Source organism: Sorex araneus, chromosome 7 (genome assembly GCF_027595985.1).
Source record: "Sorex araneus isolate mSorAra2 chromosome 7, mSorAra2.pri, whole genome shotgun sequence".
Classification (NCBI taxonomy): domain Eukaryota; kingdom Metazoa; phylum Chordata; class Mammalia; order Eulipotyphla; family Soricidae; genus Sorex; species Sorex araneus.
The window spans coordinates 58,671,066-58,954,953 of record NC_073308.1 but is presented as its reverse complement, the minus strand read 5'-3'; the positions used below and the strand labels follow the sequence as shown (position 1 = coordinate 58,954,953).

Below are 283,888 nucleotides of genomic sequence, written 5' to 3'. Positions count from 1 at the left end.
ACTTTCCTGAGGACTCTCTGGACTTGCAGCCCCTCCATCCCTTCCATTAAGTGGGTAGAGACGGGGGAAATGGGATAAATGCCATGAAGACCTGTTGAGGGCTTAGCTTAACATCATCTTACTTGGCAGCCAGAGCAACAGTACAGTGGGCAAGGAGCTTGCCTTACATGTGCCTGGCCTGGGTTCGATCCTCGGCATCCCATAGGATCCCACCATAGGATCCCATAGGATCCACTGGGAGTGATCCCTGAGTGCAGAGCCAGGAGGAAGCCCTGAGCATTGCTGGGTTGGGCCTTTCCTCCCCACCCTAACAACAACAGCAAATCATCTACCTTGGGGACTAGGAAGACGAGACAGGAGGTGGGGTACCCACCCCAGAATCGCCCATTGTGTGACCCTGGTGACCCTGACCACAGTCCCTGAGCAGCGACACCCTCAGTGCCTAGTTCTGAACGAATTCGGCTTGGTTGGCTGAGTATTACCTATAGGTGCCCCAGGACCCCCCAAAAGGGCCCTGTGCCCCCCAATCAATTTCCTTCTGGCAAAACCCAGCAATCTTGGGAAGCTGTTCAGAAAGGCTTTGAAATAAGAGGCTCCTCGGGATTGTTGGGGACATCAGTTCAGGGGGAGGGGCCTGGAGCGTCCCCATACACACCCTCCCTCGTACACTCACCTACACACCAACTGACTGCCAAGGCCTTGAACGGACAAATCAGCCCATTGGGGAGAGAGGCTGAGGGAACTGGAAGTAGGTCACCCTGTTTCACGCCTCTTCGGTGCCCTCTTTTCTTTCTTAGCACCGAGTTCTGAGTCCCAGGGCGCCGGCCGCTGCAGGCGAATGACAGCATGCTCCTAAGTTTCACAGTCAAGAAGAGTTTGTTTCTTTCATCATATTGTAACCTGTGCTTTGCTCTCAATCTATCCTGACGGGGAAAAGCTGCCCGAGTTACAGGTCTTTCTACCGTGTCAGGGTTTCCTCTCTGCAAGTATAACAGAAGAGCCTTACCATCCTGGGTAGCTGATCTTAACCTGCCTACCAGTGCAGGAAATGCTTTTAAATGGCCCCGTATCGATGAATTCAGCAATTTGAAGCAGCAACAAAGGGGTGACCCAGAGAAGTCAGAGAATAGTACAGGGGTGAAGGCGCTTTGCCTTGCACATGCTGATCCCGCTTCTATCCCTGGCGCGGAAAATGGTTCTCTGAGCTCTGCCAGGAGTCATCCCTGAGCACAGAGCGAGGAGTAAGCCCCGAGCATAGCCAGGTCTGATCCGACCTTCCTATCCCCATGTTTAGTTCACATAGAGATGAGATCTAGGCGCATATGCTGCCTGAGCCCATGTGCTGCTTGTGCCCACCTGGCCGAGCACATGTGGTGGCCGAGCACATGTGTCACCCACATCTCCCCCCTTGAGATGTGTACTTTCATGCTTTTGTGTCCAGTGCTAGGATGTGTGTAGAGCTTCCTCCACCCATGGAGAAGCCCGCATTCTCTCTTGAGCGCGTTACTCCTACTGTTCTTCTTTTCCATTTGTCCTTTCCTCCTTTCTTCAAAATAAAATCTGTTACTTCAAAAAAAAAAAAGAAATGAGATCTAATGTCTTTTTTTTTTTCTTTTTGGGTCACACCCGGCGATGCACAGGGGTTACTCCTGGCTCTGCACTCAGGAATTACTCCTGGCGGTGCTCAGGGGACCATACGGGATGCTGGGAATCAAACCCGGGTCAGCCACGTGCAAGGCAAATGCCCTACCCGCTGTGCTATCACTCCAGCCCCGAGATCTAATGTCTTTTGCCTGACGCAGAATCAAATTCTTGCTTCTTACCCACAAATCTTCTGGGGGGAATGGGGTGGAGGGGGTTGGTGGTGTTTGAGCCATACCTGGTGGTACTTAGGGGCTATTCTTGACTTCGTGCTTGAGTGACCCTTGGCAGTGCTCCAGGGGGACCATAAGTGATGGATTTTAACTGGGGGGTCAGTGGCTTGCAGGGCTTTAAGGCCTTAAGGTCTGTACTCTGCCTCTAGTCCAGCCCAACTCATTTTCTCCTACTGTTCTCCTCTCAGAAAGTGCTCTCTCCATTCGACTTTATGCTCCTGTCCCCCTTCTGCCCTCTCTTACCATGTCTCAGCACTAAAGCATTGGAATGGTTTTCTGGCCAAACTGGTATGCTTTGGGGTGGAAATAATGGTCTCAACCTCCGAGTTGTGACACATCTCTCCTATGAAGTTCTTTTCCACTTAGTTGTCATTTCCAAGTGGGGAAAGATTGGAGCGAGCGAGCCAGGAAAAATACCGGCGCTGACACGAGGGAAGAAATGCTGAGTAGAACTGTTGTGTGCCCAGGGATTTGGTGTGTCATTGCTGCCTCGTTTGTACCCACAGCAGGCGAGCCATTTGGGTCACACAAGTTGTGTGTTTTTTGTTGGCCAGCACCACTATTAATAAATTCCTATGTCAACCAGTTTTTCATTTCTCTGCCTGTTCATTTTCCGTGATGGCTTTCCTGGCATTTGTGAGTGTGTTAAGTGTGTCCCCAAATATTTACCTTCCGGGAGATGACGGATGTTGTTGAAAGAGATTAGACTGTGGACAAGCAGGTACTCTGGGAGGTCAAGTGAAAATACTCCTGTGACCTTTGCCATGGAGCGGTGGGGGCCACTCTGTTCTGATACAGCCTGGAGCTCATCCCGGATGGGTCCGGGGAGATAACTCCCAAATCAGGCCACAGTCTGAAACCCCGAGGGGCTTGGGTTTGATCGCTGACACCGCATGGCTCCCCAGTCATGCCAGCTGTGCCCATGTAGGTCCCCTCAGCACCGTGGGGATGCCCGATGGCCCCCATGGCCACATTGCCAGGCCTGAGCATTGAACTATTGACCCAGTAGATTGATTATCGCTGGGTGTGACTCTCAGAACCCCTGAGCACTGTTTGGGAGATTCCCCCTGAAAAATGAATAATAATGATAATATTGGTAGTAGTAATATGTTTCACAAAACCAGACATAGCTCTCGGTGCCAGGACTCTGCAGGAAGCAGTTGAAGAGTCTTCATGATATGCTAGTGGTGTTCAGAGAGATTGAAGAAGCAATTGAAGATCCCTCATGATATGCTAGTGGGGTGGGGGCAGAGACAGTGTGCAAAATGAATACATCGCAGGTGAGCAGAGGGCCGGAGCAATAATATAGTGGGTAGGGAGCTTGCCTTGCACGAGATATACCCGTGCAAGGTTCGATCCTCCGCATCCCATACAGTCCCCTGAGCACTGCAGGTGTAATTCCTGGGTGCAGAGCCAGGAGTAACCCCTGAGCATTGCCTGGTGTGTGCCTCCCCCCCAAAAAATTTTTTTTGTTTTGTTTTGTTTTGTTTTGTTTTGCTTTGCTTTTTGGGTCACACCCAGCAATGCACAGGGGTTACTCCTGGCGGTGCTCAGGGGACCATATGGGGTGCTGGGATTCGAACCCGGGTTGGCCGCATGCAAGGCAAACGCCCTACCCGCTGTGCTATCACTCCAGCCCCAACCGCCCAAAAAAAATATTTAGAAAGAAGTTGAGGAGAGGAAATAGATTCAGGGCAGCAAACAGCAAGAGCTGAGGGTGTGGGGCCAAGTTTCACTGTTGAATATGATTCTGAAAGTCCTGTGCCTCTTCAGGTGGAGAAGGGAAATGCTCGCACAGAGGCGTGTGGAGTGAGTGCTGTGTGGGGCCATGTAGCTTGTGGCTGCAGGTTCTCCACAGTGGCCTGCCCGAGCCTCCACACATCTCCCACCGTTGGTTCACATCAGCCTCACGAATGTTGCAGTTCATGTGGTAAGATAACCCTGCCTCTGCTGCTCTGTCAGTTCCTGGTGCTCAATCCTGCATCTAAAAAGCGTCCTGGGGCTGGAGCCATAGCACAGCGGGTAGGGTGTTTGCCTTGCACACGGCTGACCCGAGTTCGATTCCCAACATCCCATATGGTCCCCTGAGTACTGCCAGGAGTAATCCCTGAGTGCAGAGTCAGGAGTAACCCCTGTGCATCGCCAAAAAGAAAAAAAAAAAGAAAAAAAAGAATAAAAAATACAATACAATACAATACAATAAAAAGCATCCCAGTCCTCTGTAGACGAAGTGCACTGGTGTGCTTGCATGCCTGTCTCTCCAGAACTTAGTTTTGCAGCCGGAGAAGTGCCTTCTCTGCTTTATAATTATGTGTCTCTCTCTCTACTGGTTATTTGAGAAGGATCTTGGGCAATTCAGAAACCAAGATGGAGAAAAGAGAGCAGCCAAGAATCCAAATAAGTGTTTACTGGTTTTCTAATCAACAAGGCCAGGAACAGTGGTTGTTTCCAAATATTTTGATTAGAGACTGTCGTATATTTTGTGTATGTTCCTCATGGCATATGAAGACTGATCGGAAGTTCCCTGCGGGGCTCATTAGCACATTTTGTGCCTCTGTTTTCCTAAGCATATGTTCCCCTTAAGACAATTGTCTTCTTTTCGTAGGTAACCAGTTCTGTTGAAGGGATGCGCAGATCCTGGCAGTGTTTAGGGATCTCTGGGGGTTGGAGACCTTTTATATTCATTCTGGGGGTCCTGAAAGTCCAGATGGCTTCAATAGGTCACTTGTGAAAAAACGGTCATGATTTTAAATTAGTCATGATTTTAAATTAGTGTTAATGAGTAAAGTTAATTTGCCATATAAAGGAACACTGCTAACCAAGACTCACCCTCGACAGTCCCAATCATAAAACGAGACCCGTGTTGCTGAGAAATATCTGCTCAGGAGATTTTATTTAGTTAGCGTACATCATTTGATAAAAACAAATGTATTTTCCTTGCCCAAAATCTCAAAATTAGGGGTTTAAAAAAAAGTAAAATCCAATATGATGTTTTGCTTTTTTTTTTTTCTTTTTGAGTCACCCCCAACAATGCACAGGGGTTATTCCTGGCTCTACACTCAGGAATTACTCCTGGCAGTGCTGGGGGACCATATGGGATGCTGGGAATCGAACCCGAGTTGGCCGCGTGCAAGGTAAATGCCCTACCCACTGTGCTACCATTCCAGCCCCTGTTTTGTCTTTTTTTTTTTTTTTTTTTTTTTGCTTTTTGGGTCCCGCCCGGCTGTGCTCAGGGGTTACTCCTGGCTCTGCACTCAGGAATTACCCCTGGCAGTGCTCAGGGGACCATATGGGATGCTGGGAATCGAACCAGGTTGGCCGCGTGCAAGGCAAACGCCCTACCCACTGTGCTATCATTCCAGCCCCTGTTTTGCCTTTTTTAATACTCATCATGACTGATGATTTTAATGAGTGAAAAACATAGGATTGAAGAGGTAGTTCAGTGGGTAGGGAATGTACCTGCATGTGGTCAACCCAGATTCTATCCCTGGCTCATCCCCAGAACAGAGGCAGGAGTAAGCCCTGAACACTGCCAGCTGTCGTCCCCCAAAAAGTAACACAAACATTTTAAAGACTATTCAAAATAAAAATATTACAGAATGATTCCGAGTTCGAGGCTGTGCCAGTCTTACGTTGTTTGGTTTGTGGGCAAGAGTCCCACATGCTGTCCTATCTCTCCATCCCCAAATCATTCCAGTCTTAGCAGTCACTGAAGCAAGCACTTGATCTTTCTGATAAGGTACACACATGTGCGCATGCACACACAGACACACACCCAGTGGCGCACTCAGTTTAGTAGATTAGTAGTCTCCAGTTTGCCAGTTTCACAGAACACTTGACATCTGAGCTTCCAGTTCCCTGATGTTGCTGGACGGCCGGCGTGGGTAAGGTCTTTAACTCTCAGCTTCCTCTCTCAGGCAGATCCATCCCTCCCCTGCTCAGACAGTGGAGGGATGAGGGTCAAGAAATGCAGAGACGGGGGCGTGCTGGAGCATAGCACAGTGGGTAGGGCATTTGCCTTGCACACGGCCGACCCGGGTTCGATTCCCAGCATCCCATATGATCCCCTGAGCACCGCCAGGGATGATTCCTGAGTGCAGAGCCAGGAGTAACCCCTGAGCGTCGCTGGGTGTGGCCCAAAAAGCAAAAAAAGAAAGAAAGAAAGAAAAAGAAACACAGAGGGTGGGACTGGAGAGTATAGAGGGGTAGGGCTTGTCTCGAACACAACTGACCCAGGTTCAATCCCTGGCACTCCATATGTGGGTTCCCAGGCCCCACCAGGAGTGATCCCTGAGCCCGGAACCAGGAGTAAGCCCTGAGCACAGCCAGGTGTGTCCCCAAAACAAACATACAAAAAATGAAAAGAGGGGCTGGAGCAATAGCACAGCGGGTAGGGCATTTGCCTTGCACGCAGCCGATCCGAATTCGATTCCCAGCATCCCAAGGAGCTCTTGGAGTAATTCATGCGTGCAGAGCCAGGAGTAACCCCTGCGCATTGCCTGGTGTGACCCAAAAAAAGGAAAGAAAAAAAAGAGAAGAAAAGAAGAGAGTAAGCCAACATCTTAAGCCCGTAAGACAAGACCTAGGTTTAATTCAGTCCCCAAGTATGGTTCTCTGCTCTAATTCTTTCTTTCTCCCCTTTTCCTTCCACTTTGCGGTGGTAATTGATGACAGCAGGGAGGCGCTCACACATGTGCTTGTGGTGTGCTGTGGAGCAGAGGTGTCTGTGGGGTCTCTCTCTTGAAACGGTGCTTGCCTGGGGTTCACAGTGGCGCTCACATGTGCTCTCTGGGGATTGTGCTCCTGCATCTTCAGTCCCAGCGTTTGCTGGCGGGTACACACTTTTTACTGCGGTGCCCACACGTGGCTGTGATTTGTTGGAGATGGCATTACTCTGTGGGGGTGCTGGGCTCTGAGACAGCAGAGCCTCAGGGAGCATCCTTGAAGTATGTGGGAGGCACCAGGGATCAGACTCATGACCTCACGTTGGCAGGGCAGGTGCTTTTGCCGAGGAACCGTCCTGAGACTCCTCTGCTCTAGTTCTTCAGGGCAGCTCTACGCAAGTTAGGAGAGTGGTCAGAGAGATAGTACAGGACATATACAGGACATACGGTGCTCATCTTGCATGGAATTTCAGGCTTGAACTCTGGCATCAGGGATACTGAGTCTTGTGTGCAGAGCCAGGAATAAGCCCTGAGCACCACCAGGTGTGGCCCCAAAGCCTTATTTTTTTTTAAGTTTTATTTTTATAAGGTTGTTCACAATGACATAGTACACTCAGTATCCCAACACCAATCCCGGCACCATTACATCTTCCCACCACCATTACTTCAATTTTCCCAACCATCACCCAAGCCTGCCCCAATAGCAGGCCCTAAATAACTTATTTTGTGTTACTTGTTATGATTAATTCACTAAAAATGATCAAACAAGATTTCCTTAGAAGAAAGTGTGAAGATTGTTGTATCTCACCCTGGAGCTATTAAGCCCTTGGATAAGAGATTACTAACATGTTGTTGTGGGTTAAGTCTTGTGTGTTAGTATTTTCTTAATCGTCGTTGGTTACCTTCTACTTTACATCCCATCCAGTGTGGTGTGCTACTCTTGGTATATCAATGGTGTAGAGTATGAGATGTCTCTCCAGGAATTCTAAAATTTTGTTGGAGTTAAATTTTTAACTGGATGGTGACTTTGGGGTCTGATATTTATTTATGAGTCTCTGGACCATGGCTGGTTAATGAGCTTATATGACACTGGAAGCAGTTCATTGGCATGACTGCCAGGCTCCCAGAAGAACAGGGTGATGGAGGGAGGGAGGTCGCCCATCCCAACTACATGAGAGTTTGGAGATTTTGGTCACAAAACCTGCATACCTGAGCTTTTCAACAGATTCATTCCTGGATGAGGCTCGTCCAGGCCTCTGGAGTCTGGCCATGAGCATGGTGGCGATTGGGTTCTGGTGGTTTTCAGCTGCCAGGGCTCTGTTGGGGTTGGGGTCGGGGGACTCACTCTCCTCTCTCCGGGGTGCCCCGGATATGAGACTCAGCATGGCAGGGGGTCTGGAAGCATCTCTGCAGCTTGCTGATCTCTGAAGATTTATCTATGCGTCTCTCCCATAAACTATTTTTTCAAAAGAAAGTTGTAGAGATGCTGCTTCACAGCTGAACTAATGGCACGAGTGCTATTTGAATGTGATGCTCGTGGGAGTGTGTTTCCATGAGGTTCTGTTTCTTTTTTTTTTTTTTTTTGCTTTTTGGGTCACACCCGGCGATGCACAGGGATTACTCCTGGCGGTGCTCAGGGGACCATATGGGATGCTGGGAATCGAACCCGGGTCGGCCATATGCAAGGCAAACGCCCCACCCGCTGTGCTATTGCTTCAGCCCTGAGGTTCTGTTTCTTAATTATGCTCTTTGACGGACTCATCTCCAAGGTATCTTATGGGAAAATAGTGCGTTAGGTAGGGGACTAGACTCAAGTAAGTGAAAACAGAAGACTTCTCTTAACAGTTTTTTAAAAAGTGGAGTTACTTGGCCCCATCCTAACCCAGTCCCTGAGCTCTGTTGGGTGCAGCCTCTATAAAATGTTTTGTCCCTTGGTGGGATGAAAATAAGTCACTTATAGTTGGAGAGGAGAGTCTTCTTTAGATAGTGTGGAGGGTTTTTTTTTTTTAATTGTCTTTTGTTTAAATTTCTTTGGTTTGGGGGCAGTGCTCAGGGGTTACTCATGGCTTTGTAGTTAGGAATCACTCCTGGCAGTGCTCAGGGAACCATAACAGATGCCGGGAATAGAACCTGGGTTGGCCCCAAGCAAGGGAAGCACCCTACTACCGCTTCAGCCTTTTTCTTTTTTTCTTTTTTCTTTTTCTTTTTGGCTTTTCGGGTCACACCCAGCATTGCACAGGGGTTACTCCTGGATCATGCACTCAGGAATTACTTCTGGCGGTGCTGGGGGACCATATGGGATGCTGGGAATCAAACCCTGTCGGGCGCATGCAAGGCAAATACCCTACTCGCTGTGCTATCGCTCAGCCCCAACCTCTTTCTCTTTGGGGCTAGGGCAGAGGTAGGGGAAGAGTACTGGAGAGCTGTGGACACATTACCTAATAATTGGGAGATGAGAAAATGGATTTTAGCTCAACCTGGGTTTTATTGGGATTAAAATCCAAAACCCTTTGAGATGACAAAGGAGCTGTGTCTTGTCACTTTACCTCCCTTCATCTCTCCTGGGCATCCTGCCATCTGGTTTTGTTTTATTTGGTTTGGTTTGGGGGCCACAACCAATGGTACTTGGGGGCTTTTCCTGGCTCTGTGCTCAGGGGTCATTCCTGCTAGGGCTCTGGGGACCATATACAGTGACAGGGATCAAACCAGTGTTGGCTGCATTCCAAGGCAAGTGCCTTAACCCCCTACTGTCTCCACCCACAAGTACCTTCTGCTATGAAATCTAGAAACCTTCGTTCTGAAGAAGACACTGAACTGCATGCTAAGTTGTTTTTTTTTTTTTTTTTGCTTTATGGGTCACAGCTGGCAATGCACAGGGGTTACTCCTGGTTCTGCACTGAGGAACCACCCCGGCAATGCTCAGAGAACCATATGGGATACTGGCAATCAAACCTGGGTCAGCCATGTGCAAGGCAAATGCCCTACCCGCTGTACTATTGCTCCAGTCCCGCATGCAAAGTTTTTATTTTTTTCCATGCAAAGTTTTCATTACAGTTTTTAACAGGGGGTTGGAGAGAAAGCACAGTGGATAGGGCGCTGCCTTGCACCTGGCAGACTCAGGTTCAATCCCTGGCATCCTCTGTCATCCCCAGAGCCCCTCAAGAAGCCCTAAGCATCTCTGGATGTGGTCCAACCCCTTCCCCATGCCCCCCAAAATAAATAAATAAATAAATTGAATGATTTCATTCCTGCATCCTAAGTGTTGACATTTGTTGCTTCGCTATGGGGATATGAGCTGAGAAAAATGTTGTTAGATGATATTGTCACCTTCTGTCATCGTGTCACACACTGGATGATATAGCTGACATCCGGCTGTCTGGCAGGGCTGATGGGGACCACTCTTATGTGTGCCCGCTTGTGACTACAATGCCATCAAGTGGCATGTGGTGTGGTTGGGGTCTAAATGGGGTCATCTGTTAAGATCTGGGCTCCGTAGAGGCTGGGAAAGTCGAGCATCATCGGGCAGATTGGGAAGAGGACACATAAGAAGTTTGTCGGTAATATGTCTCCCTCCTGCTTGTGGGGAGCTGTCGGTCACTGACTATCCCCCAGGTGACTGTGACCGCAGACAGTATCCCCAGTCTTTGAGTGAGCTCAGTCTGAGCAAAGGACATTGGGGAGCAGCAGCAGGGTAAAGGTCAGTCAGTTGAAAATTTAAGTTCTGCTTTCTTTCTCTACAACCCGGATTTGATCCTGGCTACCACATATGATCCACTGAAAGCCATCAGGAATAATTCCTGCACAAAGGCAAAAGTAAGCCTTCATGAGAGTCCCGAGCACAGCCACGCGTGGCCTGAAAACCAAGAGGAAGGAAAGAAAAGACAAGATCAGGAAGTCGCCCTTCTAGAGAGACATTTGCATGTAGATCCCATGACCAAAGCAACCTCCTTTCTGGGCTTCCTTATTAGGACCTCCCCCCGCCCCCCGCTCCCCATTAAACTAACCTTTGGCCAGAGACTTATTTTGGCTGGCAGATTTTTGTGTCCCTACTCTTACATCCTGGAGTAATAACACAGCGGGTAGGGCATTTGCCTTGCACACACGGCCAACCTGGGATCGATTCCTCCGTCCCTCTCGGAGAGCCTGGCAAGCTACCGAGAGTATCCCGCCCGCACGGCAGAGCCTGGCAAGCTACCCGTGGTATATCCAATATGCCAAAAACAGTGTAACGAGTCTCACAATGGAGACGTTATTGGTGCCCGCTCGAGCAACTCAGTGAACAACGGGATGTCAGTGCTACAGTGCTACAGTGCTACTCTTATATCTTGACTTCTGAAACTGCTGGTCATGATCCCATATGGGGATCTTATGCTTTTCTTCATGATACAGTGTCAATAATGTAATCTTGTATACTTATTTTATATACCTATAGACCTGTGGGTGTGAAAAAAACTTGGGAGAGGGGTCAAAAAAGTGGTTGTGAGTAGAAAAGTTTCAGAAGGCCTGTGCTCTATTAACATGAGACTGTTTCCTTGGGGCTGGAGTAGTGGGTAGGGCGTTTGCCTTGCAGGAAGCTGACCTAAGTTTGATCCCAGGCATCCCATATGTCCTCACCTCCACCATCGCCCACCCCCGCCACCCAGGAGTAACCTCTGAGCATCGTCAGGTGTGACCCCCAAAAGCCAAGAGATAGAAAATCCATTTTTTTTGACATTCAGATTCTGAGCCAAGGACAGGATGCTGACTTGAAAACCAAAGACATGATTGGGGAAAATAGGCATTCAGATTTTTATCATGTTCTGTTTTTACAAAATGAAACATTACATTGTACTGGCTTACTACTGAAAATTTTGGGTGCCTGGGGGTTTCACAGAAAAGATGTGAAATCCTAAAGCGGTGGGTAGACTCCAGAGCCTGTTAAGGAAGGATGAGAAATTGTGGAGATGTGACTCGACAAAGAGAAACAGACTTGGGGCCTCAGTTGTGGGACAGTCTCTTGTGGGAAAGTGACCTAGAGATTAGGACTGCGTCGGAAGGGGCATGGTGTCACTCCACCTGGTGGCATCTCCAGTGAGTCAGGGTCATCCTCTGGATCAAGTGGGGCACTGCACACGTGGCATTTTCCTTGACTAATAGGACTTTGATGCTCCACTTTTAAGCAGATGTGAGAGGGGAGAGACTTTCTCCTGTGTTCGCTGTTCAGTTGCCTTCGCTTCAAAATAACTCTCATGTGACACATTTTAGGGTGTTACAATTGACCTGGTACAATAGATGGAAATACACTATATTTTAATACTATTATCTATTTATTATAGGCCATCATAAGGTGTTTATATTTAAATAAGGCCTTCTATGTCTGGAGCGGGAGCTAGGAGCTATAGGACAGCGATCGGGAGCTTGCCTTGCACGCAGAGAGAGACCAGGGCTCTATCCCAGCACCCTGCATCGTCCTCCTGAGCACTGGAGTGATCCTTGAGCATAGAGCCACCAGTATGCCCTGAGCACTGCCTGATGTGGCCCCAAAACACACAACAAAAAAGACTATCTATTTGTATTGAAATGTATAGTTTTAATACTTTAATAACTATCATCGTCCTGTTTGAGTAAGACAGTATGTACTCAAAGAGCACCATGGGTGAAGGCCTTAATCCTGCCCAGGCCTTAATCCTGCCCGGCCCCTGCTCTGAACCTGCCTGCCAGCCTCTTTGTACAACAAGCCTCTGAGACATCTCATTTGCCTGGTGAATGTGTGATTGTGTTAAATGGGCGCCGGCTAACTTTCGGCATCTTTGTGGACCATGCGGGAGATGTCAGGTGCCTCTAGAGTCCTGGCTTTTCGTTTATTGGCGCCAGCGGGCTTGCTTCTGTGGTTTCCAGAAGCCTTAGGAACTGGAGACTGTGCTGGTCCGCCAGCTGCTTCTGCAGCTCTCTGGCTTCTCTCACCCTGTTGATCTCTGCTCCCAGGTCCTCACTATCTGGCTTGGGGTCCAGTGCCCAGCCTCAGTCACCCCATGCTTATAGCCCGGTGGTCAGTGCTCAGTGCTCACTGCCCTACTGCTCTGTCTTCTTATCGTCCATGTGCCTGAGTCACCAGGCCTGTGTGTGTGTCTAGATCACCTGGGGACTCACTTCCCCGTAACAAGATGATTTCATCCTCACTATCCAGGCAGGCATCTCCGGGGCCAGAGTGATGGTACAGCAGGTAGAGCGTTTGCCTTGCACGCGGCCGACCCAGGTTCAATCTCCGGCATCCCATATGGGTCCTCTGAGCCCCACCGGGAGGAATTTCTGAATGCACAGAGCCAGGAGTAACCCTGAGCATCACTGGGTGTGACCCCCCTCCCCCAAAACAACCCAAAACAAAACAAAAACTATCAAATAGGCAGCTTACTCCATTTTACTGTTGTAGAGATTCTCAAACTTAGTTCACCTACGAGTCCCTTTTCCGAAAAGATCAGTCAGTGCTCTGCCTGGAAACGGCCTTTTTCAGTGCAAGGTGCTCCTGGATCCTCCCAGCACCGCAGGCAGCGGGACAGGGGCTTTGGGCACCAGGATCTCCAGCAAGCAGGGTGGGTGACTTCAGAATCAATTGCCCGGAGTTAATTTTGCCTCTGTGCATCACAGAGCTGTGCTCAGCGCTGACTGGTCATTTCTCTGTTTTGCTTTTTCTGGCAGCAGCAGCGTGCAGGGTCAAGGACAGCCGGCCCCCCATGTCAGTGGTCTAGGATGGCCAGTGAAGCCACCAACATCCCAAGTCCTGTGGTGCGCCAGATTGACAAGCAGTTCCTGATCTGCAGTATATGCCTGGAACGGTACAAGAACCCCAAGGTTCTCCCCTGTCTGCATACTTTCTGCGAGAGGTAAGCTGCGGTACCGGGGGCGGGGGGGAGGGTCTCAAAGCCCACCTCCTGCTCCCCGCCAGAGTTCCTTACCTCCCAGACGTCTCCAGGCGCCCGAGGAGACAAGGACTCTTTGGTGTTTCTGATGAATGAATGTCTAGGAACATAATCATGAGTCGCAAGTTTCAGATAATTTCAGCCCATTGCTTAAGTCTTTATTTCAGATCGTTTGAAGTGGGGAAAAAAGCAATTCAATAAGCACCTCTTCCTTTCCCTGGGAAATTAGAGCATTAAATGTTTGAAGATTTAGGGCTGGAGAGATGCTTTGCATGCAGGTACCCAGAGTTTGAGCTCCAGAACCATGGAGTTCTCCCCTGAGAGGAACCCCCAGCTCTGCTAAGTGTGTTCCAAAAACAGAATGCACCAAAAATTTAAAAATTGTTTTCCCTTGGCTCTTCTTGAAACAAATTTTGCCTGTCTTTACCTCATAGAGGATCTTTGGCTGACTATGATCTAGCATTTCTGGGGCTGGAGAGATAGCCCCAGAGGTAAGGCGTTCGCCTTGTGTACAGCTGACATCTGTTTGGATCCCCAGCACCACATATGATTCCCTGAACATCACTGGGTGACTACAGCCCCAAATATCACATTTCCTTTGACATAACAAATTGAGTAAAATATTTGTATCTGAGATTTAAAAAAAGAGATCACCCTTGTAAATGAACAAGAGAGTACCCTGTCATGGCATTCTGAAACAGAATGTTTCCTGAAAATAAAACTAAATGAAAGTTATTATAGCAATTACAGCAATTACATTTGACTGTATTTTAACAAACCTACTTCCATATGTCTTTCTGGATAGTTTTTTCCACTGTGTTAATCTGTCATCAAAATATACCTTTATCTTCTGTCTAACTTACCACATGAGCAATTAAGCACAACCCGTTTGGGTGATTAATTTGTCTCTGCCCCCATTTAAGTATTTTCCTAGTAAGGTTATACATTTTCTGTTATTACTGAATATATAATTAAAGTGCTTTGCTTACCAGGATAAAAGAGGAAATGGTTTTTTTCAATGGCTCCAAATCAATGCTAATTATATTTACTATCCCATAAAATATATTTGGTATCTGATTGACTGTTGACTTTGAGCTCATGTAATGGAGAAGGTCTTATTTGCCTTGGTGATATCCTTGGTGGGGTTGGATGGACGGAGAAGGTGAATTTGTTACTGGTGGTTGTATTTTGTTTATTGTACTTTGTGTTAAATTGTTGTGGGATACTTTGTGTGTATATGCACAGATGTATGGTTTTTGTTTTAGTGGTGGGTATTCAGAGCACTAGTACTTCTTACTCATTTTTATACTGCAGCATAAGTACTTGATATAATTCATCTTCCAAAAACAGCTCAACGATGGAGCTAAAACCAGTCCAAGTTAGTATTCAGTTAGTCCAAATCAGTCCCCAGTTAGCACATACATTAGGATAGGAACCATACAGAGACTAGCCTGGGCCCTGCTCAAAGATGACACGCACATTCATGAAATGTTCTGTGTTTTGGCCCGGTCATGTAGCAATAAATAGACTTTTAACTACCAAAACAGGACCAACAACAAATGCCAGCTAATTGTCCATGTGACCAGGCTCCTGTGGGAAGATTGTCCTTTGATTAGCAGTAGGCAGCACGGCCAGGCACTTTTTGTCATGTTCAACCCCTGCGTCAAAAATTTAAAAATCACTTCTCGCTGGGGAAAAAAAGTTTTCTGCTAAACAAACAAACAAAAAAATGCACGCATGAATGCACATGCGCATGCGCGCACACACGCACATTTTCCTCTATTTTGATGTATCTTAATATCTGAGACATGCTTTGATTCCATGTGTGAAGTTTCAGCAATATGAGTCTTTTCTCTCCACTGGCGCCCACACAGATCCGTCCATCCTGTTAGTTTTTATTTATTTTTTTGCTTTTTTTTGGGTCACACCTGGCGATGCACAGGGGTTACTCCTGGCTCTGCACTCAGGAATTAACTCTGGCCGTGCTCAGAGGACCATATGGGATGCTGGGATTTGAACCCGGGTCGGCCGCGTGCAAGGCAAACGCCCTACCCGCTGTGCTATCGCTCCAGCCCCGCGTCTCACCCTATTAGATACTGTCCAGCAGCCCTTTTGTGTGTGCAGATTGCACGGGCTTCTGATTCACTCCGACAGAGTGGGACCGGAGATGTCACTCGGTGGGCTGGAGTCCAGGCTTAGCTTCCAAGAGTTCCCAGGCACCGTGTGCTCCACAGAGCACTGCCAGGGGCAACCCCCGAGTGGAGAGCAGGCCCCAAACACTGCCTGAGGTGCCTCGCCCCTCATCCCCAGAGAGGTTATGATTCCTGTTGCTTCCGGGCTCCTGGCTGAGACCTCCACTGTTCACGCGGTGGCCTGGAAGTGACCCCCTGCCAGATCAGTGACCTGATCCCTTTCCTGACACGTCATCATTTGCCTGACTCAGGGGACCGGGTCGTTGAGTGCAGGTGACGTCGGGGTTTTTACCTGTTGTTTTCCTAGCAGAGCGAAGGAGACAGGGAAGGAAGCCCAGTGGCTGTGAGCCGGCCGGGTCCTGCTCCGGGGTGCCCCCCACCCCAGGGGAGGGGGCTGACGGTCCCTCCCGCTTCTGCCTCTGCCCCAGGTGCCTGCAGAACTACATCCCCGCCCACAGCCTGACGCTGTCCTGCCCCGTGTGCCGCCAGACCTCCATCCTGCCCGAGAAGGGGGTGGCCGCGCTGCAGAACAACTTCTTCATCACGAACCTGATGGACGTGCTGCAGCGAACGCCAGGCAGCAACGTCGAGGAGTCGTCCATCCTGGAGACCGTCACCGCCGTGGCCGCGGGAAAGCCTTTGTCTTGCCCCAACCATGATGGCAATGTAAGTGGTGGGGACCGGCCCCCACTGGGGGCAGACGGCAGGAAGTCCTGTAGCCGCACAGCACCCCAAAGGGCTCTCCTTTCCCTGTGTTCTCGCTGAACCCCTTTATCCCACACCCTCAGGGCCAGTGCTCAAGGGGTGTTTCTTGCCCTCTCGTGGCTTCATGAAATAAACCTTATTTGGTTATAAGAAATACAAATTAGGGGCTGGAGCAATAGCACAGAGGGTAGGGTGTTTGCCTTGCATGCAGCCGACCCAGGTTCGATTCCCAGTATCCCATATGGTCCCCTGAGCACTGCCAGGAGTTAATTCCCGAATGCAGAACCAGGAGCAACCCCTGAGCACTGCTGGGTGTGACCCCCGACTCCAAAAAAAAATATTAGAAAAAGGACAATAAAGAAAACATCTTGAAAACATCCCCAGGAGTAATTCCTGAGTGTACAAGCCAGGAGTAACCCCTGTGCATCACTGGGTGTGACCTAAAAGCAAAAAAAAAAAAAAAAAGTGCAAATTAAAAATTTTAAATTCTCAATTAGTACATTTTTAACTAGAGGGTAGGGGTTTTTTTTTTTCTTCTTTTTCTATTTACCAAGCCAGTTTAACAAACTCGAGTCCATATCTGGTGGACCAGTCTGTTGAGGTGACATCAAAACGGGAACCACCCATGGTACCACACCCTGTTTAAGTAATAGAATCAGCCAACAAGTGGACTATTCAAGTGCATATGGCAGCACAAACCCTAACATGGGCCTCTGGAAAGATGTGTTCGAAATTAAGGATTCAGTCATTGATGCGTCCCGACCCTGGAGAATGGTTACCAAAATGTTAATTAATTCAGGTTCTTTTTCTTGTGAGATGGGTTTTTCTTGTGCTCTGTAAGGCCCTACTTCTTAGTAGTAAGGAGGCCTGTTTCTCTCCCCACCTCCACCAAAAAAGAATGGTTCAAAAATAATTTTTTCAAAAGAAGAGATCAAGTCAAGATATTAGGGGCCCTAGTGATAGTACAGTGGGTAGGGCATTTGCCTTGCACGCGGTCGACCCAGGTTCGATTCCCAACATCCCATATGGTCCCCCGAGCACTGCCAGGAGTTAATTCCTGAGTGCAGAACCAGGAGTAACCCCTGAGCACTGCTGGGTGTGACCCCCCCTCCAAAAAAAAATTAGAAAAAGGACAATAAAGAAATAATTGAAACACAAAAGACAAAAATTTAAAAACAGCTTGAAAATAATAGAAGCAACTGAGTTGATGAATAAACCCAAAGACTTAAATGCTATCTTTAATATTTGTGAGATAATCTGTCATCTGATAAAACAACCAGGGGAAACTATAAATAAATGAAATTAGGAGTGATGCCTATACACAATGAAGGGGGCTGAGAGACAATACTGGCATTAGGTGGTGCATGCCCCACTTGCAGGTGACCAATCCCTGCCACCAAATATGGTTCTCCGACCTCACCAGAAGTGATCCTTGAGTGCTGAGTAGTAAGCCCTGGGTACCATTGGGTGTGAAAACAAACAAACCCCCCCAAAAATTGTGCTTGTTTATTTATTTGGCTTCTTTGGGTCACACCCAGCAATGCTCTGGTGTGACTCCTGGCTCTGTACTCAGGACTCACTCCTGGCAGGGCTCCTGGGATGCCAGGGATCAAACCTGGGGAACCTAGGTTGGCTGCATGCAACGCAAATGCTCCACCCACTGTACTATTGCTCTGCGCCCCCCTCACCCCCCAAAGAAAAAATGATTTTAAGGATCTGGAGAAATTGTCAAAAGGTTGGAGTACAAGCTTAGCATGTACAGGACCCTGGTTCAGTCTCTGTCATGTCATGGTCACTCACTACCACGGATAGCTCTGGTGATCCCCAGGATCTTTTTTGTCTCTTTTTATTTTGGGGACCACACCAGGCTGTGCTCAGGGCTTCCTCCTGGCTCTGTGCTCTGGGATCACTCCTGGCTGTGCTTAAGTGTCCATATGTTGTGCCAGGGACCAAACCAGAGTGGGCTGCTTGCAAGACACGTGCCTTAACCCCCTGCTGGCTCTCTGACCCTGTAACTGGGTTTTGTTTGTTTGCTTTGGTTTCTGATTAATAAATTGGGAGCCTAGTTCAAATATTTATTTGTCTAGAAAATAACAAATGGTCAAAAAAACTTAAGCAGACTTGTAATCTTAAAAGAAACTAGTAAACTGCATCTTAAGACAGTATTCCTTCATACTAAGTCATTAGTCTCAGTACGTTTACTTCTGAATAAGAAAGGAGAGAAAATTTTCCAGTTTACTTTTATGTTCTACTCCTAGCTGGTACCAAAATCTAGTGAAGACAGAACAGAAAGAAAATCACTTTCATTTGGTTTATGAAAGTAGCTGTAAAGCTATAAAAGTCTTAATTAAAATGCCCTGGCAAATTTTTATGATGTAATATCAGTTATAAATTAAGAAAAATAGAATTGTCATAAATGAAAAATGGGGAAAGCACTCAGATGGCTCACTGGGGTTATATAACTGGCTAATATTGGTTGAGAAAAACTTCAAAGCTTGGTGTGAAGAGATAGTACAGTGCGTAGGGCACCTACCTTGCAGGCAGCCAACCTGGACTTGATCCCTCGAATCCCATATGGTCTCCCAAGCACCTTCAGGAATAAGCCCTAAGTATTGCTAGGTATAGCTCAAAAATAGAAACCAAAAACAAAACAAAAAGTAAAAAGTTGCTAAACTTTTTTTTTTTTGGGGGGGGGGGTCACACCTGGCAATGCACTGGCTCTGCACTCAGGAATTATTCCTGGCGATGTTCAGGGGACCATATGGGATGCTGGGAATTGAACCCGGGTCGGCTGCGTGCAAGGCAAACACCCTACCCACTGTGCTATCGCTCCAGCCCCAAAGTTGCTAAACTTTTATACTCAAATTAGCTACAGTGTGTAAAAATAATAATAAACAGTGCTGACATGGGTATAGTGATATATATATTGTGTATATATAGATGGGATAGAGCGGTAGCACAGCAGTTGGGCGTTTGCCCTTCACACAGCCGACCCGTGTTCGATTCCTTCGCCCCTCTCGGAGAGCCCATCAAGCTACCGAGAATATCGAGCCTGCGAGGCAGAGCCTGGCAAGCTACCCATGCGTATTGGATATGCAAAAAAAACAGTAACAATAAGTCTCTCAATGAGAGATGTTACTGGTGCCTGCTCAAACAAATCAATGAGCAACGGGATGACAGTGATATATAGATATACACATATATATTATAGTATATAATGTATAGGTTTTTTTCCCAACGATTGGAGGCTCTTTTCAGGGTCAGGCTGCTAAAATCTCAGGGCTGGGACGAATGGAGACATTACTGGCACCTGCTCAAATAAATCAATAAACAACGGGACAGTGATACAGTGATACAGTGAATGTATAGGTATAGTGCTATATATGTATAATATAGTATATACTCATAAATACATATTTATAAACATGCTTGTAGCACTGTCATCCCGTTGTTCATCTATTTGCTCGAGCAGGCACCAGTAATGTCTCCATTGTAAGACTTCTTGTTGTTACTGTTTTTGGCATGTCAAATATGCCACAGGTAGCTTGCCAGGCTCTGCCATGCCGGCAGGATACTCTCAGTAGCTTGCCAGGCTCTCCGAGGGGGACGGAGGAATCAAACCTGGGATAGCCGAGTGCAAGGCAAACAAACACTCTACCCCCCTGTGCTATCACTCCAGTCCAGCATGTTTGTATTTTAATATAATTATATCCAAATACATAAATATGTTTGGAGCCACTCCCAGCTTGGTATTTGGGGGATCATACACCTGATCCAGAGATCAATTCCAGGCTTCCCTCACATAGAACATGCACCACAGACCGTTCCCCCCCACCCCCCTCTCTCTCTCTCTCTCTCTCTCTCTCTCTCTCTCTCTCTCTCTCTCTCTCGGCCTTGGTGAAATATTTTCATAAGCTGTGGGTAGATCGCTAACTTACTTTTCAGAAACTTTACAAATTTGGCAAACTGTTGTGAATGTTTTGTACAACTTATTTTGTTCAATAAGTTCACTGCTAGAAATATTTCTGAGGAAATAATTGGAGATGAGGAGAAAGATTTGATTAAAGTCATGCTAATTGAATTTTCATATTAAAGTTTGGAATTTACTGAATGTGCACTATGAGAGAAATAATCTGATTCTAATAAATCTATGTACCTGATTCTTATAGCCTACTTCTCCCCCTGGGAGAAACTGGCAATCTTCTGAGAGTTTCCTGCCCACATGGGACAAACAGCCTTGCAAGCTTCCCATGGTGTATTCATATGCTAAATCCAGTAACTAGCTGGATCTCATTCCCCTGACCCTGAAAGAGCCTCCAGTGCTACATCGTTGGGAGTCAAGATAGACTTCTAAGATCTCAGGGAAAAGACGAAATGAGAGGTTACTGAGCCCGCCCAAGAAATCGGTGATTAATGGGATTTTGTGATTCGTGATCGTGACCTGATTCTTAGGTAGCCATTCTAACTGATGTTTTATTTTATTATTATTGTTATTTATTATTATTATTATTATTATTATTATTATTATTATGCTTTTTGGGTCACACCCGGCGATGTACAGAGGTTACTCCTGGCTTTGCACTCAGGAATTACTCCTGGCAGTGCTTGGGGGACCATTATGGGATGCTGGGAATGGAACCGGGGTTGGCCAGGTGCAAGGCAAATGCCCTACCCGCTATATTATCACTCCAGCCCCCTAATTGACATTTTAGAGGGACTGCTTGACCATATGGTACCGCACGATTATACCTGGCACCCTGTGACCACACGACGCTCTGAGCATCGTCAGGGGTAGTCCTTACTAAGCACAACCAAACCAGTTCTTATTTGATTTGGTGCTTTGGAGAAAATATCACTGTGCCATTAGATGTGGCTGTGGTTCCATGGACATGCAATGCTTTGTTTTGCTGTTGGTGTTTTATTTTGGCGGGCCACACCACTCGGTGCACTGGCCACTCCTGGCTCTGTGCTCAGGTGTTGACCTCTCGTGGTGCTCAGGGGACCATATGCAGTGCCAGGGGTCAGCTGTGTGCAAGACCAGCACCTTTACCCTTGTATTATTTCTCCAGCCCACTTTGTTTCTTAGTAGGACTGGAGTTCGTCCTTTATGGAATGGAGAAGTGTGTTCTTTGTTTCAGAGATAATGTGGCAGAGTGCCTGCCCTTCTCTGCATTTGCCCAGAGTTCTCAGGAACCAGGCAGTGGGTGATTGGGCTGCAGAGGTAGCTGACCAATTTAGGGAGGACCCTGGATACCATCTTAAGGAACTCGAATGTCTCCTGAGTCAGGCGGAGTGTTAAAATAAGTCAGGCATCGGAAGGCCCGGGGCAGCTTTGTGTTTGGCTTATTCACAGTTGCTGGAGATGAGTTGCTGGAGATGTGATCAGGAAGGGGTTGGGTGGGAGGAGCTGGGGCTAGAGGCCCTGTGGAGAGAGGTGGTGCTGAAAAGATTCATGGAAGGGGCTTGGCTGAGACAGCAGAGGCCAGGCAGGAAAGATGTCCTTGTAAGACTGAGCCTGTGGGCTGGTGGATTCTGGCCTACCTAGCTGGGATGCCTTAAGGACCAACTCAAAGAGGAGTTTTAGCGTTTATCATTCCAATTGGCATGCATTCCTATTGAATAACACTGCCAACGAGCGATAATGCAGGGGGGAATGCTTGTCTTGCACGCAGCCAACCCGGGTTCGATCTCTGGCACCACACACGTTCCCCTGCGCACTGCCATGGCTGATGTGAAATTATAAACCAAAAGCAAACAACACTTAGGAGAGAGAATTCTGCTATTAGTGCCTGACAGATAAGTAGAAAAGAATTCCCTAAGGATGTGCCATTTAGCTCTCAACATTGTAGGAACCAGGAGCATAAACCCACCCGGTCTGATTGAAGCACACAGATAAGTTATGACACCCCCAGAATTTCATCACGATGAGTCTGCTGTTGATCAGAAGCCTTACCATTAACATTGACTATCGGGGCTGGAGCAATAGCACAGCGGGTAGGGCATTTGCCTTGCACGTGGCCGACCCGGGTTCAATTCCCAGCATCCCATATGGTCCCCTGAGCCCCGCCAGGAGTAGTTCCTGAGTGCATGAGCCAGGAGTGATCCCAGTGCATCGCTGGGTGTGACCCAAAAAGAAAAATAAAAAAACATTAACTATCGATTAACACATATTTGGTATGCTATGTGGATTATATATTATTATAAAGTAAACTAGAGGAAAGAAAATGTTTTATTTTTAGTGGATGACACATAGCAAGCTTACTCCTGGTTTCCTGCTTGGGGGTCACTCCTGGTGCAGCTCAGGGGAATACATACAGTGCTGGGGATTGAATCAGGTTCCTGCAAGCACCTTGACCCCTGCACTATGATACCATGTGCTGGTACAAAAATTTACTAGGAAAACCATGTGGACCATAATAAAGGTCTTCAGATGTCTTCATGTTGAGGAAGGGGAAGAGTTCAAAATATTTGAGATTTAGTGGACCAACCAGTTGAAGCCCACAATCTGTTGGGTGCTGTAAGCTGCTAACAGAATCTCACAGGGTAACTAATTATAGCCACGTTAAACAAATCTTTAGGCAAAAACTGTCCTTCTTAGGCCAGAGAGATGATAGTGCAGCTGGTAGGGTGCTGGCTGTGCATGCAACTGACCCAGGTTTGATCCCCAACACCTACTGTCCCCAAACCCTGCCAGGAGTGACCCTTGAGCACAGAGCCAGGTATAAGCCCTGACACTGCTGGGTGTGGCACCAAAGGTGTCCTGGCAAATCATAGTAAAAATTTAATATTTCTAAGAGTTTGATCCTCCTTGAGGTGCTTGAAGCTCTTTAAATCATTTTGAGCACTTTCTCTCTGCTGGGTCAGTATGAGTCTTCAGAGTCATAAAATTTACAAGCCAGCAAGAGGCATTGGAAAATTTGCACCACACATTTGAATAGTTTTATTGTTTTATCGTAAATCGTCAGAGTTCGATGCTTACTGCTTTGAAATTAGGGTACTCACCACATATTCAAGCTGAAATGCATGCACCGTTCCAGGGAAATTGCTGCAGCTAATTGCCATGAGTAAATCTTTAAAAACAATCCAAATGTCTGAAGGTTAATAAAAATGGGCAATTAGCAATAAAGCAGAATGTTGCCATCCTAAACTGCCTGGTGTTGATTCGCCCGTGTGGTTGAAAACCTGTCCTTTTCTTTGAACACTGTGACACAGTGTCTTCTGATGAAAGTGCCATGGTGGCAGTGGCTAAGGACAAAGAAGAAGGGGAAGAATGGTCAGCAGTTTAAGAGATGCTGTGCATTGAAAGCCAACATTTGAGCTCTCGCCCAGCAGTTCCAAACACAGATGATCATTAAGCCTGGTGACTGCTTGTCTGTTGCCTTACCAAGCCGAATTCAGAGATGCAAGAGAGGGCTGGAGAGATAGCACAGTGGGTAAAGCGCTTGCGTGCATGCAGCTGACCCCAGTTTGATCCCTGGCATCCTATATAGGGAGCTTCCCCAAGCTCTACCAGCAGTGATCCTTGAGTTCAGAGCCAGGAGTAACTCCTGAGCATTGTTGGGTGTGGTCCAAAAACGAAAACAAAAAGACTCACAAAAACAAGAGTAAGTCCAGAGTTAAGTGTGAGCCCACTTTGCGCCATCCTCCCCCCACGCCAAAAAAGAAAGAATTCATGACCAGTGATTATGAAGATTGATTATTACTATTAATTTAGTTATGTATTATTTGGAAATAAAGTGTTTTGGGAAAATCAAACCACTCTGAAGCCATAAAATAATAAACTCCCTTTTATAGGAATTATGTTCCAGCCATCACTGGGTTTAAAGATCTTAGAGGGGCCGGAGCGATAGTACATCAGGTAGAGTGTTTGTCTTACACGCAGCTGACCCGGGTTCAATCCCCGACATCCCATATGGTTCCATAAGCACTGCCAGGAGTGATCCCTGAGTTCAGAGCCAGGAGTAACTTCTGAGCATTGCTGGGTGTGACCCAAAAAGAAGGAAGGAAGGAAGGGAGGGAGGGAGGGAGGGAGGGAGGGAGGGAGGGAGGGAAGGAAATCTTAGGACTTGGCAAGAAGTGCTTTGATATCCTTACTTCTACTAGCCTTTTGAAAAAAATCAGGAAACTGTCTAGGCAACTAAATTTTCTCAAATAAGTAAAAAATTTATAATGTGGGCCTTGTGTATTTTTACCAGGTTATTGCTTTTCCTAGTATGATTTCTGAAGATGTTATGACTGGAAGATGTTATTAGTGGAGCACTGCCTGAACTTGTAGCTGATTCCATTTCTTGAACACGTGAAAGTATATCGATAATAGAGTGAAATGTCCAAATGCAACCCCAAATGCAGTTCCTTTCTTTAGAAGCACTGCCTCTCCCAGGGGAAGGAGGATCTTTTGGCTCATGTAGTTCTTTGGTAAATACCATAGATTCTTGAAAATGGCGGGGAGAGGTGGGGAGGTATTGTTTTTTAGAAAATAGAAATGAAATATCAGGGAAGAGCTTAGTTTTGCTGGTCGTTTGGCAAAGTAGGGAGTGAGGGAGGTAGAAGCAAGAAAAGGGTATTTCCAGCTCTCTGCTTTAATATACCACGGCCACCAGCGCTCAGGCAAATGTCTGGCTTGAATCAGGGCTGGTCAAGTCCGCTACGAGCACATCCTGCCAGCCCCACGTGGCAGCTGTCAAGCTGTGCCTGGAGTCCACTTGATCTGCACAGCGTGGGAGGTGACCCCGGCCACCCGATTCCTGGGCAGCCGCAGACTCAGGCTGGAGCAGGGAATTGTTCCTTGCAGGAAAGGAAAGTCACCCTAACCCGCGGCACAGACGCTCTCGGTCTGTCCCTTTTCCTAGCAGAAAAGCATTTCAGAAGCAGGCGAAATAGTGAAGCAATACAGTTTTTAATGGAACGCAATTTTCCTAGAAAGATGTGAGGGAGGAGAAAGACGGGAAGTACATGTTCAAGAGAGAACATGGGCTTCTCCAGAGTGGAAAAAAGGAGAAAGCAGAGAGACAGAGACAAGCAAGGGGAACCCCGGGCTTGAAGAGCAAACTGATTCTTGGAAATTGTGACTTTCAACAAAATGACGTATAACAAAGTCAGGTCTTCGAATAGTCTCATTTCATTCAATGCTGGCCCCCTGTCCTCTGCCAGTCAACCTGACCGAGAAATGACATTGAACAAATTGAGGTCATTTGAGAATCTGCTATAATGATCAGCTTTTAGGTATAGCTGGGCACTCTGCCAGGTGGAACTGACTTGTGCCAAGTAGGAATGCCCCACATCATCATCTTCCCACTGGGTAGTTGTGTTTTATTGGATAGATTTATTCAAATTCATTTTTAATGGGATGTGTGTGAAAAATGTCCTTAAGCAATTGAAGGATTAAGAAAGAAAAATTCCACTTGATGGCCTAAGCCCTTTACTAAAAAGATCTGCACTGGAACAAAATTCATGCAATCAAATTTCCATGTGAGGGAAAGAGATTATGTTTTCAAACCCTATTCTAGTATGAACCTATTTCAGCTCTGATGCCACACGAGATTTAAAATTATCTTGGAACTAGCTTGAAGGACATTTTATCTAAATTTGCTTCACTGGAAATTGTGTCAGCAAACTAAGTGTTCTGTTTTTGGGAGAATCAAGATGTGTTACATTAATATATATATGTGTGTGTGTATATGTACATATATACACACATTTGTAATGTAAATGTGCTATATAAAATAGTGTATCTTAATGAGGAAGGTGTGCATTTTGGTTGCCCAAATTATGGCCAAGAATGTTCTCATTGGGCCGGAGTGATAGTACAGGGGCAGGGGGTTTGCCTTGCACATGGCCGACCAAGGTTCAATCCCTGGCATCTCATGTCATCCTTCAGGCCCCACCAGGAGTGATTCCTGAGCATCACTGAGTGTGACCCAAAAAGAATATTCTCATTCTACAATGTTTTGGAATTCTTCCTATTTGCAAAGAATTCTCCAAACTTTGAGGGAGATTTTGCAGGTAGGAATGTAAACATTTTTATTTCATAAATGGAATATGAAATAAAAGTGATTTGGTGGGTGCATTTGCTTTGTAAAAATTCATCAACCTGTATTAGGCATTAACCCTTTACTGTATGTATGTTGATTCCAATTAAAGACCCATTACCCCCCCTCAAACAAAAATCTATTGTAAGTTCAAAAATTGGAAGGTGTGAGGGGCCCAAGTAATAGTACGGCAGGTAGTGGTGCATGCCTTGCATGCGGCTGCCACAGATTCCATCTCTGGCACCATATATGGTCCCCTGAGCCCCACCAGGAATGTGAGGCATCATCCCAGCATCTTCAGGGAGCACCAGGCATCATCAGGGTTCCTGGTGCATATTAACCTACTGGGTCCTGAGAGCCCCATGAACAAGGTTGCTCCAGTTGCCTCCCTAGGGGCTGGAGTGATAGCACAGTGGGTAGGGTGTTTACCTTGCACGCGGCCGACCCAGGTTTGATTCCCAGCATCCCATATGGTCCCCTGAGCACCGCCAGGAGTGATTTCTGAGTGCAGAGCCAGGAGTAACCCCTGTGCATTGCTGGTTGTGATCCAGAAAGCAAAAACAAAACAAAACAATTGCCTCCGTAGCCAGAGGAAAGGTGGGGACACAGTGAGTTTAAGTCAATGGCCTGTATCATTCAGCTGACCATGTGGGGGAGCAAGCCACACTGCTCCCTCTCTGGGCACCAGCCATTCTCAGAGTGTGATCCGAGAACTCCCCTACATCCCAGCACCTGCAGGGGACCCAGACGGTCTTACCGGTGATACTAAGACACGCTGCCTTTTCATGCTCATTCCTTCCAAGCACCCACTGGAATCTTCCAGAGACTTGTATGCCATCACAGAATGCAGAATTAGTTGTCTTCTATGAAGTCAGACATTGAAGAGATTTACAAAAGGGATTTGTATTTTTCTCACAAAATGTTTTGTTTTGCAAAATAGTTGTTATTTTTTTGGGGGGTCACACCCGGCGATGCACACAGGGGTCACTCTTGGCTCTGCACTCAGGAATTACCCCCTGGCGGTGCTCAGGGGACCATTTGGGATGCTGGGAATCGAACCCGGGTCAGCCGTGTACAAGGCAAATGCCCTACCCGCTGTGCTATTGCTCCAGCCCCAATAGTTATTTTTTTATACATTATATTGTGTTCACATTGAATGGGTTTACTGCTATTAGTAAATTAACTATTTAAAAAAATTTTTTGAAGGCCACATAGGGCTTACTCCTGGTTTTGTGCTTGGGGGTCACTTCTGGTGATGCTTGAGAACCGCGTGTGGTACTGGGGGTTGGGCCCTGGAGGTAGCATGAGAGGCAAGGGCCTTCACTCTGTCCTATCTCGACAGCTCTCCATTGCTATCTTAACAGGACAAGTAGTTATAGATATCATTCCCTAAAGCATTTTGGGGTATTCAATAATTTTTAGAGTGTTAAGGGGCACCAAGTCCAAAGCATTTGAGCACCTTAGGCTGTTTTCTGCTACCTTAAGGGAGCACCTGTTTTGTGGCCAAAAACAGCAGCTTAGGGATCGGGTCTTCTCTGAGACCTGAACATAAACTCAATCCTCTCTGACACTAAAGGAGGCCAAAGGCATAAGCTTCTAGTCATAAAAGAAGTGACCCATGGGACATGGCGAATTACATGGTGACTGTAGTTAATAATTCACTGCTGCAGGCCAGGGAGATAGTACGGGGATAAATCATGTGCCTTGCATGAGGCCAGACCTGGTTTGATCCCTGGTACCATATATGGTCCCTTGAGCACTGTCAGGAGTAGCCCCTGAGCAACTGGTGGTTGTGTCCCCCCACCCCCAGTTAATAATCTGCTATTGCATAGTTGAAGGTTTTCCTTTGTGGGGGGAAAGGGTTTGGGCCACACTCAGTTTGCTCAGGAATCCCTCCCAGCTCTGTGCTCCGAGGTCGCTCTCCGTTGATGCTCAAAGGACCATGCAGTGCTTGGGTCAGCCCCGCGGCACAGCAAGCACCTTAACCCCTAGACTCCACTCTGGCACATTTGGGAGTTTCTTCAAAATAAGAAAACAATCCTCATCCCAGGAAAAACACATTTTATAACCATGAGGGGGGTGGGTATGAATGGGGCACACTTTGGTGATCACTCGAAATATACGCAGATAACAAACCACATTGTGAGGCATCGGACTCGGATATGGTGTCGGAGGTGCATTCTGTCTCACCACCACCACACTAGTCACTACGCAGGGCTCCTCCTTCCTTTCCCGCTGGACCGAGGGCCGCGCAGAGCTCCTGGGAGCTGACCTTGTGTTTCCCACAGGTGATGGACTTTTACTGCCAGTCCTGCGAGACTGCCATGTGTCGGGAGTGCACAGAGGGCGAGCACGCGGAGCACCCCACCGTCCCCCTCAAGGACGTGGTGGAACAGCACAAGGCCTCGCTCCAGGTGCAGCTGGACTCCGTCAACAAAAGGTGTGCCCACCTGCCCGTGTGCCAGGCTCCGTGTCCCACTCCCCCCTGAAGCCCCCCCTCGGTGTCTCCCACCCTCCCACCATGCCCCCCTTCCAATGGCAGGCTCATAATCCCAAGCTCATGAGTGATCGGGAAGCCCGTCCCTTGCCCTCGGCTAGAATTTCAAAGGGCTCTGGTGCCATCTTTGTTTCAGCATTCTTAGATGATTAGACAAATACAATGCCCTCGAGAAAGGCGGCACCAAAGCAGGCTCTCCATCGGCTCCCAGAGCTGCTGCTCTTGACGTCCAGCCCTGTGTGCCAGCCGTGAGCTCAGAGGAGTGGGGCGAGCCCTGCTTACTCTACGTCCCTTATCTGTCTCGGCTGCCAGGCTCTTTCTTTGGGCAGAAAATGAAGGAACAGAGCCGCCGTGCAGTGCATGAGAATGACCAGAGAGGCAAAAGCAACAGGCAGTAAATCTTCCCCTCAGTAGTTGTAGTGAAAAGAAGGGTGATTAGCCTAAGTAAAAGAACTTGCAGACTTGCAACCAGTTCCCAGGAAACAGCTTGGGTGAATTTTTTATAGGCGCTGGGAGGGTGGCTTAGCAGTGGAACATTGATTTTGCATGTGTGAAACACAGCTTCAATCCCTGGCAGTGCCTCAAAGATCAATTTTTCATATGATTGAAAAAAGAAAAAGATAGAGCACTATATTTAGAATATTGATTCTCAGTCTTGGTATCTATATTCCTCCCAAAAGAAAAACATAACAAAAAAAAATTGCAAATGCCTGAGGGCATTTTGGGGGTTGCAGTTCTGGTGGTGGTGGGATACTGTTGGCGTCTGATAAAGGTCAGGGTGCAGTTAAAGAAACTTCAGCACTCAGCACAGTTCTCCCTGAAGCCAGAAATTATGCAGCCCAAGTATTATTGTGCCAAGGTTGAAAATGCCTAATTTAGAAAAGAGTGGGATAGAAGCACTTCCGGCTTATCCTCATAAACGATGAGCGGGGCCATCACTTACTTCTTCAAGCGAGCTGGCTGTAGTAGCATGAACCAGAAGTGGGCCCTCCCCGCGTCCTCTCTCAAAGGCAAGAGTTCTGGTTCTTCTGCTCTTTTCAAGGATGATGAAACACACAGTGTTTGGGGGGAAATGTTGGCAGTTAGGTCAGTTTTTCATTCTTTCCAGGTTGATGTTAAATAATGATACTTTAACAGTCCATCTCTCCCCTTCCCTTTCCACGCCCCCCCCCGCCCCCCATCTCCCACCCAGGCTCCCAGAAATAGACTCTGCGCTGCAGTTCATCTCGGAAATCATTCATCAGTTAACCAACCAGAAGGCCAGCATCGTGGACGACATCCACTCGACCTTCGACGAGCTGCAGAAGACTCTGAACGTGCGCAAGAGCGTGCTGCTCATGGAGCTGGAGGTCAACTACGGCCTCAAACACAAAGTACGACCCAGACCCTCCGCACATGCGCGCTGCGGCACTCCGGGCACACTGGGCAGCCGCAGTGGACGCCGGCGGACCCTTCCCTGCTGCTGTCCCGCAGCACTGTCTAGTTCAGCTCCGCATAATCAATTTTTTTTTTCCCCTTCCTGTTTTCACCGACTCTATGATTTTGTGACCGAAGTACCCCGATATAATTGGATGCAAGGCCGGGGCAGAAATCTCAAGTAATGCTTTCAGGATGTCAGGTTAAACTGGATTGTTTTCCTTCCTTAATTATAATGTCTAATAGCCTCTTAATTACTCTCTCTCCCACACCAACCTGTTAGTCAGCTTCCCAGCCAGCCCTGACTGTGGACTTTGTTCCACTCGGCACGTCCCAGCCTCTGTCGCAGCCGCCTCCTCCTCCACGCCGGGCGGGCGTGCAGAGCCTCTTGCTGTGCAGGGTGGAGCTGGAGCGTTTCTTTGCGCTGGTTTCTGTTTCTTGTAGGTGGTGACGGAGGAACTGGGGTTCAGATGTCAGGCGTAGCCAAGGGCGGGCTCCCGGCGGCTGTCAGAGACACATGACCCGGGAAATATGTGTGTAGGAGAGCTGGGGGCGGGGCGGAAGCGAGAGAAACAAGACACAGGGGCGTGCGGTCCGGGATTAGGCTGCAGAGCTGGGCTCCGGTGCCTTCCAGCGGCCTGGCCAGGAGGGACCCCCACGCTCGGGGGTGGCTGGCCAGGCGGGCAGGTGAAGCCCAGGGGTCCGGTGTCCCGGGGCGGGGGCGGGGGTGGGGTGGTGCAAAGTCCCCCGGAAGGGCTCACCGCGCCCTGCCCTCCCGCCCCAGGTCCTGCAGTCGCAGCTGGACACGCTGCTGGAGGGCCAGGAGAGCATTAAGAGCTGCAGCAACTTCACGGCCCAGGCGCTCAACCACGGCACGGAGACCGAGGTGCTGCTGGTGAAGAAGCAGATGAGCGAGAAGCTGAACGAGCTGGCCGACCAGGACTTCCCGCTGCACCCGCGCGAGAACGACCAGCTGGACTTCATCGTGGAGACCGAGGGGCTCAAGAAGTCCATCCACAACCTGGGCACGATCCTCACCACCAACGCCGTGGCCTCGGAGACGGTGGCCACGGGCGAGGGGCTGCGGCAGACCATCATCGGGCAGCCCATGTCGGTGACCATCACCACCAAGGACAAGGACGGCGAGCTGTGCAAGAGCGGCAACGCCTACCTCACGGCCGAGCTGAGCACGCCCGACGGCAGCGTGGCCGACGGCGAGATCCTGGACAACAAGAACGGCACCTACGAGTTCCTGTACACCGTGCAGAAGGAGGGCGACTTCACGCTCTCGCTGAGGCTCTACGACCAGCACATCCGGGGCAGCCCCTTCAAGCTCAAGGTCATCCGCTCGGCCGACGTGTCCCCCACCACCGAGGGCGTCAAGCGGCGCGTCAAGTCCCCCGGCAGCGGCCACGTGAAGCAGAAAGCCGTGAAAAGACCGGCCAGCATGTACAGCACAGGCAAACGAAAAGAGAACCCCATCGAGGACGATCTCATCTTCCGAGTCGGTAAGGAAGAAAGCAGGCGGCGGCCGCGGCGGCGGCAGCGGCGGCGGCGGCGGCGGCGGCGGCGGGGCGAGACCCAGCGAAGGTCCCTGGGAAAGGCTGCAGATGCCAGGCGTGGGGAGTGGGGAGGGGGACACCTGCTGCTTGGCCCCGGGCCAGGGGCACCACTTCCGGGCTTTGCTTAGGTGAGCCCTGGCGGGCTTTTCTGGGATCGCGGGATTTTTTTCGGCACCCCCTTCCTCCCTGCCCCCCCGCGCCCCCTTTATCTCTGTGACGCACACGTGCTTACCTCCTCGGTGCAGAAGCAGGAAATAACGGGAAGGAGGCAAGAGAATAAGAAAAAAAAAAATACATCGGAGATCTGCACTTTTTCAAAGGGGCTGTTGGGGTGTCCGCCCCCGCGCCCCCGTGGGGATTCCCTCACCCCCTGTGGGGATGGATTTCAAGCGTTCCCGGCCTAACCCAGAGGCACAGAGATAGCGCTGTCTGATAGCCCTTGGATGCCAGCCTGCTGGAGCCGCCCGTGGGCAGACAACTGCATTTCCCTGGCTGCTCCTTGGCAGGGTGGGGAGCTGGGACGTCGTGGTGGCAAGCCGGGGCACCTCCAGGGGCGTGTAGCCGGAGAAGAGCCCCCGGGGAGGGAGAAGTGGGTGGAACCTGAGATAAGGGAGTGGCTGGCATGGGCAGAGGCTCCGGAGAAGAGATTGGAGCTTAGAAGAGAGATTTGGGGTTCTAAGAGCCTTGCTTGATTTAGTTATTGCCTGGGCTTTTGGGGGAAGGCGGGTAGGGCGGTGGGGGAGCACGCCCGGCAATGCGCAGGGCATACTTCTGGGTCTGTGACTCCTACTAGTGCTCAGGAGAGCACTTGAAGTGCAGGGGGTGTTACCAGGGATCAGGATATCTAGCTTGGGCTTGTCTCATGCTAGTCAGGTACTTTAACCCCTGAATTATCTCATAGATTTTTTTAATTTAATTTTTTAACATTTTATAAAGTAGGGCTGGAGCGATAGCACAGTGGGTAGGGCATTTGCCTTGCATGCGGCCGACCTGGGTTCGATTCCCAGCATCCCATATGATCTCCCAAGCACTGCCAGAAGTAATTCCTGAGTGCATGAGCCAGGAGTAACCCCTGAGCATCGCCAGGTGTGACCCAAAGAGAAAAAAAAAATTATAAAGTAGTTCGCAATATTTGATTACATTTACTATTCGAACAGCAATCCTACCACCATTGCAGCTTCCCACCACCATATTTTGGATGTTTCCATCCTGAACCCCAACTCCTGCTCCAAAGCAGACCCGAAATAATTTATGTTATATGGTTTGTTATGAAAAACTGCTAAAAATGCTCCAAAAAAGTTTCCTTAGAGGAAAGAGTGTGAAGATTGTTGTATTTCACCCAGGGGTCATTAAGCCCTTCTATAAGAGATTGCTAACAAGTTGTTAAAGGTTGAGCCTTATTTGCATATATATATGTATGTATAAAATATTGTCCTCTAAAATTGGTTACTTTAAACCCCTTCCCATGTGGCGCACTGCTCTTGGAGTATGGGTGGAGTGAGGTTTGAATTCTCAGGGCCATGTGGTCCAGGAATAGCTTCACTCGTGGGTGAGGCTTGGCCCAAGTGTGTGGAGAGCGGCCATGAGACTGGCGATGGTTGAGTTCTGGAGGTTTTCGGCTGCCGTTGCTGGGTCCCTTGGGGCAGGGAGGGGTCTCACCTGACGCCCCTCCTGGGCACCCTGAATGAAACACCTGGCATGGGGTCCAGCCGCATGGTTATGGCATGTGTCGTGTTATGCTCCCTTCCTAGAGAGAAGGACATTCGACTCTCGTAGATGTTTTGTTTTGTTTTATTTTTTAAACTGTTTACTTTCTCAGTAGATCCCAGACTACACAGCATGTGATGGGTTATTCCTTTGTATAAAGTGACGTGGATAAATTGATATTTTTGACCTGTTCTGTTCAAATGGAATCTTTTTTAAAAATTATGATTTAGGGGGCTGGAGCGATAGCACAGCGGGTAGGGTGTTTGCCTTGCATGCGGCTGACCCGGGTTCGGTCCCCAGCATCCCATATGGCCCCCTGAGCACCACCAGGAGTAATTCCTGAGTGCAGAGCCAGGAGTAACCCCTGTGCGTCGCCAGGTGTGACCCAAAAAGAAAAAAAAAATTATGATTTATCGGGCTTCTGCAATCAAAACCATCCATCATCCTCCTGGTTGTTTTTTTCTTTTTTCCTGTCTGGTTGAACATGAGCTTGGAACATTGAATCAGAGCAATGTTGAGGTTTCTGCATTTGAATGTATTGAAACTCAGGCTCTTAACAAGGTCTGCTTTGGGCTGTCATTTCATGAAATAAACATGAAATGCAATAAAAATTATGATTTATTATTGGTTTACTTTTTTGGGGGTGGGCACACCCAATGGTGCTCAGGGGTTACTCCTGGCTCTGTTCTCAGAATTCCTCTTGGGGGTGCTCGGGGGACCATAAGGAATGCTGGGGATCGAACCTGGATCAGCCATATGCAAGGCCGGTGCCCTCCCGCTGTGCTTGGCTCTGGCCCACGCCGCTGCTGGCTGGAGAGCAGCCCTAGCCCTTGTCTCAGGTGTCCTGCACGACCCTGGTTTTCCACACTTGAGACACTTGATACGTCCCACCTTGAAAGCTTAGCTCCGTGGCCCACTGTGAATGAGTCGCCGTGTCACCCCGATGTTGTGCGGGGAAGCAGCTCTGAGTGGGTGTAGGGAAAGCGCGTCCAGCTTCGGGGGCTGTTTCCTAGAGATGCAGTGATGCTTTTTTTCTGTTTTGGGCCAGCCAGAGGCGGGCTGCCTAGAAGCCGAGTTGGTTTTGTCAGAGACCCAAAAGAAAGCCGCGGAACAAAAGCGAGCCAGAGGATGGGGGGGGAGGGAAAGAATGAACAGCTGGCTCGTGTCCAAGTCTGTCATTCATCCCGCATACCTTACTGAGCCTGTGAGAAGCGGGCATTGAAACGCTCCTTTGTTCTTGTGGAACAGGGTGTTTGCTTGTCTGTCCGAGGGCCGCGTCAAGGGCCTCTCCGAGAGTGCAGAAGCTTTACAGACTTGACAAAACATCTCCTCCCTGACACACCTTTGCAACTCCCCTCCCTCAGATCTGGGAGGAGGGAGAGCATGCCGTGCCGGGGTGCGGGGGTGGGGGGGCGGGTGGGGGGCATTGTTGGGACTCTGTGCTCACTCCTGACGCTGAGGTGTGCAGAGTGCCAGGCCCTGTGCGGGGCTGCAGAATGTGAGAGCAGGCAGGACCCAGGGAGCCCTCACACGTGAGTGAGTGAAACGTTTCCAATACCCGGCAATTTCTTTTCTTTGGGTCACACCTGGCGATGCACAGGGCTTACTCCTGGCTCTGCTCTTACTCAGGAATTACTCTTGGCGGTGTTCAGGGGATCTTTAGGGATTCTGGGAATCAAACCCGGGTCGGCTGCATGCAAGGCAAATGCCCTACTCTCTGTGCTATCGCTCCAGCCCTAACCCGGCAATTTCAAACAGGAGTTTTCTAAGGAACTTTATGATGGAAACAGGATGCATGTGAGCCTTCACTTACGAAGCTGATCTTCTGAGTCTGATTCGAAAGCCCGTGCATTGGGGCTGGAGCAATAGCACAGCGGGTAGGGTGTTTGCCTTGCACGTGGCCGACCCAGGTTCGATTCCCAGCATCCCATATGGTCCCCTGAGCACTGCCAGGGGTAATTCCTGAGTGCAGAGCCAGGAGTACCCCCTGTGCATCGCCGACTGTGATCCAAAAAGCAAAAAAAAAAAAAAAAAAAAGCCCATGCATTGCACACAAGAAACCTGAGTTCTGTCTGTGACACTTCCTGGTCCCCTGAGCACTAGACTTGGAGTAGCCTCCCAAGTACCAGCAGTATGACCCCAAAGCCAAAGCAAAAAAGAAAAATATATTGTATAGGTTAGAAAAAAAGATGATGTGGGCCTGAGACATAGTTGAGCAGATAGGGCACTTGCCTTGCACATGGCCAACCAGGTTCAATCCTTGGCATCTCACAGGGTCCCTGAGTGCAGAGTCAGGAGTAAGCCCCGAGCTTCCACACAATGTCAGTGTGGTGGAGCCCCCATCCAATACACACAAAACTTTTGTAAAGGAGAGCCAGATTTTATTTATTTTTATTTATTTATTTTTGGGGGTCACACCCAGCAATGCTCAGGGGTTACTCCTGGCTTTGCACTCAGGAATTACTCCTGGCAGTGCTTGGGGGACCATATGGGGTGCTGGGGATTGAACTCGGGTCGGCCACATTCGAGGCAAACGCCCTACCCGCTATGCTATCGCTCCGGCCCCCAGATTTTATTCTTGACTGTTTTTTTACTTTATGTTTATAATGTGTCTAGTTTCAAATTCTTGTCTCTGAAGAGGAGTGCTCAAATACATCCCAAGAACTTACCGGGTGGCTAGAGTGTGTGAGAAAGTGTGTATAAGAGTGATGATTTCATGGCCTACTTTAATTTCCCATGATGTCAGACAGGCTCTCACTTACTCAGTTATTATCGCTTCCTTCAGGTCTCTGTTTATTAAGCAAACATTGTGTGTTTTGGGGGTTGCAACTGAAAGTGCTCCTGACTCCGTGCTCAGACATCACTCCTGGTGCTCAGGGGACCATATTTGGTGCCAGGGATTCTAACTGGGGTCTCCCACTTGCAAGCGCCCTACCTCCTGCCCTATCTCTTCAGCCCCACAGCAAACATTTTTACACACCTGCTTTGTTAAAGCTTGATTAGACTCAGCTTCACCGTCCTGCATAGCGCAGATCCAATGAGCATTTGCTTTCCTATTTCGCCCTAATGTGCGAAGGTCTGGAGGAAAATTGCAATCTCTGGTTCTCTATTTCATACCAGGGGCTTATGTGATTTCTCTTCTCTTCTGGAACAAGGGTTGAACTGACCAGGGAGAGCAAAGAGGAGAAGCTGCTAGTTTGAAAATCCATTTCCTGCTCCAGAGGCTTGTTTAACATCTAGGGAAAACAAGTTAATCACCTCATGAAATTGTTGCCAGAGTCTTTTATCATTTCTTTTGAAATGGGTGTTACTCATTTTACTAGCCAAAATGTAGCTATCAAATGAACTCTTAATCAAAGTAGATAGGAAAAAGTTGTATGTCTTTCAGACGTTTTATGATATACTTATTTCTTAGGAAAGAGCTAGTTTCAGTTACGTATTTGGAATACCTGGGTGGGGTGCTTTTTTGTTGATTGAATTGAGTTTCTTAATAATCTTGCAGAGTAAAACATGATCCCAAATTATTTCTGACTTTTGGATTTTTTTGGAAGGGGCAGGGGAACACACATACTTTATTAATTTTTGGACTGTGGGCATTTCAGCATAACGTGCTCTAGGTGCGGGGGAAATAGTTCAAGTGGTAGATTGCGTGTCCAGCATGGGCAAAGCCCTGAGTGCCAGGGCTTCCCCCAGAGGTGGGCCTTGAGGCTCCACCTGCCGATGCTCAGGTACCACCCAGTGCTGGGAATGGAACCTGGGCGGGTCGTGTGCCAGGCATACACCTTAGCTGCTGGACTATCTCCCAGCTCGGCGTTCTCGGTTTGTTTTCTTTGGGGGTCACACCCTGCAGTGCTCAGGGCTTACTCCTGGCTCTGTGCTCAGGGCTCACTCCTGGCAGTGCTTGGGGGGCCATCTGAGGTGTCAGGGATTGAACCCAGGTCGGTCGCATACGAGACAAGTGCCCTGCCCACTGTACGGTCTCTCCGGCCCCCTCTGAATCACACATTAGCTGAACCTTGACTTCAGATGGCTTAACTTCTGAGGTCTTCTCTTTAATTTTAGGTACCAAAGGCAGAAATAAAGGAGAATTTACAAATCTCCAAGGAGTAGCTGCTTCGACCGGTGGGAAAATATTAATTGCAGACAGTAACAACCAGTGTGTGCAGGTAAGGCCCTGTTTGTACATCCTCGACTGCATATACTGGGCGGATGATGTAGCCGCCTGCTCTTCTCCTTGAGTCTCAAGTGGGACTAGAACGGCAGCTCGTACAGGGCTGTCTCCTTTTCCTCTGAGAGAATCGACATCTTCTGGCCCAGGCTACATAGGACTGGTGTCCGTGGCTGTTCTTTCGTCCTGATTTCTCTGCATGTTCCTTTTCTAATGAATGTCGTCTGTCTTACAGATCTTTTCCAATGATGGACAGTTCAAAAGCCGTTTTGGCATTCGAGGACGCTCCCCCGGGCAGCTGCAGCGGCCCACGGGTGTGGCGGTCCATCCCAGTGGGGACATCATCATTGCGGATTATGATAATAAGTGGGTTAGCATCTTCTCTTCGGACGGGAAGTTTAAGGTAAGATGAAATGCCGGTTCCCACTAAGCAAACGGTCGAGAGCGATTACAAGAGCCTTTTTTCTCTTTTGAGCATCAAGACAATCTTCCAACTAAACTCTGCAAAGACATCTTGACTTTTTTATTTCCAGATTTTATGAATTGAATAATGCAACAATACTGTCTTAAGTCTCCTCCTGTGCATCCTAAATGTGACTGCATATTTAAAGTGATAACTTTCCTGGGGTATTTCCTCCTGACTTCTATCAAAGTTTGATTTGCTGCTAGTTCACAGTCCTAGAAAATGTCAAGGGCACGTTTCTTTGCACACTGAGGTGTGTGGTTGATACTGTCGGGCACCAGCTGGCATAGGCTGACACAGCCTTGTATGGTTTGGCACTGATTGGCAGAGTTAGTAATGGTTGGTGCTGACCAGCTCAATCACATGCTGTTGCACTGCCCGCTCGCTCCCTCCCTTTTTTTTTTTTTTGCCTTTTTTTTGGGGGGGAGTCACACCCGGCGATGCACAGGGATTACTCCTGGCTCAGGGGACCATATGGGATGTTGGGAATCGAACCCGGGTCTGCCGCTTGCAAAGCAAACGCCCTACCTGCTTTGCTATCGCTCCAGCGCCCCCTCCCTTTGCACACCTGATCTCTGTCTTATCTTGAAAAGCTCACTCAGGCAGGAATCATCTCCAGGTACTTTTCTTAGCTCAGCCAGTCTCAGGGATGTGTTGGTGGCTCTGTACTCACAGGGCGCTCCTGAGCATTACATCATGGCAAAGGTTCTTCTGTGGGATAACACTGGTTTGTCCTTTCTGCCTTGCCACAGAGAGCTTAGGTTTATTGGGTTACTCTCATCACAGTGCTCCTATTCCTCTGTGTTTATTTGTAAACTCTTTCTTTGTGCTCTGCTTCCCCAACTGGCGAATCACCTTTTTCTCTTAATCAGACTCTGTTAACTTGTAAATATTGCTTTTCTCTTCTCCTTAAGTCCTTTGCATAGTTAATTCAGAGTAATGTCCTTTTTGTATAGACAAAGAACACAGTCAATGCTATGTTTTTGTGACTTGGGAGTTAATTAACTTCGAATGATATTCACTCCTGGGCATCTGTTCTCTCGACTTAAGCCTCAGTTCCCCTTACTTCCTACCATCCCAATTGCAAGATCCTGACAAGGGACTGGATGGACCCAGGGCAAGCTGTGAGCTACCCTGGCATCGAAATGGGCCAGGCAAAAGCGCCATAATATTTAACTATAAGTTAAGAGCTTGGTCATGCACAAATTCTGTCATGATACAAAAAGTAACAACTGGATTAGGACCCTCCTAGGGTTAGGGAAGAATAATCTGTCCTGAGCACTGTAGTATGAGATCTATAGTGAGATGTCCCTAGGAGACCCACCCTACAAGCTTAATGTATCTCTTACTGTGTCCATACAAAATAACTGATATTAAGAAGTGGAATTCAGATGTTGGGCTGGAGCTATAGCACAGCAGGTAGGGCGTTTGTTTGCCTTGCACGCGGCTGACCTGGGTTCGATTCCTCCACCCCTCTCGGAGAGCCCAGCAAGCTACCGAAAGTATCCCGCCTGCACAGCAGAGCCTGGCAAGCTACCTATGGCGTATTCAATATGCCAAAAACAGTAACAACAAGTCTCACAATAGATACTTACTGGTGCCCGCTCGAGCAAATCAATGAGCAATGGGATGACAGTGATACAGTGAATTAAGATGTTAATTAAATTATTGAACTAAGGAAAGGTGAAAAAAACCTTGAGCCTGATCCCCCGGCTGCAGGAGAGCAGGAAGGGCTTTGATTGTGCTACCTAGTGTGTGGTTTACCCCCAGTGCGGGGGAGGGGGGAGACTAGCAAGAGACCAGGGCTGCGAGAGGGAGCGCGGGGAGATCATCGAGGGAGACAGGAGACAGGAATGAGGGGCTTAGTGAGATTGGACCAGGCGCGTGGGGAGAATGGAATAAACAGCAACTGATCACAAACCAGTTTGGCCCTCGTTTCCTCCTTGGTCCGCTCATGGCATCAGCCATCCTGGGTGGGGAAGCGGCCCGAGACCACCGGACACAGAGCCACGGGATTCCTAGTCGTGTGGTGATTACACACTCTCCAGAGAGGAGAGATGGCTGGTGTGTGCCCCCCACGTGTGGGGCCCTGGGTTCAAACCCTGGCACGGCACAAATCCAGACCAAAAGACCCTTGGAAGTTGACGATATAAATGTCAACAAAGACCAATTTATTAGAACTTCTGCTCTTCTGCTTATGAACTGTTTGTCCTTGGGAACATTGGCTGACTTCCTTCATTCCTGCTATACATTTGGATTTTAAAACATCTAATTGGTTTGGGGCAAGGATTAAACATGATTTTCTGGATTTTGTGTGAGCCTTGCTTGAAATAGACATGCGAGTCATCTTCCTTCCCTTTAATAATCCCCGATAATCCTGCCCTCACTGAAATCATCTTTGATGGGTGAAGATTTGGACCTCAGGGCCTCATGCTGGCCCTAGGAAGCTGCCATCATTTCCTTGATGATGCTGTTCACATTCCATTCTGGGATCCTGGGGGTGACACAAAGTTTATATATCGTCATTTTCTTATTGCAGGAATGTATCACTACAGTCACCTTAGTGACATAACATGGTTATTAGCCTGCAGGTTGAGCCTGTCTGTATGGGGCAGAATTTTAGCAGTTCAAGAGAACAACTCAATGCTTTTTTTTATATATACAAATGTTCAATGGCCCCTAATGTTTTAGCCTATTGGAAATTCAGTGGCTCCATCTGAGGGACATGTACAGAGGAAAAGGTCAATAGCTTTTCTAAGTCCCTAACTTCCTCCCCTTCTTTTTTTTTTTTCTTTTGCTTTTTGGGTCACATCCGGCGATGCTCAGGGCTCATTCCTGGCTCTGCACTCAGGAACCACTCCTGGCGGTGCTCGGGGGACCATATGGGATGCTGGGAATCGAACCCGGGTCTGCCTCGTGCAAGGCAAACGCCCTCCCCGCTGTGCTATCGCTCTAGCCCCCCTCCTCCCCTTCTTATGTGTTTTTGTGATTTTATTTATAGTAACACCTGCCCACATAGGGCACCTTTGGCAAAAAGAGAATGAAAACTATTAGTGGCCTTGAAAATATCCATCTAGGGGCTGGAGCCATAGCATAGCGGGTAGGGCGTTTGCCTTGCACGCGCCGACCCGGGTTTGATTCCCAGCATCCCACATGGTCCCCCGGGCACTGCCAGGAGTAATTCCTTAGTGCATGAGCCAGGAGTAACACCTGTGCAGTGCGGAGTATGACCCAAAAAGCAAAAAAAAAGACAAGAAAATATCCATCTAGTTTGGAGATAGCCCATTTGTCTCTGCTTCATATGCCATTGACATCATGACTTGTGGACCTAAGCAAAGTGCAGCAGGAAAAAAAAAAAAAGCAGGAAAAAAAAAAAAGTAAAGTGCTTGATATACGGTCCCCTGAGACCACCAGGAAGAATTCCTGAGTGCATAGCCACAAGTAACCCCTCCAGGTATGGCCCCCAATTTTTAAATAAACAAACATGACTTGCCCATTTAAATTCAGCTGTTATTCCTCAAGCAGGTATTAAAACAGAAGACTTGTAGCAAACATGGTGGAACACATTATATCTAATATCAAACGAACTGAATACTAATAAAATGGGACTTTATATTTAAGAGAGAAAGGATTCCTGAGTTCAGCCTTTTCCATTCGATGGCTCTGATTTTTTCCTTTTCACTAGATACCCTTCATGAGACAACGGAATTCCCACCATTGGGATATTATCAGCAGAAATTAGAATAAACATTACAGAACTCTCCTGCCCCCTAGTGGAGAGGAAGAATGCGCAGGAGATAATTGTAAGATGCTCCCTCCCCCACTTTGGTTTTCATTTTCCTTTGCTCTAGGTGTTTATCAAACCCAAGTGGTAAAAGCATAGCCAATAAGAACGGTTTAGTGTGCAATGGCAGTTTGTCAGAGTAAGGTCTGGCTGTAGGCACAAATATCCAAATTTTCTTTGATGCAATTCAGTAAAATAAACTAGATTGCCAGAAAGATGAACCTATAAATAACATCAGCGCACCCTGGCATTTATCCGTGTTTCCACAAGGTTCGGGTGTAAAATGCTCATTTTTATTTCCCTGGGGCAAATCTAGTGTGCAAAGCCAAAAGTGATGAAAAGAAAAGGAAATAAAGAGATTCTGGGTTTCCTTAGAAAACAATGCAGTTTTTTTTTTTTCTCCCCAGAACTGCTCTAGTTCTCACCCTGTGATTTATTTTCTGTTTATTCTACATAATTATCATCCACTTGGTATTATATAACTGAGTCATTCTAAGTAATAACCAGTGTTTTAATGAAAGGGAGTAAATAGTCTTGTTTTAATAATGAGTGTGCTCTTCCTTCTGATCTCTGCTGACATATCTACCATTCAGACATGAAAGAAAGTCTACAATTTCTTTACAAGCCATTATGTTACGGCTTCTTTGATCTTTGGGCTACCCTGCAGAACTAGAATCAGAACTGTATGACAGATTCCCTTGAATGAATCCTATTGTTTTCTTCCTAAGTAAATGTGTGTCTTTGTTCTAAGGAGATCCAAAGTGAATCTCTGTCATTTATAAACTTAGAGGAGTAACTGATCTTACAAAGTCTGAATCCCCAGCAGGGTAAGGCCTTCATCTCTTTCTCTGCCCACATCTTACATCCCTATGGAGAAAGGAGTTCATCTTAAGGCCCTGGTATCGGGTGAGTTGGGTGGGAAGGAGGAAGAGTTTCTGTGGCCCCTGCCCTGTGTTTGACCTTTGCCCTTATTCATTGAAATCAGTACAGCCCAGGAAATAGCTCTGGTTGTCACTATTTTGTAAAGTAGGAAACTGAAGTTTAAACTGGTGGAAAAAAGAATTTCACGCCGAAATTTTGATCCATGACTGTACGAACCATGTTCACCTTATTGGGAGAAGGTATCAGGAGGTGATAGTTTGGGTTTTCTTCTTCTTCTTTCCTTTCTTCATACTAGACATGGAGATTCATTTGGTTTCCTACTGGTCGAGTTCAAGGTGATGATTAATGCAGCAGGTCATGGCTCAAGATGGGGATATGTAAAAATGAATTCCACAGCATGACTTAGGTCTTAGAAGTATGTGGAGTTACACGATTCATTAACAATAGCTGTGGATCTCATGAAGCTGTCAACTTTTTGAAACGGGACTTGCCAGAATTCAGTTGTGCTCTGAGTACAAAGCTTGCCCTGAATTTTAGTGACTTATAACCCCCTCCCCCAAGCCAGCTATGGTCATTGAGAATTTTTCTATTATATTGAAATAATTACCTTTAGATATATTGAATTGCATGAAATATGTACTTAATTGGTTTTCCCTGTTTCTATTTGTTGGGTTTGGTTACTAGAAAATCTAAGCTCACATTGTATTTGTCTATAGCACTAATCAGAAAATAAGAGGGCTAAGACTTGGTGTGTTTTCATGATTATCCTTTAATAATGCTAACTTTTTAATTATATTATTTTTATAATAATTCTAATTTTTAAATGATCATATTCAACAAATATTAGTGAAGTGCCTTACTAGGCACCAAAAAGTGTGCTGTTATCTGAGTGCACAGTGCCGGAATCAGTTTAATTCGAGTGAAGTTTAGTGGCAGACTTAATTATAATATAAAATAACATTAATTATAGCTTCCTTCAACTATGGCCTAATATGTGTTGTACTCTCCATCAGTTTGCTTAATATCTATATCTGAAATGCTACTGAAAATTACTAAAATGGTTTTTGGGTTTTGTGTGGTTTTTCGGGGTCACACCCAGCAGTGCTCAGGGCAGTATTCCTGGCAGGGCTCCTGGGGGACCATGTGGGGTTCCAGGAATCAAACTGGGGTTAGCCGTGTGCAAGGCAACTTCCCACCCTCTTTACTGTTGCTCTGGCCCCTCAGGTTTTTTTCTGACATTTAAAGAAATACATATGGACAGGGGTTGTGACTCATGTACATGTCCTAAATGGAAGGGTCCCTGGGTTTCCGGGTCGGGGCGATAGTGCAATGGTTAAGTCACTTCATGCAACTGCAGCCAGGACCCTGGTCCGAATCCCAGCATTTCATACGGACACCCTTGCACCATCAGGTGCGGCCCTGACTATCTCTGGGTCTGCCCAGAAGCTAAGAAGAGAGGTTCTGGGTTGGGTCTTCAGTTCCTGTAAAGAATGTGTGTGAGGGGGAGATTTATAGTTACATATATATATTGGGTTTTTTTTGGGGGGGGGGGTCACACCTGGTGATGCACAGGGGTTACTCCTGGCTCATGCACTCAGGAATTACTCCTGGCAGTGCTCGGGAGACCATATGGGATGCTGGGAATCAAACCCAGGTCGGCCGCGTGCAAGGCAAACACCCTACCCGCTGTGCTATCGCTCCAGCCCATAGATATATGTTGTATATTCATTATAATCTATATAATTTATGTATATTATGTGTAATCTGAAGCTTAAAGAAATTGAATCTATTGGTATCATACCACATGTGGTCCAAAGCTAGTGACAATCACAGGATGTCTTCTTGCTCCGAATCCCTTTGACTGCCTCTCTGGAAGGGAACTGTGTCGGGGCTGGAGAGCTAAGATAGTCATTAAGGTGCTTGAGCCGCCAGGAATGGCCCCAACCCCAGGTGGCAAGGAACCGTGATCTCAGTTAAGGGCATTTCAGAACATTCTTTTTACTAAAATATTGGGGCGGAGGGGAGGGGGTAAAGGGGAGGGGCGGTCGCCCCCCCCCCAACTTGGGAATCTGCTCCCTGCTCTGTGCTAGGGGCTTGGTACTCCAGCCTGTTGTGGTCTTACCAGCGCCTTGGGAACATTCCTGGTGACGTTCCTTTAAGAATTGTTCGCCTATAAATATCAGTGGCAGGGACTGGAGGTGGCAAAGACAAAATGAGTGCTCCGCCGCTCTGTCGCATTTGCTGGGTCCCCCTGTTTGAACACCAAGGGGTGACTCATTCAAAAAAAAAAAAAAAGTCTTGTCAAAATATTCCAATCTTTTACGTTTTCTTCCTGTGTCTTTTTTTCCCCCCCGCCCTTAACAGACAAAAATTGGATCTGGAAAGTTGATGGGTCCCAAAGGAGTGTCCGTGGACCGCAACGGGCACATAATTGTGGTGGATAACAAGGCGTGCTGCGTGTTTATCTTCCAGCCCAATGGGAAGATAGTCACCAGGTTTGGTAGCCGAGGAAATGGGGACAGGCAGTTTGCAGGTACACTCGATGGTAATACGTACACCCCCTTTTCTATGCCTCTTCTGCTCACGCTTGCATGAAGCCGGCGCATGCCGCAGACGCCCCCTCCCCAGCGCGCCTGCTGGGGCGGGACCGACGCTCACGCATGGGTGGCTGCGCCCGGGCACCCCTCCTCTGCGGAAGTGGGTCTGCAGGGCTGGGGTGCGGGGGTGGGGGAGGGTGGAGTGGCGGAGGGCAACCTGTAGCTCCCAAGTCTAGTCTCGCCCCGTTAAGATCAGATAAGACAAGGATTTTGAGAAAGCTGTTTTTTTTTAAAAAGCAAAATAGGGAACAGCGGAGTGTCTCCGCTGTCGCTCACTTCTGAGTGCCGCCCCGCAGAGTCCAGGTGACTCGGAAGAGTTCAGGGGCTTGCTGAGGCCAGGAAAGTGTCTGTTCCCTTCGGTGCATCATCTTGCAGCCGCAAGCTTCCTTTGTTTCCACATCTGCAAGAGGAGGCTGAAAACCACGGATTCTATTTTCTTTCTGAAAAGATGCTTCGGGCCCTTCCCATTAATTTGCATCATCTTTCCGCTTTGTCTCCGCTTCTGCCCGGTTCAGAAGGTCACCCCCAATAAGTGAGGCTTTTCTGCTCCGCTTAAAGAAAATTAATACGTGACATGCCTTTCCTGGGCAGAAGCAGAGAACGTTACCGAAAGCCAGCACTGGGCGCAGCCTGGCAGACGGGGCGTGGGGACGGTGGCGCGGAGGATGGATTCTGCCGCTTAGGGCTCATTCCATCTCACTGGGGCTGCTGGAGCCCCCAGCCTCACCGGGACTCAGGGTGGACGGCCACAGTGCAGAGACACTGAGACCCCTGTTCTGTGGAGCCAGCACCAAACCCACGGCTCTCTTGGGGACTGATTGATTCTTTGTTCTTGTTTCCAAAATTAGGCTCGTCTAAGTTTTGTAACTGTTGTGTTATTACTGTTTTTTTGTGGCTATGGTTTTTATCTCTCTTTTCCTATCTTTTTTTTTTTGCAGGTCCCCATTTTGCAGCTGTAAATAGCAATAATGAGATTATTGTTACAGACTTCCATAATCATTCTGTCAAGGTACTATCAGTTGTGAACTTTATTTTTTAATGGGAGTAACAGTGGCTTACAAGAGTGTCAATTGTTTCAGGGGTACAGTATTGATCGCCAGACCATATCCACCAGCCAGTACCAGGACCCCACACCATTGTCCAATTGTCCATTGTTCCCTACCCACAAGTCTCCTCTCTCTCTCTCTCTCTCTCTCTCTCTCTCTCTCTCTCTCTCTCTCTCTCTCTCTCTCTCTCTCCATGCCTAGTAACTCAATTCTGATGTCAAATTCTGAGGATTTATTTTTACTGAACATGGACTATTGCTTTGCTTTGTTGCTTTTTTGTTTGTCTGTTGTTGGGCCACCCCTGGCGATGCTCAGGAGCATATGGGTTGCCAGAAATTGAACCCTAGTCAGCCACGTGCAAAGCAAACACCTTACCTGCTGTCCAGTCTCTCTGACCCTGCTTTGTTGCTTTATACACCACACATGGATTATATCATGCAATGCTTAGAAACAACCTAAGTGGCCAGTGACTATGAGCAGATAAAGAAGTTGTTCCTTCTATACATAATATATAGAGTACTGTGTAGCTAGCTATATGCGAAGGTGAAGTTTTACTCTTTTTTTTTTTTTGCAACACAGATGGAACTAGAGGGTGTTGTGTTAAGCAAAACAGGTTAGAGGAAAAAGACAAGTACCAGACGAATTGTCATAACTTCCCCTCCCCCGCACCCGCATAAAACGGAGCCACACCTGACGATGCTCAGAATTACTCCTGTCCCTGTTCTAAGAGATCACTCCTGGCAGGCTCAGGGTGCTGGAGATCAAACCTGGGTCAGCTGCATGCAAGGCAAGCAATCCTAAAGGGGTTGGCCTGAAAAGTATATTTTGCTGTTTCTCCATGATAAAAAAATACAGCCTTTGACTCGGAATTGAACAAAACAAGATGACGATAGGTTTCTTAATTTGAAACAGGTATAATGGAGATGACTTGAAAGTTAATTGAAAAACAATTGCTTGGCCACTTGCTTTTCACCTTGGAAGAGAGAAGCACTTCCTGAAGCCACAATATTTTGTGACTATTCAGTAAATTAAGACTAGATCATTATTTTCAATTTTCTGCATCATGCCTTTAAAACAAGATTCAATATTAAAACTATGTTACAGTAATAGATTTAGGTGGGAATATTGTCTCAGGATACTTGCCTATCACGTATTTCATACTTTTGACAGGAATGTTTGCCTTGCATGTGTTCAGCTCTGACTTCAATCATTAGCAACACACACATACACACACACACACACACTCATTCATACACACAGAGACACATACTATAGAAACTCTGAGTAAGAATATATTTTGTAGTTTTTGATGCTTCATACAGTTGGTGTTACCTAGGAAACATTATCTCCTCCCACTAATTGTATAGAATGTTCTTCTTACTTGCCTACTTTTTTTTTTTCTTTCATTTTTGGGCCACACCCAGAAGTGCTCAGGATTTACTCCTGCCTCTGTGCTCAGGGATCTTTTTTTTTTTTTTTTAATTTTATTGAATCACCGTGAGATAGTTACGAGCTTTCATGTTTGGGTTACAATCTCGAAATGATCAAACACCCATCCCTCCACCAGTGCACATTCCCCATCACCAATATCCCGAGTATACCCCCCCTTTCCCACCCTCCCCCTGCCTCTATGGCAGAAAGTATTCCCCATACTCTCTCCTACTTTTGGGCATTATGGCTTGCAGCACAGACATTGAAAGGTCATCACGTTTGGTCCATTATCTACTTTCGGCATGCATCTCCCATTCCAACTGGTTCCTCCAGCCATCATTTTCTTAGTGATCTTCAGGGATCTTTTTTTTTTTTTTTTTGGGTCACACCCAGCGGTGCACAGGGGTTACTCCTGGCTTTGCACTCAGGAATTACTCCCTGAGGCAGTGCTCAGGGAACCATATGGGATGCTGGGATTCGAACCCGGGTCGGCTGTGTGGGGTGCTGCAAATAGAACCTGGATTGGCTACACAAAAGTCACACACCCTAAGAGCTGCACTATCATGCCGGCTGTCCTTAACTTGAAAGGGAAGCAACATGCAACCTTTGTGATGTGCAATTGAGGAAATAGCAAAACGCAATTTGTCTGGCATTGAAACAAATAAAATGTTTGGAGAAAAAATAAAAGGAGGGGCAGGGTTAAAGCGCCACACAGACTCTCAAATGTGGGATAAGCTCAGCTATGACAGGTTAACACTGTGGTCACACTGCTGTCCTTCCCTTTATAAAAGGACACATTTATTTAAGCATCAGGGCATTCAGTAGGAAAGAAACCCCATAGAGATGCCAGACCACAAAGGCCAGCGAAGCCTGGCCCCTGGCAGGAATGATCAGTTTTTTAAATACCAGATCGCTTTATTGTACCAGAGACCGTGTGACTCAGGTTTGCTGGCAGTGTCTGGGGACTCTGTGTGGTACCAGGGATTGTACCAGGGTCAACCACAAGCCAAGCAAGGGCTTAACCCCTGTACTATCTCTCCAGTCAGGAAGATTTTGAAAACACATTGTCATAGTCAAAGCCTGTTCTTGGCTCTCCTTTCCAAAGAACCAAACTGGTCGGGCCTTCCTTGGCAGGTATGTCACTAACCCGGGAAATGATCATAGCGCCTCACTGCCAAGTAAGCTTAGCTGTCACACATGGACGTGCCTCATTTTCTTCCTGTACTTACAGGAGAGACAGTTGAACCTTTTGGGACTAGAGATGAAAACAATAGAGTCTGAAAGATCCTGAGGCCTTCTCAAAATTGGCTCTGGGCCTGTTTTATAATAAATTCTTAGCTCCATATTTAGAAACCATTATTCTCATAGTCTCCCCCCAGCCCCATGAGAATGAATTTGTGAATATTTCTACACACGCAGCCAACATGATAATAGAAAATGTCAGTAGTCTCCTGGAGACATTACGAAGCCATTAAACATCATCTGAATCCAGATGATGAATTATAGGCCTGCTAAAAATCATGTATTTTTTATCATTAAACACATAATCAGATTTTAATTCTCTTAAGTTCATCATCTCTGTTTGGTTTGTAAATGGTAACACTAAATAATTGATGGGGTTGGAGAAAGAGTCGAGTGGGTAAGGCGCTTACCTTGCATGTGGCCAACCTGGGGTCTATCCCAGCACGGCACAGAGCCTCCCAACCAGCCAGGAGTGGGCCTGAGCATCGCCAGGTGTGGCCCCAAAGGCAAACAGGAACGTAAGTTGATTAACCACAACAGTCTTTTGCTTGCCCATAAGAATCACATGCTAGAACACTTGCTTAAAAGTTTTTTTGTTTGTTTGGTTTTCTTTTCTTTTCTTTTTTTTTTTTTTTTAGCTTTTTGGGTCACACCTGGCGATGCACAGGGGTTATTCCTGGCTCTACACTCAGGAATTACTCCTGGCGGTGCTCAGGGGACCATATGGGATGCTGGGATTTGAACCCGGGTTGGCCGAGTGCAAGGCAACGCCCTACCCGCTGTGCTGTCGCTCCAGCCCCCATTTGGTTGATTTTCTTTTTTTTTTTTCTTTTTGAGTCACACCTGGTGATGTGCAGGGGTTACTCCTGGCTCTGCGCTCAGGAATTACCCCTTCACCCCTGGTGGTGCTCAAGGGACCATATGGGATGCTGGGAATTGAACCCTAGTCAGCCCCTTACAAGGCAAACACCCTACCCGCTGTGCTATTGTTCTAGCTCCAAAAGTTCTTTTTAACACACCTCCTGACCACCACCCTTCACTCCTGGCAGTCTCCCTTGATCTGTAAACTCTGTTTTACCTAAACTACATTCAGAATATATAAGCCACCTTCTCACTCCCCATCCCTTCAGCTAGCCTAACAAAAGACTTATTCAACTGTGAATGATCACCCTTTCTGTATGTAAGAAACGCAATAGCCATGCTTGAAACTTAGCTATTTAAAGGCAGAAGGAATTTTCCTGAAAATTATAGCTCTGCTTACTCATACCACCTTATATTTGTTTATATGTCATCATTTATAAGGAATGTATTTTTACATAAATATCTAATAACCAGAGATGCATTTGAAATATCCAGTATATTCTATGGATTTAATACATTGGAAAACCACAGTGATATGAAAGCCTAGTTTGTACTTTTTTTTTTTTTAAAGATTATCTTAACATAGGTCTTGTTAAAAGTAACTTGCTTGGAGAGATATTTTTAAAATTCATAAGACTACACCTCTTTTAATTTGAAATAATGTTAAAATCTCCACACAGGTATTTAATCAGGAAGGAGAATTCATGTTGAAGTTTGGCTCCAATGGAGAAGGAAACGGGCAGTTCAATGCTCCCACTGGTGTAGCCGTGGACTCCAACGGAAACATCATCGTAGCAGACTGGGGCAACAGCAGGATCCAGGTAGGTGAAAATGCTAATTTATTACTTGGAGGGAATGGGGTTGGTTGAAGGTAAAATTGGGCCATCTCCAAGCATGCCTTCCAAGCTTCATTGGTTAGATCACAGAACCGTGGATAATCTCAACAGAAGTAGCAGACTAAGGAAGCTGGCATAGAAAAACCTAATCATGGGGGCTGGAGTGATAGCACAGTGGGTAGGGCTTTTGCCTTGCACATGGCCGACCCAGGTTCCATTCCCAGCATCCCATATGGTCCCCTGAGCACCGCCAGAGGTAATTCCTGAGTGCAGAGCCAGGAGTGACCCCTGTGCATTGCCGGGTGTGACCCAAAAAGCAAAAAAAAAGAAAAACCTAATCATGAGGGTTGGAGAGATAGTACGGCAGGTAGGGCACTTGCCTTGCATGCAGCTATCCTGGGTTCAATCTCTGGCACTACATATGGTTCCTGGAGCCCAGCCAGGAGTGATCCCTTGTCGTCCTGACACATTAGGTCCATGGAATCGGCAATAGAGCCGGCCATGGCAATCCACCCAACCCCACCCATTGCACACTGGACAGGGAAGGAGGACCGCCCCTAGATGGAGGATGGGAACGCACTGCCATATGGAAAAACAAGACGGGGGACCAGAAAGATAGTACAGCAGAGAGGATGACCGGGATTTGATCCCCAGCATCCCAAATGGTACCCCAAGCACCGCCAGGGGTAATTCCTGAGTGCAGAGTCAGGAGTAACCCCTGAGCATCACTGAGTGTGACCCAAAAAGAAAAAGAAGAAAAAGACAAGACAGACAAAGACAAGACAAGGTTTCTGTACCTTAAGAGAGAAGGGAGAACAATGGATGGACACCTTGTAGGGGGAGATTCCCGCACCAGCCCAGAGCAGTCAGACAGGGCCTTCTGCTTCCTCATTCTCCCCGGGTGGCTGCCGGTTAGCTTGCTCAATGCTCCCTGACTTTTGCTTTAAACATAGTGACTGGACATTGTGTCCAGCCATCTGAGGAGGGAGGGGGGAGCCCCTGAGGGAAGTCAAGGGGGCCCTGCTGGAGGGGCTGCCTACCCTCGCCCACTTGGGCTAAGTCTCCAGGGCTCACCCTCGACCCCAGCTGTTTCCCCAGTTGTCCCCTGGGTGCCTGGTAATGCCTTAGCACAGAGCTAGGAGGAAGCCTTGAGGGCAGCCATGTGTGACACAAGAACAAAACAAACCAACAGAATACATGTGTTGGCCAGAGAGATAGTACAGCAGTCCAGGCACTTCCCACACACACAGCTGACGTGGGTTCAGTCCCAGGCGCTCCATATGGTCCCTCAAACCCTTGCAAGAATGATCCCTGAGCACAAAGCCAGGAGTAAGCCCCAGGCACAGCTGGGTGTGGCCCAAAAAACAAAACAAAAGTGTTACTAAATCATGATTTGGGAGGACTTGGATAATCATATTTTAATACAATTATTTTCCTTTATAATCCCATGTGATTTACTTTGTATACATTTAAAATTATCATTTAGACGGGTCAGAGAGATAGTACAGTGGGTAAGGCACTTGCCTTGCATGAGGCTGATGCAGATTCTTTTCCCAGCATCCCATATGGTCCCCCAACTACTGCCAGGAGTAACTCCTGAGTGCTGAGCCATGAGTAACCCCTGAGCATCACCGGTTGTGACCCCAAAACCAACCAACCAAACAAACAAAAACTATCATTTACAAGGTAACCTATGAGTCAGACTCAAGGTAACTTAAAATATTGGGCTCTAAAAAATGCAAATATAGGCATCTCAAAATTTTCAACTAAATGCAACTAAATTTTGTCGCAAAAGAAAATGCAACTAAAACAGTTCTGAGTTGGGAATTTTTTTGTTTTATTGAGAATAGTTGACATGTGTTGAATTTCAGGTATTGCACTGTTGCCCTGATATGCTTAAGATATTGCAAAATGGGGGCTGAGCAATAGCACAGCAGGTAGGACGTTTGCCCGGGTTTGATTCCCAGCATCCATATGGTCCCCCGAGCACCACCAGGAGTAATTCCTGAGTGCAGAGCCAGGAGTCACCCCTGTGCATTTCTGGGTGTGATCCGAAAAGCAAAATAATAATAATAATATTGCAAAATGATGGCCACCCTAGCAGTTAGCAAACTCCATCACTTATATTACTTCCTCCCTCTCTCCCTCCTCCCTCCCTCCTCCATTCCTCCCTTTCTTTCTTTCTTTCTTTCTTTCTTTCTTTCTTTCTTTCTTTCTTTCTTTCTTTCTTTCTTTCTTTCTTTCTTTCTTTTTCTTTCTTTCTTTCTTTCTTTCTTTCTTTCTTTCTTTCTTTCTTTCTTTCTTTTCTCTTTCTTTCTTTCTTTCTTTCTCACTCTCTTTCTTTCTTCCTTCCTTCCTTTCTCTTTTCCCTTCCTTCCTTCCTTCCTTCCTTCCTTCCTTCCTTCCTTCCTCCCCCCTCCCTCCCTTCCTCCATTCCTCTTTCTTTCTTTCTTTCTTTCTTTCTTTCTTTCTTTCTTTCTTTCTTTCTTTCTTTCTTTCTTTCTTTCTTTCTTTCTTTCCTTCTTTCTTTCTTTCTTTTTCTTTCTTTCTCTCTTTCTTCCTTCCTTCCTTCCTTCCTTCCTTCTTTTTTTTTCTTTTTTCTAGAACATTTAAAATCTCCTCTCTTGGACCCTTATCCCCCCAAAGAAAGAAAATTCTAAGACTTTGTTTTTGGCTTTTGGGGGCCGCATCAGTCGGTGCTCAGGGCTTACTTCTGATTCAGTGCTCGGGGCTTACTCCTGGCTCTGTGCTCAGGGATCACTTCTGACAGTGCTCATGGAACCATATGCAGTGCTGAGAATTGAATCTGAGCCAACTGCATGCAAAACTATATACTCTCTGTGACCCCAGAACATCTAAAACTTTTAAGAAATTTTTTTGACTGTTGAAATAAATCTTCAGGTCATGGGCCCAGGGTGAAGAGTTTTTAGTTTCTAGTAGCACAACAATGGGTAGGGGTTTGAATCTGCTTCTCAAAATAAAAGCATTGAGACCATAAATATTATATCAAATTATTTCTTTGGTGTATTTATTGACCTTAACCATCCTGGTGGGAAATACATCTGAAAGACAGTCCATAGCCTGTGGGACGCCAGAAGCTGGCAGGGGACCGAGTTCCCAAGCACTTCTGTGTGAGACCCCAGCAAGCCAGGTGACTGGAGGCCCTCTGAAGCTCTGCTGGGTGGTACGGCTGGTCACAACCCCCTAGAAGGCCAATAGAACATTCCAAAGAAGCCTCTCTGAGCCTTGTGAGAAAATGTTTATTCCTTCTATTTCATCCTAGCAGAAGCTGACAAATGAAAAGAATATTACTTCCTTCCCACATGGGAATATGGAACTAGTATCTTTTCTTAGAAGGAAAAAGTGCTCCATCTTCTCATGACCTGCTGTGACTTAGGACCGTTCTTCTGTGGTCTCATTATTTTTCTCTCTGATTAAGTGTTGGGGATAATTGGGGGAACAGTTATCCCCAGCAATAGAGGACAAAAGATACATGTAGGGCCTAGGCTTTGGCTCAGAGGTAGAACTCCTATCTCAAAAGTGTGAGGCCCTGAGTTCAATCCCCAGCACCCTTCATCAAAAGAAAAAGAAAAAGAAAAAGAGGGGCTGGAGCGATAGCACAGCAGGTAAGGCCTTTGCCTTGTACGCGGCCGACCCGGGTTTGATTCCCAGCATTCCATATGGTCCCTTGAGCACCGCCAGGAGTGATTCCTGAGTACAGAGCCAGGAGTCAGCCCTGAGTATCGCCAGGTGTGACCCAAAAAGCCGAAAAAAAGAGGGGCCGGAGTGAGAGTACAGCAGGTGGGGCATTTGCCTGGCACACAGCTGACCTGGGTTCAATATCAGGCATCCCATATGGTTTCCCAAGCACTGCCAGGAGTAATTCCTGAGTGTAGAGTCAGGAATTACCCCTGAACATTGCTGGGTATGACCCAAAAAGCAAAAAAAGAAAAGAAAAAAGAAAAAAAAAGAGAGATGTTAAGAATGGAAAAAGAAGGAACGCTTAGAAATAAAGGTCATTTATTTTTCAAGCACCATCAAGGTAATTCCTATCAAACATATCCATGTAAGAATATGACACATGACAGCCAAGGTGTCAATAAATTTTTTAATTTTATTGAATCACTGTGAGATAGTTACAAGCTTTCATGTTTGGGTTACAGTCGCACAATGATCAAACACCCATTCCTCCACCAATGCACATTCCCCACCACCAATATCCCTGGTGTACCCCCCTTTCCCACCCTCCCCCTGCCACCATGGCAGACAATATTCCCCATACTTTCTCTCTACTTTGGGGCATTATGGACAGCCAAGGAACTTTCAATACCAGTGACTCTGGGGCATAGAGAGAGGGAAGAGGAAAGGCCAGGTGGAGCTGGAGAGATAAAACAGCAGGTATGGAACATGTTTTACATGTACTCGATCTGGTTCAATCTCCAGCATCCCATATGGTCCCCGAGCATTATTAGGAATAGTTCCTGAGTAGAGCCAGGAGTTATCCCTGAGCAGGCAATGGAGAGAGAGAGATTTTATATGCATATGACAGGACTTAAGGAAACTTTGGGGGTTGATGTCACACAAGTTTTGATGTCACATTGTGTGTGATGTCACACTCAGGTTTGATGTCAGAAATCCTGGCATCTAACATCAGGTTTTCTGACGTGGGCTATTACTGTCACACTCTGCATTTCCACAGGTCTTTGATGGAAGTGGATCATTCCTGTCCTACATCAACACATCTGCTGACCCGCTCTATGGTCCCCAAGGCCTAGCCCTGACTTCAGATGGCCATGTGGTGGTGGCCGACTCTGGAAACCACTGTTTCAAGGTTTACCGGTACTTACAGTAACCATGGGAACTGAGCGCCCCTTGGCAAAGGTCTTGCACTATAAATTGGAATGGATTTCTCCACGCGGGACCAGATGATACTAAACTTTTCATGCTAGAAGGAAATGGTGAACTTTCCAAGGTTATTTCTAAGTTAACACCTTTCAAAATGGAGTATCTGATTTTCCTAAAGGTAATTCACCTTTCGGGTTTAAAAATAACAACAACAAAAAGAAATCCTTCCACTGACTCTATGAAAACCGCTGTTGTACCCCTGTGAACTCTGGCTGATCCAGGGATTTATGTAGTCTAATTTTGCAAATCAAACAAGCATTAAAGAAAAAAAAACAGACCACACTAGAATATTTAAAGGTCTTGTTCATCCTGTGAACAGTGGCTTTTGCACAGAGCTTCCAGAAGACAAAACAAAAACAAAATCTCTTCTAGTTCTGTACTTTACTGAACCTCGATCACAAGACTGTGGGATTGTCTAGCCTCACTTTTCTAGTAGGTATTACTCTTGTGACATTTTTTGGTTATCGATAACTACTCTGACTTTACGGGGGACAAAAAAGACTGGCAGAATCCTCCCAGCTCTGATTAACAGGCCTTTTGAGTTTCACGCTTAAGAATCAATGCAAAAATTTTCATCCTTCCTGGGTTAGATCTCACCAATCCTTTATGTTATAGTTCTTTTTATCTTCTCTTAACTGCTTACCTTTTATCCAAAAAAAAAGTACACTTTCAGGGAAACCTGAAATTTCTAATGCTTTGAAAAGCATATTACAATCGTAACTACCTTTTGGTCCACAAGCAGCGCCATTGGCTCTGAATGTAAACCAGAACAAAACTAGTCATGTTTTCTGTGCTGTGTTCTCACCTGTGTCTCTCTTCTTCCACTTCATGAAAGCGAAAGCTTTACCTCCTGCAAAATGTCAGCACATGGAGTAGGACACCCGAATCCTAGGACAGAGAGCCATACGGAGCCCTTTGGAGGACGGATGGTGTCAACCAAAGGCATGTGATTGATTAATGATTTCCCCTTAGAAAGCAAGTGTTACCAAAGTTGTGTTAACTTGAAAATGTTACAGATAAGGGCATGTTATGGTTATTTATCATTGTCTAATGAATAGTAGAGGCATTAAAGGATTATGTATACACGAATAGGGTAAGGTAGGATGTATCATAAATATATATGCAGATATATAGAGCTGAATCTTTGGTGTATTGAACTAGGCAGCACTCTGAAAGACAGAAGCATGGTCCAGCCTTTCTCAGCACAGACTTGACTACGCAGTAGATCTGTCCCAGTAAATCTACAAGGTCGCCACTTTCCGGGAATGATGGCCGCAGCTGACTTGTATTCCAGAAAACGGCCTCCTTTGCTTCCAAAATATTCACAACAGAGAAACCAAAACAGGCCAAAAGAAAAGATGAACTTGAGTTACCCTTCATCTGAGCTAAATATGAATGCATTTAGTCAATCTGTCATAGATACTGTATAATAAGATGTGGTCTGATTCCACTTTAATTTTCTACTCAGTTCTACCAAATAGGATGTCATGCTTGGCATTTTCGATAATGACTTTAGGATCTTTTTCACTGAAAGCACCTTAGACCTGATCTATAAGAAAACTTTTCCCCATCTGTATAATGATATGAGTACAACATGTCTTGCTTACTCATTTATAATTCGGTCACTCTTGTATAGGACTTTTTTAAACTTGGAAGGAAAATCTGGCTACTTTTAGTTTGTCTATCAAACTTATTATAACCTAGTCCACCTCTGGGCGGGGGGGAAGGTTTTTCAGAAAGATAATACATTTAGGCTAAGTAATTTTCTTATTTTAGGTCTTATTTTCAAAAGATTGGAGTCTGTGATAAGTTAAAACATTTATTTGCAGAATGTTAAACTAAAGGAGCCAGAGCAATAGTACAGTGGGTCAGTCTCTTGCACTCAGCCAACCTGGGTTTGAGCCCCACCTTCCATATGGTCCCCCGAGCACCTCCAGGAGGGATTCCTGAGTGCAGAGCCAAAAAGAATGTGAAATTGAGAAATTGAGATGCTGTTTTCTAATGTCAGTGAAATGACACTTTGAATTTCCACGTTCATACTGCATGAGTAGCTGCTAGGTGTCGGATTAAAAAAACAGCTAAGGATCCCGCCCCCAGCTAACATTCTGCCTTAGAGAAAAGCTCTAATTTTGTTGTTGGCACCACTCTTGGTGTGTGTGGACCCTCCTGGCAGTGTCCAGAGCTCTTTGCAGTGATGGATTTGAACCGAGGCTCCTGCATGGAAAGTCTGTGCTGTAACCTGGTCAGCTCTTTCCCTGGCCCAAAGCTAGACTCTTGATCACTCTTAGTTTCTGAGAAAACTTATTAAATTGGTTCATTTAAGAGCTTTGTTTTTGTTTGTTTGTTTGTTTTTGTCCCCCACATGTAAAAATGACTTCCTATTTGGATTCCTTTACAGAATACTAATCTATCAATTACGTAAAGGGGATTTTTAGCATAGCGTTTAAATTTTTTATGAATTAAAAAATTAACCAACCGACATAATATCTTAGGCTGGATATCTTAGAAACTGGAATGAAAGACTAGATGCTTTGATTTAGTTCTGATATTTATTACCTACTTGCTATGGGCACTCCACCAAATACTATATTTTTCCCCCAAATATATAATCATATGTGTTAAAGTGTAGAGAGCATTTCACATTTGGGTACGTAGGTGCATTTGCTGTATAGCTCGGTTAGTAAGCATATTTGGGGGAGGGGAAAGTGCTGCTGTTAGGCTATGACTAGACAAGATTTAAAGGAAAATTGGTCCCATTCTATGGAAAACGGTTTCTGGTCAACTGAGAAGGGTATTAAAATAAGTGACTTTTGTTTTTCTGGGCTCCTGTTATTGTTTGCATTCTCTTTGTCAAGTGTACAGAATTGTCAGACATTCATGATAAGTAGCACTGAAAAATTACCCATTCAAATTCCCCCTGGGCACTTCAATGTAAAGGTCAGTGACAGTTCATTTCTCTCCCTCAAAAGACTTCCCCTGCTGGACACGGGGAGGTAGCCGCTTACCTGACCATCCAGAAACAGACTAAAAAAAAGCCTTTATGACTGTTCATCTTTTATTTCCCCCCCAGTGGTACCTAGTGTTGTTTTTTTTTTAACCAAACTTTAGTCTCCAGTAACCAATCAAGTCCCCAAGTCTTCTGATTTTTAATTTACTCTTTAACTCGATTCAAAACAAACAAATATTACAAGTCCATATAACTGGAATACACTTGCTTCTGCTATATAAGTATACAGGGTATTTCCTATCACGGAGCTAACTGGAACTGCAGCACGCCCACAAGCATCCGGATGCTCGCTTTGAAGTTTCAGTCGTATGTACTGAATTCATTGGAAGAATCGGCAAATGCACGGCAGATACTCTGCAAAGTACTTCCAGTGGTAAAATCTTTCTGAACATGTGGACTCGATGTAGCCTCTCTGCACTTCTGAAAAGGGAGTTTTAGTTTATCGTTTTAGTTCACCGATTTGAAAACGAAACATTACCCAGTAGGACAAAAATAAGTATTTCGGCAAACATCATCTCATTTTGCTTCACATTCATTCATAAAACTCGAAAATTGTAATAAGGTCACAGTCTGTAAATGTTGCAGGGTTTAAACTTTACAATTACTTTGCTATTTTTGATATCTAGAAATCTAGTATTGCCATAAAGGAAACTAAGTGCCCATTAAAGATTTGTTTGGTATAAATGAATAACTTTTTTTTAATTTTGTTTTTAAAAGACAGTAAGCTACAAATCATGATGTTATCTTAAACTTTCTGAAGGTGAATTGTGTGGCAGTGATCGTGTGGTTTGTTTGTGGGGAATGTATGAAAGTTATTACTATTCTAAATTAAAGAAATTGGCTATGTTGTTCCAATGAATGTACAGCACCTCCATTAACTTTTGAAAGCAACACAGCCTTAAACTCAATGCGTTTGCTTTATGACATGGGAATGTTTGTCATCAATAGTGTATTCTTATAATAGAATTCTTTATATCATTCTCAATTCTCTGGCCTTTCAAGCTTAGGTATGAAAATGAAGAGGTTTTGCTTCCTTTTTTTTTTTTTAAGACTTTGTACATTCCATCTTTATAGATCTGTTTCATACTTTTTGTGTATAGAACACTGAGTCTCATGCTCTCTGACACTGATACTTATATAGTCTCATCATTTGTTCTTTTATGAATCAAAATGCTGACTGCTGATTTAAAGAAAAGAATGAATGCTGTGCATCAAAGTGTTTGTATGTTCGTAGCTACATACGTACCACAGTATTTTGGATGCTTTAGTCAACAATAAAAATTTAAATTAATTCTGTCTTGAAACAGGAGAAACAAGACTCATGTGTATATCTTTATCATGCACAGAATCCCAAATCATTATAATAAAGCTTGTTTTCTCCATTTCTGGTGAATGCTTATTTATGCAGTGATATTTTCATTCTATCTTTTTAGTGAAGGCAACAGAGTCTTTTAGAATATGTGGAAGCCATTCAAACCTCAACTGAGTTGTTTATTCTAGTGAGAAAAAAAAACAGTCAATTAAAAAAAATATTTTGATGCTAATAATCTGTAAACATTTGGATGTATCTTAAACAGGAATTTGAAAAAAAACATGACATTTGTGTATGGCATATGCATTTAGATGGTCAAATGGAGTCAAATCACTATCCAACTAATCCTTCAAAAATCACAAGCTAAAGAGACCTCCTGGGAATCATGGTCAATACTTATCTTGTGGGTGAAGCTCTAGAGAAAAATCTAACTATAAACAGTGTCTTTAGGCCCACAATCAAGTTAGAAAGAAATTCATTACAATAAAAATGTTATATTGTGATAGGCATTTTTAGCAGGATGCAAACCATCTAGAGATCAAGTCTAGAACAGTCCTCTGGAGCTTGCGTGTTTGTTTTTGTTTTTGTTTTGTGAAGCAACGCAGTTTTTATTGAATGGAACTTGCTCGGAAAGCTGTAAGAGGTGAGAGAGGGGGGAAGTACATGTTCAAGAGAGATTGTGGGCTTCTCCAGAGTGGGAAATAAGCAAGCAAAGAAACAGACAAACAAGTGAGATACAAGTGAGATACGTGTTCAAGGGAGAACCCAGGCTTGAAGAGCAAGCCTGGAGATTGCATTTTTTGGTATGTTTTGGGACCACGGTGACGATGCTCAGGGGTTACTCCTGGTTCTGCACTCAGGAATCATCCTGGCAGTGTATTTTAAAGGAATCTGACAGGGACCAGAGCATTAGTATAGTAAGTGGAACGCTTGCCTACAGGCAGCTAACTGGGGTTCAATCCCCAGCATCCTACATAGTCCCCCAAGCTCTCCAGGAGTGATCCCTGAGAGTAGAGCCAGGAGTAGCCCGGAGCATGGCCAGATGTCAGCCCCTCCCAAAAAAAAATATTTTTTAATTTCATGGTGAATGTACTAATAATAGGTCGTCGCTATGTCATATCCTTTCAAAGAATTAATTTCCATTGTTTTAAGTCAAATTTTTTTGTTATTGTTTTTGGACCAGACACAGTAGTGCTCTGGGCTTATTCTTCTGGTGCTCTGGGCTTATTACTCCTGGGGGTCCTCTGGGGACCACCTGTAGTGCTGGAATTCAAATCAGAATTGTCTGTGTGCAAAGTAAGTAGCCTCTTGCTATCATCTTTCTATCTCTCTGTGGACCTAAAACATTTCTTAAATGTTTAGCTCTATGCAGAATATCCAAGCTGCTGCTTGAATGGTATTTCTTGCAGACCAGTCTATTCCCCACAGGATTTGAGAATAGTTTGGTCTGTCTACTTTTTTTTTTTTTCCTTTTTGGGTCACACCCAGCAATGCAAAGGGGTTACTCCTGGCTCTGCACTCAGGAATTACTCCTGGCAGTGCTCAGGGGACCATATGGGTTGCTGGGAATTGAACCCGGGTTGGCCACATGCGAGGCAAATGCCCTACCCACCGTGCTATCGCTCCAGCCCCATCAAGTTCTAGGTTTTTTTTTTGCTATAATATTCATTCTTTTTTTTTTTAATTTATTTTATTGAATCACCAAGTGGAAAGTTACAAAGTTCTCAGGCTTATATCTCAGTTACACAATGCTCAAACACCCATCCCTTCACCAGTGCCCATATTCCACCACCAATAAAAACAAAAACAAAAGCAAAAACAAAACAAACAAACAAAAAAACAGTATACATCCCACCCCTCACCCCCCAACCCACCCCGTACGTGAGTGATAATTTCACTTCCTTTTCTCTTTACCTTGATTACATTCCAGATTTCAACACATAACTCACTATTGTTGTTAGAGTTTCAAAACAGACTCACTATTTTTGTTGGAATTTATCCCCTAAGAATACAGTTCTATTAACAGGGAAATATTTGATAATAAGTTTTCCACTGATGAGAATGAAGAGATAAAATGTCGCGCAGCCGCAGTAGTGGCCGCGCGGTTTACAATTTCTGTATTATAGTAATTAAGTCCGCGAAGATTTAAGTTTGAAAATGAATCATTTCCCTTCCTGGAACAGCATGTAGCCAAAGTTAATTCACAGTCTCCATACATGGGTGCAAGCACTTGCTGGAACCCCAATTCCTAAAGCTGTCTCTGGTTCCCGCTCGTTCCACATCCACCGGCTCTGCAGAGGCATGGGCACCCGGGCCGAAAACCCGGCCGGCCGGAGCCGAGCACCGGCCCCGGCTCTAGGGTGAAATTTAAATGAAGGCAAAGAAGGGATTTTGAGTTCTCACTTCCCTGGCTTAGAAGGTAACAGGTCAACGTACATTGGTAGGCTTGCAGTCTCCTTGCCTCTGAGTATGTTGCTGGAAAGAGTCAGTGTGGTCCTCTATCAAGCAGGGCTGGTGGGGATCAGAGAGAGCACAGCAGGTAAAGCATGTGGCCTGCACACGGCTGACCTGGTTTGATCCCTGCACCACATATGGTCCCCCAAGCATTGCCAGGAGTGATTTCTCTGCACAGTAAGGAGTAAGCTCTGAGCACTGCTGTGTGACATGGAAACACACTGAAAAAAGACAAATGAGAGTGTGAGAGCTGAGGGCAGAGCTGGTCTAGCACAACTTTTCACACTGCAGGCAGCAGATAATCCAAGGATAAAGAAAGAAAATCACTGCTGAAGGGGGTGGCAAAGCAAATGTGTTCAATAAACAAATGCCATTTTGGATAGCATAACAAATTCTGGGTCGTGGATACAAGTTTTGATTCCATTAGTATTTCTCAGCTGTCTTTGTATTTAAAGACGAGTGAATACTAGACTAGAGATGTGGCCCAAATGACAGAGAGTGCACGCCTTGCATGCATGTGCAAGGCCCTGGGTTTGATCCCTGGCACTACCGGCTCCACCACCTCCCCACAGCACTGCCCAGTGTCTGGTAACCCCTCCACCCTAAACAATAACAGCAACAAAAACAACGACAACAAAAACCAACATATACACCTATTTCGTAATGCTGCAAAACTTGAAAGTGCCTAAGAATTTCAGTTAGAAGATACTACATGGGACTGGAGTGATGTACAGTGGGGAGGGCATTTGCCTTGCACACAGCCAACCAGCGTTCGATCCTCAGCACCCCATAAGGACTCCTGAGCATGCCAGGAGTAATTCCTGAGCACAGAGCCAGGAGTAATCCAAGCACTGTTGGGTATGGCCCCAAAACAAAAATTAAAAAGTACTACAAAATTTAAAAGTTTGAGGGGCTAGAGTGATAGTACAGCGGGTAAGGCATTTGCCTTGCACGCGACCGACCCTGCGGCCAACCCAGGTTCAATCCCTGACATCCCAAGCACCGCCAGGAGTAATTCCTGAGTGCAAAGCCAGGAGTAACCCTTGAGCATTGCTGGGTGTGACCCGAAAAGCAAAAAAAGAAAAAAATTAAAAGTTTGAGCAAAAATGTGTTCTAGTCAGGTGTCAAGGGGGAAAGGCTTATGTGACATGCAGGAGGAAAGGGAAGACATTATTTCACTGGAGCTCCCAACCTACTTGGCTGCTGATACGTAGTTTTCCTCAGTAATTTGACTTCCACTTCTTGAGATGTGCACAGGCTTAGAATCCAGTTTGCTTGTGGAGGCTGCTACGGCATCAGAGACACTGTGATCTAATGACCTTCCAGTTTAAATGAACACATCTGAGTGGTAGCTATGATCCCTGTAGAATTCTATTACCGGGTTACCAAATTGGAAACCATTACTCGAATGCAAATGACTTAAGATTATAATAAAGATAATCTTTTGTTTTTCCACTGAAAACCATGCCATGCCAATGAGATGGTGTTTGTGAATAGCTGGAACAGTCATTGAACGCATTTATTGGGTGTTTGTCATGGCAGGCACTGTGCTAGGACTCAGTGATACCCAAATGCTGGCTTTGTGCCTGCTGCAGAAAGGAGTTTAATGTCACAGGGAGGCCGTCCAAGGAAGCAATTACAGGCAAATGTGTCACTTTCTGTGTGTCTAAGCCCCAGCATTCTTTCCAATACACTTGTGGTTCCTGCCAAGTGTGTTTCATGGTATGTGCAAAACTTCAGCAAGGACGACAGACGGGATCCCATCTGCTTGCGAGGTGGGGGTGGGGAGGCAAAGAAGAAAATATTTTCTGAAGGTTGTAGCTGAGCTTTCCACAATGCCACCTTTTAGATTTTTGTTTATGTTGGTACAGTTAATATTTTTCCTGTTGCGTCCAATTTTTGCAGCTGTGCCTGTTTCAGTCATATCTTGAGCAAACTAGAACGTGCTAATTACACTTTCCCCAGTATGTATTAGAACATCAAATGGCTATTTAAAAAATAGCTCCTGTACCACCAGTTGTAACCACCATAAAGAAAGTAAATCAACTGGACTCTAAAGCATTATCTCCCTCCTCCTGTTTCTATAAGAAGAAACACGTGATAGAAATTCCTATCTTAGATGCCATTTTTAAACTTTTTAGTAAAATGATTATGTAGTAAACCCTCATAGTCATTGGTGCTTAGAGAACTATATTTAAGCAGAAGAAAAGGAAGTATAATGAGACCAGGTCCTCGAGCACAGTCCATTTGCTCAGTGTTGGTCAGGGTCTTTCTTATGGAAATCACATTGAGCAAGACAAAATTATTAGAGGACCTGCTATACTCCCACGTGGCTGAAACAACTTCCCACTAAAATAATTGGGAAAATAATTTAAAAATAAACAAGTAGAAAATCCGAATAATTTCTTTTTCTGTTTGTTTTGGTGCTCACAGTTAACAAAAAGGTGGGTGGTGGTACCCATATGGTACCCAGAGCACCGCCAGGATTAACTCCTGAGGGCAGAGCCAGGAAATAAGCTCTGAGGGGGAGGGGGGGAAAAAGGAGCTCAGGGGCTTCAGAGATAGTACAGCAGATGGGCTGCTTTGCACCTAGCCCACCTGCCGCCTCGGCTGAGCGCTGCCAGGAGTGGTCCCTGAGCACTGCTAGGTGTGACCCAAAACTTAAAATAAGGGGTGGGGGAGCATATAAACGAAGAGCTCTTTTCAAAGACTGGAGTAACGACGGATAGTGGGTGGAGAGATTGGGGGCGGGGGCTCACAACCAGCAGAGAGAGTGTGTTCCACGCTGGACACATCCGGATGGGTGGGGCGGCCTCTCCAGCCCCCGCAGCCAAGCCACCTCTATTTCGTGGGGCGAACTTAGGTCAGGTTTCCGCTGCGCCCTGAAAACCTAAGTGCTAAGACTCAAGGCTTCCTAAAAAAAGAAGTCACAGTCAACAGGCAGGATGGAGGAGGCGGAAACAGCTGGGCCAGACGCCAGGCTCAGAGTGGACCTACGCCGAGCGGCATGGACTGAAGGCACCGCCACCAGGGCAGCCCCAACCCCCTTTCGCCCTGGATCCGCCCCTACAGCGGGCTCCGCCCTGTCCTGCCGGCTGCCCTAAACGGACCGTATCTCCGTGGGGACCCTCGCGGCCCCGCCCCCAGGACAGCAGGCCCCGCCCTATATCCGCCCCCAAATAGGCTCTGCCCCTCCGATCTGCTGCCTTGAACGTACCCTAACCCGCGGCTGCCCGCTGGACCCCCGCGCCCAGAACAACGCTCTTTCCCTAGCTCCGCCCCCAAGCCAGGCTCCGCCTGCCCAGAATAGGCCCTACTCCGGGGCCCGCTGGGCCCCACCCCCAGAACAGCACGCCCCGCCCTAGCCCCGCCCCAAGCTAGACTCCGCCTCCATGTTAGACTCCACCCTTCCCGTCCAGAAAGGATCCTAGTCCGCGGCGACCCGTTCGGCCCCGCCTCCAGGCCAGCCCGGCCCGCCCTAGCTCCGCCCCCAATACAGGCTCCGCCCCCGTCCGCCGCCTGCCCAGAAAGGATTCTACTGCGTGGCCCACTTGGCCCCGCCCCTAGGACTGCCCGGCCCGCCCCTCCGCCCCTAAGCCGGCTCCGCCTCCGCCCGCCGCCTGCCCAAATGTCGCCGCCAGGGGTCGCTGCGCACCGTGGGCTTCGCTCGCCTTCCAGCTTCCTCTTCGCTGCTCCGCCCCCGAGTCGCGGTTGGCGCCAAAATCAGACTCCCGGGCCCGGCCCGCCGCCGGAAGAGCCATGGTAAGCGCCCACTGCGCTTCCCTCCCCGACCCCTTGGCCTCGCGCCGCGGCGGGGCTTGGCGCGAACCTTCTAGAACGTGCGCCTCCGCACTCTCGAACGGGGCCCGAGCGCGCGGGACACGGTTGCCCGGGCGACGGGGGATGCTGGGGGTGGCGCGCGGGGTCTCCGGGGTTGGGACCTGGAGATCCTGGTCCCGGAGGGTCCGACCGACTTTCCCCCGCCTCGGAACCAGCCGTGGCCTGTGCGGGCCGCGGGGCGGCGGGGAACAGCCCGGGGCCGTGCCCGGGACGCGGGGGGCGCAGCGAGAGGGGCGCGCTGGGGGCCTTATTAGGGGCCGGCGCCCCGAGTTCGCTTCCTTCCCCGCGGGCCAGGGGGGCGGGGCCGGGTCCTGGGAAAGGTGCCAGGTGGGCCCTGAGGGCGCTGGGAGTTTGGAAACTACTCCTGCCCCTCCGGTCCTTGGCGCGAACCATCAAAGTCTGCCCGCGCCCTCCCCGCCCCCCACGCCCCAGCCCACCCCCTCCCCGCCGCCGTTGGCAGAGAATCCCCGCTCATTAAATGGGCCTCGGATTTTTAATACCGCAATTTAGTTAAGTGGCCGTTGTTTCAGCCCGCCGATGGGGGACAAGGAGCTGGGGTGCATGATAATTTTATTTGAAGATACTCTCCCCGAGATAATTGCAGCTGATAACGGCCGCTTTGTGGTCGGACTAACAGCCCGGGCCACCTGGGCATACAAGGATCTTTGAAGCCCGACAGACAGAAGCGCACTTGAAGTTCCCGGGCCTGGGTGATATCGCGTTTCCCTCGGAGAGTTGCTGGCTGGTCCACCTGGCTGGCGCCGTTAACGGGCCTCGCCCCCGCCCCTGGTTCCCGAGTCACCCCCGGGTCATGTAGTCATTTATTAGGACTCTTGCCTCTTTTTCAGGTACTACCGCTGGTCATGGAGCAAGATGAACCAAGTTAGAGTAGGGGTGGGAGAGAGGGTACGGCCGGGAAGGCTCTTGGCTGCAGCTGACCCAGATTTTATCCCCCCACCCCTGTTTGATCCCCCACCCGGCGTGAACTGAAGTCCAACAGGGCAGGCTGGAGAGAGAGTGCCAGGGGCTGGGGTATCTGCCTTGCATGCAGTTTCGTCCCCTGTGACTCCGGTTCCATCCCCAGCAGCACGTATTGTCCCCTGAGCACTGCCCGGGGTCATCCTTTCACAGAGCAGGAATAGCCTCTGAGCCCCAGGGGCCGTGGGTGGGTCCGGCCCCCCTGCCCCCAAAGAAATCCAAAAGAACTAACTGCCCCCCCCCAAGAAATCCAAAAGAACTAACTGCCCCCCCCAAAGAAATCCAAAAGAACTAACTGCCCCCCGGGGTCCCGGGCGGGCGTGTTCTCAGAGTCTGGACTGAAAAGAGTTCTTAGTCCCGGGCACAATGAGAACCTCTGGAGAGAGTCTATAAAAATAGAGTTTGCCCAGATAGAAGCCGCACTGCAAAGTCTGGATTCAGTTCATCTGGGCTGTGCCTGGCAACGGTATTTTTAGGAGCTCCTGAGTTGGCTCTCAAGTGCAGCGCCGGGAAACCCCAGGGCCAGAGCACGCAGCTGAAGGGGCCGCTGAGTGGATGTGAATTCCCTGCCGGGTTTGTTCCCTGGCAGAGGCCTGTGTAGAAGGCCCGTCCTCAGCTGGACCATCCGTGGTCTACCTGCCTTTCCCCCTCCGCGTGCCCCTGGGGCCGTCACTCAGGTGGGGTTTGGCCGGGGCTCTCCAGGGCCATTGCTGACACTGTACCTGGGCGAAGTCTGCCCAACTTTCTCATTTTGCCAAAATCCTTTTTATTTCTTCCTTTTTAAGTTAATCCTAACCCTAGGGCAGAATGCATTTGGTCCTGGTTATTCATTCTTTTCTGGGTAGTTTTTGTGCATCTACTTGTAGTTAATTTCAAGTAATGTCTTTTTTGTCTTGGAGTGATTATATGGAGTTTTGGGGTTTGTTTTGAAGTAAATGCAGTAATTTATTAGTGGATGATTTGATAAATATTGAATTTCTACAATGCCAGTCTCTCTTTTTTCTCCCCCTGTTTTATTTTTGGGCCACACTCTGTGGTGTTCAGGGTTTACTTCTGGCTCTGTGAACAGGGATCACTCCTGGTAGGATTTGGGGGATCATACGTGGTGTGCTGGGAGCCAGGGATCGAACCTTGGTTGGCCGCATGCAAGACAGCAGGCTATATGTAACTTAACCCCGGTTAAATGGTGCTGATAGCACCTAGTACCCTGCTTGGCATATATCGTAATAGAATAGTTAAAACGAGTCAGCCTAACTCTTGAGAGTTAAGACCACACATAAAAATTCTGGTAATATATTAGATCCAAGTAGTTTTTGGGGGGATTTGAGGGTGGGATCTGGGTCACATCCTCCAGGACTCAGTACTTAACTCCTGCCTCTGAGCCCAGGGGTCACGCCGGGTGGGCTCAGGGGACCCTGTGGAGTGCCAGGATTGAACCCGGGTCAGCTGCGTGCAAGGCATGCCCCAATACATGCCGTCCTATCTCTCTGGCCCCCAAATCAAGTAGTTTTTTAAGTTGAGTGTTCTGTTGTTTTTATGTAGCATTTACTTTTTCACTTTTGTGCTTCAGTCAAAGAAAAAAGGGCTGAGTGTGGAGGAAAAGAGAACCCGCATGATGGAAATATTTTTTGAGACGGTAAGTCATGTTCCCTAAGATTTCCACATCTTGCATAATTTTCTTCTTCATGTACGTCATCCAGCGTTCACAGTACTTTTTTCAGTACAGATCAATACTAACCAATTTCCTGAAAATGGTAAAATTCTGCCAGCACTCGTGGTTCTGGTGGGGAGTGGGGTGTAAAGCACCCTGCGCCCGTGTGTGGCCTCTCCTCTGTCCCCGACCCTGGCGGCAGGGCAGGTTAAGCAGGATGGACTCCTTTCTGGATAGTGATGGAAGCAACTCCCGAAGCTGAGGGCTTCTCAGTACCAGGACCAGGGTATGTTCACTGATTCTGAGCTGCCAGGTCGCAGAAATTACCTGCCAGCCCATGAAATTGTTATTGCTGCTTAACGCATGGAATGTCAAGATCATTTATTATCATAAATACAGCTTATTTCTGCCTTCTCTGCCCAGGAAACATTTCTTTTATCAGTCTGCAGATAAAAAATGCTTGAAAAACACTAGCATAGATGATCTAATTTCCTTCTTGTATTACTCTGTGGAGTCAGTACTCTTGTTATCCGTATGCTGCAAATGAGGGCATTTGACACATAGCCCAAGATACAGATGAAGACATAAAAGTGAGTATAGCAGGATTTTAACCCACGAGGATCTGATCTGCTAGGTAGAAGTACATTTATAAACATGTCTTTAGTGAAACACATATATGCTGGTATTAAGGCCTTCAAATGTAATCCAGATGTTTGGGGCCACCACTAACAAAAATATATCAGAAGCTTTGACCCCTAAGTGGCATCCCAGGCTCCCGTCTCTGAGTTTATTTTCTTTACCATGTTCTTACATGGTGACTTTCTTCCCCCCTGCCCTTTTTTTAAGGTTAAGCGTAGCATTTTTAATAGTTCAAATTAAGTAAAATAGCAGGGAAATGCTTCTCAAAAATATCTGAGGGCTGGAGCCAGAGAGATAGTATGGCAGATAAGGCACTTGCCTTGCACGCGGCCAACCCAGGTTCAATCCTCGGCATCCTATGTGGTTCCCTGAGCACCACCAGGAGTGATCCCTGAGTGCAGAGCCAGGAGTAACCCCTGAGCATCGCTGGGCGTGACCCAAAAGCAACAACAACAAAATCTGAGGACTGATGTGGATTTGGGGGAGGGAGTTATATATGAAATTAGTGACCATGGATAATAGCCTAGTGTTATGGGTACTTTAAAGTTCACGTAATGTTCTTTCTACTTTTGGGTACTTGAAAATGTTCATGTTCATTAAAATGAATTAAAACAAAATCAAAAGTTGAGTTGCCAGCTTCTAACCTTCTCAGACCTGTCAGTCTTCCCTTATGCTTATTATTTGTTTAAAGTACTCATTTTAGGGAACATAAAGATTACTGCTGGTTTGCCTCAGTCATAGAGCATCATACAATGCCTTTTCTTTGTTTCAGTTTAAAAACCAAACCTTTGACCTCTAAAAAAAAAGCTTTAGCTTCATTTTATTTATTTATTTATTTATTTTTGGTTTTTGGGTCACACCTGGCGATGCACAGGGTTACTCCTGGCTCTACACTCAGGAACCACTCCTGGCGGTGCTCAAGGGACCATATGGGATGCTGGGAATCGAACCCGGGTCGGCCGCGTGCAAGGCAAACGCCCTACCCGCTGTGCTATCGCTCTAGCCCCTAGCTTCATTTTTTTTTTTTTTTTTTTTTTTTTTTTTTTTTTTTGGTTTTTGGGTCACACCTGGCGATGCACAGGGGTTACTCCTGGCTCTGCACTCAGGAATTACTCCTGGCGGTGCTCAGGGGACCATATGGGATGCTGGGATTTGAACCCGGGTCGGCTGCGTGCAAGGCAAATGCCCTACCCGCTATGCTATCACTCCAGCCCCCCTAGCTTCATTTTAGATGTGGCTTGGCTAAACCTTCAAGCTTGTCTCCAAACTACTATTTTAAATATATATAAATTTTAAGAAGCTGGGAAAATGGTAGCATAGTTTATAAAGATAACAAAATAGCAATAATATTATTTGACATCCTAGTTTGATAGTTTTGATTTCCAGTAAAACAAATGAAATTCTTGGCACTTTTAACTCTTCTAAATGTTATTAATCTTACAAAGAATCACTGAGGATACTTGGAATGGGGAATGGACTCAGGTTGGTGCTGATCTGATGAGGAAGACAGCTTGGTAAAATTTATATGTAAAGATGATGTTCGTGGGGCTGGAGCAATAGCACAGCGGGTAGGGCATTTGGGCATTTGGCTTGCACGTGGCCAACCCGGGTTCGATTCCCAGCATCCCATATGGTCCCCTGAGCACCGCCAGGGGTAATTCCTGAGTGCGGAGCCAGGAGTAACCCCTATGCATGGCCGGGTGTGACCCAAAAAGAAGGGAAAAAAAAAATGATGTTCTCTCTATTGAACTGAAATGTTTTCCTGTGGTCTTAGAGCAAGAAAAGTAAATCTAATTCCTGCCAGGCAGTAGAAAGCTGGAGAAATTAGTGAGGCATAAATACCATTGTGTTACTTATTCTATTCATATTTTAGATATCAGAGTTGTTTCTGCGATGTTGAACTGTCTCAAATAATATTAACAACTAGTGACTGAAATTAATATTAGTCGTTTATAGGATAAAAGTGAATTTTTATATGAAGCTAGTAATTGATTAATTTTGCTTCATATAGTCCTATGTATTTTCTCTCAGGTGTGCACACACATAGATGTATTTAAATTTGGTAACATAACAAATAAATTCTTTGCCTATTACACTTAGGGAGGCCCCGCGTGCAATGGTGCTTGATGGCAGAGAGCTGGCGCCTAACGCTGGTTTGGTTTGCTTTGGGGCTCCACCTGGTGTTGCTCAGGGCCTGTTCCTGGCGCAGTGCTCAGGAGTCACCCTGGCAGTGTTGCGAGAACCATGTGGTACAGACCCATTCCTGGATCCATATCATGAACTCAAGCCCTTTCAGCTCTTTTCCAGGCCCCTAGGGTCTGTTTCGCCTGACAGTTCTGTGACCCTACCCCAGTTCTTTCTCCTAAGGCTATCTCCTCAGTGTAAGGAGGAGGACAGTGATCGTACCCAGCCTGCAGTAGGGCTGTTAAGATGAAATAAGAGTCTGTGTAAAACATTACAATGCCTAGTTATAAGTGCTTAGATGAAAGTTAAAGTTACCTACTGCTATTACTATGTGTCTACTATGGTATCTTACACATAGTTTTTTTTTTTTTTTAAGTGAAGTAGATTTTATTTGGAAGTTTTGAAGGGAAGGAGAGAAAGTAGGAGAGAGTGGAGAGTCATGTGTTCAAGCGAGAACCTGGGCACATCCCAGCATACACAGGAAAGCGTGAAAATACACATCTCAAGAGGGGAGATGCAGGCGACATGTGTGCTTGGGCACGGCATGTGCTCAGCCTCTGTGGGCACAAACAGCACATGGGCTCGGGCAGCATGTGCGCTCACATAGCTTTTTTAATTAATCTATTTTTTAAGAGTGAAAGCCATGGTGTCCATCTCTTATCTGTGTTTAATGCTGGAATAACAAAGACTTATTGGAGACCATTCCTTTTATTCTTAAATTTAAGACTGTGCTTCAGTTGAGGCAATTCTCTGCCTGCCCGGTCACACGGCAGTGCCCCAGGCCGCCTCTCTCTTGGGGCTTTTCCTGAGGAATGCGTGGAGGTGTTTATCCTAGTCCACGTTCTTTTGCAAAGGAAGCAACTCAGCATTTGCAAAGCGGTCTGAGGAGTTGGTTTTTCGAACACAAGAGGAAGGAGCAGCCTCCTGAGCAGTGCTCAGGCCCCAGAGAGCACCCCCAGTGGCCGCTGGACAGGCTGCTCTGCGCAGGACCCAGTGGGGTGACCTCCTCAGGCACACGGCGCGCTGGGGCTGGCGGGGCTACCCCTGGGGGTGCGGGGCCTTGCGTGCTGGGAGCTGCACTCCAGGGCTGCATTATACCCCTAGCCCCTAAGCCGCCTTCACAGCCCAGTTGCTAATTCTTCAGTAATAGAGGAAATCAGTGTGTTATGATAAAAGGTGAAAAAATTTTGCGGGGAAGCCCATACACCCCAGACCTGGGTGCGTTGGTAACATTTGACCCGACTTGCTCTCTCCTGCATGTACGCATCTGTCCGTTCCTTTTCCATCAGCTCATCTTTTTCCTCTTATTTTTTGGCGGGGAGTGTACTTCAAAGGAGTTCTTTCATATCTGCAATACCTGTCTTTTGTCAGGTATGTTTTATGAATACCATCTTTTAGTATTTCTTTTCAGATTCTCAATAGTACCTGTGGATGAGCAGAAGTTATAAATTTTTATGAAGTCTAGTTTCTATCCCATTGAAGTTTCCCTTTTAAGTTTTTTTTTAAGAAATAGATCCCAGATTTTCATAACAAAAATTAGAATAACTCTATTATAATCACTGAAGAATAAATCTTTTTACATATCTCATTTTTCTGGGTGGGGGAGCTGGGGAGGCGCCATACCAGCAGTGCCCAGGGACCACACCTGGCTCTGTGCTCGGGGGACCACATATATGTGGGATTTGAATGGTGGTGTGACACTGCTCATGCACAGAGGTGCTGGGGGACGCCAGGGCTACACCCCAGGGGGTGCAGGGCTGTGCACTGTGGGATTTGAACGCAGAGATTGTGGCTGGAAGCTGCATGCAAGGCGAGCACTTGGCAAACCTTTGAGCTATCTCTTTAGCCCAGAGAGCTCACTTCAGTTTGGGCGTAGCGGGCCCACATGGCTGTGCTCAGGGCCTCTTGCTCTGTGCTCAGAGATCACTCCCGCTGGCACAGTCAGGGGACCGTATGGGGTGCTGGGAATCGAACCCTGTCAGCCAGGTGCAAGGCAAGTGCCTTACCCACAGTCTCACCTCTCTGCCCACCCCCCAGCTGTTTCACTTTCATTTATCCACATTCTTTTTTGTTTTGTTTTGGGGTCACACCTAGTGTGTTCAGAGCTTACTCCTGGCTCCTTGCTCAAGATCACTCCTGGCGGAGCTCGGGACTAGGTTAGGTGCTGAGGGTCAAATCCTGGTTAACCATGTGCAAGGCAAGCACCCGACCTGCTGCACAATTTCTCCCACCCTCTCTACGTTCTTTTCAGTTGAGTCATGAATAACAGAATACTGAATTATATATTTTTCTAAGCTTAAGATTGTCTTATCTTCCTATAATGTTTTTCTTTGTATTTGGTGGACATGAAACATGTAAAATGATTGATAGGCAGTCACACATTTTATAATTTTTCTGTTTAAGTTAAATTTTCCATGAAATCTTGTATGTTAGCAAACCATGACAGTTGTCTGGTTTGCTTTTTGTGAGAGCTGTTAAGTTTGTGATCTATAGATTAAGCAAAGCGCTGTTTATGTTTCTTTTTTTTTTGTTTCATTTTTTGGGTCACACCCAGTGATGCTTAGGGGCTCCTTCTAAGGAGCAGCACTTAGAGTGCAGCACTCTGGAGTCACTCCTGGCGCACTCAGGGGACCATGTTGGATGCCGGGGATTGAACCTGGGTTGGCTGCATGCAAGGCACATGCCTTACTCACTGTACTATCTCTCTGGCCCTGTTTCTGTTTCCGAAAGATCGCAGTGTGAGGAAAGGACAGACAGGCTCAAGGGCTGTGCACATGCTCAGAAAGGTCTGCCTCCCTCCCCTACAACTAGGCACTGCTGGCTGTGCCCCAAACACTCAAACTTCAAATCACATCAAAGTGTGAAAGGAGCTAATTGTTTTATGGTAGTAGTTGATTCATCATGATTAAGGGCTTATACATCACTGGGAAGATTTTTTCTTTTTAATTTTTTTAATTTTTTAATTAGTGAGTCACCGTGAGGGTACAGTTACAGATTTACACATTTTCGTGCTTGTGTTTCCCTCATACAGTGTTCGTGAGCCCATCCCTCCACCAGTGTCCATTCTCTATCACCAATGAACCCAGTATCTCTCCCACCCCACAGTCCATCCCCCCCGCCCCACCCCGTCTCTGTGGCAGGGCACTCCATTTTGTTCTCTCTCTCCTTTTGGGTGTTATCACTGGGAAGATTTATGTTCTGGAGTTACTTTAAAAATTGTATTTTTGTATAAAACCTGCCCATTTGAAGTTTCACTGAGGATATTGAATAAAATTGTTGCAGAGTTTCTTCTGGCTTGGAAGTGCTTCTGCTGGGGAGATGCTTAGAGGGCTAGTGCCCGTGCCCTGCGTGTAGGCCTGGGTGCTCCTTGGCACTGTGTGGGCCCTTCAGTGCCGCTGGGGCAACCCCAAACACAGCGTCCAGAGTAGCTCCCGAGTACCACCAGGAATAGCCCCAAACAAGGCACATTCTTGTTTAATAAAACTAGTTGATTCTAGGAGGTAGGAGTTAGCATAGAGATTAAAGTACATGCCGGGGCCGGAACGATAGCACAGCGGGTAGGGCATTTGCCTTGCATGTGGCCGACCTGGATTCGATCCCCGGCATCCCATATGGTCCCCCCAGCACAGCCAGGAGTAATTCCTGAGTGCAGAGCCAGGAGTAACCTCTGAGCATCACTGGGTGTGACCCAAAAAGCAAATAAATAAATAAATAATAAAGTGCATGCCTGTCATGCATGCGACCTAGGTTTGATTCCTGGTACCATATGGTCCTTCGAGCACTGCTAGGGGTAGCCCTGGGACCCCAACACCACCAGGGTGACCAGCAATGCTTTCTATCCAGCTGCCAGCCTGGCCAGGAATTGCCAGACGGGCCCCTGGGCGCCTGAGCACTGCAAGGCCACCAAAAAAAATAATAAGTTTGTTCTTGGATTGTTGATTTTCAGGCACAGATTTTTAGTTGTGTCTTATGAACTTAATTGTGGCAATTATAAATAGAAAATAAATAAATAAAATAATAAATTAAATAAATGCATTTTCTTTTAAACCCCTTATACAGAAAGATGTATTTCAATTAAAGGACATGGAGAAGATTGCTCCCAAAGAAAAAGGCATTAGTAAGTATCAAAGGTGTGCTGAGATGTATTGGAAAATAAAGGTCATTTTTTTCTGGGTTTGTTTTTTTTTCTTTTTGGGTCACACCTGGCGATGCACAGGGGTTACTCCTGGCTCTGCACTCAGGAATTACCCCTGGCGGTGCTCAGGGGACCCTATGGGATGCTGGGAATCGAACCTGGGTTGGCTACATGCAAGGCAAATGCCCTACCCGCTGTGCTATTGCTCCAGCCCCGAGTTTTTGATTTTATGGCAATAAAGATTTCTAGAGATGAAGATTGTTTGTAAATATTCCACATGATCTTTGAACCATCAGGGCCAGGTTTATTTGGAGTATTTTAGGAAAATTTAAATGGGGTGTGCAGGACCAGAGAAATACTGCAGGGATTAACCTCCACCTTATGGACCCCACTTCAGATCCCCGGCACCGCATAGAGTCCCCCAAACTCTAAACACCCCCCACAACTCCCTCAGATGCCAGAAGGGGGCACACCACTGTATTTCAGGCCCAAATCCAGGATGCTTTTGTCCTGATTCATAATCCCATGGATACCATGTATACAGGCACTTTTCCCCAGATATATCACATTCACAGACTTTGAGGATTATTGTTTCGATTGCATAAGCTATGAGTATGGATATAGTGTAGTTTTTCCTATGGGGATGTAGCGTTCAGAAGCGTTCAGAAGTCTTTGTGGATCTCTCCTGGTGACTCTTGGCTCACGGGCAGTGGTTCAGTGTGAGGGCCCACGGATGCAGTACTGTTGCAGGGTCCGGGGGTGCAGTACTGTTCCCTGAGGGTGCAGTACTGTTCCCTGAGGGTGCAGTACTGTTCCCTGAGGATGCAGTACTGTTCCCTGAGGGTGCAGTACTGTTCCCTGAGGATGCAGTACAGTTCTGGGGCCCGAGGATACAGTACTACTGTTCCTGGCCCCAAAGAGCTGGCGATTAAAGTTCTTCATGATTCCAGTATTTGATATTACCACTGTTAACATTTCAGGACATAATTATGTTTCTCATTCTTGGTTCTATGCGTGTACGAATGCTTGTCCAGCACTGCAGGAGGGAGCCATGCTCTTACACTGCTTTGTGTGTAAGAACGGTATATGTTTTTTTCATATAACATTGCATCTACATTGCCCCATGTCATTTGCGTCTAAGAAATGATTTGCAGGACTGAAGCGTTGGTACAATGGGTAGGGTGTTTGCCTTGCATGTGGCCCACCTGAGTTCAATCCCCGGCATCCCATATGGTTCCCTGAGCACTGCCAGGAGTAATTCCCGAGTACAGATCCAGGAGTAACCCCTGTGCGTCACTGGGTGTGATGCAAGAAAGAAAGAAAGAAAGAAAGAAAGAAAGAAAGAAAGAGAGAGAGAGAGAGAGGGAGGGAGGGAGGAAGGATTTGCAACATCTATATCTTTTTTTTAATGTTTATTAATTTATTTTTTTGCTTTTGGGTCACACCCAGCAATGCACAGGGGTTACTCCTGGCTCTGTGCTCAGGAATTACTCCTGGCAGTGCTCAGGGGACCATATGGAATGCTGGGAATCGAACCCGGGGCAACCGCATGCAAGGCAAATGCCCTATCTGCTGTGCTATTGCTCCAGCCCCCAACATCTGCATCTTCTTAAGTTTATTTTTTATTTCTAAAATTTTTTTTTTTTTTACTGCGGGCTGGAGCGATAGCACAGCGGGTAGGGCGTTTGCCTTGCACGTGGCCGACCCGGGTTTGGTTCCCAGTATCCCATATGGTCCCCTGAGCACTCCACTCATGGAGAGCCTGGCAAGCTATCCATGCCATATTCGATATGCCAAAACCAGTAACAACGAATCTCACAATGGAGACGTTACTGGTGCCCACTTGAGCAAATCAATGAACAATGGGACGACAGTGCCGCAGTACTAGAGAGCACCACCAGGAGTAATTCCTGAGTGCAGAGCCAGGAGTAACCCCTGTACACTGCTGGGTGTGACCCAAAAAGAAAAAAAAATTTTTTTACCAGACCCCTTTATGATATTTTTTAGTGTTTCTAATTTGGGAGTCAATTTTGGAATGGATAATTTTCACTTTTTTTTTGATAATTTTCACTTTTATCGTGCATTTTTATATATGCCTATTGATAGACTTCTGTAATTTTTCCCTCAGAATATTGACTGTGGACATTGGGCAGGGCGCTTGCCCTGCACATGGCCAACCTAGGGTCAAGCCCCAGGATCTCATATGCTCTCCCAAGCACTGCCAGTAATGATTCCTGAGTGCAAAGCCAGGAGTAACTCCTGAGCACTCCTGGATTTTTCTTTTGTCTTCAAAACAAACAGCAACAACAAATACGTATGTGTGTGTGTTCATACACACACACAAAACACAACACACACACACGCAAAAGTGGTATTATTTTGTTTTGTTTTTTGGGTTTTTTTTTTTTTTTTAGATTTTGGGTCACACCCAGCGATGCACAGGAGTTAGTCTTGGCTCTGCACTCACGAATTACTCTTGGCAGTGCTCAGGGGACTGTATGATTGCTGGGATCAAACCCAGGTCAGGCGCATGCAAGGCAAGTGCCCTACCCACTGTACTATATTTCCAGTACCTTATTTTATTTTTTCGGTGGGTGGCCACACCCCGTGGTACTCAGGGCTTCCTCCTGGTTCTGCACTCACTGATCACTCCTGAGGCGCTCAGAGACCTTATGTGCTGCCGTAGATTGAACCTGGGTTAGCCCCAGGCATGGCAAGCACCCACCTTCTGTACCATCACTCTGGCCCGGCATTATTGTAAAACCTCCTTTTTTTATTATACTAAATCTGGATACATATGTGTTCAAGTACTTCCCCATTATAGGCCTTTTTATTTATGATGTGTCCTAATGCAGAATCTTTCAAAATGATCTCTCTCAGCTGCGATGTCTGTGAAAGAAGTGCTCCAGAGCTTGGTTGATGATGGTATGGTTGACTGTGAGAGGATCGGAACGTCCAATTATTATTGGGCTTTTCCAAGTAAAGCTCTTCATGCAAGGAAACGAAAGTTGGAGGTTCTGGAATCTCAGGTAAATCACCACAGTTAAACGTAATAGATTCACTTTGTAAGACTTAAGTTTGTTTTACTTAATTCTCTGTTCACTTAGTGATTTTTTTTTTTCATGTAGTGATTTCTATTGATTTTTTTTTCTTTTTTTTTTTTTTTTTTTTTTTTTTTTTTTTTTTTTTTTTTTTTTTGGTTTTTGGGTCACACCCGGCGATGCACAGGGGTTACTCCTGGCTCTTCACTCAGGAATTACCCCTGGCGGTGCTCAGGGGACCATATGGGATGCTGGGATTAGAACCCGGGTCGGCTGCGTGCAAGGCAAACGCCCTACCCGCTGTGCTATCGCTCCAGCCCCTGATTTTTTTTTCTATGCCAAGAACTGAACCCAGGGCCCTATATGTGTGCAAAGGATGAACCCAAGAACCGTGCCTGGCCGTTCATTAAATTTTCACATGTATTATTTCAGTTGAAGTCCAAAGATGGTCAACATCTCTTTCTCCCAAACAATGCAAGAACCTTAACTATTTGAACTTTAATCTTTCTCTATGCCATCTTATTTCCTAGTATTTTAATTTTTTCTTTCTTTTAATTTAAAAAATGTCGGGGAGGTTAGCATTGGCCCCACCCCATGGTGCTCACTGCCGGCTCTGCACTCGGGAATCACTCTTGCTGGGCTCCGGGCACCATATGGGAAAATGGGAATTGAACCTGGGTTGACCACGTGCAAGGCTCCTGCTATGCTATCATTAAAACCCCTCTTTTTAATTTATAGGCATCTTTGTTTTTCTTTTTGGGTTACACCCAACGATGCACAGGGTTACTCCTGGCTCTGCACTCAGAAATTACTCCTGGCAGTGCTTGGGGGACCATATGGGATACCAGGAATTGAACCTGGGTCAGCCGCATGCAAGGCAAACGCCCTACCAGCTGTGCTATTGCTCCAGCCCCTATAGGCATCTTTTTTGAGAGTTTTAGACTTACAGAAAAATTGATGGGGAAAATCCCCAAATGCCTTTTCTAATTGGTGTGATCCATTGTTACAAATTTTGATGTTTTGTTGTTGACTAAAGTTAGTGGCTTGCATTAGGGTTCACGTCTGTGTTCTACTTCTGTGGGTTCTGGGAAATGCATAGATGCCTGGTATTCGCCACTGAGTCATTCACAACTACTTACGTTTTTACTAGTCAGAGTTTTTCCTTTTCCACAAGGTCTTGCAGTTGGAATTAGATGATATGTAGCCTTTTAAACTTAACCTCTTTTACATTTGAGATTCCTCCATGCCTTTCCATGACTTTATCTTCTCTCACCCCCCTGAATAGTATTTTATTGTCTGGATGTACCAGTTAAGTTGTTCATTGAAAATCTTGGTTGCTTTCAAGAATATTTTGTGTACATTATGAAGTTCCTATTTTAATCAGCTCTTTTTATTCTTTTGTGTGACTGGTGGTGTAAATGATTCTGTTGAACTTACACAGTCGTCAGAGTGTTGCCTCTGAACCTGTTTGGGGTAGGGGAGGGAGAGTCTCTAGAGCAAGCAGAAACGTTCCCTCAGAAGCCGTCTAGCTCTCCGCGCCTCTCAGTTCCTGTAGCCAACTGGGCTTTCCGTGAACAAAATGTGTTGCTCTAGTGTGCTTTTCTGGTCACAGAGCTGCTAAACTTGCCTCCTTTGTTTCTAGCGGAGCACTTTGTTGAGCCATCAGGGCGATTTTCCAAAAGCTGCTCCTCTCCTGGGACTCCTTGCCACGAAGGGGGTGCAGAGAAGTCATTCTGATGAGTGGAATATAAGTTGAAGACTAACTAGCTTCAGGGTTTAGGAGAAAGTTTACAATTTTGTGAAAGGCAAAGCCATGGGTCTTCTTTCCTATGCAGGGAGATGCGATCATGCTGTGACCCCGAGGGCTCAAGTGTCCATGAAGACCTCTTTGTTCAGAATGGCAGTGCTTGTCCTTGCCCTGCCTGCCTGCGGAGTGTAAGAACATGAAGCCCTGGGTTAGTTTTAGCCAAGTATGCAGTGACGGGGCCGGAGCGATAGAACAGTGGGCACGGGCAACCCGGGTTCAATCTCTGGCATCCTATATGGTCCCCCAAGCACCGCCAGGAATAATGCAGAGCCAGGAGTAACCCCTGAGCAATTGCTGGGTGTGACCCAGAAAGAAAAAAAACAGAAACAAAAGTGTGCAGTTACTTGTTTTCTGAGTGTATTCTAAGTTGGTGCAGAGTCTCTTGCCCGCTCCTGACTGTCTTCACTGGGGCCTCTCAGAGGGAGTGGGTTGAGTTCCCCTCCCTACCCCAAGCAGAGCCCCAGCAACTGAAGACCTACAGAACCCAGCCACAGCCATGCTCAAGGCCCCTCTCCACATGTTTGGATGAGTCTCATGCAGAGGAACCCAGGTGTGCGGGACCCAGGGCTGAGATCTCCAAGCCTGCTCGGATCGGGACTGTGTCTCTTCTGCCCAGATCCCCCATTTTCAGTAGCTAGGCAGTCACACCCAGGAACTGTCCCGGTGCCGTGTAATCCTATCAACAGCCAACATCCAGAGACTAGAAAACCAAGCTCCCGGAAGCAACATCTTATAGCCTAGTTCTCCCTCTCGGAGAACCTGGCAAGCTACTGAGAGTTTCCTGCCCACATGGGAGAGCCTGGCAAACTCCCCGTGGCCAACCAGTAACAGTGATGGGTCTCATTCCCCTAACCCTGAAAGAGCCTCCAGTGCAGCACCGTTAGGAAGGATGAGTAATGAGAGGCTTCTAAAATCTCAGGGTTAGGACGAATGGAGACATTGAGACCGCTCGAGAAAATCATCGATCAACGGGATGATGATGATGATGATGATGATTCTAAGTTGGTAAAAGTGAATGTTTCGGTCTCCGCTTCTGTGCATTAGGGCTCCTGACCTTGGTCTTAAATAAGGTTGTCGCCAAACTGTGTGCCAGGCTGTGTTCTCATGCAGAGAACCTTCTGGGTGAGGATTTATTCTGGCCTGGGTCATATGGTTACTGGGTGTCGTCCTTGCAGTCTGCCGTGCTCAGGTCTCCGGCTCCTTTGCTGTTTAGCTGAGGGCCTTAATTACTTGATAACTGTTTTGATAAACGTCTCCTCGTTGTTTTTTGTCCATGTTTCTCATCAGATGGCTCACAGTATGGCAGCTGCTTTTCCCTGAACAAATGTGTGGAGGTCCAAGACAGAAATGACAGATGTTTCACAGTTTGGGAAGAGGTTGCTGGGGATCAAATTCAGGGCATCACGATGCCAAGCATGTTTCTGTAATTTGATCTTAGGGGGTGGGCCATGTGTGGCAGTTCCCAGGGGCTGTTCCTGGCTCTGTGCTCAGGAGTGACCCCTGGCAGAGCTCAGGGAAATGTATGCGGTTCCGGGGATCGACCAGGGTGGGCCAAAAGGGTTGCGTGCAAGGCAGGTGCCTTCCTTGCCTTCTGTACTCTCACTCTGGCTTGTGCAATTTAATCTCGGAGTGACATCCCCTCGTTTCAGCTGTCTAGTCTCTAGAAACAAATCACTAAACCCAGCACACACTGAAGAGGAGATTACATATGGGCATAAACAGAAAAATCTCAGATCATTGGAAACTTCTTAGAGGAAACATGTCATAGGTGTTTTTTTTTTTTAATTTTATCACCATGTGGAAAGTTACAGAGTTCTCAGGTTTATGTCTCAGTTATACCGTATTCAAACACCATCCCTTCACCAGTGCCCATATTCCACCACCACAATCCCGGGTATACTCCCCGCCCCCCACCCCAACTGTATAACTGATGAATTTCAATTTATTTTCTCTTCACCTTGATTACGTTCCATGTTTCAACACAAAACTTACTATTGTTGTGGGAGTTATATCCCCAAACAAGATAACCCTAATAAGGAGGCAATTGATAATTAGTTTTCATTAAAAGATTGTATGTTTTCAGGTTTTAGAAAAGGTCGCGCAGCCGTGTTAGTGGCCGCGCGGCTCGGATGTGTCCCAGTCCCGAATCCTGGAGCCGTGTTAGTTGCTGCTCAGTGTCGCCAGGGTTCCATCTGGAGAAGGTGTGCTGGCGGCACCTCCTCCTTCCAGCCCCCCGGTGTTGCTGGCCCCGATTCGGGTCCTCGGGTCCGGAGCATTGTCCGGGCCGCGTTGCTCACCAGAATGCCTGCCGCTTCTCTCATCATAGGTTTTTTTAAGATTTTTTTTTTTTTTGGCTTTTAGGGTTACACCCAGCGATGTTCAGGGATTATGCCTGGTTCTGCACTCAGGAATTACTCCTGACGTTGCTTGGGGGACCATATGGGATGCTGGGGATGGAACCCAGGTCAGCTGCGGCATGGCAAACACCCTACTCACTGTACTGTCACTGCAGCCCCATGTCATAGGTTTTTACTTATTTATTTATTTATTTATTTATTTATTTATTTATTCCTTTTTCAGCACCACACCTGGTGATGTTCAGGGCTCTCACCAGCTCAGTGTTCAGGTGGGCATGTGATGCTGGGGATTGAGCCCAGGCCTCCTGCATGCGAAACGTGCACTGTAGCCCTTTGCACTCTTTCCCTGGCCCAAGGTTTTTATACTTTTAACTTTTCATCTAAGTAATATTTTTTCAGTAGTTTTTAAAAAATAACTTCATTGAGGAATAGTTGACATACGAGCAGCTGTTCTTGGTTTGTTTTTGTTTGGGGCCACACTCAGCAGGGCTTGAGTGGACTTGAGAGGACTTCCTCTTCCTGTGTGTTCAGTGGTCAATCCTGGCACTGCTTGGGGACCGTACCAGGTGCCAGGAGTCGAACCCAGGTCAGCTGCATGAGAGGCAAGCACCCTACCTACTGTACTGTTGTACTGTACACCCAGCCCCACTGAAAGTTGCTTCTCTCTCTCTCTCTCTCTCTCTCTCTCTCTCTCTCTCTCTCTCTCTCTCTCTCTCTCTCTCACTCACTCACTCACTCTCTCTCTCCCTCCCTCTCCCTCTCCCTCTCTTTTTCTCTCTTTTGTTTCTTCAGGCTGAAAGTGGACTGTTTTTAAATTTCAGAGTTGAATGAATCCTTTATGGAAATAGACATTCATGAAACCATTTTCATGGTCAGATAATGATCACACCCTAACACTTTTTCCTGCCCTTCTGTGCCCTGCATCCCTTCCCTCCACCTGTAGTCAACCACTGATTTGCTTTCTGTCACTTATTAGTAGAATTTAAAGAAAAATGTTCTGGCAGGGCCAGAGAGATAGTACATCGGGTGGGACACTTGCACATGGCCAACGAGGTTCAATCCCTGTACCCCAGATGGTCCCCTACGCCCCGCCAGAAGGGATCCCTAAGTACAGAGCCAGGAGTAACCCCTGAGAGCCCTGCTAGGTGTGGCCCCCACAACAGCAACAAAAAAAATTGACTCTACTACAGATGAGTAGTGCCAAGCCAGGCTTGGGGACACACAGTGCCAGATGAAAAGCCCAGGGCTCCACACATGCAAAACTCTTTCTGCTTATACTACATGCCCAGTCATAGAATTTTATGTAAATGTAATAATAGGATATTTGCTAATTTTTTTGGCAGCTTTCACCCAGCCTGATTTTTTTTTTTGCTTTTTGGGTCACACCCGGTGATGCACAGGGGTTACTCCTGGTTCTACACTCAGGAATTACTCCTGGCGGCGCTCAGGGGACATATGGGATGCTGGGATTCGAACCCGGGTCGGCCACGTGCAAGGCAAACGCCCTACCCGCTGTGCTATCACTCCAGCCCGACCCAGCCTGATTTTAAGATTTATTCGTGTTTGGCTTTTTTTTTTTAATACATATGCATGTTGCTATACTCATTTGTCACTCGTTTTTATTTTAAGTGGTGTTTCTTTATATGGAGAAGCAGTTTATCTGTTGATGGACCTTTAAATTTGTGCTTTTGATGCTGTTATTTTATTTATTTATTTTAGTTTTAGGGCCACACCCAGCAATGCTCAGGGGTTACTCCTGGCTCTGTGCTGAGGAATCACTCATGGCTGTGCTTGGGGGACCATATGGGATGCCAGGGATCAAACCTAGGTTGGTCACACACAAGGCAGGTGTCCTAATATCCTAATCGTTGGCCTTCGTTGTTGTTTGGTTTTTTTTTTGCTATATTTTTTTGGGGGGGGGTTCACACCCGGCTATGCATAGGGGTTACTCCTGGCTCTGCACTCAGGAATCACTCCTGGCGGTGCTCAGGGGACCATATGGGATGCTGGGAATCAAACCCGGGTCAACCATGTGCAGGACAAATGCCCTACCCGCTGTGGTATCGCTCCAGCCCCGGCCCCCGTTGTTGTTATTTTATTGAGAGTAGTAATAGTTATGCTTTAGGCCTACAGAGTGGCTTCACCACACCCACCGCCACTGTCTCTAGATCTTTCCTTCTCCCTCTTTCCTCACCCCCGCCCTAAAACTCTCCTATCTTGACTGATAACTTCAGTTCTGTTGACAATATCAGGGTTTGTTTTCATTGGCAATTGTCTATTCCCTTGTTTTTTTTTTTTTCTTTTTGGGTCACACCTGGCAATGCAAAGGGATTACTCCTGGCTCTGCACTCAGGAATTACTCCTGGCGGTGCTCGAGGGACCATATGGGATGCTGGGAATCGAACCCAGGTCAGCCACATGCAAGGCAAATGCCCTACCCGCTATGCTATTGCTCCAGCCCCCTATTCCCTTGCTTTCTTAAAATTTATTTTTTTAATATTTCACATGTTAGTGAGATCATTTAGTATTTGTCTTTCTTCTTCTGGCTTATTTTCCTTACTATGACCATTTCCAGTTTTATTCAAGTCACAGCAGAACAAGAGTCCATCTTAGAAGCAAGAGTTCATCTATTCTCAGAGCTGAATAGTATTCCACTGTATGGATATATTCTACAATTTCTGTAGTAACTCATCTGTGGTTGGGCATTGGGTTGTTTTCAGTTCTTGGATTTTATAAATAGTGCTGCAGTGAACATAAATGTGCATTTATTTTTAGAGTTTGTGTTTTGGGGACTGTTGGCAAGGACTGGAATTACTGAATCCTGTGCTAATTCTGTTTTAAACTTTTTGAGAAGTCTTCTCAATGCTGGACTGTTTTCCATAGAGGCTGAACCAGATTCTAGTCAACAATGAATAAGGGTTCCTTTCCCACCTCACCCTGTTAGTACTGGTGGTTTCTGCTTTTTTTGTTATGCTTTAATATCTCGGATATTAGCCCTTTGTCAGATATACAATGTGCAAATATTTCTGCTATTCAGTATGTTTCCTTTTTTGTGTAGCCATCGTTTCTTTCACAGTATAGAAGCTTTTGACTTTGATGTAGTCTTATGTGTTTGTTTTGTTTTGTTTCTTTGCCAATAGAATCAAATCATAGTAGATATCTCTAAGTTAGTATCATGGAGAATTCTGCCGATATTTTACTCAGTGTTCTTTATGGATTCATGTCTGATATCAAGGTTCTTAATCCAATTTGAATCAACTTTTGTATGTTGTTGTAAGAGTCCAGTTTTGTGCTTTTGCATGAGACTGACCAGTTTTCCTTGACCATTTGTGTAAATTCTCTCATTTTTTGGGGGGGGTCACACCCAGTGATGCTCAGGAGTTACTCCTGGCGGTGCTCAGGGGACCATATGGGAAGCTGAGGATCGAGCCCTGATTGGCCGCATGCAGGCAAACGCCCTATCCGCTGTACTATTGCTCTGGCCCCGTTTGACCGTTTGTGGAAGAGGCTTTTCCTCTCGATTCTCAATGCTCTTGGCTGCTTTGTCATAAATTGTCTATTTATCTGATGATATTCTCCTGGTTTCTCAATTTTTTCCATTGGCATATGGGTTTTTTGTTTCATGTGGGATCATTGGAAGTAAAAGTGCTATGAATATTCATGTACAAATCTTTGTACAGACATATGTTTTTGTTTATATTGGGTAAATATTTGGGAATGGAATGGCGGGATAATATGGTAAAAGTATGTTTCTTAACTTTTTATGAGATTGCCAAGTTGTTTCCCCAAGGGTCTGTGCCAGCGTACAGCGCCACCAGCAGTGCGGGAGAGCTCCAGTCTCCGTGGCTCAGTACAGCGCTAGGTGTGCCGCCCTTTCCAATCAGCGACACCTTGTTAGGGATTTGGGGGAAGCCTGCCCAGTGGCATCACACCCACTGGGACTCGTCATACCCCGTGGAATCAAGGATCAAGCCCGGGTGTATGTGCAAGTTCTTGGCACTATGTGCCCGGTTCCTCATTTCCACTTTAATTCCCCTTTCCTCAGCCAATGATGTCGAGCATCTTTGCTTACATTTATTGTCATCTATCTTCATTGATAAAGTGTCTGTGTTTCATCTTTTTTAAGATTTGGTTATTTTCACCTAATTAGAGAGAGAGAACAAAAGGGAATACCCTGCCACAGTGGCGGGGTGGGGTGGGGGGAGACAGGACTGGGGAGGTGGGAGGGACGCTGGGTGTACTGGTGGTGGAGAATGGGCACTGGTGAAGGGATGGGTTCTCGAACTTTGTATGAGGGAAACAAGAGCACAAAGATGAGTAAATCTGTAACTGTACCCTCACGGTGATTCACTAATTAAAAATAAAGAAAAAATATAAATAAGTAAATAAAATTAAAAACAAAAAAAAGATTTGGTTATTTGTTTTGTGGGAACACGCAGAGGGCTTGGTGCTCTGGCCGCAGGCGTGTGCGCAGGCCGAGCACTTAGGCTGTCTCCCTTACTCACTCCGTTGTTCTGAGTTTATTCTCTATACCTTCCAGAAACGCATCCGTTACCATATCATTTTCCACCCCAGAAGTACACAAAGAATAAGATTTTGTTGTTGTTTTGGTTTGCCTGCTTTTTGTTTTATCCAGGCCACACCCAGCTCTGCTCAGGGCTTATGTACTCAAGAATCACTTTTTAAAGCAGAATTATATAAATATAACTTTCATGTTATTTATAGGTCTCTTAGCTACATGTATTTACCACTACTTTCAGCATTAACAAAATGTCTTTCTAAAGAGTTAATTAAAAAAATTTCAGTCATGTTTAATTTAGAAATTTAGCTTTCATTGACAATGCTTATTCTGTTTGCTTTTGATTAATAATTAGTTGTGACATTTTAGGTCTTTTTTTTTTCTTTTTGGCTTTTTGGGTCATACCCAGCAATGCACAGGGGTTACTCCTGGCTCATACACGCAGGAATTAACTCCTGGAGGTGCTCAGGGGACCATATGGGATGTTGGGAATCGAATTCACTGTGATTTACAAAGTTGATAACATTTTCAGCCATTCAGTGTTCCATCTCTAAACCTCCTTAGGTTAACTTATTTAAAATTCTTTGCTTTTATTTTTTTTATTTTTTTTATTTTTATTTTTTTTTTTTTGCTTTTTGGGTCACACCCAGCGATGCTCAGGGGTTACTCCTGGCTTTGCACTCAGGAATTACTCCTGGCAGTGCTTGGGGGACCATATGGGATGCCGGGGATCGAACCCGGGTCGGCCGCGTGCAAGGCAGACGCCCTACCCGCTGTGCTATCGCTCCGGCCCCCAAAAAAAAAAAAATTCTTTGCTTTTAAAAAAAAATCACTCTTGGCAGCCTCGGGAAACTTTATGGAGTGCTGGGAATCGAACCCATGTCCACCATGCGCAAAGCGAATGCCCTACCTGCTGTATGGTCTCTCTGGCTCCAAGAATAAGATTTTTAAACGTTGATAGCTCCTAGCATTTAACATCTAAATACCACTTCACTGACTTAAACCTATTTTATTATTTTGCTGAAATTTGAGAAGGCATATTTATCATTCTAGTTCTAAGGATCACTTACCTGTCTAAAGAAGTTATGTGGGGGCCAGAATCATAGTACAGCAGGTAGGGCGTTTGCCTTGCAGGCCGACCCGAGTTTGATCCCCCAGCATCCTATATGGTTCCCCGAGCACCACCAGGAGTAATTCTTGAGTATAGATCCAGAAGTAACCCCTGAGCATTACTGGGTGTGATCACAAGCCAAAAAAAACCAGAAGAAGTTATATGGCATAAAAGAAATAGAAGTGGATAAAAATAAGTAATGGATCAAAATCAGAGCTTTACTTTTTACTAGCTGTAGGGTTTTGGGAAAAGCTCTTAAGATCATAAACTCTTGGGGCTGGAGCGATAGCACAGCAGGTAGGGCGTTTGCCTTCCATGCCGGCAGACCAGGGTTTGATTCCTAGCATCCCATATGGTCCCCTGAGCATTGCCAGGAGTAATTCCTGAGTGCAAAATCTAGGAGTGACCCCTGAGCATCACCAGGTGTGACCAAAAAAAAAAAAAAAAATCATAAACTCTTTAAGAGTAAACTGAAGTCTCCTCTTCCCAGTTTTTATTTTGGCCAGGTGTGGGTGCCCTGACCTGGGTTTAGTCCCCGGCATCCCTTATCATACCCCAGAACCACCAGGGATGACTCCTGAGTGTAGAACCAAGAGTAACCCCTGCCTGAGCATTGCCAGGTTTGGCAAAAAAACTTAAATATTTCGAGGATCTTAAATATGTGCAAAATGTCACCAAAAACTCAAAGTAGTTTAACAAAGATGCTTTATGAGAAAGAACTGTTAAAGACTGAAGAGATAGTGCGGGGAGGGAGGCGAGTAAAAGCACTTGCTTTGCATTCTGCTGACTCCAGTTTGATCCCTGGTACCCCCTATAACTTCCAGAGCAGTGTCAGGGGTCACAAGTACAGAGCCAGGAATAGCCCCTGAGCATCATCAGCTGTCCAAAAACCAAAAAAAAAAAGGGAAGGAAGGGAGTTGTATTGAAACTAGATGCATCCACATTAAAGAGTGAGATAAGAGTGGGAAGTATATAATATAGGACTAACAGCCTGGTTGACTGATGGAAAGTAAAAATATAACAAGAGATGGTGAGATTTATGGAAAGAAGGTGCCCAGTTAATGTTGAATTGAAACAGATTTCAAATTCAAGGATATACTGAAGGATCAGTTTATTCATCATATTGCTAAAGTAAATGTCAACTTCCTTTGAGGTTCTTGTTAATTACTTCCAGATTAGACAGAGGGAGAACGCTTAATTTTCCTCTTTTTTCATCATTCTGTTCTGTTTTGGTTCTGCCAGTGATTCCAATTATGTATAGGAATGTGCTGTCTCTTGAGACTAGACATTCTTATAGTAGATCTGAAAATTTAATCAGGAAACATTTTTCCCCCCTTTGCCTTTAGGTTCTATGTGTTGATCATTATTAAGGACAGTGAAAGCCATATGGTTATGATTTATGTTTCTCTTTAGCATTTTCTAGATAGCAAACAAATCCAATTCTGTGAGCTGCAGTAACTGCTTTTACAGATATTTTCTGTGTTCCTTCTATAAATGCATTTGCTAAATTGGAGAGCAGTATAAAAATATATAATATGTCTCAAATTGAGACTATTTACACTTTATTTTTATTTGGTAAGGCAAGATAAGTACCTTAATATTTGATTTAACTTTTTTTTAAATTTTTTTTTTTTGCTTTTTTAGGTCACACCCGGCAATGCACAGGGGTTACTCCTGGCTCTGCACTCAGGAATCACTCCTGACAGTGCTCAGGGGACCATATGGGGTGCTGGGAATCGAACCCGGGTTGGCCTCGTGCAAGGCAAACGCCCTACCCACTGCGCTATCACTCCAGCCCCTGATTTAACTTTTTTTAAAAAAAAGAATTACAATTTTTAGAGAAAGAATTAAGATTTTTTGGGAGGGTGGCACGTTCCTTTCAAATAAATTTTTGGGGTCACAATTAAACTGGGTTTTTGTTTGTTTTGCAGTGCTCAGGGTTACTCCTGGCTCTGCACTCAGGAATTAGTCCTGGCCGTGCTTGGGCACCCGTATGGGATATTGGAGATTGAATCCCGGTGGCACGGCACACGGCAGATTCCCTGCTACTATTGCTCCGGACCCAAGGCCCCAAGTTTTATTTTTACAAAATCAGTGCCAAATAATCTTAGCAGTGGATTTATTTTGTTTTTTTGTTTTGGGGGCACACCAGAGCTGTGATGCCCCAGGTTACCCCTGGCTCTGCCCCAGGAGTCACTCCTGGCAGACTTGGGGACCATGTGGAATGCTGGGGATCCATCAGGCCTGGGGCCTGGGTCTGCCACATGGGGGCCAAGTAAGTGCCCTCCCTACCTGTACCGACACTCGGGCCCCAGGGAGAAGTCTAGAAACTATTCCAGAAACCTTTGAGCTACAAGTTGAGTGGCTCAGGTGCCCGGGGAGAGGTGCTGGGGAGCAGCTGGCACCTGATGCTGGCCTTGGGAGTGGCAAGTGAGCGCTTTTGCTTTTTCTTTTCATTTTGGGTCACACCTGGCGATGCTTAGGGGTTACTCCTGGTTCTGCACTCGGGAATCACCCCTGGCGGTGCTCAGGGGACCATATGGGATGCTGGGGATCGAACCCAGGTCGACCGCGTGCAAGGCAAACGCCCTCCCCGCTGTGCTATCGCTCCAGCCCCTGGGACTGTTGAGCTCTCTAGCCAGGTCCAACTTGGGTTTGGAATCAGTTACCTGTTTCTGAGTCACACTCAGGTGCTCAAGACTTACTCCTGGCTCTGTGCTCCAAGCCAGGTACAATTTTAAGAGCTTATCTTTGTGCATTTGTGATAAAATAAAATATCACAGACTGGGTAGCTTATTATTATTATTTTTTGTTTGTTTGTTTGTGTTGGGTCACACCCAGTGATGCTCAAAGGTTATCCCTGGCTCTGCGCTCAGGAATTATTCTTGGCGGTGCTTGGGGGACCATTGCTGGGAATCGAACCTGGGTCAGCCGCATGCGAAGCAAACACCCTACCTGCTGCACTATCACTCCAGCCCCCAGACCGGGTAGCTTATAAACAAGAGACATTTATTCTCCCAGTTCTGAGGCCAGTGGAGTCTCCTGGATGAGCATACCCCGCCCCGCTCCTGTGGTCACTGGGGCGTGGAGCAGGTTCAGCAGGCTCTGGCAGGGCTCCGACTCATGCCATGCCTGACCTTTGGGGTTTGCAGTTTCACTCTAACGTGAAGGGGGGGCTGCACAGACATTCGCACTATAGCTGTGATTTATGTCATCTGATTCTTACAGCCTCGTCGAGCATAGGTATCAGTAACTCCATTTTAGGTGAGAAGACAGACGCCTAAAGTTAAGTAACTTGGCCATGAACGGTAAAGGCAGATTCGGATGCACATATTCTGATGTCTCGATTCTTGGTCATAACCTCGGGTCAGCAACAAAGGACATTCGATACCTTGTTGGTGACCAGCTTGGGGAGATTATGCTGCTTTTTGTTATGTGATAATGAGGATGTAAGGTTGCAGATTAGATTACAGCCATATTCTGTGGTATCTCAATGGCTGATTGAATTTGATCATATATACCAAGCATAGGGTACTTGAAATTTTTCCTCCAGAATATTTTTTAAAAAAATTTTTAGGGGAGGAATGAGAGTGGTTTTTTTTTTGTTATCTGTTTTATTTTTTGTTTTTGCTAATTTAATTGCTTTTAAAGTTAGATTACGCACTTTAATGTTATTTTGCTCTGAAGCAAAACCTTGTCCTCACCTCTACTGTATGTGAGTAAGATGTTATTAATGTTGCTGAGAGTAATTTATGGTGTTGTAATTTATTTCTGCACGACTGAAATAAATAGGTTGGGTAGAAGAAATGGTTGTAAAACCAGTTTCTCTAAATAACTGTCACAGGTGCATTCCTGAAGCCTTTTCACATAAATTCATAACTTTAATGGGCAAGAAGAACTTTATGGGAGACGATGGAACTGGCGGGCATGTTTAGATCTGCTGCTTCTAAAACCATGTACATATGTCTGCTGTGGGTGATAGCAGGAGCAGCCGTTTTGCCTCAACAGAAAGCAGAGATGAACTGATCTTCTCTAAGTCTATTGCAATTTTATTGTTTTTATATATCTTTAAAATCAATCATTGTGAGATCTCTCAAGGTAAATGGTATTTCTCTAAATCCTGAAGAATGTATAGACTTTACTAAATTAGGAGTTTTTTTTCTGTTATCTGTTTCAAGAGTTTGGGCTGAAATTTACTGATATTTCCTATTGTTGTAGTTGTGTGTATGTGTGTGTGTGTTAGTTGTTTGTAATGAAGAGAGATGAACAAAGACAAAGAAAATAGTCTTTAGTCTTCCGATTTTTTTGTAACGAAAGGAAAGATAAGAGAAGCTCTTCCTTTCAGTGCGGGGCCCACAGCTCTGGCTCTCCCCAGCTACAGCCCGGGCCCCAGGATAAATCATTCTTCACAGTATCTGCTGGTTCTTGTCTTTTCTTTGCTCCTCCCAAATAATAGTTTAATCTTTAAAATGAAAGAACAACTGCAACTTTCTGAGAGAATGATGTCTTTTTTGTTTGTTTTGGGGCCACACCGAGCAGTGTTCGGACCTACTTCTGGCTTTGCACTCAGGGATCACTCCTGGTAAGTTCAGGGGACCATATAGGATCGAACCTGTGTTGGCCACATGCAAGACAAGTGCCCTACCCAAATAATAGTTTAATCATTAAAATGAAAGAACAGGGCTGGAGCAATAGTACAGCGGTAGGGTGTTTGCCTAGCACACGGCCAACCCGGGTTTGATTCCTAGCATCCCACATGGTCCCCCGAGCACCGCCAGGAGTTATTCCTGAGTGTAGAGCCAGGAGTAACCCCTGTGCATCACAGGGTGTGACCCAAAAAGCAAAAAGAAAGAAAGAAAGAAAGAAAGAAAGAAAGAAAGAAAGAAAGAAAGAAAGAAAGAAAGAAAGAAAGAAAGAAAGAAAGAAAGAAAGAAAGAGAGAAAGAGAGAGAGAGAGAAAGAAAGAAAGAAGAAAGAAAGAGAGAAAGAGAGAGAGAGAAAAAGAAAGAAAGAAAGAAAGAAAGAAAGAAAGAAAGAAAGAAAGAAAGAAAGAAAGAAAGAAAGAAAGAAAGAAAGAAAGAAAGAAAGAAAGAGAAAAGAAAAGAAAAGAAAAGAAAAGAAAAGAAAAGAAAAGAAAAGAAAAGAACAATTGCAATAATAACCCCAGCCCTGATTTCTTCCTTTTTGACCTTGACTTATATTGGTGGCTGTAGGTTGGTGTCTGCGGGCTGGGATGGTAGAGTCATCATCATCATCATCATCATCATCATCATCATCATCATCCCCTTGATCATCGAATTTCTCGAGCAGTCTCAGTAACGTCTTCGTCTGTCCAAGCCCTGAGATTTTAGAAGCCTCTCTCTACTCGTCTTTCTAATGATGTCATACTGGAGGCTCTTTCAGGGTCAGAGGAATGAGACCCAGCTTGTTACTGGTTTTGGCATATTAATACACCATGGGGACCTTGCCAGGCTCTCCCATGTGGGCAGGAAACTCCCAGTAGTTTGCCAGGTTCTCCCAGAGGGAGAAATAGGCTATAAGATAGCTCGCTTGCTTTTAAGTCTCTGGATGCTGGCTGTTGGCAGGATTACACGGCACCAGGGGCAGTCCCTGGGTGTGACCGCCTAGCTACTGGGAGATGGGAAATCTGGGTGGAGGAGGCCCAGTCCCGATCCGAGCAGCCTTGAATGTCTCAGCCCTGGGTCCCACACACCTGGGTTCCTCTGCTGGTTCCTTCACGCGTGAGGCTCGTCGGAACATGTGGAGAAGGGCCTTGAGCATGGCTGTGGCTGGGCTCCGGGGTGGTAGAGTATATGCTTCAAATGTAAGAGGCCCCTTGCCCCCATACCTTACTTAGGCAAGGGCAGTCAGTCATGTTTGTGCCGGAGTCACCTGCGGGATGGGAGCTCACTGGCCACTGCTGATTTGAAATGTCCATTTGTTGTAGCCTTTTTATCAAAAAAGAATAAGTATCCCCAAAAGGTATTCTAATATTTTTTCTTTGTGCTGTGCCCTCTGTCCATCCTTTGGTTACTCCCCATTCTGACTTGGAGACTCCCTCTCTCTGCTGTCTGCCGCACACGGACACACTAAGGCCACTCAGCCACACGGTACTCGTTCTGGGTTCGTGCCTTGTCAGCTAGTGTCCGTATTATCCAGCATAGTTCTCGAAGGAGGTGAGTATTTGACTGGTTGGTCTTGACAGTCACCATTCATGAATTCAGAGTTTTATTACTGCTGCAGCAAGTATGTGTAGTAGTTTTTAACCAATTTTACTTACTTGGAGGGCCAGTGAATTTAAATCACATTTTTTCTTTTGTTTCCTTGTTCTATGGAGATTGCCCAGTTGTTCTTTCAAGTTTTGCATGCAACCTGTTTATTACTAGAGGATGGTCATTTATAAGGCAGAGTACTAGGATTTGTTTTGTGATAAGCCTTACACTTTATTCATTTTGGTTTTGGGGCCACACTCTGTGATGATCAGGGCTTATTCCTGGCACTGTGCTCAAAGATCACATCCTCCAAAAAACCCAAGAGATCCTAATATTTCCCTTTTCAGAGGGTCTAATATTTTTTTCCTTCCCACTTTCTAAAACTGCTTATAATAATGACTAATGCACAATAAGGCTTCTCACGTGCCATTGTATATAAAGAGGGGTAGTGTGTGGAACCCTATGATATGTGAGAGAATGTTGGGGTTTTGTCCCGTTTACTTATGTGTGGGATGATGAACTGCATGGAGGTAGGCATACGCGGGTGATGCAGGCACTGTTTCTGCTCTGAAGTATCGTGCAGAGAGCAGTGAGGCCGACAGCCCTGCTGAGGAAGACGGTTCTTTGGGGGGTGTAGAGGAGACAGTGCCCAGGACATGCATTGGGGAATTGTCCTGCCAAAGAATGAAGACCTGAACTGAGGACTGGGGAAAAGAGACTGAGAACGATTAGAAGATGGAGTCTGCAGAGGCTGAGAGTTCAGGTTCCACATGAGCAGAATTAGGGGCCGGAGCCTAATTCTACAGATGAGTTTTGCCTTGCACGTGGCAACCCAGGTTTGATTCCTTGTCCCCATGCGTTGCCCTGTACCCCACAGGAGTGATCCCTGAGTGCTGAGCCAGAGGTAAGCCCTGAGCACCACTGGTGTGACACACACACACAAAAACATAAAATGAGCAGAATAATTTTTATCCAGAAGCCCCTTTGTGGCCTGTTTGTGTGTGAATGGGGAACAGATGTGTGGATCTCTATCTCGGAATATATTCTTCTTCTGATTGTGTGAAGATCAGCTAAGCTTGATCTTCAGCTCTCTTCTCAGAACTCAAAAGCCAGCTTGACGTAAAGCCCACATTTTAAACAGTTGAACAACTGGAGCACATCAGCTCACCTGATAACTAAACAACTTTTGCGATCTCTAAAGTTTTATAAGATGTTTGGTAAAAGATGCTTTTATCCTTTAGCTCATCTGACTAACCAGGGCTTACGTAAGTGGAAGTTGACCCACATGACGTCTGTTCATATTGGTTAGTAATGCAGCAGGTTAAAGTGAGAAGAAGCAGAATCTTGGTGACTCTCCTGCCTTCCCACAGGGTCATGAGCTCGCGAGTCTGCAAAAACAAAAGCTTCCCTTGAAGTAGAGGAAGCCAAGAGAGGACATGGGTCAGGGGAAGAAGGCGCTTAGAGTGGACTGTGAGAGTTAGTTCATCAAAAGGGTCACCGCTAGCTTGGGATTTAAGTAACACAGTTTATGGGAGTGTAAAGTTCTGTAACTGCAACGCAGTTGATCAGATAGCAAAGTGTTTATTGATAATGTAATTTGTTCTTTGTTACTCTGTGGACTATAATGGGTCCCATTCCTTAAACAGTCTGCTTTATCCTTGATTAACCCCCTTTTGGTTACAGGCAGTGACTCGGCTGTAGCATAACACAGAAATTTTTTTCCCCCATGAAAAGTGGAAATTCCTGGTCAATATCTTATTGTATAGGTAGTCTTTCGTTTTGCTAGTTTTATTGTACACGGTTTTGTTTGTTCTTAGTCACCCCTGGTTCTGTGCCCAGTGGTCACTCCTGGCAGGGCTCGGGGACTGTATGCGGTGCTCGGGATTAAACGAAGGCTCACTGCGTACAGTGCCCTATCCCCCGTCTTATTTCTCCAGCCCCTGTAAGCATTTCTCACTGTGTAAGTGATGTTTTGTTATGCTAGCATTATGGTATATTTACATTGATAGGTGTTTATACTTCTATAAATACTCTCGTTGAGGTTTTTTTTGAACGTAAGTTTTATTTCAGGGATTTTGGTTTCTGCATTGAAAGCTCTTTTCACTGCTCTGTCTTGTCTTGTCTTGCGTGTCACTCCTTGTGGTGTCCAGGGCTTACCCCGGCTCTGCTGGCAGGGCTTGGGGGAGCATACGCCGTGTTGGGACCTAACCGGGGTCCGGAGCATGCAGGCCAGAGCCTGACCCTCTCGGCTGTGCCCGGGCACACTCTGGGTATAATGCTCACCAGGAGTCTCGTGGCTGCAGTGTGTGTGCCGAGAGGAAGTTTCACACTTTCCCACCAGGACTACTCTCAGCACATGTGAGCGACACTGGGGCATGCGCCATGGGCTCAGACTTGCAAGGCGACGCTTTTGCCATTGGACTATTCTCCTTGCCCCGTGCCTTGCTCTCTTAGATAACCTCCCCCCACCTCAGTTTGATGAGGATAACTGGCTCTCGAACTTTTTCGTGTACTTTTTCCTTCTCTCCATAGTTATGCCCTTCGAGATTCATTCTAGAGCCCAGAGTGGTAGTACAGCAGGTAGGGCACTTGCTTACCTGAACAACCTGGGTTCAATCCCCGGCACCCCCTATGGTCCTCTGATCCCTGTCAGGAATGATGCCTGAGTGCAGAGCCAGAGTAAGCTCTGGGCATTGCGAGGTGTGGCCCCCAAAACAAGAGCACAAACAAAAAAATATTCATTTGAAGTGTTTTAGGGTCCACTGGGTAAGGCATATGCTTGCAGGTGGCTAACCCAAGTCCTATTCTGGCACCACATATGGCCCCCTGGGCACTGCCAGGAATGATCCTTGAGCACTGAGATCCAGTGAGTAGCCCCTGAACACTGCTAACTATGGGCCCTAAATCCCCCCACCACACACACACACACAAAGTTTTATTGGGGTCTAGAAAAAAATACTGCAATGGGTTGGGTGCTTGCCTCTCATATAACCGAGCCCAGTACTGAGGAGTACCGTGAATGGTTACCCACACACCAGGAGTGACTCCTGAGCGCTGAGCCAGTAGTAAGCTCTGATAACACTGGGTGTGCTCCAGACCCATCACGCCCACCCCAAAATAGAATGCGTTACTGGGCCTAGAGAGATAGTACAGGGGTTAAGGCACTTGCATTGCATGTGCCAACTCTGATTTGATCCCCAGCCCTGCTTGGGTCCCTAGCACCACCGGGAGTAACCTGAGCACTAAGCTGGAAATAGCTCCTAAGCAATGCTGGCTGGGGCCTAGAAAACTTCCTTCCCAGCCCTGTACACATACACACAGAATGTTGTATTTTCTTTTTTGTTTGTTTTTGTTTTTTTTTTGCTTTTTGGCTCACACCCGGCAATGTACTTGGGACACTCCTGGCTCTGCACTCAGGAATTACCCATGGCGGTGCTCAGGGTATCATATAGGATGCTGGGAACCAAACCTGGGTCGGCCGCATGCAAGGCAAACACCCTACCCGCTGTGCTATCGCTCCAGCTCCACAGAATGTTGTATTTTCATACTTCATTTATCTCCAGTTTTGTTCATTGATATTTCTCGCACCTCTCCTTCCTCTTCATCCCCATACCACTGTTCTTGACTCAGCTCTCACTGGCTCTGCCCCAGGTTTTGAACTGGTGGCTTCACTGGTCGCCTCTGACCCTTGCCCCATCTGCTGTAGTAGTTTCCTTCCATGCCCCGTGGGTGGTCCAGTGCTCAGTAATCCAGTCCAGATTCCTCAGCCAGACTCAAGACCCTGTGCTCTGACTCCTGCCGCTGGTGGTCTGCTGTCCCCTCACTAGCCCTCCACTTAGACTGAAGCGTCACCAGCTTCCTGAATGTCGTTCATTTGTGTATTTACATGCTACATTGGCTGCTTCCTTTTACTGTTCTAACAAACTCCAGCGTGTCCATTAGCCAGAGGCATAGTGCACGCACCTCAAAAACCTTTTCTTTTTTTTTTTTTTTTTGCTTTTTGGGTCACACCCAGTGATGCTCCGGGGTTACTCCTGTCTCTGCACTCAGGAATTACCCCTGGCAGTGCTCAGGGGACCATATGGGATGCTGGGAATCGAACCCGGGTTGGCCGCATGCAAGGCAAATGCCCTATCCACTGTGCTATCGCTCCAGCCCTAATTGTGATTTTTAAGAAAAAAACCCTGGGGGCTGAGCACTGGTCCGCTCTTTAGTTGCAGTGCTCCTGCACGTTTTGATTGTGCTGCTCATTGTGGGGTCCCAAAGCAGAGCTGCCACTGGAGCTCAGCGCCTGAGCGGGCCTGCAAGTCTTACTCCCTGGCCCGCTTGCTCACACAGCCCATGTTCCAGCCGCCAGCTGTGCCCTTTGCTCTTGATGTTCCCCAAACATCATGTAGCTTTCGTGGCTGGCCCACACTCTAGAGATGGGGCAAAAACGCTCTCCCTTGTAACTGTTAAAATGTTGCTGTGGTAATGCAGAAAACCAAAGTTTTCTGGCTTAATGGGAAAGGGAAGATCTATTTACTGGTTCATTTAAATTAAAAAATTTCAAAATTAAAGCACATTGTAGGTGTTATTTAATCAAGATTCTCTTTCTCTGTGTTTTCCTTTATTTTGCTTTTGGTGTGATTTTCTCAAGTTGACGTTCCATGTTATAATATGGCTGCCAGCAATAATTTGGACTGTTTGTTTTCTTGTAGTTGTGTAGTTTAGAATCCAGAGGGCAGGAGAGAGTTACAGAACCATTTAACTAAATAATGTTTTCTGACTATTGAAATTAATCACTGTAGGAAAGAGCTCTTTACATATTGGTAGGTTTAGGCCTCAGGCCGTTGCCTGTATGTGCTGAGTAGCTCCAAAGCAGTATTAAACCCCGTAAGATATGGGACAGCCGTACGTGAAGAAAACTGGAACTGCTAACGAATACGAAAGAGGGACCAGCAAGAGAGGGCAGGTTTCAGGCACTGGCCTTGTACGCCAGCTGGCGTCAGTTCCTTCCCTGACATCATGTCATCCGCCCCGGAGCACAGCCAATACGGCCGGACACTCCTGCACCCCCAATAAATCAACTCTAAGGCAATGGTTTTTGAAGAACTAGACAAAGAAAACATGAAAGATTTCTCAGATGAGTGGAACATGAATGAGAAGATTCAGTTATAAGAATGTCATTGTCTATCTAGCTAATGTAAATATAGCTAAAATCCTCTGGAATTCTATGGATTTTTATCAATTCCATATGGTAGAGAAACTGCAGGAAGGACCATGAATTTATTTAAAAAGGAATAACAGTGGGGTGGAATTGTCCCTGTCAGATATCAAGTCAAATGTTACAACAGTTGAAACTTGATATTCATGTAAAAATAGACAACCAAGTGGCGCGGTATAGGAATGCTGTAAGCTTACATACGCTAAATGCACACATACAGCATGGAGTGTCTTTATCATAAGCTCTATAATGTAACACCTTTGTTACTTTAGTAGAGAAACGATGAATTTACTGTTCATTGAGTTGTAGGGATTGGACATTTATTGAATAAATTAAAGTTAGAGCCTTACCTCACACCGTTTCAAAATCTGCCAAAGGCCGTTTTTAAAAGCACAGGATGGGGGCCAGAGCAAGCGCGGAGGGCAGGGTGTTGGCCCGGCAGGCAGCTGGCCCGGACCCACCCCCAGCACCACAGAGGGTCCTCCAAGCACCTCCAGGAGGGAGCCCTGAGTACCGCTGGCCGTGGCCCCAAACCAGAACACCTGCACACCAGCCCGTGAACTTTCTCTGTGGCCCGAGATTTATTCATAATCAGAAAGACTGGGGGTGTGGGTGGGCCTTTCGAGCTGGGTTCGGGGGCCAGGCCTTGCCTGGTGTCACCGTGTCCCTGCTGGGCCACACTGCGGCGCTGCTCGGGCGCAGGGGTGGAGCGGTGGGCGCCGAGCATGCGCCGCCAGCCCTGTGCGCCTTCTCCTCCGCCCGGACATAGATGTTTCATGTAGACAGAAATTTAAAGGACAGTGTGGTCCCTTTTTTTTTTTTTTTTTTTGGTTTTTGGATCACACCCGGCGATGCACAGGGGTTACTCCTGGCTCTGCACTCAGGAATTACTCCTGGCGGGGCTCGGGGGACCATATGGGATGCTGGGAATCAAACCCTGGTCGGCCGCGTGCAAGGCAAACGCCCTACCCGCTGTGCTATTGCTCCAGCCCCTGGTCCCTGTTTTAAAGACATTGAACCCATTTCCTGCGTCTGAGCTGGATAACGCCTGTGACTGGCTGCTCTTGTATCACTTCTCCCTGTTCTGGGCCTTGACATCCTTGTCCCGCCGATGAAACGACCCTCCGGCAGCCGCCCCTGCCCATGGAGAGTTGTCCTGCTTTGTGTTTTTCTGAGAAGGAGAGATCCGGATCCCCGTGCGGCCAGCTTGACCAGTTCTCTCTGTCCTTTTCCGAGAGCAGGTCCCCCTGGCCGTGCGGGCCCCTTGGGAAACGCTGGTGTCCGTGTCCGCTCTGTGTCCACTCTCTGTGTCAGGTCTCTGGGGGCTGCCAGCCTCACTTGCCCCCACCACGCTCTCTGCCAGTGTGTGCTGCTGCCGCTGCCGTGTGGTTCCGAGTTTTCACTCTAGTTTGCTGTCGTGAGAGTTGGAAATAGGTTTGTAACAGCGTTTGGACTTGGTTGCTGTTTTCTGGGCTGTGCGGGGCTTGTTCTGTACAGGGCTGTGGAGAATCCCTGTTTTGCATCTGATATCACCCCTTCTACTTTTGTCAGTGAGCACTTTTCTATTTCCTTTGGTGACTGAGAGACGAAAGTTCTTTGCTTCTAGTTCAGACTACAAAATGAGCTACAACACCGAAGTGACAGTGTCACGAGGAGTGCCCCCTGGTCCCAGAGCGCTGCTGGAGAGAGCCCCTAGAGCCCCTCAAAGAATCCTTTTTCAGGCTGGAGCAATAGCACAGCGGGGAGGGCATTTGCCTTGCACGTGGCCAACCCGGGTTCGAATCCCAGCATCCCATATGGTCCCCTGAGCACCGCCAGTAGTAATTCCTGAGTGAAGAACCACGAGTAACCCCTGTGCATCACCCGGGTGTGACCCAAAAAGCAAAAAAAAAAAAAAAAAAAAAAATCCTTTTTCACTGTTGAGCTGTGCCAAATTGTTTCAGTGCTTAGAATACGTCAGGGGCCAGAGCACTAGTCCAGTGGGTAAGTGTTTGTGGCCAACCCACGCTCTATCCCCAGCATCCATAAGGTCCCCTGAGCACATCAGAACTATTTCCTGAACATTGAGCCAGGAGTAACTTCTGAGCATTGCTGTGTGTGGCCCAGAACCACAAAAATAAATAAAATGATGGCATGAAATCACTTTTTAAGTAGCTAAGAATATTTTCAGAGTTAGGGAATTCCTAACCCTCTTTCAAGTTATTTTAAGTTATGAATAATTACAAATAGGTATACAACACCTAGACTATTCATTAATGTAATTAAGATACATAATCATACATTATTTGCTTTTTGTTTGTTTATTTGTTTCTGGGCCACGTATGGCTCAAAAATAAGAAAAGTTTATTTTGAGTTTGAAATCTACAGAAAGAAATAATTTAAGAAGAGATTTAACTGGTTTGGTGTGGCGTCTCGTCGACAACATCGATGGAGCTTGTTCTGGCCGTGGATAAGGGCTGTGGCAGGACCAGAGAGTCCGGGGCTAGGACTCTGGCCCTGCATGCTGCCAACCCCAGTTACATCACGGTTCCTCCTGGTCCCCCGAGCCCAGACACCCGCTCCCTGTACCAATTGTGTGTAGCCCTAAAACTAAAGGAATAAATGCAAACATACCCCCCACCCCCAAATCAGTTACAGTAGAGCCAGAAAACTTCCCTTTATTTCTGTGTGTTTGGTTTGGGGGCTCACCTGGCGAGGCTCAGGGGTTCCTCCTAGCTCCGCACGCAGGTATCACGCCTGGCGCCCGGGCACCATCTGGGCTGTGGGGATCGAACCCAGGTCAGCCATGCGCAGGGCAAACGCCCTAAACTTCCCTTTATGAACATTGAGAAGTGAAAGCTCTTCAAAGCCCCAGAGTAATGAGGCTAACAACTTTCTGAAGGTGCTATTTATGGAGATGCTGTGTGAGCGTTAGTGCCACGTCCAGCGGCACCAGGGCTCGCTCCTGGCTCAGCTTTCAGAAACCATCCTGGTGCTTGGGGCACCAGAGGCAGTGCCAGGGGCCAAACCCTGTTTCGCCACATGCAAGACAAGGACTACCTCTTTGGCCCTCGAAGATACTATTTATAATCTTGTTTTTTCTTTGGGCCATACCCCGTCATGTCCTGGGACAGTCCCTGCAAGCCTGCACCTCTCAGTTTCAGAGCATGCGTTGTAGCCCTTGGAACTATATCTCAAATCCACTATAACTTTTGGGCAAAAAAAGAAAAGCGCATCTAAGTTACTCATTTTTCACCCTCCACATAAAACAGGTCTGTTTTCCCCATTGGATCACCATGAGATACGCAGTAACAAAGTTGTTCGTGATTGAGTTTCAGTCATACAGTATGACAATGGTTGTTGTCTTAGAATCAGCCAAAAGGAAAAATCAATCTTTCTTGGGGGAGGAGGGGTGGGAGGTACAGTACAGGGGTCAGCACACCTTCCTTGCATGAGGCTGGACCCTGTTTGGATCCCCGGCACCACATCATCTCCCTGGCAGCCCTGGTGCAACCCTGAGGCCCCTGGGTACCAGCAGGCTGGCCCAGAGCATCCCCGGCACTGCAGGGCCCTAACATCCCCCCATCCTTAGGCCCTTGCATTGCACTGGCTTAGTTGTCTACACTGAAAAACAAAGTATTGAGCATTTGTTAATTTTTCTTTTCAGGATACATTTTTTGTTTTGCTTTTGTACCACACCCAGCTGCTCCTGACTGCTTTGGGGTCACTCCTGGTAATGCTCAGTGAACCATGTAGTACCAAAGGTCAGACCCAGCCCTTCCTGCATGCAAATCATGCACTCAGCCCTTGAAGCCCACTCTGGCCCCAAGCAGTACTATTTTTAAACTTTCTTGTTGCTACTGCCCTAGTGACTTATGGTGGTTTCTTCAAATTAGAGAAGTTAATTTTCAATGGTAAGTTTTTGACACTTGTTAAATTGACGAGTGGAAAACAGTTTTTATCTTGTCTTATTGATCCATAAGCTTTTTTTTTTTAAATGAATCACCATGAGATGCAGTTACAGACTTACAAACTTTCTTGATTGCATTTCAGTCAAACAATGTTCGAGTAATAACCATTCTCCACCACCAGTGTTCCCAGTATTCCTCCCCCCACCCCCAACCCTGATTACCCCCTGCCTCTGTGGCAGGCACATTCCTTCTTACTCTCTCTGTCCTCTTGGGCGTTATGGTTTGCAATACAGATACCAAGCGGCCATCATGTTTGGTCCATAGTCTACTTTCAGCGCATCTACTATCCTGAGCGATCCCTCAAACTGTCACTTACTTAGTGGGCCCTTCTCCGTCCCGCTACCTTTTCCCCCAGCGCATGAGATCTGTTTCAAGCTGTGGGGCCATCCTCATCCTGAGTGTTAGTTTCATATCATGTTACTTTATATTCCACAAGTGAGTGCAGTCATTCTATGTCTTCCCTCTCTTTCTGATCCAAGTGCTCTGTGATAAGAAAGTAAGTTTATCTTAGCAAGCCATTTTATTTTCTTCTCATTCTCTAGTTATCCGAGGGAAACCAAAAGCATGCAAACCTCCAAAAAAGCATCGAGAAAGCTAAAATTGGCCGACACGAAACAGTAAGTTTGTGTTTATAGCTTCCTTCTCAATGGCTACTTTAAATAAAAGAATCAGGCACCGCCCTTCTGTGAGCAGGACGCCATTTCTACGGGAAAGAAATGAGTCACAGCAAAGTTCATGCACGTTTGACCTGGTAGGAGTCATGAGTGTGAGTCTAAGATTTTTCCCGTGATTTTCTTCCTGTGGGAGCGTAGTGGAGAGCAGAGCCCTGGAGCCAGACTAACTCCCCCTCTCCTCCACCCCTGCTCCATTTCCTCAAAATGAAGAGCAGTAAAACCTGCCTTGTGCATTACTAGGTGGATTAAGCTAGCTGCTATTTGTGACTGGGGATATTCGTTTAGGGGTAGAAGACCTGTGCGTTAACTGCACTTTATAAATGAAATAAATTGATATTCACTAAATAACCTAAAAGCAAGGACTCAAGTTTGCTGGTGATTTTCACTTTGCTCTGCTCTGACTTTTTCAGAGCTGACTGAAAATGAACAAATGTAACGGGACTGCCTTGAGCCAGGTCGGCTTCTAAATGCTTTACCAATTATAGCTGGTTTATTTTAGGATCAGTCACCTGATGATTGGGGGTTCAAGGAGCCCAGAGAGAGCAAAGGCAAAAGTTGAAAAACAGTGTAGAGATACCAGCTAGCCAGGAACTTTATTTGAAGTGGAGGGGTGGGAGGTCCACACCGATGTTGTTCAGGGCTTACTCCTGGCTCTGCACTCAAGAATCATTCCTGGCAGTGCTCAGGGACCATATGGGATGCCAAGGATCGAATCTGGGCCAGCTGCATGCAAGGTAACCGCCCTAACCACTGTAGTAGCTCTCTGGCCCTGGCCCTGAACTTTAAACAAGTCCTGTCAGGTACTTTTGACTCTGCCTACTTTTGCCACAGACTTATTATCAAAATCTTGGACAGCATTTGAGTTTTGTTTTAATATGTGTTTCAGATATCACACTTACGAACTGAATACCTGTAGCACTGTGACTTCTGTTACTGAGAAATTGTTCTCAGTGACTAAAAGTTTCAAATGGTGTTTATTGATTATACTCTGTTTCAGTGATATATTCTGGTTTACTTTTAAAATAAACAAAATAACAAAAGATCATTTGTTATTCCTGATATTTTTCAATACTTTCAATTTTTTTTTTTCACTTTTTTCCCCCATCACTTCTCTTGTCATTGCAGTTGCTGGGGACTGCATGCACGTGGCTTCTGTGTTGGAGGTCATACCTGTCAGTGCTGCTGAGTTTCACACTCAGCATGTGAGACACTGCTGGGGACGGTAGGACACTTGGTGGCCGGAAGACAGTCACTCACTGGACTGCAGCCCCAGACCCTGAAGATAGTGACATATTTTTTAATTAATTAATTAATTTATTATTTATTTATTTATTTGCTTTTTGTGTTACACCTGCCAATGCACAGGGCTTACTCCTGGCTGTGCACTCAGGAATTACCCCTGGCAGTGCTCAGGGGACCATATGGGATGCTGGGAATCAAACCCGGGTCAGCCACATGCAAGGCAAAAGCCCTACCCGCTGTGCTATCGCTCCAGCCCCAATAATGACATATTTTTAAAGGTTAACTGTCTTTAAAACCTGAAACTTGTCTACACACTTTTTTTTTTCTTTTTGGGTCACACCCGGCGATGCACAGGGCTTACTCCTGGCTCTGCACTCAGGAATCACCCCTGGCGGTGCTCAGGAGACCATATGGGATGCTGGGAATCGAACCCGGGTTGGCTGCGTGCAAGGCAAACGCCCTACCTGCTGTGCTATTGCTCCAGCCCCGGCTACATACTTTTAAGGCAAATTGTATAATAATTGAGGTCAGCCCAGGGATATTATTAATGCCTAAAACCCAACTACATACTTTGTGAGAAGTACCATGAAGTGAAAATGTTTATAATGTATAACTTTTATATTGTGGCTGCTGATTTTTCTTTATTGTAAATAAAACTATTTTGAATGCAGGAAGAAAGAGCAATGTTAACAAAAGAGCTTTCTGCGCTTCGAATCCAAAGGGAACAGCTAAAGGCAGAAATAGAAAAATACAGAGAATGTGACCCACAAGTTGTGGAAGAAATCCGTAAGTTTTCCTGACATCTCAGGGTTTATTGACAAAGACATTAACTTTGTCAATGAGACGTTTGTATTTCTAGTTGCCTAATTAACATTTTTTTTAAATACGGGAAAATAAGGCATAGCAGTTAACAATGTCTAAGATGAACAGAGAAAAACCATGTTTTGATCAGTGGCTCACTGAGATAGTTCCGGGGACAAAGCTTGTTGCCTTGCATGCGCCTGACCCCGGGATCAGCCCTTGGCACCCCCTATTGTCCCTGAGCACTGCCCGAGTGATCTGTGTGTGGAACTAGGAGTAAGCCCTGAGCAGCGCTGCATGTGCCCCAGAGAAGGGCAGGAGGTGGGTGGGGGAGAAGTTTTGATGAGTGAAGATGTAACTCGCACCTAGGTATGTGAGGAACTGCAAGCAGCCTCACATATGTGTGACCAGAGCCCAGGAGTATGTGCTGAGGAGAGTTTGCAGGGGACTCACAGGCCCTAAATATGTACATAAAAGTAAAAGTTAACGTTGTTTTCAAAATTAATGAAAATTACAAATTCCTAACTCCAAGAAATAATGGCAGTGATAGCCTAATCACTGAATCTGGAAAACATGTTAGACTTTTAACCTCTGCTCACCTCCAGTTCCCTTAGTCAGTGAGATTATTGTTTTTTAAACGTATTTTCTGATTATGAAGGATTTCATAGGCTTTTAGCTATCATGTTACAATAGATTATCTGGATTAAAGGATTATGAGTTTTACAAATTAATTTTAGTAGGATTTGGTTCTTAATAGTATGATTATAGCACCTATATTATAATAATCAGGCTGTACATAGTTATAGTCCCCTATATTCATTTAGACATGATAGATATTATCTTGTATTATCTCTTTTCAATAATTTCTGTAAGAAATATTTATATTTCACCATGGAAATGAATTACTGATACCATTAAACATGTGGTAGCAATTGTTACAATTTTTCAATAAGTGAAAAGTAGAGACTAGAGAAATAGTACAGTGGGAAAGGTGCTTGCCTGGCACGTGGCTGACCCAGGTTCCATCCCCACACCGTGTATGGTCCCTGCAACCTCAGCAGGATTGACCCCTGAGCGTAGCCAGCTTTATGCCTCCAAGCCCCCCAAAACAAAATAAAATTTTAAAATAGTAATGACTACTTAGGAAAATTACTCATTGACTTTCTATTAATGAGCAATTAAAATGCAACTATCTAAAATTTCCTTGCAAAGTTGAGCACATCTATAAATACAATGTTATTTTGCTATTGGAGCTTTTCTCCATAGCAGCTGTACTTTTCTGTTGCTTATGGTTTGGGGGCCACACCCAGCATTGCTCAGGGCTTATTTATTTATTTTGGTTTTGAGGCCACACCCAGCTGTATTCCTGCCTCTACACTCAGATCACTCCTGGTGGGCTCCTTGGAGGAGAACCATAATAGGTGCCAGGGGTCGAACCTGGATCGGCTCCATGCAAGTCAAGAACCCTGCCCAGTGTGCTATCTCTCTGGCCCCAGCCGTTGTACTTTTCAAATATGCTCATTTAAAAATAAAAGATGTCTGTGGCGGAGCAATAGTACAGTGAAGGGGCATTTGCCTTGCATGCTGCCGACCAGGGTTCGGCCCCGACATCTCAGACACCACCAGGAGTAATCCCTGAGCATCTCTGGGTGTGACCCAACCCCCCTCCCCTCCTACAAAAAAATAAAAAGATCTTGGCCAGGTATGTAACTCAGTGATAGAACACATACTTCACATGCCCGAAGCCCTGACGGCACCAGAGGAAAACGGGATCTATAAATAGATGACAGTGATCATGTATATCTGTTCCTCTCCCAGGTCAAGCGAATGAAGTAGCCAAAGAAGCTGCGAACAGATGGACTGGTATGTAGAATAAGAGCACAGGTACAATTTCTAATTTCACTGTGTGCACACTAGGACGTGGCAATCAATGTTCTGTGCCTGGTTTTATTTTTTCAAAAGTGGGTGTGGGGGAGCGCAGAGAGTAAGCCCGGGGGTCAAGGCTCTCACCTTGCCTGCAGCCGGCCTTGGAGCGGTCCCCGGCACCACAGGTGCAGCTCTGAGCGGCACATTCGCAAGTCGTGGCCTGGAACCGAGGCCCAGTTGGTTGAGAATCACCAGAAGGGTCCCCAGACCTCCTGACCACTGCTGGGATGCCCCTCCCTCCACCAAAAAAAAAAAATACATATATATATATAAAATTTTTAGCTATATGTATATTAATCAACTTTTGGATTTTGAATCACTTCAGTTACCCAACGTTATTTTTTAAGTCTGATGAGTCACTTTGTAAAACACAAGTTGACTTTTGAATAATGCAGGACTTAGGGGTGTCCTCTGCCCTGTAGTGTTGAAAATCTGGGTTTAGCTTTGGACACCCCAAAACACAGTGACTGCTATAACACACCCGGTTGACCAGAAGCCTTACCAGTAACAAAAAGGCCTGTTAACACATATGTTAGAGGGTGGGGGTGTGTGTGCATGCGCGTATGTGCGTGCTGTTTTCTTATAATGAAGGAAATTGAAGGGAAGTGTGAAATAATATCTATTTTACAATACTGTACTATGTTTACTGGTGCCATCTGTTCACATTATTTATTTTCAAGATGAATCGTCTGCCAGAATCGCATCAAGATTTTCTTGTTCGTTACAAAACACGGTAGATGTCTTAAGTCTCACTAACAAGAGACATCAGAAGTGATAGGATAGAGCCCCGAGTTGTGGCTCAGTGGCAGAACATCTGCCTCGCCTGTGTGAAGCTGAGAGTTGTTCATTCTGGGCACCCCCCACCTCGCGCTTAGCGGGTGGGTGAGAGAAAAGGAAGCTTCAGGTTCTGGGTAGAGCCCCAGAAGTCCCTGTCAGACCTGAGCTTTGAACCCCCTAACCATTGGTTGGGAATCTCTCCCCACCTAGGAAAGAATTGTAAAAAAACGTTTTGGTCATTTTTTCCCCTTCCTTTCCATTATTTAATCTTCTCTCTTCCCCTGTGTTAAGTTAAAGGCACAGGGGCTTGCTGCTCTGGAAAAGCAGTAATACACTGAATACCCACCTGATAGAACAGCGAGCCCTCTACGAGATCTGACTGATGGACAGGAATGTTTGTGGATTGTGCACACACTTTTAAAAAAATAGATTGTTCTGGAGTACTTTGTGCTAGCAGTATTCTCTCTTGGATATTTATGAAAGTCAATATTGCTTTTAGACCGGAAACAAAAGTAAAGGTTCATTTTCATACCTGTTGCTATTTGTAGCACTCTAATTAAATGAGGACATTTTTGTTAATGTGATTCCATTTGGTGGAATCCAACCCGCTATCGCCCTCCCCGCCGCCGCCGCCCTCTCACTCTGTCCCCCAACTTGTCTTAGTGACGTGGGGCCGCTGCCACAGCGCCGGGCCAGAACCCAGCCCCTGTCCTCGCAAGGCCCGTTTCTCCGGGAGCCTCATCCCTGGCCTTACTTGGGTTGACTTTCTCTTCCTCTGATTAGTTAGAGTGATGCCCCTTCACTCCTGCTTTGGGGTTGGTTTGTGCCAGATTTGTTTTATTTCCATGGAATAAATACCTTTAAGTGTAGCTAGAAGGCTGTTGTCAATGATAAAGTGGGTTTTAAAGGCCCCTAGTGGGGACCGAGGGTCCTTGAGACAGAGCCCTTCCCTGTCTTCTGCGCCCACCTGCTCCTGTCCCAGGTCCTGTCTGACCCCACCAGGAGGGAAGGGAGGGAAGGGAAGGAAGGGAGGAAAGGGAAGGAAGGGCGCCTGAGAGAATGTGCTCCGGGAGCCGCAGCCGCCTCTGTGCCTCAGTGCTCGAGCCGGTAGTTTCTGGCTCCCTCGCCTTTGTGACGAGATGGTCACTCGAGATGGTCACTCGTCCCAGTGCTCATTAAGGCCAGGGCGGGGCCCTGCGCTTTGCAAGTCTGAGGCCTGGGGTTGGAGCTGGAGTTCCAGACAGAAGTACCCAGTATCTTTCCTTAAGTGAATTGCCCTGGCACTCGGGGGGGCGGAGAGAGCTTGGGCCACACCCAGCAGTGCTCAGGGTCTGCTCGCAGCTCTGGGCTGCAGGGGGCACCGGGCAGTGCCAGGGCGGCCTCACGGGAGGTGAGCGCTTTAGCCCCGGGAACTCTCGGTCCGGCCCACAGTGCCGTAACCCTTGAAAACACAGAACAAGCTTTATTATCTTTTTTGATACTTCTAACAGTAAAACAAAGAGACTAAGTAGATTTTTATATTAACATATTTTCTGATTTAGGCCTGGAGAGACAGCCCAGCAGGTCAGGCCTTGGCCTTGCACACGGCCCGCCAGGAGTTACCCCCAAGCGCTGCCGGGTGTGGCCCAAAGAATAAGCGAAAATATTTTCACAGATTTTATTTTCTTTTTAGGGAAGGGCATGGGCTGCTCCTGACCCTGTGCTCAGGAGTGGCCCTGGACAGTGCTCCTGAAGCCGTGTGCAGTGCCAGGGCGCAAACAGCTTGGCTGCGCGCAGGGCAGGCGTTTTCCCCCTTAACACCTCTCTGACCCTTTCGTGTTTTTAAGTCTTAACAAAATTTCTTTTTTTTTCCTTTATAGATAATATATTTGCAGTAAAATCTTGGGCTAAAAGAAAGTTTGGACTGGAAGAAAATAAAATCGATAAGAATTTTGGAATTCCAGAAGACTTTGACTACATAGACTAAACTCTCCCGTGCTGGCAGTCACGGTGTCTGCTCGTGAATGTGTTGAATTTACTTATTCTGTGAGTTGTGCTCTTTATCCTTTACCTCTGTCCGTGCCGAGTGGCTACTAATTTTGAATAAAGTGTCTGCGTGCTTCCCTGTTTGGTTCGCTGAAAAGCAGGTGTGTTCTCAGCGTTCATTATCGTGGCCTGCACAAGCAAAGCTAGCCAGGACAGCAGCTCACAAAGTGACGCCCGCCATGGCTCCTGGGGCCCCCAGGGCCACACTGATGGTGCTGCAGGGTCCCCGGGTCTGCCAGACAGAAGATCCAGCCCCGGGCCTCGCTTAGAAGGCACTTCCCTAACCTCCAGGCAAATGGTATTTTAGACAGCAAAGCCGTTAGGACAGTTTCATTCAAGTAGTCAGTGTCCTGGGGCCAGCTGGGGGCTGGAGAGACACACAGTACAGTGGGTCGGTCACTTTTCTTGCATGCAGCTGCCCTGGATTTGAGGCCCAGCACCACATATGGCCTTCATTGACCCCTGGGCAGAGTCAGGAGTAAGCCCTGCGAGGCAACACCCTAAAACAAAACAAAAAAAAAAACTTACAGTATCTTTGAATTACCTACCCTAAAATAACAGGTTTACACACACACACATATAAAACATTTACACACACATAAAACATTTACACACACGTGTAAAACATTTAAATGCTTCAAAATATTCTTTAAACCCCTACTGGTTTGGGGCTGGAGCGATAGTACAGCATGTGGGGCATTTGCCTTGCACAAGGCCGACCTGGGTTCGATTCCCAGCATCCCATATGGTCCCCCAAGCACCACCAGGAGTGGTTCCTGAGTACAGAGCCAGGAGTAATCCCTGTGCAATGCCCAGTGTGACCCAAAAAGCAAAAAAAAAAAAAAAAAAAAAAAAACAGGGGCTGGAGCAATAGCACAGCGGGTAGGGCGTTTGCCTTGCACGCGGCCAACCCGGGTTCGATTCCCAGCATCCCATATGGTCCCCTGAGCACCGCCAGGAGTAATTCCTGAGTGCAAAGCCGGGAGTAACCCCTGTGCATCGCCGGGTGTGACCCAAAAAGAAAAAGAAAAAAAAAAAAAACCATGACCCCTTACCAGCTTTACTCTAAATGGCTATTTGATGAGATACATCTGTGACACTATACTGTTCTACAAATTTCCCACATAAAAAATCCATCACCTGGACCTCTTCTGAGTCTTCTCTGACTCTTTAAAGAGTGAGCACACGCTCACCTGGCCTGTCTGTGCGCTCCTGGCCAGCACAGTGGTGGTTATTATAGCGCTGAACTTACCCAGCTGGCTGGGAGCTCCACCAGGGGCAGCCTTTACATTGTTATTTAAAAATAAATTTCTTTGTGATTTATTATCAGTGAATGTTGGATTGTTTGCTTATTCTACATATCTTTATACCCAGGGTTGTGGATAATTTCCTGGCAAATGTCCGTAAGTAGAAAGTGTTTCTGAAGCCCCAGGCTAGCACACATCACCCACTAAAGTTCGGGACGTTCCCCAACTGCCTAAAAGAGTTTGTTCGAATTGGAGGCCAGAGAGGTAGTATAGGGGTAAGGCCTTGGTGCGGCCAACCCCGTTTCAATCCCTCCCACCATAGATGTGGTCCCTTGCGCACTGCCGGGAGTGCCCCCAAAGCACCCCTGGGTGTGGCTCCCCCAAAACCAAGCCTGTCTTTCCAGTCAGCTTAGGTATTAGGATATCTTCAGATGCTTCAAGAAAAACAAAAGTTTAAGTCGTGCCGTTTTCCCCCCCCACACTGTTCGATTTTTATATTCTCTTAAGAAGTTTAGATGAGGGACCGGAGCGATAGCACAGCGGGCAGGGCGTTTGCCTTGCACTCGGCCGACCCGGGTTCGATCCCCGGCATCCCATATGGTCCCCCAAGCACCGCCAGGAGTAATTCCTGAGTGCAGAGCCAGGAGTAACCCCTGAGCATCGCTGGGTGTGACCCAAAAAGCAAAAAAAAAAAAAAAAAAAAGTTTAGATGAGACATTCTCATGATCTGAGAGTACCCCAATAACAGCTGACCTTTAGTCAGTGCATCTGGCCTCTGGGCCTACAGAATCACTTCCTGGAGGTGGGTGGGAGTAATTGATTCGTCTTTGTTTATTCTTCAGGCCAGTTTATATTTCCTTTGGGCAGCAGCTCTTTTCACAAGAGAACTATTTGATGTAAGAGACAAAAAACAAGTAACTAAAATAGTCATCATAAGCCTTTTCCTTTAAACACTAATTGTGGAAACACCAAAAATTCTCAGACCCAGTTTACTATTTTTTGAAAAAAAATGTTTCCTTTGTTTAGAGAGAGGAAATATATGTCCAAAAGGAAACCTAGTGATCCCTAGAAGAGTATAGCACACAGTAAAAAAAAAAAAAAAAAAGGCAGGTGCCTCATTCCAACCAGCTCTCGGTAATTCTTTTTTTTTTTTTGCTTTTTTTTTTTTTTGCTTTTTGGGTCACACCTGGCTCTGCACAGGGGTTACTCCTGGCTCAGGAATTATCCCTCTCGGTGCTCGGTGCTCAGGGGACCATATGGGATGCTGGGAATCGAACTCAGGTCGGTCGTGTGCAAGGCAAATGCCCTACCCGCTATGCTATCGCTCCAGCCCCGCTCTTGGTAATTCTTATTGAAAATTAGAATTAATTGTCAATGAGTCTGGGTTGAGTTTGTGTTGATCTGAAGATAGTATAGCAGAGGTAGGTGGAGAGTCAAAAGTACATGTGGTCTAGGATTCACTCTGATGTAGGCTATAGTGCTGCAATTGGTATTCCCAATAGCCTTTCAATCATTTTGAAATCTAAAAGCATTTGAGGGTCGGAGAGCTGGTCCAGTGGGTCAGGAGCTTGCCTTGCACACACAGCCCTGGGTTTGATCCCCAGGGGTACCAAGTATGTTCCCCAGCATTGCCAAGAGTAATCCCTGAGTACTACTGGGTGTGGCCCAATTGCCAAATACAAATTAAAGTACTGAGAGTTGATATTCTCCAGGCAGTAATTAAAAAAAAAAAATCTTAACAAATTCTGGCCTATTTCCAAATACTCCTAGGAAAGATTTTGCAGCCTCATACATATCACAGTTGTTTAAAGTCTGATCAGACCTCTCCAAAGTCTGTTGTGAAGTTGAATATAACTCAGAAGAGCTGAGCGCATACTTTGAGGTCAGGCTATGACCCAGGCATCAAATGTAAGCAACAAAAAACAGGATTCATTGGTTGGTTATGACTTTGCCTCTGCTCTTTACCACATCATTTTTCTAGTGGAGTTAAAAAGTTCTTGGCTTTACTTTATCAAACGTGATTTTCTGGCAGTCACGAAGCTAGAAGCACTCTAATAATAACTCAAGCAGAAAAGTCTAAATTATAAATCTGATAATGCTAGGTTTTGAGAAAAGTGATGAATAAAGTACAAGGCATGTTTTCGCTAATATGGCACTTTATGTGAAAGTAGCTAAAATGTGACAGACGGTGGACGGTGTCTTGAATTTATGCATAAATTCTCTTTTAGGATGTGCTTCCTGAATATTGTTCATATTGCAGAAGGAATTATAATGATTCACTGCTGTGATTTTTTCCCCCCAATGCAAAGGATCAAACCCAGGACCCTCATCTGGCTCAATTGTAGTTATTTTATTTTATTTTGTTTTGGAGGCAATATTGATGCTATTCAGGGATTATTCCTGGTTCTGCACTCAGGAATCACTACTGGCAGGCTCGGGGGACCATATAGGATGCCAGGGATCGAACCCAGGTCAGCTGCATGCAAGGCAAGCACTTTACTCACTGCACTATCTCTGGCCCCTGGAGTGATTTTATTTACTTACGTATTGGTTTGGGGTGACTCACAGCTGTGATTCGGGCTTACTCCTGGCTCTGTGCATGATCAAGGGTCCATTTGGGATACTAGGAGTCAAACCCAGGTCAGCTGCATGTAAGGCAAGCATGCTACCTACTACCCTATGGCTTTGGCCTCGCATCGTCGTGATTTGATATATTCTACCTAACCTGGATTGATTTTCTTTTTGTTGTATTTTGGGGGTTGAGGGATCCATCAGCTGTGCACAGGGCTTATTCTAGTCTCTGTGCTCGGTGATCACTCCCGGTTGGGCCAGGGGACCCCATGTGGTGCCTAGGGGCCAACCCAGGCCAGCCATGTGCAAGGCCCTCCCCGCTGATTGTCTCTCTGGGCCTAGCTTGATGTTTTAAAATACTGTTGGTGGAGGTCAGGTAACAGCTCACTTTGGAAGTGCTTGTTGACTCTGTAGGCTAATGATTTCACCAAGACTGGCAAGGTGCCACCAAGAGCCAACCCGCAGCCTGTCTTTTGTATAGGTAGTAAGAATATCTTTTTCCATTCTTAAAAAAACAAAATAAAAATAAACAGGAATCTGCTACAGAGCCTTTGTGTAGCCTACAAAGTCTGAAGTATTTACTCTGAACATTTGCAGGAAAAGTTTGCTGGGGGCTGGAGTGATAGTACGGTGGGGAAGGCGCTTGCATTCCATGTGGCCAACCCAGATTTGATCCTCGGGACCTCATTTGGTTCCCCAAACCCACCAGGAGTGATTCCCTTGGTTCAGAACCAGGAGTATGCCCTGAGCATCACTGGGTGTGATATCCCCCTCAAAAAAGAAAAAGAAAAGAGGGGGCTGGAGTGATAGCACAGCGGGTAGGGTGTTTGCCTTGCACGCGGCAAACCCAGGTTCGATTTCCAGCATCCCATATGGTCCCCAAGCACCACCAGGAGCAATTCCTGAGTGTATGAGCCAGGAGTAACCCCTGTGCATCGATGGGTGTGACCCAAAAAGCGAAAAAATTAAAAAGTTTGCCAATTTCTGAAAGATCCAAGACTGGCCTGTGGAGTAGTTATAACCTACCAGATGTATTTTCTTTCGCCCAATTACTGCTTTCTCATTTGAATTGGTTGGCTGTACACTCACATGTCAAATATCACATACAGATTGTCTTCCGGAAGCCGGATGATCTAGCAACCATAATCCTCACTCTGGGTGGCAGTCAGGGGAGGGTGGGCTGCGTGGGAGAGAGTCACCCACGGTGGAGTCAGCAGGGAGCGGTCTTCTCTGGGAGGGGAGAGGAGTGCCGGGCTCCACTCCAGGGCCTCATACCTGTCGTGTCTGTTCTTCCCTGAGCTACATCCCAACCTTCCTGTCATCAAGTCAGCTTCATTCCCAGGTAACAAAGTTTAACAACAGACTCTGGTTTTGACCCTTCAAATTCCAGAAAAATCCGAGGCTGGAGCAATAGCACAGCGGGTAGGACATTTGCCTTGCACACAGCCAACCCGGGTTCGATTCCCAGCATCCCATATGATCCCCTGAGCACCGCCAGGGATAATTCCTGAGTGCAGAGCCAGGAGTAACCCCTGTGCATCTCCAGGTGTGATCCAAAAGAAAAAAGAAATTCCAGAAAAATCCTAGTGCTGGGGCCTGGAACATAGTACACCTGGCAAGGCACTTGCCTTGCATGCAGCCAGCCTGGTTCAATCCCCGGCATCCCAGGGGGTCCCCCGAGCACCACCAGAAGTGATCCCAGAGTGAAGAACCAGGCGTCACTCCTGAGCATCACTGGGTGGGACTCACCAACATAAAAAGAAACCCTTGTGCTGTTTTATTTATGTGTTTATTCATTTAGTCATTTTTCAGTTTGCGGTGTTCAGGGCCACTCTTGGTAGAGCTCAGAAACCATATACAGTGCCCCCGGGTTCACCACATCCACGCTGGTGCCTCACCTTGTGTGCCTCATTTTGAAGTCATTTACTGACTCCCCTTCCCTTTCTTCTGCTGTTCGGGGGGTGGGGAGTCACAGAGGGGCTGTGGTGTTCGCTGGGAGTCCCACTTGCCCAGAGCTCGCCCGGGGGGCGCCCAGGTCCCCGCTGGCAGAGCTTAGCTTGTGCCTCACGGCTTCTCTCACCACACGGGAGAAGCCTTTGGCCTCAGGGCCGTCTCCTGGGCCCTTGGCGCTATTCTTGTACATTGAGATTATGGTGACATATGTAAAGGCACTGGGACTCGATGATAATAAAATGTCTTTATTCAAAAACAAGAGGATGGGGGCTGGAGCAATAGCACAGAGGGGAGGGCGTATGCCTTGCACGCAGCCGACCCAGGTTCGATTCCCAGCATCCCATATGGTCCCCCGAGCACCGCCAGGAGTAATTCCTGAGTGCAGAGCCAGGAGTAGCCCCTGTGCATCGCCAGGTGTGACCCAAAAAAAAGCAAAAAAAAAAAAACATTAAGAGGATGTACTTTCTTGAGGTTTATAATTCTCCTACATAGTATCTTAATATCGTGAACAGCTTTATTCCAGGAGCCAGAGAGGTCATCCAGGAGATTGGGTACTGTCCTTGCACACAGCCAACTCCAGTTTGATCCCCGGCATCATCACCCTTGTTCTCCTAAGCACTGGCATGAGTCACCCCTGAGTGCAGAGCTAGGAGTAGCCCCTGAGCATCATGGGGCGTGGTCCACCTCTCCCCCCGCAAACATGTATTCCCTTTCCGTTCCTTTTTTTTTTCTTTGCTTTTTGGGTCACACCCGGCGATGCACAAGTTTTTTACTCCTGGCTCTGCACTCAGGAATTACTCCTGGCAGTGCTCAGGGGACCATATGAGATGCTGGGAATTGAACCCGGGTTGGCTGAGTGCAAGGCAAACGCCCTGCCCGCTGTACTGTCACTGCAGCTCCTGTTTCCCTTCCTTTCTTCTCCTGATGCTGCCTGGATTAGCCCACACTGGTTTGTGCTCGTGAGTGTCATCCTCTGGTGGCCATGCCCCGGCCTCTGCTCACCAGACTCACTCTCTCTAGTTTCGGTGCTCACACACGCGACTGCACACTTCGGAGGCCAGAGAGCTAGTACAGAGGGTCGGGCTCTTGCCTTACACATAATTTAGATTTTTTTTTCAAACTCTATATTTTGGTTTTTAGTTTATTTATTTGTCTTTGGAGCCACATCCGACCGTGTTTAGGGCTTACTCCTGACTCTGTGCTCAGGGATGACTCCTGAAGGTGCATAGTGGACCGAACCCGGTGCCAGGGATAGAACCCAGATCAGCGCGCTCCAGGCAAGCTCCGTACCCACTGTACTACCTCTCCAGTCCTCAACTGTAATTAAAACCAGAACTAAGAGAATTAGGCCACTCTGCACATATGGCTCCATACCGGCTTTCAAAAGTTTGAGGGTATTTTTTTTCCCCAAAAAAAGTTTATTTTACTTTTGATGCAGTATTTCTTCATAAAGATATCCTTCAGCTTATTTGATCAGCTTGGTGGGTGTTTGATTTGTTTTTAGTTTCATGCTATTTCAGACAGTGTTTTCAAGGAACATTTCCAAACAGATGTTTGCACATTTGTGGTAGTTCTGAGGATGAACTTGATCAAGGGAGTGGAGGCCCTACTTCTGGAGAAATGAGCCTTAATAAACGGGACAAATATAAGAAACAGCTGGATTTTATAGAAAAGGAAGAGAGTAATGCCTTTCAGACTTGGAAAAATTCCTTTTCCAGGGTTCTTCAGAGATGAACTGGTTTTTTGTTTGTTTTGGTTTTGGTTTTGGGGCCACATCAGCAATGCTCAGGGACTATTCCTGGCTCTGCACTCAGGAATTAATCCTGATATTTAGCACTGTCATCCCGTTCTTCAACAATTTGCCTGAGCAGGCACCAGTATTGTCTCCATTGTGAGACTTGTTACTGTTTTTGGCATATCAAATACGCCAGGGGTAGCTTGCCAGGCTCTGCCATGCGGACGGGATACTCTCAATAGCTTGCTGGGCTCTCCAAGAGGGACGGATGAATTGAACCCAGGTTGGCCAGGTGCAAGGCAAACGCCCTACCCGCTGTGCTATGGCTCCAGTCCATATATATGTATATATATATATATATATATATAAATTACATACATATATATATAAATTATATACATATTTACAGAACTGGAGCGATGGCACAGCGGAAAAGGCATTTGACTTGCATGTGACTAAGCAGGTTAGATCCCTGGCTCCACGTCTGTTCGCCCAGTCCCGCCAGAAGTGATATCCCTGAGCACAGAGCCAGGAGTCAGCCCTGAGCATTGCCAGGTACGGCTCAACCTCTCCTCCTCCACCAAAAAGATTTACATAAAGTGAGCTGGAATTCTGTTATCAAAACTAGATTTGTGAAAATCTCTGTGAAAGAGTTGATTGAAGATAAAGAGAATGTGTTATGAATGCTTGCATGCCTCTGGGCTAAGAGTTGGCTGATGAAGCTAAAGCCCAAATGCTCCCCGGAGAACCTCTCTGAGCGATACCGTGGATTTGGAGCTGGATTTGATGTGGAAAGGGTGAGCGGCTTTGCAAGCCTCAGCTTGGAAGGCTTCGTGTTTCTCATAACATTTGGAAAAGTAACTATGGGAACTTTTCACACATTTCAGTTGAACAAATGTGTCACTTTTTTCTGTCCAGTCACAGTCGTTAAGGTGTTTCAGAAAATGGACTTCTTGCTTCCAATGTGTTTCCTGTGTTGGAGGAACCGGGTGACACACATTAGTGAACTTAACTTGCTAGTTAGTAAGTTTCCATTCAGATTTGATTGATTCCTCGCTCAACTTAAGCAAATACTCTGCCTTCGTATACTCGAAGAAAAGCAGTTTCACGGGGTTTTAGATGACCTAACTTATTATAACAGAAAAAATATATATAACGAGTTCCTTAAAGGAGACAGAAAGAGAACTTTTTTTTTTCTTTCTGGAATGCTTTTGGTCAATTTTAAATATAGTGGCGTGTTAGGGAATAAAATACCTGCGTGTCAGAGTTACTGTGGGTAAATGGAAGTCTCAGAGACAGTACTTAACTTTGCTCAGACCTGCAGTGTCTGCCGTGGACACTGCGACACTCGACACTCACTGTCTTAGAAGATTATTCTGGGGGCCAGAGCGATAGCACAGCGGGTAGGGCGTTTGCCTTGCACGTGGCTGACCCGGGTTCAATCCCCGGCATCCCATATGGTCCCCCAAGCACCGCCAGGAATGATTCCTGAGTGCAAAGCCAGGAGTAACCCCTGAGCATTGCTGGGTGTGACCCAAAAAGAAAAAAAAAAAAAGAAGAAGAAGATTATTCTGGAGTAAGGTGATGACTGAAAACGAAACAAATCTCTCTTTTCTTTTTGGTGTGTGCATTGTTATTTTTTGCTTGTTTGTCTGGGGACCACACCTGGCAATGTTCTGGGTCTCCTGGCGGGGCTCAGGGAGCCCTCCCTCGGGCGAGCAGAGGGGCAGCTGACCGCTCCGTGGACAGAAGCTCCTGTTGCCGGTTGACTTTGTACCTCTTACAGTATTTGTCACAGGAGAAGCCCAACTTCATGGGCTCCTGCCTGAAATAGTCTCTCGCATGCTGATTTGCTGGGCAGGGTGTTTGGGTGGGAAGGGCTTTCACCCGCCTTTCCTCGAGGGCATCCAACATCTGCCACCCAGGCCTCTTCCTCAACCCGGGGTTGTTTTGTTTTGTGTTTGTGTGGGGGTGGGGGTTGTATTTGGGGGCGTGTGTGTTGTGTTTGGGCTAGGCCTGGCGGTGCTCAGGGGTTACTCCTGGCTTTGTGCTGGAGGATTCCAGATAGGGTTCAGGGGATTCTGCAGGGTGCCGGGAACGGAACCTGGGTTGGCCATGCTCACAGCTACTCACTGTACCATCACCCCAGGCCAAAAAAGCAATTTTTAAAAACGAGCCCTTTGGTGCCCGGAGAGATAGTACAGTGGGTAGGGCGCGTGCCCTGTACACAGCTGACGGGTCTCCCGAGCATTCCATGTGGTGGTTCCTGAGTCCCCAGGAGTCACCCCTGAGCAAGGCTGAGTGTGGCCCAAGAACTAGGTGGTGGGAAGAATATGTGTGTGTGTGTGTGTGTGTATGTGTGTATGTATACATGTATGTGTATACATATGTGTGTGCATGTAATACAGCCTTTTCTGCTGTACCCTATTTATTTACTTTAATGAGTTTCCTCCCCCTCCTCCTTTCCCTTCTGTTTTTGGACAACACCTGGCAGCTCTCAGTGGTTCTGTCCCCAGGATCACTCCTGGAGGGCTCAGTGGACCATATGTTGTGCCAGGGATTGAACTGGAGTCAGCCACATGCAAGGAAAGCGCCTTAACCCCTGTGCTGTCTCTCTAGCCCCTAAATTTTTTTTTTTTTTTTTTTTTTGCTTTTTGGGTCACACCCGGCAATGCACAGTGGTTACTCCTGACTTTGCACTCAGGAATTACTCCTGGCGGTGCTCAGGGGACCATATGGGATGCTGGGATTCGAACCCGGGTAAACCGTGTGCAAGGCAAACGCCCTACCCACTATGCTAATCGCTCCAGCCCAAATTTTATTTTTTAACTATATGATTATGGTATTTGGTCAGAAACTTGATTTTTGTTTTTGTTGTTGTTGGGTTTATTTTAGGGTGGGTTTTTAAAAAATTTGTTTTTGGGCTGGAGCGATGGCACAGCGGGTAGGGCGTTTGCCTTGCACTCGGCCGACCGGTTCGATTCCTCCACCCCTCTCGGATAGCCCGGCAAGCTACCGAGAGTATCTCGCCCGCTACGGCAGAGCCTGGCAAGCTACCCGTGGCGTATTCCATATGCCAAAAACAGTGACAAGAAGTCTCACAACTCCATTGTGAGATGTTACTGGTGCCAGCACGAGCAAATCAATAAATAACGGAACAACTGTGTGCTACTGTGCTTGTTTGGTTTTGGTTTGGGGGCCACACCCGATGATGCTCAGGCCTTACTCCTGGCTCTGCACTCAGGGATCACTCCTGGCAGGCTTGGGGGATCATACGGGGTGCTGGGGATTGAACCCGGATTTGCCACGTGCAAGGCAAGCACCCTGTTTACTGTGCTATGGTTCCAGCCCCAGGAAGTTCAATTTTTTCCTTTCTTCCTTCCTTCCTTCCTTCCTTCCTTCCTTCCTTCCTTCCTTCCTTCCTTCCTTCCTTCCTCCCTTCCTTCCTTCCTTCCTTCCTTCCTACCTTCCTTCCTCCCTCCCTCCCTCTCTAATTCTTTCTTTCTTTCTTTCTTTCTTTCTTTCTTTCTTTCTTTCTTTCTTTCTTTCTTTCTTTCTTTCTTTCTTTCTTTCTTTCTTTCTTTCCTTCTCCTTTCTTTTCTGGCCCCAACTTTTCCAATCTTTTTGTTTGTTGGTTTTGGTGCACACCCAGCTGTGCTCAGGAATCACTCCTGGTTGGGCTTGGGGGACCATATAAGTGCCAGGGTTTAAACCAGGATTGACGTCGTGCAAGGTAGGCACCCTACTCACTGCACACTAGGCAGTTGTGTTTGTCAGGAGAATGGTGTGAAACAGTGTAGACAGAGCAATTCAGACTGTGGCCTGGCCTCACACCGGATGGGCCCCGTAGAAGATCATTGTATCATTGTGCACAGTTGCCTAGAGCAAAATTGGGTCGTGTAGGGCCACCCGCTCAGGGATGCCTGTCTTCCAGGGACTACACCCTATGGTGGTCCAGTCTCACCTTGGCAGCTGGGGGGCCCTTCCTCTGTCCCCCTCTCCTTCCCTGCCTTGGCCTCCAGGCAGATTCATCTTCAGGGCATCCATGGGCCTTCCTTTAAGAGGGCAGACAGATCCAAGGATCCCAATTTAAAAACCAAGAAACATGTTCTTGTTGTCCTCCCACCCCCCATCTTTGGGAGGCTGTCATCCCATTGCTCATCGATTTGTTAGAGCGGGCACCAGTAACGTCTCTCGATGTGAGACTTATTGTTACTGTTTTTAGCATATCCAGTATGCCACGGGTAGCTTGTCAGGCTCTGCCGTGCAGGCTCCATACTCTCAATAGCTTGCCGGGCTCTCCGAGAGGGGCGAAGGAATCGAACACGGGTCAGCCGCGTGAAAGGCGAACGCCCTACTGCTGTGCTATCACTCCAGCTCCACCCCCCATCTACAACAAAAAAACTATTTTAAAATACTTTGAAAGATGTGAAGGGAGAGAAAGAGGAAATACGTGCTCAGGAGAGAACTCGGGCTTCTCCCGAGTGGAAAAAGGCAGAGAAGGAGATCCGCACTCAAGCGATCAAGCAAGCACGGGCTGGAGAGCAGCCCACACAGGTCAGAGACCTCGGGGCAAGCGAGCGAGACACGCGTGTGTGCAAGAGGAAGCCAGCAAGGAGAGAACGGTGCGTGTTCAAGGGAGAACCGGGCCTTGAAGGAGCGAGCCATTTTGTTTTTGTTTCAAACCTATTGATTTATTTGACATTTTGGGTCACATGCGGTGATGCTCAGGGGTTACTCCTGGCTCTGCACTCATGAATCACTCCTGGCAGTGCTCGGTGGACCACATGGGATGTCGGGATTGAACCCGGTCTGCCGTGTGCAAGGCAAACACATTCTCCGCTGTACTATCGCTCTGTTTTGTTTCTTAAATAAAAAGCGTTATACCTGAGGATAAGGACCATCAGTGAAATTACTGTGGAAAAATGGATGCATTTGGCCATATCTGGAAATCCAAGCTACCATGTCTAAAATTGTTTCTATGGGAAATTATGTCCTAAGTTCCTAGCAACTGACTCTAAATGAATTACTGGAATGCAGCTTGTTGGGAACTCTGGAAGTCAACATTCATAACTCATTGTCAAGGAAAGGAGAAATGACATTTATTCAGCGCTGACGGAAACATACTACACATACATTTCTATTTCTATAACTTGTTTTTTGAAATCACCAAGTGGCTAATGTTTTTTCAAATAACAAACCCAGAAGCTCATTAGCTCATTGAATTGATATTCTAGGTCTAACAGATTTGAGAGTTTCTTAAGAGCCTTTAGTTTTTTTTTTTTTTTAGAATTTACTGTTTTTATTTATTTAGGCTTTTGGGGTCACACCCAGCGATGCCCAGGAGTTACTCCTGGCTCTGCACTCGGGAATCACTCCTGGCAGTTCCCAGGGGACCCTAGCGGGTGCTGGGAATCAAACTCAGGTTGGCCACATGCAAGGCAAACGCCCTATCTGCTGTACTATTGGTCTAGCCCCCATTTACTATTTATTAATAATTTGTTGTTACTGTTTTGTTTTGGTTTTAGACCATACCTGGAAATGCTTAGGGATCACTCCTGGTTCGGTGCTCAGGGATGTCTCATGCTCTTTGCTCAGGGGTCACTCCTGGTTCTGTGCTCAGGGATCACTCCTGCTCTGTGTTCAGGAATTGCTTCTGTTTCTGTGCTCAGGCATCACGCGTGCCCAGGGATCACTCGTGTTCTGTGCTCAGGGATCACTCCTGGTTTGGTGCTCAGGGATCTCTCCTGGACGTGTGCTCAGGGATCACTCGTGCTCTGTGCTCAGGGATCACTCCTGTTTCTGTGCTCAGGGATCACTCCTGCTCTGTGCTCAGGGATCACTCCTGGCTCGTGCTCAGGGATGACAGACAAGGAAAGTGCCTTAGCTGCTATACTATTGCTTCAGTTCTTTTTTTTTTTCTTTTAACTTTTAGTGGGTAGGGCATTTGCCTTGCATGCGGCCGACCCGGGTTCGATTCCTCCGTCCCTCTCCGAGAGCCCGGCAAGCTACCGAGAGTATCCCACCCGCACGGCAGAGCCTGGCAAGCTCCCAGTGGTGTATTGGATATGCCAAAAATGGTAACAACAAATCTCACAATGGAGACGTTACTGGTGCCCGCTCGAGCAAATCGATGAACAACGGGATGACAGTGCTACAGTTACAGTGCTACAGTGCTATTTGTTTGGGGCCATCCCCGATGGTGCTGGGGGAGGGGAACCTCTCCTGGTGTTGCCCCCACTGCAGCTCTTTGCGCTGTCCGTTTTCTAAGGAAGGCGGGAGCCTTGCTCTCAGGGGACCTGTGGCTATGCCGCGGGTTCCTTCCCGGGCTCTCGCCTTTCTCTGCCCTTGTACGGTCACTGTTCCAGCTAGCGAGCCACAGAACCCTTATTAGGATCCCCCCCTCCAGGTCACACAGCGCAGGGGCTAGGAAGCTTCTCCAGAGTTGGGTCCTGGTCCGAGGGCCAGGAGCCTTGGGTGTGAGATAGTCTTTTCAGGGCTGAAGAAGGATTCTCAGGCATCTGTCCCAGGTGCCTCACAAAGAAACCCCTACTTGCTCTTTCACGGCCAGTCTAAGGCCCTCGTAGGCTTTTTTCCCTACCTCACTTCTGTTTCCAAGCCTTACTTTGCACTTTTGGCTACTTTAGGCCACCCCAGCGGTGCCAAGTATGTCTCTGTCCCCTTTCCTTCTCTTTCTCCTGTGCCCGAGTATGTGAACAGAAGAAACTCCCCCACCCTGCTGGGCCCCCGAGTTCCTCCCCTTCTCTCTGAAATGTGTTCCTCTGAGAGGGGCGGCCAGGCAGTGTGTGTTCTCTTTCCTGCTCGGCAAGGCTGATCGCCAGGAAAGGCTGGGAGTGCGCCATGCACGGCTGTGTCGGGGAAGGCTCACAGAGGCATCGCAGGGCTTTGCCCTGTTTTAAGGGACAGCTGTACCTTAGGTGGAAATTAAACAAGGAAAGGTTTTTTTTTTTTTTTTTGCTTTTTGGGTCATACCCGGCGATGCACAGGGGTTACTCCTGGCTGTGCACTCAGGAATTACCCCTGGCGCTGCTCAGGGGACCATATGGGATGCTGGGATTCGAACCCTGGTCGGCCGCATGCAAGGCAAATGCCCCACCTGCTGTGCTATTGCTCCAGCCCCTAAACAAGGAAAGTTTTAAAAATTAAATAGAAATTAAACAAGCCGACATTTTATTCCCATCAAAGAAATTCTTGGAACTCCAGAGAGTCCCCATGCGGGGAGAGCGGGTTCCTTTGTCACTGGGTCCCGCTCAACACAGGTTTCCCTCCCTCCTTTTTTTTTTTTTTTTTTTTTTTTTTTTTGCTTTTTGGTCACACCCAGCGATGCTCAGGGGTCACTCCTGGTTCTGCACTCAGGAATTACTCCTGGCAGTGCTTGGGGGACCATATGGGATGCCGGGGATCGAACCCGGGTCGGCCGGGTGCAAGGCAAACGCCCTACCCTCTGTGCTATCGCTCCGGCCCCTCCCTCCCTCCTTTTTGATACAGGCATTCTCAGTGGTGTGAGGTGACACCTCATTATCTTTTTTTTTTTTTTTTTTTGGTTTTTGGGTCACACCCGGCAATGCACAGGGGTTACTCCTGGCTCTTCACTCAGGAATTACCCCTGGCGGTGCTCAGGGGACCATATGGGATGCTGGGATTAGAACCTGGGTCGGCCGAGTGCAAGGCAAACGCCCTACCCGCTGTGCTATCGCTCCAGCCCTCATTATCTTTTTGATTCACATTTTCCTGATAACCAGTGATGATAAAAAATTTTTCATATGCTTGTGGCCTCTCCGTATGTCCTCTTTGAGGAACTATCTGTTCAGTTCCACTCCCCGCCTTTTTTTTTTTTTTTTTTGGATGGGGTGGTTTTTACATTGTTGAGATTTGTGAGGACTTCATGCATCTGGGAAATTACGCCTTTGATGTGTGATGAGTATTTTTTCCCATTCAGTAGGGTGTTATTTTTGTTTGTTTGAGACATGATTTCTGACGCCAAAAACTCTAAAACGGTAATCCGGGGGATTGGTGCACGCATGCCTCTGCTCTTTGCAGCCATTCCCGGTAGTCCAGTGCCAGCGACACATGGGTGGGTAAAGAAACTGCTGTAAATATACACAGTGGAATACTACTCAGCTATGAATCATGCAGTTGGCTACAACTTGAATGGAATTAGAGGAACTGGAGTGACTCAGAAGGAGAAAGAAAAATATCAAATGATCTCGCTTGCATGCCGAGTATAAAGAAACAGAGCGAGGAGGGGCTGGCCAGATAGTCCAGGGGTTAGACACTTGCTTTACACACAAGTTGCTACTGACAACTTGTTTTCAACGTTAAGCTCCTCTCCAGAGGTAGAGGATTAAACCTCAGTCCCTTTGCTGTTTTGTTCGTCTTTGTTTTGGGGCCACACCTGCCAGTGCTGGGAGCTGCTCACAGCTCTGTACCTGGTGGAACTCAGAGGGCCCACTTGGCGTCCAGCACCCGGGCACAGGACTCGTCTGCCGCAGACCTCGGTTCCATGCTTAGCACTCCGTGGTCCTCTGAGCATCATGGGATGCGGCCCTGGGGTCCCTGGTCACTCTTACTAGAAAGCACATCTGTATAAAAGCATCAGGAGTCAATAAATATCTTGATGTGGGCGGGGAGGGAAAGGGAGGGTACAGGGTTCAGGCACATCTCTTGCCCACAGCACTGATGTGCTTTGAATCTCAGTGCCCTGCACGGTCCCCCCCCCCCTTGCAGTGTCAGGCCTGACCCCTGAGCACTGCTGGGGGAAGATATCAAGACAGCAAACCGGAGAACTGTGCCCAGAGCTGGGACGATCCCAGAAAAGGGGTAGTGGGGAGCCAGGAACGGTCAGGGAGAGGAGAAAGCCGGAGACTCCCATGGGGGTTTCTGGGGGCAGGGTTTGGGGTGCAGGGGAAGTGAAAACTATAGAAATAGAAAGAGGAACCTGGGGGCCCAGAAGACTGATCTCCCAGCGTATGCCCCAGTTCCCCTGCCCCTGAAGCAGCGACCACATTAAGGAGGTCGCTGAAAGAAAGGAAGGAAGGAGGTCACCTTTGCACCTTAGGTGCTGTGAGACAGGTGCCTGGGACAGATCCAGCTTCTTTGGGGACCACACATGGCAGTGTTCAGGGCTCGGTCCTGGGGCCTGAGGGGTCATGTACAGTGCTCTGTGTGTGTGTGTGTGTGTGTGTGTGTGTGTGTGTGTGTGTGAGAGAGAGAGAGAGAGAGAGAGAGGCAAGACCCTTATTCCCTGTACTATCTCTCCAGCCTCATTTATTTTTTACTTTTTTTGGGGGGAGGGGGTCATACCTACCTCTTTTCAGAGACTACTCTACTCGAAGCTCAATGTTTGAGGGAGGAGGGGTGGGGGGTTGCCCCCAGAGGAGCTCGAATCCAGGGACCAAGCCTGGGTGTCCTGCAGGCATCGCCAAGCCTTTGCCCACCCAGCAAGCAACTGTCCCAAGGGATGCTGTGACGGGGTGTGTGCAGGAATGGGGCCCTCTGGCATGCAGAAGATTAATTCCCATCCAACTTTGATGCTAATACTGGAAAAAAAAAATAAGTAAACCCTGGGAGTTTGTCACTTTTTTTTTTCTTTTTGGGTCACACCCGGCAATGCTCAGGGGTTACTCCTGGCTGGCTCTGCACTCAGGAATCACTCCTGGCAGTGCTCAGGGGACCATATGGGATACTGGGTATTGAACCCAGGTTGGCCACGTGCAAGGCAAGCGCCTTACCCACTGTGCTATCGCTCCAACCCTGGAGTTTGTCACTTTTTTTTTTTTAAGTCATCAAAAATAGTATATTTCTCTCAGATCTTTTCTATGCAATACAAAAATAACCACCATTCACTTGTAAGTGGAACTTGACAATTACTGATTGAAAGACCGTCACAGAACAGCAGCAGTACAGGGATTGGAGTTTGTCACTTTTTATGTGGTCCTCCTGAGGGCGCTACTTCTAATTCTTTTTATCAAGACTTTCATCAACCCTTGCTCCAGGCTAGTTGTGAAAATAATCTGTGGGCCTTGCAGCTCGCAATACAGGTGCGACAGGGGACAGTAGCGGTCACCAGGTATCCCCGAACTCTCCTCCCTACATGTGTTGTGTGCTGGGGGGCACTGGGGACCCCCGTCACATTTGGGCATCCAGGAAGGAGCCAGCAGCAAACCCAGCGCCAGCTGAGAGCGAGCTTTGCGTCTTAAAATAATGGCCTTTTGCGTTGCTTAGTGTTTAGGCCAGAGCCGGGGGCGCAGGTCTCTTCCCCCTGGTGCTCAGGGGACCAGACGCGCAGCCGGATCCAGCCTGGCGCCTTGGTCCACTGAGCCATGTCTCCGGCCCCAGAGGACGCATCAAAGTGTGGTCAAATAGACCCGCCGCCAAGCTGGCCCTTTTCACCCTTCTGCATGCACAAGAGTTGCTTCCCTTTGCCAGCTGCCTCCCCGCGTCCATTCCAGAATTCCCAGACTGAGAGTCTCAGCCCTGCACCGTCCCTGCAAGCCCTCCCCTGTCCCCGGGACCCACACCTGTCTCTGGCCAGTGCCCAGCCCTGACTGGTCATCTGGTCAGTGCCCTGGCACAGCCTTATTTGCTGTGGACAGCTGCTGGGCACTGCGCCCAATTCTCTTCTTTCTTTTTTTTCTTTTTGTATTTGGGTCACACCCAGTGTGTGTTCACAAAAGAAGAGGGGCCAGTGGGGTTTATCTTCTCTCCTGCCACCCGTGTTCCATAGTCTCACGCTGCTCCCCACCCCCCGCCCCCGAGAGGCTGATGGAGATGGGCAGGCGAAGGAAGGAACAAGTGTCAGGCTGGTTGGTATCAGTTGCAGTTTATTCCAATCTCCGTTCCCATTCTGCTGCCCTTTTACTTCTCCTACAGTCTTAGTTTATATAGCAATCACATAGGGTAGTAACACAAAGGTGGGTCGGAACATTAATACATCAACAAAGAGATAAGACCACTCCTCAAGGACAAAATCTCATCTAAGATTACTAGGAGACCTGCTCAAGGGTGGGATCCAAACAAGGGTGTGTCGATTTCTTCTTTCCTCAGCTAGTAATCCACTTACATGGTTGTAGTAAATCTACTTCTAATGTTTCTAGCAATGTCATTCTGTATGAGCACAGTAAGAGATATAAACTTAAAGTTTAATCTTCCTAACCCCAGCAGGGTCCTAGTCTCATTGTTACTTTTGGATCATGACAGCATTTGTCTATGACCATGCTCTCAACTTATAGTTGAGTATTGTGGCGCTTTGGCCTGGCCCATTTTGATGCCAGGGTAGCTCACAGCTTGCCCTGGGTCCATTCCGTCCCTCATCGGGACCCTGCTTTTGGGGTGCTAGGAACTAAGGGCAACTGAGTTGAGAAAGCAGATGCCCGGGAGTAAATATTATTGGAGTCAATCAGCTCCCAAGTTACAAGAGCATAATATTAACTGTCTTCCTGTGTCCATATAGAAAGGTAAACTATTGCTTTAAGGTAAACTATGCAAAAGACACTAACTTACAATACATGTTCAGAGTCCTTAGAAGGATCTGATCTTACAAGATAACAGAATCTGATTAGGGAAAAGGTGATTAACTGGTTGGGGAAGCAGGGTGCAGAGAAGAGTTTACAGATAAACAAAGGAATGGGAGTGATTCGAGAGCACTGTGATGGGTGTAACCCGATAAACCTAAATTCCCTGCAGCAAGGCTGAAAGGACAAACCCAATGTTCTCCTATACCCAGCAGGACTCAGGCTTGCGTTCTCCTGGCCCTGTTCTCAGGGATCCCTCCTGGCAGGCTGGGGGACAACATGGAGTGCCAGGGATCGAACCCGAGTCAGTCTTGTGCAAGGCAAGCGCCTTCCTCATTATACTCTCTACCCCTACCCCAATTCTCTTCCTTTTTCAAGTGGAATGTGCTTCTACTTTTACAGTGGGAGGCATGACACCAAGGATCTTGTTTTGCTGAAGAAAAAAATGGGGAGCGTATATATTCATCTCGCTTTTTAAAACTGGGGCTGGAGTGATAGCACAGCGGGTAGGGCGTTTGCCTTGAACGGCGGCTGACCTGGGTTCAATTGCCAGCATCCCATATGGTCCCTTGAGCACGCCAGGAGTAATTCCTGAGTGTAAAGCCAGCGCATTGCCGGGTGTGACTCAAAAAGAGAAATAAATAAATAAATAAAAATAAAACTACTGCCATGGGTGATTGGAGAGCTCAAAAGACTTAGCACCTGCTCTGCAGTCAGAAAGCCCAGGTCTGTTCCCTGGCACCTCATGGTCCCCAGAGCACTGCTGGGGAGAAGTTCCTGAGCACACTAAGTGCTAGACCAAAAGTGTGGCCCAAACCCAAGTAAATAATAGACAAAATAAACTGCCACAGATCTGAGTCCATCTTGGGCATTATTCAGTGGCAAAGGCTCTGGGCGTAACAGTCTGTTGTTCAGGGACTAGAAAAGCTTTCTTTCTAGTTTCTTGTTTATGATCTTGTAAATGAGAGACCAAATTTAGATGTTTTGCTTCATTAGTGGATAGAACTGAGCTCTTTGTGTTTTGTTTTTTTTTAAACTTTAGGGAGGTGCTGAACTGGAGCAACAGTACAGTGGGTAGGGCATTTGCTTTGCACGAGACTGACCCAGGTTCGATTCCCGATTCCCGGCATCCCATATGGTCCCCCAAGCACCGCCAGGAGAGATTCCTGAGTGCAGAGCCAGGAGTAGCCCCTGTGCATATCCGGGTGTGACCCAAAAAGAAAAAAAAAATAAATTTAGGGATTAGGGAGGCGTACTCAGGCTTTATTCCTGGTTCTGTGCTCAGGAATCACTCCTGGCAGTGCTCAGGAGGCCTTAAGTGGTGCCAGGGATTAAATCTGGGTTGGATGGAACCCAGGTCAGCCTTGTGCAAGACTCGTGCCCCACCTGCTGTACTATTGCTGAGGCTCTGCTGTTTGTTTTTTTGTTGTTGTTGTGATCTTTTGTTTTGCTTGGTTTGGGAGGGGTCACACCCAGCAGTGCTTAGGGGTTACTGCCAGCTCTGTGCTCAGGGATCACTCCTGGTGGTGCTCAAGGACCAAATCATGTGCCAGGGGTCGAACCTGGGTCAGCTTCATCGAAGACAAGTCTTTAGCTCTATTCTTTCTCTCTGTCCTACTATTGGTTTGTTTGCTTTCAGGGGAGGCCCACCCAGCAGTACCCAGTAGCAAAGGCTGCACCTTTCCAGAAACATCCCTCTCTCCGAAGAGCACTGTAATGGTCGTGGGGGGCGCTGTGGCCTGTCCCCGTTCCCCTCCTCAGCTGCCGGGCGTGTGCGTGTAACAGGTGGAAGACATGGTCCGTCTCTGCATCTTGCCGTGACTAGCTGCCCTGAACATTATCTCCAGAACGCGTTGGGCTCTAAAATTTCTGCTGGAAAACCCAGAAGCCAGCGGCACGAGAATTGATTCCCGAGGCCTGTCCAGTCACGCACAGACCTGGAACATGACTGGTGGACAGGAGGGTGTAAGCCACCCCGCCTAGGACCCCCCACGCCAGAATGCAAGGGAAGCACAGGTGGGAAGGGGGCATGTACAGCTTTTAGACACTGAAGCATTTTTGCAGGTTTTGAAGAAAGGAGTCTTGTGCATTTGGTTTTTTTTTTTTTTTTTTTTCATTTTGGGTCACACCTGGCGATGCACAGGGACTACTCCTGGCTCATGCACTCAGGAATTACTCCTGGCAGTGCTCAGGGAACCATATGGGATGCTGGGAATCGAACCCGGATCTGCCCTCCCCGCTGTGCTATCGCTCCAGCCCCACCTTGTGCGTTTTGAACAACTCATGAGGAGCTGTCTCTTCCCTAGAAGTGGGGTGATGTCTGGGCACCCCTTAGCTGCCCGCATATCTCTCTTGTGGAGCCACATCCCCCAGCTGTCAATTTTCAGCTTCACTTGAAAAAAATTATGTTCTCTGTTTTGTTTTTATTTTGGGGGGCCACACCTGGCAGTGCTCAGGGCTCACTCTTGCTCGGTGCTCAGGGGACCTTATGGAATGCCAGGGACCAAACCTGGGTTGGCCACATGCAAGGCGGGTGCCCTCCCCACTGTATTATCTGCCCAGCCCCCGACTTGAACAAAATTATGAAAGTTTAAACAGCCCTCCTGCCACTTCTTTCAAAATTATGAATGTTTCTGCAACCCTCTTTTTTCCTTTTTGCTTTTCTGGCCACACCAGCAGTGCTCAAAGCTTATTCTTGGCTCTGCACTCAGGGCTCACTCCCAGCAGTGCTCATTCTTGGCTCTGCACTCAGGGCTCACTCCCAGCAGTGCTCATTCTTGGCTCTGCACTCAGGGCTCACTCCCAGCAGTGCTCATTCTTGGCTCTGCACTCAGGGCTCACTCCCAGCAGTGCTCATTCTTGGCTCTGCACTCAGGGCTCACTCCCAGCAGTGCTCATTCTTGGCTCTGCACTCAGGGCTCACTCCTGACAGTGCTCAGGGGTCAAACTTGTCAAGTGCCTTAGCTGCTGCTCTATCTCTTGGGCCTTCTGCCACCCCCCCTCTTTATTATCTCTATTTTTTAATTTTTAGTAATCTAAGAAGTGTCAGTGAAAGACATTTCCTGAGAGGAAGGTGAGGGGAGAGGAGGGAGAGATGAGAGAGATGCACATTCCAGGAAGAGCACAGGCCGCCCCGGCGGAGGAGAAAGCACATTCTAAAACGCGGAGTGACTCAAAGGCGAGACTTCTCCTTCCTGGTCCTGTCCTGCAGCCTTTCATCTCCCACAGATCTCGCTGAGGTGGGTGGGAAGCTTGCCCTCGGGCTCAGCCTCTGCCCGCCGTCTGGGTCTGTTACCCACGGGCGGGCGGCTCTCAGGCAGGATCTTCTCTGAACCCTGGCCAAGGTGATTGACATCACTGAGGTCTGAGATCTAGCAGTATCTCTTAGCTGGCTTGTTTTGTTTTTTAAGACCCCACCCAGCGGCGTGGCTGGCTCTGGAGGAGTCCCTCCCGACAGTGCTCCTGGACTAGGCGGGTTGGCTGCATGCAAGGCGAACGCCCTACCCACTGTGCTTTCGCTCCAGCCCCTGGAATGGCACCACACAGAGCTCATCGAGTTCCCCCGGTGGTGTGAGAAGACACTCAGGAGGCCCGAGGGTCACCACCTCCCGCTGAAGGGCACCTCAGGTCTGGGTGAACCCCTCAGTCTCATCCTTTTTTTTTTCTTTTTGGGTCACACCCAGCGATGCTCAGGGGTTACTCCTGGCTCTGCACTCAGGAATTACCCCTGGCAGTGCTCAGGGGACCATATGGGATGCTGGGATTCGAACCTGGGTCGGCCGCATGCAAGGCAAATGCCCTACCCACTGTGCTATCATTCCAGCGACCCCCTCAGTCTCATGCTAACTGACAGGACAGCGTGTGCGTGGAAGTCTTCTGGAGGGACAGGGTTTCTGAGACTCCAGCCACGGTTCTCTCTCGTATCAGGAGGTTGATTTGGTGAGAAAGCGTAGACCCGCATGCTCGTGGGGGACGAAGAGAGGAAAAAGCCCCCAGAGGAAATAAGCTCTGGGGACACCTCAAGGGCTCTCCCTAGGGTGGCCGAGTGACTGAGACAGCAGGGAAATCCAGCGGTGGGAGCAAGGGGACAGGCGGAGTAAGCTAGAGGGAGAAGGTCACCTTGTCCTGGGGTGAGGGTGTGGGCTCAGTGGGGCAGCCCCAGGGGTTGGAACTGGATTGTGAAGTTGGAATAACCCTGTCGGACTGGAAGGGACAGTATCTCCTCAGACTCCTCAACAGAAACTCACCCAGGGGCCCAAGCGGATCAATCTGTGGCAGACCCCGGATCAATTCCCAGCACCACACATGGACAGCAAAGAATAGACTCGTGAGAATCAGTGCTCATCCCTGACTTTCAGGGGAAGGCAAACCCAAACAAGGATGAGAGCGTCACCTCACACCGATGAGGCTTCAAAAGTCTGGAGACATTGGGGCATGAAAGAGAGTAGCCAGGGGCTCGCCTTGCCGGCAGTGAGCCTTAACTTCACCCCCCACATCACAAGGTCCCCTGAGCATCACTGGGTATTGCCCTGGAGGCATCTGAGCACTGCTAAGGCTGGCCTGGGTACCCCCTGGCACCATAGGGCCTAAGTAGCACCACACCCTTGAACCCTGGCATTGAAATGCCAGCCTGCTTGGCCCCCGGGCCTGAGCATCACTTGGGAGTCCCCATGCCTCCCCAAAAATTGAAATAGAGTCACCATATGCTACTATTTCCAATCCATGGTATCTAGCCCAAGAAAGCAAAATCACTAATGAAACAAAACAACACAACAGCACAAATGTGCACACTTACCGTTCCATCACAGCATCATTATTATTACTTATTTTGGTAGTTTTGCTTGTTTCTTTATTTGCTTTTGCTTTTGGGGTCACACCCAGCAATGCACAGGGCTTACTCCTGGCTCTGCGCTCAGGAATTATTCCTGATGGTGCTCAGGGGACCATATGGGATGCTGGGAATCGAACCCGGGTCGGCTGCGTGCTAGGCAAATGCCCTATCCACTGTGCTATTGCTCCAGCCCCTTGGTAGTTTTTGTTTTGTTTTGTTTTACTACATCTAATGGTTCTCAGGGCTGACTCCTAGCTCTGTGCTCAGGGCTCACTCCTGGCAGTGCTCAGTCTATGCTGAGGATTGAATTGGGATCGGCCGCATGCAAGGCAGACAGCTAACCTGCTGGCCTCTCTTTTGGCATCAGTCTCGGCATTATTTACAATAGCCAAGACCAGGAAACTGTGCCAATGCCCATAAGAGATGAGAGGACAAACAGGTGTGGTCTCTCTGCAATGGAATACTATTCAGTCACAGAAAAGGTGAAGTCTGGCATTTTGCTACAACCTAGATGGAAGCAGCGGGGGCCATGCTGATGAAGTGAGTCAGAAGGAGAAAGACAAGTACCGGATGATCTGGCCCATCTGTGAAGTCTGAAGACGTCCTGCCCGGGAAAAGGCAGCGTTCCACAAAAACAAACCCTGAGATGCTGCCAACAGAACTGAGCCTGCCAAGTGGGTAGGGGAGGGGGGAGGGTGTGGGGGTAGAGATGGGGGAGGGGCGTGGACCTGGGGTGAGGTGGTGGGCTGTTGGCATTTCACTGGGGGTGGTGTGGTAACACTCTATGTCTGAAACATAAATATTAACCATACTGGAAATCATGATGCTTCTCTGAAAGAAACAACAACAACAAAAAAATGTGCAGTACCATCTTTCACTGCAGAGAAGAAAGGGAGAAAGAGCAGGAGAAAAGTCACTGCATTTGAGCTGTAGGGGAACCTTCAGGATACAAGTCCTAGCACCTCCATTTTGCTGATGAAGAGCCAGAGCCCTCCGGAGTGAGAGGCAGCTCGTCTGCAGCCACGAGCCCAGCCTGAAGCCGGTGTCCCAGAGGCGCACTGAGAACTGTGCAGACCCCCCTGGCAAGAATCTGGGGGGATAGTCCTGCTTGCCCGGGCCGGAGAGAGGAGGGGCGCAAGGTGCTTGCCTTGCCGGCAGCCACCCGGGCACTGCATATAGTCCCCTGAGCATCACCAGGGCTCACTCCTGAGCACAGAGACTGATCAGGGCCAGGTGTGGCCCAAAACCCGCCCTCCACTCCCCCAGCCACCACACACACACACACACACACACACACACACACACACACACACACACACACACACACACACGCACGCACGCACGCACGCATGCATACACACAAACACACACGTACACACAAATTAGACTTGCCCGGTTTTGTTTCCTGGTTAAGTCTTGTGCACTTGGGGAAAAGCAGGCCAGTGTTGGGGAGAGGCACCAGCAGCCCTCCATGTCGAAGGGGAGCACGTTGGGAGGTATTAATTCTCGTCCTTGCCCGGACAGGGTGAGGACGAACTGGATCAAAGAAGATTACAACCACAAAGCCCCAAAGGAAAGAGATAGAGAAGAAAAGTGCTTGCCATTAGAGGCAGGCTGGGGAGTGGTTGGCGAGAGAGAGAAAGAGAAAGAAACAGAGGCAGAGAGAGACAGAGACAGAGAGAGAAACCGGGCTCATTGGTGCTTTGGTGGTGGGACATGTACACTGGTGAAGGAACGGGTGTTGGAACTCATGTTCCAATTGTATGACTGAAGCCCGATCATGAACAGCTTTGTAACTGCCTATCGAACAGTGATTCCCTTTTTAAAAAATGATGCAATGGACTGGCATCACCATAGTAACCACAGTGGGGCTCTTCAGACAGACCCTGGGGCCCCACGATGCTCCCAGTGACAGTTTGCTTCCTGCGTCCCCACTGTCTCGGTCACAGCCAGGGAAGAAGGCCGGCGGGGCCGTGTTCACGCGGGTCCCCGGGACGGAGCAGATGTTCCCTCACATCCCGACGCTGCCTCCCCAGCCTTGTTGCCGAGTCTCTGCAACTGTTTATAAGACATTTGAAACCCTAGACTTCTACTCCCAGGAGACGCCCCGAGTCAGACTGTTTATGTCTCTCATCAGTGGCCTGAGAGTCACTTTATTATCCTCAACGTGAGCCCCCTTCGTCTCGCCTGGTTTCCTGTGAGCCGACATTCCCCAGGAGACTGAACGTGACCCCAGCACCGGAGGAGCCTGGGACCCTTCAAGATAAGTCAGTGGGGCTGGAGCAGTAGCACAGGGGCACGGCGCCTGCCTCGCACGTGCCGTCTGAGTTCAATCCCCAGCACCCCGTGTGCTTTCCTGAGCATCACCAGGAGTGATCTATGCAGAGTCAGGAAGGAGCGCACGCTGAGGAGTGGCCAGAAAGAAAGCAAGACAGGGGCTGGAGTGATAGCACAGCGGGTAGGGCGTTTGCCTTGCACGCAGCCGACCTGGGTTCAAATCCCAGCATCCCATATGGTCCCCTGAGCACCGCCAGGGGTGATTCCTGAGTGCATGAGCCAGGAGTGACCCCTGTGCATTGCCGGGTATGACCCAAAAAGCAAAAAAAAAAAAAAAGAAAAGAAAAGAAAGCAAGACAGAAGATAAAGTCCGTGGTCACTTAAGTATTGATGTTGTAGGCTGCTTGGTGTTCTCAGCAGACGCACGCACACACACACACACACACACACACACACACACACACACACACACGCCCTGCCCCAAATCCTGAGCATCCGAAATGCTTCGCTGACTTATTCATGCTTGTGCCTAAGTGGGAAGCAGGGCGTGTTTCTAGTTTCCGGTGGCCCAGCCCAGAGTCTCAGAGACTTGGCACCCATCGACAGACAGGGTGATACGGTGACACCCGCTCTCACAAGGCAGCGGGAGTATGTTTGCAGCTAAAATTCTGTTTCTCTGTTAGCAGGAAGCTTTGCTAACTGTACAGCTAGAAAAGTGCCAAGGAATTAGGTACTCTGCGTGTGTGTGTGTGTGTGTGTGTGTGTGTGTGTGTGTGCGCATGGAGAAATAAATGGTAAAGCCATCCAAAATGAGACGGTCCTTGTATCCCGTGAATAAAGGACCTTTCTCAGCTGCTTCCTTCCATGGTACATCTGGGCTTCGTGACACAGGTGATGTTTCACTCCCGGAGAGAAAGAAAACAATCTCAGGCGCAGTGGAGGCGAGCAGAAAATCAAATGGAAAGGGCTGATTTTAACAAGGCACCCGGGGAGGTGCAGGGAGGCAGGGTGGGAGCTGAAACCGGAGAGGCCTGAGGCAGGAGAGAAGCTGCCTCTTGGCCGGGGCCCTGGCGAGGCAAACATTAGGGAACATGTAAGAGCGTGTGAGTGCGAGCGTGGAGGGCCCAGCCTCCTGCAGGCAAGTGCTCTGCTTAGGCAAGAAAGTGCAGATGTTGTTCTTTTATTTATTTTTTTCTTTTTTGGCTTTTGGGTCACACCCGGCGATGCCCAGGGGTTACTCCTGGCTCTGCACTCAGAAATTTCTGCTGGCGGTGCTCAAGGGAACATATGGGATGCCGGGGATCAAACCCAGGCCGGCACTTTTTTTTTTTTTTTTTTTTTTAAGAAAGTAGAGAAGTTTACTGGAAAGTAGAAGAGAAAGGAAAACGAACTCCGCGTGTGGGGAGGAATTTGGTATAGGACTGAGTTTGGAAGTCCAATTTGTATACGGAGCCTGACTTTCGTATTTCTCTTGGCTGAGTTATAGCGCCCCGTGCCTTGGAGGTTCTGTTGGCGTGGCGTCTCTGCCCACGCAGTGCTTCTCCGGAGAGTTTCCTGAATGAATGACTGCGTGCATGAATAAATGAACAGTGATCCAGAATGTTTAGACTACAGAAATCATCCTGGTGGATTTGGTACTTTTAGATGATTCTACGAATTCGCAGGGTCAGTTTGATTAGGACTGCTTTATGGATCACCAAAAAAATTAGCTACAGAGGCTGGAGAGATAGTAGAGAGGGGCTAAGGTCTTTGTCTTGCTCTCCACTGACCCGGGTTCAAATCCCCAGCACCACCTAGGGTCCCCAGAGTACCACCAGAGGTCGCTCCTGAGCAGAGAACCAGGAACGTCCCTGAGCACCGCAGGGTGTGACCTAACAGTGCCCCCCCTGCACCCCAAAATCTGTTTAAAAGGCTGGAGTTAATCTGGTTAAAAGGTCAAGTTTCAAATAAAATCTTGATGAAATAATAATTTTCAATGGAAAAATAGCTTTGGATTTGCATCAGAATTAGACCTATAAAAGTTTTATGGAAAGAAAAGAATTAAAAAAAAATTTTTTTAAGAAAAAAAAATTTATGACGTTACCCATTGATTTAGGTTCCAGAATCTTTTTTTCAAGGGCTATTTGTGGGGCACAGCAGATGGAGTCCTGGGCCCCTGCACACAAAGTCTCTGCCTAAAGCCATCCTTGGAGTTCTCGCCCAGCTCTGCCGCCTCTGTTGTTTTAAAATTATTTTGTTGTTGTTGCTGTTTGTCTTGGGACCACATGTGGCAGTGCTCAGGACTTAGTTATGGCTCTGCACCCAGAGATCACTCCTGGCAGAGCTCCAGAGGCCTCGGGTTGAACCCTGCTCAGCCACCTGCAAGGCCTTAACCCTGGCCCCACTGCTTATGTTTTTTTAATATTAAAATAAAAATCCTACATTAAGTTATATTTACATTACAATTTTAGATCTATATTTTACTTGTATTTATTTATAGAAAGATAAATTTGTATTAAAATTTATATTAACATTAATTTTATATTTAAAATTGTGTTATATTAAAAGTTACTATTTATATTAAAATAAAGTTTTGGTTTTAGCTTAAAATTATTTATTTTTACTTATTTATTTTGGTTTGGGGACCACACCTGGCCACGCTCAGGAATTTGCTCCTGGTCTGTGTTCAGGGATCACTCCTGGGGACTCTGGGGGACCCTATGCCGTGCTGGGGATTGCACCAGGGAAGGCAACGTCCGAGGCACGTGCCTTAACTTACCCTGTGCTACTCTTTGGCTACGCATGTTGTTTTTCTTAGCAGCGAAAGCAACAGCAGCGTGACACAACATTAGGTAGCATTTGCTATGCACTAACTTGTTTTTCTGCCACAACTTACAAGGCCGACTCGGGTCATCTCCAGTTTCCAGCCGAGAGCCCAAGTCACCGAGAGGTGAGGCCGGGCCCCAGGCCCTGGAAGCTGAGCTGGTTCTACTCACCTGCCGGGAGAGAGGGCGGTTCAGGTTTGCAGTAAGGGTCCCCTTGGTTCCCCTTCTCACGATTCCCCCCACATCTGGCTCTCTGATGCAGACTTGGCAGCTTGGCCGCTGATCGTCCAGCGTGGCGTTGAACAGGACTGTAATCTGAGGGCACGCGCTGACGGGACAGCCCCCGGGGAATTCCCAAGTTGGCCCTGAGTGAGTGGCCGGGCCTCCTGCTTTTCCAAAGGCAGGCCTGGATGGACAAGCTTCCCTTCAACGCCAACAGGACCTCGGGCGTCCCATCGCTTCATGCTTTCATTTTTATTTCTGATGTATTTAGTTTTGGCTTTGGGAGCATACCAGGGGCGTGCTTAGGGCTTACTCCTGGCTCTGTGCTCAGGGGTCACTCCTGGCAGGACTCGGGGACCATATGGGGTGCCGGGGATGGAACTCGGGTTAGCAAGCGTCCTCCCGGCTGCACTATCTCTCCAACCATAGATGGCTTTGTTCTTAGAGGCCAGCGGAGATCCTGGAAGGCAGAGTTCAAGGTCATGAGGCTTACTTGTGAAAATGTAGATTGTTGGGGCAGGAGCAATAGTACAGTGGGTAGGGCACTTGCCTTGCAGGCGACGGACCTGGGTTCAATCCCTGGCACCCCATTTCATCCCCCAAGGACTACCAGGAGTGAGCCCTGAGCACATCACCAGGTGTGGGCTGGAGCGATAGCACAGTGGGTAGGGCATCTGCCTTGCAGTGGCTGACCCGGGTTCGATTCCCAGCATCCCATATGGCCCCCCTGAGCACTGCCAGGAGTAATTCCTGAGTGCAGAGCCAGGAATACCCATGTGCATTGCCGGGTGTGACCCAAAAAGCAAAAACAAACAAACAAACAAACAAAAACAAACAAAAAACCCCCAACATCACCAGGTGTGTCCCCAAAACAAAAAAGAAAATGCAGGGTCCAGAGCGATAGTACAGTGAGTAGGGTACTTGCACAAGGCTGGCCTGGGCTACATCTCTAGCATCCCATATGGTCCCCGAGCATCACCAGGAGTAATTCCTGAGTAAGTCCTAATCATTGCCGGGTGTGACCCCAAAACCCAGAATACCACCACCACCCACCCCAGCCCCTCACTGTCAAAAAAAAAAAAGAAAGAAAATGCAGATTGTAGATGGCTGAGATGTGCTTGCGGCCACATGTGTGGAAATGCTAGTGAAACACAACGTCGCTATGGAAACTCATACCTGGCCCTCGTGGTGTGTCTGTGGTGGAGCTGTGACTTAATGAGTGGAGGGCTGGGGAAGGGGCCGGATTGGGGAGCCATGGCGCTGGAGCGACAGACAGGACTTTTCACACTTGTCTTGGCGAAAGCCGAGTCTGGTCTGACCCCTGCATGACTCTGTCCTCTGAGCACCCCCAGCTGTGACCCTAAGCAGAGAGCTGGGAGTAACATGCCCCCAAGCCCAAAAGAAAATAGCTGAAGGGTAGAAGAGCAGAGGCCCAGTGTAGGGGTGCGAGGGACAGGTGTGAGGGACAGGAGGAAGGAAGGAAGGCAGGAGAGCTTCTGGGGGGAGCAGCGAGGGACCCCATAGAGGAAGGGAGGGGAGGCCTCTGGAGCCACCTGCAGAGCACTCAGACCGGACCCCCTCGAGGCAGGCAGCCAAGCAGGGAGACTGGAGACTGGAGACTGGAGGGAGCCGGCAAGGGAAGCCTGAGCACTGCAGGGATTCAGCCTCTGGCTCTTTTTTTTTTTTTTTGCTTTTTGGGTCACACCCGGCGATGCACAGGGGTTACTCCTGGCTCTGCACTCAGGAATTACTCCTGGCAGTGCTCAGGGAACCATATGGGATGGTGGGAATCGAACCCGGGTCAGCTGTATGCAAGGCAAATGCCCTACCTGCTGTGCTATTGCTCCAGCCCCCAGCCTCTGACTCTTGCATGGACTTCTCAGCCTAGTAGTGCCTGGCGTGTCCCCCAGAAGCTTCCCGCTGCTGCCCAAATAAAAACAAAGGACTGGGGCTGCACTCCACTGAATGCTTCTGCCCCGACTCTCACTGAAATGAAAGCAGGCTGCTGGAAGGGAGAAGACATATTCGCATACCATGTCTCTGGCAAGGATCGAACATGCTGGGTAATTAAGAGGCTCATCAAGGGCCGCAGCCAGCGAACAAGGATTAAGGTGCTCACCTTGCATGTGGTCCAACCGGGTTCCCTCCCTGGCACTGCCCACGTTTCCCCACAGCACTCCCAGAAATGACCTGAGCGCAGAGTCAGGAATAAGCTCTGAGCATTGCCAGGTGTGATCCCCAAACGAACAGCACAGCTAAAAGTATCTACTACACAAATTCCACGCCTTTAAGAAATTCCATAGGGGCCAAGAGACAGACAGAACAGCAGATAGGGCACGTGCTTGCCTTGCACGTGGTAGACTTAGGTTTGATCCTTGGCACCGGATCAAGGATGGATCAAGGATCCTTGGCACTGTAGGGATTCAGCCTCTGGCTCTTTTTTTTTTCTTGATCCATCCTTGGTCCATCCTATGGACCACTGCCAGGAGTGATCCTTGAGCACAGAACCAGGAGTAAGTCCTGAGCACCACTGGTGGTGGCCCCAAAACACCAAAAATTATTTATTTTGAGGCCACGCCTAGCAGTACTCTGGGTACTGTGCAGCGCCAAGGATTGAATTTGGGATTCTATATTCCAAGAGTCAGAGACTATAAAACAAAGCTCCCGGAAGAGAGCGATGCAGAATCTCGCACAGCAGAGTCTGGCAAGCTACCTGTGGCGTATTCGATATGCCAAAAACAGCGACAATAATGGGCCTCATTCCCCTGACCCTGAACGGGACAGGGAAGAATGGAGACATTACTGGCACCCGCCTGAGCAAATCGATGAACAACGGTATGACAGTGGTACAGTGATATTCCAAGCATGCACTCCAATCTTTTGTCCATCTCTTCAGCCATCAATTCTACCGCTAGATATCTGTATGAAGAAAATAGAAAAGCTAGCGGGGAAGGATGCACGCACTCCGATTTATTGTGGCACTATTTACAGTAAGCAAGGTCTGGAAGCAAGCCAGGCGCCTGCTGACACAGAGGGGCGATCTAGCCAGGGCTTCCCTGGAAGGGAAGGTACAGTCTTGCCGTCCGCTACAGCAGGGAGGGAGTGACGAAGGCCCGATGCTCTCACTCAGTGCTTACGTCTCTCGTAACTGGAAGCTTAGACCTTGACCACTTTGATTCTATCCCCATGCTCCCTGCAAACCTGACAACCACAAATTACATCTTTTTATGAGTTTGGGTTGTTTTCAACTATTTCTTTTTTAGCTTCAATTTTTGTGTTTGTTTTTTAAGATCCCACATGGTAGTGACATCACATAGTACTTTTCGCTCAGTCTGACATATTTCACTGAGTATCATGCCTTTGAAGGGCCCTGAAGCTCCATCTATAGCATTGGAAATGGCAGATCTCATTCTCTGTCTTGACTGAGGAGTTAGCACCTTCCTGTATAGCTATGGATCTATGATCTCATTGTATAGATGTGGATCTATAGCTCTCGTTGTATTGCCGTGGATCTATAGATCTCACTGTATTGACGCGAATCTATAGGTCACACGTCAGTGTAGAGAGATCACAGCATCTCTGCATTTGTCTTCGCACAGACAATTGGCTAATTCAGTTGGTTTCTATATCTTGGCGGTTGTGATGTCGCTATGCATAGGGGGGTGTATGTGCCAATATTTTGTTGACATAGTGTTTTTGTTTCCTTTGGATATGTTCCCAGAAGTGGAATTGCTGGATCATGGAATAGTTCTATTTTTAATTTTTGGAGCTCCATCCATACTTACTTTCACAATGGCTATATCCATGGACATTTCTGCCAAGAGGCACATGAATCCTGTCTCTCTCATCTGCCCACCATGGTTTCTGGCCTTCGCGTGTGTGTGTATGCGGAGGGGTGGGGAGTTGGGCCACACCCAGCAGTGCTCAGGGCTTACTCCTGGCTCTGTGCTCATTACCACTCTTGGTGGGGCTCGGGGGACCATATGGGGTGCCAGGATTTGAACCAGAGCTTAGTTACTTGCAAGGCCAGAGCTCTACCTGCTGTGCCAACTCTCTGGCCCTGGAAGGTTGAGTTTGGGAAGGGAGAAGTCCTTTCCCCAGGGGTCAACCCTGGCCAGCCTCCCTGCTGAGATGACATGGACTCAGAGTAAGCAGGGGCCCAGCGGTCACAGGCAGATGTGTGCTGAGCCAGAGCAACCGACCGGCTCAGGAACCTTCCCCTCTGGTTCTGCCAAACAAGGCTGAGACCGGGCCCAGCGACCAGAGTGACCAAGGGGTATTTGATGAAACACTTTCTTTTTTCTTTTTGGGTCACACCCGGTGATGCACAGGGGTTACTCCTGGCTCATGCATTCAGGAACTACTCCTGGCAGTGCTTGGGGGACCATATGGGATGCTGGGAATTGAACCCGGGTCGGCCATGTGCAAGACAGATGCCCTATCCACTGTGCTTTTGCTCCAGCCCTGAAACACTTCGTTTTGTGGTCTCAACTGGAGTGGGGGTACACATGGAGGGGTGAGTGCATCACTCTTCATAAACCCACATCTAGTGAGGTATCTCTCAGACCTAGTGAGGATGAGTGATCCCTGCTAGACAGGAGAGGCAGTGGGAGCAACTAAAAGCCAGGACTCACCATGATCACATCTTTGAGGCTGTGAGCTCCCATGAGAAGGTGGTGAGAATCCACCGTGACGTCACGCTGGCATCTAGCAAGCACCAACCCTTACCATCCAGTACCTCATGATAAATGAGATAATCCCTGCTACTGGCCCCTGGAGTACTGAATGATCTCTGGATTAGACAGAGGGGGGTTGGCCTTACCACCTCATGACTGCTTTTATGTAGTATTGAGATGAGAGTCATGTGTAGATTGGCTTGGTTTTCATCTGTGCCCTAGATCATAGAAATGAAAGTGCCAGGGACTGGGAAGGAGTATAGCAGGTACGATGCTTGTCTTGCCCATGGCTGTGCCCAGGACCCCATATGGTTCCCTGTACCCAACAGGAGTAATCCCTGTGTACAGAGCCAGGAGTAAGCCCCCACCCCTGCCAAAAAAAAAAACAAAACAGACGAAGGAAGAAAGGAAGGAAGGAAAGAAGGAAAGAAGGAAGGAAGGAAGGAAGGGAGGGAGGGAGGGAGGGAGGGAGAGGGGAGGAAGGGAGGAAGGAAGGGAGGAAAGAAGGAAAATGCCAAAGATAGAAAGAAGTGGGGGAGGGGAGACAAGAAGGCCTGGAAGGCTAAGAGGTGATGAGAGTCATGTGTAGATTGGCTTGGTTGTCATCTGTGCAAGGGTGGAGGGATGCAGAATTGGAACAATGCTAGTGGGATTGGAATTAGGACACTGAGGGCCCCAAACTATCAACAGCTTTGAAAATCATGGTACTTAAATTTAAAAAATGAAATACTTTTGATTTGTTTGTTTGTTTTTGCTTTTTGGGTCACACCCGGCAATGCACAGGGGTTACTCCTGGCTCATGCACTCAGGAAATACTCCTGGCGGTGCTCGGGGGACCATATGGGATGCTGGGAATAGAACCTGGGTCGGCCGTGTACAAGGCAAACATCCTACCTGCTGTGCTATCGCTCCAGCCCCTGAAATACTTTTGAAACTAAGAAAAGAACATAGAGTAAGAGTAGAGAGAGTTGAAAGCATGGTGGGCAAACACGGAAGCATTCAAAAAGTAACTTGTTATGTGTTTGTTTCTTGGGCCCGCACCCAGCAGTGCTCAGTGTTCCTGCTTTAGTGCTCCCAAGAGTGAGAGAATCTGGGGCCTGGACCCGTGTCAGTGCGATGTGAGACAAGCGCCTTTGTCCCTGGGCCTGCGTTCCAGCCCCACTGAGTTCAGATTTATCAAGTGCATTTTAGGGGGATTACAGAAGCATTTCCTTCCCCACCCCGAGCAGAGCTCCCAGCAGCCAAAGACCACCAGAACCTAGCTACAGCCATGCTCCAGGCCCCTCTCCACACCTTCAGACGGGCCTCACGTATGAAGGTACCGGCAGAGGAACCCTGGTGTGTGTAATCCCATCAACGGCCAACATCCAGAGACTTAAAAGCAAGCTCCCAGAAGCGATATCCTGTAGCCTACTTCTCCCTCTGGGAGAAACTGGCAAGCTTCTGAGAGTTTCCTGCCCAAATGGGGCAGCCTTGCAAGCTTCCTATGGTGTATTCATATGCTAAAGCCAGTAACAAACTGGATCTCATCCCCCTGACCCTGAAAGAGCCCCCAGTGCGAGATAGACTTCTAAGATCTCAGGGAAAGGAGAATGGAGAGGTTACTGAGCCCGCTTGAGAAATCGATGATTAATGGGATTTTGTGATCGTGATTGTGATTGTGACAAAAGCATGCCCCCGTTCCCTTTCCCACGTCACTGGTGCTGTGATGACAGGGTGGCACTATCACACACGTTCTTGGCCGTGGCATGTGCACATTGAGGCATGGTATAGGGGGGAGAGTTTACACATCAGACTGCGGTGCTTGCACATGGGTGCTCACACAGGGGGGGTGTCGCGCTTCTTCTCTGGGTGCTCGTACACACCTGGCTTCGGGAATGGCCCGCAGTCCCTCCCAGTGCCAGGGTCACGGAGAGCACAGGATCTGCAGAGCTGTCAGAGACCTGCTTGGTCCAGCTGGGGTCGGGCCCCCACAGGTGCCCGATCGCCCCAGGCTCTAGACTTGAAGCTTTCTTCCCGGCAGCTAGAAGCATTGGAATTCAGAGATCTAAGTGAAATGAACGGAGTCCAGGCAAACACATCTTTATCTTTCATGCTTTAGTCTTGTATAGGTCATCTGCCTAGTCTTGATTTAATCATTTCCCCGTCGGTATTATTAGTAGGTATCAGTTGTTCCCAGCCCTGCCACTATTAATTTACATTTTTTCCGGGGCGGAATGTGGGGGCTACATCCAGCTGTGTTCAGAGATTCCTGCTGGCTCTACTCCTCTAGGGGGCATTGTGGGGCCAACTGGGGTGCCAGGGATTGAACCAGGGCTGGCTGCCTACAAGATAAGGGCCCTGCCCACTGTACTATTGCTCGGGGCCCCTCTCATTTTGTTTTGGGGGGCCACATCCAGCTGTGATCAATCCTTACTCCTGGCTCTGCACTCAGGAACCACTCCCCGCGGGGCTCTGGGGCCCAGATGGGATGTCGAGGATTGAACCTGGGTTGGCCTTGTGCGAGAAAAGTGCCCTCCAGCCCTATCAGCTCCTCTAATTTGGATCCTCCTCGTTCTCCCTGGCCTTTAGTGTCTTCTTTGGTAAAAATAAGGCAGTTGGTGATTAATTGTCAGTGTTTTTCTGGCTCTCCTATTCGGTGTCTGCATCCACCATCTGCCTGCAGGGGAATTATGGAAACCCCAGGCACTTGACATGGGAGTCTTCTCTGGAGACCCACTTTACTCCAAGGTACGGACGCTGCTTACAAGCTGTCACGCCCCCGCCGCCCCGTGAGTCAGCATGAAGTATTCCTCCAGAGAAGGCTCCGTAGGTCAGATTTATCTCAGAAGACAGCTGTGTAATCCTGAGTCCCTCTCCAGCCCCGCCGCACCACAGAGACATGCTTCTGGGGGGGGCTGAACAGCACATGCCTTCCTCACTTTGTCGAGCCCGTGACAGCACAACTTGAATGCTCCGGCTCTTTCTGTGGAAGCTTTCATAGGACACCAAAATAGAGCGGGTTTGTATCTGGTCCACAGCCCTACTTCTCTAACTGTGAGCCATGGCGCTGTTGCTGTGGGCCTCATTTGTGCAGGAAAGAGTTTCAGTAAGACAGTGAACCAGGGGCTGAAGAGATTGTACAGGGGTTAAGGCTTTTGCCTTGGACGCAGCCAGCCTGTCTCGACGGTTCAGTTCCTGACACTGCATATAGTCCCTTGAGCAGTGCTAGGAGTGATCCCTGAGTTCCCTAGGTGTGACCTGAACACACACACACACACACACACACACACACACACACACACTTGAAAAATTTAGTAAAAAGCAGCTTTGTGGTTTGACTTTTCCACTCAAGCGTCTCACCGAACCTGGTAAGCTGTCAATATTTGCTTTCTGAGTCCCACTGTTTGTCGTATGAAGACTGACTTGAAAATACATATTGTAAAACAAAAGCACTTGAAAGTGTGTATTATAAAGGGATGGGTGTTTGAGCACAGTATGACTGAGACTCGATTCTAAAAGCCCTGTAACTGTTCTCACCGTGACTTAATTAAAAAATAAATTTAGAAAAAAAGTGTGTATTATCAAGAAACAGGAGCTGTAGAGAGAGTCTTGCATACAGCCGACCCGGGTTTGAGCCTTCATAGCACACAGGGTCTGAGTGTGGCCAGGAGTAAGCTATGAGCCCTGCTGGCGTGGCCTCCCAAGCCAAAAACAATTAAAAAGAAGACAAGCCAATGAGAAAAAATTTGTTTACTTATTGGGGCCACACCTGGCAGTGCTCAGGGGACCATATGAGATGCCAGTGACCTAACCCGGGTCAGCTGTGCTAGCTCCTTACCCTTGTATTCTATCTCTGGCCCCAAGGACTTTTAATTTAAAAGCAAGCTTTGGAGGAACAGTTACTGCGAAGGTTGGGGTGCAAGTATTCAGGATATGAGCCCCCCATCCCCTTCATTCGCTGGGGAAAATATTAGAGCCCAAAAGGCAAATATAAAGTTAGATAATCAAAATAACATGTGGATGGAGGAGAGACCCAGGGAAGTAGAGAAAGAGGTCTATAAAAAATAGGGCGAATAGGGGCCGGAGTGATGGCACAGCGGGTAGGGCGTTTGCCTTGCACTTGGCCAACCCAGGTTCGATTCCCAGCATCCCATATGGTCCCCCAGGACCGCCAGGAGCGATTTCTGAGCGCATGAGTCATCAGGAGTAACCCCTGTGCATCGCTGGGTGTGACCCAAAAAACAAAAACAAACAAAAAGGGTGAGGGGCTGGAGCGATAGCACAGCGGGTAGGGCATTTGCCTTGCACTCGGCCAACCCGGGTTCAATTCCCAGCATCCCATATGGTCCCCTGAGCACCTCCAGGAGTAATTCTGAGTCCAGAACCAGGAGTAACCCCTGGCACCGACGGGTGTGACCAAAAAAAAAAAAAAAAAAAGGGCGAATATGAGAGGGGCTCAAATTGGGTTCAGCAAAACGGTTTCCCCTCCGCTCACATTGATGACTCTGTGTATTCTGAGGTTACACGGTGGGGTGGGGGGCGCTCCAGGGCCCACACATCCCTTTATAATACACACTCCCAAGCCATGAGACGACTTTTTGGCCACACCTGGTGGTGCTCAGGGCTTACTCAAGGCTGGTGCTTAGGAATAAGTCCTGATAGTCCTCTGGGGGCCATGTGGGATGCTGGGGATCGAATGTGGGTGGTCTGCGGTGTGCAAGGCAAATGCCCTGCCTGCTGTACTACCTACTGCTCCAGCCCAGTCATCAGCCTCCTTTCTCTGGCTTTGAGTTGGGTCCAGACAGGGGGCCACAGGCCGCAAGGCGCTGTGCCATGTCCTTTAGGAGATGATCCGTAATTGGCTGAGTCCTTCTCAGCATCCTTCCTGCGATTCGCCCTCAACTTTTCCATTGTCTAGACTGGAAGGCACCAGAAGCAATTCAATAAAGGATCAATGTTAGCAGACAGGTGTGCGCTCTGGGCATTTCCGCCTCTCTCCACACTGCTCGGGACTTGAGATTTCAGACTAGCTGCTCTATGCAAGCAGCAAAGGAACGGAACAAAGGAAAAAAAACCTTCAAATTGCCAACACTGTCCAAGCTACGCAAATACATTTGTTTCAGTCAAGCCTCGTCGGTGATCTAGCTGATTGGCAAAGGCAAGAAAACACCAGGGGTGGGGGCTGGAGCCATCGCACAGAGGTTTGTGAGCACGCGGCCAGCCCGGGTTCCATCCCCTGCATCCCATATGGTCCCCTGAGTCCACTCTGGGAGTAATTCCCGAGCACAGAGCCAGGAGCTGGCCCTGAGCACCGCCGGGTGTGGCCCATACACCAAAAAAGAAAGAAAAAAAAAGGAGAGCTGAGGGACCAGGGGCGGGAGGGGCAGGGAGGGAGCCCCCGAGGGCTGGAGCGAGCGGGACTTCTGCGGGAGTTCTCATTGGACCCGCGTGGAGCCTGCGGGACTTCTGGTTGGACCAGCACCGGGGCGCCCACGGGAGCCGGATCCGCTGCGGATCAGAGAGGTCCTCCCCGGGCGCGGGCGGCGTCCCAGCTGTCACAGCCCGGCCGGCGGGCGCGCGCACGCGGCGCGGTCAGCCCCGCAGGTCTCGGGACAGCGCCCGGGCGTCCGAATCAGCCCCCCGCGGCCCCGCGGCCAGCCTCGCCGCCGAGGGCGCTCGCCGCCCGAGTCCCACCCGCCCCCGGGCCGCGGCCCGCGGGCCCCGCGCCCCCCGCCCCCGCCGCGCCCCAGACAAAGCCGGGAGCCCCCGCGGGCCCCGCGCGCGCCCCACGTGCTCGGCGCATTGTCCCGCCGGCCGGTATCGCGGCGCCCAGGCGCGCGGGCGGGGCGGGGCGGGGCGCGGCGGGGGCGGGCCCGGGGCGCGGCGGCCGGGGCGCCGGAGCCGCGAGAGCAGCGCGAGCAGCACAGCAGCATGGCGGGGCCGCGCCGCCCGCCGCCCGGCCGCCCCCGCCGCCGCGCCGCCGCCGTGAAGCTGCTGCTGGGCGTCTTCCAGGTGCTCCTGCCCTGCTGCCGCCCGGGAGGGGCGCAGGGACAAGGTCAGTTGGCGGCGCCGCCGGCCGCCCCCTCGCCACCCCGCCCCCGCTCGCCTCTTTCTTTTGGGGAGCTGCGGGGAGGGAGCCGCGGGGCGCGGGGCGACGCGGGGCGCGGGGCCGGCGCGCGGGGGAGGGGGGAGAGACCCGGGGCGGGCTCGCGCGGCGCGCGGGGGCCCCCTTTGCCGCCCCCCGCCTCCGCCCCGAGCGTCCCCTCCCGGGTCCCCGCCGCCCCCGCCGGAGAGCTGGCAGGTCGCGGGGCGCGCAGACCGCTAGCCGCGCGCGTCCCGGAGCCTTTGTGCGCGGGCCCGGGGCGCTGCCCCCGCTTTGTGTGGCGCGCGCGGGGGCCCCGCCGCGGCGCGTCTCGCTGCAGCTTTGTTCCCCGAGCCGGGCCCCCGGGGGCCCCCCATCCCGCAGACGCCCACCTCGGATGCTGCGGGAGGCGGAGCCCGGAGCGCCCGGCCCGGTGGTCCGCCTCTCTCCCCGGCACTGGCACCCCCCCGCCCCCCTCGCTCCCCCGACGCTGCCCGCTCTGGCCTCACTGTCAGAGGGGCGGCCGCGGGGGGCACCCCCGTGCATTGTGTGTGCATGCCCACGGCCGGCTGCTCCTGGGCTTCTGCAAGTCCAGGGAGGCTTGTTGGGGCCAGGCGGGTGCTTGGGGATGGGGGGCCCGCCGGGAAACAGGAAGCGTTTCTTTTCCGTGCATGACCGACGCGCTGCATTTTTTTTCTGCTGTTGGTGCAGCGATCGAGCCGTTGCCGAACGTGGTGGAGCTGTGGCAGGCGGAAGAAGGGGAGCTGCTGGTGCCCACTCAGGTGAGGACGCCCAGGTGACAGGACGGGGAGGGGGCGGGGGAAGGAGGAGCGGCCGCGGCTTCCCCGCGGCACGGGCGCCCCGAACGCCTCTTTTTTTTTTGCAAGGCAAATAGAAGCGCCCGGGCCGAGCCGCCAAACACCTGGCACCGGTGGCCCTCCCGGCCGCCTCCCACGCCATGTGACAGGGCGTGAGTCACGCCGGCTCCAAGTTGCAGGAGGTGGCTGCCGTGGCCACCTCAGCAGAGCCGCGGCCAGCGGCTGCAGTGCACGCAGGGGAAGGGCGGGCCCGGCTGGGCCGGCCGGGGCCGGGCCGAGGGTGGCCGAGCGCCGCCCGCCCTGCCCTGCCCGGGCTCCCGAGGCCCCAGCGTGCTGCATTTCCCAAGCGCGAGCGCGCCCTCCGTGCCAGCTGTGCCCAGCGGCTCGGGGCATAAAGATGTGACTTTCAAGGATGGCGGTCTTGGATGTTCTCCAAGCGCCTTTCATTCCTGTTCAAATACACCCTCCTAAGAACTCGAATTTCAGGTTTTTTGGTCTCCCCCTCCCGGCTTCCCCCCCTCCCCATACGATGATTGCGTGTGGAAAAAACTAGCAACGCGTGGCGTGGGACAGGATCGGCTTCTGCAAATGAGTACCGCCAAGCTTCTATGTTTCGGGTTGAACTTTCAGGAGCCACCCTTGGCTGACCGCGTGCCCATTTGCATGTCATATTATGCACTATTTTTCTGCAGCGACTGTAGTGACCACCAGATGCGGTTGTCTTACCCCCCACCCCCCACGGTGCTACGTTTGGAGTGAAGAGAAATTCAGCTCCTGTGCGGTGTGCTTTTTTTTTTTCTTTCTCCAGACTTCCATTACTTCCCACATTGGTGGTGGCGGGTAATTCTATGTTGTCTGGCTGGAAGAGAAAACAGGATGTCTCTCCCTGCAGTGCCGAGAACGTGCAGTTTTACATTTCAGCTTCCTCCCTCCGCGGGAAGTGTTCGGCAGGGCTGCTTTTGAGATATTTGGATTATTCCGTTTAACCAGGGCTAATGAATAACAGCTTCCAGGCACAGAGGTGATTGTAGAGGAAAGCTTCCCTGGACTTTCCTGGAAAGCCCGCAGGCCTGCGAGGCCAGCCCTTGGAGAACGAGTCTCCTCACCCTCAAATTCATCCCAAAGTGGGAATGAATGGTCCCTCCCCTAAGAAGGAACCCATGTGCATTGGGGAGGGTTTGGAAGACACAGGAAGAGCAAAATAGATCTCAGCCCAGGAATTCTTATTCCTTGGAGGACGGTGCTTGGCTGTGTGGGATCCCCATGCCGCCTAGGTGGATCTGGCTGGAGAAGCTCCTTCCTTTGCGGGGAGGGCGGGGGCTGTTCAGGGCACCGCAGAATGGGGTGCCCTTAGAGCATCCTGCCTGCAGCCCCCTGGGATGCCTCGGGCACTCTACTCCCCTCCCCACTCTCCCTTGTGACAGCTAAAAATGTCTCCAGACTTTGCAGATGTCCCTGGGGGAGACAGATGGCCCGGGTGAGAGGCCTGGTGGCTATTTACATGTATTTGCATTTTTTACTCTCTGGGCCTTTTACTGGTGAGCATTGGAAACCGACCCAAAAAGGAAAGTCATTTGAAGCACTTGTGAGAGGGTTAGTTGAAGGCTCAGAGGCCATGATAGGGTTGTTCTGTGCAGACTCCAAGGTGATTTGAATAAAAGACAAAAGTTGTGCTCTGGTGGTGTTTAGAGGTGTGTGAGACAATAGAGTTTGCTGTGGGTGATCGGTTCACCTTTGGAAGCTGCTTTCTGGGGCGCTCACTGTGGAGGCATTTATAGAGGCATTTATAGCTATGGTATTTGGTCAAAGCTGTAATGAAAGTGAAACTGATAGAAATAAGTGTCTGATGGCTTCATTGCTGAATTTGTAATTCTGGGGGGCTGTTTTAACCTGCATATACCTGGGAGAGAGTGAGGCTATATAGCACTCGATTGCTTTGTGTATGTATGTGTGTATATATATGTATGTATGTGTGTGTATATATGTATATACACACAATATATATGTACATATATAGATATACACATATAGATACAGATACAGATATATCTATATAAACATTCTTACATAGCTAGCTAGGCAGCATATAAATATGCATATATGTAAGCATATAAATATGCATATATGTATGTATATCAAACTGGGGAGAGTTCTGAAAAGTTATTTAGGGGGATTCTTCTCAAAGCGTTTTGCATTTTTTGTCAGAGAAAGTTCCCCGTGTGCTCTAGAGCCTGTTGAAAGACGAGTCCAGGCTGGAGAGATAGTACAGTGGGTAGGGCATTTGCCTTGCATGCAGCCAACCTGAGTTCGATCCTCAGCGTTCCACATGGTTCCCTGAGCACTGCTAGGAGTGATTGCTGGGTGCAGAGCGGGGAGTAACCCCTGAGTATCGCAGGGTGGTTGGCTCAAAAAACAAAAAATAGAAGAGTCGTAGGTGTGATGGCTGTCTGAGGCTTTTCTGCAGAATTAACTGTTAGGTTGGGTGCCTCTCAGTCAGGGAGACTTACAGGCGGCTTCCGGAGGGAGGACTCGGCAGAGGGGAGTGAGCAAGGGACGTTGGCAGATGCAATAGGATGTGCGGTTGGGGGAGATGCTTCAAGGGTGGGACGTCAAGCTTTGTCCATCTGAGTGGGGCTGGGAATGACCCCAGATTACGGAGCATAGCTCTGCTTTGGAGCCTTGCTGGGTGTGCCCCCCTCACCCCCCATCCCCCACGCCCCCCCAAAAAAGATGGGGGCAGGGCTGTAGCTGAGTGGGGGATGCGCCTGTTTTGCGTGTGTGAAGACCCAGGGCGAAGCCCCTGGTCTCGCCACCTAACAGAATCGGACACTTGCAACACTGTTGACTTGCAGCTGTGGATTTCAGACATGTTCTCGGTAGTGCTAGTTTCCTCCCCCACTCCACCCCTCCCCCCTTTTGTTTTCTTTTTGGGCTTTTGTTTTAGGCCACACCTGGCAGTGCTCGGGGCTGACTCCTGGCTCAGAGCTCAGGGATCCCTCCTGGTGGTGAGTGGGGCACCCCATGGGGCGCCAGGAATCGAACCTGGGTGGGCTGCGTGCAGTGCAAATTGTCCTGCCTGCTGTATACTGTCACGCTGGCCCACTCCCAGCCTCTTAAAAAATAAATAAATAAATAAATAAATAAATAAATAAATAAATAAAAGCCGGGCCTCTCAGTGATCAGGAATAGCACGGCTGTACTGGAAGCCAGTGGGATTGGGGTAAGCGGTGGGACCCCTGCTGGGGCAGGCAGGCCCTTCCTCTCGGCCCATAAGTGCTTCATCTGCAGAGGGGGCAGTAGCGGTGCTGACCTCCGGGCTTTAGCGTGTTCCTGATTTGCTCAGGGACTCGGTGGTGGCTGCTGTCCGGCTGCTGACCTGCAGACTCCTCGCCCCTGCTGGGCAGCCAGGCCCCCGGGCTGAGGACTCGTGTCTCTTGTGCCACGGACCAGGCGCATCATCAAGTGAGGTGTCAGCCTCACTGGGCCTGTCTTGCATGTGGCTCGGACGGCCTCTCCCTGCGCGGTGGGGAGGGGAAGGCGTGATTTCATTCTTCCGTGCACAGAAACGCTTTCCTCCTGCCTCCTCTGTACCTGCCGCGGCGGCTATCTGCTGCCAGAGGGAGGGTGCCCAGAGCAGGTGTGCCCGCATGCTGAGCTGTCTGCGTACACGCCCCTTCTTGCTTGGCTTTCGCGGTCCGAAACGGAATCCCTTGTTTCCGTGGACCTGTGGCGGGCTCGTCCTCCGGGCCCCTTGTCCCTGGGTGGGCCTTGTTGCCCACTCTGGGCTTCTCTTCAGAGGGCTTGGGGCCCCTGGTACCAGGGTTCTGCCCACCGTAGCCTTTGGGAGGCCTCCCCGGAAGAGCTTCGGGGGGCTCTCTGGGTGCCCGATGGATGAGGTGAGTCATATCCCGCAGGAGGCAGGCCTGGGCCCTTTCCTGTCTGTCTCCTCCGGTGCTGTTATCATCTGTCTGTCTGACCTGGCTACCAGACGGCAGCCCAGAATGTGTTTCCTTTTTTGTTTTGTTTCTTCGAGGCTTGGGCACCCCATGGCAGTGCTCAGGACTTAGTCCTAGCTCTGAACTCAGGGTCACACCTGGGGGACTGTAGGCGCTGTCGGGGATGGACCCAGGCTGGCTGTATGTAGGCAGCACCTTCCCCACTGGACTGTCTCTGGGCCCTTTTTTTTGGGGGGGGTCACACCTGGTGATGCACAGGGGTCACTCCTGGCTCTGCACTCAGGAACCACCCCTGGCGGTGCTCAGGGGCCCATATGGGATGCTGGGAATCAAACTTGGGTCGGCCTCATGCAAGGCAAAGGCCCTACCCACTATGCTATCATTTCAGCCCCACTGGGCCTTTTTTTGGGGGGGGGGGAGGTGGAATGCTTGGTGGTGCTCTGGGCTTTCTCCTGGCTCTGTGCTTAAGGGTCACTCCTTGTGGGCCTGGGGGACTATGTGCCAGGGTGGGGATCGAATCCTGGTCGGCCACATGCAAGGCCTTCTCCACTGTGCTACCCCTCCAGCTCCAGATTGTGCTTTTGCGTTTTTTTTTTTTTTTAATTTTGGGGCCACACCTGGCAGTGCTCAGGGCTTCCACCTGACTGCGCTCAGGGATTACTCCTGGCAGTGCTTGGGGACCATATGGGATACCAGGGATCAGCCGTAGGCCGGCCTTGTGTCCTGCCCACTGCGCTATCGCCAGGGCACCCAGAATGTGCTTTTACTTTCACACAGACTTTGCTGGGATGAGAGGAGTCCCAGCTTCTGACCCTGGGTGCAGGGGTCACGAAGCCAATCTGTGCCGAGAGGGACCAGCTGTTACCTGGCGCAGGGGAAGTGCATCTGCTCCGTGGGGCAGGCTTCGTGCTGGCCTTGTTGACTCACCCGGCACTCAGCCACCGTGGCCCTGGCCTGCTTCGGGCCCTGTATAGTAAGTAGGAAGGCGAGGGTCTGCCCGAGCAGCTTCCGGTACGGCTCTTCCTCCTTCCCTGGCGCTGGAGTGCAGATAACGGAAATGGGTAGAAAGAGAAACCGGAAATGCTAAGGTGAGCCTCTGAGTTTTATGCAGCTTCAGATCGGGGATGATGTAATGTGTTGCTGCAGGGGGTGAATCATTGACTAGTGTTTGGAAATCTTTTTTTTTTTTTTTTTTGGTCATAGAGAGTTATTTTTGGTTTAATGCACTTCCACTCTCAACGTTAAAAAATAATTAACTTGAAGGCTAACTCCTATATTGTTGAAGTTCTTTACCATCGTCAACACAGGTGATGGTCAGTGAAGTATTACGACCTGATGAAACTGAGGCAGAGTTGTGGAATAACGCGCTCTAAGCTATTGGAAAGTGGAGGTGCAAGAATTGTTTGTTTGAGGGGCGCGTGCAGTGGTGCTGAGGCCTTACTCCTGGCTCTGCCTTAGAGATCACTCCTGGGGCTCGGGGAGACTGTCTGGGTTGCTGAGAATTGAACCGAGGTTGGCCGTGTGCTCAGGCTCTTCAGGTGCAGGAATTGAACCCAGGGATTTCCGCCATGGAGCTGACATGCGAATTCTCGAGGATTCGGCCAAGGCAGAAGAATCCTTTTGGACCAGAGGAGTCAGATCATGGCGATGAGTTCTTGTGTCTGACGGAAGTCATTTCATCCTCGGCTTTTGCTCCGGAGAGAGAGTATGGGGGGCAGAGGAGTGCACTTGCCCTGCATGTGGCTGACCTGGGTTCAGTCCTTGGCTCCAGGTCTGTTCTCCTGAGCCGCCGAGCCGGGCCCTGAGCACTGCCGGGTGTAGCCCCCAAAACCAAAAGAGAAAAATATAATAAAAAAGACAAAATAAAAGCACACCTTTCTTCCTACCTTTGCCTCCGGTGATGCTGTTCTTAAAATAAACTGGGGGCAGGGCAGTGGGACTGAAGAGATAGAACAAGGATCCCCGGCATCCCAGATAGTCCCCTGAGCACTGCCAGGAGGGATTCCTGAGTGTATAGCCATGAATAAGCCTCAAGCATCGCAGGATGTGGCCCCAAATGAAAAACAAAAAAAGTAAAGAATTCTCATCCCTCCCCCCCAGAAAAAAAAGCAGCTCCCCTGCCTCCAAAAGAAAACCTGGGGGCTACTCACTGGCCTGGCAGTGGTGTTTGCATATTTATTTGGGTGTGGGGCCTGCTGGGGTCTTATGGGGTCCTGCACTTAGTTGTGTTCATACCGGTACTCCTGACTGTGGTGCTTGCACATCTCTACATCTCTGCGGTCGGGGGGCTCTCCTGAGGCCGCACCCTTTTTAGTTGCATATGCACTCCCCCCCCCCCACCGGAAGTTACTGGCATTGAGGAGCACAGACCTCCTCTGGGCCTCTCCTGTGTTATTGCGGAAAAGGCAGTTGCTTCATGCGGGTTTCAACAGTAGCTCCTTCCGCTTGGGTTTGGAGACAGTCTTGCAGACCTGTCTTGCAGGTCCCCGGGGCCCAAGATGAGCCGGGTTTGGGCTGCCCGGAGGGCTGGTGCAGCGAAGCCAAGTGGTGTCCTGGTGCAGCCGATGGACGCCTGGGGCCATCCCTGCTGAGTGGTGGCAGGTTGGAGGAGGAGTGCAGGGAGGGAGTTGCAGGTTGTTTTGTTTTGGGGCCACACCAGGTGGTGCTTAGGGCTTACTCCGGCTCTGCACTAAGTAATCACTCCTGAGGGCTCAGGGCACCCTGTGGGAAGCTCGGGGTTGAACCTGGGTTGGCGGTGTGCAAGGCAAGGGCCTTCCGCCCGTACCAGCACTGTACTATCCTACAACTGCGCCCTCCCTGCTGGCAGGAGTTGAAGATTCTATGGCAGGGAGGGTGTGATGCGGGTAGGCTGGAAGGCAGAAGAGAGAATGATGGGGGAATTGGGTGGGGAGGGGGGAATTGCAGGCGAGGTCCCTGCCCTGGAGTGTTTGGGGTTGTTGGGAGATAAGGCTGGTAATACCCGAGATAACATTCATGTGCTAAGCAACAGGAAGTGAGAGTGTTTGGGTGTACTGGGGAGGTGTGGGGCCTCCAGCAGCCTCCTTGAGGATCCTGCTGTGTGCCGGAGGAGGTGTGGTGTGGCCTCGGCAGCCCGGGCTAAGAGCAGACCAGCACCAGGGGGCCACAGGGGGATCTGGAGCAGGGAGGAGTTCAAGGTGTCCGAAATGTTCTAGGATGTCCCAGACCAGATGTCCTCCAGCCTGTGGTTCCTGTTTCAGACATAAGTTACAGGGCTCAGGTGATAAGTACGGTGTGGTAGGGTGTTTTCCTTGCATGCAGCCGACCCTGGTTTGATCCCCGGCATCCCATAAGCACCGCCAGTAGTAATTCCTGAGTGCAGAGCCAGGAGTAACCCCTGAGCATCCCTGGGTGTGACCCAGAAAGTCACCTCACCCCCAATAAAACCCAAAGGAAAAAACTAGAACAGAGATAAGTTACTCTGAAAATCTGCCCTCTTGGTCGGGGGTGGGGGGGTTGGGGCGGGTTGGGAGACGGCTCACTCCTGACTCTGTGACTCTGGTGGGGCTTGTGGGGTCATACGGGGTCCCAGGGACCGAACCCAGGTTGTCCTCATGCAAAGCAAGTGCCGTAATTTTTCCAGCCCCCAAGTTTACCCTGTTTAAGTCGACAAACATGAAGTGTCTCCCCACTAGTCCCCAAGGTTACCAGCTCCCCTGACTGCTCCCCCACCCTGGGGAGGTGCTGCCACTTTAGTTGCCACCACGGGGTGTCGGCCTCGTGGTGGTGCTGGGTAACGACTGACGGGGCAGGTCGGTCTTGAGGTCATAACGCAGACAGGCCAGATGCCACTCGGCGAGTGGTGACCCGTTCTCCGGGGGCTGGTTTGTTGGCACAGAGAGGGGCGAAGGCCACGGGGCGGGTGTTGTGGGGAGGCTGTGGGAGCTGGCAGTGACCAGATGACACTGAGGTTTGTGCAGGGGTGAGGGGGCGGGGAGGGTCTGTGGGGAAACTTTGTGGGGTGCTCGTGGACCAGGAGTGGTTCTTGTGGTAAGACAGGGCCCTGCTTGACTCTCGGGGTGGCAGAGGGAGAAGTGGGGGCTGGAGAGAGGGGTTGGGGGTTGCCAGGTGACAGGCGTGGGGGAGGGGAGGCTGGGCAGGGAGGGGGAGAGCCGGGAGGCAGCACCGGGACCTGCCCCTCCGTGTCCAGCTCGGGGGGGCCTTTTCCTGCATGGAGCTTGACTTTAGGCCCGTGACTCAGGCAGAAGGTGCAGGCGCGTTTTTTGAGCCTGGCATCTGCCACCCGGGCAGTGTTCTTCTGCCTTTCGTCCAAGTGTGGCGGAACATGGCAGGAATTCACGGAGCGAGCCCCGCACGCACCCATGCCTGCATGCCCGGGGATCTGGCGAGTCCTTCGGCTGTGCCGTGAGGGGGAACTGCCTGCTGGGCTTCTCTGCTGGTGGGCTGCATGCCGTCAGGTGCTTGGGCCCCAGGCCTCGCGTCTTAAACTGGGTGGCAGTGTCTGTGGGGCTGAGTAACTGAATGGGAATGGGGGGGAGAGACTTTAGAACAACTTTCTCCATGATTTACTGTCCCTGGGCTGTTTGATTTGTAGACCTGCTTTATATATTTATGAGCCTGGGGTGGCATAAACCTTTCTCAGGAGGGAAGGGATTGTGAGGGAGAAAGTCAGGCCGCCCTGGGTTGGGGCCACCTGCCAGCCGCCGACTCTGAGTAATGTCCACACGAGTGTTCTTCTTTCAACAAAGGTTTGTCCAGGGCCTGCTGGGGTCGCAGTTGTCACTGGACACATTCTGACGTTTGTTCCGAGCTCACTGGCCCAGGACCGGGGAGAGAGCCCTGGCCTTGCCAGCTTGATGCCCGGCACCACTGTTGGTCCCTTGGGCCCCACCTCAGAAGCCATTCCCGAGCATTGCCAGGTGTGACCCCCAGCCCCCTCCCCTCCAGAAGAAAAAGTCCATTAATCGGTGGGGAGATTTTTGTGTTCCTTTGAAACCAATGCTGAAGTGTGTTCTCTGTCACCAGGGCGACTCTGAAGAGGACCTGGAGGCGCACTATCAGGAACACAGGTGAGGGGGCGCGGGGGGCGGGGGCTCACTGCCCACTGGGTGTGGGCGAAGGCTGGGGTGTGGCTGTGCATGTGCCTGCCTGGTTCCTGGAGATTTGGGGAATCTCTCTGGGGTGGCTTGGTGTGAAAGCAAAGTGGCACGTGGCTACACCCCCACCTCACATGCACCCTGAGTCTGTGGTTCCAGGTCACGCTGGCACCTTCCATCTTGTCCCTACACAGCGTCGGGCATGTGTCGGGTGCTGGGTGTAAAGCACGGAGCAGGACCAGCCTGGGATCGTGGGGCGCAGCAGGGACCCCTGTGCTATTCAAGCAGATGACACAGTAGTTAGGCCGATGGAACCACCCAGCAGGAAGCAGCCTGCTCTTAGAGAGTGGGGACCCTCCTGCAAAGATGACATTGGAGCTGATGTGCTGGGCTGGGCAGGGGCTGGCATGTGCAAAGGCCCTGAGGTGGGATGTGGGACCAGGGCCCGGGGACCTGGCCAGGTTGCTGTGGAGAGGAGGAAGGTGAGGTGGGTCAGGTGCCGTGTGAACTTTCAGTGGAGTGAGTGGATCTGCAGATTGGTGCATGGCCGTTTTGGGCACGTTCTGCCTTGGCTGTCGGGCAGCCCCTGCCAGTTGTCTAAGGGGATGTTTTTGAGCCCTGGGAGCTCCATGGAGACTCTGAGTGGTACCTGAGTTCAGGGGCAAGTTTCTGGGGAGTGTCAGGGGCTTTCCGTGCACAGGGCTGAGTCCAGTTCGATTCCCGGCACTGTATATGGTCCCCCGAGCCCCACCAGGAGTGATCCCCGAGTGTAGGATAAGTCCTGACACTGCTGGTGGGGCTCCAGTCCCCCAGCCCCCCAAGGAACCAGGGAGGCAGCTGGTAGCTCCCCCCAGGCTCCGTATGTGTGTATCCCCCGGAAACAGGTGTAGGGTAGCTCGGCCAGCTTCCCCCATCTCCTGTCTCGCTTCTCCCCTTCCCGGGATGGGCATACTCTGCCCCAGCCGCGTCTGCAGTGGGCCTCAGGGCAGATGGGCGGTGTGTGGAGGCTCTCGCCCCCCAACCCCGTTGGTTTGTGCTGGTCAGCATGGATTCCTCTGTGGTTAGCAAATACTTCCAGCTCACCAGTGGAGACCCCAGCGGAGACCCAGTCCTCTGGCAGTGGATGGGTCATTTGAAACAATGTTTAGTGAGAATTGCCGGCTTTTTTGTGTGCGTGTGTGGGGGGGTATGTGGTGGTGATGGAGGGACATGCCCAGCTCAGCTCTTACTCCTTGCTTCTGAAGTCGGGGCTCACTCCTGGCAGGCTGGGGTCTATAGGGGGTATCTGGATTTGAACCCTGGCACCGCATATGGTCCCCTATGCCTGCCTGGAGTGATCCTGAGCATAAGAGCCAGGAGAGAGCCCTGAGCATCACTGGGTGTGGCCCCAAAATGAGAGGAGGGGTGCTGGTGGGGGTCTGAGTCAGGCTGGCGGCCATGGTGGCTGCAGGGGCCCGGAACGTCCTAGGGATGAGCTCTGGGGTACGGCGGAGTCAGTGCTTATTAGCAGAGTCGGGAGGCTTCTAGAGTCGGGAGGTGATGGTAGGGGTGGTGCGAACAGGGTGAGGGAGGGGATCGCTGGAGCTCCGTTGGTCGTCCCCTAGGAATGTCTCAGGGAGACGCTAAGGTGAGGGGGACAGGGAGGCTGGGAGTGGGGGGGAGGTGCTCCCCTTGGCTCTGGGTCTGCCTGTGGTGTTCTCCTGTCTCAATGAAGCCAGCCACTTTTCTTGGCACCAGTTTTCTGTCCAACATAGAGGTCAGAATGGGGTTTTTCTATGTGGGGGATTTAGGGCCACACCTGGTGGTATTTGGCGGTACTCCGGGCTCTGTGCTGGGAGGTCGCTCCCACTGGTGCGTGGGGAACCCTGCAGCTTAGGGATCAAACTGGGACAAATACATGTGAGACAGTGCCTTAACCCGTCTGTCTGTCTGTCTGTCTCCCCCTCCCCCTCTGGATTTTATTTTATTTTTTCTTTTTGGGTCACACCCGGTGATGCACAGTGGTTACTCCTGGCTTTGTACTCAGGAATTACTCCTGGCGGTGCTCAGGGGACCATACGGGATGCTGGGAATCAAACCCGGGTCTGCCATGTGCAAGGCAAATGCCCTACCCACTGTGTTATCGCTACAGCCCCTTACTCATTTTTAAAAATAAATTTTTATTTTAAAATTTTTTGGCATTTTGGGTCACACTTGGCAATGCTGAGGGGTTACTCCTGGCTCCGCAGTCAGAAGTCACTCCTGGCGGTGTTCGGGGGACCATGTGGGATGCTGGGGATCGAACCTGTGTGGGCCACGTGCAAGGCAAACGCCCTCCCCACTCTACTATTGCCCCGACCCCTGGGTTTTATTCTTTTGCATTCCTTTCTCATTGGCTGGGGAGGAATCCCATAAGTCAGTGGGTGGCTCTCGAGGAACCAGATGTGGTTCCGGGGACCCCGCCAGGCAGGCGCCTGTGCGCTGTACTATCACTCTGGCCCCCTTGGGTTTTGGGGTTTGTTTCAGTTTTGTTTTGGGGCTGCACCCAGGGGTGTTGGGACCCGAGGGGAGTCTGTGCTCTGGCAGCCTGGTCGTCGGGTTGGGGAGGGGGCAGCGCCTCCGGCCCGCCAGGATTTGGTGGCTCCGCCTCTCGCCGCACACTGGACATCCCAGTCCTTACTTAACCCCACGGCACAAGGCGTCCGGGCGGATGTGCGTGTGCTCGAGCTTATTTATGCATTTCTTCCAAGAGTGCTGCTGTTTTCTTCTTGTCACAGACTCTATTTTCAGTTTCTTTTCTTAAATTTTGCTGAAATTGGAATATCATCTTTGGCCACTTTCAGTATTTTTTTTTTTTTAATGTGTGAAGTTCTGTGGCAAGAGGGTCATCCACGTCATTATCATCTGTTCACTTTATTTCATGAAGTAACTCGGGAAAACAACGCTGGTGGCCGCCCCGGCTGACTCTCTCCTTGCTGTGCACAGTTTGACCCGCCGACGGCTGTGTTTCCAATCCCTTTCGTGCACACATTCCAGTGTTTGGCTGTTATTTTATCCCTGGTTGCTTTCCCTGGAGCTCGACCCCAAGCCTCCCTGTTTCTCTTGGCTCTTTTGGGTGGAGATTTGTTCCGTATGTGTCAAGACTGAGCCCAGCATGGGTTGGGCGCTGCCGTCTGTTCCTAGAATAGCAGGGAGGGAAGGCTCTTGCCTTGCTTGCGGCCTACCCAGGTTCGATCCCTGGCATCCCCTATGGTCCCCTGAGCCTGCCAGGAGCCAGAATGAACTTCAGGAGCAGAAGTAAGCCTTGGACACCGTTGGGTGTGATTTCCCTCCTGGTGCGGGGGAGGAGGGTCCGAGGAACAGAAAAAGAAAATGGAAAAGAAAAAATTGGTGTCCCTTTCCCAAAAATGCAGACCTCTCTCTCCCAGGAGTCTCTGTCCAGTGATCTCTGGGAGAGCGGATTAGTTCTGCAACTACTGTTCATTTACCTTCCACTTCCTGTGTAGTTAGGGTGTCTTTGTTCTTTTGGGGGGGTCAGTCTCGGCAGTGCTCAGGGCTTACTCCTGCCTCTGTGCTGAGGGATCATTTCTGGCAGGGTTCAGGGTACTGGGTGTGTGATATGTGGTACTGGGGAATCGAACCCATGTTGGCCACATGCAAAGCAAGCGCCCTACATGCTAGTACTATCATTCCAGCCCCTTTAAAGAAAATTTTGATGCCATTTAAGTTCCCGATGTTTTGCTACTTTTATTTTTTTAGTGAAGTGAAATAGTTTTAAGAAAGAACTTAGAGAGTAACTGGATGAGGGAGTGCAAGATATTAATGCATGATCACCTGTAGGATGATGACATTGCTGTGACTCGGAAGCACCTTGATGGGTGTGACCAGGATACACCTAAGTTCCTTGTGGCAAGGGGGAAAGGACAAAGCAATGCCATCCTACAATCACCCTTGACCCCAGGATATGGGAAGGATGAGGACTGACGGAAAGAGACCAAGGTATGGGTAGCAAGAACTGGACGGGGAGTAAGGGCAGCGGGAAGGGCCTTGGGTCCATGGGGGGCCTCGAGGGGTATTGTAGTTGTCTGTTCATGCTGCAGTCCGCATCGCTGGGAGCAGAGACCCACGCCCCAGCAGCCGGACAGCACAGAGCAATGTCGTGCACAGGAGCCGGGCTGGGAGCCAGCCGGGGGCACTTCAGAGGGAGTTGCCATGGTGGGGGGTCAGTGCTGGAACTTGGGACGTCTGAAGCTCAGCTCTGAGTAACTTCGTAAGGCATGATGTCCTCATACAAAAATTAAACATTAAGAAGAGAATTAACTTGGAGAAATATGAGGGAGAGAGAGACAGACAGAGTGTGAGAGAGAGACAGACAGACACTAGACAATATAGGTTTGTCCAGAGGGGATGAAGCTGAGATGCACGTCTCAGGCAGACCCCCAGTGTGGGCAAATGTGCTTCTTGCAACACTTTAAAAAATTGACCTTTCGGGGGGGTCAGGAGATAGTACAGTGGGTATGGCGCTTGCCTTGCCTGCTGATGACCTGGGTTTGCTGTCCCACGCTCTACACAGGAGCCCTGCCAAGGGTGAGTCCTGAGCACTGCTGCTACGCCCCTCTCACCCCAAATTTGGGCCCTGGCAGATGACTCAAGCCTAAAAGTGCAAGCCTGGGTTTGGTTCCCAGCACTGCGTGGTCTCTTGAGCACCAAACGCAGAGCAACCCTCTGTGCTGCCCTTGCATGCTCTGGAACGGACAAACACAAAGGTTTGGACTGGGAGTTTGACTTGCTATTGTGATGCTGACCTTTACCAACAGTGTGGATCAGGGCTGATCCATTGTGAAGTGACTTTTAAAAACTAATGGCTTGTGAGGGTCAGAGCCACACGGGTGCGGCATTCGCCTTGCATGCGGCCCGCCAGGTTCCGTCACCAGCCCCACACATGGTGCCCCCACAGCCCTCCTAGGAGTGAGCCCTGAGCACCAAGCCAGGCAGAGTAAGTCCTGAGCACAGCCAGATGTGACCTTTCTTTCTTTCTTTCCTTTTTTTTTTTTTTAAAAGTATTTTTTAGAGGCCTGAGAGATAGTACCGCAGGTAGGGCACTTGCCTTACATGCACCTGACCCGGGTTCCATCCCCGGCTTCCCATAGGGCCCCTAGAGCCCCGCCAGGAGTGATTCCTGAGTGCAGGGCCAGGAGTGACCCCAGAGCATCGCCAGGTGTGCCCCTGTCTCCCCCCAGCCCCCACATACATTTGCAGTTACATGTGTGCAGTAGGATTGCACAAAGAGAGAGAATCATCCCTGAGATGATCTGTACAGAGCGGCGACTACTAACTTGGAGTTTGAGAGGAAGCACGAGCATTCCCGAGATTCTCTGCTGTGTCAGTGCCTGGGGGTGCCCACCTCCAGGAGAGCATCTTGGCCCTTCCCGGGCTCTGCTGCACCCCCAGTCTGCCCTGCCCCGTGCGGAGCTGCGTGGCGGGCAGGTCCCTGGGCAGCTCAGGGCTTTTGTTCCTGTGCTCCTGACTTCATCTCTGCAGTGACTAAGTCATTGTGTTTGGGGGAAAGCCAGAAGGGCCATTTGACAAACTTTCTCCCCTCCCCCTGCCCCTGCCCCAGCCGCGTTCCCCCGGGGGTTCTCGGATATCAGCAGTAATCCACCGCCTTGCTGAGAAGGGAAGCTGGCTGCTTCCTTGAAGCCAGCCCCCAGCAGCTGCCCGCCTCTCCTCTCCCCCCTGCCTTTTGTGGCTCCCGGAGGCCATGGCCACGAAGCGAAGCGCTGACCTGTTGGCCAAGTGTGAACCGTGCACTCTTTCAGCTTTGCACGATGCCCCAGGAGAGCCCTGAGCACTGCCGGGCTAAGGCCCAGCATCCCTGGAAGTCTGGAAGCATCTCCCCTGGCACTTTCCCTCCCCGCTGCCCCACGCGCTTTTATCTGATTAGTAGCAGCCAGCCGCGTCCACAGAGACTGTTTGCAGCCGTTCCAGGCAGCGCCTAAGCGTTGGAGCTGGAAGGAGCTGGAAGGCGCTGGAAGGCGCCCTGTTCCCCTTCCAGCCGCGTGGTGACAGGTATAATTGCTGCAAGAGTCTCGTCTTTGTCTTTCGGGAGCTTCCTTGTGCCAGGGAAGGGGGTGCTGGGGCGCCCCTTGCCCCCGCCGGGAGGGGAGCACGCTCGCTCTCTCCCTCTCCAGATCCGCGACTCTTTCCCAGCAAACCCGCAAGCTCCACAGGGCCCCCCTCCCTGGAGGGTCCCGCGTGCTCCTTGCCCCTTGACAGTGCCCCCTGCCCTCGGCTGGGGTTTCTGGACAGAAGGGACTTGCACTCCCCTGCCCCCTCTGCCCTCCAGGGTGAGGGAGGCTCAGACCTCTGGCCGGAGTACTGGCTGCTGATTTGTGTGAGCCGGAAGCCAGGGAGTCCTCTCCCCTCCTGTGCTCCCCACCAGGTCCTCCCCTCCCCCTTTCCTGTCTGCAGGAGCTGAGAGGCCTTCCCCGAGCTGGGCCCCTCACCCCTCAGTGGCCTCCCCCGCTGCACGAGGACTTGCTTCCCCCTTCCCTCTCCCTCTCTTTCCTTCCTTCCTTTCTCCTTCCTCCCTCCCTGCCCGCTCTCCCTGGGCTATCCGTGCTCTCCTATTCCCTCTGCACAGTGCTCTTCTCTGGCCACCCCAGCACGGGTCCTCACTGCTCCCTGGACATCTCTCTTCAGATGTCGCCCTTCTCGGGGGCCAGAGTGATAGTACAGCAGGTCGGGCATGTAGGACGCTTGCCTTGCACGCACCGAACCAGGTTCGAGCTCCGGCATCCCACGCGGTGCTCTGAGCCCAGCTGGGAGTGATGTTTGAGTGCAGAGGCAGGCGTAAGCCCTGGGCATCGCCGGGTGTGGCCCCGCCCCCTCCCACTGATGGCCTTTCTCAGGAGCCTGCTCAGCCGCCTGGCCTCCAGATTCCTTGTAGCGTCCACAGTTCCCGTGCTGGTATTCGAGACTGTGGCTTTTGAAATTAGTCATTGCAATTAGTGTGTCTTTTATTTGTCAATTCCTCTGTCCCTCTCGGAGAGCCCGGCAAGCTTCCGAGAGTATACTGCCTGCACGGCAGAGCCTGGCAAGCTACCTGTGGTGTATTTGGTACTCCAAAAACAGGAACAACAATCTCACAATGGAGATGTTACTGGCGCCCGCTTGAGCAAATCGATGAGCAACGGGACAATAGTGCTACAGTGCTTTATTTTTAAATATTTGGGATACTCCGGGCTGTGTTCATGGACTAGTCCTGCGCCTGAGGTCGGGGATCATCCCTGGTGGCGCTGGGGATCGAGCCCCGTGCGCTCTCTCTGTCTCTCGCTCTCTTTCGGTCTCTCTGTCTCTCTCTGTCTCTCTCTCTCTGGCCCCGTGGAAGGCTTCCGCCAGCCGCATCCTGATATGCGGGTAGTGATGTCAGTTGGGTCTCTTCAGTCTCTGGGTGAGTGGCGACACCCAGCTCATTGCTGAAGAGTAGAACTTGGCGTTTCAGTGTTCCGAGGAGAATTTTAATTTCCCTAGGCGGGAGGCTCCATTAGGGAACCACCGATATTAAGGTAATGGGGTCCCCCGGGAGCTCGTTATTCTAGGTGTAAATGAATTGGCACCAGACTCGTGTGTTTTGACAGTCTTTCACATATGAAACAGGGCCGTCCGCCTAATAAGGCTTAACAGCAGAACGTTGCTTGTTTCATAAGTAATGACTACAAGAGTCTAGACAGCATTTCACAAACGTGTTGCTCAATAAAAGAAGCTTCTGGAAGCATTGTTTCAGGAGGGCGGTGGCAACACTGTATACGTGGTCCTTGTGTTGCTTTTCCCACAGAGGCGTGGGGAGACCACCCTAAACAGTCTGCAGGGCCGGAGGGATAGTTCAGGGGCGAAGGTGCTCGCCTTGATTTCAGCCCTGAACCATCCCCCTTCAGAAAATAAGGTCTGCTCAAAGTCTGGAATGTTTTTTGTTGTTTTGGAACTATACCTGGCAGTGCTCAGAACTAACTCCTGGCTCTGTGCTCAGGGATCACTCCTGGCAGGTTCAGGGGACCATAGGGATGCTGAGAATCGAACCTGGGTTGGCCGAGTGCAAGGCAAATGCCCTCCCCGCTGTGCTATTGCTCCAGCCCCCCCCCCACCTCTATTCTTAACTGTTTGCAGAGTCTTCATTATCCAAGGAGGCTGGACCAGGTAAAGGTCCCACGAGCAGTGCATGAGAGTAGCTGTTTTACTACATCCATGCCAGCACTGGTGGTTTCCAGGATTTTTGAAATAGATTCTCAACTGTGAGGTGGTTTTTCATAATTCTGACTTGCATTTCCCTGGTAATCCGAGGTGATGAACACTTTTTCATATGTCTGTTGGCCATGTTTCATGAGGAACCATCTCCTCTCCCTGTTTTTCTGATGGGCTTGTTTTGCTGTTGAGTTTTGGGAGCACTTTATATATCTCAGACATTAGGCCCCTGATGTGTGATGTGTGAATATTTGGAGACCGTCTCTCCTTGATACATAGAAGGAATTGAATTCTCCAGTTGGCCCTCACTACTCTGGGTCCTGCCTACCAAATCTTCGGGGGAGAAAATGAGCATGACTTGCAGCAGGGTCCCAGAATTGGGGCCTCAGACCTGCTTTGTTGTTCACTAAATATCTCTAGGGCTCTAGTTTCATTTTAACAGTTTTAATGGTATCGGGGTGGGGGGTTGGGCCACACCCAGTGGTGCTCAGGGCTTAGTCCTGGCTCTGTGTTCTGGAATGATCCTCGGCAGTGCTTGGACCGAATTCAGCGCTGGGGATTGAACCTGGGTCTGCAGGATGCAAGGCAAACCCCTGGTAAGGGGTTACCCTGTACTTGCTCCGACGCCCAGGCTGACTTTGGAGATCATGTGCCACTGTAACGTGTGCCCAGAGGTGGCCTTTCATTCCGCGATCCACATGCTGTGCTGTTGACTTGCTGTGCAAGGAGGTATTTTCAGCTTCAAGTAACAGAAAACCCTGACTCAACCAGCTCCCACAAGCAAGAGGGTATTATGTCACCTTGCCAGAAGCCCGGAGGCAGGGCGGTTCTGGGCAGGTGCACTGGGCCGGCCCGCGTCAGCACTTGGAGTCCGGAGCTCTGTCTCTGCTGCAGACTCAGCTCTCCTTGCCTCAGTCTCTTATCTGGGCCCCCCATTATTATTATTATTATTTTTTAAATTTTTTGGCTTTTTGGGTCACACCCAGCGATGCTCGGAGGTTCACTCCTGGCTCTGCACTCAGAAATCACTCCGGGCGGTGCTCGGGGGACTGTATGGGATGCTGGGGATCGAACCCGAGTCGGCCCCATGCAGGAAAAATGCCCTACCCGCTGTGCTACTGCTCTGTCCCCTGGGGCGCCCCCCACCCCATTATTGCCAGGGCTTGGGGGAGCTGCAGACCTTCGCAGCCTTGAACTTCCAGGGACAGGTTCGAAGCGAAGACTGAGCACTCACCCAAGCTCTAACCATCCAAGCAACTCACCAGACGTTACCCTGCTTGGCGTTCAGAGACAATCTGGGATGATGGGAACCTTTGCTGTTCCTCACCTCTGAATCAGTGAAGTCAGAAGCTTTTTTTCTTTCAAATCCTTGTGGCCTACCTAATTATTATTATTTTTTTTTTTTGCTTTTTGGGTCACACTCGGCAATGCTCAGGGGTCATTACTGGCTCTGCACTCAGGAATTACCCCCAGCGGTGCTCAGGGGACCATATGGGATGCTGGGAATCGAACCCCGGGTCAGCCGCTTGCAAAGTAAACGCCCTACCCGCTGTGCTACCGCTCCAGCCCCAACCTAATTAATTTTTAACGTTCGGTTTTTAGCAAGCTCAAGTGTTATTCTTCAGGCATATTCCATCGCTAGGATATTGAAACACGATGGATGGCTTTGTTTCATGTCTTTCCTGTAAACATGGTAACATAGAAGGATTACTTCTGGGGCTTGAACAGAAACCACCATGATACTGCGATTTCCCCCCCTCCTGCCCCCAGCTCCCTGGCAGGGATGCTGGAGCCCCAGAGCTGAGCTGGTGTGGTGCTGCGGGGAGGGGGAGGGGGCCTGATGCCAGAGGATGGCACCGGCAGAAGCTGGTTCCCCCACTGGAAACCTGTCTGACCAGTTTTCAGGCCTTCTGGGCTACTGAATCAGAAGCTCCAGGGAGTGCCCTGTGTGCTTCCGAGATGACCCACCCCGCTTGGGGACCTCCTGGTCCAGGGAAAGGTCTCCCGCAAGCATCTCCTGGGGCGCCAGCAAGGGCTTGTGGGGGATGCAGGCCCGGGGCGGGAGCTGGGGACTGGGTTTTCAGTCCCTCGAGAGAGTCTAGCTTTTTGTTTGGGGGCCACCCCTGCTGGCGCTCTTGGCTCTGCATCTAGGAATTGCTCCCACGGGTGCTTAGGGGACCGTAACCTGGCCGGTTGGGTGCAAGGCAAGTGCCCTGTCTGCGCTAGTGTTGCTCCAGCCTGCAAGTCTAACCTTTTCACAGGGAATGGAGTTTCCACAGACTGGACGGGTCCGTTTCTGCTCAGTTGTGTATGTGTGTGTGTGGGGGGTGGAGGGATGCGGGGTTCCTCCTCCCCCACCCCTTCACACCAGTGCCCTGGCAGGCCTGGTAAACAGGTGGGTTAGGCCCAGGCAGGTCAGCTTCCAGGGGGCAGCTGAGGAACTTGCTCGGGAGAATTCATTCATTATGAGGGAAGTGCGTCTGGCAGGCAGCCTTGGCTCAGTAACACACGGGCTCAGTGATGGGAGGGGAGTGGCCCGAGTGTGTGAGCGCTCGGAACCGCCTTCTGGCCCAGCTCCTGCCGGGCACATGGCTCGGGCGCGCTCTCTCTCTCTCTCTCTCTCTCTCTCTCTCTCTCTCTCTCTCTCTCTCTCTCTCGCTCGCTCGCTCGCTCGCTCTCGCTCTCGCTCTCTCGCTCTCTCTCTCTCTCGCTCTCTCTCTCGCTCTCTCTCTCCTCTCTCTCTCGCTTGCTCTCTCTCTCTCTGTCTCTCTCGCTCTCTGTCTCTCTCGCTCTCTCTCTCGCTCTCAGCTCCTGCCAGGCACATGGCACGCTCTCTCGCGTGCTCTCTCTCTCCCCCCTTCCTCTCTCTCTTCCCCTCTCTCTCCCCTCTCTCTCTCTCTCTCTCTCTCTCTTTCTCCACCCCCCCTCTTCCTCTCTCTCTCTCCCTCTCCCTCTCTCTCCACCCCCTCTCTTCCTCTCTCTCTCTCTCTCTGTGCGTGAGGAGGTGGGGGGAGTACTGAGAGAGTGCCAGAGAAAGTCCTCCTAGTGGGGGTGTTGGAGTGTGAGGAAGTATCTGTCAGTGAAGTGAAAACAGAAAGAAATGTGTGTGAGCGAGAGTCCCGTCCTCGAGTCAGTCGAGTGGGGGTGTTGGGGTTTGAGGAAGTTTCTATCACTGAAGTGAAAACGGAAAGAAATGTTCTAAAATTTCTGTGAGAAAAGGGCCACGGGCAGGAGCAGTGAGGCGCCGCTCCTCTGAAGGGAACTTCCAGGGTTGCCCACCGTGGAGAGGGTGGGGTGGGGAGGAAGGGCCTGGCCGCCCCGGCCCTCAGGCTGGGGATTCCCTGGGGTTCTTTCTCTCAGGGGGCAGGAGGGGTGGGTGGGTGGGGGCATGGGAGGTTCCTGAGGGACAAAGGTCAAGTTCAAGCACGTGTGACCTCCCTCTGGCTGCCATGACAGCACCTCAGTCTAGGTGACTGCAAGGGGTCACAGGTTTGGTCTCTTCCAAGGTGTTGCCACGGGGAGGCCCTCTGAAGGCTGAAGGGGGCCTTCCCTGTTTCTCTCAGGTTTCTTGGTTTGCCCATGTCTGGCTTGGGGGCGTGGGGGGGGTGTAGGGTTCTCAGCCCACAGCGTCACCCACTTCCCCTCTGCATTGTCCTCTCATGCACTCCGGTGTCCCCTTGTCTTCTTGGGATGCCTCTGCCCAGGCCACCAGCCTGCCCCACTCCCGACAGCCTCCTCAGAACCAGAGATGTCTGTGGTGGTGATTGTTTCCAAGGAAGCTCAGTTCTGAGGCGGACGGTCGGGGTCGGGCTGGGCACCGAAGCACGATGTTCGGGGGAACAGAACTCAGCCCATGGGACGGACACTCGAGGTTTCAAGCCCTCGTTTCCCTTCCCTGAGCCCCCTCGGCCTGGCACTTGGGGACACAGCTGAGGCTGAGGCGGCAGCCTGCTGCACTCCCCCCGCACCAGTCTCTACCTGTTCACTGACCCCAACTTTTTCTTTTGGCTTTTTGGGCGATGCTCAGGGGTTACTCCTGGCGGTGCTCAGGGGACCATATGGGATGCCGGGAATCAATCCAGGGTGACTGTGTGAGGCACGTGCCCTCCCTGCTGTGCTATTGCTTCGGCCCCTGACCCCGACTTTTGGTGCCACAAGATCTCTCTGGATCCTTTATTTCTGACAGCCTCGCCAGTGGTTTCCACAGAATTGTGTGCTCTGGGTCAGGAGGTTTTTGGCATGGGGTGGGAATTCTTGTCCCCCCCTAGTTTTCGGGGCCCACATTTGCTGCACGTAGGGCTTATTTCTGGCTCTGTGCTCTGGGATTACTCTTGGGGGCCCTGGGGGGGGGGCCACGTGCCATTGGGGGTTGGGCAGAGGCCGTCCCCGTGCAAGGCAAGTGCCTGTCCAGTGTACTATGTCTCTGGCTTAGGATTTTTTTTCTCTCCTTGGAGGAAAGAGTGGGAGTGTATAAGGATATTGGCCTCAAGCTTGCCAAGGAAGGCTGAGTCTGGAAATCAAACAGTATCCCTCAAATCTGGATTTAGAAATTGGAATGCCAGACACCTCTCAGGCGCGCGCGCGTGCGTGTGTCTGCGTGTCTGTGCCTTTGGGGGTGCACACTCAGTAATGCTCCAGGCCTGCTCCTAGCTCTGTGGTGCTTAGGGATCGTTCCTGGTGGCCCTCGGGAAACTAGGTGTGGGGCTGGGGATCGAACTTGGGTTGCCCGTGTGCAAGGCCAGTGCCCCCCGTACTCTCTCAGTGACTCCTGCCTGGTGTGTAAGTGTCTGAAGTGGACTTCATGACCAGTTTGTTTGGTTTTGCTTTTTCTGCCACGCCCGGCGGTGCACAGAGTCAGCTGCTGTCTCAGGAGTCTGGGGATTATCTTTCCTGGTCCTGGGGGACCGTCTGGTGCTGGAGACAGAACCCAGCGCTCCGGCGTGTGAAGCCTTCCACGGGCACTCGGCCCTTGGGACCGTCTCCCCGGCTCTCGGACCAGTTTGGACATCCCCAGCATCTTTGTGTGGGTGGCTGTGTCGAAGCGAATCCCGGGGCGCTTGGCGGGAGAATTGGTCTGGCGGGAGAATCTTCCCTTTCCTGGAAACGCTGGCGTCGAGATTAGCCTCTTTCTGTCACTGATGGATTGCCAAGTGCTGCTGGCCAGGGGTCTAGACAGGGCTCAAGAAGGGACTAGTTGCAGTTACTCAATTTTAACACCCCTAAAGGTTCTCCTTTTGGGGGGTGTCCGTGTCACCCCCTCCCCCCCAAATTGCCTGTTGGTTTGACTTTCATGTAACTTAATTAGCAGATTCATGTTTTGGGAAAATCTGATCTGTGATCCTAGCCCTGGTTACGGTTGGCATAATTCGTGGGTAATTAGACGCCTCCCCAGTGACTACTCGGGTTATTAGAGGACGGGGCTAATTTGAGGTTGAAATGTGAGCGAGTGAGGACGGAGCAGAGCACCGGCTCACAGGGCCCGAGTCTTTTAATCCGGTTAGCCGGGGCTGTAAATTCGGGCCTCGTTGTAATTTGGAAGGAAGTTTAGGTCGTTGGGCAGGGTTTCCATTCATGGACCGCATTTAGGCCATAATTACGGGAGAGAGCTTCTCCCTCATTGCTGAAACTTGTCGAAGGTGTCGTGAGTATGGTAAAGGGCCCAGGAAAGTGGGGAAGCCAGGGGCAGGAGCAATAGGGCAGCGGGTAGGACCTGTGCCTTGCGTGCGGCTGACCTGGGTTCGATCCCCAGCATCCCAGATGGTCCCCTGAGCACCGCCAGGAGTAATTCCAGAGTGCAGAGCCAGGAGTAACCCCTGGACATTGCCGGGTGTGACCCAAACAGAAAAAAGAAAACGGAAGTGGGGAAGCCAGCATCCTCTGCTTCAAATAATAATAATAATAATAATAATGAGAAGAGGGTGGGAAAGAGTGCAGGGGGTAAGGCACTTGCCTCCCAGGCCACGTCAGGAGCTGTGACCCTGAGTCAAATCCCTGATAACAGCATATGGTACCCTGAGCACCTCCAGAGGTCACTCCTGAGCACAGAGCCAGGAGCAGCCCCTGAGCACTGCTGAGTGAGGTCTGGCACCATCCCCTGCTAAAAGGAAAAAGGAAAAAAGAGCCTAAAACCAAAGGCAGGGTTGCAGGTTGCAGAAAGGCAGCCCTGCTCTGAGCCGTGCCCTGGTGGTTGTCCTCCTGAGATGTGAACTAGATCTGTGGTGAGGGCCCTCGGCCACAAGGGGAGGACGGTCCCCTGGCCTCTGCTGCTTTGACGCATGTGGCATCTGGTCTCTCTCTCTCTCTCTCGCTCTCTCTCTCGCTCTCTCTCTCGCTCTCTCTCTCTCTCTCGCTCTCGCTCTCTCTCACCACACCAGCTCAGGACCTCCTTCTGGCCCTGCTCTCGGGGATCACTTCTGGAGGACTTAGGGGACCAAGTGGGGTACTGGGGATTTGATCCAGGGTGGGCCGCCTGCAAGACGGGGGTCTTAATCCCGTGCTCTCTCCCGCCCTACTGGATTACCCTTTCTATTTCTGAGTTGGGCATCAAAGAGGAAATTCGAGGAGGCGGCGGCTGCTCTGAGGTCCACCTGTGAGGCAGTGTCGGTGACTCAGAGGGGGGCCGGGCAGGCGGGTGGGCCAGACCAGGGCGGAGAGCTGGGGTCTGCGGCCCGGCAGCCCGTGGCCGGAGGTGTCAGTTGTGGGGAATTAACTCTCCAGTCTCTCGAGTTGCTGTTTTCTCGGGGGGGCCGTGCCTGCCTTCTGAGCCTCTAATTGCGCCCTGGTTCATCTTTCACTCCCATTGGCATGGTTTGTGATTTTTTTTCTTTCTTTTTAGGGAGTGGGGTTTGGGCCATACTCCGGGGACCATCTGTGTTGCTGGGGAGTGAACAGGACTGTCTCTGTTCCAGGCAAGCCTCTTGCCCTTAGTACTTGCCTCTCCAGCCTGATTTCCTTTTCTTTCTTGGGGGGTGGGGGGGCTCCTGAGTAGTATTTAGAGAGGTTGGGGACACTAGTATTCCACCGTCTGGGCCGGGTGCTTCTCTGACCTTGGGCCCTGCGATGCTCAAGTGCAGCCCACCTGGGGGTGCCTCCAGAACACCCCTGGGTGCTGGGAGTGGGGCATCCACGCGGGGCTTTGAACAGGGTCCTTGTACATGCAAGGCGCTTGTTCCGGACCTCTTAAGCCCCCCTTCCCCCCCCCCCCCCCCCGTGCTTTTATCTTTCAACTTTTTGTCGAATCTGTGTACAGACAGTGTATATCATGTCTGGGTCACTTATTTATTTATTCATTTTTTAACTTTTTTGGTCACACCCCAGTGATGCTCAGTGCTTACTCCTGGCTCTGCACTCAGGAATTCCTCCTGGCTGTGCTCCGGAACCGTACGGGATGCCCGGGTCAGCTGCTGCAAGGCAAACTCCCTACCCACTGTACCTTTGCTCCAGCCCTGTGTCGGAATCACTTTTCAGTAGTATTTTTTGGTAGAATATATATATTTTTTCTTTTGGGAGCCTGGGGCCCAGTCTTACTCTTACTTACTCTTACTCTTTGATGCCCAACCTACTCCTGTGCTCAGGAATCATTCCTGGTGGTGGATTTGACAGTGATTGATTGATGGCTCAGGGGGTCATATGGGATGCTGGGAATCGAACTCTGGTGGGCTGCACCCAAGCACTACCCACGGTCCTGTTGCTCCAGCCCTCAACTCTTGTCTCTCTTCTTGGGATCAGACCGAGTTGTGAGCCGAGACAGAGCTCGTCAGTGAAGTATTTTAGTGTCTTGGAGCTTGTCTCTCCCAGCGGCCCCGCCTCAGCTCCGCATTTCCTGGCTCACAGGAGCGAGTATTTCCATACTTAAGAGTGGACCCTGGTCCTCTTGCTTCAGGTGATGTGCTCAGCGGAGGGCAAAGGAAGGACGTGCACGGCGGTGAGTGCTCGTTTCCAGGAAGAGACTCAGCTGTGGGGGCTGGCCCGGTGGGCCCCAGCCTCAGCCCGGGCAGCGGGGACAGGAGGCCTGCTGCTAGGGCAGGGCAACACTCAACCACCGACGCCCCTGAGAGCCCCCCAGCCATCAGGGCCTCCCTCCCCCAGCGCCCTCCACGCAGAGTCCCGGCCTCGCCATGCCCCACTTCCCCGTGAGGTCCAGGGTGAGAGTCCACAGTCAGGGCCTTTAAAGTCAAGGGGGAGGGTCCCTTCACAGTGCCTTGGGGAAACCAATGTGGGAAAGCCACTGTTTTTTTTTTTTTAACTGAATTTATTTATTTTTTTCAGCCCCACCCAGCAGTGTTCAGGGCTTATTCCAGGCTTTGCACATTGGAATCACTCAGCCTCTTTGTGCCTTGGTTTCCCCTCTTTGCCCAAATCTGGCTCTTTTCAATAGCACCGTCTGCCGAGTTTGGGATCGGGAAGAGTGAGGTTGTGTAGGACAGAGCCAGAGGTGAGAGCGCCATTTTCACCTGCTCTGGGCTTCCTCACAGCAGAATGTGAATTTTGGATTAGAGCTTCCGTGCTTGTCATTCTTGCTAGAAAGTACAAACCTGATTAAAAGAGAGCAGCAAGTGTGTGTGTGTGTGTATGTGTGTGTTGGGGTGAGGGAGTGTGTGGAGGTTACACCCACCTATGCTCAGGCGTTACTCCTGGCCCTGCACTCAGGAATTGCTCATAGTGGGCTCTGGGGACCCTCTGGGGTAACGGGGCTCAAACCCATGTCAGCTGCATGCAAGGCAAGCGCCCTACCCCCTGTACTGTCTCTCCAGCCCCTAGCGTAGCGTACTTCTGGCTGTAGGACGTAAACACTGAACTCGTCATTTTTATGGAAGCAGAATTCCTAAGAGAAGTCAGGAGAAGTCGGGGGTCCTGGCCCGGAGGGTTAGTCTGACCCCAGCAGTTTACTTGGTGCCCTCCCCGCCCCTTCTGCAGCTCCTCTCCAGGGCTACCTGTTGGTGCTTGAAACCTGTTTGAGCGCGCGTGTGTGTGATGCAGCTCCTTAGGATCAAGGCTGAACTTGACTCTTCGTGTGTGTGTGTGTGTGTGTGTGTGTGTGTGTGTGAGATGCAGCTCCTTAGGATCAAGGCTGAACTTGACTCTGTGTGTGTGTGTGTGTGTGTGTGTGTGTGTGTGTGTGTGTGTGTGTGTGTGTGTGTGTGTGTGTGATGCAGCTCCTTAGGATCAAGGCTCGAATTTGACTCTGCTTGCTCCAGACTTTTGTCATACACAGGGGCTGTGTTGCTTCACTCAGATAACATTGAAAACCGTTCTAATTCAGCATCACGGGGATGGGATGCTGGGGAGGGGTGCGGGGTAACTGTCGTGACTTTGTAAAACAAGGAAGCACTCCTGGCAGAGACTCAGGTGGAGGCATTTTGCAGTTTCCACTGCACACAGAGATCGGTGCGGTTGCCTCCGTTTCAGTTGTCTGCCGTCCTTCTGCCTGCTGGGGAGGCAGGAGCCGGGGGTGAGGAGTTCCCTCCTTCCCCAAGGATGCAGAGCCGTTCCTAAAAGGCCGAAATGCATTTCCGTGGGCTCTCCTGGAAAAGGTCTGCTGATGAGAAGCGGAGCTCGCTGACCGCATCTGGTTCCCTAGCCTTTGGGGTGTGGAGACAGTTGGCCGGGGGAAGATTGGCAGGGCAGCTGGTGTTCTGGACTTGCCATTTGAGCTGGCTGCCCGCTAGCGCTGCCGTCCTCGTTGTGACCCCTAGGAGACCCACACGGTCCCCTGTCCACTTTGCTCCCGCCTGCGGGGAGGGTTCTGCTGGGCTCCAAGGCCCTGTTCCTCGAGCTGCAATGTCTAGGAACTTCAGCTTGCTCTCAAAGCATGCTCGCCCAACTTCCCGATCGTTTTCATTTCTTGTGACCTGAATACTTGAGCTTCAGTTTGATTTTTTTTTTTCATGTGCGTATTAGTATTATTTTCAGCAGTGCCAGGAATGGAAGCAGGGGCCTCACGCAAGGCAAGTGTTCTGTTGCCGAGCCACGCCCCCCGCAGCCCGAGGTTTATTTTTAGTTGGAAACGCTCAGAGATGCCTGAAGGTTCAATGCTGTAAACTGGGCATAAAAACATAAAAATATATCCTTTCGGTTTCTCACGCTCAGAGTGCCTTTCCTCACCTAAGGAGCTCTCTCCAAACTAACGCTTTGCAGATGTTCATATATTTTACATGCCGTGACTTCCTGCGCTCAGCCACCTCCCACCCCCCTCCTGGGTACTTGTTTTTAGAAGGAAAAGGAATTTTTCTATTTTAGGATTTGGTTATTCTTCCTTCTTGCCCTTGGAGCAGAACCTAGAGCTTAAACATAAACAGAGACGGGCAATAGGTAGGTAGGATTGGGTATGGGTTCAGTGGCACAATGTATAGACAACTATTTAAGATGCGGCAAAATATTGGGGCTGGAGCCATAGTACAGTGAGTGGGTGGGTCGGGCGCTTGTCTTGTACACAGCCAACCCGGCTTTCATCCCTGGTACCCCATATGGTCGGTCCCCTGAGCCCACTAGGAGTAATGCCTGAGCTCAGAGCCAGGAATAAGCCCTGAGCACCACCGTGTGCACCCCCAATTGCCCCCCACCCCCAAATAAACAAAATACAGCAAAATATTATAAAGGTGAGTTACCGTCATTTTATAGTTTATGTTAAATGTTTAAGTTTATATTGAAGCTTAATGTAAAAGTTTATGTTAAATTTTATATGAAATACTATTTTAAATCCCTGCTAAGGGGCCTAGGAGCTAGTTGAGAGGGCTGGAGTTCGTGCTGTCACGTGGGATCCCTGGGCCCCGTCCCTGCCCTGAGTCCCCTCCAGCTCGAGGACAGAGTGGTGGCGATGCAGGCGTCCTTGGCAGTGTGTACCTGAGGATACTTTTCAAAATTATTATTTCTTGGTTCGGGGGCCTCGCCCAGCTGTGCTCAGGACCTCCGTGGGCCCTTTCTTCAGCATCTGTGTGCTCTGTGGTGGTGCTCCCTGAACAGACTTCCAGTGCCCGTCGTTAAGGAGGTGGGGCCAGGGAGGTAACACAGCAGCGAAGGCTCTTGCCATACCTAAACCGAAGCTTTCCTTGAATTTAAGCGTGTGATTGAGTGTTTGGCTTTCAGTGGCTCCTTTGAGGTGCCGGGGGGGCATTTGCCTTGCACATGGCCAGTCAAGCTTTGGTCCCCGGCACCCCGTCTGGTCACCAAGACCTTCACGAGTGATCCCTGATCCCAGCCAGGTGTGGCCCCCAAACCCAAACCAAACAACAACAATAAATGAATCCTTTGAAATCAGGTAGGTGGTGCTTTTTAATCTGCATGGACCTTGACCACCTGTTAACTCTAATAAGATTATTGTGTTTCAAAATTAAAGTAGAGTGGACTGAGAAGGTCGTGTGGGCAGGGCACTCGCGTGTACGCGGCCAACCCAGGTTCTATCCCTGGCACTGCATTCGGCCTCCCAAGAGAGACCCTCGAGGAGTGATCCCTCCGCACAGCCTGGCGTGCTGTGTCCCCCGCCCTCCCCGCCCGCATCCCAGCTTCCCTTTACTCTTAATCAGAAATCGCCTTTCTGTAAATAAAAATAAACTGTTACATTCTGGCATTAGCTCGGAGGGGCTCATCCTGGCCACGCTTTAGAATTACTCACCTGGGAGCTTTTCAAAAAAAGGACCAATGTGGCTGCCCCAGCCCACAGGAATTAATCAGAGTGGGGCGGCCGGCCGGGACAGGCCTCCGCTTCAGGGCTCCCGCCACGGACCCCCGGCTGCTTTCAGGGGCCTTTCCTTGGATTTGACCACCTGGAACCTGACCTTCCCAGAGAGGAAGCTGCTCCTCACTCCGGTGGTGATGGGGATTTTCCTTCTAAAATGGAATCGTGGACACAGGGAAACACTGATCCTCCGATTATCATTATTTTGGGCTTTTGATTTTCTTTTCTTTTTTCTTTTTTTGCTCCACCGGGCTGTGCTTGGGGTTCGGTTTTGGGCCACATCTGATGATGCTCAGGGCTTACCTCTAACTCAGGGATCATTCCTGGGAGGCTTGGGGGGCCATATAGGGTGCTAGGGGTCGTACCCCAGGTCAGCTGCATGCAAGGCAAGCGCCCTACCCACCGGGCTGTCACTGTGGTCCTCTGTGCTCTGTGACTCCGCTCAGGGATCACTCACGAGGGTGCCCGGGAGACCATAGGGGCTGCCGGGGATTGAACCCAGCCAGGCTGCGTGCAAAGCAAACGTCTGACTCCCGGTAACTCCTTTTCAGTCCAGTCTGTCTTCATTTTAATCTCTCCAGCCTAGACGAGCATTTTTCATCCCTGATTCATTTGTCCAAAAAATGTGCCTATGAACCAGCTCACGTCAGAATCAGACTTGGGGTGACCTTCCTTTTTCTGGGTGCTCTCCTGGCTCCCCAGAGAAGTGTGTGCAGAGTTAGAGTGGGCCTTTCCCGTCAGGGGAATTTGAATCGGGGGGTTGTCTGAGGTGTTTCCCAAGGCTCTTCAGGCACCTTCCAAAGAAAGGAGCGCAGTGCCTGATGCTTAGCTCTCGTGCAGTCTGTCCCGAGACAGTTCTGAGGACAGGCTTGTGTCCCAGGGCCCAGCTGCTTCCCGTGCCCACCTGTCCTTACCCAGAGAGAAATGTCTTCTGTGGGAGAAGGCTCCCAGGTGCCAGGCGAAGGGATAATTAAAGTATCCTGTTGTGGTCACTGAGAAAGTGAGTGCCTCTAATAACGGGGTGAAGGATCCTTTTGCAAATCCTAGTTTTCACTTTCAATAAAATGGAGTTGAAAGAAGACTTAATTGCGGGTCGGCAGATAGTTAAAAATTACACCCATGGATGCGTGTTATTAGCCTTTGTTGGAAAAATCGTTCTCTCACCTATTGTTGACTGCACGTTTTCCCAGTGCCTGCGACGGAGGGAAGGGGAGTACTAGATGCGTGTTGCATCTCGTCTCCGCTCAGCGCGATAAGTAATAACCTCCGATAAAGAATGAACTACTGGGAGGGAAAGCCCCTGCCATCTCATTAAGATTCGTCGCCAATGAAGATGGATTTAGGTTGATTCAGGCTTCAGATCTCTTTGGGCCAGATTTTCCCTGAAAGTCGTGATTCGCATCCTTTTTAAGTCTCTCAGTTATATTTAGACAAGAAGGTATTTTAGAGGTGAGAGAGGTGACTCCCACCACTAACCTGGGGTTCCGGGGTGACTCTCTGGTCACATGACTCCCCAAGAGTCAGCACTAACCTCAGCTTTGACTTCCAGGAGAATTTCAGGTGGAGACAGTAGAGTGAAGAGCAGCAGTTTTGTTTCAGGACATTCACTGAGGGCTGAGAGGTAGGAGAGCAGGGAGCTTGCTTGCTTTCCTGGTTCTGTTCCCGGAATCCCATATGGTCCCCAAGCACAGCCAGCAGTGATGCCTGTGTGCTCAGCCTGGAGTCAGCCCTGAGCACTGGTGGGTGTGGCCCACAAATTAAAAAAAAAATTTTTTTTTAAGTAGGAAAGAAAGATGTTCCACTTAGGGAAGTGTTAGGGAAATAAGAGGTAACCATGTTGTAGAGAAAACTCTTTTTTTAGTTTTTTAAATTAAAAAATTTTTTTTTGCATCACCATGAGATCAAGAGTTAGAAGGCTGATCATGGTCAGCTTTCAGGCATAGTGTTCGGACACCCACCCTTCCACCAGTACACACTTCCCACGACCAGTGTCCCCAGTCTCCCTCCCGCCACCCTCCCCACCCCCGCCTGTCTTTCTGGCAGGCACTTTCTCTCTCTCTCTCTCTCTCTCTCTCTGTCTCCCTCCCTCCCTCCCTCCCTCCCTCCCTCCCTCCCTCCCTCCCTCCCTCCCTCCCTCCCTCCCTCCCTCCCCCCTTTAGGGCATTATAGTTCAACTAGCGATTCAACTCTGCGAAGGCAAATGGGTGGGCCTCCACCCTGCAGACTGCAACCAGGATGCGTGCTACCCAAGGACACCAGAAACAAGGGCCAGGTGGATAGGTCCACGGTTGGGGGCCTGCCTCAAATGCCGGGGGAGATGGCAGTTGGGACAGAGAAGGGACCACCATGACAAAGACAGTTGGAAATGGTCACTCTGAGTAAGAACTATCACTGTATCACTGTCATCCCGTTGCTCATCGATTTGCTCGAGCGGGCACCATTAAGTAAAGTCTCCATTGTGAGACTTGTCGTTACTGTTTTTGGCATATCGAATACGCCACGGGGAGCTTGCCGGGCTCTGCCATACAGGCGGGATACTCTCGGTAGCTTGCCAGGCTCTCCAAGAGGGACGGAGGAATCAAACCTGGGTCTGCCGCATGCAAGGCCCTATCTGCTTTACTATCACTCCAGCCCCAAATAGGAACTATGTGCTTAAAAAATAAAATAAAATAAAACTGTGTACTGAAAACAGGCAAAGGAACAAACATGATAGCCTCTCAGTACCTGCATTGTGCGGCTCCTAGATTCCCTTGCTGGAGCTCGTGAGGCAAGCTGGGAAGCCTCTAGGTGGTCCTTTCAGTCTCTTTAGTTGTGTTTCATTGGGGGCACTCCTGCCTCTGTCCCCAGGGATCACTCCTTGGGGATATTAACCCTGGTCAGCTGAGTGCACAGCTAGTGCCTTCAGGCCGTACTATCACTGACCCCTCCTTTTCTTTTCTTATCTTTACGTTCTCCTGCAGCTTCTCTTTCAGCTGAGGGTCCACCCTTCTCTGGGGGTTTGCTCCCTTTCTCCCTGGAGCTTGGTATTTTATTTTTCTTTTTGCTTTTCGGGTCATGCCCAGTGATGCACAGGGGTTAGTTACTCCTGGCTCATGCACTCAGGAATCTTTTCCTGGCGGTGCTCAGGAGACCATATGGGATGCTGGGAATCGAACCCGGGTCGGCCTCGTGCAAGGCAAATGGCCTACCCGCTGTGCTATCGCTCCAGCCCCTGGAGCTTGGTATTTTCATCTCCAAGGGATGGTGCAGTCTTCATGTCTTTGGGCTACTTCAAGGTGGGGCCCTTCCTTCTTAGTTTTATTTCCCTGAATAACTTATCTCCTGGGGCTGGAGAGATAGTACTGCCATCCCTGTCCACCCATAGGGTCCCCCACTGAACTCCGCCTGGAGTGATTCCTGGAATTCACAACGAGCCAAGCAAAGCCCCTTCTAGAGGGGGAACGCCTGCCTCAGAGGAGCGTTGCTGATCTTAAACACACATATGGCTTCTCTTGCTTTCAGTGGTCACGGAAAAGGCCAATCCCTGTCTCTGAGCTTTTGGTTTTTGCAGGGGTAGGGACGCATCCTGGATTGTGGGGCACCGGGGGTGACCGTTTGGTGCTGGGGTTGAAGCTGGGGCACCCACATGCAAAGTGTGTGGTTCAGCCCTTTGAACCATCTTCCTAGACTTTTCTGAGCTCTTGTCAAAATGTTTCCTCATCTTCTTATAGTCTTGCTTATTGGAGGGGGGTGAGGGCCTTGCGTGGCACTTGGAAGCCACTCCTGGCAGGGTCTGGGGGACTCTGATATTGGGGGTCAAACCCGGGGCTCCCACATGCAAAAACATGACACGCAGAAGCCCGCAGAGCTTCCCCTCAGTTTCCTCCAGGTGTCTTTTCCTTCGTGTTTATTTTTTGGGGGGTGCCAGCAGGCACACCCAGCAGTCCTCGGGGCGGACTCCCGGCTTTGCTCTCGGGGATCACTCTTTTTTTCTTTTTTGCTTTTTTGGGTCGCACCCAGCAATGCACAGGGGTCACTCCTGGCCCAGGTACTCAGGAATCACCCCTGGCAGTGCTCAGGGGACCATATGGGATGCTGGGATTTGAACCCAGGTCGGCTGCGTGCAAGGCAAACGCCCTACCCGCTGTGCCATCACTCCAGCCCCTTGGGGACCACTCTTGATGTGACGTGGAGGGTGTATGCGGTGCCGGTCGGCCTCATGCACGAGAGCCCCTGGCCTGCTGAACTCTCTCTCTGGTCTCCCTGCCCTATCTCTCTGGCCTCTCTGTCTTTTCTGTTAAAGATGTTTGCTTGAATAGAGCTTTAACTCGCCAGCTCATCCCCCCTCCCCCGCATGCCTTCCTCCTGACCCGAGGGCCCAGAATATCTCGGACTCTGATTCTATGATTCTAGCTGGGTTCGATCCTGCGGATGCTGGGCGGGACGCTGGGTGGGCCAGGGCTGCTGGTGGCCGTGTCTGGGCGCCTGTGCCCCAGAGTCTGAGCGTCTGCTCGGCGTGGGAAGCCCGAGAGGAGGCTGATGCGCTGCTTTGGGGCTTTCCCGACCGGGTGAGGAGCTCCGCTTTTACCATTTTTCCAGCTGACAGTTTTGAAATGATGAGATGCGAAAGATCAAGACGAGAGAGTGAGCACGCGGCCTCTGAAGCCAGCCAGCCGCAGCGGAAAGCGCCGCGTGCAGCTTCGGTCTGGTTTCCTGTGTGCGCCTGGCTTTCAGGACGGAGATTGCAGAGAAAGGCAGGCGCCGTTATCCAGAAACATAGCTGACAGGGAACGTAACCCTCGGGACGCTGGTCTCCGCTCAGACGCGCCTCCCAGCTTGCTACTAGCTTCTGTTCCGCCCAGTTCCCATCGACTCTGGGCTGCGAGCGAAGAGGAGAACATTCCACGGAGAGGATATGCTGGCTGCTCCCAGAGGGGGTTTCGGTGTCGGAACAAGAGGGGCCCAGAAATCTAGTGAAAATGAACCGCGCCTGTAGAGATTTCAGCTGCCCCCACCCACCCGCAAAGCCTGGTCATCTTTGTAAGGATGATGCAAAAAGCCGTCCAGTGTCTTGACTCATCTTGGGTCCTTCTGAGACTTGGGGCATGTTTGTTATTTAGCAACATCTGTAAGATGGAATCATTTAGTTTGAAATCCCAGAGAAAGGGCTCTGTCCCTCCCTCCCTCCCTCCCTCCCTCCCTCCCTCCCTCCCTCTCTCTCTCCCTCTCCCTCTGTGTTTGGGGTCACACCCGGTGATGATCAGGGTTTGAATCTCACCATGGGGCTATTAAATCCTTGTCTGGGGTTTATAAGCTGTTGCCGCTAGCTGAGCCTTCTGTGCTAATGCTTTTGTTTCTTGAGCTGAGCTGGCGTCTATGTTACTCTCCTGGCTTACTTGGTGTGTTCCAACTAGGATGTCAAGTGTCGTAGGATTTGGAGGTGTAACACGGCAAATGCCACCGCATACTCCAGAAGCTCTAGAATATTTAACGGGGCAGCGACCTTACACGGCAGTGGCTGTGGAGTGGGGGTGTGGTTGCGGAGAAGACCCCAGGCTTCTTAGCCTGAAGACTGGTGTGCCTGAACTGAAGATGGGATGAATTTATAGCAGTTTGCCCCCCGACCCACCTCTATAATTGAGGAACTTTTACACACACACACACACACGAACGCACACACACATATACACCATTGAGGAATCTTCCTATTGTCATCCATTGCCGCCCCCACTTCCCGTGTACACATACTAGGGCTTCTCCCTTGCCGGTTCCTTCGGGTGGGGTGAATGGGGTCCCCATGTCAGGCCTTTGAGTTCAGTTTCCAAAGGACAGCTCTGCAGATGCTAGAGCTGTATCTCAGCAGCTCCATCACTGTGTGTGCAGGCGGCCCAGGGCTGACCCTTGGCATCTCACGGTTCCTCGAGCACCGCCAGAAGCACCTTCTCAGCACAAAGATAAGTGGGGCCTGAGCGATAGTCCAGCAGGGAGGGCGTTTGCCTTGCACACGCCCAGCCTGAGTTCGATCCCTGGCATCCCCTATGGTCCCCCGAGCACCGCCAGGAGTAATTCCTGAGTGCAGAGCCAGGAGGAACCCCCGAGCATCTCTGGATGGGACCCAAAAAGCACCCCCCTCCAAAATACAATATTAACTTTTTTTCCCCCTTAGTAATATAATATGACATTGTTGCTCCTTAGTGAGGCCCTGCTCTCCCCTGCCACCTGGCAGACCCTCAGTAGGAAGCTGCGTGGGGTAGAGCCCAGGAAGGCCAGTGCTCACTCACCTTTTTTTTTTTTTTTGCCTTTTGGGTCACACCCGGCAATGCACAGGGGTTACTCCCTCCTGATTATCAGTAATTCCTTATAATCAGGAATTACTCCTGGCAGTGCTCAGGGGACCATATGGGATGCTGGGAATCGAACCCGGGTCTGCCAGTGCAAGGCAGACGCCCTACCCGCTGTGCTGTCGCTCCAGCCCTCACTCACCTTTTTATGAAGCATTTCGGCCAGTAGCCTCTGGTTCCTGTGGGCTCCGGGAGCGTGTGTAGAGGTGAAAGAGAACGCTGCAGGATGCCAACCACTGTGAGCCGGGGGTGCCCGGCTCCACGCGCCCGGCTCGCACGCCTCCCCAACCACAGGGTTTTATGGGCCCGCCCCGGCTTCCGGCAGTGACCCATTACTGGTGTCTGTCTGGCCCTGTGCTCCTGACAGCCTGTCCTGGGAGCCGGCGTTTGGGACCTGTAGTATGTCTTGACATTGGTCTGACTCAAGTGACAGGCCATTGGGTTAAATTCCCTCTTCCTTTGTACTTAGCACCTGGATTCCGGCAAGTGGCCATTTACTAAGCACCCAACACTCTCTTCCTGCCCTGCCCTGCCCTGCCCTGCCTTCCCCTTCCTCTTTCCCTTGCCCTTCCCTTTTTGGGCCACACCTGGTGGTGCTCAGGGCTCACCCCTGCCCTCAGGGGTCCCTCCTGGCAGTCAGCTGCTGTGCTCAGGATTTATCTCCTGGCCTTACGCTCAGGGATCCGACTGGTGGTGCTTGGGACAGACGCCATTTGTGGTCTGTGCAGGAGCCTCAGCCCCTTTCCTACCTCCCTGAACCCCAGTACATTTTCTGTTCAACAGGAAGTGTTCAGTCTGCTGCTGTGTGTGGGGGTTGGGCGTGAGCCCTGACTGGGTCATGGTCAGGATTGGGGCAGGGCCATAGCCCAGAGAGTCGGTGCGCATGTTGTCTTGTGAGAGATCGGGGGGGTTCCCTCAGCACCACTGGCTCTGGCCCCAACCCTCAACAAAGCCATGCCGAACTGGGGGGCACTCTGCAGGTGAGGGTGTTCTCACAAGTTCTCTGGGTCGCGCTGAATTGGATAAACCAGTTCAGTGTCAAGTGCCTCCTCATTGGCCCAGAAGCTTAGGAGGACGTGTGAGAGCATCAGCATTTCAAGACTTTTTCCATTTGTTGCAGCTTGGAGGCAGGTGGGGGTGAGGGGTGGGAGGCACTGAGGGTCAGACCCTCGGAACACAGGGACTCCCGTTGGCTGAGGCCACTGGTGAAGTTTCGGAAAATAAATGATAGGCACAGTTAGCTTGGAATTGGTTGTTTTGTTTGTTTGTTTGGGGGCCACATCCAGCAGGGCTACTCCTGGCTTTGCACTCAGGAATTACTCCCAGTGGTGCTCATGGAATGCCGGATACAGAACGGATATGGAACATTCGCCGGCCACCCTCCCTGCTGTGCTATCACTCTGCCCCTTGCTGAGAATTGTTGGTGGGATCAAAAAAGCTGCACACTTAGGTTTTTGTCTCAGGCTGTGCAAGGAAGAAAATACGGGCTTCTAAGTGTGACGTTAGGGGGATATGGCGTGTGTGGGGGTACATCTTTAAATCAGGCGTGACAGTTGGGAAACTTGATTACACGTTGGTAGTATCCGTGGATCCCGTGAAGACCTGCGTCACATGCTTGCCAGGGTTAGGGGCTGGAGCGTATGATGTGAATGAGAGGGGTCCCGGTTTGATCCCGTGGGCCTCCCAGGCATGGCCCTCTGTGTGTGTGTGTGTGTGTGTGTGTGTGTGTGTGTGTGTGTGTGTGTGTGTGTGTGTGTGTGTGTATGTATGAGAGAGAGAGAGAGAGGCACCTGAATTAGTCGTAGCTTCACTTGGCAAATAGACTCTCGGTTTGTCGGAGTCAGTGCTCAGCCTTCTGGACTGTCACTCCCTGGGCCACGTGTCCCTGTGACCTGGAGATTTATAGACGCCGCTTCTCTTGGCTTTTGTCTCCTCGGTCAGTTTAGAAACCAGCAGTGGCAGTTAACGGCATGAAACAGTCACCGAGGGTCTTTGCTCTGTGGCTTACCTGAGCGCTTTCCAGCTTCTGAATACTTTGGGTTTTGGTCTCCTGAGGGCCAGTGTCGTCGAGGGCCACCAGGGCTATAGACCCCACAGTCCTGAGGCCTTTGAGCATCCTCCTGGCCTGATGACTTTTCTGACGTTTCCTGGAGTCATCATTGTCTTTATGGCCACACCAGTCTTGGGGGCTGGCCTGGGGTGGGGGGGGCGGAGGGGGTTGGGCCTCGCCAAGCAGCGCTCAGGGGCTATTTGGGACTGCTCAGGTGTGACCCCCTGGTGGTGTTTGTCCTTGAGCCGGCGTGGCCGTGTTGGCCATGGGGTGGTTGCGAGGTTTGAGCCTTTGCCCCATGTCCCCGCCTGAGCAGCTGGGTGGGAAGTGGCTCTCCTGTGAGCTTCTGTGTGTGGAGGCCGGAGCTCGGACCACAGCTTCAGGGCCAGGGGCGGGAGTGACCGGGCTGCAGAGGGGCGGCGTGCTTGGCTTTGAACCTGAAGGCCGGGAGCCACTGGATACGGGAGGCCGCGCCTCTTCTCTCCTGGCCACTCGGGGTGGTGAAGTGATGCTGGGACTTGAGGAGACACTGAGGTGCCGGGGCGAGGCCGGCTGCGGCTGGGTCCCGAGTGGGGGCCTCAGAGTGGCTCTGTCACTGGCCCCTTGGGGCTCGGAGCCGCTCATCCGGCCGGGAGCCCGGGCAGCCCCGGCTTTGTGGGTGCCCATGCCCTGTGACGGGCGCGGTGGCAGAGAGGAGGGAGTCCTGTGGCCCCAAGTCACCAGTGACCGTGCAGAATTCCCCACAGGGCTTGGGCCAGAGTGTGGGTGGGAGAGACTCCGGGTGGCTGAAGAGGGAAGTGGGGTGACCCTTGCCATGGGGACTTTGGCCCGGGAGGACAGGGCCGGGAGGCACATGGCTGCCCCACGGTCGGCCGCCCGCAGGGTCCCGGGCAGCCAGACCTGCTCCCGTGGAGTCTCGGCCCCGCCCCTTCCTGGTGGCGAGTCACTGAAGGTGTGGGAGGGAGGTTTATCTTGAGAGAGTCAGATGGTCCAGCTGGCCCCTGTCTTCAGCACGGAGCAGCCTACGGGGCCAGCAGGGGATGTGGCTCAGCCGGCTAGAGGGGCCTTGTGTGCTGGAGACGGGGCGGCTCGGCTGCCTCGCGGGCCCCTGAGCACCCTCGGGAGTCACCCCCAGGCACAGAGCTCAGCCCTCTCGGCCCCGCTGCCCCAAATAGGTGCTGTGCTGTGTCGCGCAGGGAACCAGGAAGGCTCCTCTGGGGTTTTGGGGTGCAGGGTGTGAGAAGCACGGAGTGGGGGGGAAAGAGGAGGAGGAAGAGGAAGAGGAGGAGGAGGACGACGAGGAGGAGGGAAGCTCCGGGGAGGACTCTACTGCCCGCGCTGCCGGGGGCGGTTCAGCGAGGGGCAGAGACACGACTTTCACCCCAAGTCTTTGGCTTTTCTTTGTTTTTTGTTGGTTGGGGCCACACCCGGCTGTGCGCAGGGTTTGTTCCTGGCAGTGCCCGGAGAACCCTATGGGGTGCTGGGGACCGAACCCAGCTTGGCCACTTGCAAAGCCTTGACCTTTGCACTGTTGCTCTGGCCTGTACACGAGGTCTCCTTTGGGCCCAGCCCTCGGAACAGTGCCCGGAAGTGGTCCAGTGATGAGCAGCAGTCCTTGTGGCCTAAGGAGGTGCTGGCGAGGGGGTGCGGGGGGAGGGTCTAGGTCGTTCTCGATGTATCTGTGTCAGATGGGGTGAAAGGCAGGATTGGGGAGTCCGCCCCGGCTGGCTGTGTGGCCCCCCATGGACTCTGGTGAGACAAGGGCCACTTTCTAGCTCTGCTATCGTGGGCATCTGCTATCCCGTTTCCAGTTTCCGAGCTGGCCGAGCGGAGGCTGGTTTGCCCTTGGGGAGAAGGTGGCATTTCCCCAGGGAAAGTCCTGGGCGCCGCTCTGAGAACACCCCCAGCCTTGATGTTCTAGTTAGGAATCAGACTGTCTCCATCCTAATTGCCGAAACCGGGGTGTCTTATTCTGGAATGTCCCGAGTGTCCTGTGGCACGCGGGCACTCCGGCTGAGATACACCAACTCCCCAAAGAGCAGTTTTGGGTTTTTTTTTTGGCTTTTTGGGTCACACCTGGTGATGCATGGGGCTACTCCTGGCTCCACACTCAGGAATTACTCCTGGCGGTACTTGGGGGACCATATGGGATGCTGGGGATTGTTGAACCCAGGTCGGCCACATGCAAGCCAAATGCCCTACCCGCTGTGCTCTCACTTCGGCCCCAAGACCAGTTATTTTTTGAAATGTCCGTTCACTGTGTTCAGAGTACAAAAGAGAAACGTGTTGGGTCTGGGTTGCAGCCCCAGTGCCACGTGGTCTCCGGGGCTCTGCCAGGAGCACATCTCGAGCACAGAGCGAGGAGCAGCCCCTGTGCATCACTGCCTGTGGCCCCCAAATCAACGAGGAACCGTTTTCAGGGGTGCGGCTGAGTGTGTTTTCCTTTACGAGCGGCAGTACTGGCGGCCGTCTCTGTCCACTCTTCATCTGGCTGCAAACACACGAGGCCCCCCAGCCAGGACCCCCCACCATGGTTGCACTTTCCCTCCGGTTGAATGAGCTAATCCCCCCCCATCCTGTCCCCCGCCCCCGGCCACTCTCAGGACTCCGGAGTGTGGAGTTTTCATTTGCTGCCGTCCTGGGCTTGTCTTCGGGCAGAAGAGGAAACCGAGTTTTCCATCTGACAGCGCCCGGACCAGACCCCTCTCTACGCTGCCTGCCGCCTGCTGTGGTCTGGGTGCCGAGAGGAGGAACTGGGGGCCACGGCCTGAGGCCAGCGGGAGCTCCAGTGGGCGTGTGGCGGGCGCTGCGGGGCGCCCGGCAGTGGGAACCCTCAGCCGCCTTTCACGACACCGGCCGTTCTCACCTTTGAAGCCGGGCGTGTGGCTTTCGAGTTCCTGTTTTGCCCTTTTCAGATGAGCCTGCAGTGTGTCATCATGCTCGTCAGCAGGGGATGGGGCTGCCCTGGAGGGCAGAGGCTGGGAGACCCCAATGTGGGGGGTGGGTGGGGGGGGGTGGCTGCCCCCAGGTGGCAGAGCTGGGCGGGAGCTGGAAACGGAGTTGCCTGAGAAGGAAGAAGGATCCAGAGCGAAGTAAAGCAGAGCCAGGGCAGGGACCAGACCTCTGCCCCTCCCCTCCCCCTTCTGCCCCCCACTCCTACCTTCCCCCACAGCCCCCGTGCTCCAACTGGCAGAACATTCCAGCGCTCTCCCTGCTCGCCCGGGCTCTGATCCCCTGCAGACAGTCTGCTCTGAGCCGGGGACCAAGGGCGCATCAGCCCCGGCCTTTCCCCAGGTCTCTGAGTCCGAGCCCTCTGGGTTTCTCCCCCTTCTCCCGGGCCCCCGAGGGCCTCCTCAGCCCCCCTCTCCCTCCTACCATCCTTCAGAGGAGGAAGGGAACAACCCACCCCCACACCCGGGCTTTCCCTCCTCAGGACAAGATACGGGGTGCTGAGAGTGGGTGGGTGCAGGGTGGGGGTCTCTTTTAGAGACTCCCATCGGCAGCCCTCAGTCAGGGGCCATGTGGAGTCTGGGGGCCCCCAGGATATTCCCACAGGGCCACAGGAAATAGCACGTAAATGGGGGTGGGGGGCACGGCATGAACCAGGGGACCAACCAGTGGGACCAGATAGGGAGGCAGGAAGGAGGGGGCTGGGGAGATGGGGAAGCGGGGCTCGGCCCCGCACCCCGCCAGCACGTGCCTTTCCGAGACCTGCTTCCTCCTAGGAGTCCGGCCTAGCGAAAGGCCATCGGTCCGTGGGGCCTCTTGTGCTTTGCCTTGCGCACCTTGGGGCGTCTGCAGGTGAGGTCCGAGGAATGAGTGGTTTCCTGTGATTATCAGCCCCCCGGAGTGTTTCTTCCTGGCCAGCGGTGCCCCGAGATGTTCGGAGGAGGAAGTGTGGAGAGGCACAGGAAGCTGCTCCTGTTTATCTCCGTTCCTCTGTGGATCTGTGCTTCAGGAGCCGGCTGGAGGGGGGGAAGCTGGAGCCGAAGGAAGCAGGCAGGGAGGTGAGGGCTGTGTGCAGAGAGGCGAGCTTGGAGGAGGAGCTGGTGGTCAGAGCACCTCTGCGGGGCGAGGGGCTGTGGAGGGGCGCAGAGGGGCGGCCACCAGGAAGGCCGTAACGCGGCGGCGTCCTCTGACTTTCCTTTCTGGGGGGCAGGGCCGTACCGGCTGTGCCCGGGGCTTTCTCCTGACATCCCAGGGACCCACCTGTGGAGCTTGCTGGGGCGAGGCCGAGGCCTTCAGTCGTGGACTCGGTCTCGGTCAGCTTTCCGGTCACTGAGTTTCCACGGGAACTCAGAGAGGCGTTCTCCTGGCGGACGCTGGGCCCACTCTCTAGCGAGTCGGGACCCTGCAAGCTTTATTTCCCAGCCCAGGGCCCACCTGGTCCCGGCAGCCAGCCTGGAGGATTCTGCAGAGAGTTCAGTCTGTTAATTTAATTAATTAATTAATTTTTAAAATAAATTTATTTAGTTTTGCTTTTTGGTTCATACCCGACGATACTCCAAAAGCAGTTAACAACAAGTCTCACAATGGAGATGTTACTGGTGCCCGCTCGAGCAAATCGATGAGCAACGGGATGATAGTGACAGTGACCCGACGGTACTCAGGAGTTACTCCTAGCCCAGCACTAGGAATAACTTGGGTAATTCCTAGACCTGGGTTCCACCCCTGCCTCCTGGCTGGGGAGCACCACCTGAAATGTAGGGATTGGATTCCCTCCCCTCCCCGCCAAGGGAAGCGGGCTGGAGAGACAGTCCGGGGGAAGGGGCTTGCCTTGCACACAGCTGGTCCTGGTGTGATCCCTGGCACCGCCTGTGTCCCCTGACCCTGTCAGGTGGGATCCCTGAGCACACTCGCTGTGTGTGGTGCCGAGTTGTGCCAGGACCAGGAGGGGGGGGCGCGTGGCGCTGCCTTCTGGACTTTCTGGCTACTCAGCCTGGCTAAGAGCAGCTGCGGCTTCCCACAGTCTGTTCCTGGGTGCTCTGCCAGGCCTGGTCTGGCTCCCCCACTGCCCCGGCTCTGTCCCAGAGAGCAGCCGGGCGGCACCTGTGGGTTCTCAGGACTACTGGGCCTCACCCCCCAGCCCAGCGCTGAGACGGCAAGCGGCAGCTGACAGCGCCTTGCCTTGGGTTTCATGACGTGTGTGTGTGTGTGTGTGTGTGTGATGGGGAGGCAGGAGACCGGACAGGAAGAAGAGCGGGCGGGGTTTGAGCTGGTGTGTGTGTGTGTGTGTGTGTGTGTGTGTGTGTGTGTGTGTGTGTGTGTGTGTGTGTGTGTGTGTGTGTGTGTGTTGGAAAGAGTGGGGCGAGGTTTGGCCCCTGATGATAAGGGGACGGCTGAGAGTCGGGGTGGGGGGTGCAGGGACGTCAGGACCATGACCTTAGCAGGGACCTTGTGTCGGTGGTTTTGAAGTGGGTTGGGCCAAAGATGCACTTTACAGCTTCAAAAGAAGTCACTTTCTCACTAAAAATAAAAAAGCTAAATAAGAGGGTGGGAGTGAGAGAGAGAGAGAGAGAGAGAGAGAGAGAGAGAGAGAGAGAGAGAGAGAGAGAGAGAGAAGGGGAGAGAGAGGGAGAGAGGGAGAGAGAGAGAGATTCTCTTCTAGCCTGTCTAGGGGTGTGTGTGTCTGGGAGGGAGGGAGGGAGGGGGGAATGAGTGAGTGCATTAGTGTTCTCAGGCCTGTCTCTGCGTGTCTGTATGTGACTGACTGTCCACCCCCCAGCTCAGCTGCCCTTGTGCCATGTCTGGGGGGAGGGGGTTTGGCTAGGGCGGGAGAGGGTGTCTGGAGCGAGGAGAAAGGTTTCTTTATTTTGATGGGGGCTGGGGGGTGGGGCACACCCAGCAATGCTCAGGGCTAACTCCTGGCTCTGCACTCAGGAATCTCTCCTGGGCGTGTTTGGAGGACCATATGGGACGCCGGGGATCAAACCCAGGTCGGCCACGTGCAAGGCCAGCGCCCTCCCCACTGTGCTGTTGCTCTGGCCCCCAAAAGGTCACTGGTTTCTTACTGGACTCCTGTATCCGGTCATCCCAGGCTCTGCCGGCTTTATCTCCCCATAGGGCAGCTTCTGGGGTGTGATCTGAGCTCCCTCCCCGGGGAAGGAGGACGAAGGAGCAGGTCCAGGGGGGCCAGAAGATCCTCCCTCTGTTTCCTCTGCCGCCCAGGAGACCCTCATGGTCTGTCTGGGCGTCTCTTGCTCTGTGGAGATTCCCGGGCCACTTTGTGATGACGTTGATCGTGGTGCTGAGAAGTGGCACCGGCTTTAGGGGTGGAGGAACCTCCGGTGTTCAGCAGGGAGGATGAACTCTGTCAGCCTCCCCCACCCCGGTGTGGACTGTGCTTGCACTGAAGCTGTGGAGGTGACCGATGTCTCAGGATCTTCTGGCTAAGACGCTGGCAGCCTTGGGCACAGCTCCGATGCAGCTGAGCGGGAACAGGAACTCTTCCCCCCCCCCGAGAAGCGGCTCTGGTGAGGGGGGTCTTCTCTTCAGCACGAGGCGAGAGCTGTATTGGAAGTGCCTTTGCAGAAAGCAGGCTGTGTGGACGCCTTTTAGGAACCGATGCACTTCTGAAGAAAGGCGTGGCTTCAGAGAGTCCCCCCTCGCCCCCAAGAGAAAAGGGGAAGAGAGAATTCCATGGAGGAAAGGCTTATTGCAGGCACCAGTGGGATTCCCAATTAAATCTGAAAGGGAAAGTAGTTTGCAGTAGGAGAAAAAGAAAGAAATTGGGGAAGGGGGCAGCTTCCATCACACCTGGGGGCTTTCTTTCGCTGGCCACATTCACTGGGGACTACTGTGTGTGTGCTAGAGACCTGAGCAGGGGGGGGCGGGGGCTGGGAGGAGCCCCTGAGCATCATAGGGTGTGGCCAAAAAAAATTAAAAGCCCAACCCAATATAATAAACAAATATGGCCTTTGAGCACAGAGCTGCGAGCAGCACGGGGCACGCACCTCCCGGGCCCCCTCCGGGCCTCCTTCTCTGCACTGCCCCTTCCTGACCCCTCGGGAGAGCGTCTCTGATTTTGACGCATGCTTGTGTTTTGAAGTCAGATCTGGTTGCGAGAGTGGGCTGGGGCTGTCACAGAAGCTTCATCGGTGTCTGGTGTCTTCCTCACGGGACCCTCACACACGCCCGGGTGCGAGCGGGCGCAGTAGGGACCGGGGGACTAGAGTGTGTGCTGTGCGTGCGGGAGCCCCAAGCTTGGCTGGGTGTTGTGAGCCCCCAGCCCAAGTCCCCACAGTACCAGCAGGGCCGGAGAGATGGCAGAGCGGTTACGGCGCTTGCCGTGTGTGCACCCCTGGCAACACCTATGGTCCCCGGAGCACTGCCAGGAGGGGTCCCTGAGCACTGCCAGTTAAGGCCCCGTCCCTTCCCCTCAAACAAAACGAGAATTATTTCAAAGGGGAGAAGTTTATAGCTCAGAGTGAATGTCAGGCCCTCCCTTTGTAGCATCTGAAATTCTTTTTCGGTCCGGGGGTGCCCCCCAACTGTGCTCAGGGCTTACTCCCGGCTCTTCACTCAGGAATCGCTCAGGCCGGGCTCAGGAGACCCAGTGGGATGCCGGGGATCAAACCCGGCAGACGCTCCAGCCCTGCTGCTCCTGCTGTCTCTCTGGTGGGGATTTTTCCCTGAGTCTCTGCTGGGGACTTGGCCAGATCAGCTCCTTGTGGCTTTCATTCGTCCTGATTCTATGAAGCTATGCCAGACATAGAGTCAAAAATGTGGGGTCCGAAATGCCGCCTGGGGGCTGGGAGGGAGCTCAGAGGGCTAGAGACAGCAACCCCATCTGAGGGGGGCCACCACACGCCCCGTTGAATCGGAGCAGGCTCCCTGAGGTGCTGATGAGAATGTCTCTGGAAAGATAGGCTGATTCTCCCCCCCCCCTTTTTTTTTTAGCATCTTGGGTCACATCCGGTGATGCTCGGGGGTGACACTCCTGGCTGTGCACTCAGGAATTACTCCCGGAGGTACTTAGGGGACCATATGGGATGCCAGAGATTGAACCTGGGTCGGGCCCCATGTGACGCAAACGCCCTCCCCGCGGGCCTATGGCTCCGGCTCCAGCCTAACTCTACTTTGAAAATTCTGCCTCTGGAGTGGAAAAATTGATGGTTGCTGATTTGGTAAAGGAGAGAATTGGGATGCAAAGTGCCCGATTATTCCAGGCCGCTGAAAGATATAGACGGATTGTGTTGGCAGCTGGCTCAGAGGGGACTTTGAAAGATGTCACGGGATCCAGGCCTGGGATCTGAGTCCTCTGAGGTCCCTGCAGGAAGGGGAAGTGGGGAGGGGAGAGGCTAGAGGAAGTACAGCTGGGGAGGTGACCGCACACTAGTAGTGGGCTTGGGTTCTGGGTCCCAGCCAGGTGCCTGCCGTCTGCGGGATTCAGGGCGCAGACAGCACCGTGCACCCTGATTCGGTCTGTCTCTGGAGCAGAGCACGGAGAGCGACGGTGGGTCCGGAGGGAGAGGACCGTGCCTGCAGCGGCCCTGGCTGGGCTCGAGCCGCCCCCCCCCCCCCCCGCACCCCTTTGGGTTCCCTGAGCACCTGGTCCCTGAGTAAAGCCAAAGTGAGTGATGCTCTCCACTGTCTGGCTGAGGGGTGCTCCCTGGCGCCAGGCCCATGGTGGTCCCGTGAGCACAGTGAGGGGCTGTTCCTGACTCAGTGGTTCCACAGCGTCCCTCCTCCGGTCTAGCTGGACCCTCTGGGTGGGCCGGTTCCCTTTGATTCTGGGCAGCCTTCCTGGGGGCTCCCTTGGAATCTACTTCCTGCACCTCTGCCGTTTCCTAAGCGCCCGGTTCCCTGTTCACAAACTCGTCCTGCTGGAGTTAGGAGCTCGAAGCCTGCCACAGGGATGTGGGGTGTGGGGCAGACTTCCCACAGCGGGGGGGGGGGGGGGAACTGCATTGGAAACGGCGGCATCAGGAACGGGCCTGGACCGTGCAGGGGATGGTGGCCCAAGGGACGTTTGGTCTCTTCCTGCCCTGCTGGTGTGCTCAAGCTGTGGAGTGGTTTGGGGAGCCCCTACCCCAGCCACAGACTTCCTGGAATCCACACGGGGTCAGACTTCCCCCTGGAATTCCCTCCCGTGAGAATCAGCGGTCTCTGGGTTCCAGTAGCCTGAGCTCATGATGAGTCAGTCATTGTTGTTTGTCTTTGGGCCACACCTAGCGGTGCTCAGGGATCACTCCTGACTGGCTGTGTGCTCAGGGATCACTCCTGGTGGGCTCGGGGGACCATCTGGGGTGCCGGGATAGAACCGTGGTTGGCCATATGCGAGGTAGGTGCCCACCCGCTGTCCTGTGGCTTGGGCCCCAGGAGTCCTATTTATAAAGGGGAGGTAACAGTTAATCACTGCCCGCCTTTGGGAAAGACCCCACTGTAGAGGATTCACTGTTCTGGGCGGTTCTGAGGGGTCGGTCGGTGCTGAAAGTGCTTCCGGACGGTGGCAGGATTTCTAGCGTGGCGCATGCAGGATTTCCCTCCTTTGTTATTGCTCGGAGAAAGGAATATGGTTCACCAGGGTTATGGGAGGCGGTGTTAAAAATAGAGGTGTTTGTAATGGGAGTTAAACATTGAACCCGTTTTATGTGCAGTATTTTATTGTAGGAGCACGGCGTTTTATTGTCTCAAGCCCTCCTTCATTGTGTCAAGTGCTCCTGGTGTATTTGCTAATCCCCGTTCAGAGTGGAAGGAGCCACACAATGGGAGCGGTGCAGGGGACGGAAACGACTCCTTGGAAGAGGTCGAGGGCCCCCCCCCCCCCCCCCCCCCGGAGAGCGGGGGCTTGCGGCGTGACTCACGGTGGCGGCGTGCGTGGAGTGGGGCGGCCGGGCGGGTTAAGGAGTGGCCTCTCGTGCTCCTGAAGATGCAGCTGGCGGGGGAGCGTGTGTCTTGCTTGGTGCCTGAGCTCGTGTTCCGGGCTTTTTCGTGTGCGTGGCACACGCAGCTCGATGCTGGCTTCTCCCTTCTCCTCATGGCTCCACGCCGGCTTTCGGCGCATTCTGTGGGATGGAGCAGGAAGTCCCTGTTGTTTCCCAGATCACAGTGCCTGCTCTATGGGAATTGATGAACCCGCGCTGAATCCTGAGTTCTGGGGGGTGGGGGGGCTACTGTGCCGAATAGGCTCGCGCTGTCGGGCGGGCGACACTCTCCTTCCCCAGCAGCTGCTGGGACGGCGGGCAGTGAGGCAGGGTGATTTTGCTCTTGGATAATAGCGCTTATTAGCCACATCGGGCAGAGTGCTGCCTAACGAGGGGCGGGGACAGGCGGCCACACCATCTGCATGTGGCATTCTGCCGCCACCGCCACCGCCACCGGAGAGGAGAGGGGCCCCTGCTCCAGGAGCGGAGCGGCCTCACACCTGCGTGAGTCCTGCCCAGTAACCGGGGCGGCTGTGCTGCCTGCCATTGGCTTTCTGTTGTGAGCCGTTGTGAGGCGGGACAAATACGCGGCTTCCCGGGGCTCCTGCTCTTCCATTTCTCTGAGATGCCCTGGGAAAGTTCACTTCTCACTGAGATCTGGCAGCATCTGTCCCATGCTCTCTCCGTTTCTCAGTGCCGCCGTGTGCTTTGCCGAGTCCTGTCTGCAGGGCGGGAGGTGGGACTGTCTCCACATCTAATTTGGAACATCTCTGCGGCTCTTGCAAGCGGCTCTTGGTTCTTTGATCAAGGCCCTTGCATTTTGTGCGGGTTGCTTTGCTTCTGTTTCGGTGGGGACGGGGTGGGGTGCAGGTTATGGGGGACCCTTGACAGATCGGTTCTACTTGTTTAAGATTTTTTTATTGAGTCACTGTGAGCAGTATATTGCACAGCAGGTAAGGCGTTTGCCTTGCAGGCGGCCGAACCTGGGTTCGATTCCTCCGTCCCTCTTGGAGAGCTACCGAGAGTATCCCGCCCTCATGGCAGAGCCTGGCAAGCTCCCTGTGGCGTATTCGATATGCCAAAAACAGTAACAAGTCTCACAGTGGAGACGTTACTGGTGCCGATGGATGAGTCACTGTGAGATAAACCCTTACGAAGCTGTTCATGATTAGGTTTCAGTCATCCAGTCTTCCATCACCCATCCCTCCACCAGTGTACATTTCCCAGCACCAGTGGCCCAGGCACCCCCCGTCTCTCCCCCCCCCCCAATTGCTGAAAAGTTATCAGGAATATCCCTTACCTACCTTTAACCCTCAGTTCATCCCAGCTATTACTGTCCTACTCCCTTCTCTTATCTTACCTGCCCGCCGCCCCACACAGACGTGGGGTTGATTCCAACCACTGTCCAGTCCTCCTAGGCCGTCACTCTGTATCCGTCCCTCTCCTCTGACCCGTTTCACTCGGCACGATACTCTCCCTGTCCATCCATCTATAGGCGAATCTCATGACTTCGTTTTCCCTAACACCTGCATAGTGAGTATTCCATTGTGTAGACACATCCTAGTTTCTTTATCCGTTTGTTTGTTCTTGGGCATTCAGGTTGTTTCCAGATTCTGGTTATTGTGAATAGTGCTACATCCATTCTGCTTCCTCAGCATGATAATCGGTTGTCAGAGCTAGCTGTAACATACATACGGATGTCCATAGATCCATGTTTACTGAGTTTTATGGGGCTGCTGCTGAACCCAGGGACTCAGTCACCTAAGGCACGTAAGGCTGTGACCTGGCCCCACGCCATCTGTTTCAGCGTTCTCAAGCCGACCTGCTCTCTGGGATTTGGGATGCAGCCTCAGAGTTGAGTTTTGGCGACTGGCCTCACCTAACAGTTAATTCTCCCTCGAGTGGGCTTCGGGGATGCTTCCCGCATCCGTCCCTTGCCCCGCTGCACTCTCTCTGCCCTGGAAGCATTGTTTTGTCTGTTTGCTTTCGGTGGTTCTCAGGGCTTCCTCCTGGCCTTGCACTCGGGGATCACTCTTGGTGGGGCTCCGGGGACCCTGTATGGTGCCAGTGATGGAACCTGGGTCAGTCATGTGCAAGGCAAATGCCCTGCGGTCTGTTCTCTGCCTCCCCTCCCTCTCCCCCCTTACCTCTGTCTGTCTCTCTCTCTACCCCCCTCTCCCTCTTCCTCACTCCCTCTCCCAGGGGCTCTCAACCTTTCTCCCTGCACCTGCATCCCCATGGACGCGACCTCTGCCCCTTTTGCAGTTTGGGAAGCGTTTGGTATAGGATCCCGTTGCTCATCGATTTGTTGAGCGGGCACCAGTAACGTCTCTCATTGAGAGACTTATTACTGTTTTTGGCATATCGAATGCTCCACGGGTAGCTTGCTAGGCTCTGCCGCGCGGGGGCGATACTCGGTAGCTTGCCGGTCTCTCCGAGAGGGGCGGAGGAATCAAACTTGGGTTGGCCGTGTGAAAGGCAAACGCCCAACCGCTGTGCTGGGTGCCCATTTGAGGTGAGGTTTAGGTGAGGGTGCAGGTGAGGCAGGTAGGGAGTCAGGAGCCTGGGGCCTCTGAGACTGGTGGGCCAGGGGGTCGGGGTCGGGAGAGGAGCCTCCTTGTGTGAAGACAGAAGGAATTAAGAGCAAATACGCGGCTTCCTGGGGCTCCTGCTCTTCCATTTCTCTGAGATGCTCTGGGAAAGTTCCCTTCTCACTGAGATCTGGCAGCATCTGTCCTCTTTGTCAACATGATCTAAAGGACAGTGGACTAATGTGGGGGGGGCTTTTAAAAAATTGGGGGGGCACACCCGCCCATGTTCAGTGGCTGCTCCTGGCTTCTGCTGGAACAGCGCCCACTCCGGCCTGCAGCTCTTCTGCCCAGCAGTTTTGGTGGCTGGGCTTCTGCTTTCTGGGTTTTCTTTGGAGGGGGGTACACCCAGTGCTTAGGGTTCACCACTCGTTCTGTGCCCTGACCCACTATCCTGTCTCCAGGAGGGTGCGGCTTTCGGGGGGCCTGGGGCTCCTGGGGAGGAGGGGTGCGTGGATGAACACGAGCCTTCACCTGCTTGGCCCTCCCTTCTGCTGGGCCCTGGTCTGCCGCCCACCCCCTGCCCCCCAGTCTCCCCGCTCCTGCCCTCCTGCCGCTCTGGAGGGAGGAGAGGAGAGGAGGGGAGGGCTTGGAGAGGCCTGACAGGGTCCCAGTCAGAGGCCTGCTCAGGCCCTGCCCGTGGAACGAGTGAGGGGCCTTACCCCCGCCCCCCTTCCCATGCCTCACAGCCGGAACCCTTCACTGCCTCCCGGGTGTGAAAGAGAAATTAGCATTTAAAAGGGAAGCCCTTCACGCACTATTTGCATATGAGTGGCGGCTGTATAATTACCGACAATTAAGTTCCCTGGGCGAATAGTGAGGGAGGTGTCTTCCACTCTCTGGGGCTTGTGGTGGGGGGGGGTGTGCAGCAGCTGGGCGGGGGTGTTGGGGAGACGGTTTGCCCACCGCCCTTCTGCAACTCACCTCTTTGCTCTGTCTGCACCTGCTTGGCTGAACTGCACGCCTGAGCCCCCCCTCCGCCCCGCCGTCCTTTCCCCCCCTCCCACCCCCGGCCCCCCCCCCCCCCCCCCGCCAGAGAAGGCCTCAGAGACATGTTCGACGCAGTGTCAACAGGATTGCTAATGTTCCATCCCTTGAAGATTCGATATATTTGCTTATATTGGGATTTTTATACAGTCTATCTTATTTGGATTGAGCTATTGTTTGGGATATGAAGTTGTATAGAATTATTCTTTTTTCCTATTCATTTTTTTTGGGGGGGTAGCATATCCACTGAGGTTTGGGGACCGAACCCGGGGAGGATGGGTGCAGGGCCGGGACCCCACCTGCTGGATTCCTCTCCGGAGCCCCTCAGGCAGCTCGCAACCTCTGCACTTCATTTTTGTTGTCATTTGTTTTTTGGGGGGGGCACCTGGTGATGCTCAAGGGTTACTCCTGGCTCTGCACTCAGGAATTACGCCTGGCGGTGCTCAGGGGACCATAGGGGATGCCGGGGATCAAACTCTGATTTGCCACGTGCGAGGCAAATGCCAGATCCACTGTACTCTTGCTCCAGCCCCCAGATTTTTAAATATCAACACTAAAAACGGTCCGGTTTTGACCCTAACCGCCATTCACACAGGAGTGAAGACACCGTGTCCAGACTGTTTGCCTTTGCTGCTCCTGAGGGGGGATCTTGCCAGTCGGGGGGTTCAGAGAGCTGGGACCTGAACTTGTAGGCCACCTGGGGAACTCAGAGTTGGTTTCTGGAAATAGCTGCACCATGCCACGACTTTGATTGCCTGGGACGGAGGAGGAGGAGGAAGAGGAGGAGGAGGAGGAGGAGGAGGAAGGCGTCCTGGCAAGGTTTTTCCTCAGCGCCCCTGTGTGGTTCTGCTCTGGCTTCCTCCCTGGCCCAGCTGCTTGGGGGTCCTGGAGGGAATCACCTTTCCATGCTGACTCACTGTCCTAGAGCCAGAAGGTCGGTTTTGAATGTTGCAAGCACAAGAAGCCTATGTTAATTCTTTTTTTTTGCTTTTTGGGTCACACCCGGTGATGCACTGGGGTTACTCCTGGCTCTGCACTCAGGAATCACCCCTGGCGGTGCTCAGGGGACCATATGGGATGCTGGGAATCGAACCTGGGTCGGCTGCGTGCAAGGCAAATGCCCTACCCGCTGTGCTATTGCTCCAGCCCCGCCTATGTTAATTCTTTTTCAACATAATAGCAGAGCTCTGGAAAAGTAGTTAACTTCTCTCTTTCTCTCCCCCCCCCCTTTCCCCCATCAACCAACTTCTGGGAAGAAGAGTGTAAAAGTAAAAACCGAAAACTGTGTAGCCCTGAGATTGTGGTATCAGAGTGACAGAGCTCAGTTCCCGAGTGCTGGCCCTTTGGGTTCCCCTGAAATGACAGGCTCTGTGTGTGTGTGTGTGTGTCTGTGTCTGTGTGTGTGTATGTGTGTGTCTGTGTGTGTGAGTGGAGTTGACAGATGGTGATGGGTACGTGCTTGTGTACCTGTGTGTCTGTGTCTCTGACCGGATCCTGCAGTGTCTAGGGCAGCCTTTGGGTGGCGCTGCAGAGACCCACAGAGTGGCCTCCCTGGCGATGGGCAGCTCCAGTCAGGGTGGGCCCCTGGGCCCTCTCCCTTCCCTGCAGGTGTGATTTTAGCCCCGCGTGCTCTGGACTTGCACTCAGGGCTGAGGCCCAGAGATCTGTTTCCCCGGGTCCCTGCCTCTTGGCACTGGGTGTTGTGCCACACCAGCAGTGCTGGGCTGCTCCTGGCTGATTGCTCGGGACTTTGCCGGGAGGGGAAGGGCCCAGTGGGTTGGCCGTCAGAGAGCGACCTCAGCGGGCTGGCTGGATGCCTCTCACGTGTGCAGATACCCGGGTTTCCCCCCACCCGACCCCCGCCCATCTCTGCCTGGTTTTCCCGAGCGCTGCTGTGGCTCTGGCCGCGTTGTCCATCGGGGACTCAAGGTCATTGCCGGCCCACGGCCCTTTCTCGCTTTCCAGGCTGATGTCAGGTCTTTGGAATTGTTGCGGAGAGTAGAAAGCCGGGCTGGAGAGAGGTTGGGGTTCACCACTCGGTCCCCCACGCAGAGATGGGTGCAGCGCTGGGTCCCTGGACACTGCTGGGTGGGCACCCTGGCACTGGCAGAGCCCGGCAGTGCTGTGTGTGTGTCTGTACTCGGCCTCTCGAGTACACACTGGCGTCTCCAGCTGCCGCACGCACCGTCGCTGCCCAGCAGGTCGCTGTCTGCAGTGGGCTCAGTGCTGGTGATTCGGGCTGCCGAGTCCCATCTCTCCCCCACAGCCCCCAGCCTGGCAAATATTTGAGGGTGTGTGCATGCACGTAGTGGCGGGGGGAGAGAGGAGAGGAGGAGAGGGAGAGAGAGAGAGAGAGAGAGAGAGAGAGAGCAGTTCAGCTCAGGACCTATGTCCAAAGCGGCTCTAGCTGCAAGACCTAATTTGCAGATTCGCTTAGCGATGCTCCACCTCCTTGTTCCTCGATGGAGTTTCCAAGTTGCAAAGTCCAGGGGTGTGCAGTGGGCACTGGCCAGCACGACCCAGGAATCTGCCTGTGACTTCCAGGGAAGAGAACAGCAGTGTGGCCTCTGGCTTCCCCACTGGACGGTCGGCGCCGAGATTTCTCCTCCCAGTCCCAGAATACGCCCCCTCGCCCTCATCGCTGGCGCTGGGCCCCGCAGTGTCCGTGGCTCTCGGCGTGTCCCTCGAGCGCCCTGATTGTGCAACTCGAACGTTCCCGCCACGCGGCCTGGCGACCCGGGCTCCTGCTCCTGTGTTCTCCTGCCCCTGCGGGCACTTGGTGTCCCAGAGGTCGGCTGTGACTCAGCTCGGCCCCGTCTGTCCTCAGGAGGAGAGTCAGGCTGTCGGGAACGCGAGCTCCTGAGTCTGGCGCTCAGCTCTGGGTCAGGAGCGCGGCCAGGGCAGGGTCTCTCGAGGGGCGACCTCTCGGCACCCCCGGCTGGAGGCGGGGCCCTCCCCAGCTTCCAGGCAAAGAGGCCGGGGTGCGAGCAGAGGGCGGGGGAGTCCTGTCCTCAGCCTGCACGCCTGCACTCCTGCCCTCTGGCCCCCAGCCCGGCCATGCCTGCTGGACCAGGCCTGACCCCCCGCACCAGCTCTGCGAGTCAGACGGGACGGGTGTGTGTGTGGACTTGACCTCTGCTCCTTGGAACCAGGGCCGTGAGGCACTTAGCTCTCCCGTGACATGTCTGTTCCTTCAGAAGGTGGTTGTTCATGTGACAGGGCGCAGGGTGGGAGGCAGTGCCCTGTCCCCCTCTGCTGCCCCCCGCCCCCCGGGGCTGTTACTTACTGCCTGGACTGCTTAGCCTGACAGCTAAGGGTGATGTTGCACACGTAAAGTTTCCTCTACTTCCTCTCTGTCTCTGTCTGTCTGTCTGTCTGACTCGCGTTTGCATTCGGGGAGCACTGTGTGGGCTTCGGGCTGATTCCTGGTTCTGCGCTCAGGGCTCACTCCTGGTGGGGCTCAGGGAATCACATGGGGGGGCTGGGGATGGAACCCGGGTTGGCCGGGCGCAAGGCCGGCGTCCTCCCGTCTGTCCTCTCTCTCTGGCCCCATGTGCCTGTTCTCCTGCTTCTGAAGGCGGAGGCCTGGCCAGCAGCGCATGTAGCCCCCGCGTGCTGCGGGCCCTTCTCCCCCACTCCTCCGGGTGGTGTTGGAGGCAGTGGGTGTGCCCTGGGGAGAGGCCCTGGCGGGAGCTGCTTGGCCTGAGAGCCACGTGTCCACTCTGCGCGGACCCCCCCCCCCCCGCCCCCAAGCCAGGCCGGGAAATGTGGGGGTGGAGAGGGAGAGCGGGAGGATGCCGCTGAGGAAGGCTTGCCGGAGTCTTCATGTGACGACTGTGTTGGAGCTTCTCCCCTGACTCATTTCTTTTTTCTTCGTTTTTGCTTTTTGGGTCACACCTGGTGATGCTCAGAGGTTACTCCTAGTGGTGCTCAGGGGACCGTATGGGATGTCGGGGATTGAACCTGGGTCAGCCTCATTCGAGGCAAACTCCCTACCCACTGGACTGTCGCTCCGGCCCCTGTCGGTCATTTCTTAATAGATGCCCGTGTATTTGCACTTACGTCTGTAAAGGAGTATGTTTGTGTAATGGTAGAGCTTATAGGGTTTTATTTTTAAAGTTTTTATTTTGATATGTGTTTATCTGTGTGTTCTGATTCTGATGGAAAATGAAATCATAATAGTGATGAATGACTGACTTGCCAGGTGAGATTTTATGTACTGGGTTGCCTTAAAAAAGACCAGTTTAGGGGCGGGAGGTATAATACAGCAGGTAGGATGCTTGTCTTGCATGCAGCTGATCTGGTTTCAATCCTTAGCACTTCATGGTCCCCCAAGCATCACTGGGGTGATCCCTGAGCACAACCAGATGTGATTCTGGCACCAAAGCCAGCCATACCCCCCCAGGCACCCCCCAATTTTGGTGATGGATTTCCACCTTCGGAGCAACTGTGGCTTCTTTCTCCTGCGCCCCCCGTACGACCCCCCAGTCCCCATGCCTCTCCTTGTTTATTTTGCTTTGGCCATTCTCGGCAGTGCTCAGGGAACCCTCTGTGGTGCTGGGGTTCGAACCCAGGGTGACTGCGTGCTGGTGCTCCCGCCCCTGCCTTTTCGTGGGTGATGGACTCTGACCACTTGAAAAGCGCGAGCTTCCCCTCCAGTGACGCTCCTCAGCTGATTTAGATGTCTCTTCTCCCCTGGGAGGCTTATGGAAATAGATTATCTGAATTGACCCAGAAGTGGAGCCGATAGAAATAAAGCCCACTTCCATTTTGTTTGAACGCTGCAGGTCGGCGTATGTTTGAGAGGAAGTTATGTTTGCAAACACTGCAGTTGTAGAGTTACACTGACTAATAATTCAGGTTGAACATCCAGTTCTGAATAGCATCGTACCCGGCCTGCATGGAGGGCTGTGGCCTGAGCGTGACGAAATAGCTCAGCATGCAGATTTAAAAACTCGACAAAACTCAGTCTCTCTTTTCTTTTATAGCTTCTCCGACAAACTCTTTGGTGGAAAGGGCTTGCATTTCCAGCCGTCAGTCCTGGATTTTGGAATTCAGTAAGTATCTTTAAAAAAAATTTTTTTTGGAATAATTTATTTGCATTACTTGTTTCAGAACATCTTTATGTAAGATGTTTAAGTACTTTTAAAAGTACTGTGTGTTGACAATATCAAGTGATCTCAGTCCTGGGACGTGTGTGTGTGTGTGTGTGTGTGTGTGTCTGTGTTTGTGTGTATGTTGTTCTAGCCATTTGTTTAGCCTTTGATAAAATATCTTATAGATACAGTGATTGGAATGAATAAGTCACTATCAGGTCTTTTTTCCTTGAAGTTAATGTTTTATAGTGGAAAAATTAAGTATGGATGGTTTCTGAATTCTTCTTTGTTTTTATTAATTTTTTTTAATTGAATCACCATGAGATACACAGTTACAAAGTTGTTCATGATTAGGTTTCAACATCATACAATGTGCCAACATCTGTCCCTTCACCAGTGCACATTTCCCACCATCAATGTCCCTAGTTTCCCTCCCACCACCCTCCTCTGAATTCTTGTCCTTAGATTTACTTACCCGTGTTGATGGCTGGCTTCCTGTCCAGAATGGCAAGGTGCGAGATCACCAGTTGCATGGGTCAGGGAGGTGGAGGCGTTGGGAAGGTCGATGGGAGGACAGCATGGGTGTCCAGAGCAGCGTGGGAAGGAGCAGCAGGTGAAGGGAAGGAGCTCTGGCTGAGGAGCTGTCTAGAACCCTGGGAGGAAGCAAGGACGGTAAGGAAGGAGGAAAGGAAGATAGGGAAAAAGGAAGGGAGGAAGGACAAAAGGGAGGAAGGAAGGAATCAGTTGTGTCCGAGTGGGGCCCCTGGATGCTGGTTGACTGGGGCAGTTTGATAAGGGGGTGGGAGATGGGGCCACCCAAGGCCGTGCTCCAGGGCTGCTCCCGCTGGGAATCCCCTGTGGCTTGAAGCGGCGCTGGAGGGTGGGTCTGGGCTGGCCGAGTGCACGCAGGCACCGTCGCTGAGCTGTCTCGAGGCCCTTGGCTTGGTTGCTTGAGCAGAACAGGGCTTTGCCCTGGACGGGGAAGGGGCCAAGCAGCTCGGCCTCCCAAGGGTTGGCGGGGGGAAGCTTCTGGATGTGCTGCGGCCCCGCCTTTTCCAGCCCGGAAGGTCACGTCCATGGTCTCACAGGCGGATGAGAAGGGTGGTAGGCAGTGGGTGTTGGCAGGGGACCCCCGTGGGGTGAGTCCGGAGTAGGCTCCGTCCACTGCTAGGGGTGGCTTTTTGCTATGCTCACCTGCGTCTCCTCATCGCGAACGCTGAGCTGCGGGGCAGAGCTGGAGCCCTAAGGCTTGGGGGCCTGTGGGGTTTTTATTTTATTTAAATTTTTTTCCTTTTGGGTCACACCCGGTGATGCTCAGGGGTTACTCCTGACTTTGCACTCAGGAATCACTCCTGGCGGTGCTCAGGGGACCATATGGGATGCTGGGAATCGAACCCGGGTTGACCGCATGCAAACGCCCTACCTGCTGTGCTATTGCTTTAGCCCCATCCTGTGGGGTTTTGGAAAGAAGAGCTGTACCAGCAGCAAGTGTGCAGGGAGGGTGTCCGCCTGGTGAGAGTCGGGCGCCTGGTCTTCTGCTGGTGAACCTCTTCTGTTTTTGCTCGGGTAAGGACCACTGGAGGGGCGTGATAGCACAGCGGGCAGGGTGTTTGCCTTGCACGCGGCTGACCTGGGTTTGATTTCTCCGTCCCTCTCGGAGAGCCCGGCCAAGCTGCCGAGAGTATCCCACCTGCATGGCAGAGCCTGGCAAGCTCCCCGTGGCGTGTTCGATATGCCAAAAACAGTAGCAACACGTCTCACAATGGAGACGTTACTGGTGCCTGCTCGAGTAAATCGATGAACAACGGGATGACAGTGCTACAGTGCTAAGGAGCATTACCAGTGGCTGATGGTCTAGTCAGGCCTTCCTTGTTTTTGATGGTGACCGAGTGCTTTGCTGCTGGGGAAGGGTTTTGTTGTGCAGAAGAGATGTGAGTGCAGGGCCCACTGTGAGGCGCCTGCTGGCTGGCGGGCGGGACGGCAGCGAGGACAGTTAGTGAGGAGAGGAGTTCTGTCGCTGTCCGAAATACCCCCCTCTTCCGGTTTGGAAGGCTCCATGTGTCCTGCTGTTTATTTCTCTTCTAAGTGGAATCCAGGAATCTGCTTGTTGGAATCTTTTTTTTGCTTTTGCGGTGTCACACCCAGCAATGCTTCAGGGGTTACTCCTGATTGACTCAGGAGTCACTCCTGGCAGGGCTCGGGGGGACCCTAAAGAATGCTGGGGGTCACAGGTCAGTCAGCTGCACGCGAGGCAAGCCCCTACTAGCTGTGCTACTGCTCTGGCCCAGGAATCAATTATTTTTGCTGAAGTTTGGGAAAAACGAACAAAAATACCTCAGTAACGAGAAAAAACGGGGCTGGAGTGATAGCACAGTGGGTTGGGCGTTTGGCTCGCACGCGGCCGACCCTGGTTTGATTCCCAGCATCCCATATGGTCCCCTGAGCACTGCCAGGAGTAATTTCTGAGTGCAGAACCAGGAGTAACCCCCGTGCATCTCTGGGCATGATCCAAAAGGGTGGGGGGGAAGAGAAAAAATAAACCTAGAGGACACTTCTTTGGGGGGACGCTGTTTACAGTCAGGGTACTCAGGTTACTTCTGGCTCTGCACTCGGAATTGCTCCTAGTGGTGCTTGGGGGACCATCTGGGATGCTGCGGATTGAACTCAGGTTGGCCACATGCGAGGCAAGTGCCCTCCCTGCTGTGCTATCCCCTTGGTGAGTGCCGGGACTCGAACCAGGCTCATGGCCGCAGCCCCAGGCTAAGCCAGCACCTTAACTGTCTCTTGGCCCTGCAGCCTTTGCCAGCTTTTCCGTGGCCCTCGGGAGTCAGTGTCGGGCCCCTGGTTTTCCATCCCTCTGGCCGCTTCTCAGGGTTTATTTGGGGGCGTCTGGCTGGCCGCGAGCCGGTCGCAGGAGGCACAGTTGTTCTTTTCTGCTGTCTTCATAGAGTATCTTCCAGTTGTCACTCGCGAAGGAAATTCCTCTCCTCATACCACTTATAAAAATAGAAGTAAAGAAGGAGAGAGTAAAAATAGCAGCGTGGTGACTGGGCTTCAGCGGGAGGCCCGGCGGGGCGTGCCCTCACCCCCCAGCTGGCGCGGTCTTATCTCCTGCTGTGTTTCTCCGGGATGTGTTTGTTTATTGGGAAAGGGGCAGTGCTCTGGGCTTACTCCTGGTATTGTGCTCAGGGTTCCCTCCTGAGTATGTGGTGACGGGGCTGGAACTTGGGTCGGCCACGTGCGAGGCAACCCTGCCTTTGACTCCAAGCCCCTTAGAGGCATTTCGAGCTTTGCTTTGTTTGGCTCTTTGCTTTTTGGGTCACGCCCAGCGATGCTCAGGGGTCACTCCTGGCTCTGCGCACAGGGGTCACTCCTGGCTCTGCGCTCAGGGGTCACTCCTGGCGGTGCTCGGGGGACCCTATGGGATGCTGGGGATCGAACTTGGGAGAGCCTTGAGGGAAGGATCTGTTTCCTGCTGGATTCAGAGTGGGGGAAAGTCATTTTAATTAAAAAGTAGAGGCCTCCATCCCTTCTCCCCTCCCATCCCCTTCTCTATCCCCCACCCTATATACACCCACCAACCCAGCCGGGAGTCATCTCTGAGCACTGCTGTGTGGGGCACACTCCACCTTGCTACTCCCTAAAAAAAAAAAAAAAATCACAGGGATTTCTTCTGAGTTTAGAAGAGGATGCATTTCGAGGCTGCACTAATGAGAACCATGTTTGGGTGTCTGCCATCGGGAGTATAAAGCCAGAGAAGCGACTTGGTGAGGAGGTCACTCCCTCTGAGTGCCCCAGAAATGTCAGAGCTCTGTGTGTGTGTGTGTGTGTGTGTGTGTGTGTGTGTGTGTGTGTGTGTGTGTGTGTGTGTGTGTACGTGTACACATGCCAGAGCTTCTGAAATCTGTGGTTTCTATGGATTTAGACTCTCTTCCTGCCACACCATGCTGTGGATCAGCCTCCTTCTCAGTTGCCTTGTCCCCAGTTTCCCTTTCCTACAGCTTAGTCAAGTCTTTGCAAAATGAAATCCGCCCTCCCGCTCCCCCGCCAACCCTGCCCAGAAAGCAGACCTTAGGTGGTTTCCCCCATGAATACTGTCTGTTGCCAGCGCCTACCAATTTCTGTGGGTTATGGCATAAGAGGTCTAAGCGGTGTTACCAGGGCCAGCTTGTATCTTACAACAGAAAATTGCGGGGGAGCATTGGGGATAGATTCCCAGGCCATTCTCAGGCCCCATGGACAACCTCCAATTGATATTTCGCCAACCAGGCCAAGATGGTTCACTGACGATGTGGTGTTGCCGGGGGTCACCCCTAGGACTCCCCTGGCAGTGCTCCGGAGCTGGTGCTGAAGAGTAACCTGGGGTCCCCCATACCCATAGCATGTGTCCCTGACCGCTCGCTGTTCACAATCTCCTGAACCCCAAAGTTCATTTTATCAGTGAACAATGATATTTTTATATATGTTTGAAAAATTAAACATTGATTTATGACGTTGCTCCTGACACCGTTGTTTCAGGCATTTTGATGTTCCAGCACAATCCCGCCAGCAGGGTGACTGTCCCTTCACCAATGTCTCCGTTTCCCACTCCTCCGCCACCCCCTCCCAGCCTGCCCGCTCAGGGAATACAGAATAATCCCATCGCGTGTTATGGTACACGCCTCACAGTGGTGTTGGTGAAGCCTTTGAGGATTCGCCGAGCTGTTGGGTGCTCCTGGAGCCTCCTGTGGTAGTTTTCGCCCCCTGAGCTTAGTGGGCGTCTGCAACTTTGCTCATCCAGTTTGCGGCGCTGCCGCTGGGCTGCCAGGACTGTGAAATTTGGGGCTACCACATGGCTGCGTATGCAGCCTCATGCTCCGGCGTGGGGTGACTCAGCGTGGGGTGCTCACCACCAGTCCTGGAGCTGGGCAGCGGGGCCTGGTGTGTGCAGGAGGAAGCTGGGTGTGGGTGGGACGCTGGGCCTCTCTCAGCCCGCCCCCGTCCCAAGGAGGCGCCTAAGATCTCAGCCCAGACACGGCCGTGAGATCCATCCTGGGGATTCATTTTACTTTTTTTATTCACGAATCACGAAATCCCGTTAATCACCGATTTCTCGGGCGGGCTCAGTAACATCCCATTTTGTCCTTTCCCTAAGATCTTAGAAGTCCATCTCGACTCGGCCCTCCTAACGATGTTGCACTGGGGGCTCTTCAGGGTCAGGGGAATGAGATCCAGCTTGTTACTAGCTTTAGCATATGAATACACCATGGGAAGCTTGCGAGGCTGTCCCATGTGGGCAGGAAACTCTCAGAAGATTGCCAGTTTCTCCCAGAGGGAGAAGTAGGCTACAAGAATCGCTTCTGAGAGCTTGCTTTTAAGTCTCTCTCTGGATGTTGGCCGTTGATGGGATTACACACACCTGGGTTCCTCTGCGGGTACCTTCATGTGTGAGGCTCATCTGAACGTGTGGAGAGGGGCCTGGAGCATGGCTGTAGCTAAGTTCCGGTGGTCTTCAGCCGCTGGGAACTCTGCTTGGGGTGGGGAGGGAAGCTGGAGCCCATCCCCTCAAGGGGCCCCAGGGAAGATAGCCAGGCTTGAGGGCAAGAGACTCTATTGTGTATCAAGAGACTTTTTTTTATTATATATCTATTTTTATTTGTTTGGGGGCCACACCTGGCTGGGCTCAGGGCTTACTCCTGGCTCTGCGCTCAGGAATCACTCCTGGCAGGGCTCAGGGGACCAAACGGAGAGCCAGGAATCAAACCTGGCTTGGCCTTGTGCAAGGCAGGCGCCCTACCTGCTGCACTGTCGCTCCGGCCTCAAGGATGCTTTTTTTTGGGTGGGGGGGGGGCGGGGCGGGTAACAACTCTCAGAGCTTGGCTAACATGGACCAGCACTGCTGGGGAGGGAGCAGGGGCGCCCCGTGCCGGGGGTCACACTTGGGGCCTTGCTCGGGCCGGGACCACCTTCTGCTGCCTCAGCCGCTTCTCCCCAGCCCCCGCAGGAAGATGCGCTTTCTTCGAAGCAGCATCCTTCGTTGTGGTTTCTTAACGTCGTCATTCACAGCCACAGTTTTCTGGGGCGTCAAGCGCAGGTGTCTGTTTAAACGTCTCGCTCTACACAGACCCACCTAACACTTGACTCTTTCTCCTCGTTTCCTCCCTAGGTTCCTGGGACAGCCCGCGGCCAAGGTTCTCCACGCCTACAACCCGAGCCGGGAGAGCGAGGTGGTGGTGAACTCCGTGTTCACGGCTGCCCGGCATTTCCACGTGCCTCCCGTGCACTGCCGGGTGGGTGCCGTCCCCGGGGAAGCGACGCGGCCGCCGGCCAGGGCTGCTCGAGCTTTGGCCTGAAGATTTCACTTCCTGCTCCCTGTCGCCCCTTCTTCCTGCTCTCCACACACTTTCCCTTCTGTGTGTTCATGTTCATATTTATTTTTTTTCCCCCAGTGCCTCACATTCGTGGTTTGGGTGGCCTAGGTCACTAGGAAAGGTCCCAGCATGGCTAAAGAAACTTCATGGGCTTTTTGTGTTTTGTTTTGTTTTTGGTCTACATGCAAAGTATTCATGCAAAAGCACTAGGCGCTAACACAGACTCATAGTGTCTATCTCTTCACCACTGATAAGAGGCACTTACTGATAAAGTTGGGACTCTCCCCAGTCCAAAAGGAACTTCTGATAAAAGTAACTTGTGCATAATAATGAGCTCAGAACCCCTGGCTGCTTTTTTTTTTTTCTTCCTTTTTGGGTCATACCCAGAGATGCACAGGGGTTACTCCTTGCTCTTGCACTCAGGAATTATTCCTGGCAGTGCTTGTGGGACCATATGGGATGCTGGGAATCGAACCCGTGTCTGCCACGTGCAAGGCAAACACCCTACCCGCTGTGCTATTGCTCCAGCCCCAACCCTGGGCTGCTTTGTACTATTCTGTTTACTTGTGGGTTTTATTATTTTGGTTACCATGTCTGTAGCATGCACTTAAAAATACTGAGATTCCTGTGATGTGCTGGGGAAAAAAAATACTGAGACTGAAGGAGTGTGGTGTGAGTAACCTGAATCTCTTTTCTTTTCTTTTCTTTTCTTTTCTTTTCTTTTCTTTTCTTTTCTTTTCTTTTCTTTTCTTTTCTCTCTTTCTCTCTTTCTTTCTTTCTTTCTTTCTTTCTTTTCTCTCTTTCTCTCTTTCTCCCTTTCTTTCTTTCTTTCTTTCTTTCTTTCTTTCTTTCTTTCTTTCTTTCTTTCTTTCTTTCTTTCTTTCTTTCTTTCTTTCTTTCTTTCTTTCTTTCTTTCTTTTTCTTTATTTTCTTTCTTTTGTTCCTGCCCAGGTAATCACAGCCCTTACTTTTGTATCAGCATGTATTTGTATCATCATGTTTCTACATTGGTTCTTGACAAGTGATAGCTGGAACGTAGTCTCTAAACTACTGCAAAGGGTCGGAGCATAAGTCTTTTGTCTTGCACACGACCCGTCTCAGCCCACTGCCCTGCACGTCTTAGAGTCACCTCTTAGAGTCAGTGTCCTGAGCAGTGCCAGGAGAGAGCCCCGAGCACGGCTGAGTGTGGCCCAGCAACCAGAAAGGGTGGGTGGGAGCACCTCCGTTCCATTGCTGTTGGTTTTGTTTCTTTAGAGTGCAGCCCAGGACCACACCCTGGAGTGCTCAGGCCTCTCTGGCTCTGCACTCGGGACCACCCCTGATGGGGCTCATCATATGGGATGCCGGGATCTAATGTGGGTCAGCACTTGTAAGACCGCTGCACTCCTGCTCTGGCCCCGCTCACGGCCCCGGAGGAGCCTGAGCTTGAACTGTTAGGGGCCAGCATTTGCTCCCGTGGGCAAGGAGGAGGCGGCGGGAAGAGCCAGGTGGGAGGCCTGCATCCCGGAGAGTGAGGGCCAGGACCGCGCGTGTCAGTCCTGGTGGCTCCCGAGACGCCCCCGTAGAGTGTTGGGAGATCTCGGGCCTTGTGGTACGTTCCAAGGTGCAGGATGTCCAGGTGCCTGTTAACTGTAGCATCATTCACGGGGACGTCTCGGCAAGACGTCGGGCTGGCTCCATGCTGATGGGCTACTTTCCTTCCAGGTCATTCCAGCGCTGGGGAAAACTTCCTTCCGGATTATTTTCTTGCCTACCGAAGAGGGAAGTCTCGAAAGCTCCTTATTTATTAATACCTCCTCCTATGGAGTCCTGTCCTACCACGTGAGTACTGCTGCCTGTGGGGGTGAACTGGCTAGCCCGGGGGGTGGGGGGGTGGAGCACCGCCCACATGGGGATTCAACCCGTGGCACGGCCACACAGACGCACGCTCACTTAGGCAGCTCCACACTTGCCATATGCACAGTACACGCACCTGGGTTTGGACACACACAAATGGCCACACAAGTGGACACCCACCCACACTCACCCGCTAAAGGTCTTTGAACATACGGGACAGACAGACAGACAGACACACACACAACACACACACATACACACACATGGGTTTGGCAAGTTTAGCAAAATTTTTATTTTTTTTAAATTAAAAAAAAATGTTTTACTATTTTTTTTGCTTTTTGGGTCACACCTGGTGATGCACAGAGGTTACTTCTGGCTCTGCACTCAGGAATCACTCCTGGCGGTGCTCAGGGGACCATATGGGATGCTGGGAATTGAACCCCGGTCAACCGCGTGCAAGGCAAACGCCCTACCCGCTGTGCCCCTTAGCAAAATTTTTAAAAGTCTAACAAAGCCTGGAAGCGTTGCCCCCTGGTTCATGCCATTGAATCTGGGTGTTGGCACCACCCTTGATTGTCTGCAGTGCAAAGCACCAGCTCTCCCCAGGGGTCTTGGCGATGACGGGCACCCCCATGGTCTCTTGTAGCACATGGAGTGGGCGTCAGAACGCCTGACCTGCCCCTCTGCCCGGGCCGCCTTTTCTCCGCGTGGGTGTGGGGCTAGGGCCTGCACATCGTGAGTTTGGACTGCGGGACGGGGAGCAGAAGAATCTTTCTGTTGTGCTTCGCCATCAGGAATTGCTCTTCCATGCCCCTGGGATGCCACTGCTTTAACTGGAAGGTGGCATGAGAGTTTAAGGACCTGTAGCCATCGGGTTGAGGGTGGAGCAACACCTGGCAGTACTCAGGGCTTACTCCTGACTCTGTGCTCTGACTGGATGCAAGATAAGCCCCATCTCCCTAGGGTGCTGTCTCCCTTCTTTTTTTTTTTTTTCCTTTTGGGTCACACCCAGCAGCAGTGATGCTCAGGAGTTTGCCCTGGCTATGCACTCAGAAATTACTCCTGGCAGTGCTCGGGGGTTGAAATCGGGTCAGCCATATGCAAGGCAAACCCCCTCCCCGCCCTACCTGCCGTGCTGTGGCCCCGACCCCCATCCTTAAGTTCTTACTGGGTGTCTTTAAGCACGCGGCTCAGCATCAGACGTGTGTCCTATTGGAGAGATGGCCACAGTGAAGACTCTCAGGCTTGAGTGCAGCTGTGCTTTAACTGCTTTGGGGGTTTCACTGCTTTTTTTCTGGTAGAAAAGGCTCAAGAATTGGATCCCTAGTGCCCTGAAGGGCAGGAACACAGGTACCCTTTAGAAAGGCTGATGGGTGATGTGCGGAGCCCTCCCGCTGACGCTGCCGTTCCTCCTGCAGGTCTCTGGAGTGGGCACTCGCAGAAGCTCTCCAGAAGGGTCTGCGAAGCAGCTGCCCAACGCCTACTTTCTGCTCCCTCAGGTCCAGAGCATTCGGCTCTCTCCGACGCAGGTGATGTCAGGGGCGGGTGTGTGCTGGTGGCTCCGTGCTGGAGCTTCTTCTGTTCCCTTTTGGCAGAGCCTGCGTAAACCCCTTTTATGTAGACAGGCTTGGGATTGTACTAATTTCTGCTTTTTGAGAAAACCCTGATATTTATCACTGTAGCACTGTATCACTGTCATCGCGTTGCTCGATTTGTTTGAGCGGGCCCCAGTAACGTCTCCATTGTGAGACTTGTTGTTATTGTTTTTGGCATATCCAGTACGCCACGGAGAACTTGCCAGGCTCTGCCGTGCAGGCGAGATATTCTTGGTAGCTTGCTGGACTCTCTGAGAGGGGCGGAGGAATCGCCCCCAAACCTGGGCGATATTTATGTATAAGATTATACATCAAATTACATTGTAACAGTAGCCCTTAATTATTTGTATTATTTGGCTGTTTGGGTCACACCCGGCGATACCCAGGGTTTACTTCTGGCTCTGCACTCAGAATTGCTCCTGGCAGTGCTCCAGGGACTATATGGGATCCCAGGGATCAAACTTGGGTCGGCTGCAAGCAAGATAAACACCTTACCCTCTGTACTATCTGACCCCCTTAATTTTTTTTTTTTTTTTTTTTTTTTGCTTTTTGGGTCACACCCAGCGATGCTCAGGGGTTACTCCTGGCTTTGCACTCAGGAATTGCTCCTGGCAGTGCTTGGGGGACCATATGGGATACCGGGGATCGAACCCGGGTCAGCCGCGTGCAAGGCCCTACCCGCTGTGCTATCGCTCCGGCCCCTGACCCCCTTAATTTAAAAAGTTTAAAATTTAAAAAATAATAATTTTCAAATAACTCCACCCTGTGTTGCTTAGAGGCTGCTCCCGGCTCTGTGCTTGGACCATGTGGTGTCGGGTATCGAGCCTGGGTCTCTTGCATGCAGAGCGTGCACAGCAGCCTTCGCATGTCTGCCCAGCCCTCTGTAGTTCTTTTCCAATGACTGTCTAGTTCATGCGGTTGACATTTCACGCTTTCTCCCTCTTCTTTTTTGTCCTTTGGAATGTTGCCTGCTTTTCAGGGTTCGCTCTGAGATCCTTTTCATCACCGGCAGTTTCCCCGCATTGTAGCTCAGGGGCTTGCCAAGGCCTCAGGTGTTTTGTAAGGGGAGAAGCGGTCACGCACTGTGGATGGCTTACTGAGCTTGTGAAACCAGGTGCTTTTCAGGAAGCGGAATCTTGAGTCACACACTTCCGCAGCCGTGGCTGGAGAGGCAGATGGTAGGGCGGGCTGGGCGTGTGCCTTGCATGCCCCTGGCCGGGGCTTGATGCCCAGAGCCCAGTTGGCGTCCCCCAAGCTCCCCAGGAATGACCCCTGAGAATGGCTGGCTGTGTCCCCGAAGTGAGCATCATTTCCAGTGAAAATTTTGTTCTGGTTTGTTTTGTTTTTGTTTTGTTTTGATTTGGTCTGGTCTGGGCCGCAGCCGCCAGAGCGCATGACTTACTTACTTCTGGCTCTGAGCTCAGGGGGTTTGGGGGACCGACTGGAGTGCCGGGGATCAAATCCAGGCTAACTGCGAGTGAGACAAGTGTCTTACCCACTGTGCTCTCTTCCCGGCCCCCAAAGACCTGTTTTTGATGACTAAGAAGGTAGTTATTAAGTAGCGGGTTAAATTGGCCTTGTTTGTTTGTTTGTCTGGGGGCTTACTCCTGGCTCTTGCTCAGGGCTCACTCTTGGAAGGATTTATGTGGCACCAAGGGTTGGGTCCATGTTAGCCACTGCCTCACCCACTATACTGTCACTCGGGCCCAGTAGGCTAGCATTTTCCCTCTTTACTTATTCGTGGTTTTGGAGTCACACCTGCTGATGCACAGGGCTACTCCTGACTTTGCACTCAGAGATCACTCCTGGAAGTGCACGGGAAATCATATGGGGTACTGGGAATTGAACCCGCCCCATGCAAGTACTCTCTGACCCCTGTTCTTTCTTGCTTGCTTGCTTGGTTTCGTCACACCTGGTGATGCTCAGGGGTTACTCCTGGTTTTGCACTCAGGAATCACTCCTGACAGTGCTCAGGGGACCATATGGTGTTACCAGATTTTTAATCTTTTGTCTCATGCATTCTTCCTCCTCACTGCTCCATCCCACTCTCTTGATCCTCTTCTCACTCTGGCTCCCCCTTTACCGTCTCTCCTGCTGCTTATCTCTCTCCACCTTGCCCTCTAGGCTACACACAGTCAGGTAGCAAAATCAACATAAGAAAGCCCTTCCTAAAAAAAAAAAAAAAAGAAAAAAAAATGAAAGCCCTTTCTGAGGGCTGCCAAGCAAAATACCCCTTAAGGTTTTTCTCCTTTCCTTACTCCAAGCCTTCATTAACATCTTAATACTAGTTATTTTTGTATGGACACAGTAAGAGATACATTGAGGCTTGCAGGGCAGCTCTCCTGGCAACATCTTGCCATAGACTCAGACGGCAGCACTCAGGGCAGATTAATCATTCCTCACCCTAGCAGGGTCCGAATCTAGTTATCACTGTTTGGATCATGACAGCATTTGTCCATGACCAAGCTCTTAACTTATAGTTAAGCATTAGGCACTTTGGCCAGGCCCATCTCGATGCCAGGGTAGCACACAACTCACCGCTTGCCCTGGGTCCGTCCCATCCCTCAGTCCCGTCCCTCGTTGGGACCCTGCTTTTGGGGGTGCTAGGAAGTAAGGGCAGCTGAGGCTTAGGTTGAAAGAACAGATGCCCAGGAGGAAGATAACATGCAGAGTCAAATAACTCCCAGGTTACAAAAGCAAAGCATTTGCTACAGTCTTCCAGTGCCTGTACAAAAGGGCATGGCTCTGAATAAACGATGTAAAGGACTCAAGGAGAAGAGAAAAACAGTATTTACAAGTCAACAGAGCCCAAAGAAAGAAGCTACAAATAAAGACAGAGGAATGGGAGCACTGCGATGGGAACAAACCAATAAACCTAAGCTACCTAAGGCTATGTTATCCTACAATATGGGATGCTGGGAATTGAACCTGGGTTGGCCACATGCAAGGCAAACAAACACCCTAACCTCTGTACTATATTTTTTTAAATAAATGTTAAGTAATTCTTTTTCTTTGTTTTGGGGCTTTTTTTCTTCTTTTTTTGGTCACACCTGGCGATGCACAGGGGTTACTCCTGGCTCTGCACTCAGGAATTACTCCTGGCGGTGCTCAGGGGACCATATGGGATGCTGGGAATCGAACCCGGGTCGGCCACGTGAAGGCAAACGCCCTCCCCGCTGTGCTAGCACTCCAGCCCCCTTGGGGCCTTTTTTTTCTTGGCCTCTAGGGTCACACATGGTGATTCCTAGGGCGATGCTCCTGGCTGTGCACTCAGGAATTACTCCTGGTGGTGCTTGGGGAACCACATGGGATGCTGGGGGTCAGACCTGGGTTGATGACATGCATGGAAAACGCCCTACCCACTGCTCTGGCCCTTTGGGGTGACTTTTAAATACTTTGTTTTCTTATGTTGGGATATAATAAGTCTTTATATTCTCACAATTTTCAGCAGATACATTATTTGCAGGGGTTTTTTTTGCCAATTCTCTAGGCTGATTTTTTATTTTCTTGCCGGAATCCTTTGAAGTGGTAAAAGCGATCAGTTTTTATGAAATGTTCAGTTTGGCTGTATTTTCCTTGATTACCTAATAGGCCTTGAGTGTCTCATCTGAAATGATCAACATTCTCCTTCCGGGGCTAGAGAGACAATGCAGGGCTTCAGGCACTTGCCTTACACGTGGCTGACGATGGTTTGATCCCTGGCGACACATCAGGCCCCTGGGAGCTCCACTAAGAGTGATGTTTGAGCACAGAGCCAGGCGTAAGCCCTGAGAGCATTGGGTATGGCCCACATAGCCCAAAAGAAAAGCAAAAAAAGGAAAAAGGAAGGAGAAAGAGGAGGAGGAGGAGGAGAAGGAGGAAGTAGAGAATGAGGAGGAGCCGAAAGAAAAGATTAAGTTTAATTTCAATGTTGAGTACGGGGGAGGGAACTTCATTCAGTCTGTTGCACCAAGACTATGGGTGGGAAAAATACTTTCTTTGGAGAGAGTTCTGGGAGCGAGCTTGGGGTGCTCACCAGGGAACCGTGCAGTTCACGGTCAGACTGTGTTAGCAGATGCAAGGCAGCCGCCGTACCACCCACACTCACCGGCCCCCGTGAAGACAATTCGCCTACTGTCCGATCTCTCCGTTCTTACAGGTCCCTGTGTGGTTTTCTCTTCCCCTGCGGCTGGTCCCTCTCTCCGACTGACCCTGGGGGCATGGCTCTTTCTGGGCTGTGAGTCAGCGTAGTCAGGCAGCTTCATTTCCTGAGTGTTCCAATAAACGAGAGGCGGGAATACAACCCACTGTTGTCTGCTGTTGTGATGCAGGAGCCATTGTCAGTGTGTAGACATTTGGTGGGACTGATCTTTTTGTAGGAAATCAGCGTTTAGAACTCTAGACACATGAACAGAAATCTCAAAAAATAAAAATAGGACAATTTCCTCCCCTTCCCCCCTCCCTCCCCTGCTGTGGTGTGTGTGTGTGTGTGTGTGTGTGTGTGTGTGTGTGTGTGTGTGTGTGTGTGTGTGTGTGTGTGTGTGTGTGTGTGTGTGTGTGTGTGTGTGTGTGTGTGTGTGTGTGTGTGTGTGTGTGTGTGTGTGCTCTGAGATCTCCCGGCTTGCATTTGTGATTGCCTGGGGGGGGGGTCACACCCTTCCCGATTGTGGGTATTTCTAGTTCTGTGCTTGTTGGGGCTGCATCCTTTAGCGGGGGTCCCACATGTCTGAGTTCAGGCCCCCAGCTGGCATCTCTGCCTGTCAGAGCAGTCAGGCTGGTGTAGCCTCATCTTCGCACCTCTCCCACCTTCGACCTGCACGGGAGTCCCAGCGCAGGCAGGATGAAAGTGTTTTGGGGGCAGGTCCAGGGCCAGAGCCATGGATATGGGGTGGGGTTGAGGGGGCGGTCAGGGTGGCTGGTGGTGCTTGATTATGATAATGATATTCATATATATATATATATATTTTGCTTTTTGGGTCACACCTGGCAATGCACAGGGGTTACTCCTGGCTCTGCACTCAGGAATCACCCCTGGCAGTGCTCAGGGGACCATATGGGGTGCTGGGACTCGAACCCAGGTAGGCCACATGCAAGGCAAATGCCCTACCTGCTGTGCTATCGCTCCAGTCCCCCCGATATTCATATTTCTTGACTTAGTGGTTCATGACCTGAGAAAGAGAAGGTCAAGTAAAATAGTACTTTGCAGCATTTTAATCACGGCGGAAAGCCGTGGAAGCAATTTTCAAGGCTCAGCCGTGGAAAGATGGTTTGATAGATTTGAGTATTTCAGCATCTGGAACATTAAGTAAGTTCTTCCAGGTTCCTCTCTGATACTTACAGAATAACGTCTGGCAGGTCTCACGCCTGATAGTTGGGTGTGAGGTAGACCAGGCTTCTTACTTACACTGACTCCACAGTCGACACCTTCCTCCCAGGAAATTTTTAGTTGATCCTGGGCATGTAAATTGAGAAATAGTAAATAGAGCGAAATAGAGGTTGGAATAGAATATGTAAACGTTATTGTGTCAGGCTCATTAAAAGTAAGAGTTTTTTTATTTTAATTTTTAATGTTTTTAGTTTCTGCACCTGTAATCTGTTGAGATTTGAGGAGTGTTTCAGTCACTTGTTGCGGCGAAGGAGAGCACTTGAAATGAGTAGTGTCCCCGTCAGCATACGGGGTCACTGGAGTGGGAAACTTGACTCAGACTGAGCAACTTAGGTTCTTGTGACTGGGATCCTTGTGAGGTTGATTGTTCAGAATGGGATAATGAGGCGGCCTTAGGAAGCCCAGTGAGAGTTTCGTCTGTCTGTTGGCAGTGCCAGGGAGGAAGCCCAGGGCCTCACACATGCCGAGAGGATGCTGTGCCTCAGGGCCACACTGCCTGCCTCCAGAGACGCTGTCTGCTGGGACGCACGATCAGGACAGACAGTCCTGCTGTGTTGGGGGGGAGGTGTGTGTGTGTGTGTGTGTGTGTGTGAGAGAGAGAGAGAGAATGAGAGAGAACCTGTTGTGCAGTGTGTGTGAGAGTGAATGTGTGTGAGAGATAGAAAGTGTATGTGTATATATATCCCTGTCAGGGAGCCCGGCGAGCTACCGAGAGTATCCCGCCCACACGGCAGAGCCTGGCAAGCTCCCATGCCGTACTCGATATGCCAAAAACAGTAACAAAAAGTCTCACAGTGGAGACGTTACTGGTGCCTCCTCTAGCAAATCGATGAATGGGACAACAGTGCTATATTGCTATTTGGTATATAATGAGGAAATTACTGCTGTGGTGCTTTGTGTGTGTGTGTGCGTGAGGGAGAGAGAGAGAGAGAGAGAGAGAGAGAGAGAAACCAGTGCAGTGTGTGTCTGCGAGTGAGTGTCTGTGTGTGTGTAATGGGGAACTTAGCACTGCGTGGGTGTGGGTGTGGTGTGGGGTGTTTCTGGGCCGTGTCCAGGCGAGGTTATTTCTGGGTGTTCCGTGCGCGCTGCCCAGGTCAGCCCCGGAGTTCCTGCCCTTTGAAGCCTGGCACGGCCTTTCCCTCTGGAGGGCTGCTCAGGCCCCGTGCTGCCCTCCTGGACTGCAGGGCTGGGGTGCGGGGAGCCCCACGCTCTTGCCTGCTCGCTGCCTCCTGGGAAGGAGGCTGGGAAATGGCGCAGGAGCCAGCACAGGGGGGCGGCGGCGCCGCAGACACCTCAGAATCCCGGTGTCCTCGTCCCTGGCCCTCCGCAGAGCTGGGAGGTGCCGGCTGGGAATCCTCCCTGGGCAGTCCTGGTGCCTTTAATAACCGCCTGTGCCCGGGGAAAGTTGTTTGATCTGTTTTTTAAACAAATAAAACGGATAGGCTGTCAGGCCCGGAGAGCCATTAGCGTATGTGCCGTGACTTAATTTCCCCGTGTCTGAGGAGAGCCAGGCAGCGGCTTGAACCTGTGAGATGTTCTTTTCCCCCCTGGACCCTCAGGAGTGATGTGGGGGGCGGGGAGGGGCGGGAAGGGGCCGTGGAAGCGCGAGGCCCTGGGTTCCATCCTCAGCTCCCCACTGAAAGTGCCTCGGGTGGGGTGGGCACGCAGCCTGGTGGTCGTCCAGCTGCAGGGACCCGGGTCAGTTCCGCCGCCCGAGTCGCGCCGCGGGGGTACGGCATGGGAGCTTGCCAGGCTCTGCCGTGTGGGCGGGATACTCTCGGTAGCTCGCGGGGCCCGGACATTGACCGGCCCAGCCCAGTGGCCAGGTACCTCCCGGCCCCCGGGAGAAAAGACTAGAAGGAGGACAAGGTCGCTGCGTGGGGTCCCGCCCCTCCCTGTCCAGCGCGTCTCCTCCCGGCTCCCTCTCGGCTGCTGCGTCGCCTCCTCTGCCTCCCTGTCTCCTGCGGGTCCCCTCGCTCTGGGACCAAGTGGGGCCCTCCAGCACTGGGTCCTGCTCTCATGCTGCTGGCGTGGGGAGCCCCGGCCTTCGTGGGGCTCGCAGCCATTCCCGGGGTGCCGGGGACACGGCTTTCGTGTCTCGTGTGTCCCCTGAGGAGCCGGCACCGTCTTCCCGTCACTCACTCGCAGTGCAGTCAGGTGGCGTGTGCGCGGGTCGCCGACCCACCTTCCTCGGGAAGGAGCGGGGGCCCGGCTGTGTGCGCCTCAGGAAGTGGGCCGTGAGGTGGTTTCGCGCGTCGGTGTTCCAGGCCGTTCCAGCAGCGTCAGAGCGTTTGCGTGACCCCCGCCAGTGTCACTCCTCTCTTTCTGGACATAATTTTTTTTTAAAGTAGTGCGCGTGAGAAAAATCTGGAGTTGGCGAGCTGAGGTGCCGCCGTCTCTGGTGTGGGCTGAGGAGAACAGGGCCGGGCGCTCCCTGGGAAGTCTGAGGAGAGAGAAGAACTCCCGCTCTCGTCACCCCTTCCAGCCCAGAATCCTCGTCTGTCCCCCTCACAGGCCTCCTCTCCCCTTGGACCCCGGGCCGGAAGAAGGTTGAGGAGTACCGCCCTGAAGAGAGGGGGCTCTCCTCAGGCCTCATGAGGGAAGGAAACAGTCTTCTCATTCTGGGCTTGACCCTGTGGTTTCCCTCCTTTTTCCTGAGTTTAGGGCATGTGACAAGAAGATCAGCGACTCCACAGTTTCTTCGCCCCACACCTACTTCTGTTGGTTTCTCAGAGCTCCACGGGGAGAAGAATAAATCACCCAGAATCTTCTCCAAAGCCACACTAACCCCAGTGTTGAGAGTTTATATCCTGACCTATTTCTAATCCTCAATTTTTATTTTTTAAATGAGATTCTACAGGCCAGAGAGAGAGCACTTGTCTCACACACGGTTGACCTGGATGTTATCCCCGTACACCCCGAATGGTCCCCTGAGCCCGGCCAGGAGTCACCCCCAAGTGCAGAGCCAGGAGCAGTCCTGGGCACAGCCAGGTGTGCCCCCCCCCTCCAAAAAAAAAAAAAACATAAGGGCCAGAGAGAGAGAGTTTGTCAGGTAAGGGATGCGGGTGGTGCTTGTGGAGTGTCCTGGCTGTGCCGGGGAAGCAGGTACTGTCCTGTCCATCTCTCTGGCTCCTTCCCCCACCCCCGCACTGCCCACTTGCCCCGTGACTCCTGCCACCCTCCCCTGGTTTGTTCCAGCCTCACCCTGGGGCTCCAGCACCCCCACACTTGGGGAGTCGAGGGTGTCACTCTCTGAGGAGACCCCTACAGCCACGTCCTCTTTCGCTTAGCCCCTTCCTCGCGGTCGCCCAGCCTCCAGGTCAGGTGAGACGTCACCAACCCTCAGCAGAGAGCCTGGCTGGGCCTCTGTGCCCCACTTGTACTGGCTCAGGGTCCCGAAGCCACCAAGTGTTACCAGAATAGCTGCTCTGGGGCCGTGCCACGCAACGTGACCTAGTGAGGGGACAGCCCTCCTCGGCCTGCTGGCCACCGCAGCCAGCCTCAAGGGGAGGCGGGGCCAGGCTGCCACTGCACAGGCTGACGCCACCTGTCCCAGAGAGCCCTAGTCCCCGAGTGGCCCTGCGGCCTCGAGGGACTGACATCTCTCTCAGGCTCATTGCAGGGGTGCATGCAGGGGTGGGGCAGGAATGGGGCAGGAATGACGTGTCTCTTGCATCGGAATTAATTGTAAAACAAAAGGAGTTTCAGGAAAGGTCGTGTTTGTGGGGGGATATAAATGATCCATATTTTTTTTCCTTGGGTCACACCCAGTGATGCTCAGGGGTTACTCCTGGCTCTGCACTCAGGAATTACCCCTGGCGGTGCTCAAGGGACCATATGGGATGCTGGGAATAGAACCCGGGTCGTCCTCATGCAAGGCAAACGCCCTAACCACTGTGCTATTGCTCCAGCCCCTTGTTTTTTTCTTTCTTTCTTTTTTGGGTCACACCTGGCAGTGCACAGGGGTTACTCCTGGCTCATGCACTCAGGAATTACTCCTGGCAGTGCTGGGGGGACCATATGGGATGCTGGGACCATATCGAACCGGGTAGGCTGCGTGCAAAGCAAATGTCCTATCCGCTGTACTATCGCTGCAGCCCCCTTACCCGTAGTTTTAAACAAAGGCCAGTGGCTGTGTCTTCTGAAACTCCTGTCACCCTGAGAATCTCACTTGTGTGAGTCTCTCAGATTTAGGTTTGCAGTCTTCAGAGGGCAGGAACACGAGAGAATTGGAACCTGAGGTTTGTATGAATAACCGTTTCATGAGAGGTTCTCGCAGTTGCTCAGTCCTGGGAGCACCCTCATGTTGAGTCTCCCGTTGGTTCTGTTTGACTTCTGGTACAGCTCTGGGCTCTTGTGGCTTAAGAGATGGATCGGATCGCTCTTGGTGTTTGTTTTAATGGAAGCAGGATGGATTTTACTTCCTGAAACTCACTGAGAAAGAAATGCGGGGGGGAGAAAGAGGGGAACCCATGTTCAGGAGAGAAGACGGCTTCTCCAAAATAGGAAGAAGCCGAAAGAGAGAGAATGTGAGCTGTCCCGGTAGTCGGGGGCGAGTGGGGGGGGGGGCAGAGGAAGGTCATCTTCCCGTTCCTTCAAGGGGGTGTTTTCTCAGCACAGGGAAATTCACCTGGCCCTAGCCGCAGGGAAAGCCAGCACTGTTGATGGGCTTTTCATAGTCTGACCTTTAGATTCCTCTGCTACTTCTCCTTTGCTGAGGGCTTGGTCCTCTAGGTGGGGCCTAGTCTGGGTGCAGTTTCTCTTTTTCATGAGCTCTGGATTTGCCTCACAAAGAAAAGCCGTCTTCGTGCCTCTGGGCTAGAGAAGGGCTGGTCTGCCCTCAAGCTTCCTTCTTACCTGAAAGTCTCCCTACCTGCCCACCCCTCCCCCTCGAGATCTCCTGGGTTCTGTGGGGAAATGTCTCACTTCTTCAATGCAGACCCTGGGATTGTTCTTGCGAACATCTGAAGTGATTGAGGGTTGTAGGCCTGTTGTTTTCTTTCCAGTGGAATTGCACAAAGTTCCTCTCTCGCCCTCCAACTGCTCCCTGTGGAGAAGGAGCGGGTGGTTTCCCCCTCTGTGTTGACGCCTCTACACTCAGACCCCCACTACCCCCAGACCATGCCAGGCAGAAGGCACGTGAGCCCTGCTGCCTCCTGACCCGGGGGGCGTCTCCGGTCTGGTTCTCTAATGCCCGTTTCCATGTTGGAGAATTCCCAGACTTCAGGACACAGGGGGCATGTTCTGTTCAGATTGTCTTGGGAAAAAAAACTCACATTGGTGGGACTGTTAGGGTCGCGGGCGTTGAGACACAAGCCTTACACCAGTCAGGGTCCCATCCCTGGCTACGCACGGAACCCCGCCAGGGGTCACTCCTGAGCACTGAGTCCAGGATAGTCCCTAAGCACTAGCTATCCCACCCCCGGGGAAAAAATAGTGGATATGTTAGAACTTTTTTTTCTTTTGTTTCCTCTTACGACAACTTTCAGTTTGTTATTTGTTTGGGGGGTCACACCTAGTGATGCTCAGAGTTACTCCTGGCTCTGCACTCAGGAGTCACTGCTGGTGGTGCTCAGGGGACCCCATGGGGTGCTGGGGATTGAATCGAGCTTGGCTGCGTGCAAGACAAATGCCCTACCCCCTGTACTATCAGCTTGGCCCTACCCCCAACTTCCAAACGGGAATAATAGCCTCCTCTCTGCATGTGAGCACTATGGAGGAGGAGTGTGTGTGTGTGTGTGTGTGTGTGTGTGTGTGTACACATGTGTACTTTTTGTATGTGGAATGACTGAACTGCAGCAGGGCAGCCAGCATGGGAAGTTTGCCAGAGGGCTAGCCGGGTGGGGGTTTTCTTCCGTAATCCACCCGGGGCACACCCCCAGGCTGGGCAGCTGCTCACGTTCTTTGTCAAGTCCAGATGGGATGGAAAGAGCTTTGCCTCCTGAGAGCAGCTGCGCTACGCACGCGCGCCCTCTGGTGGGAATTGGAGGTATTCAATCAAGGAATTCAGATCCTAGTTTACTCGTGTTTTGAGGATCCTTGGGGGGCCAGAGAGATGGTGCAGTGGCACGGCACTAGCCTTACGTGTGGCTGACCCAGGTCCAATCCCCGGGACTCCATAGGGTCCCCAAGCACCTCCAGGATCGATCCCAGAGTGACCCCAGGCACTTTGCTCTTGGCGGAAACAGTCAGGGAGGAATGGAGCTTCTCTCTGCTCTGCTTTTGATCCTGGGTCTTGTTCGCAGAAACTGGATGAAAAAGCATCTAGTTCTTAAGATTTTCATTGCCACTTGCAGATGGAGGCGAGGGGGAGTGCCTGCAAAAGCACCTTTGGCTCATGTTTGCTCCCATTCACAAGCCCGGCTAAACGCCTGTGATACTTTCACTGTGCTTCAAAGTGTAGTTTGTCCTGGTCTCCCTGGTGGCTTTAAAAGCCTGAGTGACAGTCGAAGTCATTCCAGATGTGTTTTCATGTACACTCCCGAGGTCATTGGTATAAATCTCACAAGTCAAACATAATTGAGCCTCTGTTTAATACCGAGTCTCCTTGGAATGAATGGATGTGTACAGATGGGGAGGGGACCCCGGGATTTGGGGAATATCCTTTTCTTCCTTTCTTTCTCTGCTTTGGGGCCACACCTGGCTCCAGGGTCACTCCCGGGGCCATGTGTGGGGGGCCCGGAAATTGAACGCTTGGTTGGCCACTTGCAAGGCAGGTGTCCTGCCCACTATACCATCGTACCACCCCCGGGGAGTATGTTTGCGTTGTTGTCACGGCGATTGCCACAGTCCCCCGTGCCATCTGGGGCGCCTCTTTGTGTCTCCGGTGCAGGGACAGAAAAATGAACATTAGACAGACATCATGGCCCAGGCCTGCCACGTGCTGTGCACCCTAACAGTTCTGGGGATCCAGGCCTGCCCTGCCACTCCCGAAGGGCTGTCGCATTCGTTTGTTTGTCGGCCACACCTGGTAGTGCTCAGGGGTCACTCCTGGCAGGCTTTCATGTGTTTGTTTATTTACTGACTGGGATCCCTCAGGCAGTGCTCTGGAAACTGTGTTGTGTCCTGGGGACTAATCTGTAGCTTTCGCATGCCAAGTGTGTGCTCCAGCTCTTGGGACCCTCACCCCAGCCCTGCGGAGGTCTTCGGACTTGACAAACTTCCGGATTCTTTTCAGACACTTTTCCTCTCCCGTCTACGTCTCTTCCAGGTGTTCGGAACGAGACCAAGTTCAATTTCGAGCTTCTTTGTGGTTTGATTCTAGTGCCCAGCTAAGTCCTGAGGGAGCCTAGTTTTGTTTTGCTTTTTGAGCCACATCCAGTGATGCTCAGGGTTGACTCCTGGCTCTGCACTCAGAGATCCCTCCTGGCATTGCTTGTGAAGGGACCATATGGGATGCCAGAGGTTGATCCTGGGTCAGCTGCATGCAAGGCAGAGGCCCTACCTAGTATATTATAGCTTGGTCCCAGGTGACCTTGGTTTTGTCTTTTGGCGGTGGGGGGGGAGGGGTCACTGCTCAGGGGTTACTCTTGGCTCTGTACTCAGGAATTACTCCTGGCGGTGCTCAGGGGACCATATGGGATACTGGGAATCAACCCGGGTCAGCTGCATGCAAGACAAATGCCCTACCCGCTGTGCTATCACTCCGGCCAACTTTGCTTTAAATAAAAGTAGATTCCTCTGTTTAAACAAAATGTTGAGGTATGCCCAGCTGCAGAAAGGGAGGGAGGGCGGGCGGGCGGGGGCTTTTTTTTATCTGCTTTTTGCCATTATAGGAATTTTTGTGTCTCCTGAAGAGAGGTGTGGATTGACCTTAGAATGAAAGTTCAGTGACGGAGGGACCATTCTCTGTAGAGTATTATTATTATATTTCCAGAACAATCCCCAGAGTTCAGCAGATGATTGAATGATTGTTCGCTCTTCATTTTGGCGTCTCCTCAAGTTCTTCTCTCACACGCCCTCCCCGCCCTCCTTTTTTTCTTTTTCAGGCAGAAACCACTAATACCAGCCTGTTACAGGTACAACTGGAATGCAGTTTACAGAATAGCATGTGCCAGCAGTTGAAGGTAAGCTGGGGGCTGTTCTGATTTCTCCCTGCCTGGTTGCCTGTCTCAGCTTAGAAACCGAGGCTCACATTTCTTCTTGTCAGTAGATATCCCTGCTGCCCTTCCTCCTGGGTCCTCCTCCTCCTCCTCCTCCTCCTCCTCCTCAGTTTGGGAATCTGGGGCTGAGAGATAGTGTGGTGAGTCCGGTGTTCGCCTTGCATCTGTCAGACTTAGGTTCAGTCCCCAGCATCCCGTCTGGCCCCTCAGCGCTGCCAGGAGCGATTCCTGAGTGCAGAGCTGGGAGTCACCAGCCCCTGAGCCCGGCTGGGTGTGGCCCAGAAACAGAAACAAAAAAAACAAAACTAGAAATCAGGTTCAGAACCCCCAGGCTGAGATGTGCGGGTTCACATCTCGAGCCCGCTCCTCCGGTCTGCAGAGCTGCCCCCTGGAGTCCGAGGATGCTCTGCGGCTACAGATGAGCATGATCGTGACCATGGAAAACACCTCCAAGGAGCTGGAGGAGAACACGCAGGACTTGCTGGACCACCTGGCCATTGTCTATGTCGCGACAGACAAGTCTGAGGTCTCAGGTAAGGCGGAGGCCCTCTGAGTCCTGGGTGGGGTGTTTATTCAGATGTGTTTCTCCCCTCCCCACTTTTTTTTTTTTTTGAGGCATGGTGGTTCCCAACACCGTGAGTGGTAATTTCACACATAGATTGTTCCAGCATCACACCCAGCACCAGAATGCCCGTTTCCCTCCGCCAGTGAGCCCCTTCCTCCTGCCCTTTCCTGCCCCGCGCCCCAAGCTCAGTTCTCTAGCCCAGCTCTTCACTTTGGTGGCCCTTGGCCACGTGGGGCTCCCTGTTTTCTGTCCCGCACGTGAGAGGCGATTCTGTATCTGTCTGTGTGTTTGTGCTTTTTGGGTCACACCTGGCGACACACAGGGGTCACTCCTGGCTCTGCACTCAGGAATTACTCCTGTCGGTACTCAGGGGACCATATGGGATGCTGGGAATCAAACCTGGGTTGGCCACGTGCAAGGCAAACATGCCCTACCTGCTGTGCTATCGCTCCAGCCCCTCTGTCTGTGTGTTTCAGGGGACCTGCACAGGCACTAGGGAGGGCTGAGGGGAACTGGGTGCGGATGAGGCCGAGGCCAGGAGCCTGGCTCGCATTGTTGTGAGACGGTCCTGATGCCTTGGGTTCCTGGCACCTCATTGGCCCCCAGCACGGGTCCCCAACTTTCCCCACTAGTGCAGCACTTAAGTGTGTGTGTGTGTGTGTGTGTGTGTGTGTGCGCGGGTGCTCCAGACTAAAGTGCTTTTCCTTGGGAATCAGTCTTGGCTTTCTAGAGCTCCTGTGCAGATTTCGTGGGGCTGGCAGGTTTCTACATAGTCATAAAGGAGCGAGGGCTGGCGGGTCCAGTTCCACAGAGCCCAGAAGCTCAGCTGACTACAGCATGCTGGAGTTGCATTTCAGGAGCCAGCTGGGTGCTGGTTGTTCCCGGATACCAACCCAGTTTACAGTAGGATGGAGTTTCGGCATGTCTGATGTTTGTCCTGGGACACAGGGGTGCCGCTTCCCAGACGTCACCTAGTTGGTCCATTTTGTTTGGGGGGGAGTTGGGAGGTGTGGGGGGTATTCTATAAATTTCAATTTCTGGGCTACAGCTGCTGGTGCTCAGGGCTCACTTCTATTTATTTTTTAATTGATTTTTTTTAATTGAATCACCATGAGATGCAGTTACAAAGCTTTTATGTTTGAGATTCAGCCATGCAATGATCGAACACCCATCCCTCCACCAGTGCAAATTTTCCACCACCAGTGTTTCCATTATCCCCTCACTGCCCATCCCCAACCCCCACCCCCCGCCGAGTCCTCCCCCTGCCTCTATGGCAGAGTTTCCCCAATACTCTCCCTGCTTTTGGGCATTGTACTTTGCTCCAATTTTCCCACCACCATTCAAGCCTGCCTACCAGGGGCAGACGATAGATCATTTTTTTACCATTGCTCATTTTGCATATCAAGAGAGGTCAGGTGGCCACAAAAGCAGCCACACGCTTCTGGAATTCTAGGATTGTAAATGGTTGGGTGCCGGAGACATCTCTGTAGGGAGCTAATCCATTTTGGGATTCAATAGGGAGTTTCTGAACTGGGCTGTTGATGTGCTAAGCTGGCACATCTGTTTGGGTTTTTTTTTTTTTTTTTTTTGCTTTTTGGGTCACACCCGGCGATGCACAGGGGTTACTCCTGGCTCTGCACTCAGGAATTACTCCTGGCGGTGCTCGGGGGACCATATGGGATGCTGGGAATCAAACCCGGGTCGGCTGCGTGCAAGGCAAACATCCTACCCGCTGTGCTATTGCTCCAGCCCTTGTTTGGGGTTTTTTGTTTTTTTGTTTTTTTTTTGGAGGGGGCTCTGGGAGACTTAGGTCTTGATACTCAGTGACCTTTACTTCCGGGAAGCGGAAGAGGGATTGTCACTTGGAGGGGGCTTGGCCGCAGCAGGAGACGGGCCTTGCTCTTCATCTCACTGCTCTGATTCTTTCCTGCAGGTGATTCCACAGTGAATATGTACGTGCTCCACTCAGGAAACAGCCTTCTGTGGATACAGGTACTTGGCACCGCGTCCCCAGCGTCAAAATCAAGCATCCAAGTGCGCCTTCAGTTTCGGAGCCCGAGGACCCTCGGGGGGTGGAGAGCGAAACCCTGGCCTTGGCACCCTGGCTTCCTGCCTTCGCCCTGGCCTCGGAGAAGCCCCGAGTCAGGGAGGGCTGTCGACGCTCTTCCCGGTGCTGTTCCAGACTCATCCGCTGCTCCCGGAGCACCTTTCACCGAGTCCCATGGGAGAGAGACAGCGTCTCTCCCGCTGAGAGTAACGCTGGGGGTTCTGTGTGTGCTTCCAGGACGTCCATCATTTGTCGCAGAGAGAGGTGCCGCCCCTGCAGTTTGAGCCAGTTCTCCTACCGACTTCTACAACCAACTTCACAAAAATCGCCTCTTTCACTTGCAAAGGTACAGGGAGGGCATGGGAGGGGCGGAGGGATGGTCCTGAGAGTGGGTGGGGACAGTTCACAGCAGCAGGCGGCACCCGGCTGAGGAGCTGGTTATCTGAGGTGGCTGGATGGGAATGATGACGGTGGGTGCCACAGGTGTAAGATTGTGACTTCCAGTATTTAAATGTTTTTGCTTTGGGGGCCACACTCCTGTGGAGCTCGGGGGTCACTCTTGACAGTGCTAGGACTGTGTGGTGCCAGGATCTCACTGGGTGCAAAGTCTGTAAGCTGTCTCTCCAGCTCTGGGTTTTTTGTTTTTTTTTTTTCTTTTTGGGTCACACCCGGCGATGCACAGGGGTTACTCCTGGCTCTGCATTCAGGAATTACTCCTGGCGGTGCTCAGGGGACCATATGGGATGCTGGGAATTGAACCCGGGTCGGCCGCGTGCAAGGCAAACGCCCTACCCGCTGTGCTATTGCTCCAGCCCCCAGCCTGGGGTTTTGACTTGCAAAGCTTCACTCACTCAGCGGTTTAACAGCCAGGATGTAAATATGTTTTTGCTTTTTCTTTTTTTCCTTTTTTGGTCATACCCGGCGATGCACAGGGGTTACTCCTGACTCATGCACTCAGGAATTACTCCTGGCGGTGCTCAGGGAACCATATGGGATACTGGGAATCGAACCCGGGATGGTCACATGCAAGGCAAATGCCCTACCTGCTGTGCTATAGCTCAAGCCCCCCCCCCTTTTTTTTTTTTGTAAATATGTTTTTGTTTTGGGGCCACATCTGGGGATGCTCAGGGGTTACTCCCAGCTCTGCTCTTAGGAATCACTTCCAGCGGTGCTCAGGGGACCATATGGGATGCTGAGGATCCAACCTGAGTCAGCTGCGTACTACTCTCCCAGCCCTCAGGGTGTAAATAAGTTGATACGAGTTGCGGCTGCTTCCCGCTGCAGAGAGACCGCACTGCCAGATGGGTTTCTTTGCCTGGCATGCTGTGTACTGTCTAGTGAGCTTAATTGAGGGCTGGCATTAGCCTGCTTGCTGTTAGAAGGGCTTCTGCAGGTTGGTGTGTCAGTCCAGCGATACGAAGCTTGCCTTGCACTCACCCAACCTGCCTTTGATCCCTGGCATTCCATACGGCTCCCTGAGCACTGCCAGGACTGATCCCTAAGCCAGGAGCAAGCCCTGAGCACCACCACTAGGTGTCACGTCCCATGGGGTCCCCGAACCTTCCAGAAATGAACCCAAACTGGAAAAAGGCACATATCAAAGAAGGGTTCTGCAGAGGCATGCTGATGGATTCTAACATCGCAAGCATGCCCCGTGCCTCCCTGATAGTTCAGAAAATGTTCATTAGAACAAAGAGAGAGAGAGAGAACTAGGATTGATGAGGACAAAGAAGACTTGGGGTCTCCTGGGAGATGAGTCAGTGGCCTCAGAGACTGGCAGTGTGAGCTCACAGGTTCCCATCCGAGAGCTGCTAAGGGGTACCGGGCTACGAAGAGCTCAAAGGACGGTCAGGGCAAGCGTGAGGTCGTGAGCTTAGTGCCTGGTACCAGCACATGAGCGAGTCAGACTCGCGTGGTCCCTGAGCACTGTGAGTGTGGCTTCCCAAAAGTTTTGTAAGTTTTTTTTTTTTTTTGGCGTGTGTGTGTGTGTGTGTGTGTGTGTGTGTGTGTGTGTGTGTGTGTGTGTGTCTGTGGTGGTTGTTTGTTTGGGGCCTTCCCTGGTGGTGCCCAGGGCTTACTCCTGGCTCTGTGCTGCAGGACTCACTCTTAGCAGGCTCAGGAGAGGACGTGGAATGCTTGAGGTTGAACCCAGGTTGTGTGAGTGCCAGGCACGGGCCGACCTGCCATACTTCCTCTCCAGCCCCCAGGGGACATCCCGACTCGGGTGGTTTTTGGAGGGAACATGGACAAACTGAAAATGTTCAATGCACATAATGTGCTCTTGGCTCTGGAACTGTACTCACCTCTAGGATCTTAGGCAAAGCTCTACCTGTCCGGATAATTCAGGTGGGAGCTACGGAAACGTGTGTGTTTATGAGACCGGAATGACGGCATAGACATGGGTCTGTACCGGGAGACCGGTTCGCGGCCGTAGGTTGTGTGTTCAGCTGTCTGAACACAGCTGGGCATGAATGCTACCAGTGTGTGTGCAGCTGGGCACTTGGGCACGATCTTATTTTCTTTTAAGATAGTTGGGAAATCAGTTTTTCACTTTATTAGCACTGCGGTGCTGTTTTCCCGTTGTTCATCGATTTTTCTCAAGCAGGCACCAGTAACGTCTCCATTGTGAAACTTGTTACTGTTTTTGGCGTATCGAATACGCCACAGGTAGCTTGCCAGGCTCTGCTATGCAGGCAAGATACTCTCGGTAGCTTGCCGGGCTCTCTGAGAGGGACGGAGGAATCGAACCTGGGTTGGCCAAGTGCAAGGCAAACGCCCTACCCGCTGTGCTATGGCTCCAGTCCTTCGCTTTATTTAAATTTTTTTTTTTTTTTTAAGGATTAGAGTGATAATAGTACAACAGATAGGGCATTTATATGTCTTGTCTGTGGGCTGACCTGGGTTCAATCCCTTGCATCCCATATACTCCCCCAAGCCAGCCAGGGGGTGATTCCTGAGTTCAGAACCAAGATTTGATCCCTGAGCATTGCCAGGTGTGACCCCCCCCCCCCAAGAAACAATAATAATAATCTTTTTTTTTTTAAAGTGTTTGTGTTTTGTGGTAAACCAAAACACAAGGTAACCTTGTGTTAACTTGTGGTAACACAAGGTAGAGTACACAATTAGACGTTACTGCCAGAGTTCAGGATTCAGCCCCAGGGATTCAACAGTCTGAGCTCGCTCAAGGATGCTCGAAAAAGCTGTTTTGATAGATGAGCAGTTCCGCTCCGGTCAGAGGTTCCTCCCGGCGGTGTATGTGGGGCTTCTGCCTTGTTCGAGCTTCCACTTGTGCCTCTTACCCATCCCACTGAGCTTCCTTTCTCACTACAGTCACCTAGTCTCAGTTAGCGAGTCCTGATTCCCGTAGAGTATTCAGTATGCCACAAACAGTAACAACAAGTCTCACAATGGAAACGTTACTGGTGCCCGCTTGAGCAAATCGATGAACAACAGGAGGACAGTGCAGATCTTTGTAGAGGACCCCTCACCCAAACAAACAAGAATTGAGGTGATGTTTGCAGAGGGAGCCAGTGATTCTTGGTGGCAGCTGGACGCAGGACAGGCGTGTCGGAGAATTTATTCGACTAACTCTACCCCACGCACGTTGGTAACCAAGCCGGGAGAAGGAAGTGATTAGGAAGTCATAAAGGAAGCACCTATTTCGTTTTTGTTCATGTGCAAAGAAAGAAAAGACACTTCAGGTTTACCTCTGATTCTTTTCGTTGTTGTTCCATTAAACAGCTCCATCGTGTGGAATGAAAGAAGATGTGACGCGGAGAAAGAACACTCCAACACTAAGTTCTTGCCTGTCCTTTCCTGTGGTTCACGGGTGAGTGAATGCCTTGTGTATTGTCTAGCTTGCCTCTGACCGTGTGTGTGTGTGTGTGTGTGTTATAATGGCCCGGAACTACTCAGATCCTTGGAACCTCACACTCTCCATGGTTTATGGGTGTGTGTCTGTGGGGTAATTAATTAATGTCCTAGAAGTGATTACAGATTCCTTGGAGCCTCTTGCTCTGGAATGGCTGCCGTCCCCTCCCCTCCCCTCCCCTCCCCTCCCCTCCCCTCCCCTCCCCTCCTCTTCCCTCCTCTTCCCCTCCTCTCCTCTCTCCTTCCCTTTCCTTCTTTCCCACACCTAGCAATGTTCAGGGGCCTCTCCTGGTTCTGCACTCAGTAGTTACTCCTGATGATACTCAGGGGACCACGGGGGGTTCCGGGATTGTACCCGGGTCTGCTATGTGCAAGGCAAGCTCCACACCTGCTGAACTATTGCTCTATCCCCTCCCCGCACACCCTCACCCCTCGCTTCATCCAGCACTCCCTGTTCCTTCCAGCCCCCTCTGTTACAACATGAAGTGCTAACAGCCAGGGGGAGGAATGGGAAAGAGGAAGCCAAGCGTTTCCGGTGGGAAAATGCATCCTGGAGTTGCAGCCCAGGATTGGAGAAAGACCTGCACACCCCACTAGGATTCCTGGGGAAACTTGTGGTCTGGTGTGGCCGGGGGTGGGGAGGGGGGGCTCTGGGAGCCAGCCTGGCCTGGGGGCTCCGCTTACCGGCGTGAACAGCACAGAAGGGGCTGTGGGGGCACTGTTGGCCGAGGGGTCTCCTGCCGTTCCCTGCCCCCTCTGACAGTGTCCTGTGTCCACAGGTACTTCCGGGTGGACTCGTCTGCCATCCAGTTTCACTTAGAGGCTCACGAGAACACATCTGGAGTTTGGTCCATCTGGTGCCTCAACCACTTGGACCGACCTGTCGTATTAAGTGATGTTTTTGTTTCCAGAGAGGCCAAGCACATTTTAAAAGTACGTTTGGTAATTCCATCCAAGTTTTAGCCTGTTTTAAGGGTTGTTTAAAAGTCAGCTGCAGTAAAATTAATATCCATAAAATTCAGTTTTACTGATGCTGGTTTTTATTGATTTGGGAGGGGCCACGCCCAGCGATGCTCAGGGGCTACTCCTGGCAGGGCTTGGTGGGCCGTCTGGGATGCCGGGGGTCCGACCTGGGTCAGTCGCGTGCCAGGCGCGCGCCCCCCCAGGTATACTGGCTCTTGCTCCAGCCCTTATAATGGCTTTTTGGGGTGGTTTTTGTTGTTGTTATTTTGGGTTTGGGGCCATACCTGGAGGTGCTTAGGACTTACTCCTGGCTCTGTGCTCAGGGATCACTCTTGGCGGGCTTGGGGAAACTATATGGGATGCTGTCGGCCGATTGGAGGCAAGTGCTCTACTCCGGTCCCGTATGATGGCTTTTATAGCAGGTTTTTCTTCTTTCGTTATTTTCAGCGCTGCTTTTAGAATCCTTTCTTCTTTCTTCTTCTTTTTTTTTTTCCTTTTTGGGTCACACCTGGCGATGCACAGGGGTTACTCCTGGCTCATGCACTCAGGAATTACGCCTGATGGTGCTCGGGGGACCATATGGGATGCTGGGAATCGAACCCGGGTCAGCCACATGCAAGGCAAATGCCCTACCCGCTGTGCTATCATTCCAGTCCCTAGAATCCTTTCTTAAGCTGTGCTATTCAAGGAACACAGAGGGAGGAACCAAGGTAGACTGTTTAAGGTTTGTTCTTAACATTATTAAAAAGTACTGTGCCAGGGAAGACAAGGGCCAGAAAGACTGGTCAGTGGTTGGAACCTTGCCACAGTGTGTGTGTGTGGGGGACACAAGGGGAGGACAGTCAAAGGGGGAAAATTAATTTAAAAATATTGTAAAATTGATACTTAAAGATTAGTTTTTGGTTGTTTGGTTTTTTGTTTTTTGGGCCATTGCCGGCGATGCTCAGGGGTTGCTCCTGGCTCTGCATTCGGGAATTATTCCTAGTGGTGCTTGGGGGACTATATGGGATGCTGGGGATTGAACTCAGGTTGGCTACATGCTAGGCAAATGCCCTACCTGCTGTGCTATCGCACCAGCCCTAATAAAGTTTGCTGTTACTGTCACTGTCATCCCGTTGTTCATCGATTTGCTCAAGCGGGCACCAGTAATGTCTTCATTGTGAGAGTTGCTGTTACTGTTTTTGGCATATCGAATATGCCACGGGTAGCTTGCCAGGCTCTGCTGTGCGATACTCTCAGTAGCTTGCCAGGCTCTTTGAGAAGGACGGAAGAATCGAACCCGAGTTGGCTGCGTGCAAGGCAAACGCCCTACCTGCTGTGCTATCACTCCAGCCCTGATAAAAGATTGTTGTCAGTAAAATTAAATCTGGTTTATACTAAAATAATCGGTATTTGGAAAAATACTACTTTTGAAAGTTTCCAGTTTTTTTTTTTTTTTTGAAAGTTTCCAGTTCTTTTGTGAAATTTAAAAGTGCCTTATTTAGGGGCCAGAGTGATAGTCCACTGAATAAGCTGCTTTCCTTGCACTTGTCTGACCCGGATTCGATTCCCAGCATCCCAGGCCACTAAGACTTGCCAGGAGTGATCCTTGAGCACAGGGCCAGGAGTAAGCCCTGAGCACAGTGGGGTGTGTCTCAAGGGCAAAAGAAGTTAAAAATTGTCAGTGTTATTTAAAATACAAAATATTTCACTTTAAATGTAAAGCTATTTCACTCTTTGACATAGACTGTAGCACGGTCCTCCTGTTGTTCATCGATTTGCTTGAGCGGGCACCAGTAACGTCTCCATTGTGAGACTTGTTACTGTTTTTTGACAGACATAATACTAAGTTTAAAAAATACGTATGTGCATTTTTCAGTGTGCATTTTGTGGGAGAGAAGGGGTTGGGCATACCCAGCAGTGCTCAGGGCTATTTCCGAGTACTCTTAGGCGTGAGCCTGGATGGCGTCGGGGCCGTGTGCCGTGCTGGGGACTGGAGATCCGACGGGGTCATCTGCAGGCTGACTAAGTGCCTCGACATCACGTAGCCTCATAGAACTGCATTTATCAAAGTGCGGGAAAACTTCAGCGTGAGGCTTTATGGTGACTTAATCACAAGTTTCAGGAAATGTAATTTGTCTTGTTTCTTTTTCTTCTTTAGATTCTGAATTTCACTGGCCCTTTACTTCTACCTCCAGGCTGTTGGAATATATTTTCTGTGAAGCTTGTTGTTAAAGACATTGCCATAAATCTGTTCACCAATGTATTTTTGACGACAAACATAGGTGCCATTTTTGCAATACCTCTACAGATTTACTCTGCGCCGACCAAGGTATTGTTTGCAATGCTATGGATGTGTTAGGATTGCTAGCGTGAGAGTATTTATTTTTAATGAAATTACCTTGTGCTGCTTTTTTGTTTAAATTTGGGACTAAGCTCAGCTCATGTTCTTTAAGGCCATGGGAGAAATGGGAGACTTTGATCAGCCTAGTCCTAGATAATAAATCTTAGATTAAAAAACAAAAAATTAAAAAAAAACAAAAAAAATACTGGAAAGTGTATGTTTCATGAAGTAATTTTTTTCTTGAATAAAATAAGGTATTATTTGTAAGTTGATTTTATTTCATTCATTTCAAAGTCAGAGCAAAGGATAGGTTTCTTGCTATAAAAAATTCAGTTGAGTGCTTTTTTGTGTACTTTTAATGACTTCAAGTAAACTAGATCATTGAATGCTTTATGTAGATCTATGGTAAGTGACTTATAATTCTTAAATTTTCTTAGTGGGCCCAGTCTAAAACCGCAAAGTGTCCACGTTTCTAAAATTGGGGTGCATTGTATTTAATTTAGATCTTAGACATGTCTCATTTTCCCTTAATGTTGATTTCTTTTTCATTTAATTATGTTCTTGCTTCTTTTGATCCAAGCTATTATGTATAATGCTGGATTGCAATTTTTTTTTTCACAATGAGACATTCATGCAATCATCTTTATGATTTTTCCTCACTTATTAGTGTTGGTTTTTCACAGAAATGCTGTCTGTTTACTTATCAGTGTACAGATAGAATTTCTAAAATGAAACCTAACCGAATATAAGTTAATTCCATTCATCCATAATTGGAGTTGGGGGAGATTATTTAGAAATTACTTTTCCTTCCAGTCAAGATAAATAAGTCTTTGGCGGAGTTGAGGTGTGTGAATTAGTGAGTCTGTTTTCCAAACCTGGAGGAATGGGACATTCATTTCAGTGTCCGAGTCACTTAGGTGTGATACAACTTGGCATCTTGTTTCCTAGAGGACTGACGTTGGTTTTTGTTTTTCTTAACTCTTTCAGTTTTTTAATATTTTGTTGTTATTGAAAAGCACCCTTGGGCAGTGAGGGACAGACCCTCTGTCCTAAGGGTATATCTGGGGACCTTGCGGTGCTGGGGTTCAAGCCTGGGGCCTCACACGTGCAGCTTTGGTTGTCACCTGAGCCGCATCTGAGACCTCAGGGCATTTTGTTTTGTTTTGTTTTGGGTGACACCCAGCGATGCTCAGGGCTTCCTCCCGATTCTGCATTCGGGAACCATTCCTGGCCGTGCTCTGAGGAGCAGATGGGGATCCTGGGCTGGAACCCGGGTCGGCGTCCTGCAAGGCAGCCGCCCCGGCCTCGGTTTTTGTTTCAAACAACCTCCTAAGAACATGCCGAGATTCTGCTCTCCTCCAGGAGGCAGCTTTAGTGTGTCTTGTGCGTGAGGGTTGCCCAGATGGTCATTGATGATGGGAGAGAATCCGCAGAGCGCGCCTTGCTGTGGAAGCTCGCTCCGACGCTCTTTCCTGGGCAGGGGAAGCCAGAACATGCCTTCCTTTTTGTTTGGCTTCCACGTAAAAGGGACATTTAAGGGAGCTCCCAGTGGCCAGCGTCTGCCTTGTGTTCGAGAGCGTTAGGGTTTTTATGTTGAGTGTTGTGTGTTAAGTTATATTCATATATTACTTTTCAATCTAGGAAGGGAGTCTGGGTTTTGAAGTGATAGCACATTGTGGCATGCATTATTTCATGGGAAAATCAAAAGCAGGTAAGTGGCTTGCCCTTAGGCTTTCTGTAGAATTCTAGTGCGGGGCTGGGGGCGGGGGTAAGAAACCAGCAAACATGTCAGATTCTGTCCTGGGGTAGCCTGAGCACGAACAGAGTGATGTGGAATTATTCAAAGTCCATCCTCCTCCCCCAGTTTCTGAAGTGCTGGACTCAGTATTGTCCCTATAAGAAGCCTGTCCACTTGTTCGAAATGTTTTTCAAACACATTGTTGGATCTACGTAGCATCCTGTCACCGGGAGACATGAGACGCTGCTCACCCTTTTCATAAGGGGGCTGAGCCCAAGTTAGTGAAAGTCATTGGAGTTTGCTTGCGTTTGGAGACTTCCGCTGTCTGGCTAGTTGGTGTTGGCGGCTGAGGGGCCTAGGGTCGGTAGGGAAGCTGGTTCCTCCTTTTCTCCCTGCCTTCTGGTGGAGAAAGATATTTAATGGAAGGGGCGTATTAGCAGGCAGAAATTCTTGGGGGGGGGGCGTGTTTCTGGGTTTGGGTCCTGACGGGCCTCAGCACAGACCTGATAATGGAAGGGAGATGTCGGAGGCCGAGGGGACTGATAGGGAGGCCCGCTGGTCAGCACGCCCCTGGGCCAGCCCGGGTTCTGGTTCCGACTCCCCGTGGAAAGCGCCGGGGTCCCGAGTGTGCGCTTCCCCCCAGAGCTGTTGGCCCGGGTGCCCGTAGGCTGCATTCACGAGCCATGTGTCTTTTCCGTTCCTCCCTTTACATGTTTTGCTTGCCTTTGGTTTTTCTACGTGTTTGATTTGGTATCTCATTTGCCACGGGGGGGGGGTTGTGGGGGGGGGCTTGTGATGCAGTCAGATGGACAGGGGTGTTCGTCCCCCTCCCCCCAGCCCCTCCCCCGGGCTTCTCCATGGGAGAATGGTACCAGGTGGCCGCCCCGGGCATTGCTGGCTAATTGAAGTCCGTGGCCTGTGGATTGATGTGTGTTTTCTGATCTGGCTTCTAGAAAACCCTGGCTGGGAAGGGAGCCTTTCTCTGGATCGTTCAACCTGGGGCGTTGATTCTGAACTTGCAGACAAGCTCTACGAGAGATGGAAGAGATTGAGAAGTGGTGGCGTGTGCAAGTAAGTGTCGCCTTTCTCGGGGTCTCTCGCCATCAGTGGGACAGAGGTGCGGGGGGGCTCTCTTGAGATTTCAGGTCTGGAATTTAAATAGTTAACCTATTTCGGACCCTGGAAAAGTCAAGTCGGACTCAGTGACAACTCCTATGCTCATTCTCTAGACTCACCCGCTGTTTGCGTGTCCCCCTTCTGCTCTACTTCGGTTTGAGTCTGTGCGCGCACAAGTGTGGCGTTACTTTTGCAGAGCTCTTGAAAACAGGCTGTGGAGAGCCTGATACTTCACCTTCCCTCACTTTGATCTTCAAAGGAGAACGTTTCCGGAGCAGAACTTCACTGCCGTTGCAGGCCTGTTTGGGGTGGGGGTTGGGAGGCAGGTGAGGGAAGGCACCCCAGCAGTGCTCAGGGCTTACTCTTGGCTCTGCCTTGGGGATCACTTCTGACAGACTTGGGGGGACCAGCTGCAGTGCTGGGGATTAACCCAGGTCAGCAAGTGCAAGGCGAAGATGCCTCACCAGCTGCACCGTACCTGCGGCCCCAGCCATTGTAATCAGACACCCACTTACATCCTCTGATGCAAGACCTCTCTTCAGAGGTCCTCAGTTGACCCCCCAAAACCCCTGAGAGCCATTATTTCCTTTTCCTTTCTCAACCCTGGGGCTAATCAAGCCATACACAGGACATTTGCTTGCCATGTGTACTTACTTTTCTTGAGATCAGTATCTTCATCTTTCTTCCTTTTTGGGTCACACCCAGCGATACTCAGGGGTTACTCCTGGCTCTGCACTCAGGAATCACTCATGGCGGTGCTCGGGGGACCATATGGGATGTTGGGAATCGAACCTGGGTCGGCCGCATGCAAGGCAAACACCCTACCTGCTGTGCTATTGCTCCAGCCCCCTTCATCTTTCTTCCTTACTCAATACATTTTATAATGACCTTACAGGATGTATATATTTATATATATATATATTTTTTTTTTAATTGCCTAAGTTTACATCCCTGTTAAACACTTTCATGCTGATTACCTGGTTGGGATTGAGTCCCATTTTGTCAAATCAGGAGGGACATTTGACCCCTGACCCCCTGTTTCTCTTTGCCAAGTTTGATTATTTGGGTTAGGTAATTTGTTTTTTGGGGGGGCCATACCCCACAGTGCTGAGGATTTACTCCTGGCTCTGCTTGGGAGTGGTGCTTGGGAACCATGTGGGGTGCTGGGAATTGAACCCGGGTTGGTCACATGCAAGGCAAATGCCCTACCCACTGTACTATCGCCCTGGCCCCTGGCCCCTGGCCCCGGTTAGGTGAAATTTTGCAAATGCTAAGTGATCAATTCTGTGACGGAGCACTCCGAGCTATGATCTTTGTCCGCATCAGTGACTGAATTACAGGCAGCTGGTAGCTGCAAACAAATGAACTTTTATTAACAAATAATATTCACTGCGTTCCTTTAGAGCACCCGTTGGACCCAGCAGTGAATGTGCTGTAACCTGTTGCCATTATTAAGATTATCTGATATCACATGGCTCCAGACTTGACTGAGGGAGCCCCCTTTGGGCTAACCCGTGAAGACGAGGACACCCCTTTCATTCTTTTGAGTTTCCCCCGCTTTCTAGTAATACGCATATCCCAGGGCTTACTTATCCTTTATCCCCAGACCTGGAAGTCACCGTGTAAGTCAAGAATTCAAGTTCTATTGACTGAGGAAGTGATCCCCATTTTCTTTCTGATCTCCGAGTGATTTTGGCAATCCTGTTCTTGATCACACAGGAGGAATGTGTTGGGAATGACGCGCTTTGCCCACTTGAGGAAACCCAAGGAGTCCGAGCCCTTAGGATTCTTTCTGCCTCGTTTGCCCGCCGAGCCCGGCCTGGTGTTGAACTTCAGTGCCACCGCCCTGAGGAACAGCGCGGTGAGGCCCCCTGCCCTCTCCTCTCTCTGTCAGCGACCCCCAACTCTGGGAGTCTAAGCCACCAGAATCCGCCCCTCCTGAGATGCCATATTAGATGCATTTGAGGGGACACCCACATGCCGCCCAATTCATGTATTTCTCTACTTAACTAATTTTTATTGTTTTTATTGAGGTCGCCAGATTTAAAATACTGTTCATTATACTTTTGGTTTGGGGGCCACACCTGGAGATGCTCAGGGCTTCCTCCTGGCTCTGTACTCAAGGATCACGCCTGGCAGGCTTGGGGGAGCCATATGGGATGCCGGGGATCGAACCAGAGTTCAAGGGCTGGAGCAGTAGTCCAGTGGGTAGGGGATTTGCCTCGCATGCAGCTGACCCAGGTTCAATCTTTGGCCTCTCATCTGGTTCCCTGAGCACACCAGGAGTGATTCCTGAGTGCAGAGCCAGGAGGAATGCCTGAGCACTGCCAGGTGTGACCTCAAAACAAATAAACAACAACAACTATATATAAAAGCATATAGGACGCTTGCTCTCGGGAGTACCAGTCCCGGTTTTGATCCCACTCTGCCTCCTCTAGGTGAAGTACTTGCACATTCCTGGAATTCTAAAATTGTAAATTTTTAAATTTTCTTCTAATTTTTAAATTCCCAGTTTTGATCCCACTCTGCCTCCTCTAGGTGAAGTACTTGGTGCTGAGGAACCCCTCCTCGTGGCCACTGTCCCTGCAGCTCCTGCCACTGTCCTCGTACCCGGCCCCCCAAGCTGTAGGACGCTTGTTGCACAAGTGGTAAGTTCCCGCCAGAGGGGAAAGGAAGGGACCGGAGGGGATGGCAGGGAACAGGGAGGGATGGCAGGGGACAGGGAGGGACACAGAGGTTTTGGATGACCGCTGGGAAATGCCACTAAAGCTCAGAATTCTTCCTGCCCTTTTTCCCCCTGGGGCCTGTGTGTCTGGACACGTGGGGCATGCCCAGGAGCCTTGGACACTGACCCATGGACACCACGGTCCTGCAGTTTGGTCAGGGAACCAGGGTTTTTTTTTGTCTTTGTTTCTTAATTTTATTTTAAAATTTGGGGCGTTGGGTTTGGGCCCTCGGTGTGCTCAGGAGTGACCCCTGGTGGTGCTTGGGGAGACTGCATGTGGTGCTGGGGTTCAAACCCTGCATGGCTTTGTGCAAGGCTAGTGCCTCTTTGATTGTTTGTTTTGGGGTCACACCCCAGACCCTCAGGGTTTATTCCTGGATCTTCACTCAAGAATTACTCTTGGCGGTGCTTGGGGACACTCAGGGTGCTGGGATTGAACCTGGATCAGCTGCGTGCAAGGCAGTGCCCTCCCAACTAACTTTCTTTGCAGCTATGAGCCACACTCTTTACTCGCTTCTTTTTAATTAATTTTTCTTCTAATTTTTAAATTTCATTTTCATAAGGCTGTACACATTAATTGATTATGTTCAATATTTCAACACCGATCCCACCACCATCACACCTTCCACCACCATTATTTTGAATTTTCCCATCACCATTCAAGCCTGCCTGCCACAGGCAGGTGCTAGATAGTTTATTTTGTATTGCTTATTATGAATGTCATGAGAGGTCGCGCGGCCTCGAAAGTGGCTGCACATTCCTGGAATTCTAAAATTGTAAATGATTGGGGTCCAGAGACATCTTTGTAGGGAGCTGATCCATTCAGAGATTTCTTTGTGAGTCTCTGGATCGAGGCTGTTGATGCTCTGAATTGGCACCAGGTGACAGCCGGGCCCCCGAGCGAGTGGGGAGACAGACGGGGAAGGATGGCCCATATCTTCCGCTGCCATGGGCCTGGCGTCTTCAGTCCCTACTCCTGCGTACCTGGGTTTTTCTTCTCCAAGCTTGTGGCCGCCGGGGGTTCGTCTGGAGTGATCGAAGTGAGAGGAAGAGCCACACTTTTTTTGGGTCATACCCGGCGATGCACAGGGGTTACTCCTGGCTCTGCGTTCAGGAATTACTACTGGCGGTTTTTGGGGGACCATATGGGATGCTGGGCATCGAACCCGGGTTGGCCACATGCAAAGCAAACGTCCTACCCGCTGTGTTGTTGCTCCAACCCCCGTGAATGATTTTAATGGAGCCGCCTCCAGGGTGCCGGGACATGGACCACGGGACAGGGAGGATCATCTCAGTGTGCGAGCAGGAGGACCAGGTGTACAGAGAGACCGGGGACATGTGTGTCCATTTCTGACTGACGTTGATTACCGGCCTGATAAATCACCTTTGACCTTTCCTTTCTTTAAAGGTTTGGTGTTGACATGCAGATGATGAATTTCACAACGGGTGAATTCCAGCTCACCAAAGCTTGTCCTTACCAGGTAGGGTGCTGTGGTGGTTTTTTTTTTTTTTTTTTCAATTGATTTTTGTTGACTGAAGTTGTCTGGTTTTGTGATTTATAGTACTTAACAGCGGTGGCTTCCCATGCACATAATTCCAGTGCCACACCTATCAGCCTGTCACTGTGTGACGCACCTCTCTCTCCCCCTAGTGCCACCCCCTCCTCCATGCCTTTGTAAATTTAATTTTATTATTATTGTGTTGGTTTGTTTTGTTTTGGGGCCACAACTGGCGATGCTCAGGGGTTACTCCAGACTGTACACACAGGAATTACCCCTGACCGGGGGCCTGGGGGGACCACATGGGATGCCCAGGATGGAGCCCAGGTCACATGCAAGGCAAGTACCCTACCCACTGTACTTTCTCTCTAGACCCCAGACACCCACCATATTGGTTTGTTTTATTTTATTTATTTATTTATTTTTTCTTTTCTGGTCACACCCAGTGATGCTCAGGAGTTACTCCTGGCTCTACATTCAGGAATTACTCCTGGTGGTGCTGAGGAACCATATGGGATGCTGGGAATCGAACCGGGTTGGCTGCGTGCAAGGCAAACGCCCTACCCACTATTGCTCCAGCCCCTATTTTATTTTATTTTATTTTATTTTTGTAAGGTTGCTCACAGTAATTGATTACATTCAATATTCCAACACCGATCCCACCACCATTGCATCTTACCACCATCATTTTGAATTTTCCCAAACTCCACCCAAGCCTGCCCCAATAGCAGGCTCTACATAATTTATTTTCTGTTGCTTGTTATTTCTCTAAAAATGATCAAAAAAAAAGATTTCCTTAGAAGAAAGTGTGTGAAGATTGTCGTATCTCAACCTGGACATATACCGGTGGTTTTTTTTTGTTTTTTTTTTAATCAAAAAAAATCCTCACGCCGGCGGGCCTTGCTGCTTTACGTAATGCAGTGTTTTCATGTAATACACGCGGCCGCGCCAGGTTCTTCTGTAAACACTGGGGATATGCCGCAGATTTTCCCAGTGAACTAATGTGGCAGGGACCCGGGTTCGTGTTGGCCTGTAAATCACTCTGATGAATGATTTGTATTCTTGGGAGTGAAAGAGACGGAGCTGTGCGGGAACTGGAGACCCCCGCACTCACAGGCCTCGTCAGGGCCCTTGGCCCCATCAAGTCCTTCCTTGGGGCAAGATCAGGCAGGAGCAAATGCAGGTTCGCTAAGGCATCGCCAGCGTGTGGCTCATGCTGCAGCTGCTGCTCCAGTTTCCGTCACAGTCGTCTCCGCGCCTCTGGGACGGGGCTGAGCTGTAGTTCCTGCACCCCCTGCACAAGAACGCTTGTACAAGAAAAAGTAGTGGCAAGACTCCTGGGGTCTTGCGTAGACTTTGAAGGAGGAGAAAGCGTGTTGGGTGGCGAGGAGGTGGCTGGGCCGGAAACTCCACATCCTGTTTCCTGCTTTCCACTCGCGGTTCTCTGACTCTCTAGGTGGAGCCGAGTTTTTCTTTCTAGATTCTTTTTTTTTTTTTGCTTTTTCGGTCACACCCAGCAATGCACAGGGGTTACTCCTGGCTCTGCACTCAGGAATTACTCCTGGCGGTGCTCAGGGGACCATATGGGATGCTGGGATTCGAACCCGGCTTGGCCGAGTGCAAGGTAAACGCCCTACCCGCTGTGCTATCGCTCCAGCCCCCCAGTCTTTCCAGATTCTTGATGCATAAACTCAGTTCAAGAGAGAGGCATGTGTTCAAGAGATTTCACACTGGAAAGTCAGGCCAGAGAGATAGTCGAGAGGGTAGGACACACCCTCGGGTACATCCCCAGCACCCCAGATTGTCCCCCCAGGCCCTGCCAGGGGTGATTCCTGAGCACCACCAGGTGTTGTTTTGAAACAGACCCACAGAATCATGTATGGTCACGTGAGCCGTCCTTCTGATGCACCCGTAGATCTCTCGGGCGTTCTCATTCTGCACCCTTACCTTTCCAAGGAGACACTGCTGGTTATAAATCACTTGACTAGCAGAGGGAGACCCCAGACCACACGCAGCAACTTAACCAAGCATGTTTCTTTATTGCTATTATTTTAAAATTTACTTTTGAGCCATATCTGGTGGTGCTCAGAGCTTACTCCTGCCTCTGTGCTCAAGGGCCACGATCCTGGTAGGGTTCTGGGGACTATTCAGCATAGGATCGTCCACGTGCAAGACAAGCTCCTTAACCCCTGCCCTATCTCTCTAGGCCCCAAAGCCCATTTCTGCTATACTAATGGTGCAACTCATTTGGGAAGTGCTTTTATTTATTGTAAATTTTTCTTACTGTGGTTTATTAACCTGCTGGCAGCAGGGGTGATGCTTATGGTATTAACATACACAGCTTCTTCACCTCATCACCCCTGACTCCTCCAACAGTGCCCCTGGAATGCTTTCGGGCCACCTCTTACCCCCCAGCCCCCAACGCCCACTCGTCTGCCCCACTTAATTGTTATTCTCAGATTTGAAGTTCAGGGCAAGTGATTTATTGTCATTTGGTGCTGTCTGTTCCCTTATTAAAAGTTTTTTACTCATGACTGATGATTTTTTTTCCCCAAAGAATAGTGGACCCTTTATGAAGAAAGTTGCTACCTTTAAGAATTTTTGTTGATAGGGGCTGGAGCGATAGCACAGCGGGTAGGGCATTTGCCTTGCACAAGGCTGACCCGGGTTCGATTCCCAGCATCCCATATGGTCCCCTGAGCACCGCCAGGAGTAATTCCTGAGTGCAGAGCCAGGAATAACACCTGTGCATCGCCGGGTGTGACCCAAAAAGAAAAAAAAATTGTTGATCAAAAGAATAACATCAGTGCCTTTGAGACGCTTGGGATTTCAACTTAAACTTCCTTAATCTTTCAAAATTTGGGGGCGTCTCCCAAGCGAAACTCAGGATGGCCCACTGGCGATTCTTGGCAAAGCTGCTTGAACCCTCTGGTGCCAGGGATCACCCGGGCTGCACCCAGCACTGCCCCGGGGGACCACATGGTGCTGAGCATTGCCCCTGGGGCGGCTGCATACTCACTGCAGGTGCTATCCCCTAACCCCAACTCAGATTCTTCCTTATTCAGTACTCTCACGAAAAGAGAGAAATGCATCATCGTTTTGTTGGTTTGCTTTTCTGAAGTGCTTTCCTTTGGTTGAGAGCATATGGGATGGAACGTTTACGAACTGTAATGCACTTAGGAGTGGTGAACGTTCTGTGCATCCCGGCTCTGCCATCTTTATCTCCGTGACCCCTGGGCAAATGGAACCTAAGTCTCATATTTTCTCCTTGGAAGGTTTGAAGAGTCAATGAGGTTTTGTAGATGGCTCAGCACTCTACGTGCTTTAATTATATTCCAGATGGTACTGTTATAGTTTCGAAATCAATCCCAAACAGCTTTTAATTCAGTATCCATGATATGTTTATAGAGCAGTGTTTCTTCGAGACGTTTATAATTTCCAGTGAAATGCATTCAATACGGTCACACCCTTCCAGTTAACATCGGAAATGTTAGCAGCGGTCCTAAAGAATCAAATTGCAAAATTAAAAACATAGGAAAGACCGATATCCTGATGGTGAAAATGCTAAGAAATGATGAAATTGTGTTCCTAGTTAGTGGAAAGGAGCAAGGAGAAGTAGTGGATTTGAGGAAACTGAGAAAGCAGTAACCTTGGGTCAGAGAGAGAGCGCAGGGCTTCAGGCATTTTGGATGTTCTGGCCCCGGTTCTTTTTTGTTTTGTTTTGCTGTTTGGTTTCGGAGCCACTCTCGGCAGTGCTCGGGGCTTATTCCTCGCTCAGGACCCAAGGATCACTCCTGGCAGGGCTTGGGAGAGGATGTCAGGGATGGAGCTCGGGTCGGCCGCATGCACGAGGAATACCGTCCCGTCTTGCTGTGCTGTCTCTCTTGTCCTGTGCGTTGTTCCTGCCACCGCAGGTGGTCCCCCAGCACAGCCCGAGCACTGCCCGGTGTGGTCCAATCCCAGGCACAGCCCGAGCACTGCCCGGTGTGGTCCAATCCCAGGCACAGCCCGAGCACTGCCCGGTGTGGTCCAATCCCAGGCACAGCCCGAGCACTGCCCGGTGTGGTCCAGTCCCCAAATACGATGACAGACAAAGAACTAAATCTGAGCTGTTGAATTTCAAACATGAGGTTTATTCATTGAAAAAACTTCACAGAGGCAACACAGGAAGATGTGAAGGCATTGGCGATCTTCCTCTGACAGGACACACCGAGCCTCAGCAGGGGGGCTTATGAGCCCCTCAGTTCCACATTAGGGGGAGCTCGGGGTGCACCCGGTCCCCAGCAGCCGTGCTGGAGGGAGCAGGGCAGTTCTCCGAGGGATGTTCTGCCTCCAGAGCAGCCTTGTGTAGAAGGCTCCCGCCCCAGCGCCCGTCCACTCCAGAAACCGGTTCCCTCTCCAGCGTCCACGGCAGGGCGCTGCGGTCCTCCCCGTCCTCTGCGGCTCTGGCTCGGGAGACTTGGGTCCACGGCCGTGTCGGTGTGTGTGCCCGTGGCTGGCGCTGAGCCTCCCCCTTGTCTGCGTCCACAGGGTCACCGCTCTGAAGGGCCCGGCGCGGCCAGCCTCCTCCTGCAGCTGCAGCCCCTGGAGACGAGAAGGGTGGGGGTGGTCTTCACCCCCGCCGACTACGGGAGGGTCGTCTCGCTGCTGCTCCTCCGGTACGTTCCCCAAGCCCTTGGTTTCTTCCCGGCCTCTTGCTCCTCTGAAGTGCTCACACAGGGCGAAACCTGGCCCAGAACTGACGCTCTCTGCTGCAGCTGGGCTGGGAGAGGGGTGGGGAGGAGGGGGCGTGCGAATGGCCCCCCCCCCGGGGTGCATGTCTTATCCCCCGTGCCTGGTCTGTGTACCTTCAGCAGGGATTTGCCCAACTCTCCAGGAAAGCTGTGCCTTTCCCTTAGCTCATCTACTGTTGTCACCGGGACAGACTCCACACATGCGTGTGTCCACACAAACACACGTGCACATGTGCACATGGAAGATGCACACCAGGCACATATATACATGCAAACACACATGCACACACACGTAAGAACCGCACACCTGCACACACACAAATACAGGTCCCACGCACCCGAGTATACACGTGTGTACACACCTGCCTACAGACATCACACATGTGTACATGCTTGTACATATAGGGGAGGCAGATACCACACATACATGTATACACATAAACATGTACACACAGAAGATGGATGCCACACATATATACATGCAAACATGTGTATGCACACAGAAGGCAGACACAACTCACACATGTATACACACACACACTGCTCACACATGTGCACTCACACACGTCTGCATGCACACAAAGAAGGCATACACCACACACACTCCTCTCTGTCCTTAGAGTAATGGAAATGTGGCCGTGTTTGTGTGAACTTCCTGTGCTCTCCCATCTCACTTCTGGACTCCCCCGTACCCCCCATGCACAGGGAACAAGTGCAGGGCTGAGCCCCGTAACCTATTGATTGACTTATTTTCCTCCCTCCTGCCTGACAGTTACTGCTAGCTGGACCAGTGCCTTGTTTCTAGTCTTAAACTTCCTCACCTCTATTATTTTTTTCCTTATTGTTTTAATTTTGGTTTGGGGGCCAGACCCGGTGGTGCTCAGGAATCACTCAGGGGACCATATGGGGGATCAGGATAGAACCCAGGGTGCAAGGTGAGCATCGTACTCACTGTATTATATCTCCGGCCCCTTAACAGTTTCTCTTAATCTGTGGTATTTTTCTATGCCCCCCTTTCCCTTTGAGAGGCCGTGCACTCTGGGCCAGGGTTGGTGTGCAAGGCTGAGCTCTTGCTCTTCCTGTGCCTCTGGGCTTGCTGCTTCCTGGCCTGTGAGAGACCCTCAGTTCCTACCTGAGAGGACAGATTGCACCTTGAGAGGGAGAGGGAGAGAAGAAGGAGGGAGGGAGAGAGAGAAGGAGGGAAAGGGAGAACACAGGGATTTCGATGCTTGTCTGGGGGCTGGAGCGATGGTACAGCAGCAGGAAGGGCATTTGCCTTGCACGTGGCCAACCCAGGTTCTATCCGCGGCATCCCCTGTGGTGTCCCCCACGCCCTGCCCGGAGTGATCCCTGAGTCACAGCCAGATACAGCCCAGAACAAAACAGAAAAAAGTACTTGCATGCTGCATAGTCTGGTTCAGCATCAGCAGGAGTGACCCCTGAGCACAGAGCCCGGAGTTGCCCCCTGATAAGGCACTTGTCTTCTCTGTGGCTGACCCAGCTTCAATCCCCAGCACCCGCAGATGGTCCCCAGAGGGTCCCCTGAGGTCGCCAGGTGCAATCCCTGAGCACGGAGTCAGGGGTAGGAATAAGTCCAGAGCACAGCTGGGTAGCGGCCCCAAAACAAACCAGAAGATGCCTTTGACAGCTGGGAAGATTGGGCTGCGATGCTGTCTGCCTGGGCTCTGTGCTGGAAGTCTGTTTCATGGGTCTCTTTTCCCTCCAGAAATAACTTGACCATTTTCGACCTGATTGTCGTGGAAGGATTTGGGGCCAGAGAGTTGCTGAGAGTGGGCGGCAGACTTCCGGGCGCAGGAGGGTCTCTGCGCTTTAAGGTGCCTGAGTCCACGCTGATGGATTGCCACCGACGTGAGTCCCCGGGCATGGCGGGGCCGGGGGAGGCTGGGACCCAGGTCCAAGAGTAAACGGACAGCAAAGCAGGGTCTAAAGAAGTCCTGGTGTTACAGACGTCTGCCAGGCTGTCATCGGGCACGTTCCCCTTAGAAACTGAGCTATTGAACCCAGCCTTAAATAATTGTCATCACAATTATTGACTTCTGAATTGCCAGGATTGTGTCAGATACTTTTGTGTTTGGTTGGTTTTTTTGTTTTGTTTTTTTTTTTTCTTTTTGGGTCACACCCTGCAATGCACAGGGGTTACTCCTGTCTCTGCACTCAGGAATTACTCCTGGCGGTGCTCAGGGGACCATATGGGATGCTGGGAATCGAACCCGGGTCGGCCGTGTGCAAGGCAAACACCCTACCCACTGTGCTATTGCTCCAGCCCCGTGTCAGATACATAAGGCAAATAATAAACACAAAATGGATTAATCACAGAACTTTTCCTAGTAAGGGATGTTGTCTACTGTGTCATCCACTGAAGTCCCCACTGGCCGCAGGTGGCTGAAAGGAGGAAAATCTCCACATCCCATTAGAAATAAGTCTTAAGTCCTGCATTTGAATGAAAGACTTTTTTTTTTTTTAAAACTTCTTCAGGAACTTGAATAAAACTAAAAGAAGAGGTGAAGTTTTATTATTTTTTTGGTGTTTGGACCACACCGCTGGCAGTGCACAGGGCCTGTTCCCATCAGGTGTCACTCCTGGTGGTAAATGTCACATATGTTTGCCATCCCCTGCAGCGCTTGGGGCTTGCTCCTGGCTCTGTGCTCAGAGGTGACTCCTGTTGGGACTCTGGGGACCATATGGGGTGCAGGGGATCGAGCTAGGGTCAGCATTGTGCCAGCCAAGCACTGTACCCGCCGGACTTAGCTCTCCAGCCTCTTGTTTTTCCTTTCTGGTTGGAAGGCCTGCGCTCTACCCCACTCACGCCCAATTCTCATCGTTTTTTATTTTTTTCCCCCTTTTTGGGTGATGCGCAGGGGTTCCTCCTGGCTCTGTGCTTAGGAATTACTCCTGGAGGTGCTTGGGGGACCTTATGGGATGCCAGGGATTGAATCCAGCACGACCGCATGCAAGGCAAATACCCTACCTGCTGTACTGTCTCTTCGGCCCCTTTCATCCTGTTTTTAACGCTGGGAAAACACTCTGAACAGGCTAAGGGCAGCAATCTGTTTCGTGTTGGTTTGTGTGGGGATCACACCTGGCAGCGCTCAGGACTTACTCCTGGCAGTGCTCAGGGAACAGTGCTCGGGGATTGAATCTGGTGAACCACTTCCAGGGCAAGCGCCCTACCCCCTGTTATTATCATTCTAGCCCCAGAAATACATATATATTTTAAATGGAGAAAATTGGCTGGGGAAGCTCTTTTGGAGCATGATCATAATATCTCAGTGAGAACTTTTTCCATAAGGGCCACACCTAGTGTGCCAGGAATCGAATCCAGGGCCTGGCTTGTGCAAAGCTTGTGCTCACCACGTAAGCTACCTCCCCGACCCATAATTTGATGTATGTATATATATATTTTTAAGAAAAACTGCTGATTGACCTCAGTTAAATGACTGAATTTACATAGATTATGGTCACAGGTCATATAAAGGAATAAATTCAGACTGTTGGATCAGGGGCTGGGGGAGAAGGTGCAAAGGCCTGAAGCCTCTCCTTTTCACTTGAAGGCTTGGGTTCGATCTCTAGCACCAATTTCCAGCATTGCCAGAAGCAATAGCCCTTGGGCACTGCCGGGTATGGTGCCCCCTAGAGGTCAAGAAAACTGTAGACCCAGGAAAAACACAAGTCCGTACATGGAATGTACAGGGGATTGCGAACTTATAGGGACTTTCAAAATATGCTGACTCTTCTTAAACTCTTAAAAAATATAAAATGGACTGTCAGCTGTTTGCAAGGATTTACTTACTTCCTGACAATGTTTGCGGGTGTTTGAACTGTGTAAGGTCACACCCGCCCTTAGTGAGTGATTCCCAGTTCAGTGTGAGTGGGGAGCCTTGATTTGGTCTTCTGAGCGTAATATTTACAAAGTAAAACTTTAAGCTTGGGTAAGTGAAGGAACAAAGAAAATACAAAGATTTTTTTTGATGATCTGAGACACTAAATTATATGTGGATGTAATTTAACTTATGCAGAACAATGATTTAAGTATTTTAATTTTATTCAGTAGTATAATAGAATCTATCAGTGTTCTAGAATTTTATCAGAATTATACTGTGTGCTTATTATCAGCCACCCCCCACCTGTTTTCACAGTGTAGATCTTCGCTTATTAATTCAAATATACGTATGTTCCACATCTCATGGTAAAAATAAATCTTGCCGTTCACATGTCTACTAAAGATCACCTTGTGTCCTCTCCAGAGCTAAAAGACAGTAAGCAAATTCTGTCTATTACCAAGAACTTTAAAGTCGAGAATATCGGGCCACTCCGGGTCACTGTGACATCCTTGAGAATTAACGGGTACAACTGCCAAGGTTACGGATTCCAAGTGCTCGATTGTCATCCGTTTTCCCTGGACCCGAACACTTCCCGGGATATCAGCATCGTGTAAGCATCCGCTTTCCTCCTCGTGGATGTTTTGTGATGCATCGTGGGAGGGAGGAGAGACCCTTCTTTCCAATGGGGGAGGCCTGAAGGTTTGGTTTTGTTTTGCGTCCACACCTGGTGAGGCTCAGGGCTTACTCCTGGCTCAGGAATCACTCCTGGCAGTGCTCAGGGAGCCCTGCGGGATGCCTGGGATTGAACCCGGGTCGGCAGCACACAAGGCAAGCACCAGCCCTGCGGTGTTATCTCTCCAGCCCTGGAAGAGTCATCTTCCCGGAGTCTGTGGCTGGGAGAAGCACCACATCGTGCTGCCGGGGCGGGGGCAGGGGCTGGCGGTCAGGGCCTTGGGCTCATCACGGGGCGTCTGGGGTCCCCAGGTTCACTCCAGATTTCACCTCCTCCTGGGTCATCCGCCAGCTGACGCTGGTCACAGCGGCCAACCTTGAGTTCCACTTCACTCTCAACGTGACTCTGCCTCACCACCTGCTGCCTTTGTGTGCCGACGTGGTCCCGGGCCCCAGCTGGGAGGAGGCCTTCTGGAGGCTCACGGTCTTCTTCGTCAGGTGAGGCCGCCCGGCGCCGTCTTCTCCGGGTGCTGCAGCGGGAGAGACGTAGGAGGGTGCCCGTCCCCTGCTGAGGCTCAGGGGCGTCAGAGTCGCTTTGCTGCGGACCCTGGAACGGGGAGGGGGCTTCTGAGCCGCAGAGAACTGACTGACGGCCGTGGGGTGTCGAAGGCTCCTGAAAGATGGGGCAAGGCTAAGGACCCTGGCTGAAGGGACTGTTTGGTCTTGGGCCACACCCCGTTATGCTCAGGGCTTACTCCTGGCTCTGTGCTCAGGGATCATTCCCAGTGGCGGTGCTGCAGGGGCCATAGAGGGTGACAGGGATAGAACCCGGATTGGCCATGTGAAAGGCAAGTTCTCCAGCCCCAAGCAGAGAGACTTTGTTCTGAAAACATCTTCAGAAGTAGAATGGGGATGTCACAGCTAGAAATAGGCACTTTGTTTTTTAATATATGAAAATGTAATTTAGTACTTTATTTTTTATAATTTTAAATTTTTGCAAAGTTCTTTATTAGTAGGTATCAGGCACACATTGTCCCCAAACCAGTCCCTTCACCGTTCACCAGCGTCCACTTCCCTCCATCAGTGTCCCCTGTGTGTCCACCCCCCCCCCAACCTGCCTCTGGGACAGGCACTTTCCCCCTCCACCACTGTCCTAGTGTCCTCGTCCCTCATTTATGGCCCCAGCTGCAACCCACTGGCAGTCTCCCTCCCGAAGGACAGGTCTGCTCCTTCTTTCCGTTGCCCTTTGGGCTTTGTTACTCCCTTAGGAAATTGCTTTTCATTTCACACGTGAGCGAGGTCGTTCTGTTAGCTATCCTGTTTCTAAAAAGCAGGTTTAAGACCAATACCTTAGGGGCCAGAGCCATGGTACAGTGGCCGTGCTCGCCTTGCACACGGCTGACCTGGCTTCCGTCCCTGGCACCCCATCTTGGCCCCCCCTTCCCCCCAAATAAAATAAATCCCGAAGAAGTAGCAGAAAGGATGCCACCACGTACCACACGGAGTGGAGTTTTGCCACCGTGTCGCAGGCGCTTCCCGCCCGCCCAGCCCCGCTGCCCCGTAATGACGTGGCCTGTGCCAGGCAGGGCTGAGCCGTGCAGCCCTGAGCCCCGTTGCTTTCTTCCTCAGTCTGTCCCTCATGGGTGTGATTTTAATCGCCTTCCAACAAGCCCAGTACATTCTCATGGAGTTCATGAAAACAAGGCAGAGGCAGAACGCCAGCGCTTCATTGCAGCCCGACAGCAGCCAGACGGACGTGCTCAGCGCCCATCCACACAGGTACGAACAGCTGTGTGTGTGTGTGTGTGTGTGTGTGTGTGTGTGTGTCTGTCTGTCTGTCTGTCTGTCTGTCTGAAAGAAGTAGTGCAATACGTGTGTTCATCCTTCCTGTGATCTCATCAGCTTCCATTTACTCAAGAAGTGTGCGTGTGTGCGTGTGTGTGTGTGTGTGTGTGTCTGTGTCTGTCTGTGTCTGTCTGTCTGTCTATGTGTCTGTCTATCTTGTCCGTCTGAAAGAAGTGGTGCAATACGTGTGTTCATTCTTCCAGTGATCTATCTCATCAGCTTCCATTTACTCAAGTTAGAAATGTGTGTGTGTGTCTGTCTGTCTGTCTGTCTGTCTGTCTGAAAGAAGTGGTGAAATACGTGTGTTCATTCTTCCAGTGGATCTCATGAGCTTCCATTTACTTAAGTAAGAATTGGGATGTGTGTGTGTGTGTGTGTGTGTGTGTGTGTGTGTGTGTGTGCGTGCGTGCAGGGTGCTTACTCATTTCTGATTGTACTTTAAGGTTGTATACATTTTTTTTTAATTTATTTTATTGAATCACCATGTGGAAAGTTACAAAATTCTCAGGCTTATGTCTCAGTTATACAATGCTCAAACACCCATCCCTTTACCAGTGCCCATATTCCACCACCAAAAAACCCCAGTATACCTCCCACCCCCCACCCCCCACCCCCGCCTGCATAACTGAAAAATTTCACTTCATTTTCTCTTTACCTTGATTACATTCTATATTTCAACACAAAACTCACTATTGTTGTTGGAGTTTCAACACACAACTCACTATTGTTGGAGTTTACCCCCCAAAAATACGGCCCTACTGACAAGGAAGCATTTGATAATTAGTTTTCCATTGATGAGAATGAAGAGATATGAAGTCCCACGGCCGTGCGGTTTAGGATTTCTGTATTTTAGTAATTAAGTTCAGGGAGATTTATGTTGGAAATTGCATCATTTCCCTTCCGGGGGCAGCATGGGGCTGAGGCTTAGTTCACAGTCTGGAGACATGACTGTAAGCATTTGCTGGGACCAGAAGTAGTGTAGCTGGCTCTGGATCTTGGTCGTTCAGCAGCAAAGCGGCCGTGCAAAAGCCTGGCCACCCGGGCCAAATCTCGGCGGAGCGCGAGCCGGTATGGGCCCCGGCCCGAGACTGCCCCAAGGCTGTATACGTTTTGATGCCCACTGTGTTTGCACGCCTTTCTGTCCGTTTCTCTCCGTCCTCGTGGCAGCCGTACCACCCGTGTCCCCGGGCAGACCTGCTGCGGGGTGCGAGTTGGTCTGACTGGACTTTGGGAAGGGGCGGGCGCTGCTCTGAGACACCCTGTGCCCGCCGCTGCCTCTTAGGGCTTAGAAATGAGTTTCCCTCGCTTTCGCCTTCATCGCCAATGTTTTTCCTCTTCAGAAGCAATTGCAAGAACTTCCTCGATACCTACAGCCCCTGTGATAAAGGCCGAGGCAAGAGCTGCCTCCCGGTGAGCCCCCCGCCGCAGGGCCGCGTCCAGAATGCTGCCAAGCGAAGCCCGGGCACCTACGGCCACTCTCAGAAGAAGCACAAGTGCTCGGTGTACTACAGCAAGCACAAACCCGGCACCTCTGTCCCCAGCTCGGCCAGCGCTGAGGAGAAGCAGAGCCCGGTGCCCGGCGGCCCCCTGTCCCCTCCGAGAGTGGACGGCGGCACCGAGCTGCTGGCGGACAACTGGGTGAACCTCAAATATGCAAATGGCCTCGATGTCAGCCTGCAAAAAAACCTAACCCTCCCCAAAAACTTACTGAAGAGGGAAGAGAACACACCGAAAGCGGCAGCTGGTGTGAGTCCTTCTTCGGAACTCCTCCGGAAGGAGGGAACCCAGACTTGTATGTTTCCTAAGGAAACGGAAATCCACATTTCAGAAAGCCTCGCTGAGCCCAGGGAACCGGCCGAGCTCTCTCCTCTGAAGACCTCTAAGAAGCTACCTGAGAACCATTGGCAGAGAAACTCACCCCCGTTCCAGCCCAACTTGCCAGAAATTTCCAGGAAAGACACTGGTAACCTTTTTTGTTTGTTTGTTTTTTGGGGGACCATACCAGATAGTTCTCAGGGCTTAACTCCTGGCTCTGTGCTCAGGGAATCACACCCAGCGGGGCCTGGGAGGGAACCCGGGTCGGACGTGCAAGGCAGATACCCTCCCCACTGTGCTCTCTCTCTGGCCCCCACTGCAGCCATCCCTGCCCGGAGACCTTTCTCCTGCGTGTCTGTTTGCAGTGGGGTATTCTCTCACCCGGGACTCCCCCGGGACCTGGGGGCCTTCTGTTCCCACCTGAGGCCAAGGCCCAGGGAGAGTTGTTGAGACCTGGCTTGGGAGGCGAATTAGGCGGAGACCCCACGCGTTGTGAAGGTCGCTGTTGAGAAGCCCACGTGAGGGGGAGAGCCCTGTTGGTGGCTGCAGAACGAAGCCTGGCTGAGGAGTGCGCGCCTCTTTGTGATCATTTGTTCATCTGGCCTGTTTCTGCCCCTTGGCAGAAATGAAGGAGCCTGCAAATGTTTCCAGTGGAACAAAGTGTTTGCCACCTTCCTCATAGACAAATGTCACCTCCTTGTAACCCCCTGGCCCGGCTTCTCTGTGCGTCCTTTGGTCGAGGAAGGTGCATTCTCTCCCGACTGCACCCGGGGCTGCGGAGGGATCAGGACGAGTCACCGCGGGTGCAGTTAGGGGTGCCTCCCTGCTTGGTAAAGAGGATAGGTTCTGAGGGGTGCTGAGGTCTTTCTTGGCTCTTGAAAAAGGGAGCTGTAGGCCAAGCGGGGAGGGCGTTTGCCTTGCACACAGCCAACCCGAATTCGAGTCTCAGCATCCGATATGGTCCCCTGAGCATGGCCAGGAGTAATTCCTGAGTGCAGAGCCAGGAGTAACCCCTGTGCATCGCCACGTGTGACCCAAAAACAAAAACAAAAAAAGGGAGCTGTAGACCAGAGCAAAGCTCTGTGGTCCACAGGGGCTGGAGCGATAGCACAGCGGGTAGGGCGTTTGCTTTGCACGCGGCCGAACTCGGTTTGATTCCTCCGTCCCTCTCGGAGAGCCCGGCAAGCTACTGAGAGTATCTTGCCCACATGGCAGAGCCTGGCAAGCTACCCCTGGTGTATTTGATATGCTAGAAACAGTAACAAGAAGTCTCGTAATGGAGACGTTACTGGCGCTTGCTCGAGCAAATCGATGAGCAGCTGGATGACAGTGATACAGTAGGCCAGAGAAGTTTGGAAACCTCTTTTTTTTTTTCTTTTTGGGTCACACTCAGCGATGCTCAGGGGTTACTCCTGGCTTTGCACTCAGGAATAGCTCCTGGCAGTGCTTGGGGGACCATATGGGATGCCGGGGATTGAACCCGGGTCGGCCGCGTGCAAGGCAAACGCCCTACCCGCTGCGCTATCGCTCCGGCCCCATGTTTGGGAACCTCTTAACGTAAAGGTTGCTTTTAGCATAAAAATCTGCGCTTATTGTTGTTTGTTTTTGATCATTTGAAAAAGCACATTTTATACCCTTTGAGTCATAATTCGAATTAAAAAAAACCAAACAAACACAAATTGCCATGTTTGCTTCTGAGCCTTTCCCCCCTCCTGCCTCCACTCCTCACCTCCTTCCCCTCAGGAAATCGGGTCTGTCGTCAGCATCCGTCTGTCCACTTGTCCCTTTAGGTTTTAGTATTAGGGGAAGGGGAGAAGCGCACCTGGAGGGGACCGAGCCAGGTCAGCCCTGGTCTCCCTTCCTGCGTTTGTCCCCGTTTTATAGCCTCATTTTGCATACACAGGTGAAACCATTCCGCGTGTTCTTTATTTCCGACTGAAAGCTAGCTTGTTTTGTTTAGTTTCATTTTTCCCTTTTTGGGTCACACCCGGCGATGCACAGGGGTTACTCCTGGCTCTGCACTCAGGAATTACTCCTGGCAGTGCTCAGGGGACCATATGGGATGCTGGGAATCAAACCCAGGTCAGCCTTGTGCAAGGCAAATGCCCTACCCGCTGTGCTATCGCTCCAGCCCTGAAAGCTAGCTTTTGTTTGTTTTGGGGGCCAGGTGGCACAGAGCTCAGAGCTCCCTTCTGGCGGGACTGGGGGGGATCCCCTGAGGTGTTAAGGCTCGAACCCTGGTCAGGCCATGTGCAAGCAGGTGCTTTACCCACTTACTCTCCAGTCCCTGAAAGTAAAGATTTGGGATGCTAAGGTAATCTCAGATCCTTTGAAACCGAGACACCGTAGCCTTTATGAGCTTCACTCAGAGAGAAAGAGAGAGAGAGAGAGAGAGAGAGAGAGAGAGAGAGAGAGAGAGAGAGAGAGAGAGAGAGAGGAGAGAGAGGGGAGAGAGAGAACGTGCACACACGTCTCCCACTCAGTGGCCAAAGTACACGGCACTGCTCGCTGGACTCCTCCCGTGTGTCTAAAGCAGAACCTGATTTCACAACCCGCGTGTCTCCCAGTGGCAAGAGCCATTCGCACTCAGACCCGCTCAACCTCCCAGGGTCACCCAGGGGAGGCTGGGAAAGCAGGGCCTTCCCTGTGTAAATAAGGAAACTGAGGCTTGGGCGCCTGAGGACATTGTGATCAGAAAACAGCGGCCATCTTCCCTATATTTTAAGGATGCGTCAGTCCTTTAAAATATGGCCCGAAGAAGGTTTACTCTATGTCCACTACACTTCATCCATTCTTTCATGGGCATTTGCGTTGCTTCCACTTTTTTAGCTATTCTAAGCATTGCCCTGTAATTAGTAGCGTGCTCCTCCCTGCTTTGTTTTCTTGACATTTTTTAAGACTACAAAACGCTTTTGTGCCTTTGCACCGGTAAACAAAATTCCCGGAGCAGCAGAGATGTAAAAAGTAATCCTTAAGTCTAAATCTCATTAACTCGAATGAGATGATTTGGTATGGGGGAGAGATTTAATTTAACTCTGGGAACGTGAATGAAAATAAATAGCCAAAAATTGAATCATGTTCTTGTTTATCCCAGGAAATAACCAGCAAGTGCCTGTCAAGACTGAAGTCGATAATTGTGAAAATTTGAAAAAGGGAGACGCAAAGACTTGTTCTGAAAAGAAAATTTCCAAGGCGTCTAAGGATGACACGAGCGCCGAGAGACAGGACTTGCCTTCCCCAGAGGTCGGTATCTCGTTGCTTCTTGCCTGTGAGAAACACAGCCGCCCCTGAACGTTCAGTGGAGACCCTTCCTTTCAGAGAGGATTGAGTGTTTAGGGCCCTGTTTGTCGTGCTGAGTCTGATGATGCTGAGAAAATTTTATTTTTACTTATTTATTTTGGGGTTAGAGGGCCATACCCGGTGGTGCGTACCAGTTCCTCCTGGCTCTGCACTCGGGAATTACTCCTGGCGGTGCTCAGGGGACCATGCGGGGTGCCAGGGATCGAACCTGGGTCGACCGTGTGTGAGGCAAACGCCCTCCGTGCTGTGCTGTCGCTCCGGCCCTCCGACTCTGGCAGCTCTGGGCGACTCCCTCCCTACTCCCTGTGACCCTGAGTCCTGGCATTGTTGGAAATGTTTTTCATCGCCTGTTCTGAACGAGGTCCAATGGAACCACCTTCCCCCGCCCTCCCCCTTGTGAAACCGGGGCTGGGTTCTGCTTCCTTGGTGCGTTCAGTGGCCCTCACTGGTGGGAGAGAGAGAATAGCCGTGCCGGGGTGCACCCCTGGTTCTCTCTTGGGGAGCCTGCCCCCCTGAGCTCGGGCACGCAGCCCTTCCCGACGGAGGCTGGCTTTCGATTCCAACTCTGCAAACCAACACCCTGAAAACGGGACGCTGGGTCCTGCCCAGAGTCCCAGGCTGTGAGCTGGCTCTGCTCCACTGTGGGCTCCAGGACTTCCCGCCCCGGACGGTCCCCCGTGTCGCTGAGTGCAGAGCCCGGAGGGAGCCCTGAGCACCGCGGGGTGTGTCCTCCAGACAAACCAGCCAAAGCAAACCGAGAAACCGGAGCAGCGGGGGGAGCCCGAGAGGGAGGGACGCAGGGCACTGTAAAGCACGGAGGGTCAGTGGGAACGCAGCACAGGCCGGTGTGACCAGGGCCACCTCAGAGTCACGACTCCGCTATTGCCCTCACGGAAACCACCCCGTGCTCGGGGCCAGGGCGACAGTGCAGAGGTGAGGGCTTGCGGGGAACGAGGCTCCTGAACCAGTCCCTGGTTAGATCCTGGCACCGGTATCAGTCTCCTCAGCACTCAGGAGTGAGCCTGAGCCCAGGGTACCCCTCTCCTCCTCTCCCCCCTGCAAAAAAACAAACAAACCAACCCTGCACTGACCCAGTGCCCCACCACCCTGTGCCGGAGCTGCTGGGAAGACCCTCTCCTAGTCCCGACCGAGCTGGGGGCGGGGGGCAGTGCTGAGCCTCGAGACGGAAGGGGGGCTGCTTTTCCTGGAGCCCCGCTGCCCCCCGTGGGCACTGGCTTCCTGCCCCCTCCACACGCCCTCCTTCCTTGCCACGGGTGCGAGGTCCTGGCTGCTTCTCCTTTGTCCTGCAGTGCCAGAGACTGAACCCCAGGCCTCAAGTAAGCGAGCAGGCGCAGGAGCCCCCGGCGTCGCCTGCCAGGATTATTTTTCCTTTTTTGGGCCACACCCAGTGATGCTCCTGGTGGTGCGTAGGGGACCGTATGGGGTGCTGGGGAAGGAACCTGGGTTGGCCGCATGCAAGGCACATCCTTAGGTATTATGGCTCTGCCTCCAGGTTTTTAATTATCTATTCTTTTTGTTTTTTTCCTTAAAGAAATATTTTATTGAACCACCGTGAAAACAAGAAAAAAAATACAAAGCTTTCAGGTTTAAGTCACAGTCAAATACTGATTAAACCCCCATCCCTTCATCAGTGCACATGTTCCACCACCAAGAACCCCAATACACCCCCCTCCCACCCTACCCCCATCTAAGTAGCTAATGATATTCCCTTTATTCTCTATAAATTTTGAGTACATTCCATATTTCCATACAGAACTCACTTTTATTGATTGGAAATTTTCCCCAACAATCAGGCCTGCTGAATAGGCATCATCTAATAATTTCCCTTCATTGCTGAGAGTGAAGACTTTGAGTGAAACTCAAAGTCTTTTTGTGTTTCTAATATTTTAGCTTTTTGGGTTTCTAATATTTTAGCTCAGTTCACAGTCAAAATGGATGGCTGCAAGAATCCGCTCTGGTGCCAAAATGGGTTAGGAGACTTCAGGATCACAGTCAATAGGCGTGGAGGGTCTGTTTCTCGTGCCGCGGCTCTCGGTTCATCTCTGGGCGGAAGGCGCGCCGGGAACACCCCCCCTCCCAGAACCACCTACAGGCTATGTCACTAAAGAAAGTCCTACCTCCTAGTGGAGGGGTCTTAGAGGGTGGCTCTCACTGCGTGGCTGCTGCCGCTGCCTCCATCTTCGCTCAGAAAAATGGGGTGGAGAGGGAAAAAAATCCCTCCCCGGGCTGCACGAGGTTGTAGCTCAGTTCACAGTCAAAATGCATGGCTCAAGCATCCGCTCTGGTGCCAAAATGGGTTAGGAGACCTCAGGATCATAGTCAATAGGCGCGGAGGGTCTGCTTCTCGTGCCGCGGCTCTCGGTTCATCTCTGGGCCTATCTATTCTTTTCTTCTCTGTTCGTCTTCGCCATTAGATCCTTGAGAACTGAGGAGACAGAGGCCTTGCCTGTGTACCTTAAATGGTTGGAGCCTCACCCGGCTATGCTCAGGGGCTGCTCCTAACTCTGTGCTCAGGGAGTCGCTCCCAGCAGTACTCAGGGGGGTCTGTGAGGTGCAGGGACTCAAACCCAGACCTCCCTCGGGCCTGAGCTGTCTCTGGTTCAGGCCTCCTTTTTCATTTGGGGGCTTTATTTTTTTTTTATCACACCCCGTAGTGCCTGGGCTGTTTCCGGCTCTGAGTACTGGAGTGACCCTTCACAGGCTGTCCACGGCAGGCAAGGCACAGACCTTTTACTTCTGGGCCACCCCCAGCTGTGCCCAGTCCCTATTCCTGCCTCTGCGCTTAGGGATCACTCCTGGTGGTGTTGGGGGACCATATGGGATGACCGGGATCAAACTGGGTTGGCCGCATTCAGGGCACGCGCCTCACCTGCTGTGCTCTCTCTGACCCCAGACTCTTCCTCTCCCTCCCCAACACTCTCCAAGACCTGCTCACACACCTCCCCCCCTCCCCCCTCCCCTGATGGGTGCATAAACTCCTTCCCAGTCTGGCCTGGGAGCTACGGGGCGGGGCGCAGGTGTCCATGCCTCAGCACCCGTCTCGGTGGTGGGGAGGCGAGTGTGAACATTTGGGAGCCCCCCGCTGCCCTCAGAGCCTGCCCCGACTCATGCTGGGGTGCGGCGGCCTGGGGGCCGTGGTCTCTGTGCTGTCCATAACCTGCTCCCGGTCAGCCGTGGAGAATGTACTTTCCGTTCCACCGCGCGTTTAGAGGAACTCAGTCTCAATAAACACGGCCCCTGTGCCGAGCTGCGCATTTGTTTTTCTTGTACATTCTTAGGGGATAAATTCGCAGTGGAGGAAATTGTCTAAGTCTGTCTGTAGCACGTGGGGCACATTCCTCCACGTTTACTGCCGGAGGAGCTTGGAGCCCCTGTCTGCAGACTACATGTGAACCCTTGCCTTAACTGCTTTCTTCTTTAGAAAAGCAGGGTTTGGCTCTTTTCTTTTTAAAAATAGAATTTATGGCTATGACAGAAACATAAAGAAGTGTGTATGGGGGCTGGAGCGATAGCACAGCGGGTAGGGCATTTGCCTTGCATGCGGCCGACCCGGGTTTGATTCCCAGCATCCCATATGGTCCCCTGAGCACCACCGGGAGTAATTCCTGAGTGCATGAGCCAGGGAGTGACCCCTGAGCATCACCAGGTGTGATCCAAAAAGCGCCCCCCCCAAAAAAAAATCAGTAACTTAGATATTAAATTCTAAGGTCAAAGCAAACTCTTGGGGCACTGGAGCGATAGCACAGCAGGTAGGGCGTTTGCCTTGCACATGGCCAACCTGGGTTCGATTCCCAGCATCCCATAGGGTCCCCCTGAGCACTTCCAGGACTAATTCCTGAGTGCATGAGCCAGGAGTAACCCCTGTGCATCGCCAGGTGTGACCCAAAAAGGAAAAAAAAAGTGTGTGTGTGCATGCATGCACATGCGCATGTACGTGTGCACGTGCACGCACGTGTGTGTGTGTGCGAGAGAGAGAGAGAGAGAGAGAGAGAGAGAGAGAGAGAGAGAGAGAGAGAGAGAGAGAGCGTGCGCATGGGCAGGAGGAGTGGAGGCCTGTAGCCAAAATGAGCCACTTTGAGGTTTTCCTGTATGGCTTCGTTTCTGTGCAGGTGTCTTCACACGTGGACTGGTTACCGTGGTGTGCGTATGGCTGCTGCAGGCCTGCCTTTGGTGCTGGGCTTGCAGCGGGGGGACCCTGAGCATTCGGCACTTACCTCTGCCAGCCCCTGAGCCCCCCACCCCTGCAGTTGGACAGCAGCATGCTTTGTGATTTCCAAACATTTCACGGAAAGCACAGGGCAGAGCTCGCTTATTCTCCTGCCTTCAGAATGGCCGGGGGCACGGGCCACCGATTTCTAGAAGTAGACAGATGCGTGTGGGCTGCGAGGGGCTCCTGGCACCGGCTGCCCGCCAGTGCCCGTGCCTTGCCTGGAGTCATGCACGGGGCATGTGGGCACCCGGGCCCTGTCCGTGTGCAGAATCTCCCTCTCCCTCCTTCCCTCCTTTTGGGCTTTCTGGCTCACAGCACGGATACTCAGAGGCGATCGTGTTCGTTCCTTGGCCTACTTTGAGCACACAGTTCTTATCCAGTGATTTTTCCAACTCTCATGATCAGAGTGGTCCCTTCTCTGTCCCGGCTGCCCTCCCCTCACCTCAGACCTCAGACCTCCCCCCGCCCCAGCCACTGGTGGCAGCTTCCAGTCGTGGTAGTTCTCCTGGGCCCGTTTCTCCTGTCCTTGCGCGTTAGTCTCACACTACGTTTGTTTACAGCTCACAGAGGAGTGCAGTCACTGTTCCTCTGGTGCGTTCCACTGAACACGATACTCTCCGTGTCCATCCATTTCTAAGTGAATTTCATGACTTCATTTTTCCCGGTGTCTGCCTAGTATCCCGTTATGTAGATGTACCAGAGTTTCCTTATGCAGTTGTCTGTTCTCGGGCACTCGGGTTGTTTCAGATTCTGGCTCTGGTGAATAGTGCTGCAATGAAGGTAGTTTTTCTGCTCTGCAGATGGTTTTTCTGCTGTGTTTTAGCGCTCTCTCTGTCTCTGTCTCTCTCTCTCTCTCTGTCTCTGTCTCTGTCTCTCTGTCTCTGTCTCTGTCTCTCTCTCTCTCTCTCTCTCTCTCTCTCTCGCTCTCTCTCTCTCGCTCTCTCTCTCCCTCCCCCCTCTTCTGAAAGTATCCTGTAAGGAAGTGCGTGTACCTGTGCGTGTGCAGTGCGTGTCAGCGTGTGTGTCCGGTGTGTGTCTCCCCTAGGCAGCATGGTGGAAAGAAGCATGAGTAAGTCTCAGGAGACTACGGGCTGGAGCTTCTGGAAGGTTTAAAGTGCAGGGGCGGGGGGGCCCCCCAGACCCACCGCAGGGCCTGTTACCAGCGTGTGTCCAGTATCAGAAAAGGGGCGAGGGGCTGGCAGAGGCATTCCGGCGCGAGCCTTTCCTGCAGGCACCTCATTCTCGGACCCTCACATTGAACCGCCAGCTCATTCGGCCAAGTGTCACTGGGAGGGAGGAACCCCTTAAGTCCATTACAAAATAGTAAGCAAGCAGGGGCTAGAGCGATAGCACAGTGGGGAGGGCGTTTGCCTTGCACGTGGCCGACCCGGGTTCGATTCCCAGCATCCCATATGGTCCCCTGAGCACCGCCAGGAGTAATTCCTGAGTGCAGAGCCAGGAGTAACCCCTGTACAACGCTGGGTATGACCCAAAAAAGAAAAAAAATAGTAAGCAAGGAAAAGACACAGACATTTCTCCCCAAATAAAAGAAAAATATGTATATATTTCATATAACTGGTTTCCATATCCACACCTATTGTGAATAAGTATATGTCGTCTGTACATACTTAAACTAGCACCAAGTTACGTTGATCAGGACCACAGTGAGGGCAGGAGGGGAGGGTGGGCCACACCTGGTGGTACCCAGGGCTGATCCTGGCTCTGTGCTCCAAGGCTCACTGCTGGCCGTGCCCAGGGACCCGTTTCTGGTGCTGGGATCGAGCGGGGGTTGTTGGCCTTGCGCAAGGCAAGCTCCCTACCCCCATCCTAGCTTTTCAGCCCCATCAGGGTCCATATTTTGAAAAGACCAAACATACTCTTGATTTACTCAAAAATCTTGAACTAGTTTGGCGTTAGACCTACGGCATCCCCCTTGTCCTAATGTTCAGCCCTGAGCAGTGAAGGCGCAGAGACACCGTGACTCGCTCTCTCCGTGGCACCGTTTCTTGGCCTCTCCTTGGAGTCGCAGGTGTCACGTACAGGGGACAAGGGTCGGGGGATCGTTTGCCATTGATGCTGACAGCAGGCGGAGCACACAGATCACTGACCTCATAACCAGTGCTTGGCTCTTCGGAATTTTCTAAGCATCTCTTTGTCTTTCGCTTTGGTGGCAGCTGAGGGAGGAGAGGGAGCTGGAAGCGGAGACAGGCTGGACAGGGAGCCTGGCACGCCGCAGGGTTCCACGGAGGGCGTAGAGGTGTGATTCGTCTCCAGAAGTTTACAAAACGGAATTGTTACTGTGTTTTGCTTGGTTTATTTTATTTTTATTTATTTTCTTGACTCATCAGTTTAAACATTTAGTCAGCATGATCTTTCCTTTTTTTTTTTTTTCTTTCCCCTTTAGCAGGAAGATTCTTCCAGGAAGAAGAAGGTTCAGGAGAAAAAAGAAGGGAACTTACTAAGTTTAAACTGTAATAAAAATCGAGTGTGTAGGAAAAACAAGAAAAGAGGCGCCCCACAGCTCCTAAGGTATGTTCGTTTTACACCTCTTATTTTGATGTTTCAGAATTCTCTCTGAGTCTCTTACGTTGGCTGCGGAGAACATGGAGGCGGGAAATGCATGTTTTGAGATAAAAGTGTATTCTCAAAAGTACATATGTTCTGTTGATGTTCTGTTTAAAAAGTCCTTAAAGCCGGGGCCAGAGTGGTGGGACATGGGTGAGGCGCTTGCCTTGCACGCGGCCATCCCAGGTTTGATCCCCGGCACCCCACATGGGCCCCCAAGCACCGCCAGGAGTAACTCCTGAGTGCAGCAGAGCCAGGAGTAACTCCTGAGCATTACTGGGTGCCACCCCCAGCCCCAAAATATCCTAAAAGCTACCGTATTGAAACTGATTCACTTCCTGAGATGCCAGAAACCAGGGGGGTTCAGGGGAAACAGCCCAACATGCAGGAGGGATCATGCAGGATTCCTGTAGAGACATAAGAGCATGGCCAGGGCCCGACCGCGGCACCCCGACCTTCAGGGCTCGCTGGGCTCCTACTGAGTACGGGAAACAGTCTCTGCCCGTGGGGCCTGCAGACAACTCAGGGTCTGAAACTGGGCTGCGGAAAGACACCCGGGCCCTTGCACGGCATGCTCTGTATGTGCACCCTGGTTCTGTCCAGAGTTCACGGTCGGGGCAGGACCCTCCGGGGGATGAACTCGGCTTCATTCTGGTCATTCCACCCTGCAGCGCCAGGCTAGGGCACGTGGTTGTTGTCTCGAGACAGAACAGCTTACGGATGGCTGTGCCAGAATCCTGTTCTGCACCAACAGCAGGAGAACACGCCGAGCCCCGGGCTCTGGTGCCCAGCTTGCCCCTTGACCTAGAGTGGCCGTGTAGCGTGGGACCCCTCCCACGGGGCACCCTGAGGAGAGGTGACGCGTGCTCAGAGGAAGCGGCAGCTTCTCCGTCGCCCTCCCTGCCTGGCTGTCGGGGTCTCCCTCCAGGCCCGCGGGGACGAGTCCCCGGCTGTCAGGGCCCGCGCTCACCCTGCCGCGCTCGGAGACCTGACGCGTGTGTTCTGTGGCTCTTCCAGGCCCGTGGAGCCCAGCGAGTCGAAGCTGGTGGGCGGTGAACTCGGAAGGTGCGAGCCGAGCAGCGCCAGCCGCGAGCAGACCTGGGCCGCGCAGGACAGCTCGGGAGAGGCGGGGAAAGCAGGTGCCCAGCCGGGTGGCAGCCAGCCCGGGGCGCAGGGGGAGGCAGGTACGAGCAGCCCTGGCAGGCCACGAGGCTCACTCGGGGCCGGGGGCGGGTTGTGGTGAGGGGGACGGGAGAGGGAAGAGTATACCTGGAAGGCGAAGGTCCACTGAGCCTGGGGGCCTCTAGCGTCCCCCTAACCTGTCAGCTGCATGGTCAGTGTCCTTTGCTGTAGACTGGGCTTCCGGAGAAGGAGAAGGGGGTACCGCCAGGTGGGGAGGGCGCCCCCACGCCTCAGTCACACCTAAGCAACCCCATACCTGAGCTGCACCTGAGCACCCCTGTACCTGGGCACCCCCACACCTGAGCCATACCTGAGCACCCCCGCACCTGAGTCACACCTAAGCAACCCCATACCCAGCCGCACCTGAGAGCCCCCATACCTGAGCTGCACCTGAGCACCCCCCATGCCTGAGCCAGGCTGTGGCTGGGTAATGTCCCTGGGGACAGACAGCGGTTCCCCCGTGCTCGGTCCAGAATAGGGGGCTGACCTGGGAGGCTTAGGAGTCACCGGTTCCCGTGGAGCCGGGGTGGGGCTTCCTCATCCTCCCAGCCCCCATCTGTGCTGGTGGTGCGGTGTTGCTCACTCTGTCCCGCTCTCTCGGGGAGCCTCAGCGGAGGCCTCTGTCTCCCCTCCCGGGACAGCCCCGAGGCTGGGGCGTGTGTTCCCTCCTGAGCTGTTTGTCAGTTGTGAGCGTATCCGCAGGACAAACTGCCCGGGCCCAGGGGTGTAGGCCGAGACCCCGTTCTTGTGGTTTCTCAGTCTCCCTCGCCGCCTTTCAGTGGACTTACGGCATCTGGGTAGCCGTGGGGTGACCCTGGAGGGGATCCCCGCCTTCCTCACCATCTCTCCTCTCGGGAGCACCTCCGGGGCGGAGTGAGGAGCCCCGGGCTCCACCCCCCAGCCCCCCGTGGCCTCGGAGAGTGGCCTCTGAGCACTGCCGGGTGGGCACCCCCCATTTCTGTTGCTGTTGTGCAGACGGCCTCGTGTCGGAAGGGGGCCGTGCGCCGGGACTCAGCTGTGCTCCCTCCACAGACGGAGTCGCCCCGCCGCAGCCGTGCCCCGAGAAGGCCTGCTCAGACTCCGGTTCCGACTGCGGCAGCGCCTCGGGCAGCGTGCGGGCCAGCCGGGGCAGCTGGGGCAGCTGGAGCAGCACCAGCAGCTCTGACGGGGACAAGAAGACCCCCGCGGTGGGCGCGCCGCACTTCCTGCCCGCCGGTGAGTGTCGAGACCCCCCGCCCCGCCCCGCGAGCTTCAGGGGCGAACGTTTCTTTGGCTTTTCCCCCTTCCTTCCCTGTCCCTCCTCTCCGCCCTTCGTCATCCTTTTCCTCTCTCGGTGAAACAGTTCCCAGGTGTGTAGCTTCTCGTGTACTCTTATTATTGGGATAAAATATATGCAACACAAATGGTACCTGTTATTATTATTACTATTATTCTGGGCTGGAGCAATAGCACAGCGGGTAGGGCATTTGCCTTGCACACGGCTGACCTGGGTTCGATTCCTCCACCTCTCTCGGAGAGCCCAGCAAGCTACCGAGAGTATCCTGCCTGCACGGCAGGGCCTGGCAAGCTACCCGTGGTGTATTGGATATGCCAAAAAACAGTAACAAGTCTCACAATGGAGACGTTACTGGTGCCCGCTTGAGCAAATTGATGAGCAATGGGATGACAGTGACAGTGACTGTTATTCTAAGTGTGTTCCCCTGCCATTGTGAGGACCAGGTGACAGTGCCCACCGAGAGTGAGATGCTGGAGTTGTGTTATGGTTGTTTCCATGCACCTGTTTGTTGTGGTATTCAACACACCCTTGGTCATGGTGCACTGGGAATCATATTTGGTTGTGGCACCCAGGAGCCCGGACAGCAGTGAGCCCCTGTGCAGGCTGACCTTCCTCACGCAGCCCAGCATTTGGGTCACACACGTGCCTCTGTCCACCTCTGGCCACAGGGTTTGACCGTGACGCTGAGTGGGAGAATTTTCCCCAAAGGCGTGTATGGTAACAAAGAATCAGAGTAAAGCTTTGGTCGGAGAAAGGCCGGTGGGAGGTCAGAATGACGACCGGTGTGGCTGCATGATGCCGTCCAGGTTGTTCGAAGGGTCCTTAGTGTCAGGAAACTGTCCCCTGTATGATAACCGGTGTAAGAGACAAGTTCCAGGGCCAGAGCCATAGTGTAGTGGGTAGGGGGCTTGCCTTGCATGCGGCCGGCCTGAGTTCGATGCCCCACACCCCGTGTGGTCCCCTGAGCCCACCAGGAGTGAACCTCGAGTGCAGAGCCAGGAGTAAGCCCTGAGCACAAGCCAGGTGTGGCCCCCAAACTAAACAAAATCAGGACCAGGTAAAAGTGAAATGATGGAATCTGTGACTAGCAGTGAAGCGTGAAAAACAGAGGGGCCAGAGCGATCGGACAGCAGGTGGGGTGTTTGCAGATCGCCAACCCAGGTTCAATCCCCTGTACCCTAAAAGGTCCCCTGAGCACCCCAGTGGTAATTCCTAAGTGCAGAGCCAGGTGTAAGCCCTGAGCACTTCCAGGTGTGGCCTCACCCCCACCCTCCCCCAAATAGTAAAAAATAGGGTAGGAGTGGGGTGTTGGGTGTGAGGAGCAAGAGCAGCTGCCCAGCAGCCAGTAGAGGCCTCCCGAGTGACCCCAGTGCTCCTGCCCTCACCTCTGCTGCGCAGGATCCCAGCACTGCAGCAACGGGAGGTCTCCACACCCCTCTGGGTGTGCGTGCACCTCGCAGCCAGACCCTGGGTCAGTATAGGGAGCAGAATAGGGAGCACCCCGGAAAGCAGCCCCCAGCGGCGCAGGACCCCGCTTGCGCCCGCTGAGAAGGGCCCCTGCGGGATGTGAGGGCCGAGGAGCCTGGGGCCCGGGCGGGGTGAGCGGGAAGCCAGCTCCTGGCCCCGAAACTCTGCTCCCAGAAATGAAGAGCTGCAGGGCGGAGTCCTGGACGTCTGTCTGGGGGCTGCACTCGCTGGTGCTGGGGCAGGGGACCGGTGGCTCCTTCCAGCCGGGTGTGGGGCCACCAAGCCAGGAATAGACACTGGAGCACAACCGGATGTGACCCAGAAACCTTAGCAGAAGGTGGGGAGAGACGCAGAGCAGCTGAGCAGACACTTGCTCGAAGAAGACATGCAGGTGGTCTAGGAAAAAGCGTTTGTCATTACTGGCTGTCGGGAGGATGAAAATCCGAGCGACGGGGAGGTGTCACCTCGCATCATGGACAGTGGCCGGTGTTGGCAGGATGAGGTGGGCAGGGCCCCTCAGACATTGGTGGGGCAGCGTCTGCTTCAGCCTCTCTGGAATACAGCCTGGAGACAGCTCAGAAACGGCATTAAAATAGGATTACCAGATGCCCGGTAATCCCACCCGTTGGCATCTGTCTCAGAAACACACAAACTCAAACCCAAGTGGATATCTGACACACCCGTGTTTGTGGCAGTGTCATTTACAACAGCCAAGACCTGGGGACAGAACTGCGCTCCACTCACCAGGAACAGAGGCAGACATTGGGGCACGTGTCCAGGGAACATGAGTACTTACTGCTCAGCTCGGGGGGAGGAAAAAAGTCAAGAATCTCGCATTCCATTACGACTTGGTTGGAGCACCAAGGTGTCGTGCTAAGCAGAATAAATGAGGAGAAGATTAAGTATCAGACAAACTCACATGAGGCGGAGTGTGGGAACGGAAGGGACGAGGCGGAAGCAGGGAAGGCTCTCCCTACCCTCAGCAGAGCTGAGCTTACCAGGTGGGGTCGGGCTTGGGCAGGCGGCAGCAGGAGGGAAGGGTCAGACAGAAGGACGAGACGGGTGAAGAATACTGGCACAATGGTGGTGGGTGTGTTGCAGAGACCGTCCCCACAGCATAACTCTAAATACTGTCGTCTCTTCTGTTACCTCCATGAAAAAACCTTAAAAACATAGTGTATGTGATCCCCCTTTCTCTCCCCATGAGCACTGTGGCCCCTGGCAAGCATGTGTGTGAGTCCCAGAGCATTACAACCGGTGTGTGGGAGCATCACAGCCACATGTGGCTGCATGTGACCGCTATCTCTAGTGGTGGGAACCAGACTTGTGATCCCCGCCCCCCCAGTCATGGCAGGGGCCACCAAAGGGAAAGGAAGAGGGAGGAAGCAAACACTGGGCGGGGATCTGGCAGAGCAGGTGCCTGGCCCTGGGTTTGCCCCCCAACCCCCCCGGGACCCGCGTCCCACCAGGAGGGCTCGAGTGACAGGGAGCAGCTGGCTCGATGACTCACCTACTGACGTGTCGTTTTGAAACTGTGCAGGAGACGGTGGTTCGCCCAGCGACTTCGCCCCGGAAGCTCCCATCTCCTTGACCCTCTCTCACGACGCCGGTGACGCCACGTAAGTCTCTCAGCCCCCAGCTCTGCCGCCTGGGCACTGACGTGCCACAGTGTCCGTCTCCCTGGGCCTGTGGCAAGTCCGGAACTTGCTCAGAGCACAGGAGCGAGTGGAATGGGATGGTGCCAGCCTCGAGGGCCTGCCCTCCCGTGTCGGCGTGGCCGGACAGCGGCCTCCTGGCCTTCCCGGCCCCTTTGCAGACACCCTTGTTCCTCGGAGCAGGAAAAAGTCACCGTCACTGGCTCCGACATGAAGCAGAGCACAGCTGATGTAGGCAGATTGGGGGGTGGACGAGCCGGGGGGACAGTTTGAGGTGGGCACAGGGCCAGTTTCTCGGGCTCCAGCTGCATCATGAGTACCCAGGAGGGGGTTTGTCAAGGACCCTTGAGGATGTGGATGGCTCAGCCTGGAGCTTTTGTATTCAGGGGATCAGGAAAATGAGGGGTTGGGACTGGAGCAGTAGCACAGCGGGGAGGGCGTTTGCCTTGCATGCAGCCGACCCGAGTTCAATTCTAGGCATCCCATATGGTCCCCTGAGCATCACTGGGTGTGACCCAAAAAGAAAAAAAAATGAGGGGCTGAGGGGAACTGCCAGCTAGCTGGTGGTGGGCACATCCCAAACTGTCAGAACCAGAGTGGACATTTCTGTTTCTATTAAAGTGGGGCTTTGCTGGATCTTGGGGCCTTGTAATTGCTCTGAACCTTCATGCCGGGGGCTAGAATTCAGGTGCCGAGGCCGTCGCATTCCCTTGCACAGTTTTACTCTTACCTTGTGATCACTCATTTTTTCCTCCCTCCCTCCCTCCGTCCCTCCCTCCCTCTCTCCCTCCCTCCCCAGAGACGTGGACAGTTTCCCGCAGTACACAGAGCCCCCGTGTCCCAGCCTTCCCGCTGGGCCTGCAGGTGTGGAAGAAGACAAAGGTGAGCACATCCCCCCATTCCCTGGGTGCAGCTGGGGCAAGGGGAGGGCGTTCAAAGGGACAGGGGCTTTGGCGACTGCTGGGCCTATGCCTCAGAGCACTGTCTTTGTTGCGGAGGCCCTGTCTCAATGTGCTGTCCCAGGTCTGGGTCACCCCCCCATAAAAGAGAAAAAAATACGTAAGTTCCCTGGATATACTTTGCACTTACTCTCATTTTAGCAGTCAGCCATACGTGATTCATGAGTTAAATCTGATGATGAATCGAGCCATGTTATGTTCTGTAGCACTGTCATCCCGTCGTTCATCAGTTTGCTCGAGCGGGCACCAGTAACGTTTCCATTGTGAGAATTGTAGTTACTTTTTTGGCATATTGAATATGCCACGGGTAGCTCGCCAGGGTCTGCCATGCGGGCGAGATACTCTCAGTAGCTTGCTGGGCTCTCTGAGAGGGGCAGAGGAATCGAACCTGGGTCAACCGCGTGCAAGGCGGTACAAGCCCTACCCGCTGTACTGTTGCTCCACCGTGAGATGTAAGGCACTGGATTAAGCCTGTGAGAGTAGGAATTGAAGCGGTCCCACCACGTTGGTGAAGCATTGCCAGGTGTGACGCTCCCCCCCCCCCCCCCCCCGGCACTGCTTGGGAGGCCTCTGTAAATGAATGAATCACTCTCTGTTCCCCACTGCACTGATTTCCTCCTGCCTTGCCCAGCCCTGCTTCTTTGGTCTATTTAAATTTGAACCGTGTGCTGGCAGTGTCTGGGCTACCTGGGGCTTTGCTGAAAAGGGGGCCTAGGTGGGTGGCACGCCACAAGGGCTGGATATCTGCAGTCCACGTCCCAAGGCAGGCGTGCCTGTTGAGGGGAAGTGAGAACCAAAGTCGGGGAGAAAATATGCCAAAGAGACCAGGATGGGGACATAGTGGCACCCGTGTCTGGTGTTATCAGCTCTGATTTCTGGAAGGAGGGAAGAGATGTCAAACCCAGTGGGCAGGAAGGGCAAAGAAGGTGGACTGAGGGGGCCTGTGCTCTTCCTTAGGTCTCTACCCACCCGGAGACCTCTGGCCTGCCCAGCCCGTGTGTGTGACGAGTGGCTTCAGCTGCACCCTGGAGAGTGGCGTGCCTGGTGTGCTTCAGGGCCCCGCCCCCCTTCCCACCAGGTATTGTGGCCCTGCCCATGCCCCACCCACGCGGGGCCCCGCCCACTATCCACCAGGCCCCACCCACCTCACCCAGGGCCCTGCCCACCCCCTGGGCTCCACCCTCTCGGTCCACCTCACCCAAGGCTCCACCCACTTCCCAGCGGGTTCCGCCCCTTCTTTCCAATCCCCAACACCTCTAGGAAATTTCAGTCCAGTCTTGCAGAAAAAGGAGAGATAGAGCTTTCTTCCTCAGGAGGGAAAACCGTTTCTGCAGGGGGTTCACATCCACATTTGAACGCTTTGTTTTTGTTTTTGTTTTTTTTTTTAAATTTTTATTTTATCACCATGTGGAAAGTTACAAAGTTCTCAGGTTTATGTCTCAGTTATACAATATTCAAACACCATCCCTTCACCAGTGCCCATATTCCACCACCAAAATCCCCAGTATACCCCACCCCCCACCCCCACCCCCACCTCCAACTGTATAACTGATGAATTTCACTTCATTTTCTCTTTACCTTGATTATGTTCCATATTTCAACACAAAACTCACTATTGTTGTGGGAGTTTCCCCCCAAAAAAGACAGCCCTACTAAGGAAGCATTTGATAATTAGTTTTCCATTAAAAGATTGTATGTTTTCAGTTTTTAGAAAAGGTCGCGTGGCCGCTAACGCAGCCGCTCGGTTCAGATGTGTCCCAGTCCCGCATCCCGGAGCCATGTTAGTTGCTGCTCAGTGTCGCCAGGGCTCCATCTGGAGAAGGTGTGCTTTGGTGTTTTAAAGGCCTTATTAAAGGCCACATTGAACACAGTCTCTTGTTTCTACTCTCCAGTGTGGATAGATTTTTATTTTCTCATGAAGCCTGAGTACATTGGACAGATCAAAACAGATCAAACCGTCGGAGCATTGAAATAGTGCCACGTCACTGCAGTTTCTTCAGTTTGCTTTTAGATGTCAGTTAATATGTTGTCTGACTGGGGAAATGAGAGAATGTCACTGCCTTGGTTAAGCAGAGTTCATGGGAGGGCTTTTAGGGCAGCATTGGCGGTGAGTATGATCGAAGTATCCCCCACAAGTCTCAGTCTGCCGGGTAGTGATTTCCTGAGGTGGATTTTGCCTCTATGGGGGCCAGGTGGTTATTTTTCTGGGGGCTGGGGTTGAGTTTTCAGGGTGCGTGCTGCTGCTTCTGGAAGCCACCCCGCCCCCCCCCCCCCCACCACCACCAGGCTCCGTGACACCCAATCTGCCTCTGGTTAGACTTACAGCATGCTGAGAGAGGGAGCCAGGAGGTTCCAGCCAGTTGGCCACCCGCAGAGGTGTCACTGGCCTTGCCGGCCCGGGAAGAGTCCAGAGCAAGTCTCTTGTCTCCAGTGCAGAGCAGTTAGTGGTGGCCAGGGTGCTGGGTCCTTGAGTCATTTCCTCCTTGATCTGTTGACATCCTGTTCCTGCAATGAGACTTTTTTTTTTTTTTTTTTTTTTTTGTAGCGGTTTCATTGACTGGAATGCAGCTTGCGAAGGCCAGTTTCCCAATATGTACTGTCCATTGGACTTGAACGATTACAATGCTTTTCCAGAAGGTAAACGCGGTTCGAGGGATCCCAGTATCATTCTCTTGTTCTCAGAAAGTTAAAACAGAAGGGTGTGGGCCTGAGCCCCTAGGCAGAAGGGTGTGGTGACCAGAAGACCCGTGGGTGCCTTCCCAGGACCCCCTGTCATGCAGCCCACCAACTGTTACCGTGTGGCTGTAGGACACTCTAAACCTAGCACCTGTGCGTTTCTCCAAGTACTGTATTTCACTACTAATTGTCACCAGTGCATCATGAACAGATGCTGTGTGTTTAGTCTAAAGATTGGTTGTAACCTGAAATAAATCTTCCTATGATGGTAGCATTCACCTTTTTTTTTTTTCAAATAATAATAATGATAATAATATCTGCAATGATTATGCAGTGAAATACGGTAACATTAACTGTTCCGTTTTTCCCTTTCGGTATAGCTGGGATGTTGGACTCGTGTGGCCCTAGTACTTTGGATTATCCATTGGGAGGCTGATCTTTTGAGGCAGGCAAACCCCATGCAAGGAAGGTTTGCCTCCTCAGCGTGCCTTGCCTCCTTACGCCCTGGGGCTGCTGCTGAGGGAAGGGAAAGAGTTTGGAGGGGAAGGTGTAGAAAGTTGTTGATGCCTGGACTCAGGTGTCTGTAATATAAGATAGAAGATTGTTTTTTATTTAACTGATAAACGGGGAAAATGTTTTAATCAGATGTCAGAGTCTGGGCATGATTTCTCATTGCTAAGCCACCTTCTGGGGAAGGGCCAAGCCTCTTCCATTTGACTTAGTGGATTGTGACGTGTGCATTGCTGCGTGCTAGCCCCAGTGGGGAGGCGGGGTGAGGCACTGTCTCCTGTGCTTATTACCTAAAAAACAATGTTTTCCTGTTTCTTCTATCAGCCTGTAATGGCAAGTGTGCATTTGGTGAGAGTGACCTGGCAGAAGCATCTTAGGAGCATTTCCGGCTGTCACAGAATCTTGGTTCATTCTGTGTATTTGCTGGGAATCTTTTTTAAAAAATATATATATATTTAACAATATTGAATCTCCATGAGGTACAGTTACAAAGCTTTCATGATTGAGTTTCAGTCATACAACGAGCAGTCACCCTTCTCTCCACCAGTGCACATTTTCCACCACCAATGCCCCCAGTGTCCCTCTGCCACCCCCACCCCGTTTCTGGCAGGCCTTTTCCTTCTTAGTGTCTCTCTACTTTGGGCATTACGGTTTGCAGTATCCATTCTGAGAGGCCATCATGTCTGGTTCTTGGTCTGCTTTCTCTGCTGGGAATCTTTCCTGTCAAACGATCCACTCCAGAAAACCATGCCCGGAGAAGCTTCCTCCCTGAGGGCACTGGGGGGGTGGGGTGGCACTGCCAGGGGCCTTGGGGAGGAGGCACTTCATGCCTGTCTTTCCTGAGACTTCAGTTCTTGCCCTCAAACCGGTGACTTCTGTGATGTCTCTCCTACCCTTGGTAGAGAACATGAGTTACCCCAACGGCTTTCCCTGCCCGGCTGAGGTGCAGAGCGACTTCATCGACCCCAGCTCACAGTCGACCTGGAACGCAGCGCCCAGCTTGCCGGCCGCCTGGGGACATCCCAGCCTCATCAGCTCTCCGGTCAGTGCCACCACCCCCTGGGTGGGATCCCCCACCTGAGCGTGGCCCCTCCTAAGTCGCAGCCCCTCCCCTTCTCGTGTGCACACACACGCGTGCGCGCGCACACATACACAGCCCCCCCCCCAACAGCCACGCTTCTGAGTGTGGCCCCTCCTAAGTTGCACCCCCTCCCCTACATACACACACACACACACACACACCACCCCCACCCCCACCCCCAGCAGCCACGCTTCTTCTTTCTTTCTGGTGCTTCTTTCACCGGGGCTCACCCAGCTGAGCTGGTTTCTCATGAACCTTGGCATTGCTTCTTCTCCCCGGGAACGTGACTCAGACACGGGCTGTCCTGGGACTGGGAGCCAGGAGACTCTCAGTGGCAGCGGTGTCGGTGACCCCGCTGAGCACTCCCCTCTGATAAGAAACGAAAAGCCGGGGCCGGAGTAGGTAGGGCACAGTGGGTAGGGCATTTGCCTTGCATGCAGCCGACCCAGGTTCGATCCCCGGCATCTCATATGGTCCCCCAGGCACTGCCAGGAGCAGTTCCTGAGTGCAAACCCTGAGCATCGCTGGGTGTGACCCCAAAAAGCAAAAAAAAAAAAAAAAGAAAGAAACGAAAGGCCCGGGTTGCTTGCTCAGGGGCCAGGGAGCATTTGGAGGGGTACACCGATCACCCTGCTGAATTGTGGGGTGCCGGGCCCATCCCGGATGCCAGAGAGTCTTGTCCAGTTAGACGAGGTTTTCCCAGCTATATTGTTGGAGAACCAGTTTTTCTGTTTCTGTTTGTTTTTCGTCCCCCCCTTCCCCTCCCCCCGTGCTCAGGGCTTATTCCTGGCTCTGAGCTCAGGAATCACCCCTGGAGGGACTCGAGGAACCATAGTGGTTCCTAGGATTGCACCCTGGGGGAGCAGCGTGCAGGGCAAGTGCCTTCCCCCGCTGTCATATCACTCCGGTCCCTGGGGAAGAAGGTTTTGAGTTACTGCAACCTGCAAGGTTGAGGAGAGTTCCAGAAACCCGGGAACAGGGGCCGAGACCCCGGCGGCGTCTGCGGGCACGGACGCGGCTTCGCCGGGCCTTCCTGAGACTGGCTTCTAACGCCTCTCCTCCCGCCGGCAGCCCTACCTCACGAGCACCTGCAGCCTGTCTCCGATGTCGGGACTGTTCGGCTCCATCTGGGCCCCCCAGAGCGACGTGTACGAGAACTGCTGCCCGCTCAGCCCCGCCGCGGAGCACTCGGCGCACATGGAGAACCAGGCGGTGATGTGCAAGGAGTACTACCCGGGCTTCAACCCGTTCCGCGCCTCCATGAACCTGGACATATGGACTACCCCCGCCAGCAGGAACCCCAGCTTCCCGCTGTCCCGGGACCCGAGCTACTGTGGGAACGTGTGAAGAGAACCGGGTTTTTCAACAATGTGAATAAAGAGGCTTGTGTTTTGGTTACTAGCGTACATGGATCGTTGACATAGATACGGCCTGGGTGGATACTTGGGCACATTTATACGATAATAAATCCTTTTTTTTTTTTTTTTAATGAAAATCACCTGGGTACTTACGATGCTGATTTTTAAAATCAGCCTTTCACCGTTGGTGGGTAAGTGCAGCCTCCCTGTGTTGGGACTCAGGTAAGGTGGATGGGGCGTGGAGAGCGAGTCCTGCAGCAGGCCTGGCGTGGCTCCCCAGGAATGACTGGGAGTGGCCCTAAAAGCAAACACAATCCCGAAAGGGGATGGAGTAGACACCGGAAGTTTTCAGCAGGGACTTCGGAGAAGGTGAGGCACAGTGTGACCCAGAGCGCCCAGGAGTCCCAGGGAGCTGATGGAAGACCGAGTGGGCCCCGTG

The 283,888-nt window shown here is 50.8% G+C and overlaps 3 protein-coding genes and 1 pseudogene across 13 annotated transcripts in view; all 4 read left to right on the top strand.

The window, feature by feature from the left end:
* The window catches only part of TRIM2 (tripartite motif containing 2), a 164,765-nt gene extending 104,620 nt beyond the window's left edge, over positions 1-60,145 (top strand). For 6 of the 11 annotated variants that reach the window (XM_055144780.1, XM_055144779.1, XM_055144781.1 and 3 more), the window contains exons 2-12: positions 13,217-13,398; positions 16,055-16,292; positions 28,648-28,799; positions 30,049-30,229; positions 31,057-31,780; positions 37,604-37,707; positions 37,945-38,112; positions 45,203-45,383; positions 46,374-46,444; positions 50,696-50,836; positions 55,551-60,145. In XM_055144780.1, the coding sequence (XP_055000755.1) occupies positions 13,265-13,398; positions 16,055-16,292; positions 28,648-28,799; positions 30,049-30,229; positions 31,057-31,780; positions 37,604-37,707; positions 37,945-38,112; positions 45,203-45,383; positions 46,374-46,444; positions 50,696-50,836; positions 55,551-55,703 (2,247 nt within the window). In that variant the 5' untranslated portion in view covers positions 13,217-13,264 and the 3' untranslated portion in view covers positions 55,704-60,145. Of the gene's footprint in view, positions 1-13,213; positions 13,399-16,054; positions 16,293-28,647; positions 28,800-30,048; positions 30,230-31,056; positions 31,781-37,603; positions 37,708-37,944; positions 38,113-45,202; positions 45,384-46,373; positions 46,445-50,695; positions 50,837-55,550 lie in introns of all 11 variants that reach the window. The other 5 variants (XM_055144782.1, XM_055144777.1, XM_055144775.1 and 2 more) reach the window with 2 other exon arrangements.
* Positions 14,838-14,937, top strand: LOC129406636 (U6 spliceosomal RNA; annotated as a pseudogene).
* Positions 60,146-66,209: 6,064 nt separating the features above from the next.
* Positions 66,210-111,544, top strand: MND1 (meiotic nuclear divisions 1). Its single transcript, XM_055144915.1, has 8 exons — positions 66,210-66,291; positions 68,918-68,983; positions 75,881-75,938; positions 78,837-78,985; positions 104,701-104,775; positions 106,746-106,860; positions 108,694-108,738; positions 111,438-111,544. Exons 1-8 carry the CDS (start codon positions 66,289-66,291, stop codon positions 111,542-111,544), a joined length of 618 nt encoding a protein of 205 aa, XP_055000890.1. The 5' UTR covers positions 66,210-66,288.
* Positions 111,545-151,329: 39,785 nt separating this feature from the next.
* TMEM131L (transmembrane 131 like) lies at positions 151,330-283,576 on the top strand. The gene is made up of 35 exons (XM_055144828.1): positions 151,330-151,490; positions 152,229-152,299; positions 161,317-161,360; positions 208,081-208,149; positions 214,334-214,457; positions 216,243-216,359; positions 217,793-217,903; positions 231,323-231,400; positions 231,816-231,969; positions 233,935-233,993; positions 234,286-234,394; positions 237,790-237,877; positions 238,698-238,851; positions 241,022-241,192; positions 242,846-242,915; positions 243,896-244,013; positions 245,778-245,919; positions 246,597-246,706; positions 248,192-248,264; positions 252,813-252,940; positions 254,742-254,884; positions 257,281-257,467; positions 257,842-258,027; positions 259,159-259,308; positions 260,715-261,337; positions 264,284-264,432; positions 271,125-271,249; positions 272,303-272,469; positions 273,500-273,682; positions 276,751-276,829; positions 277,665-277,747; positions 278,782-278,902; positions 280,370-280,461; positions 281,913-282,052; positions 283,163-283,576. Exons 1-35 carry the CDS (start codon positions 151,367-151,369, stop codon positions 283,436-283,438), a joined length of 4,818 nt encoding a protein of 1,605 aa, XP_055000803.1. The 5' UTR covers positions 151,330-151,366; the 3' UTR covers positions 283,439-283,576.
* Positions 283,577-283,888: the final 312 nt, after the last annotated feature.

Excerpts from the sequence above, each read along its gene's own strand:
- TMEM131L (XM_055144828.1), top strand. The coding sequence starts at position 151,367 with ATGGCGGGGCCGCGCCGCCCGCCGCCCGGCCGCCCCCGCCGCCGCGCC. Across the intron at positions 248,265-252,812 it reads CCAAAGCTTGTCCTTACCAG|GGTCACCGCTCTGAAGGGCC; the intron begins GTAGGGTGCTGT and ends CTGCGTCCACAG. Across the intron at positions 259,309-260,714 it reads CTCAGCGCCCATCCACACAG|AAGCAATTGCAAGAACTTCC; the intron begins GTACGAACAGCT and ends TTTCCTCTTCAG.
- MND1 (XM_055144915.1), top strand. Across the intron at positions 75,939-78,836 it reads TCCCAAAGAAAAAGGCATTA|CTGCGATGTCTGTGAAAGAA; the intron begins GTAAGTATCAAA and ends GATCTCTCTCAG. Across the intron at positions 104,776-106,745 it reads AAATTGGCCGACACGAAACA|GAAGAAAGAGCAATGTTAAC; the intron begins GTAAGTTTGTGT and ends TTTTGAATGCAG.